We start from the raw sequence: 268,683 nt of genomic DNA on the forward strand, positions 1-268,683 counted from the left end.
GTCAAAAACGGTTAATGTATACAGAGTCTTTAACAAACATGAATTCCTTTTATTCATTTAAATTATATAACCACTTCATTTGTTTGTAGGATTGGTGCCAGTTATTTAACAGAGTGCTGTTGTTGTTTTTTTAAGTCCAGAAATTTCAGTCTCATGTAACTGCTGTAAGTTAACTAAGATATATTTATAATTTCTTTGGTTGTAACTTGTATGTAAATATGAAGATGTTGTATATGTAGTTCTCCTTTGCAATACTAACAAGCTGTGTGTGACAGTGATTTACTTTGCTTTTTTTTCTATCTTTAATATAAAACTGCATTTGCTTTTGAATACAAATATGGCACTTATTTGAGTCACTTTCTTTTAAAGATGCTACATGTATATTACATTTACATTTATTATAACATGTGCATGTTACATTTTTGCAGGTTTTGTATTTGGGAGAACAGGGGTAGTTGTTTTTGTGTTTTGTTTTGCTTTAACATTTATTTAACATTTTACTTAATTCCGATTTCTATAAATCTGCCAGCTATCTTTTTTTTTCATAAGGCAGATGTATATAAGTCAAGTAATATGGTCATTGATACTGACATTGTGAAAGACTACTTCCTAAAACTGAATTCACAAGATATGAAAGTGTTACAACTGCCCCTGTTATGGTGCCGACTTGAAAAAATAAATAATAGAAACCTGCCATATCTCAAATATGAGCGCATCTCAATGGAAAAATATTTATGCTTTAATACTTAAAGGTGCAATATATTGCATAGCCTACCCATAGGTGATTCTCAACCGAAAATGTTTTGTTATGCTGGTTGAAAGTCTCCTCATATCCTGATAGCAATCACAATGTTAAACAATAAAAATGTATTTTTACAAATCTGTTGTAGAAGGCATAGGACCATAAAATGTTACGTTTAGTTATTGCATACGGTGGACCCTGTCAGTCACTGACTACGTTTACATGCAGCCAATTTTCCGGTTATGTTCGGGCTAAGGTCACTATTCGGGTTTCTGAAACATTAGGAATAACCCGTTTACATGCGTGAGCAGAGAGAGTTACTCCTGTATACATGGAATTGCAATATCCCGATGTAAACGGCGACGCGTGGTTAGCGTCTGGACGTAAGGACAACCTTAAGACGCAATATGCGTCATTTCCGATTCTTCTTCCTGTATCAAAAGACAACAACAACAGCAGCAGCACGCAAATAATGAACAATTCCGGGCAGATAGCGATCGCCTTTGTTTGCGCTTTGGTGCTGGTACTGACCTCGCTCCAAATGTATGCTGTGCTGCCACTGGCGTAGCCACGGGTGTGCCAGGGTGTGCCGGTGAACCTAAAATAGATGCAGAATTCTTTTTTAAAGTTTTAATAAAAACGATTCCTAAACTTGGACTATTGTTGTTTACTTAAAATATTTGTACATTTAAAATGTATTTTAATTTTTAAATTATTATCGTTAACAAAATATCTGCCGACATTCGGACTGCCAACCAATCCGCAAACAGCCGCTCACTGGTTGTGCTGTTGAAGCTCGCGCAGCCTCATGAGGAGAAATGGAAACAAATGAGCGCAGATCACACAAAGAAACTTAATGAACATACAGCGGTTAATAAATTAATGTGGAGTTTTTATATTTATAACATATGACATGATACAGTTAAGCAACATCACAGTGACCGCGAGTACTGAATACCATCACGACTGAAAATATGACACTGATTTCATATGACAGTTCAATAAACAAGTAATAAATATCAAGTCACTTACATTTTAGACACAATATTGACTGTTTTTGTTCTATTTTGAGCAGCGAAAATAGTTCCAAACAAACATCCCAAGAACCACAGCGCAGCTCACCTGAACACATAACTGCATTAATGAATGATTCAGCGCTTTGAATGAATCGATTGAGTCAAAGATTCAATGACCCATTAAACAACTGCCTCAATTCCTTAACGATTCAGCCGTTTGAACGAATCATTTGAATAAATGACTCAATATCTCACTCATTAAAGGGATACTCCACCAGTTTTTCTTATTAAACTATGTTATTCCCTTAACTAAGACGAGTTGATACATACCTCTCTCGTCTCAGTGCGTGCACTATATCGCTCTGTATTGCCGCAAAACTATGTTAGCACTTAGCTTAGCCCATGCACTAAATATGGGCCAAGCAGAGAAGCGACCAAACACTTCCACGTTTTCCCTATGTAAACACAGTTACTCGAGTAGTGTAACTTGACCTGGGCTGGTGACACAAAATAAACCGTTGCGCTTTTCTAAGCGTTTAAAATTGATGACTATATTGTATGGCGGAATACCATAACAAGTGCTTTTGAGCACTTCGACTTGGCGCAATAATATCTTCACTCGTGAAAAGTCCTCTTACCGGCTCCCGCTTCCTCTCCCCCTCCCTCTGACATTTCCGTCAATACAACCAACGTGACATGCGCCGGCAGTAGTAGTTCGAGCGGAGTTGACGAAGTAACAGGTTGTTGGAAGCTAGTTTGTGTACAATAATGGTTAAAGCGTGCATCGTAAAGGGTTGTGAAAATAAGGAGAATGTACATAATGCTGTCATTTTTCACCGAATTCCAACACACCACATACAGCGGAGAGCTTGGTTAGCTGCTTTGAACAAGAATCCCAAAACACCATTGATGACTCTGAAGAAGTGGCGTGTTTGCTCCGAACATTTCACAAAGGAGGACTATACCTGCACAGGAACACGCCTAAAGGATGAGGCTACACCAACAATATTCAGATCACTTACACAAGAAAGAGGATCATCACCCAACGCTGTAAGTGTACTTTTGCATGGTATTTAGTTGTCCTGGAAGTGTCAGTAACCTTAGCTGAGTAACATATCTGTGAAATCAGTGCGCTTCTGAGACAGGAAATAGTTAGTTACTGTTTTATTTAGATAAGGACTGAGCTCAGAAAGAAACATGTAGTATAAGCCTTAAACCGTATAACTCAACCAAGCTCTCCGCTGTATGTGGTGTGTTGGAATTCGGTGAAAAATGACAGCACTATGTACATTCTCCTTATTTTCACAACCCTTTACGATGCACGCTTTAACCATTATTGTACACAAACTAGCTTCCAACAACCTGTTACTTCGTCAACTCCGCTCGAACTACTACTGCCGGCGCATGTCACGTTGGTTGTATTGACGGAAATGTCAGAGGGAGGGGGAGAGGAAGCGGGAGCCGGTAAGAGGACTTTTCACGAGTGAAGATATCATTGCGCCAAGTCGAAGTGCTCAAAAGCACTTGTTATGGTATTCCGCCATACAATATAGTCATCAATTTTAAACGCTTAGAAAAGCGCAACGGTTTATTTTGTGTCACCAGCCCAGGTCAAGTTACACTACTCGAGTAACTGTGTTTACATAGGGAAAACGTGGAAGTGTTTGGTCGCTTCTCTGCTTGGCCCATATTTAATGCATGGGCTAAGCTAAGTGCTAACATAGTTTTGCGGCAATACAGAGCGATATAGTGCACGCACTGAGACGAGAGAGGTATGTATCAACTCGTCTTAGTTAAGGGAATAACATAGTTTAATAAGAAAAACTGGTGGAGTATCCCTTTAAGACGGTCACCTGCCGCCTCCCAACTGGTGGTTTCGTTTCATGTTTAAAAGTAGGCTATAATTCTTTCCAATATGTCATATTTGTATCTTCAAAAAATATTTAAAACAATCTCATAACATTATTAAATGCAGTTGTAATTTTTCAGTGTAAATTAATTAATTTGATTGGTAACAGCATAGTGTCTTATTATTTCAATTGAATATAGTGATCAAATCTAAGAATTTAAAATGAAAGATGAAGCATACATTTAAACCGATTTCTGGATTTTTACTTGGACAAGAGAATTGCCGATTTACTTGTTCGAATGACAAGCCCATGTAAAGCCAGTTTTACACATCAGCCCAGTCTATTCTTTAAAGTTATTTTTTTTTTCAAAATTCTTTAAAGTTTTTTTTTTTGCACATTAATTTGACAAACAATGTGGCACACCCAATTTTTATTATGCACACCCAATGCTAGCAGGCTAAAGTTAGCATTTTCCACATCACCTATTGCACCTTCAATATTACCTTAAGCCCCTTTCACACAGAGATTCCGGAAAATACACGGATAAAGTGACCCGGGATTTGACCCGGATTCGTTTGATTTTGGTTCATTCACACTGCCAGTGATTTTCCGGAATCAGAGAGTGCGTTCACCATAGACATCATATAGATGTCTCTATATGATATCTATGGCGTTCACACACAACCCGTTAAAATCCCGTAAAGACACGTGGCATTGATGTGACATGTAATGTCTCATGTAATGTGCATTTTTTTTCTCTGATTCGATAATAAACTAGCGTATTACGTACCGTTTCACTAGCCTGCTTTCACTTCACTTCAGCGTCATCATTACGACACGGCATTGATTGCGGCTTTTGTTCACACAGCGCGCGTTCCGGGACCAATGTAGGTCCCCAACCCGGCATCGATCCCGGGATCAATCCCGGGTCGTGTTTGCGTTCACACAGAAGGCGTTCTGGCAATTTCCCGGGATCAACGCGCTGTGTGAAAGGGGCTATAGACAGTAAAAGATACTGAATTGTTTTCTTCGTATGGTGCTGCTACTTATAAGTTTATAGTTATAATAAGTTTAAGTTGTTACCATATAGCGAGATGAGTTCTCTTTCACTGCTTATTGCGTTTCAAAGGTTTAAAATCTTTTCTTTTTTTTACAGCATTACTTAAAAATGCATGCAAATGATATGCTTTTATGACAGAACAGCAACGTCACAGGTACCTAACCACGATAGAGATGAAAGTCCAAAATCTCAACCAGTTGATAAATTTCTACCAGTTAAACCTGTATATCGCCCACCCCTAGAAATGTAATCATCTATGGAAGCTTGTTTCTGCCATGTAATAAAACAATTTAAAAGATAATTGCAACTTTATATCGGGTTTTTTTTTCAGAATTGCGAGTTCACATCTCGGAATTCTGACATTTCTTTCTCTCAGAATTGCAAGTTATAATGTCAGAATTGCGGCATATAAAATTGCAATTGAAAAAAGTCAGAATTATGAGGAAACAAAATCAGAATTGTGAGATATAAACTGGCTTTTTTCTCGCAATCGTGATTTTAAATCTTGCCATTCTGACCTTTTTTTCTCAATTGTGAGTTTACATCTCCAAGTTTGACTTTTTTCTCAGAATTGCAAGATAGAAGCTCACAATAGTGAGTTATAAAGTCAGAATTGTGGGACATAATGTCACAATTGCGATAAAAAAAATCTGAATTGCAAGAAAAAAAAAGAGTTGAGTTATAAATTCACAACTTTTTTTTCTCGCAATTTTGACTTTTCCTTGCAATTGTGAGTTTGTATCTCGCAATTCAGACATCCAGAGTTTATATCTCTCAATTCTAAGAAAAAAAAGTCAGAACTGCAGGATGTCAATCGCAATTGTGAGAAAAAAGTCGGAATTGTGAGATAAAAAGTCGCAACTACCTTTTTATTTTTTATTCAGTGGCAGAAACAAGCCTCTAATCCTCTGCACAGACTCTTTAACCGCTATAAAAAGGCTGCAGTTTGCTCACTCTACTATAAACAGGATATTGGGTTCCTGCACATAGGAATAGAAGAAGATGTGGGCAAACTATCAAAAATATATTAAAATGCAATAATATCAAAATCACAGTTCACAAACAAATCTGAAGCCAAGGGATTTATTTGAAAATCTGCAAATAATATCTGGAAGAAACTGTGGGATAGAGAAACAACAGGGAATACACTTATTTAGTAATATACAAGTACTATAGAAAGACAAGAAGCTATTGTACCTAAACTTGCAAGAATACGGAATTCATTACTATCAGAATAAAGAATGCACCAAAAACTGGTTTGCAAACAAAAATAATAATTTCATGGATGCGCTCTCCAGCACATAGATGGCGGTATACACTTCTTCAGTTCGCGTCAACCCGGCAGTGAATCCCCTGAAGAAGAGGCTTCGTGAATTATTTAGTGCGTTTCTGTTGAATCATTTGGACTGGAGTGAACAGTTTGTAAGATTTCGTGAAATAAAATAAGTATTAAATCTGTAATAGTTGAGCACTCATAGATTAATTTGGTAAATACCTTTTATTTTGGCAGAAATTGTCATGAAAATGACGGAGGTAAACAACGCTGTTGAGCCAAGTGTAGCTGAAGGGGATGTACAACTTCTAATAAAAAGAAAGGATGAAATTGAAGAGCAAATCAAAGCATACTACGACATGCTCCAAACTGTAAGTTCAAACCATAGATATTTATTGATATGGATTTAAATATGTTTCAACCTAAATGCAGTAAATAGACACTTTGTTGGTTGCTTTGAAGTTGTTCAATATTAGGTAGTTCTAACTAGATGCACGCAACGGTCTCGAGATGAAAAACACTTAACAAATGTACAATGCTCACACACATTTGGAATGATTTATAGGGGTGTAACAATATATCGCTATACAAAAATATTGTAACAATATTGTATCGTGGATAGTGACAATATGTGTTGTGTGTATAGTTCACCCAAAATACAAATTTTGATTTTAGATATTAGTTTATATCTAGTGTTTTAGTTTAGAGTTTTAGTGTCAGTACTACATTAAACTACTATATATATATGTAGAATGTATCTAGTCAGTGACAGAGTGCAAGCATATTCGTCTAAAATAATTCTGTATTTTCAGCTTCAGAATCATGGATATTTTTATTCTGGTGTCACTATTGTCCAAGCCTATTCATTTACACCCCCAATGTAATACCAAATTTACCATTTTAATCAACAGTACATTATTTGTTAACCTTTTATCATATGTCTTGGAGTATCACAACACAATAATATAGTATCGTGAATTCAGTATTGTGATATGTATCGAATCGAGACATGAGGAGGGTACTACCCCTAATGATTTACATTTACAAATTGATTCATGCATTTGCAATTTGTGTGTGCTTATTTTGAGACTTTTCTACCTCTATACCAGATTGCAACAGTTGGTTTCTTCCAACTAAAATTCCCATCCATTTCCCATCTAAAAGTCATGTTAACAATGCAAGAACTCTTGGTGAAGAACTGTACTACCTGTTCCAGAGAAGTATTCACTTCTACAATTCCAGCAAACAAATAGCACCAAAGGAACTCAGCATTCCCATAAAGCCCCACGGATGATGTAATCAAGTCGCTCTCTATTATAAATTAGTATACATTTGGGTATTCTATAATAAACTTCAATTACGCCTTTTCTATACTTTTAATTAACAACTTTAAATAAACAGTTTTGTTTTTTCATTTTTTTATTGCATTGTTCCCAATGCTTTGTGGTTCATTCATTTCTGCATTAATGGTTTACTTATGTCTTTTTGTCTGATTTTCAAATACGTATTTGCTTTAAATAGAAGTCCTCTTTGTTACAGTATATACTTTCCTGTTTCCACCAATCAAATTTGAATAAAATATGAAAATAATAAAAATAAGTAACACAAAAAGATTAGATTGTTGTAAGTTTACCCTCTAGGTTGGAATCTGGGCTTTGACAGAGAGTCTCAGCCATAGATTTCAAAGAGTTGACCTGTTGCCAGCTTATGGCCATATTGCTTGCTGGTGTGTTTCCGTTTAATATTATGCAGCTAACTGACCTTTGATGACTTTTAAAGAAGACATTTCTTCATATGGTTTCTTCAGCAGGAAGGTGTAGGCATCGACGGTCCTCTGGTTGATGTCGAAGGCTTTCCTCGTGCAGATGTGGATTTGTACAAGGTCCGATCAGCAAGGCACAGTATCTCTTGTGAGTATGTTTTTCATCTTTACTGGTAGACACAATAAACCAGTAGAGATTTTGAACTATCATCTCTTTTGCATTTCTGCTTTGATGACGTTGCCTTGCTGCACCGTCAGGAAAGCAATTAATTTAAATTAGGGATGAATTCTGGGCTGAAACTGCTCTTGGCCTTAACCTGAAACTGAAAATAAATAATAAATTAATCATACTTATTTAATAATAAACACTTGAATAGGCAAAACTAAGTTCTACAAACATTTAAATTGGACACAAGGCAGTCATTGAAAATCGCTGTTTCGGTCGAAAACTTCCAGTTGCCGAAATTTCGGTGCATCCTTATTTAACCCCCTATACTCTGATGCATGTTTTCACTCTTCAAGTGCTTAACAGTTTTTAATCTAATGATTTCTAAAGGTTTACAGAATGATCACAAAGCTGTCATGGTGGAGATAGAGGAGGCTCTTCATAAGCTGCATGCTACAGCACGGGTCGGAGAAAGGAAGGATGAGACAAAGATGGAAGCCACTGGACAGACTGTGTGTCTGTCATCTCCGTTTGCCCTGGTAGACGCTGTGACGCAGGGTTCCCCTGCTTTTCAGGCTGTGAGTTTGTGCCTCCAATCAGCCATTTCTAACCTTCTGATTGGTCGAAGTCAACTTGAAATTAAAACAATTAAGTAATTTACAAGGTTCCAACTTGAGGTTTTTAGTAATATTTTGAATAATGTTAAATTTGTTCAGTTTCCATTTTAATTTGAAAGTTTTAGGAATTTAATTGTGTTCTTATTCTTTAAATAGATCTATATAGTTTTTTATTTTAGTTTCAGTTATTTTATTACATCAAGTTAACAAAATTAAATGCATAATAATATTAATAAATTATAATGAGAAATGTTGCCTTGTCAACTAGCTGTAATAAAATATATATATATTTATATTTGATTTCAGTTAATGTTAAGTTTATTTTTTTCATGTAACAAAAATGTTTTTTAATGGTTTTAGATAACTATAAAAACAGAGACTCTAAGTTACTGATTGAAAAGTTTATTTCATTTCACATACTTAACTCTGTTCTTGAGACTCTTTTTGAGCCTAGGCACTAACTAATGATGTAAATGGAGCATTTAAAACAAAACCTGTTTGTTTATAGTTGATTTTTCATGAGGGACAACATCTTACGGATCATTGAGTTTTCTTCTGTGTGTAGGGTTTGCGAGTTGGTGATGAGATTATGGAGTTTGGGTCTGTAAAGACACAAAACTTCAGGAATCTGCGCGACATCGCTTCTGTTGTCCAACATAGTGAAGGGGTGTGTAGTAATTAATACATTTACAAATTCTTTTTAATACTATGCATTCCTGTTTGTGTGCTACATGATTGTTTGATTTTTAATGTCTTGATGGTTTATTCTCCTATCTATACTGCAGAAATCCCTACGCGTTGGAGTATTTCGAAATGGACAAGAAGTACATCTTAGTTTGACTCCGCAGCACTGGTCTGGTAGAGGACTACTTGGGTAAATAATGTGTTTTGGATGAATTACTTTTATCAGTAATGTAGACTCAGGTGACAAGTAATGAGGTTATATGTATATCATCTGTCTTTGCTGACCCTCGTAGCTTGACTTGACACCCTCAAGTCTTGTGAGGTTTTATTGAACCTGGATAAATTCACATGCTGATAAAGCAGAATATTCTTTTGAGTATCATTAATTAATTGATTTTTATTCTTCTGCCAATAGGTGCAACTTAGTACCTCTTCATAGATGACCAGTGAAAGCGCAAGGATCATCTTTATGCCAAACAACACATTGCTGAACAAGATACATTTTCTTGCTTGTTTTGCATTTGCAAATTGTAAAATTGAGTTGAGTAAATAAATACCCAGGAGAGATGACCGATTCAGTATCAGACTGACTTAATCTGTCAGAAAGAAAATGGGTTTTCACTTGCCTTTTTCTCCTTCAAAATTTCCTGTATCCATTTTTTGTTTAAATTATTTTTCTAATATTGGTGCACTATGGAACAAATCTGGCTAGAGAATCTTAAATTGTGCATGCAAAATTTCGTAACATGTTAGGCTTTCACTCTACCTGTTTCGGAACCTGGTGCATTTTCTGCCTTTGTTCGGTTAGTTTAGGCATATATAACACTGCCATCATCCTCAAGTCCGCACCAGACACACTCCAAGATCACATTGTAGTTTTCATACAGTATATATGCAAGTTAGAGCAACAGCTATATTCATGTTTTGCGTGCATCTCGACAGCTAAAGCAATAATAAGCTCGCAGAGCGAACTTGTTAATCCATCTTGATTGATGACTCAAAGGAAACTGACCAATAAGAGGACAGATTTTCTCACATGTGACTTGCATAAACAGATTTTGGTACGCTTTGAAATGTCGCCTTGTGAAATCGAATCGTACCAAGAAGAAAATGCAACATTACAAATGAAGTCCCTGTTTTGGAACAAAGCAAACAATCTACAGTTCTGCAAACACCCTTAAGCAGAATGATAAGAACAGAGTCATGCTGTTTAAAGGTAGCATTAGCTGCATTCCCTTTATCCCACTGCAGAGTTCATTTTGGCTATACAGCAGCTCTAAAAGTCAGTTCCATTGTAAAGATCATCAATTATTCATTTAGTTCATTTCATCTATAAAGCAGTTCTGCAGAAAACAGTGATGTCATCGTCCAGCTCAGTTTTAGTTCTCATCCAATAGTGTCAGTGCTGTCAAATCAATAATATTGTTGGATATTAAGTGTCCCGAACTTAACAAACCAGAGATGATAGTGGCAAGAACCCAAACTCCATCAGGTGATGGATAGAACAGCACGGTGTGTGATCATGATTCAGACCGCATCACAGCCCACGTCACAAATCAGATTGTGGATCGGTAGCATTCAAATATTCCATCCAGTTCCTTTTGCTTGAAGATTTGATTCATCATGCCGTTATGGAGATGAAGCTGCTCATAGGAGGACTTGTCTGGTTCTTGTGGTCTTTGCTGAGGATCTGTCGTGTCGATGAGGTCTTCACAGGGGAGAGTCTAGTTGAAGTATCTCTGCTGACATCCAGGGATGTGTTTAAGTGCAGGTCCACCATCTGATCTGGATACGGACCGGATATGGCTGACTACTGTAACCTCGAGATAAACAGAGAGATTCATATTAACAAAGATGACATTCTTCTTACGATGCAACAAGTACATGTTACGGTTCCGGTTGACATAATTCATGCAGCCTAACAATCCTTTAACGGATGTGAATTATAGAAAAGTGATAATGTGTATGCCAGGTTAAAGAGATGTGTTTTTAGTCTAGATGTAAACTGACAGTGTGTCTGCTTCTCGAACAATGTTAGGAAGACTGTTCCAGAGTTTTGGTGCTAAATAGGAAAAGGATCTACCGCCAGCACTTCATTTTTATATGCTAAGTATTATCAACTGGTCTGAATTTTGAGATCGCAATAGACGTGAAGGACTATAATGCGTTAAGAGATCTCTCGAGTACCCAGGAGCTAAACCATTGCTTTGTAAATAATTAGCAAGATTTTAAAATAATGCAATGTTTAAAAGGGAAATAATGTCAGAATTTTTTTTTTTTTTTTTGGATAACTATCCTGTTAATATATGTGATTGTTATTAGAATTAGTAGATTATTATTACTGTGTTTCAACTTTGGGCAGCTTTATGTCCCAGGGGTTGATTACTATTATTATTATTATTAATAATAAAACAATCAGGTTCCAACTTTTTTCTTTTATGAATATCAAATAAAATAGACGTAGAAACCATTGACATGTCTTCATCATTTTTGCTACTTTTCAAATGCCTTTAGGTATAGATTTTATTGTTGTACCCTTGTACCAGAGACAGATGTTACATTTTTTTAAATAAATCATTACATGCTAAAAACTATGATCATCTAAGCAATGAATGAAAAAGAAAACCATGTTTTCTCTTCAAAACTGATGACTTTCTTACAATTTGTGGCATCATTTGCACCGCACCAAACAATTTAGCCCCTAATAAAGTTTACACATAACTTAAAATAGAATTTTGACTACAGATATCTTGAACCATCTTTCTTACTAGTCAAATTATAATTGCACATATCTCTAATGAACAATTTGTTCACCTGTTTGAGTTTCCTCCTATTGAACACAAAAGATATTTTGAAGAACGTTGGTTACCAAAAAAAATCTTTTGTGTTCAACAGTAGAACGAAACTCATACAGGTTTGGAACAACATGAGGGTGAGTAAATGATGACAGAATTTTCATTTTTGGGTTTACTATCTCTTTAAATGTATTGCTATGATCAGTAAGGGATATCTGGAATTACAACTAGTTGTGCTCCAAATGCTAAAATGTTTTGTGACCGCCGTTCATGATTTTTTTGTAGGTATGAAATTCCCAACAAAAAAAAAAAACAGGCATACAGTATCCACTTGATGTCACATTTAATTTTCTTTTTTCTTTTTTTTAAATTGACTGTTCATCTTTTTCTATTTCATGCACTCAAATATTGTCTTGAAAGATGTGTCTAATTGGTTGGAAACAAAGGTCCAGTCACTTCCTTCTTTTTAATGTTGTTGAATGACAAAAAAGCTTAATCTGTCATTAATTTAATGTTGATTCTGGGTTAATTGTTTAAATGCAAGTGTATGAAGACAACATTACTGTATTCTGTATTTAAAAGTGATTTTCTTTGTAGATAAGTTCCATCATTCCTTTTTATGAGTAAACAGACCAGCAAATTTGTTAAAATGATAGGAGACTTATTTGGTTTACTGGAAGATGAATAAAAAGACCCCTCTTTTATACACTTTTTTCCTTTTGTTTCTAATTTATTTGTGTGCCTTGATTTGCTGGTTTCTTTTACACATACGAAAGCTATTTTAAATGTATGTTTTGTTTTTATGTTCTTTTAAAAAAAAAAAAGGAGTATCCACTTCGTCGCGAAGGAAGTGCGCAGGACTCGCTGCGAATTTCCCGGATAGAGTTTTATCGCCATATTTAGTGCAGGGTCGCCGGCAGTGTACGAGGATTTTAAGCTGCCGTTGCTCCACTAAGTAACTCAATATAGCATATTTGTTCACTTTCCCATACCCTTCGCATCCCTCTGCACAAACAAACAACGTCGCTTACCATTTCCACCTCCTCCCGATCCCCAAGTAACCATGGCAGATCGAGAGCATTTGGTATACCAGGCTAAACTAGCAGAGCAAGCAGAGAGATACGATGGTGAGTTGATTTTTTTGTTGTTGTGGCGATTTGTGTTGTCACACATTTTGAATTGCCGCAGAGGAAGAATAAGAAGCAGATCAGGATTTCTTTGTCCTATTACTGGTAAAATTGTTGGTTGAACCCCCAAAAAACTGAGCGCTGTCTAGTCACATGCGCACGTCCAGGTGAAATGGGCAGAAATATCCGTTTGGAAAGGCCTAGACTAACTCAACCCAACCAGAGTTACATCGTTGCATTGTTACATCGTTAGGGTTTCAAACTGGGCTCCGTGAAGAGTCTAGAGAAAACTGTATTAATAAGTAATACGATTACATTAGAAGCAAGTAATAGTAAGTAAATATTTAAATTATAAATGAATAAAAGTGAATAAAATAAACGTTGTTAATAAATTAAATCAGATTAAAATAAGCATACGAATTGATATACATAAATAATTCAAATTAAGTAAATAAATATTTAACTAGAATATATTTTCTTTAATTAGAAAAATGACAAAAAGAGGTAACAATAGAAATATTTTTTTTTAGGATGGGGTCCCCCACACATCTTTCTGTGGCATCTAAAAGATTGAAAGCCCCTGATCTGAACTAACTCAACCCAACCTAAGCTTATACTGCATTGTCAATGTACCAAATTGATCTGTGCTCTCATAGCTAAGAACTGTTCAGTAAAATCTGTGAATGGTTAAATTGTAGCCTAATGGCTTGGGCTCGCCTCGCGAACTGGTTGAGATTCAAGCCGCTGGTGGAATTTGTTACCCTGCTTGTGACTTTTATCTGTGAGCATATTTTTAAAAATGCATTAAATTAGGGGTTTTCAATCTATGGACCCTCAAATATTAACATCCCGGTGCAAAATCTTAAATTGTAAAAGACCAAATGTAGCCTACACTATTACATTTTTACATTCTATTAGGGCTTGCACGATATTGAAGAAAAGTGCGATATGCGATGACTCATTAAATAATGCGATATGCGATACGATAATGCTTAAAGTGTGTAAAATAAACTTAAATTATCTTTAAAATATATTTAAAATTATATAACATGCATACATGTTTCACATTCTGTTTGCAGCAGTGTTTTACTGTATTTTAACACAAGTGTAAACCACGGGGTTTAGGGTTACAGTAGGCCTACATTAGAGTTTATTTAACAACAGAAACTGAATAATCAAATGTAAAAATTTAACACTGCTTAGTTTTCACTATATGAATTGTGTGCTTTTATTCATGACACCAGTTATTGCTAGCTGTTTAGATATGCATATCGCGATATGTACATTGTGCAGGCAGCCCTACATTATATAGACTTATTTTTTTTCTACTCACTGTATTAATGTGCTGTACTATAGATGCGTTATTTATTTTGTTGTTTTGTTCATTTTTTTAACGCATTTATTTATTTTATTCAGTTCATTTATTTTTTTAGTTTATTGTTAAAAAACAAAGAAAACATTTATAATGGTTCCCAGGCGCCAGTCTGAAAACCCCTGCACTAACGGATACATTGTTTTCATTAAACTACAAATTATCTAAATAAAAATAGACTTGGTTCAGATTTTAGGTCTGTTAACAAGTGATTTTTCTCTTTGTCTTTTATTCATGACCCCAGTTATTGCAAGATGTTGCGATATGCATATCGCGATATGTATAGTGTGGGTTGATAAATAGTGTGAGATTTTATCAAATTTCATATTTTCAATATTTTTACTGTATCAATGTTTTTGTGGACCCTTGATATTGACAAATTGTTCATTACACCCCATGCTTGAATTCAGGGCAGTGTTTTGGGTGCTTTTAATATGACACGGGGTATTAAACTATAATTTCCTATTAAAGGTGGGGTGTGTGATTTGGCAAACGACTGGCAGATTTTGAAAATACACAATTCAAATGGTCCTACCTTCTGTCCTCCAACGCTGGCCATGACTCCACCCATTCGAAGAACATGGACGCGTAATCATGCACGAGCGAAAACTCAGATGCGCGAGAGATTGTAATGACGATTTACTACTAATCATGGAACTGGCTTTACTGACGAGATGCGCATGCGTCACGAGCTTTGATTATACGCACGAACGGGGTCATGCGCGCTGGGGGGAGGGGGGTATGGTACGACCGTTTGATTGGCTGATTCCAATGATTCTAGGTGGTCTTGGAAATGATTGGCTGAAGTTTTTCGAGTCCTGCCCGTTCCACAGATGATTAAATTGCTTAATTTTCATTTCAGTGCTTCTAACTCGGTGGCTGTAAGTGGGTTAGGAATAGGATTTCAAGTTATTTAGAAAAAATGGACAAAAAAGAGAATCACATACCCCACCTTTAAATATAATTTTGAATGTTGTGTTTGGTTCTGCTTTTTCATGGATCCTTTGGATTGATAGGTTGGATAAATAGGAACTAGATTGATAAAGTTCAAGACATCTTTTGTTGTTGGCTTGACGTAGACTTAGTTAAAAGTTAAAAAATAATAATGTTTCATAAACCAATAGATAGACCACTTAGATGACTGATGAGATGAAGGAAAATGATTGTACTGCATAATAGGCTATCTTGCAGTTACAAAAGTTTGTTGTTTTTCAAGCATTTCAACAATGGATGCAGCAATAGGATTTTTTTTACCAAATACCAAATTTAACTAAACTATTTTCCGATATCGATATTTGTCACTTGTTTTGCCATTAAAATAAATTAGTTTTTGATAATGTTTTAAATTAGCAAGTTCAAAAACGCATGCATTTATCAAGGTATCCTAGTTTATTGCATAAATATCATCCAATCATTTCTATTGAACATGGTTTGGATCCATTTAACATTCATCAACAGGCCAACATAAATGCATAAATACAACGGAACAAAGATGCATTGAGAAATAAACAGGGTTTTTCAGGTAGGTCTAACAGTAGTTTTCAGGTACAGGCCTGCACTTTGGATGTGTGCGCACAAGACTTCTCACACAGTGAGTAGAACTGTGTTCTCTTTCGCGTCGTCTTGTGCTTGAATATTTAAATTTGCAATGCAAGGTTTAAAAACAAGTGCAAAGGATAAACTTTCGTGAAGATGACGCACAAGCTTGATCAGGGCAGTGAAAGTTCTGTCGATTGTCCCGAGCGTCGTTCTCGCTGGTACCGGGCGGTCCGTATTGCTGAGCCCTGCTGTATTTTGTACAGATTTTATTTTGTTTTAGCAAGTATTTAGGCCTAATTATTTTGCCAAGAAAAAAAAGTTGTATTATGGAACAGACGTTATACAACTCGGTGCCTTCACGCAGTTAATTATTAAACCATCGCTTTGTTATATCAACCCTTTTCATGCTATAGGTTTATATGCTCATGGTTTTAAATTGATAAAAAACTGTCCGATAATTATCGATGGTCGATACATCGGTGCATCTCTTTCAACATATAGGCCCGGTCACACCTAAAACCTTCACTATATTAGCATCCACTCGAATGAGCAATAACATTCGTGTGCTGCAGTTTTTGTGGTCTACCGCTTTAAATGCTTGAGCTCTTTAAAGCAGTATGGATTCTGATTGGCTGTAAATGTTTTTATCGTTCATCAGTTAGTGTTGTGTGGAGGGCTGCAAGCATTATCTTTTACATTATCTGCAATCTCTATCACTCAGCTTTATTGCTGCACATCACACTGTTGAAACTGCTGATCTGTTGTCTGGTTCTGAAATTTGTGCGGTGCAGTATTTTTGCAAACACTTCGATAGTATTTGCTAAAATTTCAATATGTCATTTTTCTATGCTGTTTCTGCTACAATGATATCTACACTTTCTGTTGTTACACAATTCATAAATATATGCCATAACAATGTAAAAAATGTCACAGACCTGGTAGTGAGATAAGGGACTCCGGTTCCTTTATTTCACTACCCAGTCTGTGACATTTGTATGTTATGGAGTACATTTATGAATTGTAACAGAAGAGCTCTGTCCTTTTTCCCTTTGATTTCCAGGTCTTTGTTGATGGGTTCCCTTTTGTTTCATTGGGGTCAATCTTCTCTCTCTGTTTCAGAAATGGTGGAGACGATGAAGAATGTTGCAGGGAAAGACATCGAGCTCACAGTAGAGGAGAGAAACCTGTTATCAGTTGCGTATAAGAATGTGATTGGTGCGCGGAGAGCTTCCTGGAGGATAATCAGCAGCATTGAGCAGAAAGAGGAGAGCAAGGGCGGAGAGGACAAACTCAAAATGATCCGAGAATACAGACAAACGGTGAGATTGCGTTTTATTTTTTATAGTTTTAGTTATCTTTCGCACCAGAGGAACATTTTCATAGTTCCTATAACTATTGGCAGAAGTACCTTCTTTTGGCATGTTTGCATTACCGGAACTGGGAACGATTTTAGTTTTAAGAATGCCATATGGGGGACTAAATAAGCTCCTACTTCTGAGTAGGGTCTAATCCAGCACAATAGGAACTATCAGTGACGTAAATGTACGTTGGTTGGCCTGAACGCATGCCATACAAAACACCAGGACCTGCCATTTTTAAAAAGCTGTGTAAACACACAGTTCACACACTCAATGAACTTAAGTAACTCCATACTCAAGTAACTCCATGGAAATGGAAAACAGGGATTATATAGCATTTTCCTGTTACCTTTGTCTGCAGTGATGTTCTTTTCTTAGCCTCAATGATATGTAGCACTGCAAATTGTCGTAGTTTTCGTCTTTCGCATAAATTATGTCGCTGTCGGCTGGTTTATTTCCCTTCAGAGTTCCTACTGCCGGTGTGAATGCTATGGAGGACCAAACCTACAGAAATTAAAAATTAATAAATAAATGAATAAATAAACAAATAAATATGCGAATACATATAAAAATAAATAAATAAATGACTATTTATACTTTTATTTCCTTATTTATGTGTAATTATATTTTTTCGACATTTATTTATTTTTTCGTTTGTTTATTTATGCATTTATTTATATTCAATTTTATTTATTTTCACATTTATTTATGTATATATGTATTTATGTCTACATTTATTTATTTATACATTTATTGCTCTAGTATGCTAATGAGGGGGGCGTGTTTTACCTAAGGCATAGCAATCGATCTCAGAGTGGCAGTACTGAAGCATTGAGGCCACAGTGACACCTTGTGGTGTGACCAAACAATACGCAAGAGTTTTGTGGACGCGACTTCACAGGTCATGCAGGAAATCATGGCCGTAAAACATCAGCAGGTCGGGATTTCTAGAATGTCTGGGCACACATGAACAGAATCCGTAGATAACAGACACGGAAGCGCATCAAATTATCCACTATTAACCAAATTTTATTACATGCATTGTAGATCCGTACACAGAAGCTAACTGCATTTTTAATGTAGCCTATCTTCCAAAAACAATGTTGACAGCAACAAACTTTTCCATAAAGAGGTAAATAAGGTAAATAAAGAGAAAATAAACAAATGAATTAAAAATATTATAATTTAAATAATTGAAAGAACAACATTATAGTATTACAACATTACAATTATAATATTTTAATTCATTTATTTATTTTCTCTTCCTTGCCTTTCATGGTTGTAAATATGATTTGAGACTTCATTGCTGTTATTTATTGTAATTTGCAACTACGTGGGCCTTTTGAGAATTGTAAAAAATTACAATTTTGTTAATAGCCTATTGTTTGTTCAATGCCTATTTTGTATGTAAATTGGTTTATTTCTCAAAAAAAAAATTTCCTTCCGCCACCTCGCAAACAACAAAATTAATAAATAAATGCCAATTAAAAATGGTGTAAAAAAGCCTATGTATATGATACTTTTATTATATAACATAATATGATATACTAGCACACGGGAAGAGTGTTGAAAAATACTTTTTCTTTATTTTTTGCTGTTTCTTCAGAAAAAGAAAAAAAGTTCCAAACTCCACAGAACCGCTGCGCCTCTAAGCAACACGTGGTGTTTTCTTACTGAACGAATCAGTAGCCTATTTGAACGAATTGTCTGAATTAATGATTGAACTCACTCGTTAAGACGGTGGCCTAGTGGCTGTTTTAGTTTCATACTTAAAAGTATAATTTCATCGATTCTATCATTAAATATTTTAATATGCAAAATATTATATTAAAAGATGAATCTCATAACATTATTTACGCAACTGTAATTGCAGTGTAAATGCATCCATGGCTCCTCTGCATTAACAGTCTGTGTAAATAATATCTAATGCCATTCAGAGTCAGCGTCAGTCCCACATCTGCAGTGTGAAGATGGATTTTGTTGAAACTGATTTTACTGGTGACAGCCCTATAGTAGTGCCTTATTAACTGAATTGATCAGTTAAACTTAAAGGTGCAGTGTGTGACTTTTAGCGACATCTAGCGGTTCGGTTGCGAGTTTACACTAAGGGCTCAGCCCACTGCTCACCCTCCCTTTCGAAGAAGCTAGCGTGTCTCAAACGGGACAAACATCGTCGTCTGAGACGGCAGAGAATAGCCAGAGTAAACCACGTTTCTGTACCACAGTCCATTATAAACCACATCATGGATAAAGTTTACAAAGCCATAGTCAGTAGGGGTGGTTAATCTGTCTGATTTCCCGATTCGATTACGATTATTGAAGTCCCGATTCGATGACAGTCAATTTTCGATTATTAACGATTCTCGATTAGCGATTATTGATTTTCCATTTCACATCAGTAAACGAAAATACACTACAAAGTGATTGCAGTATTAAAAAAAGTCAGCTGCTGAATTACTCAACTCTTTTATTGAGTAACAACAACTCAAAGCACTTTCAGTGTCGTGTAGTTATAACTTAAGAATTATTTGTATGTAGCTTATGTTCTGTAGAACACAGAAATGAATACATCACATTGTGTTGTGACTCATCAAGTTGAACTAAACAATAACAAATAAATGAAAGGCTTATTTCCTTTAGGAAGTAGATCAGAACCAACATACTGTAGAAATTGGACAATTTTCTTCTAGAAAGACAAGGTGTTGTTCAGGTGGAGGAAGACTGTAGGTTGCAGTCGAAACATATCAAGGTAAAGAAAAGGTTTTCTCTCCACCTGAACACCTTTCTAGAAGAAAATTGTCCAATTTAATCATTAAGAAGACAAAATGAACATTTTTGAACAACTTACTGTAACTTCAGTAACACCTATAGGCCTGTCATGATAACAAATCTTGCTGGGCGATAAATTGTCCAAGAAATTATTGCGATAAACGATAATATTGATGATAAAGTCGTTCTGAGACCATTTTCTTCTAAAATAATGATAATGGCATAATAATGAAGGTACACCTTTCAATGATCAATAAACTTTTATTTCTAAAGACTATTTAAATGAACAAAACAACCAAAAACAATAAAAGCAATGGACTCTGTCTCTGTTAACAAAAAATGCACTTACCAATGTGTGATTTCTGTTCACACTGAGAATCATATCATGTACTGTGTGAGCATGCGTCTCAGATGAGTGTGTGTGTGTGTGTGTGTGTGTGTGTGTGTGTGTGTGTGTGTGTGTGTGTGTGTGTGTGTGTGTGCGCGTGCCTGCTCGCGTCTCATATGAATATGTGCACGGAGAGTTTGTGTGTGTTCCGTCTCATTGAGTTTGTCCGCGAGTTTGTGTCTCCGTCTCATTGAGTTTGTGCGCGAGTTTGTGTGTGTGTGTGTGCTAGCGTCAGTATGTGCGTGGAGAGTTTGTGTGTGCCACGCGTGTCTCATATGAGTAGGCTATGTGCGTGGAGAGTTTGTATGTGCGCGCATCTCGTGTGTGTAGAGTTTGCGTGTATGTGCGTATATACATGTATGTTTGACTACTTAATATATGTGTTTGCAAGTGTTTCATATATGTGTGCGTGAATCAAGTTTGATATAAGCCCTAAACGGCGCCTCATATGAGGGTAAGAGAGAGCGCGCGCGAGAGAGAGGAACGAGCGAGAGGTAGTGCTTGCGCTACGGCGCTCTGCAATCAAATACGATTGTAAATAGGCTCAAACAGGCTTTTACACACCTGCTCTAACTCGCTCTGGCTGGTTACACCCATAGACTGTAAAAAATATGGACAAAGCGTCTGTGACGTCACCCATAGACTTTCTGAAGAACGGTTTTGAAGCCGTTTATGGGGGGTATGGGCGGCGCCATCTTGGAAAATCTTGGGAAATCCTAACCCCGCCCACCTTCTGGCCAACCCATATGAGTTTCGTGCCTGCTTGGGGCTGTACAAATCGCCACACAATTGAAAACAAGTCTCGATGAATTATCTTTCACAAGCAAGACTGTACATTTGTTTCTGGTTGTATTTGGTCATGATATAAATAATAATAGTAATGTTCAGAGGAGAAAAGCCGCGAAATTTAAAAATACTACTGTTATTGTGTCACGAAATGTAGTTTTAATAGTTTTTCAGTCGACAATGTAGTTGTTTAAAGCTAAAATCTGTGGTTTATTTATAAAGATAGAGCCTACTTAAAAATTTGATCTGACGTTTTCGGAGTTGAGATCCAGGGATCAGCGCGCGCTCAGCGCTCATGTACCCCGCCTGGAACAGCCTTACCTCGGCTACTGCTTCTGACGTGTGCCGCTGGCTCTGATGTCTTTAGTCTAGTGGTTGAACATGAGATATAATTCGTCTTGTGTATATCTAACGGGCGAATCTTTGGTCTCACAAAAAGAGACGGTGGTGACATTTTATTTTATAAAGCCTATGTAGCAATATTTTAAATGTTATGTTACATTTATTCATTTGGCAGACGCATTTACAGTGTTTCAAACGTCAGTTATAACCATAGGTAAAGTAAGTTACCTCGGACGCTATCTTATCTGAGGCGATTTAATGCTAACTGTTGCAGTGCCACTGCCCACAAACATTGACGCTAAATTGTGCTAACTACGTGAAATAGTGGTGGAATTTCACTTAACGTTACCGGAAAAAATGAAGCGAAGTCCTCCTACAGTGTCGGTTAGTGTAGTTTATAGCAGAGCAACCAATTTTATGTACGATATTTCAAAACAAATGTTCAGAAAGGATACAGAGGTGGTATGATGTGTTGTGTCAGATCATGGCCGAGACATCAAATTTCAGGAATTCCACTAGGCGCAGCACGTTATCAGCTGTCAATCAAGCTGTCAATCAAAGTTAACCACGCCCTTATTTGTCATACATTTTATATCTAAATACGATCTAAACTAACGAGTTAGAAAAAAATTCACCTCCCTCACAGTTGTCAGGCACAACCTATCGAAAAATACAATAAAAGTCCATGGGACCAACCTGTAAAAACATGAATTTATGCTGTGAAAACGGACATTTTAACATGGAGTCTATGGACATTTGCTCCCTTTTGGGACCTGCCCCTAGTGGATTTTCGGTGTATTGCAGTTTTTCGCACTTCCGGGTAGGCTTCATTTTTCAGATTAGAATGTTGCCGCTTGGTTACACCATATACAGTGCGTTACACGCGCTTGCTAACTGGAACTGGGCGCGTTCGTGACGTTCAACTTCCGGTATAACATTTTTTACAAAATAAAAGAATGCATTTTTTAAAAAAAATTAATAAAAAATAGATTTTTGAAGATTTAATAATCGATTCATACTCGTCCATAACATATTCGCGATTAATCAATAATCGATTTTTTTCACCACCCCTAATAGTCAGGTGAGGATCAAGGGTCTTAATATATAATATAATAATAGTAATTAGTTGATTGTCTCACGAACGTAACCAGCACATTTCTCCCCACATAGCAAACCCATAATACAGCGAGGGAGAAGAACCACATGAAACTATGCAACTATATATTTTTTCTAACAGGGTAGTAAAAGTTTAGCTGGCTAATATGAGCTGTTACTGTGGCTGAGCTGGTTAAAGCGTAAAGCCTTGTTTAAACTCGACGCGTCCGCATGAGCCCAAAGGTGCGTGCGGCAAAAATGACGTGATTGTAACAGCGCGCGCGCCTCGCATCCCCTAGACACCATTTACTACACACAATAGGCTTTTTTCTCTGATTTTGGAAACTCGATCGACTTAAAATGCTTCCAAGATCGACGGGTTGGTGATTCCTGTAACTGTTTTGCGGTCAATGACAAGAGTACTAATCAGCTGTCTCACGAACTTAACCAGCACATTTATCCCCACATAGCAAAGCCATAACACAGCGAGGGAGAAGAATTAAGTTACATGAAAGAATCCAACTACATATTTTACACCACTGACAAGGGAAAAGTCACTACTCACGGTGTTTATGGCTAGCTTCTAGCTTTCTGCAGCTTCTCTTTCAAGGTTGTGACGAAACGCGCTCTGTAGCACTGTTTGTTCGCTGTCGGCTACGGTAGAAACATGACGTCACAATATGTCGACCTTCATAGAAGGGGATTCCCCCGCCTATGTAGATATAAATGCCTCATTCTAAGGTAATAAAAACATTACGGTTTATTAAGTAAGTTCTTTATACACCACTGAACACATAGTTATGGATGTCATATTGCATTTCTGTTAATAGATACTCAAAATGTTTACACATTGCACCTTTAAGGACTTGTAGGCTACATGATGATGCATATAGCCTATAATAAGGTTTTTAAAAAATGCCCCAGGAAATTAATTTATAGCAGAAATTTCACCTCTTTATGGAAAAGTTTGTTGCTGTCAACATTGTTTTTGGAAGATAGGCTACATTAAAAATGCAGTTAGCTTCTGTGTACGGATCTACAATGCATGTAATAAAATTTGGTTAATAGTGGATAATTTGATGCGCTTCCGTGTCTGTTATCTACGGATTCTGTTCATGGGTGCCCAGACATTTTAGAAATCCCGACCTGCTGATGTTTTACGGCCATGTCCGGAATAAAGAGTAGGCCTATGTATGATAAACCTATATAGCTATATACAGTTAGGGCATATTAAAGGACATAAATCATGTTATAAGATTTTGGCCATATTGCCCATCTCTAAGTCATTTATTTCCTGCATGACCTGTAAAGTCACGTCCACAAACCTCTTGTGTATTGTTTGGTCACACCACAAGGTGTCACTGTGGCCTCAATGCTTCAGTACTGCCACTCTGAGATCGATTGCTATGCCTTAGGTAAAACACGCCCCCCTCATTAGCATACTAGAGCAATAAATGTATAAATAAATAAATGCATAAATAAATAAATGTATAAATAAATAAATGTATAGATAAATAAATGTAGACATAAATACATATATACATAAATAAATGTGAAAATAAATAAAATTGAAAATAAATGCATAAATAAATAAATGAAAAAATAAATAAATGTGGAAAAAATATGATTATACATAAATAGGGAAATAAAAGTATAAATAGTCATTTATTTATTTATTTTTACATTTATTCATTTATTCATTTTTAATTTCTGCAGGTTTGGTCCTCCATAGAATGCAACCAGGAACATTTTGTTCTCGGGGAACCACCCTGGTAGCGATTTCCTACAACTACCCGGTGCAAAGAACCTTTCAGTGATCATTTCTTAAAGGGGAACTTGGCAACTCTAGCCGTTTCTTTGCTGATTTTCACTTTTGTTGTCGCGTGTTTTCTCAACGAGTTCCCCCTACAGCTGTGAGGCATATATTTCACAACACTGTCGTAAAAAAACCTCCCCCTTTCTACCGCTGCTCATGGGCATTTGTTATTATCATTTGTTATTTGTAGACACAGTGTTACATGGTGTCTTGTGAAAGGCTTTTAGGCTGTTTTTTATTTTATTTCATCTAGTCTAGGTATACTTGATGCCATAATTAATATGCCATTTCTTATCATTCCCTTTGCAGGTTGAGAATGAGCTGAAATCTATTTGTAATGACATACTGGATGTACTGGACAAACACCTCATTCCTGCAGCCAACACAGGAGAATCCAAAGTTTTCTACTACAAAATGTAGGTGTTTGACAAATCAAAGTACATGCATTCAGAACATCATCGGTCTCCTACACAACAGTTAAATGGGCAAGGGTCAGAGTGTTCAGTATTTAACATAAAATGCAAATTTTATGAATCTTTTCACCCACACTTGTTTACTTGTGTGTGTGTTTGCAGGAAGGGTGACTACCACAGGTACCTAGCAGAGTTTGCCACAGGTAATGACAGGAAGGAAGCAGCAGAGAACAGTTTGGTGGCGTATAAAGCTGCCAGTGACATTGCCATGATTGAGCTCCCACCCACACATCCCATCCGGCTCGGCCTAGCACTCAACTTCTCGGTCTTTTACTACGAGATCCTTAACTCCCCCGACCGCGCATGCAGGTTGGTTTTTTTCTTTTTCTCCTCATCTCACTTAAAACGTGCAATGTTTGTTTGATAAACTTCTAGGGCTGCACCCTAATAGTCGACAATACGTTATTCGAAGAGAAGAGGTTTGTCGACCAAATTTAAATTAGTCTGTTAGTCGCAGAAAAAAAATACCTCCTCAGGAATTGTCACACAGACAGATCGTTAACGGCGCTTCATTTATATTTTGAAGGCTCATTATTATGGTATTTATCTACATTATGTAGAACAATGTTACATAACATATTTTTTCGCAGCACTGAAACTCAAACCATTTTCTGATGCCCCATCCACCCCACCCAGTATATATTTAAGTAATTAAATTAATATATCATAAATGTGCAAGTATAACGGCTTAAATGAATGACTACTAGTAGATTAGAAAAATCTTTAATAGGGGGCAACCCTAAAAATGTTATTTTTCCCCAGATTAATATGCATTGACAGCTATGGCTAAGCACTGTTTTTTTGTCATTTACATCTATTTATTTATTTATTTATTTATACTTCTATATATTTTATTCATATTTATTTTATCTAAATGAGAAATGTTGCCTAGGAAAATGACTGAAATAAAATAAGTTTAGGTTTTTTGTATTTTTTATTTTTCAGTTGATGTTTATTTCCAAGTAATGAACATAAAAAAGAAGCTTGATTTAAATATTAGATTATTTGGCATTCTAAATCTAAATATGATCACATTGCTGAAATATTTGCATATTAGGCCCTGTTTACACCTGGTATTAAGATGCGATTTGGTCGATCGGATCACAAGTGGACGGTGCTACATACATGTGTAAACAGGGTCTAAAATGTTTTGAGCTTGTCCACTTTCGACCAGTTAAACTCATTAGACTGGATTGCTTTCGTAGTGTAAACGCTCATGTGGTCAAAGTCCCTTTCGAGGAAAGTGTTCACCCGACAGCCATATTTGCAACACCTCCGGGCAGCTATTTCGGGCATCCAAAACCAAGTCCAATCTATTTGATTGGAGGAATCCTGAAATCTCAAAAAACTGCTTGCCAAACTCACAAAATAAATAACATAGGCTATTTCAAATCAGCAACAAAATCTGACATGAATTGTTCCATAAATGTTGTTTCTAATGCTCAAATAGTGTTAAAAAAGCTTGTTTTTCAGGCTAGACAAGCCAAGCGATTGGCTCTTTTACTTAGAAGGCGGGACACATTCCACCATATTGCGTGTTGCAGTTTCTCCCATTCATAAGTTATAGGAGTGAACCTTCTTTCTATATCTATAGTTTTTGATGTGGTCGAATGTGTTCGAACAGCTGCAGAAATCAACTTCTCTTCGTCTACTGACACATTCTTCACGTTATGTGAAGCACGTTAGCCAGACGGGATTTAAACTTTGTTGCCTGAAAAACAGAGTTTGGTTTGAAGACAAAAAACATACCAGGCACAATGTTTCTCTCACCATTCCTGATTTCTAACAAGCACTCTTGCGGCAATCAGAGCAGAAACGAAAGTGCTGCTCTTCGTATGTGTTTCCGACGTCTCCGGTCATGTTTATATGTAAATTACACAAGCTTTTGTCCATTAGATAGAGAGATCAGAAAAAGCCCATACATTTACCCGCTCATAGACTCTCCCCTCAAAGAAATCAGGACAGAAATGGTTGAAAGTGGACAAAAGAGACGGATCCGTCGACCAAAAAGTATCTTAATACCAGGTTTAAACATGGGCTTGGATACTCAACAGCTGGTACTCAATATCTTTTACTTAAGGCCTGTGAGTATTGATATATATATATATATATATATATATATATATATATAATTATTTTAACCATGATGCATTTCATGATTCCCCAAGTTTCAAGAACTGTATGTTTAATAAAAACAAGTTATTGAGAAAAATAAATAAAAAAAATTCAGTCTAGATCTTTATTTTATGTAATATTTTTAGCATTTCATTTAGAGTTATATCATTTTAATTGAATACATCATCCTGTAGCCTCCTGGTTAAGAACCTCTACCTTATAGGAAAACCCCAGTCTGACTCTCCACTCGCTCCTCCAACAGGTTGGCGAAGGCAGCGTTTGATGATGCGATTGCTGAGCTGGACACACTGAGTGAGGACAGTTACAAGGACTCTACACTCATCATGCAGCTGTTACGGGACAACCTGACACTGTGGACTTCAGACATGCAGGGAGATGGTGAGACATACACACCTTAGAGAAGGGAAAGCTACTTTGCCAATGGCCATAGTAGACGGAAGCAAACACTGTGAGATGCCGAATTAATTATAACCTTATTAGATATTATTATAATAAGATAAAATTCTGAATTGCACAGTGCAGTCAGTCCCTGAGGTACTTTACCAATTAAGAAAATGATATTTGCATTGTCAGTAAAATTAAACATTTTTGAGGTTAACAGACCTGAAATTGGTGCGGTGATAAGATTTTTAAAATTAAGAGATCAAGTTCAAATTGTCTTTACCTATTTAAAAGCAACAGGTTTGTGTTTGATAAGATGAGTATCTGTAACTAGTCAGAACACTGCCTGAGTGATCGTCACAAAGATAGATTCCGTAAAACAACTATTAAATATCAAATTATTGGATTGTAATATTACTATTTTTCTGAGGAAATTGTGTCGGTATCTTTGAAAAGGTTTTTAATCAAGTTGTAGCCTAGCATTTGAAGGAAAAAGGAGTCTTGCATATCTTTAGTTTCTATTTTAATTAAAGTCCCTCTGTGGTGAAAATCAAGCTTTTACTGTTGTTTGTCTATTTGGTGTTTTTAATATGCTTTAAGACAAACCATGTGCAAATTCATAAATAAACACCATTGCTGTTTTTAATATGCTTTAAGACAAACCATGTGCAAATTCATAAATAGTGAATACTGAGTATTTTCTCCTCAAAACTGCCGTGAACCAAAGACAGTCTCATAAACGGTTTGAAATCCCCCGTTCTCTACGTCAGTGGTTCCCAACCTTTTTTTGTCTGAGACCCCCTTTTTCCCAAGAAAATATTCTAGGGCACCTCTTCACATTTAATGGTATTGTTGCTCTTGTAAACTTGCAGCAAGGATGACAAAATGTTTTGTTTTTAAACAAACAGTATGTTTATTACTATAGCAAGATTAGTTTATGCACAAATAATACCGTATAATATTGAAAATACTATAACAAAAACATCAGTAGGCCATTTGTAATTTAAAAACGTAGCCTATTAATTGGACCTATTTGAAATGCAATAACAATAATATCAGCATTCACACTGGTGTTTAGGGAAAAAAGAATTGATATAGGCTATTAAAAAATGACTGGTGTCTGAGACCTCAATACATGTTATTTGTGAGGCTTTATCAATCAGTGTGAGGATTGTGTCATTATGTCTATGACGAGTCTCACAGGCACCGCAGAACCAGTGTTAAAAACACTTATTATAGGTGTACCATAGTAGACTCAGGATAAGACAAAAACACGGTTTGGAAAATGGATTCATGATGTACTCGCTCATTATATAAATATAATACATTTTGAACACAAAAAAGTTACAGACTGCTGCTTTAAAGCTCACTGTTCAACACTTTTCAAAATATGACGCAACCCCCCAAAGAGCTCGCTGAGGCCCCCTTGTGGGCCGAGACCCCCCTGTTGGGAATCGATGCTCTACGTCACAAATGTAACCAATCACGTCAACATTAGGGTGGGCTTTTGTATATCATTAACTATACTCCATCAGGTGAGTCTCAAGAAAAGCCTGGTTATCACGATATATTTTTCTGTTGAGATGAAAAATCGGGTACATTTAGCAATATAGCGGATGAATTAGGGATATGATGTTGATGTATGTAATGATAAACTACATGCCTTTTCCCGCTGATTTTCAAAGCGTTTCAAAGGATGCTGATTTTTTTTAAGGCAGCTGTCAGACTCTGAGATGGAGAACGGGAACGTGGTTTGTGTAACATTAGCAACACGTTATTAGCTATTTGATAACGCAGTCAAGCAAAAGGCTAATCATATTAATAACCGTTATGTGACTTGTAGACAAGCCTGTATAATTCACTCTTCCACTTCTTCCTCTGAATCGGTTTCTGGTTTAAACGTATATGGCTGAATTAAACCAGTATTCCCACTTGTAACTTGAGTAAAGTTGATCGAGTGGATCTCTGAGCTGGTGTGAGTGAGTGGAGGCGGTGCTAATTTACATATTCATGGCTACACGTAATCTAAGTAAAGCAACTGTGTAGAGTTACATTTATGCTATTTTAAGGCATGAATTTTTTTTCAAACTTTTGAAAATGTAATTTTGGTGATCAAAGATGAGTTTTAAAGGAATAGTACACTTTTTAAAAAACTTTTGCTGATAATTTACTCACCCCCATGTCAATCAAGATGTCCATGTTTTTCTTTCTTCAGTCGAAAAGAAATGAAGGTTTTTGATGAAAACATTCCAGGCTTTTTCTCCATATAATGGACTTCACTGGGTACCAAACGGTCCAAGGTCCAAATGACAGTTTCAGTGCAGCTTCAAATGGCTTTAAACGACACCAGACGATGCATAAGGGTCTTATCTAGCGAAACGATCGGTTTTCAAAAATAAATAAAAAAGTTTTTTTTTTTTAAATGTTCGTGACTCTCCTGTTCGAACTCGTTGAATGAACGAAATGACTCGAAAAAAGACTCGTTCAAAATTAACAAATATTTTTTTGAGTCATTTCGTTCGTTGAATGAACGAAATGACTCGAAAAAAGATTTGTTCATTTTGATGAACGAGTTCGAACAGGAGAGTCACAAACGTGCATCACAGAACAGAGCAAGGCGAGCATTTGTGCTTATAAAACTTCAACTTTTGTATTTATTTTTGAAATGACCGATCGTTTCGCAAGATAAGACCCTTATGCATCGTCTGGTGTCGTTTAAAGCCATTTGAAGCTGCGCTGAAACTGTCATTTGGACCTTGAACCGTTTGGTACCCAATGAAGTCCATTATATGGAGAAAAAGCCTGGAATGTTTTCATCAAAAACCTTAATTTCTTTTCGACTGAAGAAAGAAAGACATGGACATCTTGGATGACATGGGGGTGAGTAAATTATCAGCAAAAGTTTTTTAAAAAGTGAATTACTCCTTTAAGAGAGACAAGTATTGACTACAGGGGGACTTTTAACTCAAGTATGCTTTTCGTCATGATGAAAGAAACGGGCATGGAGTTAATAACAAACAGACAATTAAATAAAGTTATTATTAGGCTAGAAAAGGTTGTATTGATTCAATTATTTTCCATAAATATAGCATTATTGTCATTGTTTATTATTTTATTCTGTTGATTCCCTTTTTTTAAGAAAAAAGGATCTTAAATATATCTTTAGTTTCTATAATTTCCTTTAAATTATAGTTGGTCATTTTTAATAACTCAAGTATTGTTTTTGTCATGAACAAAGAAACATGGTGGTATGGTGTTTAAAAAAAACTATTTATTAAAATGAATAAGTACTTATTTATTCTTATTTATTAAAAAATAAAAGTTAGCGTTAGAAAAGATTGCATTGGTTTATTAATATTACTATTTTTATGGATCGTAATTACCCATTGACTAATGTTGTTTCTAATAAGCACATTTAAAAGGTTAGTTCACCCAAAAATGAAAATGCTGTCATTAATTACACCCTCATGTCGATCCAAACCTGTAACACAAATGAAGATATTTTTAATAAAATCTGAGCCAGTTCTGTACTCTCCATAGACAGATACACAGCTACCACTTAGACGCTTCAAAAAGTTACTAAAAAGATCGAAAAATGAATCCATATGAATCAAGCGGTTTAGTCCAAATTGACATGGACATTTTTGTCATCTATGTACCTGTGTGTAACTTTTTTTAAATGAGGCTTAAAAAAGGGTTAAACTGAATGCCACTATAATAACAGACTCTTTGTTTTTTCAGGTGAAGAACAAACTAAACCAGCACAGCCAGATGCTGAGGAAGAAAAGCAGTGAGATGTGTCCGCCAACATACTAAACCTTTTCTCTCTCTCTCTCTCTCTCTCTCTCTCTCTCTCTCTCTCTCTCTCTCTCTCTCTCTCTCTCTCTCTCTCTCTCTCTCTCTCTCTCTCTCTCTCTCTCTCTCTCTCTCTCTCTCTCTCTCTCTCTCTCTCTCTCTCTCTCTCTCTCTCTCTCTCTCTCTCTCTCTCTCTCTCTCTCTCTCTCTCTCTCTCTCTCTCTCTCTCTGTCTGTCTGTCTGTCTGTCTGTTGCTCTCTCTTTCTCATTCATCCCTGCCCTCAGGGAACCACATGGTGTCATAGAGAAGAGTTCAGATGCTGAATGCTGTTGTCTATCCTCGTTTATCACTTTATCTGTCTGTCTTTTTTCCTCTCTCGCTTTTCTCCTTGTTTCGTACCTTTGATCTCATCTATCTGACCATCTACACGAGTTGGGGTCATTGAGAGTTTTCTCTTATGTTCACCAAGGCTTCTGCTTATTGGATCAAAAGTACTGTAAAAAATGTAATACTGTGAGAAATTATTACAATTTAAAATAACCGTTGTCCATTTAAATATATTTTAAGTTGTAATTTATTCCTGCGATGCAAAGCTGAATTTTCATCATCATTACTCCAGTCTTCAGTGTCACATGATCCTTCTGAAATCATTCTAATATGCTGATTTGCTGCTTCATTAACATTATTAGTGCTCGATTATTAATAACGGTTCTTATTACCGATGTTGAATACAGTTGTGCTGCTTCACATTTTTGTGGAAACCACAATACAATTTTACAGGATTCTTAAAATGCTGTTCATTTGAACTTTGTTCAAAGAATCCTGAAAAAAATGTATTGTGGTTTTCACAAAAACATGAAGCAGCACAAATGTTTTCAACATCGATAATAAGAACCGTTATTAATAACTGAGCACTACTAATATTAATGGAGGAGAAAATCAGCATATTAGAATGATTTCAGGAGGATCATGTGACACTGAATGATGATGATAAATTCAGCTTTGCAGGAATAAATTACTTTTTTTCAATTTCTTTTTTCTTTTTTTTATATATTTAAATTAAAACCAGTTCTTTTAAATCATAGTAATATTTAATTTTCCCCCCAGTATTTTTGATCAGATAAATGTAGCCATGGTGAGCAGAAGAGACTTCTTTCAAAAAAATCTTCAAATCTTAACGACCCCAAACTTGTTAAGCGGTAGTGCACATTTTTAGAAGGTTTTAGGGGTTTCATTTGATTTTTTTTTTTTTTTTTAAATCTTAAGCATTTTTTAATAAACTATTCACTTAGATCTTTATATGATTATTTGATGCCAGAATGGAGAGTTTCCTCTAAGGTTTGGCTTTACTACCTGATGTGAACTTCCTTGAGAATCACACTTTTAAATTCGCTTTGGCTTATTTCTTTATTAGTGTTATTTTGTCGATTGTTGGGTTGAGCTCAATGGCAATTATTGGAGATGTTTATTTTTAGAAGCTTTTTTGAGGTCGGCTGAGAGTAAAAAAAAAAAAAAAAAACCTCAAGCTGCGTATCGTAATTTGGCCTCAAAAACATTTTGCCCTCCTTTTCTAAAGTGATGGATTTTGTCAGAAAGTTCTCTGTCTGTGGTATGGTGTCCTGTGGTTTGTTACAGTAAGTAACTATACGCTTTTTATAAATGAATGCAACTCTCGCCTCACCGTTATTTGAAATGTTGCTGCTGCAGAAATATTTCTATAAAGCTGTTGTCAAAGCTTTTGTGCTTTGCCTCAGAGGCTTTTTGTGTTTTAAGGCAGGAAAAAAAAAGAGAAAGATCTTTCTCAAGATCAGATGCAAAACAAGCAAGATGCATTTGTGTTTTTCTTCAATAGACTAGTTGGGGATTTTGGTAAGACTTTACAATGGGGTTTCATTTAACATTAGTTAACTACATTATTTAACATAAACCAACAATAAACGATAATTCTACAGCATTTATTCATCTTAGGTAATGTTTATTTGAACATTTACCATAACATTTTTGTTAAGATTAGTTAATAGTTGGATAGTTCACCCAAAAATTAAAAATTTGTCATTATTTACTCAATAAATGATGGGGTCCATCAACTGTTTGGGTTACCCATGTTCTTCAAAATATCTTTTTGTGTTCAGCAGAACAAAAGAAATTCATACAGGTTTTGAACAACATGAGGGTAAATTATAACAATAATTTTTATTCTTGGGTGACTATGAACTCTGAACCAACGTAAACAATCAAATAAACAATTGTACTTTTTACTAACATTAACAAAGTTTAATAAAAGCTATAAAATCATTTGGTTACACTTTAAATGTCCTTGTTACAGTGCAATATTGATAAATGTTGTCTTACTATAGGTTTAGGGTTAATTGCTCGAATTTATGCATAATGTACTGTTAATGCTATAGTATGTAAATGTAACATGCAACAAGGATGCTGTAAAATAAAGTGTGACACTCGTTTGCTCATTGCTAGTGCATGTTAGATAATGCATTAACTAATGTTAACACATATGACACCTTATTGTAAAGTGTTACCGGGATTTCATTTCTTCGTGTATCTACTCTCATTCTGACTCTTTCTCTCTTCAGTCTGCATCGTCATGTATTTCTTCTGTTCAGTACATGTAACTTGAATCTGATTTGTACTGTTTATTCTGCCTGAAGCCAACAAACACCTGTCTTCTTATGGAGACACAGCATGAGATCGACTCGACCTTCCGAATAAATCAAGACTAAATAAACGAATTAATAAAACACTATCTTAACCTTTCTCTTTGTTTTAATTGATTTATTGGAGTCAAGGACGCTTATTTATAAAGGCTGATAAAAATGAAAAAAATACTGTTAGTATACAGTCAAACCTAAATTTATTCAGACACCTTGTTATCCTCATTTACATAAATTAACTATAGTGTCCTTCACCCACTAGATTATATTTTATATTTAGTGTCTGAATGATTTTTGATTTGACTGTGTGCTCCTCCATTAGTGACTATCCTGAGTTGTGATTTGAAAGGCAGTAGACTGGAACCAGGGTTATTATAGTTAACTTCAACTAAAACCATTAAGAACCCATTTTTGTTACTTGAAATAAAATGTCTGTATGTATGTATATATATATATATTTGTATGTATATATATATATATATATATATATATATATATATATATATATATATACATAACTTGATGTATTGAAATAATAACTGAAATAAAAATTACAGACATTTAAAATAATTAAACACAAAAATTGCATTTTTTTTTAAATTGCAATTCTGACTTTTTTTTTTAAATTATGATTATTTCTCATAATTCTGAGTTGATAACTTGCAATTTATTTTCTCAGATTTGAGATTTAAACTGGAAAAAAAAATGTGTGAGAGAAAATGTAACTATTACCTTTTATTTTTTTATTCCATGGTGGAAAAAAAGCTTCCATACAGAACAACATTAGACTCAACTGACTTTCATTATATGTCATTATATGCCAATGTAAATTGCCAGAGTCGATTTTGTCCATTACATCAAAAGATCTGAAACCAGCCCATAGACCGGGGCCTAAGACACCTAACAATGTGCCACAAGGAGACAGAAAGGTCAGCTGATCATTCTTGTAGTGCAAAATCACGTCACACGTACATGTCACTACAGACGTATTTAATCATTTGTAGGTGCCTTAGCTTAGTGGAAGACTGGAGAAGAACTGGCAAATCTGGCTCAGTGAGAGGACACTTCTTTTTCTTTTCTTTTTTTGCTAAGTTTATATATAGCCTATTATATACAATGCATGGGACATTCCACAGGTGTGCCTTACAGGGTTTTAATGCACACCTTCCAGCCAGAAACCAGTATTCACATTGCAGACAGTGGTATAAATACAATGGTATTTATTTCAGCTGCATTTTGAGAAAGCTTGTAGCCCAGTACGCTTTTGTGAATGTGAACTCCCTCATCCAATATCCAGCGCTTTCACTCTGACAGCGTTTTGAAAGAGTCCAGTTGAACCGTCTCAACACTGATGGTTCACAGATCCGTGTTCATGTTCCTGTGTTGATCATCATCTGAACCAGTTGACTCTCTCAGATGTCTGGCTGTCAAACCTCAGAAAATGTCTGTTGTTGCTGTTGCTTAGCTCCATGTCCTTCCAAATAGACTTGTGTATGTTGTTGTCAGTTTTTAGGGCTGTCTAATGTTATCATCACCTATAGCGGTTCAGAATAACCAATGGCTTCAAATTGTATTATATAGGGCAGGCCAAAAAAAAAAAAAAGTTGCAGGTCTGAAACCTAGGGTTTTAAAGATGTACATTTTTTTTTTTCATTGGCTGCATGCTTTCATGTTGTCATGTTTTGTGTGAACACGTGGCTTATGAGTGTTTTGATTAGCTGCTGTTCAGGTCTTGTTTTGTTGGGGTACATGGCTGGTGATTGTGTTTGTTGGCCATGTGCTCATGTGTTCTGTGAGCACATGGATTGTCATGTGTTTCCTTGTGCCATGTGCTCTCCTTTTCCCTCCCTGTTACCTGTCTTGTTTGCTCTCCCTATTTATTCTCCTTGTGTCTGCAGTCCTGTGCTGGTTTGTCGTATGTACGTCGTAATTCTACCTTGTATGTTCCTCCTGTCTGTTTTCAGTCAGTCGAGTTTTCCCTCTTGGGGTAGTTTTTGTTTGTTTTATTTTTCATTTTTGTTAAAAGCCTTCATTTTTCTGCGATTGAGTCCTCGCCTCATCTCCTCAACACCACACCCTGACACGTGTATATAAATTTGTTACTTAAAATTATCTGAAAGAAATTGCAGTAAATACACTTTATTTCGTCTAGTTGAAAAGCCAACATTTCTCATTTTCCTTGAAACAAATGACTAAACCTAAAATAAAAATGAATTAAAACTATATAGACATTAAAAACGAAAAAAAAAATAAAAAAAAATAATGGCTATAACTCTTAAATGAAAACAGAAAATATAAAAATAAACACTGAATTTGTAGAATCTCAATGATACTAAACACTGACAGAACCACTCATTCTTCTTATTGCACATTTTATTGCACACAAAAACAGATTTGTCTGTAGAACAAAAGCCATGAAGCATTTGATTTTCACTCTCCGCCATTATTATTATTTAGTGGCATCCCTGTTTTGTCTTTGCATTGATCATTCAGTCTCTAAAACCAGAAGCAATTGTGATCTTAACAACATTTGGTGAATCTCACAAGACAGAAGTAACAGAATTTATATCTCTCTATATATATGCCAACATAAGAAATGGTATCAATAGTGAAAATGTACAACAGTATACTTCAACTTAACAGATGTGGACATCAATAAAAGACAACTCAAAAAATGTCTAGCGATCTTTTAGCAGAACAAAGACTAGACATTGTTAGACTCATTGGTTTTCTTCAGTCTAACACACAACACTACAGTACTCACACCATATCCATGAAGGTATTCATGTCTATAGAAATATTATAAACACTTCAACCTGACTTTATAAAACTAGACAAATTGTAGTAAATGTAGACAGTAAAACTTTCTGTGTACTCTCATGTAATAACGAACAATCCTAAGCCTATATAAATAACGAATATCCCTAAAAATACCTAAATATATTTTTTTAAATAATATGAACATTTTATTTACCAATAAAGTTACCCTTTTTTGACTGCAAGGGGGAAAATTCTAAAAAATTCAGTACACATATTATATTCTATAACAACCAGTTACAAACCTTTTTTTTTTTAAAAACGTCCAAAAAACTACTATCAAAAATACAATCACGTTAAATTACTACTAAAGGCAAACCTGTGTTGTTTTGTTTATCGCTTAAAGAACTATGTTTCTACAAGTATTCCCACACTCACTTACAGTGATCATCAAAAACATATCAAATCATCAGTCTATGAATTCAGAAGTATTGCTACAGTCAGTGCAAACAGATTAAAGACAGAATTACCACAACGTGATTACTTTGTCAATAACTACAGTAAATAAACAGTCTTTATATAACAAGTGCTATTACATAATTCGATAACAAAAAAAACAAGTACTTGTAATTAGAGTATACATTACTTTTTAAAAAGAAACAAACACGTAATCAGAGTACAGTTACTTTTTCATGCTGACATATTGATTATATTATATCAGTCAACAGCAATAAATGAGTTAATTAAATTGTAATTTACTAATAGTGAGCTGTTTGAGCCAGAGGCTGAAGTATGTTCGGTTGATCTTTAAGTGACGTGTCCTTGATTTACAAAAGATTTTTATATCCACAGCAAAAATAATAGTGAACTTTAATAGTCTGCTGTTATTTTACCATGTTTACTATTGTGTAATGAAAGTGGAGTTAAATGATACTTAAAATAGTTCACTCAAAGATGAAAATTCTAACACAAAAGAAGATTTTTTTGAGGAATGGAACAGTTTAATGGGGAAAAAATATGCATTACTCAAAATATGTTCTTTTATGTTCCACTGAAGAAAGAAGTCATACAGGTTTGGAACAAAAGGGTGAGTAAATGATGACATAATTTTCATTTTCGGGTGAACTATCACGTTCTGGATGTCACCAAGTAACAAACAGACTGAAATACTGAAATAGTGTATATCAGTAACGCTGAAAAATAGCCATTTCCAGCATTTTCACACAGGTCGAGCTCCGATGAGTTTACACCTCAATGGTGAGAGAGACTGTATGCATAAGCTGGAAAGCTCTGAACACAGACAAACATTAATTGTATCGAATGTGCACTTGTAATGTACTTCAAATCTTAACATTTTTATTTTTTTTAAAAACTGTACTTGCAGAAAAATGATATTATTGAATTAAAAGGCCTAAAAGTTTTTAATTTTCCCTTTATAACAAAGTATACTTTTCATAATTGTGTTATGAAACATAGTCATGACACTTGACTAAGTACAGTTTTAAAAAGTGTACTTTGTAATAGTCAAGTATGTATAATTTTTTAAATTATAAATTATGTTTTAATAATATTTTGTCATGGTTTAAAGAAGTACACTTATTTTGATGTGTTGACTAACATATTAATGCACATGAAAAGTACTTGATTATAATTTGAACTGTTTGACATTACAGCTAAAGTTAATATATTTTAAATGTACTAAATTGCAACTTCATCTTTACAAATGTGTAATTACAAATATATTTAAATGCATGACATACAAGTTTCAACAGAAATTACATTAAAGTATATTTTAGTTAACCATAAATACTCATAAATAATGCATTAGGCAGTTCACTAACCATATTTCAAAGACAATAGAAGTAATAATGAAATTACAAAGATATACTTAAGTCACACTAAAGTGAGCGTAAAGTTCAACCTATCGCATTTAATATACATTTAAATTATTATAAAATTTTATTTAATTGTAATTAACCTGCGATTAAGTGTCTGAAGATATGACATTCACTTATATTTTTTCCCATAATAAATACTCTTTTTAAAAGTATGCTAAAGTGTCCTATTTCACAAGTGTTTAACACAGCAAAGAGAATATACTGAAGTTCTAAGCAGCTAAACAGTGACTTATTGTAATACTTCAATGTTCTTGAAGGATGTCAGATAAAACCATTATATTATACAGTATACCTTCCAGCTTGAAGCAGTGCTTAATGGACAGACCAAAGGACTGATTGGAAATGAGCACTGTCATTTCAGTTTGACTGTTTAAAAACCATTCTGTAGAGCACGTCATTTCCTTTTGCTGCTACATTGGATGCAGGCATGAAATCAGCCGACATTTAGTACCTGGTCAGTAAAAGCACTATCAAATTCAACCCAAAACAACAATGCAAAAAAAAAAAAAAAAAAAAAACTGTCAGATTTGCAGGATATAAACTTGTGTGAAGCTTCTAGAGCTGACCAAAGAGGATGGAGCTGAGCAAAAAAACGGAGTAAAGGAGCAAGAGACCAAGACCTAGTTTCCGATCCAGCTTCCAGCCATTCAGATGCACACTCAGGACCTACAAGACACATAACACAGTTAACATGGACACTAATAGCATTGAGTATGTGGGTAGTCAGTGTGTGATTAGGGGGATTTCACTGCCTATCCTTTTGATATCCCACTTTCTGATTCATTTTTTATCCCCAGAGGGAAATATAAAGCGCATATTAATGTTCTGTATGACCATATTCTACATCCCTTAATCCTACTCCATACCTAAACTTAACAACTACCTAACTAACTATCAATAAGCAGTAATTAGTCGCAGTTAATAGTTAATAATGAAAATTGGACCCTAATCTAAAGTGTGACCAATATTCTTAACAAAAGTCCTCAGTTCTGAGAAAAAAGAAAAAAAAGTTGAATCTCACAATTCAGATTTTTTTCTCAGAATTATGGATTATAAACTCGAAATTACCTTTTTTATTCTTTTATTTTTTAAGTACTAATAAACAGCCATTTCCTATACATTTGCATGCTAAAGGCAACTAGTTAATAGTGAGACTTGGACCCCAAACTAAAGCGTTACCAAAATTATTATTTTTTACGATTATGTAATTATTATGCAAACCAAATATGGTTGAGAGTTTCTGGTGTAGGGCTTGTATGTTGTGGTACTGGGTTGCTCACAGTGAGGAAGACTGATGCGAGCAGCAGGATAACAGAATAGACCAGGCCCTTATTATTGATGAATACCTGACAAAAGACACAGACAGATCAGATGAAAGCATCAATGAGAAGACGTTTGCATCGGTTTTAGAATACGTAAAATGCTCACTGTTGATCCATAGTCTACTACTAGAGTTCTTAGAGTCCAAGGGAAGCCCAGTCCCAGCAGGATGTCAAAGATATTGCTTCCAATGGAGTTAGACACTGCCATGTCCCCCATTCCTGAGACACATAATACAACATCATTGCAGTACATTTTCCAAATAATTGTGTGTGTGGTCCTAGTAAATACTATGTTATGGGGACAAATTGTGCCCACAAAGATGGCAGTATCTAAAATCCTTGTTCTTGTGTGGACATTTTTGGTTCCCACAAGGAAAACCGCTTATAAATCATACTATGTGATGCTTTTTGAAAATGTAAAAATGCAGAAAGTTTTCTGAAGATTTATGGGATAGAATATACTGTTTGTACAGTATAAAAATGATTATGTCTATGGAAAGTGCCCATAAAACATGGAAACCCAACGTGTGTGTGTGAGACGTAGGGGCTGAGGAAGATGATGAGATGAGGCACAGATGAAAAAAAAAACAGAATTAAACAAAATACGAGGATAAATGCAACACCGTGTAGAATACAAAGAACTCTTAAACAATCTATAATTAATAATGTACTCGGTGACATATGTAACCTCGGTTCTCTCTAGAAGAGGGAACGAGTATTGCGTAAGCTAGCTTACTCTACGGGTAAAGTCATCTTTGCTCGAGATATTGAAGCCAAAATTTTTCCTTAATTTAGCATTTATTGTCAACGCAGTGCAGCAGCCAGCAGGCCTAGAGCAGGCCATATTGCGTGCTCATTGGCTGCCGTGCGGCAACTGCTGCAGCCTACCACTGAGCCTCGCGCGTGACGTCCCGCCCTCTACGCGTCATAGCCCGCCAGAATGGGGGTGGCTTAGCGTATAAAAGCCAGGCTCAGAGGCTGTGTCACTGGTTTCATCAGCTGAAGCGAAAAACGCTCGTGGCGCCTACACGGTCAGGTTACGCAATACTCGTTCCCTCTTCTAGAGAGAACCGAGGTTACGTATGTAACCGTGTACGTTCTCTTACGAGAGGTTCTCTCGTATTGCGTAAGCTAGCTTACGCTACGGGAACCCATTGTCAACGCCGTGCGCACCCAGCCTCCACTTCATGAGTCCCAGGGATTCCCAGGGAACATATATAAGTGGGAAACAGGTGGCCAGCAATGTGGGCCAGCACATGTTATATGCACATACAGGGTATACAGAGCGGTGTCGCCGGTCCATATAACTATTCACCATATAGTGCAGCTAAACCAGGAGAGCTAATGTCACGTGAGAGTTGTCTGCGCATGATAATCTGGCCAGAGTATAAACACCGCTCACACTGACAGAAGTCTAGCCTGCAAGGCGGGAACTTCCAGGTTATAAAACCTAACAAATGTGGACGGAGAGGCCCAGCCTGCCGCCTCACAAATGTCTTGAATGTAAATTCCGCTGGACCAAGCCCACGAAGAGGCCACGCCTCTGGTGGAATGCGCCCTGATGCCCAAGGGGCATTGCAGACCTTTAGACTTATAGGCGGATGTGATAGCTTCCACTATCCATCTGGACAGGCTCTGTTTCGAGGCGGCGAGACCTTTGGTGCGCCCACCAAACGAAACAAAGAGCTGTTCCGAACGCATGAAAGAGGCGGAGCGCGTAATGTAAGCCCTCAGTGCCCTGACGGGGCAGGGGAGATTAACATCACCCTCACTATTGGACGCGGGCTTGAGAGAGGAGATCTCTCCTCGCCGCATCAGCTCCGGGAACCATGCTTGGTTCTCCCAGCGCGGGGCTATAAGGAGCACCGAGTGGCGTGTTTCCCTGATCCTCTTGATTACCTGTGGTAACAGAGAGACCGGAGGGAAAGCATAAAGTGGGAGGCTGGGCCAGATTTGGGCCAGCGCATCCTCGTTCTTTGTAAAGAACAGTGGGCAATGAGCGTTGTCTTTTGACGCAAACAGGTCGACTTTCGCTTTGCCGAAAAGGCGCCACAGCGACTGGACTGTCTGGGGTCGCAGGGACCATTCCCCTGGGGAAACGTAGTTCCTAGACAGGTAGTTTGTCTGGACCGTTGTTCATGTGGCCTGGCACATGCTCAGCTCTCAGCGAGCGCAGGAGGTACTGAGACCATACAAGAAGGCGTTCTGTCAGATGGCAGAGGCTTCTGGATCTGACACCGCCCTGACGGTTTATGTAGGACACCTCAGACATGTTGTCAAGGCGGACTAGAAAATGGTGGTCCTGTATGAACGGGAGGAAGCGTTTGAGCTCCGCTATCATTTCTCGACCACTATCATTTCCAGACAGTTTATGTGGAAGCATCTCTCCTGGTCTGACCACAGGCTAAAGACCGGTCTGCCCTCGAAGTGGAAAGTGCCCATAAAACATGGAAACCCAACGTGTGTGTGTGAGAGACGTAGGGGCTGAGGAAGATGATGAGATGAGGCACAGATGAAAAAAAAACAGAATTAAACAAAAGACGAGGATAAATGCAACACCGTGTAGAATACATAGAACTCTTAAACAATCTATAATTAATAATGTACTCAGTTACATATGTAACCTCGGTTCTCTCTAGAAGAGGGAACGAGTATTGCGTAAGCTAGCTTACGCTACGGGTAAAGTCATCTTTGCTCGAGATATTGAAGCCAAAAATTATCCTTAATTTAGCATTTATTGTCAACGCAGTGCAGCAGCCAGCAGACAGCACACAGCCCCTTGGCCGATTCCGGTGAGGAGAGATCTCCTCTCTTAAGCCCGCGTCCGATAGTGAGGGTGATGTTAATCTCCCCTGTGAGACAGCCCCCATTGTCACTCCCCGCTGGTGACAGGGCTGGAGAGCAAAAACGCAGCTCTGAGTCACTCTGATTCGTCTGTAGCCTGAAACCCAAGCCTGGTGAGGCACTTGGGCGTTCAGCCAGCGTTGTAGCGGGAGCATGCGCAGCAAGCCCAGCTGAAGCACAGCCGCAGCTGATGCCATACAGCCTAGCATCCTCTGGAATGTCTTCAGAGATGTGATGCTGCCCTCCTGGAAAGACGCGGCCAGGTGTCGAACACGGCGCGCACACTGTGTCGATAGGCGGGCCGTCATAGCCACAGAGTCCAGTTCTATTCCTAGAAAGGAAGCTGACTGACTGGGCAGTAATGAGCTCTTGGTCCAGTTGACCGTGAGGCCCAAGCTTTCCAGATGGCTGAGAAGCACTGTTCTGTGAGATAACAGTTCTATCTCTGACTGTGTTAAAATCAGCCAATCGTCCAAATAGTTCAGAATTCGCAGCCCTTTCACTCTCAAGGGGGCGAGAGCCGCATCCATGCACTTCGTAAATGTACGGGGTGCCAAAGACAGGCCGAACGGGAGGACAGTGTATTGATATGCCCGACCGTCGAAGGCGAATATCAAGAATTGCCTGTGACGGGGGACTATCGGGATCTGAAAGTATGCATCGTTCAGATCGAGAGAGATAAACCAGTCCCTCGGGCGGATTTGCGCGAGGATTTGTTTGGTCGTGAGCATTTTGAACGGCCATCTCATGAGAGCTTTGTTCAAATATCTCAGATCTAAGATAGGTCTTAGAGCTCCGTCCTTCTTGGGTACGAGAAAATAACGGCTGTAAAAGCCGGACTCGCTCAGAGAAGGAGGTACTAGTTCTATGGCCCCTTTGCACAGCATTTTGGCTATTTCTGCGCGGAGTAGATGCGCTACATCCACTTTCAAAGCGAGGGGGGCGGCGAGCGAACTGAAGCGAATAGCCCTGTCTTATTGTGCTCAGCACCCATTCGGACACACCTGAAATAGCCTTTCATGCTTCTACATGTATAGCTAGGGGCAGAATGGACTCCGGGTTCCGATCGCCGCACTTCGCTGGCTCGGGAAACTGAACTGGAGGTGTGTGGGGGGCGCGCGCGCCCTCTGATCTCGGAAACGGAACGATTTGTGGGCACATTATCTACATCTAGCACTTGAGCGGCATTTGCCAGCTTTGTGAGAGTGGGCTCTGTGAGTGTGTGAGACACATGGGGCATCGTGTTTATGTGTAGGGGTGAGCACTGACTTGTGGGCACTTTTTCTACACTTAAAACACCCTCGGCGTGAGCCGGATAACCAGAATTTATACTCTTTCTGAGATTTCTCTGGGTCACCATAAAAAAGGCGTTTGTGTCCAGGCGAGCGGGCTGTGTTGCCGACTCGTTGGCTGCTAAATGTGCGTCTGCAGTAGCCTTCTCTGAGGGGACTGACAGGACGAGATATTTTGACGGTGGTCTGGCCGCAGCGTGACTCAGCCCCCGAGCCGTGCACCAATCGTCCCCGTCTGTCTCAGAGCCGGATGACAGTGCGTGCCATCCCCGGACCGTACCGCTCTCATCCCCCTCTCTCGCCAGACCTCTGGCAGAGCAGGCCCCTGCAGAACGCTGGTCCTTCCCTGGACTCCTCTGTCTGGGTGCGGTTATGACCGTGCCCCCACACCGGGCCGCTATGCCGTCCACGTCCGGCCCGGGTCTTACAGCCAATCCTGGACCTGCGCATCTGAGCCGCCCCCTTCACAGGCTGCCGTTCAAGATGCTCCTGGCCAAACGCATTTCCGAATGTGTGCGGCCACAGGATTGGTTTGCAGCGATCGACCTGAAGGACGCCTACTTTTAGGTCTCCGTTCTCCTTCGACTCAGACTCATTTGCTGTCAGGGGGCGCACTTATCAGTACGCAGTTCTCCCATTTGGGCTAGCCCCGTCTCCTTGCGCCTTCATAAAGGTTGTCGAGGTAGCCCTTGTTCCTCCATTGGAACACGGGGTTTGCATCCTGAACTATCTCGGCGACTGGCTATCCTAGCTCACTCTCGAGACCAGGCTTGCGAACACAGGGACCCAGTGCTTCGGCACCTAGCTCGTCTGGGCCTTCGGGTCAACTGGGAAAAGAGTAAACTTTCCCCCGTGCAGAGGATCTCTTTTCTCTGTATTGACTTGGTAGTCTTCTCCACTCATCCACTGCTGACTTGCCTGAGACTATCAAGCGCAAGAGTGCAGTTCCACTGAAGTTTTTTTCAGAGGCTCCTCGGGCATATGGCGTCCTCAGCCGCAACATCGCCACTCGGATTGCTCATATGAGACCGCTTCAGCTTTGGCTTCGCAACCGAGTCCCAAGGTGGGCATGGCAACACGGCGTGCTCCGAGTACCAGTTACTTCGACCTGCCGTCAGACCTTCACCCCGTGGTCAAACCTCGGTTTCTACGGGCTTCTGCCCCTGGGACGAGCTTCTGGGCATGTTGTTCCTCAACACATGCCACCACCACGGGCTGGGGTGCCATGCGCAATGGACACGCTGCCGCCAGCTCCTGGACAGGACCTGGCACCTTACCATGTCTATTGCCTCGAGTTGCTGGCAGTATGCCTTGTTCTGCACCGCTCTTGCGTTGCTCAAGGTCAACGCGTACTAGCCCACTCTGACATTCCGCGTCAGTAGCGTACATCTACCATCAGGGTGGTCTGCGCTCCTGCCGTATGTCGCAACTCGCCCGCCACCTCCTCTTATGGAGTAAGAAGCATCTGAGGTCGCTTCGAGACATTTTTCCTGGAGCCCTGAACTGTGGAGCCTATGAGCTCCCACAGCTTCAGCCCTTCCCTGGAGAATGGTTACTCCATCCTCAGTCGGTTCAGCTGATTTGGGACCAGTTCGGGGATGCACAGGTAGATCTATTTGCCTCCCACGACTCGACCCATTGCGCTCTGTTTTGCTCCCTGTCCGAGGGCACGCTCGGCACGGACGCACTGGCACACAGCTGGCTGCGGGGCCCCGAAAGTATGCGTTTTCCCCCAGTGAGCCGTCTTGCACAGACCTGTGCGAGATCAGGGAGGACGAGGAGCAGGTTGTTCTGGTCACGCCGCACTGGCCCACCTGAACCTGGTTCTCTGAACTAGTACTCCTCGCGACAGCACCTCCCTGGACAATTCCTCTGAGGAAGGACCTCCTTTCTCCGGGACGGGGCACCCTATGGTACCCTCGTCCCGATCAATGGAGCCTCCATGTGTGGCTTATGGACGGGACGAGGCAGGTTTGAGTACCCTACCACCAGCGGGGGTGGCTACCATCACTTCCGCTAGAGCATCGTCCGCGAGACATGGCTATACGTTGAAGTTGAACCTCTTCGTCAACTCGTGCTCTTCTCACCGAGAAGGCCCCCGGAGATGTTCAATCAGTGTTGTACTTTCCTTCCTTCAAGAAGGGTTGGAGCGAAGGCTGTCTCCCTCCACCTTCTAAGTATACGCTGCCGCCATTGCCGCACACTGTGATACGGTAGAAGGTAAGTCTGTTGGGAAGCACGACCTGATCCCCAGTTTCCTGAGCAGGTCCGGAGTTTTTTTCTGAGAGGAGACTGAATCCTCCTCGCCCTCCTCTCATTCCCTCTTCTGACCTCTCAGTGGTTCTAACTGCCCTGCAGAGTGCTCCCTTTGAGCCTTTTCAAATCATTGGAGCTTAAGTTCCTATCAATGATGACAGCGCTCCTGGTTGCCTTGCCTCCATCAAGGAGTAGGGGACCTGCACGCATTCTCCGTTGACGAAGCGTGCCTGGAATTCGGGCCGGCCTACTCTCACGTGATCCTGAGACCCCGGCTTCGATATGTGCCCAAGGTTCCTACCACTCCCTTCCGGGACCAGGTGGTGAATCTGCAAGCGCTGCCCCTGGAGGAGGCAGACCCAGCCTTGGCACTGCTCTGTCCAGTATGCACTCTCCCCGCCTATGTAGACAGGACGCAGTGTTTCAGGACCTCAGACCAGCTCTTTGCTTTCCCTTGGGCTAAGTCACCCATTATTTATATTTAGTACAACCTTTAGGGTTGTCCATATGCATTTCCCACATAACTCCTTGAAGAAAGTGGCTTCTGCAGCGTTCTCCTTCCTAACAGAAAGGGCACCCTTTCCCAGTGTTATCCAATGTCTCACTGAACAACATTGGACTAGGTTATCACAGAACAACATTGACAGATTCACTCTGTGTAAGCCCTCTCCTATCGTCCTTCCAGGCAAGAAGAGGTAGAGGCTTGCACAGGGCGCTGGATGGGGTGCAGCAGCTGTGGCCCTTTGGTAGGGATTCCAATTAGTCGGTCTCGACGAGGCATCGATTGACCGACTGAAGAGGAATGTCTCGGTTACATATGGTAACCCTCGTTCCCTGAAGGGATTAACTCCGCAGCAAAAAACTGAAGTGCAATCGCACCTGCTGCTCATTATATACCTGCGCTGCGAGACTGTGCACCTGATCCAAATGATTGCACGCCAATGTGCATTGGCTTGTTTAGTTTCACTCGAAGTAGACTGGCTTCTCTAGCAAGATTCCTATTAGTCGGTCTCGACAAGGCGTCTCCGTTCCCTCCTTCAGGGAACGAGGGTTACCATATGTTACCGAGACATTAACAGATACTACTTTGGATCTTACAAATGTAGTAGTAAATGCTGAGATTGACATTAACGAAGAATTATAATAAATGTAATAAATGCTATTGTTCATGGTTAGTTGTTCAAGTTAACTAATGTTGTTAACACTAAAGTCTTACCAAAAATTATATTAAAGATAATACAAGCAGGCATACAAACAGTTTTATGTTTATACAAAGGTTACAAACCTTGGCGGGCAACAATGAGGCTTGCCATGCAGTCGGGTACGCTAGTGCCAGCAGCAAGGAAAGTGATTCCCATGATGTAATCCGGAATATCTAGTGTGTAGCTGATGATGGTGACCTGCAAGACATTAATAAAACACCACATAATCATAAAAATCATCATAATACACCAACCAATGGAATGACAAGAAAGTATATTTAGTAAGAATGTCCATATTTTTTATATTTTTCTTACCATCCACACCATGAGGTAGGAAAAAATAGCAATCCAGAGGGTTGAAGCAAAAAAAGTGATCATGAACCAGCGATGCCAACGTGGCGAAACACAGTTAGGCACTGTGTAATACAGCAAAAGACTCAGCGGCCAAGATACAAACCACTTTATACATGCACGGTATCCAGCTAATGCACACAATACACAGAGAAAACAAACCATAAAAGGTTAGCAAAGTACCATTTTGATTACTTCTCAGTATGTTTTTTGTAAAATGTTTTAATTAAAAATAAATCCCAAGAAAAGAAAGATGAGAATGGACAGAGAATGAGGGAGAACACAAGGAATAAATACATGAAGAAAACAAAGGGAATGAATGAGTTAATTAATGAGGTGAAAATAATGACTAATCAACAAAAAAGAGATACTAAGTCACAGGAAAACACAATGAAACAGAGCATTCATGTTACAAGTAGGAGGATAAGTACACGCCAATAGTGGAAAACTCAGTATTTTTGTGCAGTGTGCACATGCCAAAATATCCGTTTTGTATTTTGTGGCATATAAATGCGCAGATTAACCTGACCATTTCTTTAGCATTCATGTAAGCACTATGTTTGGATTTAACAATCGGAATGATTAAAACTGTGCCAGAGTGAGAACGGGTTGTTATTGGGTTTATAAGTTAATATTCAGTAATATTGCTGGTTTAACTACTCTGACACTCTCGGATGAGAACTGAATTGAGCTGAATAATGACACTAACTTTGCAACATTGACAGTAATTAAACTGAATTGAATCAACTTTGAACTGACTTGAGCTGAATAATGACATTACATAATAATACATAATGACTGAATAATAACTTTGCAACATTGAATTTTACAACATTTAACACTATTTAATTCTGTAGAGCAACTGAAATTGAATGTTTCATAATTTTACAGCATTGACACTGTTATTTTCCAGTTTATTAAAGTGAAGCTGCTTTAAAACAATCTATATTGCATAAACCACAAAATGTGTCTTGACTTGACTTATTACATACAGTTAAATACATATTAGATAAAGGTAACTAAAAATTATCCTATAGATGATTCACGGCTTACCACAAGAATAAACTATTTGAATATACAAATAGTAATACTAATAAATTGCATTCGATCTGCTTTCATGAACTAACCAGGAATATGAAGAGGTCTGAACCTTTCGTCCCCATCTTCATCCTCTTCTTCAGGCTGATTGTTTTCCACATCCACCTTTACTCCTTTCTTACCATCGATAATTTCTGTCTCCTCAAGTGTCTGCTGTGGTTCAGCACTTCCTCCATTTACTATCCCTCTAGAACTAAATGTCTTCACTGGGGTCCTGCTCTCCCTAAGCAGCCTCTGTCTCTGAAATGTGCAGGAGAGAGATGGTAAAGAGAAGGAAAACTCCATTTATCAGTTGGAATTTGAATTTGAATTTGAATTGAATTTAAAGTTGTTAAGTTGTTAAATAACATTACAAAGTGTTTAAATTATTTTTTATTATTATTGTTTTTATGTCAGCCAATACAACCAAATAGTATATTGTAGTTGTACCACCTGATATGGAAAGTGTACCAAACCTACCCATACTAGAAATGAGCAGTTTTTACCTTTTCTTTGAGAGAACAAATCTTTTCACTCTGCCTCAAGGATCATTTGGGCTCCTCTGGATGTTGTGCTCCTCTGAATAATGTGTATTATTTAAATGAACTAAAAATTAATTCAAACTAAATAGGTATTATAGACTTAAGTGATACTTTATATGTCATGAATTTATCAAACTATTTTAAATAGAAATAATGCACTTGGACACAAAAATATGCATGACATGTCATTAACCCATATATACTCTATACACAAACACACACACACACACACACACACGCGCACGCACGCACATAATTTATAACAAAGTATGTTTAAATTTAAAATCATCAAAAAATTCAAGTTCACCTCACTGATGAGCATACGTCCAGCCATAGACAGACGGGTACGTGGGGAGAAATGCGGTGTGATCATAACACGCAGCCCAGCCTCCGGGAATGAGAGCTGGTGTGGACTCAAGATCAGCAGCTCATCCACCATCACTACTTGAGATTCCTGCCCGGAGTCTGCTGGAGCTGAGAACATCACAGAATAATAAATGCATATTACTGCATTCCTGCTATAGAAAATAAAAACAGGCATGCATGAGTACCTTTCTTCAACAGCACCATGGAGGTGTTACAATTGACTCCCACTTCATCACCCTCTTTATCTGTGGGCATTTCTCTCCTGATACAACACTGAGCTGGACTACCACATGATCTTTGGACAAAGCTGGCAATCTGACGGTTAAACCTGTGAATGAGATTAAAGTCACCATGAAATCAAAAATGAAAAAAAAAATAAAAAATTATGGAATATTGCTGTATTTATCATAAGTGATTTATCCGTACACATCGTTACACAATATCCATGTGCCTTGTAGTCTTTGATTAAAATAACTTGCAGTGACAGTGGTGCGAGGGCATGCCAACCTGTCACTCACATGAGACCGACCAATAGCAAACCGCAACCACCCAATCAATTCGCCATAGACAAAATCAAATCCCATCCTACATTTTTTCTTGTCCAAGAAGCTGTTTCACTCTGATATGTCACAATAAGGAAGAAAAGGCTATCCCAACTTCCGTTTCATGACGACTTTAAGGCTAAATCAAACAACAGTTAGACTAGAAAACAAATGGTGTCATATTTTATACATTTGAATATATACTACTGTTCAAAAGTATCGGGTCGTTAAGATTTTAAGAGGTTATGCAAGAAGATTGTAAGAAGACTTATACTCACTAAGGCTGCATTTATTTTATCACAAATAACTAATAGTGTTTAATACTATTGTAATTTAAAATAACTTTCAAAGACATTTATAATGTTACAAAAGATTTCAATTGCAAATAAGCTGTTCTTTTGAACATTCTATAAATCAAAGAATCCTAAAAAGCAGTAAAACTGTTTTCAACATTGATAATAATAACAGTAATTATTAATAATTGAGCTCTAAATCAGCATATTAGAATGATTTCTGAAGGATCATGTGACACTAAAGACCTAAATATGACTAAATATGCATTCATTCTCTTGGTATGATTTTAGCACCCTCTAGTGAGACAGTTTTGAGTTTTGCCTACTTAAGCAGCACTATCTGTAATTTTTCTTTATATATATTTAACCATTCTTAATTATGCTTTATCTCTAAAGCTGTTAGACACATTTCTTGTAAGTATTCAGTGCTACAAACATATTATATACAATGTCTGAGAGCATTATTTTGATGTTTTTGTCAAAATTATTAGTTCTTGATCTATACTTAATTTCATCAGATATTTTAAGCACTTTTCATTATTACTTGCATGCATACTTACCTGTCATGAAGCTGTGATGTTGCCCATTTTTAGGTAAACTTTGAAATGTGTGGCACAAATGTAAATTCTTAAAATTAATCGCTAATTATTCAAACTATATATATATATTTTTTAAACATACCAATAAATGTATTATTGTACATTTTTCAGTTACACAGTTAACTAATATAATAGTTTCTCAAAGGGATTTTCAGTTGCTGTTTCTCTTGAGGCACTTGAAGGGGACATAAAGCACACCAGCCTCCAAAAAACAACATACTCTTCATATTGTCAACATGGGTTGTTGTATCTGAATGAGATATGTATGTAGTATATTGTATTATCAACACCTCTGCATCCAAACATGCTTTAGTTTCCCTCCTCCAATAAAACAGAGAGCAGGGATGTTTATCTCAGTCTCCGACAGCTCAAGCTTCCCCTAATGGCCTTAAAAGGTCTTTGATGAAGACTGTTGTCATCTAGAAGATCCTTATCTCTCTAGAAGCTGTGTTGTCTGTACAAAACTGTTACTCATCCAGGCTCCTTTCTAAACAATAAATGAAACGGGGTCCTCTATCCTCATATGGAGGAAAGAGGTGTCATTTATTAGCTTGAACTTGGAAATTCTTAACCCGTAGCAATAAAGAGATAAGATGCTTGAAAAGGTAAAAGACGTTTTAGTCTAGGCTATTATTTTAACTTCATTTGGGATTTAGAGCCAGACAAAGACAATGAGTACTACAGTATTAATTCTAGGATTCTATGTTACACTTTCTTAATTCCTTGCAAGGATTCTTCCTCTCAAACCTAACCATATTGGGAGTTTTTTTTTTGCTGACTAGAAGTTTTCAGACACAATTTTCAGTAACAGTGCTTTGAAACAGTATGGTTGGTTAAGAATGCTATACTAATAAAACTTAAGGCTTGACAATTGTCTCACTTTTTTTGAAAGTACTATAGGTGGAGCAATGTTCTCTCAAATTTTGTAAAGTACTTAATTACTCTAATATCTCTGATGTGTCAGAGATACACTGATATCCCACATGCAAAAAAAGAATGCTTTAGCATACTTTTAAAGAGTACTTATTATGGAAATAACCATTCGAAAGAATATAGTTCTAAAGTTTGAATGCAAAATGAATGTTATGCTTTCGGAAAATTAATTGCATGTTAATGGGTTTGGTTATTTAGAAAATCTTCAAATATCTTCTAAAATGTTCCAAAAAAGGGTGATAAAAGTGGAGGGATACTTTACTTCATGAATAGAATACTACTCTGAATGCTTTCTAAAGGCAATTAAATGGAGAACAGCATTATTTATACTCACTTCATGATAAGGATATAGACTCCATACATGGAGATCAGAAGCATGGATTCCCACCTATAACAATGGATACAAAGATTGTTAGCGAATACAACTCTCATATAGAAAAATATCTCATATAAGTATACATATATTAACTTTCTAATGCTTCTAAATAATGAGACTACTCTGCTTGAACATGTGGAAATGGGTGTAGAAGAAACAAACAGTTACAAGACTTACCATACAACTCTTTCATCATAGATAACCTAGAGAAAGGTGGACAAATGAAGGGGTAAAATGACTGGGATTTGATGATGAATTCTACATGTAGAATTTTAATTAAAATTCCACAGAAGTAAATATAGAGACATGCTGACCGTCATTATTAAGTCTTTATACTTTTAAGGGGTACACAAACTTTTTTTCAGTCAAACCCCTAAGATGTAAAATATTTACTTTAAGTTTTCCCTGAGATCTTAAGTTAATATTTCAATAATTTAACGACACATTCACAAGTTCACGGTTCTCTGACGTTGGTTAATGGTCACAAGTAAACTGATAAAATATAGAATAATTTTTGAGTAAGTGATTTATTTTGATTTAAATAATAAATAACACATTTTAAATTACATTATGATTGGAAGCAATATTCTGGAAACAGTTCAGTTTAAGAGTATTCACACATTCGGGTTCGCCCTTTACAAGAACCAACTAACACCACAAGTTGCAATACAAATAATTATGTCTTAAATACCTCATTTTCAATTCTCAAACCTTCAAGCTTTTAACATTACAGAACCTCAAGCTTTTTGGTAAAGTGATGGTAATGTCTTGACACCACACAAGACACTGCATCATGACGTTCAAAGCTTCTGAGTGAGCCTGTGTGTGAAGCATGTGTAAAAAACGCCAACCTCAATTGGCCAACAGCATAGTCACATGACATAGCTTCAGAGGGTCACTAAGACGTCAAATAGGCAAATAAAATTCACTTCACCAGATTCTAATTGTCTGAAGGGGAATGTTTTCTGCCATTGCCAGAAGTATGCCAAAGCGATGCAGTGTCTCATTCCTTCTCAGGAAATGGGGTTATACTGTATACGTAACCTGAGATGTTCCCTTTTGAGTGGAACTCAACTCTATGGGAACGTTAATACCCCCATCGCCATACTGAAAAAAAATATATGACCAACAAGGCTGTGAAGTATGCACATGCAAAAACCTTTGGTCTAAAGAACGTTGTAACCCTCTAGGGTCGAAAAACGAATCAGCGTGTTTTGCTGGATTTTCTTCACAAGCAGCAAAATCGACGTAAAATACTCTGTCATTTATGGTTATATAAAACTGTAAAATGTCTACTTTTGTATGTGTTTACTTGAAATCAAAACAAAACACTGTGCTTTTGTAAAATAAACAAAAACAAACAGGGTGTGCTTTCTGCCGTCTCGGTCTCTGTGAACTTTTTTCAGGAGAACATCTTTAAAATTAAACAAAACTCAGCGCATACATATCTTTATAAACATTTAAGTGTCTACTTTTATATGATCTAATTAAAAAAAAATAATAATATTTGTTTATGTAATCTGTATGGAAAGAGAGATGTCAGTCGTTCTCGTGTCAGCTCATTTTTCGATAATGTGAGCACGGCTACGCAGAGTGCATGCTATTCAAATGCTAATGTTCTGAGACGATCCATGCAAACAATCAATCAGATTCCTGTACTTCATGTACATGTACTACATCGTCTTGGGACATGGTGAGGAATAATCCTAGAATAATTTGCCTCAGAATAAGAGCAGTCTGGTTTCAGTTTCATTTCGAGGAGCCAGCCGAGGATTGTGAAGGGTAAGTTCTTTATTCTTAAGTTCTTTATTCCAATCGCGATATGGACTAGTGTCTGTAAACTGCAAAAAGACTGTTTAAATATGAATCCTGCATGTTATGCGTGCCTCTGTGTGAATGAATGGCGCAGATGCAGGTTTCATTTAGCTACTTCAGATACTTACATTAGTAAACATGCTATTTTTACATGAACATGTACACATTGACAAGTTTGGCTTTTTCCAAACTATATCGCTAAACTAAGATGAGTGAAATTGACTGAAATATGTTGAAATAAAATGTCTTTGTATAAGCATCATATTAAACATTTATATGCTCCATAATATAACATAAATGCGATATTGTGGCAACGGGGGGCGTTGTCTAGCGAAGTCTGTGACAGGAGAGAGGATCGGAAGACAGGTGCGGCGTAAAGCCCAATTTATACTTCTGCGTCGAACTTACGCCATAGCTACGTCGTAGGCTGTGTGTAGCCTTCGGCGTACCCTGATGTGCACCTCTCCAAAAATGTAACAACGCGGCAATTCTACGCGGACGCAAGTGCTGTGATTGGTCTGCTAGAACCCCTCCCTCGGGTTTCACAAGTTCCCTCTCTATGTGTAATTGCGCGTCAACGTGGACAATGAGGCAGAAGTATAAATGAAAATCAATGCGTAGTGTATAGCGTAGAGGCTCGGCGTAGGTCAAGTGGGTCAAGTGCAAATGACAAACACCTGTGTCTTGTTTCAGTGATTGCCGTGGAGAGACCGCATATAAGCGACGGGGAAACAATTTTTGAGAGACAGACAACCGGGAGACCTGTGGGTGAGCGCGCGTGTGAAGCAGCACGGAGAAAGGACTGTGAAAAGAGAGCGAGAGAGAGCGAGAGAGAGTGAGCCGAGTGCAGGAGTGCAGGACGGCTTGAGGGAATTAACCCTTTATGAACTGAGTTGTTTGTTGCAGTGTTGTGTGTGCACCTTTTATTTGTACTTTTATTTTGTTTTTGGAATAATCCTCACAGTCTCCCAAGCCGATCCTGTCCTCTTCCTTCCCTACATATTGAACCGTACAACAGATATATAATACTGCGGGGTTCAGACTGTATGGGAAGAAGGAGAACAATCAAACAACTTTTAATGATAAAATAAAGTAAATACAAAAACAAAGTATCCGCCAGCAGCCCCTCGCGGATGACTGCTGGCTACACAAAACAGAACCAAAACACAACATAAAATCAGGCCTGTTCCTCTCTCGATCTTAAGTCGTCGCTCCTCCTTTTATGCTTCCACTCCTCAGTGAGAGATGCGAGACCGGTGCGTCTCACAGGTGTCATTCATTATCACTCACGACACCCTGCTCGCCACATACCCCCATCGCCCCTCGCAGGCTGAGGGGTACACCCGAGACTGCGCTCTACTCACAGAAGCCTCTCCCTCAAGAAGCCTATGGACTAGTATGGAGGAGTGATCCAGCTCTCAGATTTCATCAAAAATATCTTAATTCGTGTTCTGAAGATGAACGAAGGTCTTAGGGGGTTGGAACAACATGAGGGCGAGTAAATACTGACAGAATTTTCATTTTTGGGTGAAATATCCCTTTAAAGCTGCTGTAGGTAACTTTTATAAAAAAAAGATTTTTTACATATTTGTTAAAACTGTCATTATGTCCTGACAGTAGAATATGAGAGAGATAATCTATGAGAAAATCAAGCTCCTCTGGCTCCTCGCAGTGGTCCTATTGCCATTTGCAGAAATACACCTCTCCCAGTCAGAAACAACCAATCAGAGCCAGGAGGAATGTCTTAGCAGTTTCAATCACGCTCGTGTACATGCTGATCACACCCCTCTCGAGCGAGCGAGTAACGTCGTTCAAACTCAAGATTGCCAGTGTGCTGCAGCTGTGCTAATGGCGGAGAAACAACCTAAACTGCCAATTTCTCGAGTTGCCCCTGCTCATAAAATAAAGAGGTAAAAGGAAAAAGACCAGTGACGATAAACAAGCGAAAAAAAAGAAAGAATTAGACAGAGCCCATTGACTCGGTGTCAAAACTCTAGCAGCATAACATGTAGATAAAATGTCACGCACTGTGCCAAGCAACAATTGAAACCTGCTAATTCACTGGCTTGTCATGTTGCTGAAATAATGTACTAGCAAACCTCATCTACCATTACATATCGCTAGAATAATTACTTACATACTGTAACGTTAGTTACCGTTATATTAACGTTATCTTACTAGCTATTTATAACTTAAAGAAAAAGTGCAACGTTATAAAGTTACATGTACTGCAAAATACATAATGATTTGAGGACCAAGTTTGTAGTCAAAGTATGGGCAGGCCATAGTCAATGTAAAGCATATTTTTGATGTTTCGTCCTTATTAGTGAATGTGCTATGACTGTTTATAATCCTGCTTACTAGCCTGCGCGTTCACGGCAGGCTCCGCTGTGGGGGAGGAGCTGTGGAGGGAGGGCTGTAGCGCAGCAGAGAGCAAGGGTGTTGGACCGTAGGTTGTGCTTGTTCAAATTTTCAGGCTAAGTCAACGTTTTCTCAAAACTCCCTACTGCAGCTTTAAAGGGATAGTTCACCCAAAAATGAAAATTCTGTAATTTACTCACCCTCAAGTTACTCCAAACATTCTTCAAAATATCTTCATTTGTGTTAAGCAGAAAGAAAGATACAGGTTTGGAAGAACTTGAGGGTAAGTAAATGATGATAGAATTTCATTTTTGGGTGAACTATTCCTTTAAATATTTGAACAGGATTTGTTTACAGGTATGACTGAGTACTCAAAAGGTGCTTTAACCTTTATTTATATTTTGATTATATTGTTAAAGGGGTGGTTGATTGCGATTTCACTTTTTTCATTTTAAATAGTGTGTAATGTTGCTGTTGGTGCATGAACAGTATCTGCAAAGTTGCTGCACTGAAAGTTAAATGTAAGCAGAGATATCGTCTTTTAAAAATCAGGAAGTTTAATGCCTACAAAAACGACTCGAATGGGACTACGAGATACTCCCGGGTTTTATACGTAACTAACCCAGAACCAACCCTCCCTCCGGAATATTCAAAAAAGGGGGCATGGCCATATTTCTGCTGCTTTCTCGAAGAGGAAGAGTTATAGTGGAGAGCAGTAGCCATGCCGTCGAAAGTGTGTTATTTTCACCCAGCTGTCAGGTCTTCTGTGTTCAGGCTTCCTACGGACGCTGTAGTTCGTCAACAATGGCTACAATTTATGTTTGAATATGTTCCTGAAAATTACAATCGTAATTTATCTCTCTGTGCTGCACATTTTACGGAAGACAGCTTCCAGAATCTCCATGAACTCAATGCCGGATTCAACTGTTACTAAAACATGAAGCAGTTCCAACTTTAAAACCAGAGGCAGCAGTTGTTGGGCCACAACCGGTAAGACTTAATAATTTTAAATGTATTTGCATGTATAATTTCAGACGTAATGTTTTAGTTTTATCAAGGACGTAAACAAATGCCAGCGCTGGTTTTAGTAGCCACTTAGTTATGCTATTTTGTGTGTCTATGACAAACGCGTACAAACATTTTGGACCTGAATTTGTAATTATGTACTAATTTTGTAAATGTATTTTCCATGTATACTTCATGACGTAATTTTTCGATTTGATCAAGAACGTAAACCAATGCCAACGCTGTTTGTTCATAGTAGCCAGTTAGTTCGATGCTATTTTGTGTATGTAAGACAAAAGTGTACCTAAAGAAAACGATACACAGAGAAAACTATGTTTTGTGAATAGATAAACGGTTGTTCATTATATCGATAAAACAATAACTTTAAAAAACTGTATTACTCTGTCATTTATTCAGTTATATTAAATGTTTAATCAGGAGAAAACCTAATCTCAAAAGCTATAAGCAGCAGTAGCATTTTCAAGTAACAGTGTATCGAAATTCTTATATAATAATAGTAGAATAGAATAGAATAATAATAATAAAATGTACCATTCAGAAACATTTTGTAAGAGCCGTGGGGAGGTTCTGCTTGACTCTCTTCATTGCCTCTTTCTGGGTCTGATATATGGCTCAAACTGATACGGCAGTAGGCTATTGACACTATTTACATTTGACCGGAGCACATGCAGCTTTCGCCTGTAAAGGTAATGGGCGTGAAGTTTCCGGACTACGTGCACTACGTAGTTTGGCCAACTACAACACGCCGGCCCAACTAACCAATCTGAGCCCATTGCCTGTTTCTGAGGGAGTGGTTTCATAGAATCAGGAAGTCAACCGGTCGTTCAAATGACAGGGGAGAAAGCGGCTTACAATAAAGGTGAAATTTATGAAAAATAAGGCTTTTTAAAAAAACACACACACTTAGACATGTTACATTGCACCCCATAAACACAATCATGCAAAGAAAAAAAGCAGTAAACCAACCCTTTAACTATATCCAAAATAAACTACAAAAATAATTGTATATATATATATATATATATATATATATATATATATATATATATATATATATATATATATATATATATATATATATATAATAGAGGCCAGGCCTGGATTTTATTTGATGTTTTGTTTTATTATGTGTTGGCGGCAGTCGTCCGTGAGGGACTGCCGTCTTTACTTTCATTTTGTATTTGTTTTATTTTTTATATTAAAATCTTTGAATGTTCGCCGGTTCCTGCCTCCTTCTTCCCATAACAAAGAACTGCGTTACACTGGTGCCGAAATCTGGGAAAGAGGAGGAATGCACTGTCAGAGAGCTCTCTCCACTGTGGGGAATCCGCGTTGCCATCGAGCATGGTGAGCAGAGTCCAGAGGTCAAGGTTGGTAGAGGTCAAGAGATGAAGCCTTTCTTACTCTTGCAAATCAAACGATGTAGAAGAAAAGGCTTAAAGGATGACCGAATGGGCAATCGAAAACAGCACCTATGTATTGGATTGGGGCTACCCTTGAGAGCAGCGGCTTGGGAGCCACCTCCATTAGCTCTGTTTTGCTGCTCTTTTGCTTGAGTTGGTTAGATGACATCCAAGTTATTATCTTACCGAGGGGGATCATGTAGATGGTGAAAAGGAGAGATCCAAGCACAGAACCTTGAGGCACAGCTTGTTTGACTGGGGCTGGGGGGAAGTTAGAGTCTCTAAAGGTGACGAACTGTTCCCTATTGGAGAGATATGACTGGAACCAGGAGAGTGCTGAGCCGGACAGGCCAACACTTTCAGAGAGAAGAATAGTATGGGAAACTGTGTCAAAGGCTGCTGAGAGATCTAGGAGAATGAAGATGCTGATATGTCCAGAATCAGCAACGATGAGGAGGTCATTGATGATTTTAATAAGGGCAGTCTCAGTGCTGTGATGTGCTCTGAAGCTAGATTGAAGGGGTTCATAGAGATCATAGTGAGACATTAGTTGATGAAGTTGGGCAGCGACTGTACTTTCCAGGATTTGGCTCATAAAGGGAAGGTTGGAGATCGGACGATAGTCGTTGAGGTCATCCGGGTCCAGATTGGGCTTTTTGAGAATTGGGGTAACGGTAGCTGTTTTAAAGCCGGAGGGTACCAAGCCAGATAACAGAGAAGTGTTTATGATGTCCACCATGATGGGACAGAGGTTAGGGAGGCATGCCTTGACCAAAATAGTAGGCATGGGGTCCAGTGAACAGGTGGAGATATTGGCTCTGGTAACCAACTTAACGACTTGAGCTGCATCCTGAAGGGAGAAGGAGGAGAGGCAGTGCTGTGGCAAGCATGCAGCTGAAAGGGGGTTTGGGGGGGGGGCACCCCATGAGGGTGACTTGTGGGTAGAGGGTCAGGAGTAGGAGGCAGCAGTTGTTGATGGATAGAGTCCACTTTTGCCTGAAAGAAATCCAGGAAATTAGAGCCGAGATTAGTAGTGTCAAAAGGGGCAGGGGGCATCATGAGGGCGGAGCAACCGGTTTATGGTGGAAAAAAGCATTCTAGGTTGATTTTGCTGGTTACCAATGAGGGTAGAATAGTGGTGTGTTTTGGCCTTGGAGAGAGCATCTTTATAAGACCTCACATGAAGGCCTTGCGGTGGACAGTGAGGCCAGATTTTTTATAGAGCCTTTCCAACTGGCGACCAGTGGCCTTCATGGAGCGAAGTTCGGTAGTGAACCAGGGGGCAGGACGGGAGAAAGAGACAGTCCGGGTCTTGAGAGGAGCAAGAGAGTCCAAGCTGAGAGACAACGCCGTATTATAGTGGACGACTAAGCTATCCACCCCGGGGTCCTGGGGATCTGAGGACAGGTGGGTCCCTACAGTGCTGGCTAGGCTTGATGTTCCGGAATGTGATAGTACGTTTGAGTTGTTGCCTAGGCAGAAAGACTGGAACATAAAAGAGGACGGCACTGTGGTCAGATATGGCTAGGTTGATGCATTGCAGCTGGAAGGGAGTAGCACTAATTGAGCACACCAGATTCAGTGTGTGACCTTTGGTGTGAGTGGGACCTTTGACGTGCTGAGTGATGTTAAGGCAGTCCAATAGTGACAGGAATTCAGAAGCAAAGGGACAGCTGTTAGAGTCCACATGGATATTGAAGTCCCTGAGCAAGAGTGTGAATGGAGACATGGAGCAGACGGAGATGAGTAGCTCTGATAGCTCTGCCATAAATATGGTGGAGATTTTTGGTGGGTGGTAGACAAGGACCACCTGGAGCTGTGCAGGCCCAGCCAATGTGAAACAGAGACACTCAAATGAGGTGATGTTAGGCACTGGAATTTCTTTCACAGGGATGTCAGCTCGATGTATAACAGCCAGACCACCACCACGGCCCGTAGAGCGAGGCTTCTGTATGTACACATAGCCTGATGGGGTGGCTTGTTTGAGTGTCATGAAATCCTGATGATTTTGTCAGGTTTCTGTTAAGCAAAGAAAATCCATTTTCCTGTCAGTAATGAAGTCATGTATGCGTAGTGCTTTATTGTTTAGGGAACGAGTGTTCAATAACATGAACATTGCAGGCCTGTTAGCAGGTGCTAAAGCAGGCAGTGTAGAAGAAACAACATCAACACAGACCAGGAACCTTAGATTGACAGAACACGCGTGTGTTTTGTGGCGATGACGTCGTTTCACTGCGACAGAGCGTCTGTCCGACAGAACAGTGGGAATAGCATGGTCCAGGTAAACAAATTTACATCGGGAGCCCCTCCCGAAATAGCGGGGGTGACACAGGAGTTTGAGTGATTTGATGGTATCAAGACAGTTTGGTAAAATGTGACAGAAGAGGTTCAGAAGTTCCGGGTAGGAATATTTGATTAGTGACATGATGGTACGAGGAAGCAGCAGCTAGCTTAGCTACCAAAGACAGGGGCTGGAGAGGATGCATACAACTTCGACCACGTCAGCAACGTTGCAGTGAAGACGTGACAGAACAGTCGAAAAGGATTATAAGCAGTCCAGGCCTCACGGCACAGAGTTACCCAGTTGATGGTACTGGAAAACACAATCCAAAATTGTTTGTCTGTGATGGATCACTAGCCGGGGCAAACACCCGGCGGCCAGCCGGCATGAGTGAGTAACATTAGGCTACAAAGCCGCAGTTGCACCAAGCAAACAGTTGTCAATACAGATATTTGCAGATCCAAAAACACACCTTATCCTAGTTTCCTGATCGTTAAACTCAAAGAAGCCTAATGACTCAAGTTTTGTGGAAGTTTTGGCAATTTGTGAGGGGCGACACACACACCAGCGTCCTCACGCATCACCTTTCAAACCTGAGCCTAGTTGTTCTTGCCTGGATGGAACGCAACCTTCTTCTTGAGAGAAGCGGGGCATGGTCCATAGGCAGGGTGGGAAGAGTCCTTCATAATACTGGCAGCCCTGTCCCTGAATCTACTAATGTAAATATTCTTAATTGTTGGAAAACTGCCACCAGTAATCCTCTGTGCCAATTTCACCACAGACAGCTGCAGAGCCTTCCTGTCTGTGGCAGAACAGTTTCCAAACCACACGGTAACACATGACGTGATGATACTCTCCACTGCATACCTATAGAAGGATGTAAGGACTGTGTTGCCCGTCCCAGCCCTCTTGAGCCTCCTTAAGAAGTACAGCCATTGATTGGCCTTCTTTATTATACTCATGGCATTGGTATGCCAGGTTAGGTCGTGGTCGATGTGTGGTCGATGTATGTCCTCAGATATTTGAAACTAGGGACGAATTCAACAGGAGTTCCTCCAATGTCGATAGGAACAGGAAGGTTCCTAACGACCCCCCTAAAATCCACAATCATTTCCTAAGTTTCCTTAGCATTAATGCAGATGTTGTTAGCTCTTCGCCAAGCCTCCAGTGGCTCAACCTCTGCTCTTTCTCTGCTCAGTCTCTTAAGCAAAATCAGAAACTTTTCTGAGTCTGACTCCAAGGGCTCAACCATAGCTTCTGATAGGACTTCCAGGACTATGGAAAGACCCCAGGAAGGAACTCGGATATGCCTCAGCTGTAAAAATGAGACGCATGAATATATATATATATATATATATATATATATATATATATATATATATATATATATATATATATATATATAACATACATCTAAAACTCCTCAGATCCTGATGCCTATTTATCATTCAAAATAGAGAGGAAAGTGCTAAAATAGAGAGTTTATTAAGCACAGCCAATAATCAGCCAGTTACAACATAGTCGGAGATAGGAGAGAAAGAAGGAGGAACACCCATCTGCTTAACATTTCCTTCTGGCTTATTTTGTTGCGGACCCGTAATCTATGCACGGTCTCTGCAAATGTGTTATCTGCCTGGTTTTCTTCTCTTGAGAAGCTGGTGATGTGCATTTCAGGCATCTATTATGCTGTTGACCAATCAAGATTGTCTTTTTCCACACATGCTTCAGACACTGGCTCATGCAAAAGTGTTCCCATAGCGTCATTACGCAGCATTGAGTTCCACTCAAAAGGGAACTTCTTCGATTTGATAATCTCGATTTAATAATATATATCGCAAATTCTGCAGCCCAATTTGGTTATTGTTACATCCAGTTGAATTAATTAATTAGCTTTTCATCAACTCATGAATCCCCTGCAGTTCCCTCATGAACACCCATTTGCAAAACCCTGCCTTAATAAAACAATATAAATTGCTTTATACTATTTCTCTTCTCTTTTGTCCACACCCATATACTCACCAAAATCAAGGCCAACACTGAGAAGATGTAGTACAACGAGTCTCTGAACATAGGCCACCAGGTAAGGACCACCGTCTAGGGCACAAATGGACACACAAGAAACTGTGGCAATATTCTTATTTCAAGTGTTCTTATTCCAAGTGTCAGCTCACAATTCTTACTTTTTTTTCTTGCAAGTACAAGTTTATTTTTCACAATGCTGACTTTTTCCTCTCAAAGGTCATTTGTACCTTCCTCACACAATGTTATGCTTCTGCTTAATTTGCTCATAAGCTGAGAGGAATGAATGATGAGGTCAGATTGGTAGATCATAATGTCTACCTGACGGGCAAAGATGCCACACACTCCAATGATGACCAGTATGTTGAAGACAGCCGACCCTACAATGGTGCCTACGCCGACATCCCCCTCTGTGATAAATACACCTGTCATATAGCACATGAACAATGGTAACAATACGAGGCAGAGGAATAACATCAATTACATCAATTACAACAATTTCATCCAAAGAACACAAAAGGATTAACTTTTAAAGAATGTTTCAGCTTTTTTTCTAAAGGAATATAATAACTGTTTGAAGGTAACAAACTAAAAAAAAACGAACTATAAATTCATTTTGAACCAGATTTTCAGTAAATAAGGACTTTTCTGTCCTCAGTAGAGCTTGACAGTCCCTGGTAACTTCAAGTCAATTCTTATTTATTTGTATGCTGATTTTTACAATACACATTGTTTCAAAGCAGATTTACAGGAAATAACGTGTATATATATATATATATATATATATATATTGTAAAAGAAAGTCATACTATAATGTAATATCTATAATTTATTTAAAGTATTGAACAGTTTCAACATAAGCTTGAATGAAAGTCATGCGATACTGCATTTGTCATTATATGCTTTCATTGTATGTAAAAGAACAACTTGAATATTTAAAATGTCTCCTTTTGTGTTCAATGGGTTTGTAATGAAGGTGAGTAAATTATGATTTACCTTTTAAACAATTTTATGCAGGTAAAAATTTTGTTAAAAAATGCATCAATCTGTCATCACAGTGTTGAGGACAGGACTTTTGCAATGTAATATATAAAAAGTAGTATGTGCACATCTCAACCAATCATAACCCATTAAGTGGAGGTAGGTAATCAAAGGTAGTGAAAAAGAAAACTGACCAATTAAGGAAGTAAATAATTCGGGAGCAGAACTTCCTGCAGCCATAAAAGTAGCTCCAGCCACATCTTCACTCAGCTGCAGATTCTAGTGAAAAGCATTATATACAGAAGATGATTAATCATGGGTACTAGCAATACTATGAAAATAATAAAACTGTTTCTTTGACGATTCCTTGTACAGTGTCTTACACAATGTTTCAAGATATTTATCTGCACTCACGGATACCCCACCAAATGCCATGTACATCAACCAAACTTCCCTTGTTAAAGGGGCATTCGGCAACTCTAGCTATTTCTTTGCTGATTTTCACTTTTGTTGTCGCATGTTTTCTCAACGACCTCCCCCTACAGCTGTGAGGTGTATATTTCACAACAATGTCGTAAAAAAACTCAATGGCGGGACCCTCCTCCCCCTATCTACCGCTGCTCATGTGCATTTGTTATTATCGGAGCTGGCCAACTTTATCGTGTGGAGCTATGTCTACCGAGGTGGGTAATACATCATACACATTGAGGGCGGTGTGTGCGTTTATGTCGAATTGCCGTAAAGCAGTTTGTGTTTCTCGCTCGTTCTCGCTTCTCAAGAGACTTCCTATTTCCAACTACCGGGACGTTAGTCCTCATGTTGCAAGGTTGGTTTTCCGCCTAGGAACGGTGGGGGGAGCGGGGAAAGTCCCCATTCTCACCAGAACAGGTTATTAAACCATCCAAATGATTTCTAAACGGTTTTATTAAGTTGAAATAGTTGACGAATGCCCCTTTAAAAAGACTTCCCTTGTGTGCTCTATTGTAATGTACACCAAAAAGTATATATTTTTTAAAAAACTATTATTTGACCTTGCAGATAATATTATTTTTAATATTACATGATATTTTAAAGGTACTAAATTGCAACTTTATCATTACAAACTTTGTATAATTACAAATATATTAAAATACATGACCTACAAGTTTCATTAGAACTGACAATAAAATATATTTAGTATACCATAAATGCTTATCAGTACATTCAGCTTTAAATTTACAAGACAATAGAAGTAATAACGAAATTACTTTTATTAAGTCTACGTTGGAAACAGAGAGGGCTAGTGGATCTAGATGGCTGTGGATCAGGAGGAGTGATTCGTGGGCTAATGCTGCTGGGACTGTTCAACCCTAGCTGGGTCGCCTGAGGGAGTATAATGACGAAAGATCCGGAACACACGAGGAAAACATCAGAAACATCACTTAGGATGTGTTCCAGTGCATCCTAGGATGCATCTTTAGACCACATTTTCTGTGTGTGTATAAAGTGTGCAGAATGCTAGATCTAACGACCTGTAGACAGTATACTTCAAATCCATTAACATATGTATTGACATATCATTTAAGACTTAATGATAAAAAATTATAATTCAACTTTATTTGGACTATTTTTTTTATTGCACAATGCACATTTCTTAATATTAAGCCTAAAATGTGTTTTAATATCATTATTAGTAAGGATTGTATGATCTCTGTATAATATCAGTCTTTAATCGCAATATATTTAAAGTGTACCTAAAGTAGACTTGGAAAAGTTCCACTTCAGCACAATCAAATATACTTAAGTATGCATTTATTTGGACTTCAGCACTACTTCTCCACAATTAATGTGCATTTAGTACAAAATTAGGTGTTCCAATTTAGCAGACTTTAAGTATACCAGTTAAGTATTCCAAAAGTACAACTGCAGGGTCATTTCTATTAAGTACATAAATATGTAAATGTATTTGTAGTATACTTAGCACAAAATAAATGGATTTAAAATAATATTTATTTAATTATTTATTTTTCACTAGGGAACTGACGAAAATATTTTTACCATTCAGAGTTTCCGTTTCACATCAGGTGGTTCTCATGCATTAAATTGTTTAAAGCACACCTAGCAGTGGATTATCACTTATGTTAGTTCCGTTCTGGTTGTGAAATATTTTGGGTAGATGTATGTCACTTAATGTTCAGCACTCATTGGATTATGAAATGTATTAGGTAACTTGCTCAATAGACAATGTTTGACTATTACTAATACTTCTCGTGTTGGATCTGGATGGCATGTTATTTTACAGTAGAGATGTGTGAATCAGTGCATATATGCCACCATGGTGTTGATCCAAGGCAGTCTCAACTAGCTTATGAGGTATTGAATCGTAGGCATTAGCAAGGTCAAACCAAAGCACAACCAGGTTTAATTTAATTACAATTAACATACAGTTAAGTGTCTGAAAACATTGCATTCAGTTTGAACTTGTCATGGGGTATTTGCAGGCGAACAGACTAAGAAGGTTATAAATAAAAATTATTTTAATAATACTATTCCCGAAGGCAGGCAGACATATAGCAAACACGAATAACATAACTGTGACCTGACATGGAGTGCAGGAAAGGGAACAAATTAAGTACTAAACAGAAATGAGGATAATTAATTAAACACAGCTGACACGTTTGAACTAATAATGACGGTAACCAAGGAGACAGATGCGTGGCGGGAATCTGCACAAGGAAACACAAGACAAATTAAAACAAACTAAAAGTCCACAAAAACAGAAACTAACAGAACATAATGGTGATATCATGCCCCCCTGACGGAACAACAGAGGGAGGGCCAGAGGGGGCTTTGGAGTTGAATGAGGTGATGGTGATGGGATGGTGAGCGGCAGACAAGGAGGGGTGATGGCAAGATGTGGCGACGGGCTGGTGACAGCAGGATGACACAAAGGGATTGTGATGGTAGGACGACAAAACCCCAGCGGCAACGATGTAGAGCTCCTGATGGCACAGACCCAGAGCTCTTTAGTGTCGACAGCCCACGCCAGAGACGAGGGAGGGAGGAGCCAAGATGTTGTTGGCTTGGCTTTTGACATCTGGGCGACTATTGACGGAGACAGAGCCGGTGGATCCGATGGCGCAGACGGAGGGTCGAGCGAGCTGAGCGACATCGCTGGTTCTGGAGACCCAAGCAATGTTCGGGCGACGAACATCGTAGGAGATGCCAGAGTACCTGAGGACAGAGGCGATATCGACAGGAAGGAGGAACCTGCTGCAGCCGAAGGGTGGACGGACAGAGCACAGCGGATTGGCTTGAAAGTCCGTAGCAGAAGTGGTGTGACGACTAACCAAGGGGGAGCCGGTGGGACGAGGGAACCCGGAGGAGCCACTGGGCTGAGGGTCTCTGGTGGAGCTGAAGGTAGGAGGAGCCAAGACGGAGCCGACAGGTCGAGATGGAGCGAAGGGATCCGAGGCCAGAGGCAGCTCGCAGGATCCTCTTGGACAGGCGCTGCTGGTGGTTGCATGACCTGCGGCTAGACGTCCTGGCAGGGCTTCCCCAGAGATGGCTCAGGGCTGCAAACGTCCAGTAGCGATGGGGCTGGAGGACTGGCGGAGCTCTGTGGTGGTGGTGATGCAATCAAACTTGAGAGGCTGACCGTAATTATGATGCAGTCCACACAGGTTACCGCAAAGAATAAATCCCAGTTCATATTGTTGTGCTTACAACAATATGAACGTATGTAACGCGACTTCACCGTGGTCGTTGGTGTAGAAGTTTGCTCTGCACAAGTACACGTGACAAATGAAAATAAACTGAAAGTTCATGAGAACAGAAACTAACAGAACATAACGGTGACAGAACTTATGTATATTATTTTGAAGTATCTTGTTGTAATAAGTACTCTTTTTAAAAGTATGCTAAGTTTAGTTCTTCTTCACAAGGGTTCCCAGCGGCATGAATCTCTGATGTTTTAAAGGAATTATTAAATCCTGACAAATTGTGAAAAAAGGTAATTTCCTAACGGAACATGAATAAAGGGAATTTCCCAAAAGGAAACACACCTTCCAATCTTGATGTGTTAATTAACACTTAACCCAGAGTTCCTGACACATAGCATCAGTGCTGACCCATGGGAGCAGGGAAACAAGGCTGCCATCACTTCGTTTTCCAAAGAAATGGCAAAAGTAACGTGTTGTCATTCTTTTTCCAACTGAAATGTCTGACAGGTGGCATGACTCACCTCTGAGATCTTCTCCAGGGAGGGGACAAAATAGTCATCGCAAACAAGAGCAAGTGCGTAGAACATATAGATGGCCTGCAACAAGAAGAGAGAAGATTAGATAGATAGATAGATAGATAGATAGATAGATAGATAGATAGATAGATAGATAGATAGATAGATAGATAGATAGATAGATAGATAGATAGATAGATAGATAGATAGATAGATAGATAGATGCATCTCACTCACACATAGCACGTGTAGTAGTATGGCACCTCTCTTACGCTGTTCTTTGGTGAAGATGTCCTCAGGGAACTCATGAATTGCTAATGGAAAGATACCACGTTATGGACATGGAATCATTAGAAAAAGTTGTTCTTGTTGAATTTTCAAACCCATTTAGTTTAATGTGTGGTGAACTAGTTGCATGTTCAGGCAATAAATACAGTATGACAGAGAGGAATATGAACTTTAATGATGACAGAAACCAATTCTATTTATAGCAGCCCATCATTGTGCTGGTGAAACCTCGCTTCTTCACACTTATAGGTCAGACATACACACAATAACCTATACAAAACCACTTTTCAACAATATAAAAAAATGAAACAGAAAAAACAAAAAAGAACAGTGACAATATTTTTACTTAGATACCATCTCGATCTACTCTGTGAAAGCACACATCACCCGAAATCTCGTTGATCATAAATAGTATTCCATGAATTAAGTATTCACAGATTAAATAAAGATTCGTAAATGTTTGTACTTCTGTAAAGTTGTTCATTCGTAAATTAGCTTTAGAAGCTGTCAATAAATCAATATTGTACGTTTAGTGCCTATGCAAACAAAGGTAAATGTACGCATGCTGAGGTGAAGTATAAATACATGTGGATACTCATAAGATCATGTTGCTACTATCCACGCTCATTTTATAGCACCTCTGACTGAGCAATACAATTTTCCACTGGGATGCTGCTTCACAGATTTTCTAGGAAAAGGACTTATAAAAACAAACGCATGCACAGGGATGATTTCTTTACTTTTGAAGTTATTTGCCCTTTACATCCCAGACAAAACCTCTTCACCCCCTCCTTTATTTACAATGGTTTGTTTTGCTTTCCCTGATTGATTGACTTCCTTTCTTTCACTCGCTCTTTCTGTCCTTCATTTATTTTTCCTTTCTCTTTCCTGTCATCTTTCCCTCATTTCTCTAGCCCAGTGTCAAAAGACATGTTTTGGCTCTATGTAAATCGCTGAATCGTGCTGAAATAACCTGGCTCCACTGAATGTCCTGACGAGTTGCCTCAGCGAAGGCAGTTACTATGGAGACATCTTCCCTAGGGCAGAGAATTGTTGACGAGCAGCGGTAGCGAGCCAATGGCAACAGAACGAAAGTGAGAAACTGGGTGGAGGATGTATCTTTCCCATGGACTGGAATCAGGAAATATGGGAAAAAAGGAGGGACGAAGAGATGACAAGCAACACAGAAGTGCAACTGCTAAAAATACTTTATTTCCCTCTCCCAGGGGGAAAGTCTTGGGGTTCTGTGAGAAAGACACACATATAAGATGGTGTTTGACTCCAACAAAAATAGAGGAAAGTGTGTAAATCAGATTGCAGAGCAAGTGAATGATTTTAAGACAAACTGAATAAAGGGAAAAGCTAGGATAATGGAAGCTTACCCACTATTTTCACAATTCTTTTTTTAGTCTTAACCTCACATAAATGCCAACCTGAAATTGCATTATTTGTAAACGAATAGCCTACATTTTAATGTTTGCATCACATAACCAGCTCCATTTGTCTGGCTTTTCTGATATAGTAAACTTGTTCGGTAGTTCACCTGGTACAGCACTGCACCTGTGAAGCCCGAGTCACAATAAAGAGCTCAAAGACTGGTAGAAGCAAGATAAAATGGCACAGTTACATCAACAAGTGTGTTTTTAGACCATGTGTGCTATTGTAAACAATATCAGTTAGTTTTAGTGTAGGGTTTCAGGGCTTTTATTAACATAGCACTGGGGCCGGGCACACAAAATAAAATCCTTAAAAAGAAATATTTTCAGACAAACATTTTCTTGTAGGAAGACTCAAGGAACATAATTGCTTAACATGAAGTCAATTTTATTTATATAGCCCAATATCATTATCACAATTCAAACATCCATCCATTTTGGTTGAGCACTTGAAAATACTGCTTCATTTTCCTATAAATTGAAAGTTTTATTATAAAATATTAAATTATTATGATAGAAATCTGTGACAGAAATATCTTAATTTTTGTCAGGAAATCGTATGTACCCACTGAGAGAAACAAACTTCTCCACACTGGAGGAAAACGTCTTGGTTACATATGGTAAACATTGTTCCCCGAGGAGGGAACGGAGATGTAAGTCTAGACTGACGAATGGGGGTCGCTTGCGAGAGCCTATCTACTTCTAGTGAAACTAAACGAGCCAATGCACATTGAAATAAGATAATTACACTGGTTCATATAATGAGCAGCCAGTGCTTCGCATCCTTGTTTTTCGGCTGAGGAGCCGGACCTGTGACTCTGCCGTACAGCGGAAGCTCAGTATCTGTGGCGAGGGGACTTACGTCTCCGTTCCCTCCTCGGGGAACAAGGGTTACCATACGTAACCAAGATGTTCCCCTTCGTCAGTCATTAAGAGTAAGTCTAGACTGACGAATGGGGATAACTACCAAAATGCCACGGTTGCTGGCCCTTCCAGTGCTCTGCTTTGAGCCTCCTGACCTGAACGCAGTGTTGGGCAGAAGGAGGAGCTCTAAGCAGAGAAGGTCAGTCACTGCTGTTCTGTAAGTTTGTTTATTTAATATCATTTATGTTAAAAAAAGGATTTCATAGGATTTAGGAAAACATTTGCTGTACATTTAAAAAAAAAAAAAGATAGTTATCTATATTTCATATATGTGACCCTGGATGACAAAATCAGTCTTACGGGTAATTTTTTTGAAATTGAGATCTATACATCACATGAAAGCTGGATAAATAAGCTTCCATTGATGTATGGTTTGATTGGATAGGACAATATTTGGCCGAGATACAACTATTTGGAAATCTGGAATCTGAGGGTGCAGAAAAATCAAAACATTGAGAAAATCGCCTTTAAAGTTGTCCATTTATGTTCGCGATTGTGCTGCATTCACTCACAAAAATAAATGTTTTATACATTTACGGTAGGACATTTACAAAATATCTTCATGGAACATGATCTTTCCTTAATATCCTAATGATTTTTGGCATAAAAGAAAAATTGATCATTTTGACCCATACAATGTATTGTTGGCTATTCCCACAAATATACCCGTTCTACTTAAGACTGATTTTGTGATCCAGGGTCACATATTAACACTAGTTTGTTTTCTTTCTTAAAATGTACTTTTATTCATACTTAATACTTAATGTACATTTTCGGTTTGTATTGTAGTTTCACAAATAATTACGTTGTGGGACTGAAGATTTCAAAGTAAAACACAGAAAAATAACTTATTTGGTTTCGACTTTTTCTTCAACCCTCATCCTGTTTAACTATCTGTTGAGGTGCAACCTACTTGCATCAGGGACAGAATAGTGAAAAGACGGAACTTCAATCCAATGGAAAGACAGAATCTCTTCCTTCAATCTACAGAGTCTGCTCTCAAGTGAATGATCTCCTCATCTCATTTCTTCTGCATGATACCAGTCTTGAACTACTAGGTAGTATCTATGAATTACATGTCATGGAGGGTGAGAGAAAATCAGAGACTGAGGAGATACTGAAAACTAGATATGTTGTTACAAGTTCAACAACATCATCTAAAAGGTCTAGTAGGACATCAGCTAGCATGGCTGCGGCTAAAGCACGAGCTAGAGCTGAGGCAGAGCGTACACGAGCATATTTTGTCAAGAAAGAAACTGAAATGAAAGTAGAAAAAGTTCACATGGAAGGCAGTCTTACAGCGTTAGAACATGAAAAGGAGGCTGCTGCCGCTATGGCCGAGGCAAGAACATTAGAGGAGGCTGTAGAGAGCATGGAGGAAGGCAGTTATCGTTCACATCGCTCCTGCTGCAGACCCTGTGCAGCGCACCCGTTATTATGTGGAGCAGCACTCACATCACTCCATTGTTGTTCCTCCTGAGGAAATAAGTTTAGCCACTCCACTTGTTGATTTCATAAACCTTTACGGAAGTGAAAACAATCAGTTAATGGAAAGTTCTCATAGGAGTGTGCCACCTGATTTTGTTGAACAGGTCAATGATTCAGTCTCAAAGCCTAACGCTATCAAGATTGAAAAACCTCAGTCTGCCACGTACAGTCCAGTTAATTACTGACCCCTTGCACAGACATACAATGCCGGCGCTCCTATGCAGTCTCCTTCCCACAGAGAAGTTGAAATGAGTGATTTAAGAAGGTTTCTTGCCCGTCGTGAGATCATTAGTTCCGAGCTCACACAATTTGACCATCACCGAGAAAACTACTGGGCTTGGAAATCTTCTTTCTCAAATGCCACCAGTGGGCTCAAACTCACTTCCATTGAACAGTTGGACTTACTGATTAAGTGGTTAGGCAGTCGGTCATCAGAATATGTGAGACGCATCAGGTCAGTAAATATAAGGTATCCTGACGCAGGGCTTAAAATGGCTTGGGATCGTCTAGAGGAGATGTATGGATCCCCTGAGGTGGTTGAGAAAGCACTTTTTGACAAAATTGAGAAATTTCCAAAAATCAATAAACAAGATCCTCTGAAATTACAAGAGCTCAGAGATCTGCTACGCGAGATTCAGTCTGCTAAAGCTGAAGGGTACTTGACTGGACTTTCTTATCTGGATACCTCCAGAGGAGTCAATCCGATCGTGGAGAAGCTGCCTTATCACCTGCAAGAAAAATGGATTTATCAGGGTTCTGAGTACAAAAGGAAGTACAACGTTACCTTCCCTCCATTCACCTTTCTTACTGACTTAGTCTGTCAGGAAGCACGTGCTCGAAATGATCCAAGCTTTAGCATTAGTGCAGTCAGTACAACCCAGATCAAAGCAGAGCCGTTGGTTAAAAGACAATTGCAAAGAAGGATGGCTGTGTCTACCCACAAGATGGGTGTAACTTATCGAGTGTACTTATATGCCTGACGACCATTCTGTGATCCCATCTCCCACCATTGCACACCAGTTCCCTCACTTGAAATCTTTTGCTCACGAAAAACCAGAGATAGATCCATGTGCTAAGATACTGCTTCTCTTAGGGAGAGACATCATCCAAGTCCAAAAAGTGAGGAAACAGCTCAATGGTTTGAACAATTCACTGTACGCCTAAAAACTCGACTTTGGCTGGGTGATAGTGGGAAATGTCTGCTTGGGATCAGCACATAAACCTAGCACAGTTGACGTGTTCCGCACAAATATACTTCTCAATGGACGTCCAAGCATATGTGAGCCTTGTCCTAATCAGATACAGGTGAAAGAGAAGCTAAGCAGTAAAGATCATGCCATCTCTTTACATGGCTGTCATTTATACCCATCCACCTGCCCTGAGTACTTGCTGGGTAACACGATTTTCCAACGGACACAAGATGGCGAAAAGATAGCCCCTTCCATTGAAGATCGAGCATTCATGAAACTGATGGACAAGGAAATGTTCATTGACAGCTCTAACAGCTGGGTGGCACCTCTTCCTTTCCGAATTCCGCGCCAACAGCTACCCAACAATAGGGACCTGAGTTTGAAACGATGGAGTCTTGTCACTCCATCAGACACTAAGGAAGAAGCCTCAAATGCAGGAACATTTCATCACATTCATGCAAAGGATTTTCGATGCAGGTCATGGAGAATTAGCTCCACCTGTAAAGGAAAATGAGGAAGTGTGGTACCTTCTTATATTCGGTGTCTATCACCCTCGCAAGCCAAGACAGATCAGAGTTGTTTTTGACTCTAGTGCACAGTACAAAGGCCATTCTTTGTATCAAGTGCTTCTCTCAGGACCTGACCTGAATAACACCATGCTGGGTGTTTTGCTGCGTTTCCATAAAGAAGCAGTTGCATTTACTGCTGACATTGAACAGATGTTCCATAGCTTTGTGGTGAGAGAGGATCACCGCAACTTTCTCCGCTTCTTGTGGTTTGATGACAATGACCTCTCTAAAGATGTCACAGAGTATAGGATGAAGGTCCATGTTTTTGGGAATAGTCCCTCTCCCGCAAGTAGCAATCAATGGACTTCATTGTGCAGCTCAACATGGAGAACTTGAGTTTGGGAACGACGCAAGAGCCTTTGTGGGGCGTAATTTTTATGTGGATGATGGCCTGAAATCAGTGCCTACGGCTGAGGAAGCAGTTGAACTGTTTAAAAGAACGCAGGAGATGCTAGCAAGTTCCAACCTGAGGCTTCATAAAATAGCATCTAAATGTCCTGCTGTAATGAATGCTTTTCCTGTGGAGGATCATGTGAAAGACCACAAGGACCTCGATCTGGAAAAGGATACTCCACCTATTCAGAGGAGCCTTGGTCTGAGCTGGAATCTTAAAACAGACACTTTCACTTTTCGTGTTGATGCAGAAGAGAAGTCTTTTACACGTAGAGGTGTCTTAGAAACTGTCAACAGCGTTTTTGACCCTCTTGGTTTGGCAGCACCTGTTACAATACAAGGAAAGTTTCTTCTTCGTGCCCTGACAGCAGACACCAAAGACTGGGATGCCCCTCTACCAACAGCCAGGGAAGCTGAATGGGAGGCTTGGAAACACTTTTTGAAGGATCTGGCTCAATTTGAAATAGCCAGTGTGTACTCAAAGGTTTCGCTATCTCTAGCACAAAGGAAAGAAATTCATGTTTTCTCAGATGCTTCCACAAAGGCATTTGCAGCAGTAGCCTACCTGAGAGTGATGAATGACAATGGATCATGTACCGTAGGGTTTGTGCTAGGCAAGGCTAATCTTGCTCCACTGTCTGCTCACACTGTACCTCGATTAGAGCTAGGAGCAGCAGTCCTGGCAGTAGAAGTAGCAGAACTCATTCAAGATGAGATAGATATTACTCCAAACGCTGTAGAATTCTATTCCGACAGTAAAGTAGTGTTAGGGTATTGTGGCAAACAGGACGGTGGTGCGATTGCTAATGAGCAACACCTGTGAAGCACACCGGCCTCGCATCTCTCACGGAGAAGCGGAAGCATAAAGGAGGAGCAACGACGTTGATGATCGAGAGAGGAACAGGCCTGTGTTTTAGTTGTGTTTGGTTTTTGTATTTGTATTTTATTTTAGCCAGCAGTCGTCCGCGAGGGGCTGCTGGCAGTTATATTTATTTTCGGAAGCAAGCAGTCGTCCGCGAGGGGGTGCTGGCGGTATTTTGGTTTGTTTGTTTTATTTTAAATAAAGTTTGTTTAATTGTCCCGTCTCCTTCTTCCCTGAACATTGCTACAGGTATATTCAGAACCAAACCAGACTGTTTTACGTATATGTGAGTCAGGCTTGTGCACACTTCAGAATTGAATTGAGAATGAATCCCCAAATTCCAATTCAATTCTTGAATTTGAATTGAATTTGAATTGATGTCAAAAACAGGATCTAGAATTACAATTCAAATTTGAATTAAAGGAAGCAGAATTGTAAATCAAAACAAATTCTAAGAAATTCATATAGATATTTTAAGTGAAGTGTTTAACAATGAAGCTTTACAGTATATGTTAGATATGATTGCATTACATATTCTATAAATTATATTAGTTTGAACTACTTGTACAGATTACATTAACAGGAAATATTTTCCCCCAGCAATGAATGTTAAAAGCTCTAGTCACAGAACAAATAATTAAGTTTGATTTATTAGGTGTTCAAACACGAAGTGCTGAAAACCTATTGTAATTGCTATTTGAAAAAAAAAATCCCCATAAAACGCATCGTGCAGCCCAAACCGTAAGGCTCAGAGACTTGAAACTCAGCCAGATGGTAGGCCTCAATTTGGGGACAACCTATCAGAGTACGACCCCGATTGGCCCATAGGTGGCGCTACAGCAACCAAAAGTACTAAATTGCTGTTAACTCCTGTAGCCTCAAGCTTTTTACACCACTGTGATCCTTGGCTCAAGACGGACAAAATGTATATCTCCAATTTCGATTTAGGCAAGAAAAATTTTCAGCTATGTCGAATTTTGTCCAAAACCTACTTTTGCGAACTAGTCCCTGGTTTTTCGCCCGATCGGAACCAAACCAGTGCAGAAATGTTCTCTGGAGTCTGAATATCAATAATTATCAAAAAAAAAAGTTGAAATTTTGATTCACGTTCGCTAGGGGACGCAAAATGAACGTTGTGGGCGGAGCCTATTTTACTAAAATGGCTATAACTCAAGAAGTAAATGAGATAGCTTCACCAAACTCGGTACACGTGTGAATGAGTTCATTCTGAGGTCACAGTAAAAAAATCGCGACGATCAAACACTAGGTGGCGCTATAACGCGAAAAAAAATAAAAAGGGCTCTGACCACCTGACCGTTAGTCCGATTGACTTGAAAATTGGTATGCAGTGTCTTGGTCCAAGACCCCATGTATGTCTATGAGGAAATTGGCGTATCTCAAAAAACATGGCCGCCATCGACCAATGAAGTTTGAGGACCTGTGAGACGAGGTTGGGGAGGCCGATCGGAACGAAACTCGATGGGCATGTTCGACTCATGGCCCTAGAGGTCTGTAAGAATTTTGAAAGAAATCGGCCACTAGTTGGCGATAACGAGTTTTACGGCTCTGTAATCATGTGTCCCCACATCCCCACAATATGCATATCATTTGATAGAGATCCTCATGCTGAACAACTTTGCCTCTTGAACCATTGCTGTCAATCAAATCCTTCATTAAATATTCACAAATATGTTAAAAACCTACTTTTGCGAACTAGTCCCTGGTTTTTCGCCCGATCGGAAACAGACCAGTCTAGGACAATTCTCTGGACTCTCTAGATCAATAATTATCAAAAAGAGTTGAACTTTGTCCTTTGGATTGCTATAACAGGGTAATTTAGAAAATGGGCGTGACAAAATACACTCAAAAGCCTATAAATCATAAATAAAAACTCAGAACTTCACAAAAATTGATGAGCATATGTGTCATAACATGGTGAATAAGCATGCAAAGTTTCATGGAGATTGGACCATAGGTGGCGCTATAACTGTTAAAAAGCTTCAAAACCATGTATTTCCTATGGGAAATTGCCTGTTTAAAACCAGTGCAGTGCAATTCTCTGGACTCTCTAGAATAGATCAATAATTGTCAGAAAAGGTATAACTTCTTCATTTGGATGCCTATAATAGGGTGTAAGACCAGCTTTGATGACTACATTAAACAGCTTTGATGACTATAACAGCCAATAAGTGGTATTTTACTGCCGCCTGCTGTCATTTCATCATACTACTCCCTAATATTGTTATATATAATTCATATTTAGACTTTATAAAAACATTATTTTAACATTTACAATCACATTTTGTTAAAATTCATGTATTATTCACAATTGTGTCACAGGAAGGCTGAAAACGAAAGTATAACGTTAGGCCACGCCCTCCCAGTACAAATTCACTCATAACTCGAAAACGCGAACTCCCTGCGCGCTCAAATTTGGATGGTAAAGTGCTCTATTGGGCCTTGATCGAAATCGCGGGCCTCGGGACCGGGATGGTCTCGTTCAACAGGGCTCCTCGGACACTATCTAAGTTCTGATTTTCTAATTTTTTTCGCTTTCTCGTTCCCGAGATATAAGTGAAAAACCAAATTTCCATTCATCATTTCAACTCTATATAGGCTGTAATACCACTGTTGTCCACTAGAGGGAGCAGCAGTATTAGACATGTTTAATCTTTTTATCAGCTTTCAGCATTGGCTAACAAACAAAGGCTTAAAGCTATTTCTTTAAATTAGTTGTATATTATTACATCACAAAGAAATATGTGAAATTCTTATAGACCATTAAAAGAGATTTCAAAAATAACATATCCCACGTGTGTGTGTGTGTGTGTGTGTGTGTGTGTGTGTGTGTGTGTGTGTGTGTGTGTGTGTGTGTGTGAGCATGCATTATGGAGTTATCATGAAAAAACTGGTTTGCTTTAGTGGAGGATCCTAGTGAAACCAAGTAGTTTAAAATGAAAGTGAGCCAATAAGTGGTCTTCTACTGCCCTCTGCTGGCCATTTTACTTCTTAAAGCTATTTTTTTTATTATGATGGACTGGTAATATACTTTAATATTATTAAACTACCTAAATATTAAACTAAACTAAATTAGATTTTATCAACTATATTAAACTAAATTAGATTTTCACAATAACATCCCAAAAGTGTGTGTGTGTAAGCATGAATTATTGAGTAAACATGAAAATTTGAGACATTTTTTTCAATAAAATTATATGATTAAAATTAAAACTAAAAATTGCGTTTTAAATGGGAAATCTGTAATAAGCATTTTTTTTACCTACCATTTATTTCAAATATCTATAGCTATAAAAAAATGTGTTTAAAGTCCCCATGAATTCAAAATTGACCATACTTACTTTGTTTGCCTAAATTGATCGTTTTGTGGTGAACAATTCATCCATGCAAGTCAATCCACACAAAAAAAATTTTTGGCTTCGTAATCTTTAATCAAAATCTGAAATTTCCCCTCCCCTCTGCATTGGAGGACCTTCCCTGATGACGTAGGTTTGACGGTTTGGGTGTCTGCTTAACATCCGTAACGACGCCCCTCCAACTGACAGTACACAGGCTGCCTGTGTGTTTGAATGAAACACCTACTTTTCTAGATCCAATCAGGTGCTAGTTGGAAAAAAAGCCACGCACACTATTTTGCCTCATTTAGTATTCCGTTTCTCTCGGAAATACGTCACAACACTGGAGAAAAGTCGTTTGCAACTTCCGGTTCACGGGGACTTTAAGCATTTTTATTAGAGTTAATATGAAAAACGTGCCATTAAAAAATACATGGAATCAAACCAAGTCATAGAAAACAAAACTGCATTTTATTGCCAGAATAATACAATGTTGTTGTTTTTAGTCAATGCATATGAAAATAAGTAACATTAACAATCAATTAATTTATTCAAGTTCAATCGTTTGCATATTGAAGAATGTCTCTGTGGTATCATTTCATTCATTTCAATTTTTTGCACATATGAAAGAAGAAAAGTATTTGCATTAATGTATGTTCAAAACTATATTGCATATATATATATATATATATATATATATATATATACTGTATATATATATATATAATCCGTGAGACCTCTGTCTTGGAACAGCTGTAACTCCCTACCTAGACTAGGGGTGCGCCGATCCGATACTCAGTATCGGTATTGCTCCGATACTAGCAATATTTGCCGGATCGGGTATCGCCAGACGAGACCATCCAAATCCGATCCGATATTGTATAGCCTACGTATGTTATTGTTATACAACACAAAAGGCACAAAAACATTATAAAGCACTATAATGTTTTCGTGTACTGTATTCCAAGATTTCTGAAGCCATTACATATAGTTTAATGTGAGGTACAGATTTAAATCGTTAAATTAATCTTCACCTAAGTGCTTCCCTCCGCGGCGGCTGTCAGTCATTCTCAGCACTCAAACAGCGCGTCGCGCTCGGGTAAAACAGTCAACACGATGAAACTCTCTCCAAGATGAGTCAATGTTCCTATTATTATACTGTACATATGTAGATAAAGGTCTATGGTTTGCATAAAAGGACTTTAACGTGCTGGAGTTTCACATGTTACTTTCAACCGGGTGTCTGTTAGATCACAACACAACTCCTCAGTGATCACAACACTGGAGTAGAGAGCGATATAATTGCTCTTCACACGCACATTAACTGAAATTTAAAACTGTTAAAAGGCTCAAACTAATGAATAAATAAAGAAATATATGTATATCTTACTTTTGTGCATTGAACTTTTCAATGCGACGCGCTGCGCGCCGTGACTCCATGTTGCTTCGAGCGCATCATTCAGCACACGGGATGCGCATAAGGTTTCGTGCCGCTCTGAATTGGAGCCTTTCATATTACAATACTTTTGCGCAATGGCAGTTTATTGATAGCCTTAGTTGTTCTGTCCAATCTATGTATCATATGTTGCTGCTTCATTAAAAAGTTGCGCTTAAAATTTTAAAATAAATGTATTTTAATTATATAGTATATATTTTGTCTGTATTGTTTTACAAAGTAAGGAAAATAATGTTTAAGTCAAGCTTTGATGCCTTTAACAAAAGAATAATCCCAGTCTCTTCCCCACAGTGAGGCATAAAGATACAGTTTATTAGGTAATTTGGCACTGTTTTTTTAATTATTATTTTAGTATTGGATCGGATCGGTATCGGCCAATACTGAGTCCCAGGTATCGGAATCGGTATCGGAGGCAAAAAAAGTGGATCGTGCCACCCCTAACCTAGACCACCTAGATTATTGTGGGATAGCTTGTTTGAAAGGTCCCGTCCCACATCTTGCTTCACAAAGAAATATGTGAAATGTGACCCGTCACAGAAACCAGGGACACAAGTCGGCAGCACAACTTTCGAGCAAAATGAGAAAGAAGAGTTTTTTTTCAAAATTGGTGATTTTCAATTTTTTGGAGAATCTGTTAATTGAAATCACGAAGAAGCCTCTCCATGTTTGAGATAGCAGTATTGGTATATTTAAAAGCTTACATTTTGAGGTTGAAATCGGCTTGTTTTCGGAGATTCTAGCATGCAGTAGGGGCGTGGCGTGTCATTGTCTGTGTGTATTTCCATACTGAATAACCCGGCGCTTTTGCCCCCGCCCTCCAAGTCAACCACATGGCTACTTATTATGCTGTGCTCTGGCCAGCTCTCTCTGATATCAAAATTCAATGAAGATGGATGCCGCAAAGATTGTCGCAGACGAGATGAACCGTCTGGCAGTTACACCGAAAATGTTTTCGCCGCACTTCGTGGGCTCGGGAAACTGAACCGGAGGTATGGGCGCAGCGCGCGCGCCCTCAGTGCTTCAATACGGCGGCTCGGCTCGCTGACAGCGGTGGCTGGCTGTTTCATATGTGACGGAGAATCGAAATAGAGGATGCAGTTAAGACCTTTGCTGCTGCGATGAAGGCCTGCCGTGCGTGTTTCTGAAATGTAAGTTAAGCTTCATTTGCTCTTTAGTCGTTATTTAAGATGCTGAACCTGCTGATGATATAATGTGCTTGCGGACATTTCATTTGTGTGTGTATACGCACATAAGAAAGTGGTGTAAAGAGATTTGCAACAGTAATTTGAGGAGGTGAAATGTGATTATTTGGAAAATTGCAGAAACGACTGCTTAAAGAAAAATGCCAGCAGGCATTTGCCTCCTACATAAACTTTAATATTGTTGACATTTTGGGCACACGAGCGTTGCGTACTATTTGCGCTATATGTAGGCCTATGGCTTATTGGTCTTTGTTTGTTGTTGTTGGTTTTGCGTTATATGTATATGGCATATTGGTCTTTGTGTGTTGTTGCTGGTTTTGCGTTATACTGTATGTATATGGCATATTGGCCTTTGTGTGTTGTTGCTGGTTTTGCGTTATATGCAGGCTATATGGCATATTGGTCTTTGTGTGTTGTTGCTGGTTTTGCGTTATATGTATATGGCATATTGGTCTTTATGTGTTGTTGCTGGTTTCGCGTTATATGCAGGCTATATGGCATTATTGGTCTTTGTGTGTTGTTGCTGGTACGTTGCAAATAGAGGGGCAGCACAATTGTTTTTCGCCTAGTGCGGCAGAAGTGCACTCATTCGAAGTGTAAAAAAAGCTGTAAAGCACATGGAGGAGCTTTACAGGGGGTATGGCTTATCTAAATGAGATGTAAATGAGCCCTATTGTCACCCCCAGCAGCAGAGACAGGTGAGAACTGCACAATCTTTAGCTCGTTTTCTCCTCTTTGAGCTTTTTTAAGTGCCTACTTTAAAATGGCCACAACTTCTCCAAATGTTATCAGATTTCCACATGTTACACATCGTTGGAAAGCTTGGATATTACACTCTCAGAATCTATGAATAACTCAAAATGCCCCAGAACCGACTTGTGTCCCTAGTTTCCGTGACTGGTCACAAATGCTTATAGACCATTAAAGTATAAATTCATGATGACACATCCCAATAGCATTGAAAACAAAAACAACAACATGTGTGTCTGTGTAAGTGTGTCTATGATCTCAGTGGTTAAATGCTTTCTACATAAAACTTAATGTCTTTTGATGCTTTTGAGCTTAACTGCCTTAACTGCTTGAACACCGCTAAATGCTGCTCGCAGCATTAATTGTAATTGTAATTTTGTGGAACATGATAGAACATGACTCAGAACATGATAGAACATAACTCCCAGAATTACTTTAGTAAATCTTTAGTAGAAAAAAAAATTTAGGTGGACATTTGTTATATAGGGTTAGGCTATATATATATATATATATATATAAGAACAACATGTATGCAGGGTTGAGGAGTGAGTTAACTGTAATGTGTATTTAGTAATAATTATGTTATTGAATTACAAAATGAATGTAATTGTATTTAGTTGTAGCCTATTACTGAGGTAAAATGTGTAATTTAATTAGTTACTAATCAAATTAAAAGGAAATTGATTTACATTGATAAAGTAATCCAAATAAAATAATCCAAACCACATTTATAATGGGTAACTTATAACAGTAAGCAATTACATTTCCAAAGTAACCTTCCTAACGCTGAATGTATGTGAGATTCGGATTAGGAAATCTACAAGGCCAGAACAGTGGCATTACATTTCCACAAGTCAAAACCCTGCTGATCATGCAACCCATTCAGTGCCTGCCTCAGACTTGAAAGATTCCACATGGCTTTCTGGGCCTGTGTTTCTCTCTCATCCTGATTCAGAGCGTCTTAAGGACAATCCATCATACAAGCTGATTGACCCTGATTCAGATGTGGAAGTACGCTCTAACCGTACAGATCTGGCACCCCATGACTTTCCTGTCAAACTTGGCTCACATCGCTTTGAGCGCTTCTCGACCTGGAAATGTCTCCTACAAGCTATATCCAACTTAATTCACATCATACATTCATTCAGACCTTAAACTGAGTTAGCAAGTACCTGTAGAAAATGGCATCTTTGTGACAAAGCACTCCCAGAGGAACTTTCAAAGGCAAAAGTTGTGATATTGCAATGTATCCAATGGGAGAGGTACCGTGTTGAGTTTGTTCGTCTTTCTGAAGGAAAGGAAATTCAAAAAAACTGTGGACCGAGAACTCTGAACCCCTTCATTGACCAAGATGGGCTACTGAGAGTAGGTGGCAGACTCAAGCATGCTCCTGTAGAACAAAGAGAAGACCATCCTGTTATCATTCCTGGGAAAAGCCACATAGCTCTTCTCATCATGAGACACTTTCATGAACGGGTCAGACACCAAGGTTGCCTGTTTACTGAAGGTGCAATCAGAAATGCAGGATTCTGGATCGTCGGAGTGAGAAAACGCATTCATAGTGTGATTCATAAATGCATCACCTGTCAGAAACTCAGAGGAAGGGTCGTTGAACAGAAGATGGCAGATCTTCCTCCGGATCGACTTGCCACTGATGCACCTTTCCCTTATGTTGGCCTTGACATCTTCGGGCCCTGGATGGTGGTGGCTTGGCAAACAGCAAAAGATGGGTACTCATTTTTACCTGTTTGAGTATTCGAGCAGTGCACTTTGAGTTGATTGATTCTCTTGATGCATCCACCTTTATCAACGCCCTCCGACGCTTCTTTGCCATAAGGGGTCCAGCAATACAAATTAGATCAGACTGTGGCACAAATTTCAAGGGTGCTTGTAAAGAGCTGGGAATGCTTGCAGAGGAGCCTAGTTTTAGGAGCTATTTGAATGAGGAAGGATGTCGTTGGATCTTCAATCCCCCTCATGCATCCCATATGGGAGGAGCTAGGGAGCGAATTATCGGAGTTGTACGTCGCATACTAGACTCCATGCTGCTTCAAAACAGTCACTCTCATCTCACTCATGAAATGCTGGTGACATTGTTGGCAGAAGTTTCTGGAATTATGAATGCAAGACCTCATGCACCGATCTCAAGTGAACCAAATTCACCCGCCCTGTTGACTCCAGCCACTCTTTTGAAAGTTGGTGTATTGTCTCCTCCTCCAGAGGACTTTGAAAAGGATCTTTGCCGCCAGAAATGGAAGCAAGTTCAACAACTTGCCAGCACCTTCTGGGAAAGGTGGCAACGTGAGTACCTAGTCAATCTTCAAAGTCGCCGCAAATGGCACACCAACCAGCCTAACATCAGGGAAGGAGATATTGTACTTATGAAGGATGCTCAAGTCAAGAGGAATGACTGGCCGATGGTTCTTGTCACTAAGGTCTTCCCAAGCGATGATGTAAAGTTCAGGAAAATTGAAAGCAAGGTCACAAGGATGGGAAGTGTAAAACTTATCTGAGACCTCTGTCCCAAGTGATTCTTCTTCTGTCATCAGAAGAACAGAAAGAATAATGTTCTACAGAACTGTTGCATTGTTAGTAGTGGTATTTTTGAAATACCAGACGGGGAGTGTTCTGACTATTTAAGTAGTCATTTAATTTTGGGTTAATTTAATTGGTTAAGATGCATCATGTGACTTAGGTTAGAGGTTGTGGTGGCCATCTTAGTTTTCACTTCACAACCGTAGTGAAGCAGCAGCAGATGTCTCTCTGACAAAAGCTTTATTCTTCTGTTATTTCATGCCAAAGAGGCGATCGTCTGTAAGTTTGTTTATTTAATATCATTTATGTTAAAAAAAAGGATTTCATATGATTTAAGAAAACATTTGCTGTACATTTTTTAAAGAAGATAGTTATCTATATTTCATATATTAACACTAGATTGTTTTCTTTCTTAAAAATGTACTTTGATTCATACTTAATACTTAATGTACATTTTCTGTTTGTATTCTAGTTTCACAAATAATTACGTTGTGGGACAGAAGATTTCAAAATAAAACACAGAAAAAGAACTTCTTTGGTTTCGACTTTTTCTTCAACCCTCATCCTGTTTAACTATCTGTTGAGGTGCAACCTACTTGCATCAGGGACAGAATAATCATGATGTGCGGCAATTGCGGCAACATACACTTTGAGGGTTGGAGGGAGACACCCTTCGCTTCAACCCATTTTGCAGGAAAGAGAGCACGACTCTGATCGGACATCTTTGGGGGTCTTCCCGGATGGAAGAACACCATTCAACGAACAGGTTCCACTTCAGAGCATTATAGCGCCTCGTTGAGGGGGCTCTAGCAGAAGTGATGGTGTCTACCACCGCCTGTGGTAGGTCACCTAGAACCTCTGCGTCCCGTCCAGGGACCAGACATGGAGTTTCCAGAGGTCTGGACGCAGGTGCCATAGAGTTCCCCTAACGGACCAGTACGTGTTTGCCATGTAGCGGCCCTCTGAGGTGGCCCAGCGCAAAGCGTACTGTGAGCAGCTTGAAGCAATTGATGTGCCAATGCAGTTGAGGCCCCGTCCACAGACCTGAAACTGCATGCCCATTGTACGTGGCCCCACAGCCGATAGCAGAGGCTTCTGTGAAGACCACAGCATGCCTGGACACTTGTTATAGGGGAAACGAAGGGTCCGACCACAGACTGAAGGTTTGGAGGCAGTGCGGGGTGACTGCGGGGCAGTGCACCTTATTCTCTGGTAACCTCTTCATGCACTTCCGGAAAGAAAGGCACTGGGGCGGGGCACTGAGAACCAGCACAGGTCGCCCCGAGTTACCAATCGTCCAGCCGTGAAGGTTTGGGACACGGTGGTGGGTTCCACTCTCGCCTGACACTTGCGGCGGCCCAGGAAAGCATAGCTCTGAGCTCTGGGTCTGACTCACCTGAAGGAGCCATCGCAGCCGAGTCTTCAAACCTGAGGACATTAGCTCACCCTCAGAGGCAGCGACCGACATTTGATCATCCAGTGGAGCTCCAAAAGAAACGACTGGGACCGCCGGTGGTGACCCAGCACGCTCTCTTGGAGGCTCCATGGGTAGCGTTATAGAGGAGTGAGGGGCCCGAGGAGACTGGCTCGGCGGGTTACCTCTCACTGTGATCCTCAGGTCACCAAGGTTATTAACTGAAGTAGGCTTCTTCTGCTGGGCAGAAGAAGTGCTAGATCGGGGAATAAGCGAAGGGGCTCCACCTCTTTTAAGGTAACGGAGTCTCGACCATAATGCCGCAATGGTCATGTCCCCGCAATGAGAACATGAGTAATACATGAGCGCCATTTCAGTGCGCCTATAGCCCAACCACGTGATACAGCGATCATGCCCATCAGCCGGAGTCAAACATTGGCCACATCCAGAAACACACGATCTGAATGACATCTTGAAAGAGACGCAGACAGATTATGTTAGCTTTTTTAATAGTGCTCTGAGGTGCTGAAACGCACAGGGAGATAGCCGCGGCTACACACCAGGAATGCAACCCAGTGTGAGCACTTTCTCAATCGTCATGCCCACCGAACCAACAAAGCTGTGAAAACAGTTGTTTATGCTCTTAAGAGAAGACGCAGAGAGATCACGACCCTCACTGTCAGCGCCGTCACACCAACACCACAAACCAGAGATTCTTCTTGGCAGAGACTCGAAGACACTCAGTAGATATTTGCAGGAGACGGGAACAGCATACACCATCTGGCTCCGAAGCGAAAGACAAGGATGCAAGGCTGCAAGGATGCGAGCAGCTGGTGCAATTATCGCATACCAATGTGCATTGGCTCGTTTAGTTTCACTCGAAGTAGATAGGCTCTCGCAAGCGATCATCATTCGTCAGTCTAGACTTACTCGTAGTGCCTGAAGAAGGGGAACTTATGGATTCACAGATGTTTACTTAAAATTTCTTTAGAGAGAATTATTATTTTTCCTATTTTTACCACAAATAGGAAGTTGTGAGCATTAGTGAGTACACACATGTAATGTAATGTCTGTTTCATTCATACTCATAACTGGAGGGCACCCTTGCACAGAAAGACTAGAAGAGAGGCTCATAGAGGTCATAAAACGTATGATGCTCAAGGAAATCCCTTATATGGACGAATATTATTTTTTTCTTTATCATTTACCCAGCTCTATAGAACACTATAAAATAATATAATTTCTGCGTCATTCTATGATATGAAGCAACTTCAGATCACAAAAGGAGATTATTTAAAAAAAAAGTTCTTATTTGAAAGAAGCGAATTTGGAGTAAAAACGTCATTAAATGTTCTCTTTTGTCAGACAACTGGTTTGTAAACGCTTCTCTTTACAAGTGTAGACAGATGTTTGCTGCGTGTTGCTTTTTCAAATGCATTTTTATAAGTAACTCAAACTCACAGCGCTTGCAGAGATGGAGCAGCATTTACTGCTAACCGATCAAACTCTGATCTCATTGCTTTGTTCACCATCACACAGGACATGATTGTCACGGAATGGTAAAATAGTGAAGCGAGGATTCAAGTGCAGAAATTGAATAATAAAAAGCACAGGACTGCAAACACAGGGAGAATAAATAGGGAAGCAAACAAAAGGGGGTAACGAAGGAAGGCAGGTGGGGCAAATAAATAAATAATCAGCTAACAAGATGGGAGGGGCATGTGCCAGGAGAGCACATGACACAAGGGTTTCCTTGTGCCATGGAAACATGCGGCTATGTCTCACACACGAAAAACTGTACCGCATGCGTGCTACTGAGATAAATTTATTCAGAACACAAACCAATTTTTTCATGTTATGTGTGACATATATAAGTCCCACAGTACATCCCTGGTTTTAGTGTAGGTGGCAAGTTATTTTCAAATGCAATAAAGTATTAACCCTTCAGCACCACTCACGTCACTTTAAAGTGCCTTGAAATGTGCAAGAAGAAACGCATTTTTCCAATGAGTCTGGCTTGTGTCAATGTGCAAATACGTCACTGTGACTTTTCACCTCACAGTCATCTGCTCCACCTCTTGGATACAAGCAGCCAATTTGGCCTTGTGTTTCCCTTTTTCTTACCAGCTGGAGCCAAGTTTAGCTACAGTGCAGCTGAACTGACTGAAAGCAGCTCAAGGATGGCTCACCCAGTTCTATGTGACAATCAAATCAAGGAAGTATAGTGTAAAATACCTCAAATTGCAAGAAAAAATTGGATAGAGAAAAGGCTTTGGTTGCTTGAATGTATGAGAGAAATATGACAGCATGTCTTTCTGTCTGATTGTGTGACTGGAAGCAATTCAAGTATGAAATAAAGTTGAATAAGCTATAAAGCAGCTCTACAGAAGCTAACAGTGCCATTATTTAGTTCAAGTTTTGTTCTCATACAATAGTGTAAATGCAGTAAATCAATAAAATTCCTAAATATTCTTTTAAAACTTTTTTTAACATATTGTGTTCTATTAATTATTATTGACATAAGCTATATTTTTAACATAAGCTCTATTAATCTGACCTGTGAATTATGTAAAGATTAAGAAAGAAAAAAAAAGAAGGGAGAATAAGTGGGCAACTGATATCAGGTAGCTTTATTAGGCCACAATTTACTAATGCAAATATGGGGACACACAGTGGTAGAGCTTGTCTTTTCGCTATGTGGGTGCAGGTGAGAAAACCTCAGTTAGGTGTAAGTTCCAAAAATAAAGCCTATTTCAGATTGCTGTGGAAAATTATCTGTACCATTTTATGCCTAATTTTGCATTAAAAGAATATTATGGGTTCAATACAAGTTAAGTTCAGTTGACAGAATTTGAAGCCTAATGTTGATTACCACAAAAATAACCAATTTTTTCTTAAAATAATAATAATAATAATAATAAAAGACTAAGGTTACAGTGCACCACTTAAAATGAAAATAAATAGGGGATGTGTTTAAAGAGAATTTAGAGGAGAAATGTAAATGTAAAATGTTTACAATGGCACTTACATAAATTATTTTGTTAAAAAAATGTGTATTATTTGAGCTGTAGTGACTTTTACAATTGGTTTAGGGTATGATGGAGTTGTAAAACTGGATATAATTTACAGATTTACAAATATAATTATGTAAGTCTTATAGCTGCACTATTGAAAGTGAGTATTTTAAGGTTTATAGATTGGCCCCGTTCACTTCCATTGTAAGTGCTTAACTGTAAGCCAGATTTTTGCTGGAGGGACAAGTGGGAATTCGTTTTTGTGGTAAACAACAGTATGCTATGAATTGCTGTAGATTGAGCTTAACTTGCGTTGAATCTGGAATATTTCTTTAATGTGCAGTTTTAAAAATGCTGATTAAAGCTTTTAAATGTATTCAGCAAAGAGCAGTAAATGTTACTAATGTTACTAAAATGCACATGACTCACTAGGTAGGAATCATTGCGGTTACATCCATTGAGTGGGAAAAAGACTGAGTGGCAGAAAACGTCTCGGTTACTTATGGTAACCCTCATTCCCTGAAAGAGGGAATGGAGAAGTAAAGAGGCCAATCTACTTTGAGTGAAACTAAACGAGCCAATGCACATCAGCGTGCAACCATTTGCATCAGCTGTTCAGCCTCGCAGCGCGGGTCTATAATGAGCAGCAGGTGCGATTACACTTCAGTTTTTTGCTGAGGAGCCAAGTCTGATAAACTGGGGGGCAGCAGCAGAAGTGGCGACGGGACGTACATCTCTGTTCACTCTTTCAGGAAACGAGGGTTACCATATGTAATCGAGACATTCCCTATTAGCGGTTACTCCTTTGAACGTCGGGACCGACGAATAGGAATCCCCACCAAAGCGCCACAGCTGCTGCAGCCCATCCAGCGCCCTGTGCAAGCCTCTGCTCCTTCTTGCCTGGAAGGACGATTGGAGAGGGCTTACACAGAGTGTACCTGTCACTGTTGTTCCGTGATAACCCATACAGTGAGACATTGGATAACACTGGGAAAGCGTGCCATTTCTGTTAGGAAGGAGAACGCTTAAACTGCTCGGTGCAGGAGGAACTGCGGGCGGTGGGGTGGAGGCAACAGCTGACTGCCGTGGCAGGATATGCTTGATGGCCTCTGTCTGCTTTTGTACAGCCGAGAACTGCTGGGCGAAGTTCTTGACCGTGTTGCCAAAGGGGCCGGACTGGGACACGAAGGAGTTGAAGATCCGGAGCTTGTCGGTCTCCCTCATGTCCGCCAGACACAGCCAGAGATGGCATTCCTCGACCACCAAGGTGGACATCGCACGACCCTCTGACCGCGCGGTGACCTTTGTCGCACGAAGCGCAAGGTCCGTTGCGGTACAAAGTTCTTCGAGAAACTGTGGATCGTGACCAACCTCGTGCAGGCCCTTACCTAAGGGATCCAGTGCTCTCTTGCTGGTGTCGGAAGCCCGCCCTGCGGCTTCTTCTGCCTGGGAAGAGAGCCCAATGCTTCAGTGCTCTATCTCTGAGGAGTTAGATGAACTGAGCATTGGTGAATGTGACACAATCATAAATAGGGAAGAGGATTCCCCATCTCTTTCCCCTGCATATGAGGAGCTTGTGGAGGGGATAACTCGTGTTGCAGATAAATTACATATTGATTGGCCAGCAGAGAGAAAAGGTGCTCGTCCTAAAAGCAAGTTAGACGAGCGCTTTCAAACGTTTCTGTTGGGGGATCTGGATAAGAGTGAGGGAGTCAGTCCCGACGAAATTCGAGAACTTCATCGGGCCACTGATCTTTCTCTCAGGGCTACGAAGGAGACCGCTCGTGCCGTTAGGCGGTCTATGGCACTCCTCGTAGCTACTGAGAGACACCTATGGCCAAACCTAACAGAAATAAAAGAAAAAGATTGCACATTTCTGTTAGATGCCCCTTTTTCTCCTTCTGGTCTTTTTGGCGACTCAGTAGTTGAAAGAAAACAGTCGTTGAAAGGTTTCAAGAAGCAAAGAAACAATCAGAGGCTTTTAAGAATTTCTCCCTCGCTGAGTCCAGCCCCCTGGGGATGCTGGGCGTGAGCATCCTCAGCCCAGCTCCTAACATCGTGCACAACAGAAGGGGAGTCTCGTGTCTCTTGCTCCTCCTAATAAATAAAGGGGCTGAGCCGACACTCTCAGCCAAAGTCTTCTAAGTCAAAGCCAGATCTGAGGACCGTTTTTATGACGAAGAAGGCTTCGGCTCAAAAGAGGTCCTGACGCCACGTGAGTCAGACCATTGAGCACAGCCCCAGACGGTGTGGAGCAGTGTTCAGCTCTGTACACGGTGCCCGTTCCACTTCAGGGTCCTCAGGGGACTGTTCTGCCAAACCCACCACCCTTGGTGCTTCGGGGTGCAGCGGTCCCCAGCGAGCTCTTGGCTCAGCGTCAACTTGATGTTGCATCAGACCAAGGGGGGTTCAAAAACAGTCAATTCGGTTGTTTCCTGCCAGGATGCTTCAGGTCACCCAAGTGACTGTTACAATAACACCAGAGGTCAGGCTCGAGAGACTGGTACCCTTAGAACATTTTCTGACAGAGTGGAAAAATCTGCTGAATATATCTCCATGGGTCCTGCAGATAATAGAGAAAGGTTAAAGAAGGGAGAAGGGAAAATACAGTTTGGTTCTCCTCCATCTCGTTACAACGGGGTGTTACTCACGTTAGTACATCCCGAGCAGGCTCATGTAATGGAGCAAGAAGTGGAGTCTCTAACAGCGAAGGGAGCTATAGAGCAGGTGTACTCACCTTTTATTGTTCCAAAAAAGGATGGAGGGTTGCGTCCCATTTTAGATAATTGTCTATTGAATCGTGCAGTCATTAAACTCAAGTTCAAGATGCTCACACTCAAACAGATCTTGACCCAAATCAGATCCGAGGACTGGTTTATCACTATAGATTTAAAGTACGCTTACTTCCATGTCTCCATCCTCCCTCAACACAGGAAGTTCCTGAGATTTTCTTTTGGGGGCAAAGAATACCAATATCGGGTGCTTCCATTCAGTCTAGCTCTATCACCCCGCATGTTCACGACGTGCTTAGATGCAGCTCTGGCCCCGCTCAGGCTGCAGGGCATAAGCATTCTGAACTACATCGACGACTGGCTGATTCTGGCGGAATCAGAGCAGTCAGCGGTTCGGCATCGAGATGTCGTCCTCGCTGACATGAATAAATTGAGGTTGAGACTCAATGCCAAGAAGAGTGTGCTTTCTCCACTACAGAGAACCACTTTCCTTGGTGTGGTATGGGATTCAGTCACGATGCGAGCCGCTCTATCGCTCGTGCGTATAGCTGCTATCCTCACAGCCACAAAAGAGTTAAAGCTAGGCCAGTCACGCACTGTGAAACAGTTCGAGAAACTGTTGGGCCTCATGGCAGCAGCATCCAATGTGATACCCTTTGGCCTACTGTATATGAGTTCTCCCTGAGGGGAAACCCACTTCGTACGATCAAGATCACGCAGCGGTGCCTCCACACCTTGGTAATATGGAGGAAACACTGGTTCTTATCCCAGGGTCCGGTGTTGGGAGCTCTTTGCCATTGAGTTCCTGTCTCGGCAGATGCTTCCCTCACCGGCTGGGGAGCGGTAATGGAAGGCCACTTAGCCCAGGGTCTGTGGAGGAGTCATCATCTCTCTTGGCACATAAACTGCCTGAAGATGATGGCAGTTTTCAATGCGTTGAGACATTTCCCCCGGAAATGGTGCACCAGATCCTCCTGTGGTCCCTAGGGATGATACTCTCTCTGAGGGCAGTGTATATCCCAGGGTGCCAGAACATTAGAGCAGACACCCTGTCAAGGCAGGGGCTGAGGCCAGGGGATTGGAGAATCCACCCCGAGGCGGTGGAGCAGATATGGGAATTCTACAGCCAAGCAGAAGTGGATCTGTTCGCGTCTCAGTACACGACGCACTGTCCACTATGGTTCTCCCTTACTCACCCAGCCCCCCTGGGGCTGGACGCTATGGTGCAGATGTGGCCGAGGCTATGTCTGTACGCTTTCCCCCTGTTGCTCTGCTCCCAGGAGTTCTGGAGAGAGTCTGTCAGGACGGAATAAGTCTATTGCTTGTAGCATCATGCTGGCCGAGTCGAATTTGGGCTGCGGCCCTAATTCATCTCCTCGACGGCCCTCCCTTGGAGATCTCGATCAGGAGATACCTTCTGTCTCAGGTTGGGGGCACAATATTTCACCCCCGACCAGAGATTTGGAAACTATGGGTTTGGTCTCTGAGGGGGCCCAAGTTATAGAGAGTTTCCCAACTGAGGTTGTTGAGACCATTCTTAGCTCCAGAGCTCCAGCTACAAGGAAATTATATGCACTAAAGTGTAGAGTTTTCACGTCTTGGTGTCACCAGCATCAGTGGGATCCAGTTAACTGTTCAGTTAGTACAGTACTTGAGTTTCTCCAAGATAGCTTTACATCAGGTTTATGTCCACATCTTTGTGTTACATCTTTGGGCGTGTTACATCTTTGGGCCGAGACCCCCTGATCATATGTTTCCTTCATGGCACGTTGAGGCTGAGGCCGGCAACTTGCACTAGGGGGCCGGCTTGGGACCTGGCAATAGTTTTGGAAGGCCGTTAAGGGGCTCCCTTCAAGCCCCTAGAGTCGGTTGCAGAGAAATTTCTGACATTCAAGACAATTTTTCTTCTAGCTATTTCGTCCCTCAAGAGAGTTGGAGACTTTCAGGCCCTCTCGGTTTCACCCACCTGCCTTGAATTTGCATCCGGGATGGTCAAGGCATTCTTATAGCCTTAACAGGAATACGTCCCTTAGGTGCCAATCAATATTCCAAGGCCTATTGTACTGCAGGCTTTCTGTCCTCCTCCGTTTGCTTCTTCGGACCTTCTTCTGAATCTCTTATGAACAGTGAGAACACTGGACACTTATGTCCACAGTGTTTCCCCGTGGAGAAAATCTGATCAGTTATTTGTCTGCTTTGGATTACCTAAGAAAGGTCTTCCAGCCTCTTAGCAAACAATCAGTAAGTGGATAGTTGAGGCTATCTCTCTTGCTTATGAGTCCTCTGGCCAGCCATGTCCTTTGGTGGTCAGAGCTCATTCTGCTAGGGGTATGGTGGCCTCTAAAGCCTTATTATCCGGGGTTTCCCTTCAGGAGGTTTGTGATGCGGCAGGGTGGTCCTCGCCGCTCACATTAGTGAGGTTTTATAGCCTGGACCTGGATGCTGCCCCAGGTTCTCTGGTGCTTTTTACTTAGATTGCCGACAGTTTCACATACAGGCAATTGCAAGTCTGGCGTATTGGGTATTCTCGTTCCCAAGAGCGTCATCATTGCAGTGCGAGTTCCCTCGAAAGGGAACGTCTCAGGTTACCACTGTAAATACTGAAAATAATGCGTCACCCTGCAATACTTCCTGCATCCCTGTGATCGACTTTGCTTCGACTCTCGAAGCTAGCGCCGGTTGCACCGGATCATGACGTCACCCACCCTTTAACATGAATATCCCAAGATCTAAACATCTGATTGACTCCAAATAAAAAGTAAAATGACAGTAATAAACGTGCATTTGCTGTGAATATATATATATATATATATATATATATATGTATATATAGTAGATTTATGTGGTCAATGGGCTTGTTAGGGTTACTTTCCCAACATATTTGGCAAATCATATCCAGTCAAAAGCATCCCCATTGTGTTGACCAGTTACTTCAGCTCATGTTATGTGACCTTTATGCAGCATGTCAGAAGAGGTAACACTCAAGGCCTTTGATTATAATATCGTCAAAAATGATGCAGCATGATTTGTTTTTTATTTGACTGCAGCAATTGGGTTTGTCTTTGTAAGGGGTTCTCTAGCCACCTACTCCTGTGAAATGTACACAAATATTTGGCTAACGCAAAGAACATCATGTGCAATGATTACTGACATGCCTAAAAATAGCACCTTCCCTTTCCTTCTCATTCTTTATTTCCTCCCACCTTTCTCTCTCTCTCTCTCTCTCTCTCTCTCTCTCTCTCTCTCTCTCTCTCTCTCTCTCTCTCTCTCTCTCTCTCTCTCTGTCTCTCTCACTCACTGCCTCTGTCTTTTTCATCTAAGCTCTTGCTCTCTCACAGCTCTCCACAAACACGCACTCCAAAATTTTGCATTCAGTTGCCAAGCAACACAAACCTCAAAGGACGGGGTCTGCCGTCTCGTCTTTTTAAAGGAACAAAAACAATGGTGAGGACAAGAGAGAGAGAGAGACAGAAGGGGGAAAATGAAATTGATCTCAGACTTATTACATAATCCCTTCTAATGACTGAAGAACAGTTAAAGAAATTGCGCCTATTAAACATAATATTGCTCAGCTCTCATAGATGAGCAAGCACTGTATTTGGGATTTCACCAGAAGCATTTCATCCAATGGTAGAGCTCTACAATATATCTCCAGACAATGAGAGCAGTCATTAACTGTCACAAATATGTACCATTAATTGCACGGTAGTCAATATTTTAACCTTAACACTCACACTTAAAAGTAAGCACTTTAAGTTAACATAACACATTATAAACTAACTTACATTATAAACATAACTAATATGAACTAACATAAACTAACAATGAGCACTATATTTTAAATCATTTGTAAAATTTGTCATGTTCATGTTGGTTCACAAAGCATTAATTAAAGTAAATTTTTTATCTTAAAATGTTGATATTAACATAAACTAAGTTCATAGTCATTGTAAAGTGTTACCTGTTGGACTTATTAGTAATAATCACCTTTTACACACTAACTAAAGTTGAAAAAGTGAAAAAGCATAATAGGACCCCTTTAACGATAGATGTAATATTGAATAACACACTACATTCAAGCACTTATACCTGTGCTTTAGTATGTTAGGCAACACATCAACATAATTGCATTTATTATTGCTATCTATTTAAAAGTAAAAATTATAATTTGACATTATTTCAAAGTCTACTTTTTAAAAGCGTACTTAAGTATGTTAAGAAACAGTCATGAATGTGTACTCTAAGTACACTTGAGTGGCTTTTTATTGAATTAATTTTAAATTATGTGCAAGTACAGTTTTTTAAAATATACATTTAAGACTTAAAGGTTATAGGTTCATATTCAACACAGTTAAATGCACTTGTTTTTCACAAAGAGATTCGGAGCATTCTGCATGAATGTGAGTTTTCTTTTTTTGCTTGTATGCGTAAGTTTGAAACATGTCCCAAATATCACCTCATACCTGAATCTCCAGTCAAATCCATTGGAGCAAAGGTTGACCTGTTTTAGACTTCATGACTTCCTGCCAATGCAGTTAGCGAGCAACATCATTGAGTTGATTATAATTGGTGCAATGTTGTTTTGTTGCGTCACGTCGAGCTGCTTGCATGCACAGGGTTAAAAACCAAAAGAACTGGGTCATGCATAGAGCTCACACATTGCAGTCTCCCTTACTGTGCACTGAAAAAAAAGTGAAATTGTGCATTTATTACCTTAAAGAGCTATTTCAACCTGATCAGACCCCAATGACGTGAATAGACGTAACCAAATGTAGTCTCAGAGACAGAGTCAATAACTAATTTGTGCTAACACACTTTGATTTGACCTATTCACTGGGGAAATAAGATCCTCTATATCAAAAGATCTAGTTTGATAGTTTAGGTTATTATTATTTATCTTATTATCTACTTTGTCCTTGTCACCCCTTATTTGAAGACTGCACTTTGGAAATAACGTGTGTTTAAATGAATGGAATGTGCACTTGTAGTGTACTTGAAATCGTAAGAGAATATTTCTTTAAAAAAAAAACTGTACTTGCAGCAGTTGTTGAACTAGGGTTTTATACATGGGGTGGACAAAGCTAGGAAACCTAAACCCCCAAAGCCCTCTCTGGTATCCCTGTGCCTCTCTTTGGCTCCGCCTCAAGCTTCCCGATCCCCAGTTCGGCACGGTGATGCGGATTCTCTGGCTTCACCTCAGGCCTTCATGCCCATAACTCCACCTCAGCCAGTCAGTCCATCAGCTCCGCCCGGCTCTGCACTCCCTTGGCTCCACCGTGGTCCTCCAGCCTTCGAGCTCCACTGTGCTCCCCAATCCCCCCGGCTGCGCCTTGGTCAGTCATTGTTCTGCCTACACCACAGACTTCGGAACCCTCAGGTGCACCACATCCCTCCACTCCTTCATCTCTGTCGGCTCCTCCCTCCCTCAGGTGTTGCTCTGGTCTGCCAAAACCCCATCTCCACCTTGGTCCCACGATCCAGCAGCTCTACCTAGAACTTCCGTGCCTGCGGTGTTGCCCTGGACCGTCGCCCTCTCGGCTCCGCATGGCTCTCCACTTCCCCTGGCTCCGTCTCCGTCGGTTGATCCAGGTCCAGGCTATATAACCTCACTAATGTGAGCGGCGAGGACCACCCTGCCGCATCACAAACCTCCTGAAGGGAAACCCCAGGATCAGTTCCGAAATGGGATCTTCCTCTGCCAGCTCTTCCAGGGTCTTGTTTGTCGCCAAAACTACTTCCATCTCCAGAGCCCTCACCCTCCTTCCACCACTGGACTATTTACAGCACGAGGACATGCCTTCTAGGAGAGGAGTGTAATGTCAAGTTTATGCTCCGTTTTATGGATGATATTCTATATTGTTTCCTTATAGTTGCTGTTTCACTGCTTTGTTTAGTATCAGTTTCCTTGGTTACTGATTACATCCTTGTTTGTTTATATAGTTTCTTATCAGTATCACATGTGTTTGCTATGTGAATATATTCTCCTGTTTCAGTTCAGTTCTTTGTCGGTTCTCGTTTGTGATTTATGTTGGTTTGCTAAGTCTTGTACATTTCCCCTAATATCTCCTGATTGTTACAAATTGTAAATAAAGATGGTTTTGTTGGATACTATGTCTCGATCGTGCAACCTGTGACATGGCAATTTAACTACTTTAATCATTTTTGTCATGCTTTAAAGAAGTACACTTATTTTGATACATTGATTAACATAAATATACTAAAGTATATACTTGATTATAATTTTTTAGGGTCCAAACCCTGAAAGGGAGAAGGCCCTATCGATTTCCTTAGGATGATTCATCTTCTTCTTCTTCTTTATAATTGGAATCGTTAGCCATTAGGGTTGACAAGCACAAACACTTTTCACCTAGAGTAACCAAACTTCATACATATATATTATATTATATTATATTATATTATATTATATTATATTATATTATATTATATTATATTATAGATCTCATCAAGCCAAACAACTTTATGTTGTTTTAGGTCATATGCCAGCCCAACAGGAAGTCAGCTATTTACGGTTGTTTGAAAAACGCATGCCTTGGAATTTGATATACTCCTCCTAGGTGATTCATCTGATCACCACCAAACTTCGTCAACATGAAACCGAGACAATGAGGATGCTAAAATGCAGAGAGAGAGAGAGAGAGAGAGAGAGAGAATCCATTTTACATTCTTCATGGTTTAGAGCTTAACCCATTTCATTGCTGGGTGCTTTTTCCTGCATTACAGGATAAGAAATGACAAAATAAAGACATAGAACCAGTTTAACTGAAGACACAGTTTTATATAATAGTTTAATAATAAGGTTAATAGAAATTAGGGGTGTAACGGTACACAAAACTGACAGTTCGGTACGTACCTCGGTTTTGACGTTACAGTTTAAAAATCACAAACATTTAAGTTTCTATAAGATTTTGTTTAGGTGCTGTAACCAAAATAGCCACCGGCTACCTAACTTCAATATAGTTTAGTTTAATTGCAATTATCATGCAATTAAGTGTACAATGTTTTTTAGTAATACGTACTCTTTTTAAAAAGTATGTTTAAGTTTGTAGAAAGGTATGTAAAAGTATGTTAAATCGTTTCCTCAATGCAACACTGTAATTGTATTCCACTGAAGTCCTCAACATACATCTCCAGGGGACCTTTCCCCTGGCTTAGATGCAAGAGGGCAAGTTGCAGAACCCAAGCAGTTTATTTACATCCAAACAAAGGCAAGGCACGGGAACACGAACACGAACAACACAACATGGACACCTGTGCACATGACTAGACAATAAACCAATGACAACATGACACATTCACATGGGGAACACATGGCAGGACCACATGACTATAACAGGGAATCACATGACAATACAGGAAACATGACTGAGACATCAAACAAAAACATGAAACAAAACCAAAAACAAGACATGACGAATACAACTGTTGATAACTGTTAATAACTGTTAAAGGGGTCATAAAATGGTACATGCACCTTTACAAGTTGATTGTACTGCAATGTGTGTTGGCAGTGCCTGTACACAACCATCATATAATGATAAAAATCCATCCAGTGTTTTTGTTTTAATCTCCTTATATGTATTTCCCTGTCTCAAATCAAGCCGTTTCACCGTATGACGTCACACGGCGCATGACTCCCTCCCCTCCGGTTGTTCATTGACAGCAGTGTTTCAACACAGCCCCGCCCTGAGCGAGCTGTCATCATAGTCCGTCATTGTTAATACACTGGAGCAGAATTGCGTCTAAGCGATTGTGTTGTTCTGTTCTTGGGTGTAATAACAAACAGAAATCATTTTGATGTTCCTAAATTTGAACCGCTGAAGACGCAGTGGCTGAGTTTTGTTTACGATGGGAATATTCCCCACGATCAACGTAAATGTGTTCATGTTTGCGCGAATCATTTCTCACCAGACTGCTTTTTAAACGAGGGTCAGTATAAAGCTGGTTTTGCTAAGAAGCTGCTCCTGAAAAAGGAATCGGTACCAACTATTCGTGTTCCTGCTGCACCTCCTGAAGAAGTGAGTATAACGTTTTATTAAGCTTTTACGATACATATTAATCTTTGCAAATCCCTTGCACGCTCCACGATGACTGCGGCTAATGTTTACACTCAGGGTACATTACGGCATGTATTCTATGTAACGTTCTCAATATAATTCATAATCCCACGTTTATAATGAACAACGCGTTATGGTTATTGTGTTATTAAAAACTATGTACGTAGGTGTTACAGTAAAACATAAAACATTTTCGTACTGCACTAAACATAAACGTACAACAAATTCTTAGGTATCCTTCAACTACTGCTAGAATCATTACTGACATGACAGGACATGTTTCAGTCATGATAGTTGTACCGAACACTGAGATAACGTTACGCGTCACTGACAAGCCTACATTTACCAAAAAAAGGTTTTTCAACATAAATTTGTCAACGAACTAACCTATACAGTAAACACATAGCGTTTGTATCCCACTACTCTACCCTGACAGTACATACAAAAATAGATCAAAGTGACATTACGTTAACCAACCATTCAGAAACGTCCTGTTCGAGCCTTAATGGTCGAACTACTTCGGGGCCGTCATCTTGTTCCGGGTCCGACTCCGGTTCAAATTGGTATGGTAACACTACAGATGTGTCCTCAGAGACTCCCGCTGCCATTCTTTCGCCAAAATATACCATCAACTGTTGTCAAGGCAACACTCCACGTGCGTTGTGTCAAAAACGCCCCAAAGAACAGAGGGGCGGAGTCAGCAAGCTTATTATCATTTAAAGGCATATACACTGAAACGGCGTGCTGAAAACAGAGCTGTTTTTGAGCATGTAAAATTTGTGTTTTCTTAAAATACTAATGAGAATTTTTTATAAAAGTATATTACAAAGTTTTCATTTAGACCCTAAAGATTCATATTAACTTGTACAAAAATGGCATTATATGACCCCTTTAATTACAATTGGTGCATACTAGTTTTGTTGCAACTTTAGCCATTAACTTGCAATGATTTTTAAAACACCCAATCATTGCCTATGTACTGTATATCAAAATAAACACAAAGGGTTTCTACACATAACACTGCAACAGAGAATTCAGAAACATTGACTTTCCATCATGTGACCAAAAGTGCAAATGGTTCTTCCAAATTTTTAATTCATCAAACGCTCAAGCTGATCTTTCACTAGTGCTCATTCTGGTAACTAACTTATTCAAGCATCCAGTCCATGGTGTATGGCATTTTTTAAACTGCTTGCTGTGTACACATAGATTAGAACAGACAGACCATGATGTGATCTCAGTTCTCAGTACTTTGCATATACAAATAGCAATAGAATTACAATAATAACAACAAAGGTACTTGTCTGAGATCAATGTCTGTAACTTTCTTTCAGATGAGACAGTACAGCGTCTTTTCCTGACTTCTGTTTATACTTGATGTAGCCTCTTAATATCTCAGAACAGTGTATATTTTCTGTTCCACTCCTTTTTAACTCATTCTAGTGTGTGCTCTCAATGAGCCCGCATAAAAGTATAAATAGATTTTTTCTGTATGTCCATGAAACTTCCATGAAATAGTTTCAAGTTAAGTGTCACCTGCCCTTTAGTTGTTTTTGTTGCTTTTGTGCAATAGATCTATTACAATTACTGTGTTTTTAGATGTTTTATTTTTCGATATTTCTATTTTGCGGGAGTCCCGCAAATCGTTTTATTCTCCCGCATTCCGTACACACACATGTACCTTACCGCCAGCACCCCCGCTCGGCCAAATACATCAAAAAGTGTCTACTTTTATTTGTGTGAACTTACAATAAGAAAGTGTTGTGTAAAATAAATAAAAAAATAAAAAAAGGACGCGCTTTCTGTCGTCTCAGGCTCTGTGAACTGGAACGCTTCACAAAAATAGAAAAAAATAGTTTTTTTTTCTTTATTTTCATTATTTGGAAGTTTCCTTGTTACCGTGTAATTATACATTTAAGTACTGTGTAATATTAATTAACAACATGCATTTACTATAGGGTTAGGATTAGGGTTTGGTATATATATATATAATTTATCATTATTTTTTTTTACACTACTAGTGCACATTCAATACAATGAAGCACACTTCTTTTCAAAGGGAAGTTTAGAGAATATGCTCCATGCAACCATAGTAACCTATATATACACACATGAACAAATACATTTACAGTTTAAACTATATCTTTCAAGCAGTGGCCTTTGGGAAAAACTAATATTGACTCTTATTAGTTTGTATAAATAAAACACTCAATGAATAACGTACCATAAAATCTTAAATATAAATTTTAGATCTAAAATTCTTTGAAATGCAAATACTGTAAAATGATTCCCACCTGCTCTGGGAGAGTCAATTGTTTGATTCTCAAATCCATACTGCAGGACTCTGCGTCTGGGAAAGTCCGTTTCTGGCCACGAAGACTCCACCTCTGTAAAGGCACAAGAAATTAATTCACCAATACACAGTTCATAACCAAACATGTACAAAAGTTTACTTTTATGTCTGCAAACTGTCATTGCAACAGTCAATAATGCTAATGAAAATATTTACTTAAACACGAATCTATCAGACAAACCAAAAAAGGTATTTGTGAGCAAGTATGTTTGAATAAAAACATTCAGCATCAGAAGGCACTTCAAGCTTCACTGCACAAGTGTGCATCTTGACAAACATAGTGTATAACCACAACCCTTTTGTTTAGATTTCAAAGATTTTGTTTAGCAAGAAAACACAACAGTGTGATAAAACTACAGCATGAACCAGGGTTATAAATAATACTTTGAGAATACATAAAAAAATGTTTTTCACACAGAATAAAAAGCACACACATACTAATCAGCATTTCAAATTGAATCACTAGAATGCACTACTGTGCTAAATATATCAAACTTTTATGATGATGATTATATTTATTATCATTATTAGTTTTCAAATTTTTGCTTTTGTTATGTTGTTATTCAGTAAGAAGTTTTCATTACCCTTACTTATAGAGTCTCTTTAAGTCCAGTTCAGTAAGTCCAGTTCAGTACGAGGCATGTGACAGTCTCAGGTAAAATTTGACGAAATCTGTATTTTGTTATTTTGTATAATGTGTGTATCTTTAGATAGTTTACAAAATAAAACAATACTCTTTTAAATCATAGTTGTATTGCATTGTGTTCACTTAAAAACAATTCACTTAAAGGCACAATATGTAAGTTTTGCCGCTAGAGGTCACTTATTCAAAATAAAGGTGTTGCTTGATGATGCCGTGTATGAGTGTGGAATCATGGGAGATGTTGTCTTCATCTCCACAGCCGATGGAAAGCAACCCGACGGACTCGGGCAGAAATCATATTCATGGATGAGCTAATGTATTAAAGTTTTATTAAAGCTACGGTGGTATGAAGCAGTGCTGGCCGCTGGAGCAAATGCTAATGAGATAGACCTTCATGAAACACAGCTTTTATTATGCACTGCAGTCAGTCGCTTCTGCTCTTTTCGTTACGTATGTGAGGTAACGCAGAGCTGTATTACATTGTAAAACAATCATACTAATGTAACGACTGAGACTGTCATAGATCGCTCATCAGTGTCTCGCTCTGGGCATCGAAGAACCCCCTCTCCTGAATATTGAACTACATTTCCCTCTGTCCCATTGTCTGTCTGAACCTCTCTCCTAATCACCTGCACAGGTGCAGCCACTCTTCTCCCCTCTCTGAAAGCTGCTCTCTCTCTATGCTCGGTGCGAGGTCTTGCATCTGCCACGTCTATCTTCACTGTGTATTCTACGTTCCCTGGATTTTCCTGGTTTATCGATCCTAGCCAGCCCTCCTGGTCTCCGTGTATCTGCTGCCCGCCCCGACCCCAGCCTGGTATTGTTTCTGAGTTTGGATTACCCTTGTTACCTGTTATTCACCGTGTTCTCTCTGTGTGCTTCTCTGTTTAATAAAAACACTGCAAATGGATCTGCACGACTCTGCCTCTTCGTCACAGAAGACCTCGCCACAACAGGATCCAGCAGCCTTGCGACAACTAACCTCTGATATCTCCAATCAAGCGTCAGTTCTGATCGTTCATCAACAAAAGCTGGAGAAGCTAACCACACTTACCGATGAGTTGGTGAGATCCATGCGGACCCTCACGACAACAAACCGCCGATCCTGTTCAACCCGCGGCACCTCCGCTTCAGCCATCACCCAGCGTGAGTACACCATCAAATAATCCACGTTTGTCTCATCCTGATAAATACGATGGTTCAGCTGCAACATGTAAGGGATTTCTGCTTCAATGCACACTGTTCATTAAACAACAACCCAACCTTTTCCCTGACGACGACAGCCGAGTGTCTTTTATCGTTTCGCTTCCAACTGGAAGAGCTCTGGAATGGGTCACCGCGCTCTGGACGGGAGGTAATCTCACCTTTCCCTCCTATGATAATTTTCTCATCCAATTTAGAGAGGTTTTTGAGCACCCTGCCAGTGGGAGGGAACCGGGCGAGTTGCTTCTGTCGATACGTCAGGGAGGATCATCCGTGGCGGATTACACTATACTGTCGCCGCGCAAACAAGCTGGGGCGACGATCCTTTGAAATTACTGTACCGTAAAGGTCTCAACCCTGATCTGCAAGGAGAACTGGCATGCCGGGATGAGGACAGAACCCTCAGTCAGTTGATGGAGTTAACCATTCGCCTGGATAATTTAATTTGAGCCCGACGAACACCCTTTAAGCACCGAGTAACTGAATATCCCTCCGCGGGTCCGGAATCTGAACCTATGCAGATCGGTTTCACTCGTCTCACCCCCGAGGAGAGAGAGAGACGAATGCGTAATCGTCTATGTCTGTACTGTGCCCAGTCCGGCCACAGGAGGGCGACCTGCCCCAACCGACCCACCGACCGGGACCCCACTGCGGTGAGTTTCAGTTCTCATATCTCTAAGTCTCTTGTATTAGCCGTCACTCTTCACTTTGACAACAAGTTCATTGAAACGTGTGCTTTAATTGATTCAGGAGCTGCAGGGAATTTTATTGATTTGAGCTTTGCTAAATCTAACTCCCTCTCTCTCGTTCCATGTGACTCTCGGGTGGCAGTGGCAGCGATAGACGGACGCCCCTTAGGTTCTGGCAAGGTTCAGTTCACCACTCAAGAAATCACGTTGATCACGGACGCCCAGCACACTGAGAACATTCACTTCTTCACCATTGACTCACCTCACCATCCCCTCATACTGGGCCTTCCTTGGTTAGAACAACACAACCCGTCCATCTCGTGGTCCGACAAGCAGATTACCCAGTGGTCCGATGCCTGTCTGAAGAGATGCCTTTACACTCCCATCAGTAAGGCTCCGCTGAGCTCCCATTTTGAAAATCCTGATCTCCAAGGGGTACCCGCTGAGTATTATGATCTCTCCCTAGCTTTCAGCGAGGACAAGGCATCTCAACTGCCTCCTCACAGATCCAGTGACTGCGGCATTGATTTAATCCCAGGTGCCACCCTCTCGCGGGGAAGAGTATACCCTTTATCTCAGCCAGAGTCCGACGCCATGAGATCTTATATTGAGGAGCAGCTCGCCAAGGGCTTTATCACTACCTCCACTTCTCCTGCTTCGGCCGGTTTCTTTTTCGTGAAGAAGAAGGACGGAGGGCTTCGACCCTGCATAGATTATCGCGGCCTCAACGAAATCACGGTCAAGTTTCGCTATCCCCTACCCCTGGTCCCGGCCGCCCTGGAACAACTCCGCACCGCCAAATTCTTCACAAAACTAGATTTGCGCAATGCATACAATCTGATTCGTATAAGAAGAGGTGATGAGTGGAAACCCGCTTTCTCGACAAAAACAGGGCACTATGAATACCGGGTCATGCCGTTCGGCCTTTCCAACAGTCCGTCAGTGTTCCAGGCCTTTGTAAATGAGATTTTTCGCGACATGCTCAACCAGAAGGTAATTGTATACATCGATGACATCTTGATCTTCTCAGACACTCTAGAATCTCATGTTCGGGATGTGCGAGCAGTTCTCCAACGCCTCATCAAGAACCGTCTGTATGCCAAGGTGCAAAAATGTATATTTCATCAAACGCAGATCACCTTTCTGGGGTACATCATCAGTGCGGAGGGAGTTACCATGGATGACAGCAAGGTCCGATCCGTAGTTAACTGGCCACAACCCACCACCGTTAAAGAGATGCAACGTTTTCTTGGCTTTGCTAATTTTTACAGACGGTTCATCCGAGATTTCAGCATCACCGCAGCTCCACTCACATCTCTCCTAAGAGGAGGGGGACATCTGTTGAGGTGGTCACCCGAGAGTTTATCTGCCTTCAACCAGCTAAAGGGGAAATTCACCACCGCTCCCATCCTTCACCATCCTGATTCCGAGCGTGAGTTCTTTGTGGAAGTGGACGCCTCCAGCACGGGCATCGGTGCCATTCTGTCTCAGCGGCATGGAGTCCCAGCTAAAATGTTTCCCTGTGCCTTTTATTCCCGTAAGCTCTCCTCAGCTGAACGAAACTACGACGTGGGCGACAGGGAACTTCTGGCCATAAAGGCAGCACTAGAGGAGTGGCAACACTGGCTGGAGGGAGCTCGCCTGCCTTTCACCGTGCTCACAGACCATCGTAATCTGGAGTACATCAGGTCCGCCAAACGTTTAAATTCCAGACAGGCTAGATGGTCCCTCTTTTTCTCCAGGTTTGACTTCAAGATAACCTACCGTCCTGGCTCTAAGAATGGTAAAGCAGACGCCCTATCCCGCCAGTTCGACAGCTCCCCCGTGCCACCCACATCCGAGCCCATCCTGCCTTCCACTCTCATTGTCGCTCCTGTTCAGTGGGACATAATGACCGAGATCTCCTCTGCTCTGAGGGAGAGTCCACCGCCTGCCGAGTGTCCTCCCAATCTCACCTTCGTACCACAATGCCTCCGCACCCGAGTCTTACAATGGGTACATAACACTCCCAGTTCTGGACACCCTGGGATTTCTGCGACCACACATCTAGTCTCCAACCGCTTCTGGTGGCCTTCGCTCCAGGCTGACGTGATTTCCTTCGTTCGGCAATGTTCCACATGTAACATTGTCAAATCCTCCCATCTAAAGCCAGCTGGTCTTCTTCAACCACTGCCCATACCGCAGCGGCCATGGTCCCACATCCCGGTCGACTTTGTTACTGATCTGCCTCCCAGTCAAGGTTACACTACCATCCTCTCAGTGGTCGACCGTTTTTCTAAAGCCTGCAGTTTTATTCCCCTGGTCGGATTACCCACAGCGTTACAGACAGCTGAGGCCCTGCTACAACATGTCTTTCGCCTGTACGGTTTACCAGAGGACATCATCTCCGACAGAGGTCCCCAATTTACCTCCCGGGTCTGGCGATCATTGTGTGGACAACTCAACATCAATGTCAGTTTGACTTCTGGCTATCACCCCCAGGCCAATGGACAGGTGGAGAGGTTGAACCAGGAGCTCACGCGCTTTCTACGCACCTACTGCCATCAAAACCAGCAGGACTGGAGTCGCTTCCTCGTCTGGGCTGAGTACGCCCAAAATTCCCTGCGCAAGCCCTCGACTGGCCTTACGCCTTTCCAGTGTGTGTTAGGTTTCCAGCCTCCGCTATTTCCCTGGTCAGGTGAGCCCTCTGATCTCCTCACAGTTGACGCCTGGTTACAGAGGGGCGAGGAGACTTGGAACAACGCTCATGTCCACCTACAGCGAGCCGTGCGCAGAGTAAGAGTACAGGCGGATCGTCACAGGAGAGGGGGTCCCAGGTACACGCCCGGTCAGTGGGTCTGGCTGTCGACAAGAGATCTACGTCTCTGCCTCCTCAGTAAAAAGTTAAGCCCCAGATTCGTGGGTCCCTTCAAGATCCTCAGACAGATTACTCCAGTGTCGTTCCGGTTAGCCTTACCATCTTCTTACCGCATTTCCCCCACCTTTCACATGTCTTTGCTTAAACCTGCAGTTGCTCCGAGGAGAGAGGAGAGCCAGGAGGAGACGACGGCAGAGAGTTCCCCCCCCATCATCATCGAAGACGAGGGGGCTTACCAAGTGAAGGAGATTCTCGATTCCAGACGCAGAGGCAGGGTGTTACAGTATCTCATTGACTGGGAGGGGTTTGATCCTGAGGAGAGGTCCTGGGTAACTTCTCAGGACATCCTGGATCCAGCTCTCCAGAAAATTGTGTGAATGATTTACTGTTAGTGTCTTTTAATTCTATAATTTTTTTATTTTTGATACTGTGTATTGTATGATAGAACCAATGGTCAATGTAACCTCACCTATACCATGTTTGGTCTTTATAAGATAAGATAAGATAATGCCTTTATTCGTCTCACAAGTGAGAAATTTTAAAACATTACAATCAATTAATCAAAATTGGTTAAATTAATATAAACTGGTACTTTGAAGATCAAAATGACTGTGTACATGATATGTCGATAAAAACAACATATTAGTATTACAAGAATCTTTCTTAGTTTCCTCATCAGCAACCAATCCAGCTGATCATGCAAATGAGCACGCTTGAAACAAAGATCCATAAATCAAATTCTCCCGCTTGGTCGAGCCAAACCTGAGAGGTGGGACCTTTCTCAGGCTTTAAATTGCACCTACACAAGCCCTTCCCTCTCTTATTCCTCTCTTCCTCTGGCCTTCACTGCTGTTTCTTCAGGTTGATGTCTGTGGGGACCTCCCTGGCAGGCTGTGACCACAGCCTGCTATGCCTTCACTCTCCCAACAGAGTCAGACTGTATTTTCTTCAATCCAACTCAGAAGAAAACTGCAACTTTACCATCACTGAATGGGCAACCAACTCTTCCGACTTCTTTTTGGCCTTCTCTCGAACGTTCAGGTTGCTGTCCTGCGGGGCCGCACCAGGCCCCAGACCCCTGGGCAGCAGGCCTTGACTCACAACCAGCCATGTGCTCATTCAGGAGAGAGAGGACTCTCTCAACCACAACAGAATTAAGGACATCCTCAGGAGTTTGCCACAACGTCTTCATTCAACGCAGAAGAAGTCCATCGCAACTCCAACCATTTGCTCTGCGTGTCTTCTCAGGCCCAGGGCCGGCAGGCCACAATCTGCATTCCAGCCATGAGAACAGAGTCGAACTAACCATGCAAGTTCATCATATCTTCTTCATCCGACGGAGAAGAAAAAGATTGCAACTTCAACATTTGACATTCACAAAACCATCAACAACTTCAATTTTCAACAACTTCAAGAATTGTGTCCACTGCAAAGGCCATGCAAGTATACATTTAATGAGGTGCTCTGAAATTGATAAGCTGATGGTTCTTCTCATAGTTAAATGGATCTTTTCCATAGTTCCATTTCCTGCCTCCCGTTTCATTCTGTCACTTCTGTCACCATCTACCTATGAATGCATGAATGTGTAATTGTTTGTATGTTAGTTAGTATGTTTTCGTGTTTTTGTTAATAAAACTTGTGTACAATATGTATTTGGTTCTGATTCTCTGCTTGCATGCATAGTTTATTTTACGATCTTGACCCTGTTACAAGCTCTAAGCGCTGTACATCATAAGAAAGAATTATTTTTCTGTGGCCATGAAAGATGGAAACAGAAGCCCTTTTCTTAGAATAAATGAATAATCAAAAGAGTTTGTTGGACGAATTGATTAATTGATTGTAATGTTAATTTAGCTACCTCAAGTTAATCCAATCAACTGACCCAAATATTCATAATTAATCATGACAAGTTATGAGTTATTATTAATATTTTTCCTTTGAGCTACCTCGTTACTCTAAATACATTTGAGTGTGTTGAAAGTTATGCTATAGCGTTACTCTGTGCGTTAGCTCAGTGGCTGGTATGAGACACTTGTTGCACTTTGCAATAATCTGGATTTATATTACAAAATCATTTAAATAAAAATTTGATGACTTGTGTTGTTTAAATATATTGAATGATGGAGAAAGCTATCTCTGATTACCCTGTTAGCCACTTGACAATAGTGTTGTCTCTGAGGTAAAAACATCGGTCCGTGTACTGGTAAAAATTGCTGGTTTCTCTGGATCAGAAACATTTGGGATAATGTAAGTACACAAATCAACTGTATCTAACAAATCAAAAATATATAACACTGTTCTAATGATTTTTGGATATTTTAATCCAAAAATATGACATATTTAAAACATTCCTCATGCACAATTATTCAGTTATTTGCAATCCAATAGTAACAGTAAAAATCTAAACAAGGTTGTTTACACTGCACTCTTTTGTCTCAGTGGTGATTTGCACTCAAAAATCAAGAATTTTTAAATAAAAAAAATGAGGGGAATATTTTATTTTTGTGTGAGAATCACCATTGTATTTATAATCATAATTGTCTGGCTTCATAGATACGATCTGGGAAGCCACAGATGAAACATTCAGACTACAGAACCTGGCTAAAAGAAAAACTAGATGCCCAGTCTCCTATTAGACAAATATCATCCAAAAAACATTCAGACCAAGCCTAGAAGGACCCTTGATGTCCTAACTAGACAGAGCAACCCCTCATCCTCATCTGAACCAAAGGAAGGAGGGCTGAAAGCTTGAAAACGGATGGGCCATGAGTTTCTCCAGCACAAGAAATAGATGCCAAATAGGAACAAGTGAAGGTTGATAATACAAAGCCTATGTACATACTTTATGCCACCAATAGATGCAACGGGCAACACATCCAGAGGTGTGATTCCCATACAACAACGTAAATCACTGCTTAACCACCATAGTATGATACATCGTTGTAGAAACTAACTAGCTAGTCACGACTGTTCCTTGAAACCAGTCGCAACTGGTCGTTTGAACCACATTATTTTAACAATATAGAACTGTGATTAATGATGTCAGATGCAGGTGGTGGAGTAATAAATTCTCCTAATTGATCGATTTGATATCGCATTTAATGTATTTAACATATGCAGTATGTATATAGAGCCAAACATTGGCATGAAATAATTTGCAAAAGCTGCTCTGCCATGCAGCGCGGGTATATAATGAGCAGAAGGTGCGATTGCACTTCATCCTTTTGCTTCGGAGTCGAGCGTTTCGATGCTGTTAACTCTACTGAGTGTGAAATCAAGACGAGCAAGCTCTTCAGGAGGACCTCTCGTGTCTGATGCGGGCAATAAAGTGCGGCAGCATAGTTGATTCTCTTTCTCTTTCTCTCTCTCTCTCTCTCTCTTTCTATCTTTTTGTTTATGTTTTTTACTGAGCAAAACAAAAAGGCTGTTTTTACAGCTGGTACGGTGCGCCAAGAGCGCTGAAAAGCTGTTCTTACGGCTGGTAAAACCGCCGTGAGAGAGACAGCGCACGGCAGGCTGCACAATTCCCTGTCTTTATTCACTGCGACCGTTCTCCTGTGTGCTTCAGCACCAAGGGGAGCAGACCCCTGAAAGAGCTTACACGGGTGGAGTTCATCTTTTTAAAGCTGCATTGCATCAGGTCAGGGCACTGAAAGACCTGCACGAGGGTGGTCATGATCCCCAAGTTCTCGCGCTTCGTGCGAAGAAGGTGACCGCACGGTCGGTGGGTCATGCGATGTCCACCTATGGTCGTCCAGGAGCACCATCTCTGGCTGTGTCTGGCCGACATGAGGGAGACCGACAAAACTTCCCCGTGTCCCAGACCGGCCTTTTTGGCGACGCGATCGAGAACTTTTCCCAGCAGTTCTCGGCTGTACAGAAGCAGCCTGAGGCTATAAAACACATCCTGCCCCGGTGGTCAGCTGCTGCCTCCACCCCACCGAGGGCGTCCTCCTGCCTCTGCCCTCCCTCCCGTGCCGCAGCAGCAGCCTTCATCTAAGCGGCGCCGAGGAGCCAGTCACAGGCAGGCTGCCCTGTCTGTCCCTGCCCCTGCCAAGAGGGGCGATAAAGCCAAAGGTAAGCGGCCATAGGACGGGCAACCCGGAGAAGGATGGGACCGCTCTTCGGGAGATGGTGACCGCATTGCTCCCTCCCCTGGAAGAGGGCTGGGTGGTAAATATTATGTTTCCTTTTGTTTGTGTTCCGCTGCTGGCGTCAAAACCAGTGGTACCCAAATTTTCAATAAAAGAGCAGTTTCTTCCATCTCTGGGTCCGAAGAGGGCTCGGAGAGCAGTGGGAGGAGAGAATCCTCACCACTCTCATCCGCCTCTACTATCGCCAGCGGGCAGCAGCGTGCATTTTGAGAACGCAACCAAGCCTCCTCCTGCGCCTTCTGACCCGTGGAACCAGGTAAGTGTTGCACCGCAAACTCAGACCCCGCTACGGGCCACCTCCCAGAGAGAGCGTCCTGAGCTAGGTCCCTGCGTTCCACCTCGCTGTCCCACTGCGGGTACGCCTACGGTCCATCTGGTCCCGCTTGTACGGTCTCTGCGAGCCTGGTTAGCGCTCCCCAGTCCGACTCGCTGGCTTATTCGGACCATCAAGCTCACCTATGCGTTTCTGTTCGCCCGGCATCCCCCCAAGTTTCGGGCCATCCACTCCACTACAGTGAGAGCAGCCAATGCCCATGTCTTGCGAGTGGAGATCGCAGTCCTACTGGCAAAGGACCTGATGGAGCCGGTCCCTCCAGCCGATATGAGGTCAGGGTATTACAGCCCCTACTTCATTGTACCCAAGAAAGGACCGATCTTGGACCTGCGAGTTTTGAATCGGGGTCTCAACAAGCTACTGTTCAAAATGCTCATGCAGAGATGCATTTTCGAATGCATCCGTCCGCGAGATTGGTTTACAGCAATCGACCGGAAGGACGCATACAGTCATGTCTACGACGGGTCGATCAAATCAGTACAAGGTCCTGCCCTTCGGGCTGTCCCAGTCTCCCCGTGACTTCACAGAAGTCACGGAGGGGGCCCTTGTTCCCATGAGTGAACAAGATTTATATTCGTCGGTCCTGACGTGGTGTCTCCATTCCCTCCTTAAGGGATGGAGGGTTACCATACGTAACAGAGACGTTACCCTGTGTTTTTATAGGTTTGGTATTGTCTATGTTTTATGTGGTTGTTCTGCTAAGCATTTTTCCTTGCATTCTCCAGCATTTTCCTTAATGGATTTACTATTAAAGACTGTTTATGTTTGTTAAACTCAATCTTCGTGCAATTCATTGCAACCACCCATGACAGAAACAGGTATGTTGGTGTCAATGAATGTTTACAACTTAAGTTGCAAGTGACTTCTATGCTGAGACTTCTGTTTTTTTAGAGAGAGAGACTGCTGCAAAGTTGCTCCCACCAAATTATTTAAGTTGTTTCTTATCAGACTGTCTCTCCTGCTCTCTTGTGTAGGGCATATTTTTTCAGCTTTCATTTTGTGATGGAAGTGACTTCTATGCTGAGTCTTCTGTTTTTTTAGAGAGAGACTGCTGCAAAGTTGCTCCCACCAAATGATTTAAGTTGTTTCTTATCAGACTGTCTCTCCTGCTCTCTTGAGTAGGGCATATTTTTTCAGCTTTCATTTTGTGATGCTATATATGGATAAAATCAGCGCCTCTGCTGCAGAACCGTCCTCTCTGTCATCACAAAACATAAAAATGAAACAACTGATGCCACACACGAAGATCAATGTGACCACTGCAAGTTGGAACAGTTTGTTGTCCTGGTTTGGTCTGTTTGTCAGTAGGTATAAAGCTGCAGGTTCATTCAAGAAAAGTCAAATCATTTGATTATATAAGTACAATTATTGTAATTATACTGTTTTTTCCAACTTGTACAACTACTGTAGACTGAAAGTGACACTTATTTGGATGTGTTGAAAGTAATAAAGCAAATGTAAAGTAGGCTACTTGATTATAATGTTAACTGCAGTGTGTTATTCAGTATAACATATAAAGATAATTTATGTTAAATGTACTAAACTGCACCTCCATCATTAGGGTAGACTGAGTACAGTTGAGACACTTTTTGCGTTTTGATTTTTCGCACAAAAATAGATACTGAAAAGAAGTGAATTTCCACATGACATGCCACATGACATTTCATTTGCTTGTAGACTAAGATATTATCAATCAATAATACCCATAAGTAGTTCATAAAAATGAGGTGCTTTTTGTCTCAACTGTACCCATATGTGGTACAGTGGAGACACAATTTTTTACTGATGTAAAGGTAACTAGCTAACCGTTCATTGCAAATATAATAAATAGACAAATAAAGAAAATAACAATTGGGAAATGTGTTTGTTTATTCGTCCATTTAAATTCATTCATTTTATTAAAATTAGCACTGGTTAAAATGTATAAAACAGGAACAATAAAATAAAAAACAATATATTTAATATATTGATTAATAATACAAAGTGTATTTCACATGACCAAAGAGGACACTAATACGCAATGTGCACAGCAAAAATCACAACTTGTGCTTGCTGCACACGCAAGTTATTTAAGGTGTCTCAACTGTACACATGTCTCAACTGTACACAGTCTACCCTATACATGACATACACGTTTCAATAGAAATGGCAATAAAGTATTTTTTAGTTAGGCATAAATGCTTATCAGTACATTCAACAGTACACAGTACCATTATCAAAGACAATAGAATTATGTACAAAAGCAATATAAAGATTGTCCTATGACCCAAACAAGATTGCCCCCCCCCCCCCCCCCCCCAAGCTAGTTAAGCTCAAACCTTGCCCCACAGCCAATTTCATTGATCAACTAAATAATGCAGTCAGCTGTCAAGAGAAGATGAAGTTCATACGACCGAACAATCAAAAAGTTCAATAGTTTAATTTAAGTAATTTGAATCATGAAAGCAAGCGGACCAGGAATAAAGCTTTCTTTGATTTTACTTGAATTGCTTGCAATACTGGCTGTTGGTTCCTTCAATTCTAATGTTAATGTTGAGTTTACAAACTCATCTGCCACAAATAATATGTTTACATAAGTTCAAATAAATAGCTGATTTATGTTTTAATAGTTCAAGAAATTTATACTAGAAAAAGCTGACACCTCTAAGGTTCCCAGAGCCACAACTGATCTGTCATGAAAGAGAAGCTTGGTTGGAAAAGCAAACGAAAATTTTGGATTTTTATTGGTTACTTTAAAAGGAGAATCAGACGCACTATAAAACAAGTATTGGTTTTGATAATACATGTTTTTACACAAAGGAATAAACAACATTTTAAGAAATAAGAATTAAAATCACTGTCATGAGATAAGGACCCAAGCCATATCATATTTCTAGAAATACATATATATTTTAAATTGTACATGGGAGTGGGTCACTATCACCAGCATTAAACAACAGCAGCTGTACTAACACTATAGCACTGAAGTAAATGTGTAACTATTACTTACAGCAAATGCACTGGAAAGGTGAATCTCTAGGATCAGGTTGTTTTTGGAACTTTTTGAACCCATAAAGCAAAATAATTTGATTTAGGTATGTTAGTTTATATTCATTTGTCTGTCTCTTTCGTCCTCCAACACTCATCACAGGTTATAGTTATTGGGCTTAGCATGGGAAACCACCTTTCAGTTGGTGCTGTGACACAGGTGTGAAGGTTTTACTGGCAGAACAAGCTCGACGAAAAAAAATGTAGCTATACATTTAAAATAATACTGTTTAATGAAAACCATTTATGTTAAATTATTAGGCTATTTTTTAACTGTATAAAGAAAACAAATCTTATAGCTCTTATAGCTATAGTGATAACATATAATTTGCTCTATTTCATTTCTGCTGTGTGCATAAATCATGCTCCTCTTCATAGGCTGTCATATTGATGCAGAGACACAAATGAGAGAAAAAAAGAAAATGCATGGTACGAACAAAAGCATAACCATGGGATGATCGTGTTAAACTAATGCATGTTTTGTCTGTGATTGTCCTAACCTGTCAGTTGCAGGACCTGTGCGACCCACACAACCAGGAGAAAGCCGAACGCACAGCAGCAGAAGCGATGGAACGGCCGCCGTCTGACGCTCCATGTCAAAGCCTTCATTCCGCTCCGTCTGTTCCTCACCGCTGAGTCAGAACATGATCGCAGCAGCCGCAGATTCCTCCTGTCGTTATCCGGGACTGAAAACTACCTTATTACTAAACTAAACTTTTCAGTTGCCTTGTTTTTCTTCATCGCAGTTAACACGGCGCTGTTTCAAACTATTTAGAAGCATCGCAGCGCTAACCTTATGCGCAGACCTGTTCTATATGTTCAGGTAGGCTATCATCTGCTTCAAAGCGCACAAATGCGCTCACATGCCTTTAGATTGGGAAAGGTCGTTGTAAATGGTACCCTCTCTCTCTCTCTCTCTCTCTCTCTCTCTCTCACTCACTCACACACACACACACACACACACACACACACACACACACACACACACACACACACACACACACACACACACACACACACACACACACACACACACACACACAGAGAGAGAGAGAGAGAGAGAGACACCGCTGCCGCTTCAGGGCGGCTCTTGCCAATACAATCGTGTAAAGCCGTGGACGACCAATAAGAAAACACTATGAGGCGAAAGAGAAGCATTATAAATATATAATACAGATCACTAATTGTAATGTTGACTCTAATTAATGTGCATTTTCTGTAAAGCTGCTTTGAAACTATATGTGTAGCTATTGTAAAAAGCGTTATACAAATAAATGTGAATTGAATTGAATTGAATTTGGGCTAGTGGGGCATAAATGACATACCCAAAATAATAAGGTTGCTGCTCGTAAGTCATTCTGAATAGACACATAACCAACATGTATTTAGAAAGCCAGGTCCCACTTTATTGAAACATATGTACAATGTACTTATTGTGTTCATGTTGTATTGTACAACACTTTTGCTGCGATTGAGGTGTGATACGGGTAAGGTTAGTATAGTAACCTTACCAGTATAACCTTAATAGTAAGGTTAGTACCCATACCACCACAGGTGTGGTGGTATGAGTAGGTTTAAGGGTGGGTTAAGGTGTAAGGAAAGGGTCAACAGTGTTATTACAAATGCATTTACATACATTAATTACAGCTGTAATTTCATTCAGCTATTTTTTTAATATAAGTACAATGTAAAACATGTACACAATAAGTCCATTGTATCAAATTATTAGCTTCAATGTAAGTACATAGTACTTAAAGCCACTTAATATAAAGTGAGATCGAAAGCAAACACTTGTTTACAGTTCAAGACTCAAAATTACTCAGACTGTTTTTAATATGGAGATGTATAAGCTCAAACATTAAAAAACAAAAGTAAAAATATCAAGAATATAATTTTTAAATGTATAAAATATTATTTGAATGTAGTATAACAACGTATCACTATAAATAAAGTGAAGCCACAAGTGTGGTCATGACTCATGCTTCATTTCAAATCTCTAAAACTATGCATTTTCTGAAGCATTTTGTAGACCATGTCGTGAGTTTTTAGAGAAGAATGACAAGATTCTAATTAAATATTTTATTGCTCTTTAAAAACACCCATTTGCAGTTTATTGCCTAGTGTCTGGCGATAAGAACTGCACAATTCATGTTCTATTGTCTATAATAAATTTTCATTTAATTGCCATTAATCGCTATATCTGTGTGAGGCAATTGTTCAAACACATTGAAACTATTCTTAGTAGGCCTACCTTTAGGAAACCTTGTTTATTTGCAGACAGTTGCATTTATTTTGTGCATAATAAAATTTGGCACAATGATGATACACTCGATAATATCATTAAGCAAACTTAATCCAATTTTTCACTAGCATACTGTATATCCTTACAAGTTACAACTAATAACAACTTTAAAGGCACTGTTGAGTAACTTTATACCGATGTTCAGCACCAGGTGGCAACATTTACTGTGTGTTTGTTCTCGGGATTCTTCAATCCCTCCAGCAGAATGTAAGATAAGATATGCAATAGGCTATCATATTTTAATATTTTACTATTTTATCATGCTGCTTAGATTTAAAATTAGTGGCTAAATTAAAGAGAGAGATATTATGAGACATGCTTAATGCCAAAATACTTTCCATTGTGCAGTAAAAAAGACCAACATAGTTACTCTTAAAATGGTTGAGTCATATTTCGGGTCCTTCTATGGGCCTTTGGAATATTTAGCTTAGATATTTAGTTTTAGAACTTTAGTTCCCACAAGGAAAGAGAAACAACAAACACAAATCATTTACAGAGCACTGGTGCCTCAAACCTGATAAGCCAGAACTTAAGCATGGTGTCAGATGTTTCTCTTCCAAGTTCTTGATGACATCACACAGTATACTCAAGCCAAATAAAGACAAAACCCAGAGTATTGTTGTCATCAACAGTCCAAAAATACATACAAATAAAAGAGTGAATGTCTCTGAATACTTTTAAGAAAAGGTCTTTAAAGTTGGCCTGTTTGCAGCTTGTTTGTATTCTACATCACAATAGCCACCCAGAGTCGTTACAAATATGGCCACCAAATGAACTGACTTTCTGGCTAGAATTGCCTCAGTACACTCCTGTGTGTTTCATCATGTAATTTAAGGTCAGTGAACTAGCAGCATCTGGTTGTATTTTTCACAACATGCACAAAGTCGCTTTCCAACACTTTCACTCTCTCTGCTCCTTTTTTTGGTGGAACGTGATGCCAACCTTCTATACTGTACTTTAAACTTAGCAAATATGAGCTTTTGATGTTCCTCAAAAACAGGAAGTTCAGGAGATACAGGAAGCTCACACATCTGGGGATGAACTCCATGGCAATTGACAGGAAGCACAGGAAACTCATGGATGATGGAGAGTGTGCAGGGTTCAGGCTAGGCTCATTATAACAAAATTATGACATTATAAAAAAATAAATAAAGCAAAATAAATACGACAACATATACAGTATGTGTGTGTGTGAGAAACTGCATTGTGACGTTAGAATCTCGAACGATTAAAATTAGATGCAAAACAATCCCACACTCAATTCAGGCCATGTTAGTACATATAAACAGTACTACATTAACGTGAATAGTTAGTATATGACTACCTTGTAATCGATAACGGTGTCTCTTTTTATAATTGATGATAATTGCGATCTGCTCTCGTCCAATTTCCTGCTCCAAGTATTACAGCATTGCCAATTCCAGTGGTCACAATGCTTCCAGTAAGAGAAGTTCCCAAATCTGTTCCAGTAAGTGAAGTTTCCAAACCTGCTCTAGAGAGTGAAATCCCAGAGCCCAACCCAGAGAGTATCGCACTGTCCATAATGTCAAGTCAAGTCAAGTCAAGTCAAGTCACCTTCATTTATATAGCGCTTTTAACAATAATAGATTGTTTCAAAGCAGCTCTACAGTGATAATAGGAAATTAAAGTAACAGAGATTGTTTTGGCTTTACAGCAGCTGTAGAATAATGTTATTGTCCAGCTAAAGTTAGTTTTGATTGATTCACTTGTGTTGCAAAGATCATTAGTTATTATCTTAGGGGACGCTTACACTTCGCTTAAACTAACACTTATGTGTCTGGGCTAAACACAAATCCACAACAGTCCCTGAGCACAGTCTAGAGTCCAGTGATGGCTCCAGCCCATGATCCCGCTCTAGAGTCCGCACCAGTTCAAAACCCAATAGCTCCTCCCAAGAAATTGGAGAAATTATAGCCTAGCTTTCCGGTTAAGGTCACAGAGGCCAAACCTCCCTGGCTCCCGGCGCCTTCTTGGCTCGCCCTGGAGGCTTCCTAGCCTGTCAGCCCATCCCTGCGCACTTGCCCTCCAGGACTCCAGGGTGCCCGCCCCCCTCCCCGGTTGCGCTTTGTTTGGTGTGAGGTCAGGATTATGTTTTGTTTTGCCTTTGGGATTTTTGTCTTCTGTGTTAGTTTTCCTTTCACCTAGTTTTCCCCATGAGAGACATTCATTTATCCCATTTACCTGTACCTTGTTAATCACCTCATTTGCTCCTTTGTTTGCCCTTGTACATTAGCCCTCCGTTTCAGTCTGGTCTTTCTCCTGTATTGATTTGCATTCACATGTATGTGGGTGTTATCTCCCAGTTAGTCTCCAATTCATTGTTTTTGAAGTTAGAATTAATAACGATTTCAGTTGACTCCTTCGTCGTGCTCTTCATCCTCAGCCACATACTGTGACAATTATATACAGAAATGGACCATGGTGAACTTATTTAGACAAATTGTAAACCTTATTTTGTTTTCAGACAGTTTAATATAACTTTAAAAAAAATCTAGTACAAATATTGAAGTCTGAGTCCTTCAAAGCATGCAGTCTTTGAATTGGGACACAACCAAAGTAGCTGGAGTAACTTTTCTCTATTTATATGACCAGACATGCACGGGTGAGCGAAGCGTGCAATTTCCCACGAAAAACATCTCATCAATTCTAAAATATAAACACTAATAATAGGCAAGCGAATCAGGGTTAGACAAAAAAAAGTTTTGGAATAATGATTGAGGTAGTGACTTATTTAAATTGTTAATTTACAATTAACATGTACATGTACATTTAAATAGACCATAAAATGTTTAGAGTTGCATGCTCTCATATACAGTAACATTTTTTGGACATCCTTCAGTGTGTGAAAAGATTGTGTTGATGTGAAACAAAAATATAGCAAATGTTTTATGAGTTCAATGACAAGACAAATATTTGATACATTTCTGACACCAGCTCGTACAGAAACAAGTTCAGTTTTTATTGCCAGGATCCCTCAGATTCACATAAACAATACTTGATCCATATTAGTTAAAAGAAACAAGTAGAGCTCCAGTGATCACCATACCATTTCTTATTATGTTTTGACTAGACGCGTTTTCCTGTTGGTCCAGTCATAATTCTTTACAGACCAGTGTGCATAGTGTGTGGGTTTGTGGTTTGCCATACACCTACATTTTTAATTTTTAATGTGACAATACTTACTTGTAAAAGTGCCTGCTAACTAGTGATTCTGTTCCAGGAGCTGATTATTTATGGGATTTGTAGATATAATGGTATTTGTTGGCAGGTTTGGCAATTTAGAACAGTCATTGACATCAGTGTATAGTAACTACAAAGACCTAAGCTTAATCTGTAAATCTGTCCATGGGCATGACATGGATAGCAAAATGACATAAAAAAAAGCAACACATCAAGGAATGTTCGGCTAACAGTGGAAAATGTACATTCTTAGGAGTGGTTTGGATAGTTTGTAAGAGGCTTTTAATTGTACAGTCTGTAAATACCACAGTTGTTGGTAGTGGAACAATACAAAATTTGGCACTACAACAATCCAGTCACAAATTTCCAGTGGACTATGCTAGTGTATCTGCATGACTTGCATGGCTTTATTCCCTGGAGTGACTTTGGCTTTGTTCCAGTGAAAGCAGGCTGTACTTTAAAAGTCACATTAAAATCAAAAGGACCAGCATTTTGTAAACAACAGAATCGCATCATTAATACATAAATCAAACAGTAAGCATTACTATATGATCAAAAGCATTTATGGCTGTATAAAATACCATGCCATAAAAAAAAAAGATAGGGATTAGTTTAACATTTCCAAACCTGTCCCTTTAAGAATTTCAAGTCACAAATGTGTCTGTGAGTAATTTAGTCTAAATGCATTAGTTCTGATTTGTTTTTCAGGAAGGTTTTGCTGATAAAATATCCTGATCGTATCATTAATAACAATGAAACTGGAAACCACTTGGGCCACCACAGCAGTTAAGAGATAACATTTCAGTATCGAACTAAATGTATAATACAGCTTTGACCGTAAAAAAAGAATGATAAAATTATTAAAAACATGAAAAGATGGAATGTCACAATTTTTTAAGCAGCCACAGTTGTAACTCGCACTGTCCCTTTGAGTTTGTTTCCAGTGTAATTTCAGAGAGTAGTTTTCCAATAAGGAAAGTGTCTCGACGGTTGTTGTTATTATTCAGGTAAATCAAAATATGACCTGCTATCATGTCATGCCTTACTCTTACAATTTAAAATAAAATAAAATTAAACATTCATTGGATCACAAATTTGCATCTCTTCCCTTCCAGTTCAAATATACATATCTAGCAATAACATCCACATTTTCAAGATTAATAAGTTATTACAATTTTATAAATACATACACAGATACAGAACAGAAGGTGGCTTAGAAATTGCTTGTTGCACTCGCGCGCTTTCTCAGCCTCCTATCTAAAAGACTATGTCGCACACAGATGAACAGGAAATAGTTCTTTTACATTGCTCTTTTGCTAAGTAAACCCCACCAAATGCATTACTGATTGCATAAAAGCTGCATCAGTATTATTCCTGTCTGTAACAATTATCGCGCTGCATTCATCAAACTCAACAAATTCTCCACTAATGGTAACAACTAATCAGTAAACTCCAGCTCCATCTGGATATAGACTTACACACATCAGAGGGAAGTAACACTTATTTTGGCTCTACATTTCTTCACAGAGAGGAATAAAGATATAGATTTATAATTTCATTGTAATACATCAGAATCTGCTGGTACCAGGTTATCACAGTGACTCTAAAATAAAAAACCTCAACATGTGAAGGGGAGAAGATATGTATGACGTATGGATATTTAACAATTTGCTTCGTTTCCCTTTGCATGTAGGTTTGTGGTGGTGCCGTGTGATTCATTCAACTTCAACAGCTTGTTTTATGAGTATGAGTCCAGTTAATATGCTCTTCTCCTTGTCACATTTTCATGTTATTATCAGTGCACCTTTAGGTGAGGTAAAGAGAGATATTATATGGAAAATAAAAGAGACAAAATAGCAATTTCATAAATATGTGCTGTCTCACAATTCAGTGTAAAGCACTCTAGGCAATTTGTGTGAGAACAAAGTAGAACTGGTCTGGCGCTTCTCTAAATTATTTGTGAGCAGCAAACAATTGAATCAAATTGGAAGCAATCTTTATTAATAGAGATGTACTACTTTAAGTCATTGCTTCCCTTTGTAACTTAACACTAAGAATTGTTTTCTTCTCAAATCAATGTCTTTCAAGTAGGTGTCTGCAAGGCTCATTCAGATTCAGTGGGATCAGACATAAGACTTAAAAAAAACACATGCACACACACACACACGCACGCACGCACGCACGCACGCACGCACGCACGCACGCACGCGCACACACACACACACACACACACACACACACACACACACACACACACACACACACACACACACACACACACACAGACACACACACACGAGAATGTAAAATTTCCGACACTTTGTCCCATTGCTGAAATCACAGCTAGACAACCGTGAAAAGGCGTGAAATTAGCCTTTTTTTCTCTCTCTCTCTGGTATGCGTCAGTAAATATCCTTGATCAATTAAAAAAGGGTCCAGTAAGTCTAAATTCTAAATTTAACTTGCTATTCAAAGCACGAATGAGTTGCCTCAAATTATTTGTGCTTAAACAAGGAATATTCCAGCTTCAACTAAAGCTCTACTGACAACATGCACTTGATTACCACAGAACACAATTTTGACTTGTCCCTTGTGAAAAGGTACACTTTTAAAAGTATATTTTTTAAAATAAATAGTACTTATTACAGAAATAATATACTTTAAAAGAATATACTTGAGCGTGGAATGAATGTAATTGTTTTTTGCAATTACATGAAAATGTATTTTTGTTTGAATTTACATTAAATGCAGTTAGCTGAACTTGCAGAGTGCATTTTTGACCCACTTAAGCAGATCTTTCTAAGTAATTTCACAATGATTTCTACTGTCTTTGAAATATGGTTAAAGTGTACTGTTGAATATACCAACAAGCATTTATGGTAAACTAAAATACACTTTAACATCATTTCTATTGAAAATTGTATGTCATGTAATTAAGTATATTTAAAATATATTAACTTTTAACTTATTTAATAACATATAATTAAAATGATCAAAATAAGTGTACTTCTTTGAAACATGAAAAAAGATTATTAAATCTATGATTAAAAAGTGCAATTAAGTGTGTTAAGAAACAATCATGAGTGTACTCTCTTTAAGTACACTTATGTGGCCTTTTATTTCAGTAACATTATCAGCAAGTGCAGGTTTTTAAAAATATACTTTTTAAGTATTGAAGTACACTTCAAGTGCACATTCAATACAATTAAGCACACTTCTTTTTCACAAGGGTAGTCCTAAACAAAAAAATGTGTTTACCAAAATGCACGTATTTTCTGATTTTCACGGCCAGTTTGTATCGCTCTTGGTGTTAGCATATTCACTCTGGAGATAAGTGAGAAGCCAGCCTTCTACCCCATTGCCAACAGAGAAAAGGTCAGATCGGGTTTTACCTATTTCTGACACCGTGATGGTTAATAGAGGGTTACAGTCACACTGATATTTTAATAATTTTCTTCTAGTAAGAAACTGTATATACACTGAAGTACATGGTCTGGAACTCCTGAATCCATTTCAACACAGGTAAGGTAAGGAATGTATTGCTAGGTATCTGGACACGATAGTTTTTTTGTGACCATCCGGTTCACAGGGAAGAAATACTTAAAAGAATAATATGAGTTTGAACAGTTAATGTCACTAAATGTCTTCTAAAGTCAGGTGTGAGGGTTGCAAATAATTAATTTTGGATCAGTCAGATGGTTTTGAACTGCTTGTAAACCACATTAGCCGATGTTAAGGGCATGCTTCCAAAACAGTAATGATTAAGTGTTTCCTACAAGACTGGTTCTTGCACCGAAGGCTATCATTGTTAACAAGCTGTCACAGTGATGGGACTATATGTGAATCTAGCCCTGCGAACTGTTTAGGGTGAAACAGAGATTTGGATGACTTTTTAATTATATTTTATGTAAGAACGTACTTTAGCCGACCAGTTTGGTTTCGTGCACTTTTCGAGTAAGGCTTGTCAATGTTCTTGTCACTTAACAAAGGTTTTTAGGGCGTTTTTTGAGTTTTGCATTGGCCTTTAGATCAGTCTGTTGATCTTGCTTGCTGCCATGGTTTGGCCTTCAATGCTAGCAGGGTTTGTTGACGTTGCAGAGCAGTTCAGTGACCTTAATGAGCCGTGCCACGGTACTCTGGGACTCTTCCTGCAAACGCTGGTTGTTCTGCCTGAGACTTTGCACCTCTGCTTGCAGCGTTGCCTTGTCCTCCTTCTCCTGTGGGAAGCATGCAAACATAATGTCTTTCAGGTTCGAGCGTTCTCACTCTGCATTGATAGGACATATCCACGCCACAAGAGGGTTTACTATATCTCAATATGTTGGTGGTACTGTATGAGACAGATAAAGACAGGCGGACGTGATTTCACCAAGTTAAACAAAGTTCCAATCAACCCGTCAGATTTGAGGGAAAGGTTTACAGTTAGTGTCAAGTTTAGGCTTACAACAAGGGTTAGGTGCTTCTACACAATTCTTATTCACCTATCATTTCCATCTGATTTTAGAGACAAGTTATGGATAGAGTTAGGTTTAGGGGTAGAAATAGGGTTAGAACTATGGTTTTGGACAGGATTATGATTCCAGGATCAACAAAAAATGTCCAGGTAGTTCAGGAACATGTCTTAACTGGTAAAATCACGGCGACCATTGAAGACAATGGCTTGCTTGACACACATTTACCAGCAAATGCCACACACTATTACATGCTGCAACACAGACAATGATCCTTAGATCACTTGCTATACAAAAAGTGGATAAATGGGGACTAATGGTTCGTACACTGAGGCCCTGATTTACTAAAGGTTTGCATATGAGGTATTACCTTTTAAAAGTTTGTAAGTTGGAGTTGGTAAGATTTTTTAAGGTTTCGAGAATGAAAATATTTTGAAAGAAGTCTCTTATGCTCGCCAAGGCTGCATTTATTTGATCAAAATACAGTAAAAACTGTAATATTGTGAAATATTATTACAATGTAAAAGGAATGTTTTCTATTTTAATATATTTTAAAATGTAATGTATTCCTGTAATGCAAAGTATTGTGGAAACAGTGATACATTTAGTTTAGATTCATTAATCCTGAACTATTCTTTAAAAAAAAATCTTACTGACCCCAAACTTTTTATATACAGTATATACAGGTCCTTCTCAAAAAATTAGCATATTGTGCTAAAGTTCATTATTTTCCATAATGTGATGATAAAAATTAAACTTTCATATATTTTAGATTCATTGCACACCAACTGAAATTAGCATATTTCATCCGACCAATAAAAGAAGTGTTTTTAATACAAAAAAAGTCAACCTTTAAATTATTATCTTCAGTTATGCACTCAATACTTGGTCGGGAATCCTTTTGCAGAAATGACTGCTTCAATGCGGCGTGGCATGGAGGCAATCAGCCTGTGGCACTGCTGAGGTGTTATGGAGGCCCAGGATGCTTCGATAGCGGCCTTAAGCTCATCCAGAGTGTTGGGTCTTGCGTCTCTCAACTTTCTCTTCACAATATCCAACAGATTCTCTATGGGGTTCAGGTCAGGAGAGTTGGCAGGCCAATTGAGCACAGTAATACCATGGTCAGTAAACCATTTACCAGTGGTTTTGGCACTGTGAGCAGGTGCCAGGTCGTGCTGAAAAATGAAATCTTCATCTCCATAAAGCTTTTCAGCAGATGGAAGCATGAAGTGCTCCAAAATCTCATGATAGCTAGCTGCATTGACTCTGCCCTTGATAAAACACAGTGGACCAACACCAGCAGCTGACATGGCACCCCAGACCATCACTGACTGTGGGTACTTGACACTGGACTTCAGGCCTTTTGGCATTTCCTTCTCCCCAGTCTTCCTCCAGACTCTGGCACCTTGATTTCCGAATGACATGCAAAACTGAGCAACAGTCCAGTGCTGCTTCTCTGTAGCCCAGGTCAGGCGCTTCTGCCGCTGTTTCTGGTTCAAAAGTGGCTTGACCTGGGGAATGCGGCACCTGTAGCCCATTTCCTGCACACGCCTGTGCACGGTGGCTCTGGATGTTTCTACTCCAGACTCAGTCCACTGCTTCCGCAGGTTCCCCAAGGTCTGGAATCGGTCCTTCTCCACAATCTTCATCAGGGTCCGGTCACCTCTTCTCGTTGTGCAGCGTTTTTTGCCACACTTTTTCCTTCCCACAGACTTCCCACTGAGGTGCCTTGATACAGCAATCTGGGAACAGCCTATTTGTTCAGAAATTTCTTTCTGTGTCTTACCCTCTTGCTTGAGGGTGTCAATGATGGCCTTCTGGACAGCAGTCAGGTCGGCAGTCTTACCCATGATTGCGGTTTTGAGTAATGAAACAGGCTGGGAGTTTTTAAAAGCCTTTTGCAGGTGTTTAGAGTTAATTAGTTGATTCAGATGATTAGGTTAATAGCTCGTTTAGAGACCCTTTTCATGATATGCTAATTTTTTGAGATAGGAATTTTGGGTTTTCATGAGCTGTATGCCAAAATCATCAGTATTAAAACAATAAAAGACCTGAAATATTTCAGATGGTGTGCAATGAATCTAAAATATATGAAAGTTTAATTTTTATCATTACATTATGGAAAATAATGAACTTTATCACAATATGCTAATTTTTTGAGAAGGACCTGTATATATATATGGATTGGCATTTCAACAATTGCAATACATTAAAGGGCAATATAAATGAATAAATAACACTTGAAATGGATATTTGGCAATCATTTGTACACCTTAGAAAAATGTCCTAATGTGTGGAAAAAGTTAGTACACCCATACGTTTATGAAGTGCAAATTAGAACATTAAACTGGAAGGCCACACTTTATATAAACCTCAGTAAACTGGTCTGGTTTGGTCATTAACCTTAAACAAATAGAAAAAGCAAAAGAAAATCTAATTGAAATGCTATCTGAGGACTTGAAGCAGGCCATATAAGAAACCTCTCCTCTCTAATATTTATCTGAACAGTATTTATTTAAAATATGAACATTGTAAATGTCAATTTAATGCATGCTTGCTGATTAAAATGAATAAATAAAGGCAGTTAAATGAATTCTGCATGGAGGAATGGGCTAACAATTATTCTAATCAATTTAAGAGACTGACAATTATAAAACATGTACAATTATAAGTTATTTCTGCCAAATGGATGCAATACCAGGTACAAAACTGAGGGGTGTACTTATTTTTCCACAGTAGATATTTGGAATATAGTTCTGTATATTGTAGATTGAACAAGTAAATAAGTAGCTTTTATTTGTTATCTTAGTAAATCAGGGCCTGCATTCTGATTAGCTCTCGATTGTAAAAACAGCCCAAAAGTGGCATCAGACATGCATACACAGGCTGCATCAGTGATATGAAGCATTCAATAAGCAAGAAAAGAAAAATACATGGATTATAATGCAATATTCATGTGTCTGAAATATCCTGAGTGATATTCATGCATGAAAAGCAATGAGGCGTCTAAAAATGGTGGTAATTTATGATAGATTGTTATCTGTGCATGTATAATAATGTTTTATAACGCCACACTTTTAATCTCAAGGTGACCAAAGGGTTTAGTAGACTACCTAGGTTTACCTAGATGAGTGTGCTGGATAACTGTGGGACATTATGCAGTCAACCATGCTCAGCCTCTCTTTCCCTTCCTGACCTTATGTCGATAATGTGATCAAACAAAAGAGACCTGAGACCCCAGATCAGCTATATTCATCCTGAGGGGCCTTAATCATAATATATTATGTTACTATATTATAGCCTTATTATGTGTGCATGCACTTCATTCATACGGTTGTAGTCTTTGCCACTGGTCTGCAGTAATTCTATGATCCAATGTTTTATAATAGATTTATGCTTATCCTCAACTCATCTATTGAGTGCCACATGTAGCACTTTAAAGACAGTTTTGTAGCTCAAAGTCTGACTTTTCGCCAAATTTTTTGTCAGCAAATACCTCTCAATATAATTGAAACTATAATTTCAAAAACTACACTCAACTACACTCAACAGAAATTTAGCTTCCATAAATTAGAAAATGAAACGTATAACGATGTTGTAAAGTGTGTAAAATTATATTTTTTGGCAAACTTTATGGCAAAATAATTTTCTGTGGCAATTGATATTATGCCAAAAATATGTCAATGGAACTTATCTTGTTTGGAACCTAGGAACCTTATTTTAAAAGATCATATTTTAAGCAACACCATAATAAAAATTATATTAATGAATAGATAATGCTGTAGTTATTTTAATCATTTGATTTGTATTGTATATTTTTTTTATTCAATTTTTCTTGCCCAGTTGTGTTGTTGTTGTTGTTGTTGTTGCTGTTAAGCACAGCAGAAAAATAGGAAACTTCTGGATGATAATTCATCTTCTGGGCTTATATAAGATTATGCTTTCCATGCTCTAATAAATTATTATTATTAGTAGACATATTCTAAAATTCTCAAACAGTATTTTAAAACTGGGTTATTTTAAACCAAAGACATTTGTGAACCAAATTAGATTCTTGTTTCTAAACTGGTCTAAATCAATAAATCCCTCATAATGAAAAATGTAATATAAGAATATCTGGTAAAACTTTATAACACAACTTTATAAATACATTAACTAACAATGAGCAATACATTTATTTACAGTATTTATTAATCTTTGTTAATGTTAGTCAATAAAATTACAACTGCTGGTTGTTAGTTCATGTTAGCTAAGGTACATTCACAGATATAACTTTTGATTTTAATAATGTATTAGTAAATGTTGAAATTAACATCAACTAAGATTAATAAATGCTTTAGAAGTATTTATTAGTGATAGTTTATGTTAACTAATTTTTACAACTGGAATTTTACTGTAAAGTGTTTACTTTTTTCTATTTAAATCTGTCGGGTCAACATCACTATCCTCGCATTACTAAGAAAGGTTTCAGTCCATTTCCTTTAAACATGCCATATACAAATCCAAAATGAGCAAGTGTATTAACTCGAAAACAGAAAAATTAAAGGCCACATATATGCTGCAAAGTGTCAGCAATCACAACCACATTTAAGTGCACTTAAATGGATAGTTCACCCAAAAATGTATATGGTTATACTTACCCTCAAGTTGTTCCAAACCTCTTCTTCTGGTTATCATCATTCTTTAAAATAATCTTATTTTGTGTTCAGCAGAAGAAAGAAACTCAAACATGTTTGGAACAACATGAGGGTGAGTAAATGATGACAATTTTCATTTTTGGGTGAACTATCCCTTTAAATGCATTTAAAAATTTGAATTGGTGAATATGCTGAATTGTCGATTCATGTGTGAATAGAAAACAACATTATGATAAATGTTGATAACGATAAAATGTTTCCAGTCACTAGTATCACATAGCACCTGTTTTAGGGCTGTGCCAAATAAAGATGTATAGATGCCAAAACGTTGCTATTGTTATCATTTAAAAACCATGTATGATAGCATCCTATGTATGCTGTGGTTATTAATATGTAACCCCTCATGAGATTTTGTTAGATTTGTAAAATTAGTACCCTTTTTTTGGGTTGTTAGTAAATCAGGGTCTGAATATTGATACCAGCTGGAATCAAGACACATTTACTACTGTAAATTCGTGTACAGGATTTGCGTGTCTGTGAGTGAAATATGCAAAGAAATATTACAAATTATTTCACTATTTTACAATGTCTTTTTGTCTTAGTTTCTTTGTTTCTCAATGCTCTTTACATTTATGCTATGTTGTGTCTTTTAGAATCCAAGTATTCCTGTGGGGATCTTTTGAGGAAAAAAAATGAGAGAATAAAAAGTATATCAGGGAATTGTTCTGAATGAATCGATTCAACACGTTCAGATGTATTAATCTCTGCTTGGGTCTCCTGCTTCTCATAGAATGCGTGTTTTTCCTTGCCTATCACTACATCAAGCATTGATTCTGCGCTCACCAAAATACAACAAGAAATGTGTTTTGATTTGGCTTAGGTTTTGCTTCTCAACTTTATATCACATATGTCCTTCACATCCTTGAGTTAAACTTCCGCATCATTTTGATGTTAATCAAGTGAGAACTGTCATTCATGTTGTTGTTTTTTGTTATTGATTGAGTAAAAATCTCATGCTCTACTTGCCTTCACTGCCATTGGTCGGTTAGTGTTGAGAGTGAGCATGGCTGCCCATTGTCCCTCCAGCAATCTTCTCATCTCCTCTGTTCACCCTGCTCAATGACAAGACAGGTTTCTTTTGCTTGTCCCGCCCTACCTCTACAGTCCCTCTGTTTGATTGGCTCTGTGAAGCAGCAGTGGCTCTTTGAAGTAGCGAAGAGGGCAAGGACTGGACAGGGCAGATATACAGACAAGGATGGGTGGATGTATTTAATGGGAGATATTTGAACGGGGTTACTGTGTGGGAAGTATGCTGCGACAGAGAGAGCTGTGCTGTGACAAACCGACAGAGGACAAAGTACCTTTTGGAGGTCGTCCTGCAGTCGCTTCAGCATGGCCTCTAACTGGGACACTTTCTCCTCGAGGTGACCAGGCGAGTCACTGCGAAGGCAGGGAGAGAAAGAAGAACACAAAGGAAGACAAATACATGGTGTAATATATCATATGATGTATATTTTGCAACATATGTATATCCTGTTAGAGCATTTAGACTTCAAAGGCTCAATGATTAATAACAGGGACCACATTTAAAGTAAACGTAAGAATTTTTTTTATTAAAGAAAAAAGGAAAATCCCATTGTTAAAGGCAATGTTGCTCTGTAAAAAGTGGTAACCTGCAATTGTTACATTAAAGAGCTTTTTCTACTTGATTTCACCCACAAAAAATAATTTTGTTGGTATAAATTAATGAATTTAGGTTGATTCAGGGATGTTAAATAATAACTTTGACTTGAATAAAACCTGAATAAATGAGACGTTACCATTTTTAGGTTACAAATATATTGAGCAAATTCATTCTTCCAAAATTCTAAAGTTGAAGAAAGAATGTGATATACTAAAGTCTGCATGCAGTATACAGAAAATCCAGTAAACATATTTTTGTGAAATATTATTACAATTTAATTTATTTTCCAATAAGAATATAGTGTAAAATGTAATTTGTTCCTGTGAAGGAAAGCTGAATTTTCAGCACCATTATTATCAGTGTCACATGACCCTTCAGAAATATGCTATAATTTGCTGCTCAAGAAACATTTCTATTATTATCAATGTTGAAAAGTGTGCTGAATCATATTTTTGTGGAAACCATGATACATTTTTTTTCTTCTGGATTTTTTGATTAATGGAATGTTCAGAAGAACAGCAAGGTAAATTTAAGTCACAGACGTTGGGAAAATCTACCACAAGTGCATACTGTAAATGTTTTTGGCAGGTCAGTTTACAGTTCTCGGTGAGTTGTGCCTCTCCTCATTTTGTGAGTATAATCGAATGTCAAAAGAATGCATGGCACAGTCATTCTCACCTGTCCTTGAAATCTTTAAACTTGGTTTCCGTCTGACCTGGCTGGGTCATAGTCTCTTGAGTTCCATCTCCTGACTTCCGATCTGAAACCAAGCAGGAAATGACATAAGTAATATTCCATATTATCATTGCAAAGTTACCAGCCCAGCATTCTTCAGTGAACAGACTAAACAGACTTTCACATGCTCAAACACATTTCATCCACTGGAAATTGTAATTTCTCACCTTCTCGAGACAAAGCTTCCAGAATGTTCCGGCAGGCGCTGGCCAGATCAGCAATCGACTGCCACTCTTCCTCAGATGAATCTGTTGTCTCTGAGAGAACTGAAATTAGCAAAAATATATTGTAAAAAGAGCTCTTCAGAAACTATTTAGTTTTGATTACTTCTTGGAATCTACTAGAAGGGCCTTTGTGAATTTTGTTCAAATTACTGGAATTTGTGTGTAAATTAGCGCTTTAGCAGTTGTAGTGGATAAATAGCCTTGTTGAAAGTATACTTTAGCATTATTTAAAATAATATTTTAATTGCAATTAAATGAAAATGTATAATAGTTTAGAGTGTTTTTTGACCCACTTAAGTAGGACTCAAGTACATCTTTATATGTAAATTTATAATGATTTCTGTTGTCTTTGAAATAAAGTTACTGTTTAAAGTGTACTGATGAATGTACTGACAAGCATTTATGGTAAACTAAAATATTTTTTAATGTTCTTAATTCTTTAATTCTATTGAAACTTTTCATATTTCATGTAAATTAAATTTAATATATTTGTAATTACACATTTGTAATGATGAAGTTTCTATTCAGTACATTTAAAATATATCAACTTTAAATGAAATATCAAATAACACACTACAGTTAAAATTATAATCAGGTACTTTACATGTGCTTCAGTATGTTAGTCAACACATCAAAATAAGTGAACTTTATAGCACTACAAAAGATTATTAAAACATAACATGATTTGAAGTTGTTAAAGCAGTCCACAGTTCCCTCTTTTGATCTCTTCGTCCGTTGTCACATTAGGTATTATTTCCCTTTTGAGCGTACAGTAAAAATTTTGAGGTTTCTGGAGACAGCTTCATCCTGCAACAAGCCACCAAAAATGGAGACTGTTTTATGTTGTTTGTTGCATTCTGGGGATTGGCTTAAAAAGGCCTGAGTAAATAGAATAACACGCATACACACCCGTATGCATTTTAAAAGAGAGCCTGGAGAGATGTAACCGCTCAACTAACAAGGGGCATCCCCGAACAGATGGCCCAGAGACAGCGTCCTGATTTAAGGCCATATAATACCCCTTATCCCAACCAGCCCTAGCCTGGCCCCCATCTGTCCAAAGCTTTGCACTCATTTTAAAATGTCAATGCCATTCATGCCTTTATTCAAATCTTTTAAAGCTTGCCGAATTTACTTATGGATGGGAGACTGGTCGTAGATCAGCTTATTTTTTTCAGAAAGGTAGTGTTAACAGGAGAAGGGCTTATGCAGGAGTAAGGGAAAATGAAACCTCCCAGAGGAAGAGGAGGAATAGAGACGCCCTGTCGCCGAGACAAAAGAACAAAAGGAAGCTAAATGTTCAGAACAAAACCCTAACAGCTGAAACCATAACAATATAGCTAAAAACATTATATATTATATTTTATACATTATTAAGCTCATAAGTAATTTTCACTTTTTCCATAGTGTATGATTGCAGAAAAAATATACACTGCCGTTCAAAAGTTTTTGATCAGTAAGATTTTTGATGTTTTTAAAAGAAGTCTCTTCTGCTCACCAAGACTGCATTTATTTGATTAAAAACACAAAAAAAATTATATTGTGAAATATTATTACAATTTAAAACAGCTGTTTTCAATGTGAATATAGTAAAGTGTATTCTATTCCTGTGATCAAAGCTGAATTTTCATCATCATTACTCCAGTCTTCAGTGTCACATGATCCTTCAGAAATCCTTGTAATATGATGATTTGATGCTCAAGAAACAATTCTCATTATTATCAATGTTGAAAATAGTTATATATATATTTTTATTTCAGGATTATTTTATGGATAGAAACTTCAAAAGAACAGCATTTATCTGAAGTAGAAAGCTTTTGTAACTTTAAACACTACCGTTCAAAAATGGGGTCAGTAAGAATTTTATTTAATTTTTTGGGGAAAATAAATAAAAGAAATCAATACTTTTATTCATCAAGGATTAATTAAATCGATCAAAAGTTACAGTAAAGACATTTATAATGTTACAAAAGATTCTATTTCAAATAAATACAGAAGAGACTTCTTTTAAAAACATAAAAAATCTTACCGATCCAATATTTTTGAACAGCAGTGTATGTTTGTAATGAATACCGATGCAGCAACAGATTTTTTGTGAAAGAAAAATGGTTCATTTTGTTTAAAAACCTTATAAATGTATGAGGTGGGCACGGGGTAAAAGGCTCAGCAGCATGGGGCAAAAGGCACACATTATTTATACTTTAGGTAAAATAATGTTTTGAATAATGTCTAAGTTCATACTTGTTCAAAACAACCACTGTAGCAAAGTTTGTACTTCTGTCTATTTTGACAAATAAAATAATTCATTTTTGTTCAATAAATATACTGTCATTAAAATTTTAATATAAAAATATGTTTAAAAAATGCAGAAACAAAATTATTTTAAAAAGTAAAGATTCTGAAAGCATTAAAGGATATATAAATATTTTTTTATAAATATATTTATAGAATAGTAATACTACTTATAATGAATTATAGCTCCATTTATACTTATTTATAAGCATGGACTTCATAGGAAGTGTTACTGTGGAGGTTTTGGAAAGTGCTGCGGCAAGTTTTTGCGGCATCTAGTGGTTTAGAGGAAAATAAAATCAAATGCGCCTTTTCCCCCGGTGCGCCTTTAGCCTTGGTGTACCCTATATACAGTAAATATATAATATTAGAGGCATGTGATGTGACATGTTCAATACTTTAACATAAAAAGAACGACATTTAATATTGTCTCTTTGTCACTGTGTTGATGAAGTCATCAGTCACGTCACACACGTTCCTCCATTAGGGCTGCAACTAGGGTATCCGGTATCCTCTAGCAATGGCCCCAGGACCGAGTTTGGTTCTCGGACCTGATGTCTCTCCTGGACGGTCCTCCATGGGAGATTCCCGTCAAGAGGGATCTTTTGTCTCAAGCAGGGGGCACAACTTTTCCCCCCGACCAGTATGTGGGTTTTGCTAATGTGGAGGATCGACCAATTTCCTTCCTGTAGGGCTATACCCCTCCACTTTGAAGGTGTATGTGGTGGCCATAGCTGCTTCCCATGCACCTTTGGGTGTTGAGTCATTGGGGAGAAACCCACTGGTTTCTCGTTTCCGTTGTTATGAGGATGAGCCATGCCAGGGTTCTGGCTTGGCATTTGGCTCTGGTACTAAAAGGTCTGTCCACAACATCATTCGAGCCTATATTGGCCCCGATTTTGTTGCAGAGAAATTTCTAATTTTAAAGACTATGTTCCTACTGGCCATTACGTCTCTTAGGAGAGCAGGTAGAAATATCTGTTGGTTTCCCCTTCATGTTTAGAATAAGCTCCCGGCATGTTTAAAAACTTTGTGCACCCTAGACCGGGTTAAATGCCTAAGGTTCCAACTAATGTTGCACAAGCTATAGTCTTGCAAGCCTTTTGTCCTCCTCCATTCCAGACGTCAGTCCAGGAGAGGCAGAGCACTGGACACTTATGTCCACAGAGATGCCCTGTGGAGGAAGTCTGATCAGTTTTTTGTCTGTTTTGGGTCACCTTGGAAAGGTTCACCAGCGACCAAACAGACTATGAGCAAGTGGATAGTCGAGGCTAATACTCTTGCTTATGAGGTGTGGTGTCGGCTTTCACCTATGTCAGGGGAATATGGCGTCTTCAGAAGCCTTATTGTCAGGGGTATAACTTTAAAGGGTAACTAAACCCCTGGTCAGAGCCTGACTCCACCCACTGGAAATATTTGAAAAATGCCTGAAAAGTGGGCAGCCCAGCGGAGGGGGGCGTGCACCTGAGACGCATCTGTCTGTATGGAACTTGCCTATGTCACCAACAACCCCTTACGTCACGAACCACCCCAAACATCCAATAGGAAAATTCAACTGCAGTAGCCACCTGAAGAGGGCAGCACTCAGACGTTTTTACACCATATATTGTAGAATTAAAACAATTTATACACAAATGTCAAAAAAGTTACTTGAATCAATGAACAGTACTAATAAAGCCCCATTCTTACAGATCATTAACTAAAAAAAGTTGGTTTAGGGTTTAGTTACCCTTTAAGAAGTATGTGATGTGGCAGACTGGTCCTTTCCACAGACACATTTGTGAGGTTTTACAACTTAGATTTGGACTCCACTCTGCCATCCCAGGTGCTTTTGTCCTAGATTTGTGCTTGCCATGATTCATTCTAGGACAGGCACTAGGTCAGTATGGCATGGTGAGTATAAACATTTCCATAGCATCAACGTCAGACGCAGCTTTGAGTTCCCTCAAAGTGAACGTTTTAGGTTGACTCGCTGGTGTCTGAAAGTGAAAATTGTTTAAAATGTCTTAAATATTGAAGTTAGCTGCTGGTAGCCTGATATAATAACATGGGAAATGAGCATTCATGGTTTCAATTCATGGAGCATTCGTTCATGACAACTCCTCAAGCCCCAGTTGGCTCACTTTGGACCAAGGTATTTGGCGGGCCAAAATCCTCTGGACGTTCGCCCTGAGGAATCCCCGATGAGGTCTGATCAAGCCCCGGAAGTGACAGTGGATACGTGACTGGCCCTGGCACGCACTAGCACGCTCGCTTTTGGCACTACAGTGAAAACACGGCTATTGTGGAACTGCTTATTTAAGGGCCTTTTCAATATCCCACAGCAAATAAAGGCCTGCTGTAGCAACAGTGGTCTAAACTTATAACATTGACTACACAATTCATTTTAAAATAATACATTTACCGCATAATGTTTTGTGGTATCATTAAGAAACACTTACTCTTAGTGATGGAGTTATGGAGGCTCAGAGCTCTGGAGTTTCTTTCTGCACTTTCCATGCAGGCAGATCTCATGGTCACGTCACTGACCGATGGCAGCTCCTCAGTCCCCTGATCAGGCCCAAACTAGACAGAGAGCAAGAATCAAACAATCAATTAGTGTAATGACCAATATATTATGGTAATTGTATATAATAAAATAGTTACTGGAGTAGCACTTTATTTTACAGCCCTGTCCCCCATGTACAGTACATATTTACTTATTATAGTAATTGCAATTACTGGGTAATATCTAGGTACTAAGCCTGAACCTGATTAGAGGCTGATTAGATCGGCTATGCAATATTTCAGTGTTGAGACAACACTTCTTAAAAGTGAAATTATTTGTGTAAATCCAGTGATACAATGCTGTGGCTCTCAGTTTTCAGTGATAGGCTCATGACTAGTGGCTGGTCTGTGTCTGCAATTCCACAAACCATGAAGACCCTCTGAACGTATATAAGTATTATATACGTATTTAATTTTAAAATGTAATATAATCTAATTAAAAGTACTTAATTTTTGGAATCTGATTACCCCACACTGCTTTCCTGCGGCTGCAGAGCAATTCATAACATGTAAAAAACTGTAAATATAGCAGAAATATTTTTTCTTTTCTCTCTTTTTTTTTTACATCTGCAATGTGGATATACGGCAGTATAAACTTTATCATGCTATTTATACTGCTTACATTTTTCATCATTGTATAAAAGTGAGCAGAAAATAGATTGTACTGTAAGACAACGTTTCTGTAAATATTTTTTTCTCAATGTACTCATGCATTTAAAACAGACGAAAAATTAAGATGAATATGACAAGAGAAAATGTGGGGTATAGATGGAGCAAGAGAGAAAGTGATTTTATGAGGGGAAGAAGGGAAAGATGAAGTGGGAGGAACAGTGAACATACAGGAAGGAAAGAGAGAGAGAGTGGGAGAGGGATCTCAGAGGTTAAAAACCCTTCTAAAAACACTACAATCACTTTCCAAATACAGAGAGCTACAAGCTGATCCATCAGTTGCCCTCTGTGTGGGAGGCAGGATCCTGCATACACAACAGCAGCAGATCATGCCATGCTTCAGGAGCTGAAATCTGTTGTGCTATTCTGGAAGTTGTTCATGCTTTTAATGCTGTTTCTAAGTAAGAGTCATAGCTGAGGTGAATGATTCACTTACATTCTTAATGCACTGATTACAAATCCATGTTTTTTAAAAAAAATGGATTTTTTAAATAGTGAATCGTTTTGGTCAAGAATCGGTTTAAAAACAACAACAAAAAAACAGAATTAATCATCATTCGTTAAAGTTTTATTCAATATTTTAAAATAAATAAACATTAAATTCAGTCGACTGAAAAAAAAACAGTTTTTTTTGTTCCAATAAAGTAATGTGTCTTGGTGAAGGAAAAGCTTGACAACTCAATAAGCTTCATTGTATCTGTGCCTTTTGTGATCACATGATCAGTTCTTGCTTGCCTTGACAATCAATCAAAGGAATGTTTCTCCCATCAGCTTGTAAAACAAAGTAATGCCATAATGACAAAAAAGGTGTGAATTTCATACCTCTTCCAGTAGCTCTGGAGGCACTTTAGGTTTGACTGCCAGTATAAGGTCAGGGGTCTCGTCCTTAACCTCTCCAGGGTTTTCATAGATGTGCCTGTTTCCTTTTAGCCCCACATTATCATACACATGTCTGACAGACATACACATTCATACAGAGATAAATATTAGTTAAAATAAATAAAATAAAGAATAGAATAAAAACTTTTCTGCAAACATTGAGCTGCTCATTTGTGTCAACAAAGAGATTTTATGAGGCTAGGATATAAGTCTTGCTTTTTTACAACATCCAAATTGCTTCACACTTCACTACTACGGATAAAGTCTTTTTAATTTAATTAATATTTGTGTTGTCTATTTGGGAGTGCTATCCAAGTAAAGGGGTCACGCATATTCTTTGTGAAAAAGGAGTGTACTTTAGCAACATTTTTAAAAAGAGTACTTACTGTATTACTGAAATAAAATACTTTAAAAGAATATACTTCAGTGTGAATTGAATGTAATGTTTCGGGACATTTGCTTAACTGAATTTTAATTATAATTAAAATAAACGTCTCAGGTTACGTATGTAACCCTGGTTCCCTGATAGGGAACGAGACGCTGCGTTGAGACGTGGTGGGAACGCTCTGGGTGATTGCATCATGAAGCACGTGTATAATCAGTCCAATGGAAGAGCGAGACGTCATAGGCGGGTGACGTCATAGACCAGGAAGCTATAAAGCACCCCTGAAAACAGACCGAGACAGCTTCTGAAAAAGCCTGAAGCAAGTCGATCAGGGCATGCAGGAAGTATGGCAGGAGAACGCAGCGTCTCGTTCCCTATCAGGGAACCAGGGTTACATACGTAACTTGAGACGTTCCCTTTCAAGGGAACTCGAGCTGCGTTGAGACGCGGTGGCAACCCTTCTCAAACCCATCTTGGTTGAACCGAAGCAGACAAATAACTGCTCTGATCTACGCCACAGGGCAGCTCTCTGAACGTAGGCATCCAAAGCCATAGATTCTTTAGTGTAAGGAACTTCTCTGAAACCTCTTCAATAGGCTCGAAGGGAGCCAGGGCCAGACCCTCAAGTACAATGGCCAAATCCCAAGCCGGTGCTCTAGAGTGAAGTGCAGGACTCAGCCTCAATGTACCACGAAGAAAACGAATAATAAGAGGATCTCTCCCCAGAGAAGAAGACCCCAGAGGGGAGCGATAAGCAGATATAGCCGCTACGTACACCTTCAAGATGGAGGGAGATAATTCAGCAGAGAAACGGTCTTGTAGGAAATCGAGAACTGTACCAACCGGGCAGTTAACAGCATTTAAAAAACGTTCACCACACCATGTTGAGAACAGCTTCCATTTCAATGAATATAGTTTCCTCGTGGAAGGAGCTCTGGATTGAAGGATGGTCTCAACGACCTCAGTCGAGAGACCGGATTCTAACAGCTGGGGCAAGCCCACATTTTCCACAACTCCGGGCGAGGGTAAAATATCGTGCCCCCTGCTTGAGATAACAAGTCCCTTCTGACAGGAATCTCCATGGGAGAGCCGTACAGAAGGGACACTAGGTCCGAGAACCACACTCGGGCCGGCCAGTGCGGGGCTACTAATAATAGATGAGCCCCTACTTGGCGAACCCTCTCCAGAACTCCCGGAAGCCATGATATCGGGGGAAAAGCGTACAGGTGCAGCCTCGGCCACACCTCCACCATAGCGTCCAGTCCGAGAGGAGCTAGATATGTGAGGTAGAACCAGAGCGGACAATGGGTTGTATCGTAAGATGCGAAAAGATCGACCGGAGCTTGACCATAGTTCTCCCATAGGAGCTCCACCACCTCGGGGTGAAGTCTCCACTCCCCGGGCCTCAGCCTCTGCCTTGAAGGGAAATCTGCTCCCACATTCAGACACCCTGGAATATAAACTGCCCTGAGTGACAGTAATGTACCCTGGGCCCATAGGAGGATCTGATGAGCCAGTTTGCATAATAATCGGGACCTCAGACCCCCCTGATGGTTGATGTAAGAGACCACCGATGTGTTGTCTGTGCTGACAAGCACATGATTGCCTATCAGGTCTGGTAGGAAGTATTTGAGAGCCTGAAATACCGCCATCATATCTAGTCGGTTTATATGCCACGAAAGCTGATGGTCCTGCCAGACACCTGTCGCCGAGCGGCCACTCATGACCGCCCCCCAGCCTGTGAGGGAAGCATCCGTCGATAGCGTTACGCGTCGACAAGAAGCCCCCAATACTGGGCCCTGGGCGAGGAACCAAGGTTTCTTCCACATGACCAAGGCACGTAGGCATTGCCGCGTAACCTTGATCGTGCGGAACGGATTTCCCCTCGGAGAAAACCCCTTGGTCCTGAGCCACCACTGCAGGGGTCTCATGTACAGAAGGCCAAAAGTAAAAAAGTTGGACGCAGCTGCCATGAGACCCACCAGTCTCTGGAACTGTTTCACAGTGAGTGACTGGCCTACTACTACTCTTTACGGCTCTGAGAATCGCAGAGATACGTGCTGGAGACAATTGTGCTTGCATAGTTGTCGAGTCCCACATTACCCCTAGAAAAGTGGTCCTCTGGGCTGGTAGGAGCACACTCTTCTTGGTGTTTAGCCGTTACCCCAACCTCTTTATGTGAGACAGAACGACATCTCGATGCCGAACTGCCAGCTGCTCGGAACGAGCCAGGATCAACCAGTCGTCGATATAGTTTAATACGCGAATGCCCTGGAGTCTCAGAGGAGCCAGCGCTGCATCCACGCATTTCGTAAAGGTGCGGGGTGATAAACCTAGGCCGAATGGAAGGACCCGATATTGGTATGCTTCGCCCCCGAAAGCAAACCTCAGGAACTTCCTGTGATGAGGATGAATGGATACATGAAAGTAAGCGTCCTTCAAGTCTATTGTGACAAACCAGTCCTCGGACTGAATCTGTGATACAATCTGTTTGAGTGTAAGCATTTTTAACTTGAGTTTCTAAACTCTGCTGTTTAACTGACGCAGATCTAGAATAGGACGCAACCCCCCATCCTTCTTGGGAACGATGAAGTAACGGCTGTAAAACCCTGACTGTCTGCTGGAAGGAGAAACCCTTTCTATAGCCCCTTTTTGCAGAAGCGTCAGTACTTCTTGCTCCATGACCCGAGCCTGCTCTGGGTCCACCACTGTGGGAAGGACCCCTTGAAATCTGGGCGGACGAGAACCGAACTGAATTCTGTAACCCTTTTCTATTATATGCAGGACCCACTGAGAGATATTTGGCAGTAGTTTCCACTCTGCCAGAAATTCTACTAAGGGGACCAGTCTCTCGAGACTGGCCTCGGGATTCGGTTGTACGGACACTTCGGTGCCCTGAAGCGGCAAACCGGCAGGGAACAACCGAACTGACCGTTCTACGACCCTCCTCGGAGAATCGTATGGGGATGCTGACACCTCGGTGCCCTGAAGCGGCGAACCGGCAGGGAACAACCGATGTGGCAGCGCTGCGACTCTCCTCAGAGAATCGCCCCCCAGAGGGCGCCGAGGATGAACGATTTCTCGAAATCGTCCCTCCACGGAGGAGACCACCCTCAGAAGCCTGACACCCTGGGCGTCAGGACTTCTTCTTAGCCCAAGCTTTCTTAGATATGACAGTCCTCAGATCTTGCCTACCCCTAGCTGGCCTGGACTGCGGAGGAGCCCGAGTGGCGACGCTCTGTTTTTGATGCACTCTGTGCTGTGAGGAGCTTGTACTCGGACGACACGGCTGTTTGGATTTAATAATCACTTTCCGCCCAGCAGTCTCGGGGACATCGAAACGTCGAGGAAGAAACCTCTGGAACGCAGCAGAATGTTTTTTCGATTCTTGAAACCTATCGACGACACAGTTGATAGCCTCGCCGAACAAACTTGAAGCTGAAAGTGGTGCATCCAGAAGAACAGACCGATCTTTATCTTTTATATCTGACAGATTTAACCAAAGATGCCGCTCCGTGGCCACAAGGGCTGCCATAGAACGGCCCACTGATTTGGCCGTCTCCTTGGTGGCCCGGAGAGACAGGTCTGTTGCGCGACGCAATTCTCGAATTGCATCAGCGCTGACTTCCTCACGTTCATCGATATCCTTCAGCAGATCAGCCTGGTATGCCTGCAGTATAGACATAGTGTGCAGACATGACCCAGCCTGACCTGCTGCCGAATAAGCTTTACCCACCAGCGAAGATGTAGATTTTAAGGGCTTGGTGGGTAACGTCGGGGCTTTTAATGATGACGCTGACTCGGGAGAGAGATAACTCGCGAGCGTCTCTTCAGCCCGAGGCACCGTCTCAAATAACCATAATTAGATGCAGCCAAAACTAACTATTAATATAGTTAGAGGTTTGTGGGTTAAACACTCTGAATGACGCCGGTTTATTCCACGATCTCGAAACCTCATTGTGGAGATCGGGAAAAAACAGGAGTCCCCGACGTGGAGGCTGTGTTTTAGATGGTAGAAATCTTTCATCTAATAAACTCTTTTTAATAACACTCTAATAATCATCGGCTGGCCGTTCAATATTTAATTAGCTACAGCACGAGATAAAACCTCCATAAGCTCCTCATCATTACCAGGGGTATGAGCTGGCGACTCAAAATCCCCCATATCAATACTGACGACATCCAGATCCTCAGAACTGGATAGTCTCAGCAATGGTTCCCCGACATGGGAAGGAGAAGCCGCAGTGCGGGCTCCTTCCTGGGCAGAGGCACCGGATCCAGCAGGTAAGGGTTGAGAAAGGGCTGGGCCCGTCTCAAGCCCCGCTACTAGATCCATATGCGAACCCCAAGATGAAAGCCTTCGCTGTGCCTCAGCAGCAGCGGGACCCGCACCTCGGGGAGCGCGAACCGAACCGTCCTCCTCAAAGGACGTCCGGCGAGAGCGGAGCATCCTCACGGGCAGCTTCTCGCAATGCTCGCAGTCAGCTCCCTCGAGAACTGACTGGGCATGCTCCACTCCCAAACAAGCAACACAAAACTGATGTGTGTCCCCACCCGTGATGAAACGAGGGCAAGGGACAACACAACGCTTAAACTCTTGTTTCGCCATAATATATATATATATATATATATGTATATATATATATAGATAGATATAATGTGCTTGTGACAGACAACAGTAAATAGACAAGGACAGTATACAGAGAGCGCTTGCTTAAGGCAACAGAATCTGTTGCGGTCTGTTTTCAGGGGTGCTTTATAGCTTCCTGGTCTATGACGTCACCCGCCTATGACGTCTCGCTCTTCCATTGGACTGATTATACACGTGCTTCACGACGCAATCACGCAGAGCGTTCCCACCGCGTCTCAACGCAGCTCGAGTTCCCTTGAAAGGGAACTATACTATATTATATTATTATATTAATTTAAGTTATCTTAAGAGTGCTATTTTGAACCACTTAATTAGGACTTAATTTAATAATTACTTCTATTGTCTTTAAAATATGGTTAAAGTAAAGCAGAATATACTGACAAGCATTTGTGTTAAATTCAAATACTTTAATGTCATTTCTATTGACACTTGTATGTCATGTCTTTAAATGTATTTGTAATAACAATTTTCAAATGAAGTAGCAAATTAGTAGCCTACATTTAAATATATGAACTAACCTAAATGTAATATCGAACTAACACACTACAGTTAAAATTATAATCAGGTACTTTACATGGGTTTTAGTATGTTAGTCAACATGTCAAAATAAGTCTACTTCTTTAAATGCATGATAAAACATTATTAAAACATAATGATTTAAAATGTACATTGAAATGTTTAATTTGAGTTTATTACAAAGTGCACTTAAAAAAACATACTGTAGTCATGAAAGTCAGTCATTAAACTGTATTTAAGTTCACTTAAGTGGCCTTTTATATTATTAATATTATATTATCTGCAAATTCTGTTTTTTTATATACTTTTAAAATCTGAAGTACACTACAAGTGCACATTGAAGACAATTAAGTGCACTTCTTTTTCAAAAGGGTAACCAAAGAACCAATTTTTAAACATTTACATGTGCTTTGTAAAGGTTGAGAGAGGCAATCTTTTGGTGTTAGAACTCATAATTTTCAAAGAATGCACCTTACAGCGCAACATAAGACCACAGCCGATTTCGTATAAAATGTCAAAACAATATTGCTTTTCCTTTTATGTATACGTTTGGTACACATGACCAACTTTTTTTGAGTCCTAATCATGATTTTGCAATATGGATTAACTGTACATGAGTCCTAACACATCAAAACAACCAGTTACCACAGGTGACGAATTAGAATTAATAGTTAATTAGCACAGATCCATCTTTCAGTAATACTTTGTTTGCAAAGTGTGTGTCAAATTGTGGCTGATTTACAAAATAATTGACGGCCATTGGCAGGTGTGGCAACAGTGTTGTTATTAACTATTAAGTGTTATAGTGAAATCAGAAGTAGGCAAACAGAAATCTGTATACCCTTCAAGGATGTCCTGGCATGGAGGGTGTCCTTCTAATGAGTAGCTTCGTGTGAGAGAGACAGGGGTGATTTCAGGGGTCTGACTCTTCATGCTGTCCTGCAGGGAAGTTGCCCGCAAGAGGGGCAAGCTGGGTGGGGAGAGGAGCGAATCTGTATCCAGGAGCTCGGGAAAAACCATCTGCTCTCCAAGTAGTTCCTGCTTTGGAGTTTCACTGTCATCCATCTTATTTTCATTCTCTTTCATTTCCTCTTCCTCCCCTTCATCCCCATCACCATCATCTTCATCGTCGTCGTCATCCAGAACCCAGGCTTCGCCCAATCGTCCTTCTCCGGATTTGCTTTCTGTGTCCTGGATGGCTTTCTGGTAAAGCTCAGAGAAACTCCTGAACTCAGACACAAGAACAAGAAAAAAGGGAAAAGAAAGTGAAGAACAACGGTAGTGAAAACCTCAATGCTTCAGCTTATTTATTTCAGCATGGTTAGTCATGTGTGAAAAGATCAATGCCCACTATTTTGGTTCTCTTTTTTGAAGTATGTTATATAATCAAAGACTTACATAAATCATGCTGAGTGAGTCGCTTTATATAGGATTTTTTTTTTAAATACAGTATTAAACCAAGATGTATTTGTTTGTGTTGGTTTAGATGCATCAATAAGCATTATGAAAATTTAATGATTGTTGGCCAGCTGGTGAAACACTGGCTAAAACATGTTCACAATACAATGAGATCTGTCCTTCAATCAATTGCTCCTTCCCCTCTCTATCCATCTGTTTCCCTCCCTAGGGACATAGCCTCTCTCTCTCTCTCTAACAGTATTACTGTTTTACTGTATTTTTGATCAAATAAAGGCTGCTTTGGTGAGGATAAGAGACTTCGGTCACACTTTAGTTTAGGGTCCAATTCTCACTATTAACTAACTATTAATTGCGACTAAATTGCCTAAATAAACTACTAATTAGTGCTTATTAATAGTTAATTAGGTAGTTGTTAAGTTTAGGTATGGGGTAGGATTGAGGGATGTAGAATATGGTCATGCAGAATAAGGCATTAATATGTGCTTTCTAGTGATTTGCATGCTAATATAAGCAACTAGTTAATAGTAAGAATTGGACCCTAAACTAAAGTGGTACTGAGACTTCTTTCAAAACATTGAAAAATCATACCGTCCCCAAATGCTTGAATGGTAGTTTGAAACATATATGCACCGTTTAGCACTCCAGCCTCCACCCCCTGCTAACTATTTTTACTAGTCAACCCACTTTTTGCTAAAAATCACTGCAGTGTATGAGTGCTTTACATCATCTCTCCATTTTGTCCACCCTCTTTCACACGCAAATAAGCCATCACCTCTATTACCTGCGTGGTTTCCCGTTCTCGTCTGGAGGAATGACTGTGATGTGGATCTTCTGTGCTGTGCGGAGGAGTCGGCTCCTCTCTTCCTGGCTGAGGTACACCAGGACCTGACCACAGAGACGAACAACACGAGCACCCAACTGCAGCCCACCGCTCTCTGCATATCCAAACCGCTGCAGCTCAGTTACAAAGCCTTCCTCGCTCATCAGGAAGCCAGGCTGACCTACTCCGTCCCGCAGGGGTGTGATCTCACGCGCCTCACAGCCTCGTGTTACCAGCTACCAGGGGAGTTAGCATAGAAGTGTCATGTTAAAATGGCATACTGCATATCATAAAAGCTCAAAGTCTTATTTTTACAATATTTCTGTTTTTTTGTATTTTGATTAAATAAATGCGGCTTTGGTGAGAATAAGAAACAGCAACATATCAAGATATAAACTGAAACCATATTTAATTTTTTTTCTTGTCATCTACTGTTTTTGTTGAACAATATTCTTTGACGTTTTTGGAATCACAAAATTGATTGTGGTTAATTAATTTAACTATATTGACAATCCCCACTTTGTAATAATATTGTATTTATTGTATCTCTTTTTTTTAATTCAAGAGTGCAATATAGCTTTATACACATGCAAATGTCAACAGTTTTGTTGTATTTTGATAGATGCTCATATTTAATATTTACTGCAGCAGTAAAAGCATACGGTAAAGTAGTAAAACCATTTTATGAAGGTCAGATATATGTGGTAAAAAGCAGATTCACCTATTTTTGATACAGATACACCTTTCAATATGTTCTGAAATCAAATCCCTCATCCCACAGTGCAAAAAATTCATGGGATTAAAGTCACTCTATTACGCTTATTCGGATTTTGCCTTTCATGTAGCGTGTAATATAACTGGTTGTGAAGGTCTTCTAAATTTTAAAGATCCAAGTGGAGATAAATGTTATTTTGTCTCCCAAAAGAAAGAACATATTCTGAAGTGCCTGAAACAAGTCTTCAAATCCACTTTGGAATGGAAGGACATGGACTGGAATTGATACGGCAAAACCGAAGCCATCATTACTGTTTGTATCACTGTGTATCAAGAGCTGAGGAAGCCTCATGAGCTGAAATTTATACATGGTAATAGGAGTTTTGTTTCCGAAACAAACGGTAAACGGTGGACCAATCACAATAGACAGGGCCATCTGACCAATCAGAGCAGAGTAGGCTCTCGGAAAGGACGGGTTTAGAGAGACCGGATCCTTGATCAAACCATTTCAGACACTGAGAAAAGAGGTGATGCTGTAATGTATATTATGAGAAAATTAAAGTGTTTTTTGACCCTGGATGTATGTAAACCTATTTTAGGCGACCTCCAAAACAAATTTGAAACCTTTAAAATAGCATCATTGGGGCACTTTAAGTAATATAGATTTGCAAACTGCATTACATCTCACCTCCAGCCTCTGGACAACCTCCTTAATATCCTCAACTTGGCTGTCCAACATCATCATGGTCACTGCTTCGCCTCTCTCGTAGAAGATATCCAGGCAAAGACCACCCTGAGCTCCAGTCTCAGTCACGGCCTTCCAGCCGATGACATCACGACAGCTGCAATTGAACACGACTGTTCTAGTGGATCGCTCTATGAGCACGACTGACTCCGCTGAGACACCGAGCAGGCAGGACAGGCTAAGACTGTTGCTCTCACTGCCCTGAACGACGGTGACGGCCCACACTAAAGCGCCTGCGCTATGAAGCTCTGCGCCTTTAGCTCCCTTAAACTTCTCTTTGCGCTTCCCGCCCAGTGAAAGAAGCGGAAATTTTGTGGAAGAATCAATGGGTGTGGTGGTGACGTAGTTTTCCGCTAGGTCTTTCAGGTACTCTTGCCGCGTGCGTGTGGCCATAGAGCGAAATTTTTCCGCTTTCTCAGCTGCGTTCTCTGCATTAATGGCTTTGGCAAGGAGAAAGTCCCGGAAAGCAGGGGAACGGGGGAAGCGTGCACCTTTAGGGAAGAGAGGACCAAAGAGCGGGATGTCCTTGGAACGAGTTACAGCAACTCTGCGAAAGGTGGAGATAAAGACAATTTTCATTTTTTGTTAACATTTTATTTTTTTTTATTTTTTTTATGTGTCTACTCTTTTACCTGTAATAGGTGTTCTCGGTGCAGGGCTCATTTACTTGGACAATGATGAACACATGCTGAAAGTGAGAACGGATGGCTTTGGGGGTGAAGGGTAAAGCACCTGGCTCTTGGAAGACTATTGTGATAATATCATTCCCTATGTGTCTCTTCCTCAGTAACTAGAAGAGAAATAGAGAAAACAGAAACTTAGATATTATGCTGACAAAAATACTGTAAGTTAGTTAACTTGGAAGTGCTTGAGGACAATATTTGTATTCTAAATGTAGTGAATTATTCTTAATTATGACTTGTGTTGTGTACTTCAAATCATATAGTAGTACATTTTTAAAAACTGTACTTGCAGATAATATAATATGAATTAAATAAAAGGCTTAATGCAGTGATTCTCAAAGTGTGCCCGCAAGGGTATCAGAGTCTGAAATTTAAGTGTCCTAAAACATTCTTCATGTTTTCACACGTAAGTATATTATTTTCAAGTATATTATTTATTTTCTGTAATAGGTACAGTTTTTAAAAGTATGCTAAAGTGTACTTCTTTTTCACCAGGGGAGACATATGTTCACTGCACGACGTTTACGTTTCATAAATTTGATCTCAACACTGCATTGGCTCCCTATTAAACATCGTATACATTGTAAAAGATTGCTGATTACTTACAAAGCACTAAATGGTTTAGCTCCCCAGTACTTGAGCGAGCTCTTAATGCATTATAGTCCTTCACGTCTATTGCCTGGCCAGTTGATAATACCTAGAATATCAAAATCGACTTCTGGCAGTAGATGCTTTCCTATTTAGCAGCAAAACTTTGGAACAATCTTCCTAACATTGTCCAGGAACCAGACACAGTTAAAATCTAGACTAAAAACAAAGTTCTTTGGCTTAGCATACACATAACACATTATAGACTTATATAATTCAATGTTAGGCTGCATAGTTTAGATCAGCCGGAACCAGGAACACTTCCCATAAATCCTGATGTACTTGGTACATCAAAAGAAGGATGGCGTCTACGCTAATTTTAGTCTCTCTGTTTATCCAGAGGTTTAACGCAAACCGCCGGATCCAGGCCATATCCAGATCTGATGAAGAACCATCGCATGGACACGACGACAACGCATCCCTAAAGTGCCAGCCTCATCAACACTGTGAAGGGCTCATGGACACCTCAACAAACTCATCTCCAAACCGGCTCTGACCCCCTACCAGATGGAACTGGATAAATATTGTGAAAGTTCTGTCACAATCTGACTTCTGACCTATAATGCTACCTAAATCATAATCATAGACGTTCGTTGGTCAAAGGAGGACTGGCCCCCTGACTGAGCCTGGGTTGTCCCAAGGTTTTTTTCTCCATTCTGTCACCTGATGGAGTTTTGGTTCCTTGCCACTGTTGCCTTTATTGCCTTTCTTCGCCTTTGTCGCCATTGGCTTTTGGCTTGCTTAGTTGGGGACATTTCAATTTATATTTAAAAATATAGTTAAAACACTACTTTCCTGTTATCTCTGTAAAGCTGCTTTGAAACAATATGTATTGTGAAAAGCGCTATATAAATAAAGGTGACTTGACTTGATGTGTATGTTGGAAATGGCATATAAAAGTTTTAATGCCCATTTTGTTATTGCAAAGTTATTAAACAGGACCCTAGGGCCAGTTGCACTAGCTGTGTTACAACTTAACCTAGTTTTGACTAAGTTACAACGCTCTTCCAAATATTTTTGAGTCACACCATTAAACTTGAAGCGTAACTCTATAAGTATAAACTAAATATTTACGGAAGCCTCTGATCAGGAGTAATGGTTGGAATAAAATAGCAGAGAACATTGTGTGAATATATTATTTTGTTAGAGGCTGTTAAGCACAAACCCGTCCTAAATATTGCACCGCTGTGTGCATCGATCTATGTTGTGCATGCCAATTAAAATTAATAATAATAAATGTCATCACTTATGTTTTTTTTGTATCAGTATTTATTTATTAATCCTTATTCCTTTTAAATACAGTTTCTGAATGTTATTTTTGCAACATATAAAAATACCTATTATGATCACAGTTAAGTAGTATCGTATTTAATTGAACTTATTTTTACTGTTAGTTACGTAAGGCAAAAGTTCGAATAAATAAACTGATAAACTGAATAATAAACGGATAAACTGAAATTCACAGCATTTCAACAACTTCTGGTCACGTATTTGAAGGCTACTATAGGAATATATATATTATGGAGAGCTTACGAACTACTAGCTACGTTCTGCCTTAAGAACAATTGGTCAAAATTACAGAGTTAACTAGTAGTTACTAGGTTTCTAGTGTGGACTTTACGTTCCAATTTCAGAAAAAAGTTACTAATGGCTGGTGCAACCCTACCCAGGTCTCTTGCTTGACTAAAAATAAAAAAAACTGAAAAGGGCTATTTATTGCAAGTTACCAGTGACACTTTTCATCTCTTTACTATTATATTTTGAATATTATATATTGTCAAACAACATATTAAAGATAAGGAATTCAACACATTTATATTTACAATTTGCAGATAGATATAAGTTCCTAAAAGTTATTCTATTGCTGATTCATATCATTGTCCTGTTAATAATACGAGTAATGGTCTTTAGAAATGACTGTAAGTGGTGCTCAGTTTTAAGGGGATATTCTCTGGTTCTGTGAGTTACCTGTTGTGTATTGTTGGATGTGTATGGAAGCATGGTGGAGACATGGAACATGATCTCGTAATCCTGGTAGCGAGTATACAGTGAGTGTGTTCCCGTGGAGTCAGCTGCAGATAACAAACACACAAACACTATCATTACACACAAAATCAAAATCTGTTATTTACTATGTGAATATATTTTAAAATGTAATTTATTCCTGTGATGCAAAGAATCTTCAGCATCATTATTCCAGTCTTTAGTGTCACATTAGCCGTCAGAAATCCTTCTAATATGTTGATTTGCTGCTCAAAAAAACAGTTCTTATTATTCGTTTTTTTTAAATTATTTTATAAATAGAATAGTTCAAACAAACAGCATTCATTAGATTTTTTTCATACCTTTCATCTTTACTCTCATATTTGAATAATTGAATGCATCCTTGCTGAAGAAAAGTATTAATTTCTTAAAAAACATTTTACTGAACCTTAACCTTTTAAAACAAGAAAAATAAGCAATTACAATTACAATGTGTGTGGTACTGGTAAACCAGACAGTAATAACGGAAAGTGTTTACCTTGTGAGGACATTTATTTGGTCCCCATGAGGAAAACAGCTTATATATCATACTAAACTATGTTTTTTGAAAGTGAAATAATGTAGAATCTGTTTTATGTGATGGTTGTGCTTAGAGTTATGGGAAAATAATACAGTTTGTACAATATAAAAAATCATTATGTCAATGGAAAGTCCCCATAAACCCAACATGGTGTGTGTGTGTGTGTGTGTGTGTGTGTGTGTGTGTGTGTGTGTGTGTGTGTGTGTGTGTGTGTGTGTGTGTGTGTGCGTGCGTGCATGCGTGTGTGTTCTTGTATATATGGTTTATGAGGACAAATTTGTATAATGACATGAATATAAACAAATATGTATAATGACATATTACAATGTTAACATGGTTTATGAGAACACCTTGTAAACCAAATGGCTTAAAAAAACATACTAAACAGTGTTTTTTTTTAAATAAAAAAAGGCAGAAAGTTTTCTGTCCTTTGGGTAGGGGCAAGGGGGTAAAGTTAGTGTAGTGTGTGTGTGTGTGTTTTCTTACTTTTGGTGTCTAGTTGAGCTCTGTATTTCTCCCAGGCCTTGAGTCGCACTCTGTCTCCAAGAAGGTCCAGAAACTCGTCAAACACTGGGCCAGCACTCTCATTGTTATACATGTCCTCTTCAGTACTCTGTCCTGCTCTGCAGTACATAACCCCCACCTTACGCTGGAAATTCAGCTTTACACACACACATACACACCCATTAACAATGATGAAATTACGGTTGCTTATCCAACTAGTTTTCTACACAAAAACACCTGTCTTTCATTACTTTCAGTAATGATGCTGAAAATTCAGCTTTGCCATCAAATGAATAAATTACATTTTAAAATATATTACAATTGAAACCAGATATTTTGAATTGCAATAATATTTCACAATATTACAGTTTTTACTGTCCAATAAATGCAGGCTTGGTGAGCAGAAGAGACAAACATTTTTAATTATTACAAACTTTTGACTGCCAGTGTCATATAAAGACATGTATATCCATACATGCATTCGGTATGCACCTTATTTTTATTAGCGTTTCAGTAACCTTCAAACACGAATTGTAAGTACACCAGAATTACAGAAAGCAGCTCAATGTAAAATCACTTACCCCCTGCTCATCCAGTTTAAGGAGTGTGTCTCTGACTTTAGGGGAAGTGGAGGCCAGTCTGAGGCAATGTAGGTTGAGATCAGGCAAAATAAACTCCAGCAGTCTCTTGGGTGAAAGGCCACGTGGCGTGGTGTGACGTGCTGCGGAGGGAACAGACTCCTCCAGGATTGAACCTCTCAGGGTCTTCAGCTGCAGGAAGATGACAGGGACAAGATCAATTCATGAGAGCAAAAGACCTAGTGTAGACTTAAAGGGGTTATATCATATATATTTTATTTATTTTTTCCCTGAGGTTGATCATATTAGTCGTGTATTCAAAATTATATAAAGGTGCAGCTTTAAAACCTCATAAAAAAGGTTGAATTTAAAATGAGCCTCTACCTCCTAAGAGGTCATAGTAGCAATGTTTCTTTAAAAGACACTAATTTATTTTTCTGTCTGTAAAAAGTTGAATACATATCTTAATCTATGTAAAGTACAGAGTTGTGGCCCGAGGACAGGAGCTTTTAGAGGTAGTGAGTAATAATTTAATGCTATGAGTTGTTGTTGTTGTTTTTTCTTAAAAGAGAAAAATAAATGAAATGGTACATTTGTGTATGAATTTCCTTGTGATTTCATTAATTCTAAAAAAAAAAACATAACAAACAAAAAGCGTAAAGACAGAGGGTGGAAAATTGTCTAATTTGTGGCAACATAAGTGGACCTCAAGGAAAATATAAACATGATACAGTATAGGATATAATTCCTTTAAACGATTGAGTGAAAAGGCTTCAAAATGTATTTTTCGACTTATTCTATGTGTGAGAGAGGTCTTGTATTTACTTCAGTGGTCCTGAAAATGATTCTGTAGTTGTACTGGGACCCACTTGATCCCTCTTTTTCCTCCCTGCGAAAGCTGACAGCCACTGGCCCCAAACGTTCGTCGATGCCAAAGAAATTCTGATGGTCTGGTTTACAAGAAAGAAAAGATGTTAATAATTAATACAAAATGTTAACAATTAATAGTTAACAGTTAATACAAAATGCTGTAAATAATTAAAAAGTGAAAGTGAAAACAATATAAACAAACACCAGAATATTAAACACTGGAATAAGAGAAAACTATGATTGTGAAACCTTTAAAGGCTCATTACAGAGATGAATAAGCATAAATGATGGCCAAACTACTGTTTGATAGTGTCAAGAGTCTGAGTGAAGTGTGTTTCACCTGCCTTTATTTTGAGTCTGAGCTTTTTTTAATTTCTTTTTTTTTTTTAGCTTTTTTCAACATACTTTGACATCAGACTTGTATTGATGTCTTTATGTATGAACATACTGTATTTGTCGATGTTCAGAACTTAATAGCCAATAGTGCTTTGTCTACATCAAAGCCTGGCAAAGCTGCACTTTACTGCTTGTTACAGCCACAGTTGTAATTAAAATGAAGGATAACAGATTCCCCCCTTTAAGATTTAATATGCAACTGTTTCTACAGTAAAACTGTGACATTTTTGTAGTGAAATGTGTAGTTTTAAAATATAATTTGTTTATATTTGTGCGTTGCATTCTTTGCAATCCTATCCTAGCATTTGATTAGACAGAAAATAGAATAATAGTCTGACGTGGAGAACGAGTCATCCAAATTGTTGATCTGTCCTCTCTGCTTAAGAGCTCTGCTGTTATTCACTAAACTTTTGCATCACATTTGATGTGCAGGGGCCTTTACAGTCAGAAATATTGGTCTTGGAAGACAAATAAATACTAAAGAACAAGAAGGAATACAATAACAGTATGTTGGTTTGACAAAAGCAATAACAGACATGGTTACAACACTCTCAGAAAAAAAGTACAAAAGCTGCACCTTTACAACAGTTTGTCACTGGGGCTAAAAGAGCCAACTTTGTACTTTATCTGCCCCTAAAAGTTGCATATTAGTAGCAGGGGTGTCAAACTCAGTTCCTGGAGGATCACTGTCCTACAGAGTTCAGCTCCAACCCTAATTAAACACACCTGAACCAGCTAATCATGGTCTTCAGGATTACTAGAAACAAAGATCTGCTGCGTCCCAATTCGCGTACTATCCGTCCTAAATAATATTTGAAATTAAAATTAGTGTGTCCCAAATCATAGTATGATCAAATGAGTATCCCAAAGATACCCCGATGGTCTACTTTTTCCGGTTAGAATTCAAAGTGCAGATCTGTGCACACCATAGATATGTATGAGTAGATGCCACATTTCACCAGTCCAGAAATGTTGGCGCGCCCACCATATTGCAACGGTCAGCGTGTCATCACTCACAGTAAGAATCAATGATGCCACAACATTGCGCCGCTTCTGGCTGTGAAACTGCCGAGTTTTAAATTACCATAGAAATGGGATAACCTTTCACAGGTGAAAATGTGTTGGTTACTGTTTTATATTTATTAACTCAATCATGTTTTTACTATGGTACTTTTCATGTTTTTACTTTTACTATGGTAACTCTTTAATGTCGTGTCATCTTGTATTGTGTTAGTTTAGCAAATTTATCTGCTGAAGTCTATTTCAAAGATATTCATACATGCATCTAACTACGGTTGCAGACGCTCAGTCAACTTGCTCTCGAAATATCACGGACCGATAAATAAAGCGGATAGTTTACGTTTCAATTGTCCCATTGAAACGGCCTCTAATGAGGTATCTACATATATATATGTATATATATATATATATATATATATATATATATATATATATATATATATATATATATTATATATATACACACACATACCAATCACATTACTGCCTTGACATCATTGAATATCGTTCAGAGTTGTGCGACAGTCAATCACTGTTTGCAGATACCATAAAAATGAATGAGAAGTGCCGTAAACTGAATCATACCTGTCGCACAATTGTCCGTGACTTCTCTTATAAAACTTAAAAAAATTAGATCAATTCAAAATGAATGTCTAAGAGAAAACATGTTGAAGATTAGCCATTGGGCTGTCAAGTCATTAAATAAGCTATTTCCTCACAAAAGTGGTTTATTCAGTGTTGTGAAGCCTCTCCTTAATTGACATCCTTTAAAGGGGTGGTAAAACACGATTTCACTTTTCTAACTTTAGGTAGTGTGTAATGTTGCTGTTTGAGCATAAACAAAATCTGCAATGTTACAGCGCTCAAAGTTCAAAGCAAAGGGAGATATTTGTTTTTAAAAATTCGATTTCTACAGCAAATGACTGATTTTGGACTACACGACATTCATCCGGGGTTGCTGACGTCAGCAAATCCCATTATTTACATAAACCCCTCCTCTGAGAATACTTAATAAGCGGGCGAGGCCATTTTATATTGCTGTTTTGGAGATGAGTTGTCGCAATGCCGTCGAAACGCTGCTGTTATTTTCATCCCGGTTGCAGGTCCACTTTGTTCAGCCTTTCTAGGGACGAGGGAGTTAGGGATCAATGGTTAAAATTTATTTTATGACCCAAATCATAATTATGACCCAAATCTCGCTCTCTGTGCTGAACATTTTACGGAGGAAAGCTTCCACAATCGTGGCGAGTTCAATGCAGGATTTAAACAACGGCTTGTCCTGAAAGATGGAGCAGTTCCAATTTTAAAGACAGAAGCTGTTGTTTATGGCCCACAACCTGTAAGTATGATTTATTTTTCGTCGATGTGTTTTCCTGTAATAGTTCATATTGTTAATTGTACGTCGTAGCAAGGAAGTAAACAAATGACAATGCTGTTTGGCTCTGCTGGTTTGTTAAATGCTCATTTATACTTAACGTTATCCGACAAACACCTAACGTAACAAACTTTTTTTTTTTTATCTCAACAGCAAACTTGGAATTAGTGTAAATTATTCTTTGATTAGAGCTTTTATGTTTATCTACATGCTTGTTTATCTACAGGCATGCTAAATATGGTTCTGTGTTTGATTTGGCAGCCGATGTTTAGTGTTCGTTTTGGGTTAATAGTTCTGTCGACAGATATTTGTCTAAAATCATTCTAAAAATACAAAAGTAACGGTGGCATACAGTCAGAACCGATCACTATAGATCCATAGTCTTTACTCAAAAAAATCCCTTTGAGGACTGTAGTATAATTTGTTAGAACTATTATATGAAATTCTTGTTTATGAAGCAATTTTTTTTGTAATTCTGTAATAATTAGTACAATTAAATAACAGCGTATCTAAAAAGTAAAGAGAGAACAACAAAAAACACACCTTTCTGAAACAGCCGTTCTTGAACAGGTTCTGCTCGATCATCTTCACTAACGTTTCCCCGGGTCCCATTGGTTTTATTGACCCCATTGTTTATAATACACCAAAGCACAAACTATGGTAAAGGTAAGGGGCGTGACGTTTCCGGAAAACATGAACTAGACGGTTAGCGAATCAAAACACACAGGGCCAGCTAACCAATCTGAGCCCATTGCGTATTTTTGAGGGACTGGCTTCATAGAACCCGGAAACCATCAGACCGTTTTTACAAGGAGGGGCAGAGCAGTGTAGAATAAAGGTAAAATATATGAAAAATAATGCAATTTAAAAAAAAACAAAGCATGAACACATCTTACAGTGCACCCCACAAACACAATCAAGCCTTCGAAAAACCAACCCTTTAAAAAAACAACAAAAAACATGCCTCTTGACTCCTTCCCTAGGTATGCTTTTTTATGGCTAAGGTTGCAAGCTTGCCTTCAAGTGGCTTTGCTAGAAACTTCCAGGCAGGTGGTCGTCCAGGAGCAGAGTTTGACACATGTGCCTTACAGTGTTTAGTAGTACCCCTTAAGGCAGGTGTTTCCAACCAGGTTCCTGGAGCACTCCCAATACTAAACACGAAGTGTTTGGGAGATATACCTTAAGATAAGTTCAGTTCCAACCTTGCTCCAACACACCTGTCTGCAATTATCAAGTGCTCTGAAATATCTTAATTAGCTGCTTCAGATTAGCTGTTTGATCAAGGTTGGAGCTGAACTTTGCAGGAAGGTATAGATCTCCAGTAAAAGGATTGGGCACCACTCTTTTAAGGCTAAAGTCCATGCTGTTGTACCCCTAAAAGTAAAATTTTTGCATATTTATTCTGAGAGTGAATTAGACTAAGCAATGAAAACGAGTATATGATATGTTTCTTCAAAAAGAGCAAACAAGCAAAAGTGTTTCGCTACACACACCCTCACCTTTCATGTAAAAGTACTTGTGATAGTAACGAGCCCCAAGGTCTGCATGCTCTATGAAGTAGTTACTTTTTCCCTGGGGCTGGATGTGGCTCTCCCTGGGCTCCTCTAATACTGAAACAGCATCGTTGGGGCTTTGAAGACTTCTCCACCTGCACCTGCTGTGCAGGCCAAGCCCCACGCTCTCCTCGCCACCCATCTCATTCCGAAAGTGAGGACAGCTGAGCAGGAGATCATTATCATTCCCATCTCCTTCGTCCAGCAAAGACTGCTCTACATCTTCTGAAATAATCCCACTTCCTGTGCCGCTCCCTCCACCCTGAGAAACTGAGGAAGGTGTGGATTGAGAGAGCGGACGGAGTTGAGAGGCAGCTGACGCACCAGATGTGATGTTCTTCTTGCGCCCAATGCTGTCCCGATTAGTAGCAGCCTCCGACAGGTCAAATAGGATACTCTGTACGTCATAGTGTGCAAAATTGCGCACCCAAGCACCGCCTGGGACTTGTTCACAGGAAAACTGAGTGGCTGGCGGAGGGGATGGTTTGGCCTTTTTACCGAGCCCTTCTGGTTTTGGGGGCTTGACTGGTTTTGAAGTGTCTACTGCTGGAGAACAGTTTGCTTGATACAAGCCGTCCACCTCAGGAGGTGCCTCTTGCAGCCCCAAAAGAAGAAATGGATCTCTGAAGCGCAAGGCATTGGGACTGAGAACGCCTTGTTCTACGCACTGTGTCTGTCGCTCCAGCGAGGAGAGGCTGCCGTATTCTCGGTGGAGGTACTCCCCCTGCCCCGCAGTCAGAGTTTTGTCTCCCCCTGCCCGGAGCAACTTCCTCCCGACCTGCCCCGTTGAATCCAAATCGCCAAGGGTGACATCACTGTTGCTGCGCTGCATTATGTGTCCACGACCCACTGTCCTCAGATTCAGTGCAGCTGCGTTGGGTGTGACGCTGTCACAGTTTGTTCCCTCTGGCTCTCTCCTCGGGGGCCATTCGGCCACGACTCGTGTCCGCACACTTCCACCATCCTGCTTGGGGTCAAAGTTCACTCTCGCTAGGGGCGGGCGTGGACTCTGCCTGCGGAACTTGCGGATGAAGAGATCGTCTGATTGCATGATGCCCTGATGATTTGAAGTTGTGGGAAGCTCTTACTTTTCAGATTCCCTTGCCCCTTTTTCTTACTTCTCCCCACCAAATTACTGCATCTGTGTGAATAAGTCAGGAGTTTTTGAGGAACTTAAGTGACGGACACAAATGTTTCTGTTCTAGCCATGAAGACCTAAATTCTCCAGCACTGCCAGCAGAACTCCGTTCAATAGGTTCCTCATTCACTAAAATATTCAGAAGGGCTGAGCGCAACCTTCTTCCTTGGAATAAAATAACAGCCGCGCAGGCTCCAGATATGATTTCAATCTCTCATTAACCATCTTAAATTCTAATACACAACAGTACTCTAATCATTAATGTTATAGGCCAAACCCCAGCTTGGATTAAAGTTGGACCTCCTATTGACTCCCAGTCTGGTTTATTCTGAGTCAGGTACACCTCGTTGTGACTCTATGTTCATGGCCAACCACAAGCTCTGTGCCCTTAGAGACCACGGCTGTATCCTCCACTTAATTCCTGAAAAACAATGGCATGTAGGTTATTAATAGGTTGTACATGATAATAAATGTAATATAGATAGCATTTTTGTAAAATACATTTTGTGCTTGGGCAACACAAACATTTTCCTAGAGCAGCACTATAGGTCAGTACAGGGCGCAGCTCACACACACACACAGACAGCTGGTTGGTCTTCTTACCACTCACCAAAAAGATTAATCATCTCTAATCCAGCTTTGTTTTTTGGTGAAACTGCCAAATTAAAATGTAAACAAATGTGCCCCATTCCTGGAATACACACACTGACATACTAATGATTTGTTTTAAATAATGTATAAGCGAGCTGGTTTTGACCAAGGGGCTGCTTACAATTAGTACAATGACAACAACAAAAAATATGCAAAATGCCCAAAACATTGAATGTATACATGTATGTAGGTGTGTAATTGGGCATGTAATACCTGACACAAACATAAACAAATCTAACAAATAATGCACATATGTCTTGCACAAAAAAAAGAAAAAAAAAAGAAAAATAAATCAGAGGCCTATCTTAAAGTTAACGCAAACAAGATGTGGTTGCTCAGGTAGAACAGTTTTCATTTTGATACACTTCCTTTCAGTCAAAAATAGCATACAGACTATGCGTACATCAGACCACATCCACCCAGCTGACCTGCACAATAGCTGCTCTACTCACAAGAGGAGGGGGCTTCCTGCTAACTTTGCCAATACATTGGAAAGTACTCATACAATATGCAACATTGTTTGTCAGGTTTTTTAGCCCATGTTGCATGATTTTTTTTGCCTTATGATTTGGTCTGCTTCCATCCTCTTTCACAATCTCTATCTCTACATTCTGGTTTGTTGGGTAAAGGAGGGAGAGGAAGATTAATATCGCAGACACATGCATGATAAGCTAACTTTGTTTTAATAAAATCATTCATAGCTTGTCTACTCTGTCAGATGTAGCGTCACACATTAAGTTTGGCACATGTACAGTAGTTTATTCAGTAGAAATTTTACTGATAAAAACTTTATTAGCGAACATGCAGTTGAAATAGTTCACACAATCAATCAATTAATGTTTTTGATCAATGTTATTATGACCTTTTACTAGTAAAAATGGTATTTTGACTAGACATAATTTGAATTCTATTATAGAGCTCAATCAAATTTCTACTTGTTTTCATCATGCAAAACAAAGCTGTTTATTGTTTATTAATTTGTATCTCTTTCTATACAAATCTTGCCTGAGGTAGACATTGTCAGTTTTGTATATTGGCAAAAGATCATTTATAAGTTTATTTTAAAAAATATATTAAACATTCTTTAATTCATCGATCCATTTTCAATGTAAAACTAAATACTATTGTACAATTCATAATTTCAGTCCAGAGATGACTCCCAGAGATACAGCAGATTCAAGTGTTAATGCTCTGACTGCAACTGATTTAACTCCTGCTACACAAGGACTTATTTCTTGGACTTATTCACTGCCCACAACGCTTAACCGCCTGGATGCAATTACGATAATGAGTTGAATGAAGAGCTCTAAAATGCAATTCTGACTAGTAAGAATTTCTATTGTAGATGTCTTTAATTACATTTAGTAATAATTAATTTGATGATATCTATAATGCTACTCATAATTGCACTTGTTAAGATCTTAAAATTATTTATAGTTATAATAATTCTCACTAAATGTAATAATTTCAAATGTAGTTCCATTTGACTAGTATAAATATAATTCTGACTACTCAAAACTGAATTATGACTAGTTGTAATTGTTTTTTACAGTTAATTACAGTTACTGATTCCGGCAATTCTCAAAATGAGATTACCACTGTCAATCTCAGTTTGTCTAATCAATAATCGTAGTTAAAATTATAGATATCTACAGTTAATTAAGTAACTTAAGCAAAACATAAATGTGATATTTTTTGTTTTATTTCTATTAGACAGCTTGAATTGAACTTAACTTAGAATTGTTACATGTAAAAACACAACTGCAGATATCTAAAATAAAAAGCAAAACAAAACAATGGAAGTCAATTCAGACAAGTGAATTACTACTCAACATTGCATTGTAAATATCCCCCAAATGAATTATTACAAAATTGCATTTTCAGATATCTTTGATGTGAATTATTACTAGTTAAAATTAGAGGGTGCACCAATTCCACTTTTCCTTTTCGGATTCCAATAACTGAATTCTGCTTATTAGCCAATACAGATCCGATACCAGGACTGCTTTCTTTCTTAACCAGTTTATAATATCTATACTTGTGTATATATATATATATATATATATATATATATATATATACACATACATACATACATACATACAATTGTTAGAAATAGACACAATAACATCCATGGGTGATGCGCAGTATTGGATTTGTCTGACAGATTTGACAACAAAGGTCCATGTCCGTGCAGATACTGTATCAATCCAGGTAGGATCTGTGCATCCCATGAAAAAACTGCATTACAAATATCTAAAATTGCACTAGTCCAAACTGAATTACAACCAATAATGCATGGGAGCTTTTTAGGATAAAATGTCTTGTTGCCATCGACACTAAAAGGCACTTGCACAATGCACTAGACCCCAAGTGGTGCTCAAGCACCTGCCCAATAAATGCCCTTTTCTGCGTCATAAGTGTTTTTTTTTTATATAATATTTTTTATATATATAATTTTTTTATATATTTTATATTTGAGTTTTATTTAAATTTGGCACATGGCATCAATTCCCAATTAAGTGTGTTCCCGAAAACTGCGTAAGGGTCCCGCACGAGCCCCTGGCCCTCCCCCGCTTCTAGATCCCTCCTCATAGCCACCAGGCAAATCAAGCGGAGCAGCGTTCACTGACAGCCAGCAAGGTAACGATAGTGTTGTTTACCCTAAGCTTCGCATTGTTTGTAACAGCTGTCAAATTAAACCCCTATTGCAATATCTAGCCTAAATAGAGCCAGCCTAACTAATCAATAGCCCTACATTAAGGCCTACATAAACTCAAGCGTGTCTGGCATTGGCGTAAAATAGCTTCGCGCAGGGTCGAAAATACCACCAACACTAATAATAAAAAAAAAATGGCCGCAAAATTCAAGATATGAATTTTGTCTTTCATGTTTATATCATGTTGAGCAATATCACACGAGCAAAAGTGCTGTTTTCCCGAATATCAGCACGATTTCAAATGCAATTTTAATATTTTCATTTTAAAACAACAGTACCACAAACAAAGTTGATATTGATTTAAAATGTTAAACACAGTATTGTAAATTTTTGACTCTGTTTGCTCAAAATAACACAGCAACACAGTTGCGCATTCCTGCATGGTGTTTCGTTTATGAATGAATCAGCTGATTTGAACGAATCAGTGAATTAATATTTTTTTATTCTATATTCAAAAATGTACATTTAAAACACTCATTTCATAACATAATTACTGCAACTGTAATTGCAGTTTAATGCATCTAAGTAATAATGGTGTATTAATAATAGTAATAACAAACAGTAATAACTGTCAGTAATGCATAACAATGATTTTGCTCATTTACCAATTCCAGCATAATGCCAACAAAATAAATATGTATTTATTTATTTATTTAAATAAATAAATACATAAATAAATATGAAAGTGATTTAAAGGTGTTCTACAGTAACTAACTTGAGCACCTGCCCCCCCAAAATGTCTGCACTGCCCTGCACTATAATTTTTTTTAGCGTTTTGGTCAGATGTAAAAAGCAACCAATACTTCATAAACATAAAGCAAAATATACAGCTAGACACAAGTGAGGCCATTTGGGGTTCTTAAAAAAAAAAAAGATTAATTTATTATGTCATGAACTTCGCAAAGTTTGGTAAACCCAACCTTTTTTTTACCCTCACAATTCTGTTAAGACTGTTTAGTTTTAGCTCCAGTAATGTTTAGTGTTTGGACCTAATAAAAAATAAATAAAAACCTTTAAAATATAAAGTAGCCTATAGCTAGGCCCCATCATCTTCCAACATTTACTCAATGGATGGCTCTACACGTATCCACAGATGTCTGTGATAAACCCTGAATATCCACTGACCCTAGAACCGCCCCTGAGAAGGCTATATCATGTCTTTCTCAGCATCGTTTTTGTGCTGATGTGCCGTTTCTTTCTTATGAGCATCCATGCAGATTTCATCCAAATGTCGCTAAAAAGAGGGCAGTGTTGATGTGCAGTGAGAGTAATCAGTAATCTGCCTGCCTCTGAACAGACTCGTCCACGCTAAAACAAATATATATTATTTCACAAATATTATCTCTTTACAATAAAATTAGTGTTTAGATGAGCAGTTTAATTTCATAACAAAGGCTGCTCGCATGATATGAATCATTGGCTGCTACATGCCAAGCGGAACAGGACGAAGTAACCGAATGAACAAAGAAGCAAACGAGCACATCCTTTCTCACTAACAGGACGCTGAATGTCTTAATGCCGGTTGCATCAGTGGCATTTGGTGTCACTCGTATTAAAAATAGCGGTGTCGAATGAAACTCACCAACAACAAAGCGATGTCTGACAGCTGTCTAGTCTCTCTTTCCCCTCGCGTAATTCTTGTCGAACTGACGTCTTTTATGCTAAACCTAGCTCGACGAATATGCCGTTCTTGCACAGCGACTTCCTGTGATTTGCAACCTCGAGAACAGGTGCAGTGGTGCAGCGAGCCCTTCCGATGCGCGCGCCAGTGAAGCTCTAATACGCGAGCACTGCGGTGATGTATTTTAAAGGTGAACGACGAGGATTTGACGGTTTCATCTCTCTCTCTCTCTCTCTCTCTCTCTCTCTCTCTCTCTCTCTCTCTCTCTCTCTCTCTCTCTCTCTCTCTCGCACACATACACGCCCGCACGCACACACACACACACACTCGCTCACACGTCCTGATCTTATTTCACACTCTCCTTTCTTGAAATAGAAGACTTTTTACTGCAGATTTAGGGGCAAACGCACACTGAGCAAATGCAGCATAATCGAATGCCAGAATTCCCAGTGTTTCTCCGTCATATATTGTAAAGAACTAAGAACTAACTGAAACATTTAGTGTGAACTGTGTTGTGCATTTGACAAATTTGGTTATTTGTACTGGTTCGTTTCCTCTTTCTGAAAAGATAAAGAACTGAGACCCCATTCTCACTCCACATATTTAAGTGTCAGTTTCACTTCCAATTTTCTGACATTAGTAAATTTAGTACAACTTTTGTTGATGTGATCATCTGAGACACATTTGCACAAGGCTTTCATCAACCCACTCAGGTCCTCTGGTACAGCCTAATCAATTGGGCCTTTTTCATGTGGCATGTTTCTTTTCTGGCATTTATGTTTACACTACATAAAACATTTAGGATACATTATCAAACATCCTAAATATTTAATAGTGTCAATATGATTATCCTGCAGCCTCTCTCAACTGTTTTCACTTCCAAGTGTATCACCTGTTAATGTGGGTTCAAGCATGATTAATTGGTAGCTGAAAATAGCTGCAAATTTAACTGTCTCTGTTAAAACTTTCCACTTTCCCACAACTCCAACTAGAGTAAAGTAATGTTTTAACTTATGTATCTTATGTATCTGTTGAGAACATTTATGTTAACAAGAGAGAAAGGAAGCAAATTTATTCTATTTAATATTGTTTAGTCAACAGGATTTTTATACAGAGAAGAATCTATTGAGTTTAAGGAAAGTACCAGTTTAAGAAAGTATCGAGGGCTTGAATATTGTCCTTACTGAAGGTTTTGATGCAGCATTCAAACTGCACCTAATGGAAATACATGCGTTCCCTATCTGTCACTTCGACATTGTGTCGGGTACTGACACTTGGGTGTCGCACTTGGGAGCCCCAAACACCTCTGATACTTTGAGAAAAAGCCATGAGAATTGGCGAGTGGAATTTGCATGTGCCACTATCCCGGGCTCATGAGTAGAAAAGGAGATGGCGTACATCCACTCCTTCAGGTTTGTGCTGAGGAGCCGAGAACGTGTGCCAGCCATTCAGCAGGGAGTTCAGTGTTGTGACACGAGGTCACTTCAACGTTGTGTTGATTACTGACACTAGGGGTCCCGATGGAAAGCACCACAACAGCTGAAATGAGTAACAAGGTTTTTGGTGGTGCAGACCAGTAGCTTGCCGGGTAACAAGTGCACTCATGTATTCCATCGAACAATGTGGGGACAGAAAGGACAGTACTTAGAATGGGAATAGGTCGCTTCAGTCAGTCTTTTGATCTTTTCTCTCTCTTTTTTTTTATTAGAAGTTAGCTCTAGAGAAGTGCTCTTCCTCCTCGGTAGGAGAAAGAACACTACGGAGATCACATCCTGCCACAGGAGAGGTTTGTGGAGAATATATCGCATGGACTTGCCAACCGGGAAGTAGCACACTACAAACACAGTGACTGGTGACAGAGGCGGAGCTCTGCCTATAGGCTATGAGAAGACATGAGTTTACCGACAGGAGTGCGACCCGTAGTGTCAGTACTCGACACATGGTCTCATTCCCTCCATCAGGGAACAGAGGTTAAAATAGTAACCAAGACTTTCATCTGCAATGACAAGTTAAAAGTTACAATATACTCTTATCCAAAATGTAAATTAACTTATAGGGTCAGTGTTGACTGAGTAGCCTTATTTATACACGAGCAAATCTGTGTAAACAAACATGACAAATTTTTGGGCACAAACATAAATTAGGGTTACAGTATTTTATGTATTAATTTTTTTTATTTTTTTGCCAAAAACAGCCCTTAGAGGCTCTTGGAATATCCCAATTAAAAATAAAAACAAGTAAATAATTTTTGTATGGATTTAAAAGCTATATCTATAAATGAAATGCCTGATACCTTCTTTTGAACTAATTTGTAAATGGACCTGAAACTAATTCTTAAAGGTTCACTGTGTAATTTCTAGCGACATCTAGTGGTGAGGTTCCGAATTGCAACCAACAGAAGTTACGGTGGCCGGCAGGAAAATATGAAATATGGAGGCGCAAAATGGCTATTTCATTGTAAGGGGACCCGTGGTGAATGTGGATAGAAATGGCTCATTCTAAGTTAATAAAAATTGTTCATTATGCTTTATACACCACTGAAAACATAATTATGTATATGATATTGCATTTCTGTCAACAGATCCTCCTAAATATTACACAATGCACCTTTAAGTTATAGGTTGAAATAAAACTAGCTGAATTGATTACTGAAAATTTTGAAAACACTTTTCACTGAGCATTTACTGAGGATTTGTTGACTAAGGAAATGCAAAGTAGTTATCTCATAATTTGGCAGCAGTTATATTAGGCTGCTGTCACTTTTAGACCTGACTCACGGATCCATTACACGCCGCTGCTGAAATCCACCCACATTTGGCGGGTTATACTGTTACTCATGCAAGTTCTTTCTGAACTGTTTATGTTTACTTAAAAGATAACTGAATGTGTTTATGTGAATACTTGCCAAAACCTGCATTTTGACATTATTGTGTGTGTATTTGCCTGTTTAAGTGCAAGAAACTTAGTACTGAGAGGCGCCTTTATGTACGGACTGTGGGTGTGAGCACAAAATCTACGGGAATGAGTAAAATGATTTGCAATACGTGCAATCCTACGCCGAAATTCAAGCCCTGTAACACCTACAATATTAATCCAAAGCAAATGAAACGAGTGACTGAGGGTTTGTGTGTGTCAACTCACTGTTTACACCTGGTATTAGGATACGTTTCGGTCAATTTGATTCAAGTGGACGGCACTAAATACATGTGTAAACTGGGTCTAAAACAATTTGAGCTTGTCCACTTTCTACCACTTCCAGAGGTGGTCAAAAACGCATTCGACCAGATTGCGTAGTGCAAACGCTCATGTGGTCAAATGCCTTCAAACAGCCACTAAAGATCGCCTACTGTCCTCCTACTGACCTAATGTGTAAACATTATGGGAAGCGCGCTAGCCAGACGAGATTTAGACTTGGTCAGCTGAAGACCCAAGTTTGATTTGAAGACAAAAAACGTACCAATCACAATGTTCCCTCACCATTCCTGATTTTTAACACACACTCACCACGTTCAGCGTGGTCTAGCGGCTGAAACGAAAGCTGCTGCTCTCCGTATGTTTTTTCGTTGTCTCCTGGCACATTCATACATTGCGCAAGCTTATTTTGTCCATTAGATCAAAAGATCTAATAAAAACCCATATATTTACCCGATCATAGACCCTCCCCTCGAAGAAATCAGGACAGAGGTGGTTGAAAGTGGCCAAAAGAGACGGGTTAAAACACCAGGTGTAAACGAGAATATGCCTCTCTCGTCTACTTATGATTCGATCGACCAAAACGCATCTGGAAACTAGGTGTATACAGGGCAGAGAAAGTGTTATCTATCCTATGGAAAATGAGTATTCATAGATGCCACCTACGTCACTAGAAATAGAACGCCGCCATATTGACGACCGATCTCGCCCGGCGCCGCCCAAACTGCCCATTTGAATGAGAGAGAAAGACAGAGATAGATAGATACAATTTTAATTTTAGGCTCTGATCCTTATTTGTTACCCCCAGTTTTATTTTGTCCTTTATCATCTGCCCCAGACTTGCCCCAATTTGCCTTCCATGATATTTATATTTACCTTGTGCATAACCCCTCCCCATACAGTGGGGATCGCTTGAAAGCTTTCAAAGAGTACAGACGTGTATCAATATGCTGTGGGTGGATGGGTTACAAACGTAAAAGTGCGGCACCTGGCCACCAAGGATTTATATTTAATCATGGGAAATGTTGGTATTATAAAAATAAATCAAATGTATGATTTTGGTGGTAGTTTGCTCTGACTAGGTAGCGAGTTGTTAGCTAAGTGGCTCAGCTGGTAGCTTGCTGTTAGCCACGGCTCACAGCTAGCTGTCATTAATCTGGATTAGGCCTGTCATGATAGTCAATAAATCAATTAATCGCACGATAAAGAAATGAGCTCGATAATATTTCCGGCCGCGATAATTTCCATTTGCATGCTTTGTTTACCTCGCTCTCTCTCTCTCTCTCTCTCTCTCTCTCTCTCTCTCTCTCTCTCTCTCTCTCTCTCTCTCTCCACCAAAGAGACTGGATGACAACCTTGTTTAAGGGTATGTTTTCATATTTTACGTGAATACTCTCCAAAACGGACATTTAAACATAATGTTGTGTGTATTTGTCCATTCAGACACGAAACAGAGCTCAATTCATTACTCGCGCGCTGTATAGGAGTCTATAGGCTTGTTCGACTTGAACCGGCGCTGCGCAGACCGATCGGTTGATGACATCAAAGTACCGCGAGAGCGATTCAAAAGCATAAGGAGCCGTCTGCTCTCTAATCGCTCTCGCGGTACTTTGATGTCATCAACCGATCGGTCTGTGCAGCGCCGGTTCAAGTCGAACAAGCCTTATGGCTGCACGCTTCGGCTCGGGTGTGTGCGCACAGAAAGATGAGACATGATACAATATTAGACATTCATACAATATGAGACATTTATTCTATCCTTTTCTTTTGGTATAGAATAAAATACGAGTTCGGGGTTCCTCTTTCGGCTGTTGTTGCAGCCTGCACAACATATTGCAGGAAGTACTGAGACCGCCGGTCGTCAAGATGGCGGCGCAAAGCTAAAGTGACGCCATGTGAACCGAACGAATAGGTACTAATGAGCATGGAAGCGTTTCAAATATTTCAGTATCGAAAAATCTATATTTTTCACAACACTGCATTGCACTTAGTCTATTATTTCAGATGCCTTTTTAAAAGACTACAACTGTATTATATAAATATTAAGTATTATATTTTAATTTCAAGCCCTGTATATATATATATATATATATATATATATATATATATATATATATATACAGTATATATATATATATATATATATATATATATATATATATATATATATATATATATATATACACATATATACACATACAAACACACACAAAAATTTAGATTGAACAATGGAAAGCAGAGTAAATGCAGTATGGAATGTAGTGGGGTTGTTTCCGAAAGGCAGTTTAATTTTGACCATCACCCTTATTATAGGGTCTGCTTCCTGTTAGACAGGAAGTGATGTGATATGCCAGTTGACCTTTATGTAGGCTGAGAGGATGAAACTGTCATACCATCCTGCTTGGCCTAGAACACGGTGAACTTAACTTCCGTGTCTATGTGTAATTTCTCTCCACTTTGCTTCCTCCATGCTCACATCTTTTGCACTTTTTAATATATAAGCTCTCATACAATGCTGAATATCACATGTGTCTCAAATGCATCTCCTGTGATCACTTGGGGTTGGATTCAGTTTATGAGGATCTCTGATTTCACGAATACAGTTCTCAACATAAGTTTACTTTGTCATAAGATAAAGAATTAACAAAATGTACATAAATTATCCTTTTCAAAATATGCATGTTTTTTATGATTGTGTGTTGCTTCCTCCAGCATACAGTACTTCATGTCAGTCTGTCACTGCAAGTTGATATCTTACTCAAGATGTTCTGTGAATTATTTAGCTCATATTGATCTTTATTAAAAAAAAAGACTGATCTCTACAGGGGTGAGTTAAATAAAATCTATATAGGCAATGCTTTTAATTGATGATAAATCCACTTCAATACTTAACCAAAATATTGAAAGAGAATAGTTTCACCACTTAAAACATTACAACGTCCTCAGTATTAATACTTTTATAGCTGAATTATGGAATCCAACACTGTCTTTATGGAAACAAGAATACGTATTAAAATAGGGATACTGGCAACAAATTAATTATCAATATTTGTATAATTTATTGTGCAATTATGTTTTGGTTTATTTTTACATAATTTAATAATTTATTCAATTTACCCCAGATTACCCCACTTACACATTGACATGTCTCAACCCTAACCTGAGGCAAGTTAAGCTACTAGACACTTTTTGTCAAGTCACATTATAGATTCATTTTTAAAATTTCTGTTGATATTGGAGAAATGAAGAAGTACACTTTAGTATACTTTTAAAATGAGCACTTATTCTGGAAATAATACAATATAAAAGAATGTCCTTAAGTGTAAACCGAATACAATGTTTTCAGACCCTTAAGTGCGCTTCTGTTGTCTTTAAAATATGGTTAAAGTGAACTGCCCAATGTACCGAGATTTATTTATGGTAAACTAAAATAGGCCTATATACTTTAACGTCATTTCTTTTGCAACTTGTATGTCATATATTTTAATTGCACATTTTGTATAATTTGGTGCATTTAAAATATATGAACCAAATATTGAATAAAACACTACAGTTAAAATTATTTTAAATATATAAGTATACAGTATATTTTTTTTTACTTTAGTATGTTAGTCAACACCAGTGGCGTGCACAACAGCTCAAGCCCCTGCCCCAATTGTCTCAAAATGTATTGTGCCCCTCTATGATAATTGTAAATAATAATAATAATAATTATTATTATTATTATTATAAATAGTATAATAGATAGCAATGAACTTATACACCATTGCCACTTACAATAATAATACAAAAAAATATTAGGCCTATATAAAAATTCTTTTGGCGGAAGCATTTGGCGGAGGTGAAGTGGTAGGCGGAGTTTCCTTTGCAGCGCCTCGTACGCAGCAGTTCGCCGCGAGCCTTCAAACTACATGAGCAGCAGGTAACGTCAAACATGCTACTGTAAAATTGCGGCAGCATGCGAGTTATGCTTAGCTAAAATAAAAGTATAACAAGGGTTATTAGCTTGGGGAAATACTCTGGTGAAATGAAATCTTTAAGCCCATGTCCAACACTAAATTGTAATGAATGTAGCCTATATCTTTGATTTCATAGTACCACTTTACAATAAGGTTAATTTTTTTATTATTCATGTATTAACTAACATGAACTGGCTAGCCATGAGCAACACGTTTGTAACTGTATTTGTTAATCTTAGTTAATAATAATACACCTGTTAATTGTTTGTTCATCTTATGTCACAGTCAGTGCATTAACTAATGTTAACACACACAACTTTTGATTTTAATAATGTTTTAGTAAATCCTGAAATTAATATTAACTAAGATTAATAAATGCTGTAGAAGTGCAGGTCATTATTAGTTCATTCATGTTAACAAATTTAACTAATGAAACCTTATTGTAAAGTGGTACTGATTTCATGATAGCTAACACTACATGCATATAATACATAAATCAAATTTACAACATCAACAAATATAAACATGAATTCCTCATATTTACCCCCTTGATTCTCACTGTTTTGTTTAGTAAAGTACATGATGATGCAACAATTTGTAGAGAATCCTGTTGAGGAAATTCACTAAATCAATAGAGTGGTGCAGGGATGTAAAATTTTGTTGGCCAAAACCCAGAAACAGGAGAGTTAGCATTTTAGCACGTTTGGTTCTACTGTCTTGAAGGCAACGTGTTTTTGTTAAATGTTTGAAATTAGGTCTGTGGCGAGCAAAAGCTCAAGCTATTTTCACTTTTTCTTACGAAATACATCAGTAATACTCTCTTGTGATTGTTTTTAAAGCTTTCACTTGTCTTGTAAAAGGCGGTTGCTAACAAGTTGCTAAAAAAGGCTACAGATGTTGTCGTAGACATTAAATGTCATTAGCCGAACAGGTAAACTTACTCATCTACTCACTAATTGGCCTTCACAACCTTGTTATGTTTATAATCACGCTCTTGAAAACATTTCTAGCTTTAACTTTCAGGGAAAATGTTTTTAAACAAAGACTGAGGAGCCTTGTACATGACACCGTTTTCAACTAAAACATTTTGGCCGTTTATTTACATGACAATGGCATTTTGGGGCCCTGAAAATGCAAACTTTTGAAAACGGTTTCAAAGTGCAAGATCTTGAAAACGGTGATGTTATGCGCACGCGTATTACGTGTTCAGTCTATAGGTGTGTAGTGTTTCTTCACAAAGTGACATCGCCAACTACTGGCCTGCAATATATACAGCGTTTTTAGTGCTTTCGCAAATCCTTGTGAAAGGGGATTTTTTTTTAATGTTGTTGTCTGTTTGCGAAAACTTCTGTTCATGCATCAAAATTCACAAAAGTTGTATTCTAAATAATATTTAGTAATATCATAATAATTTCCCTATTTTCGTTTGATGTGTTATGCATTCTAAATCTATCAACATCTTTTCATAGAATGCCAAGGAAATAAAGGATAAAAAGAAAAAAGAAAAACAAGGAACTCTTCTTTTTTTTGTTGCCCTTTTTGGTCCTTCAGCCCCTGCCCTTGAGGAGGTCTGTGCACGCCACTGGTCAACACAATAATCTAAGTGTACTTCTTTAAAGCATACATAATGATTTAAAATGTACTTCAAAGTAAAACATTTAATTTGACATTATTACCTTAAAGCTTTTAAAAGAGTACTGAAGCATGCTAGTCAATAAAGTGTACTCTTTAATTTTCAATTAAGATTTGAAGTACACATTCAGTATAATTAAGTACACTTATTTTTCACAAGTTTCCTGACATTGTGTGGCTCTGTGCTTAGAGAACAACCCAAGTAAAAAGATTGCAGTCCCACGTTCCCCTGGTACTTGTGCAAGGTCACCCCAGTGCTTGAGGCAACACTGTATTTTTAGCATATGACACTGACACTAAATAAAAAATAAATGCTATTTTGTGTTCAGTGTCAAAAATAAGGTTGCTCGACAACAATAACAGGGGACTGAAAAAAATAAGTCCAAAAGAAATTGTAGTAAATAACCATAGTCTTGGAAGGACAAAGAGGTTGACATTATTCAGTTATTCATGAGCAAACCATCAGGCCACATTCAGGATATACTTTTTAAAAAAGTCATCGTTTTTTGCTCCTCCTCCAATGCAAACTTGAGAACAAAAACAAAACCTCAAGCAGGAAGTATACAACTCGGTTCAAAAGGTTGAAATGATGTGAAAAGTATACAAAGACACAAATACGAGATCCATCAGACATAACTACACTTCTCATTTGAGTAGTTAAACGCAACAAATGATGCAGTTGATTGAGGCAGAATGTAAAGCTGTTAAATCTTTTGGCTGCATTTGAAATGTCACGTGTTTTATGAGTTTTGTGTTTGGATAAAGAAGAAGAGGAACTTGCTTGACAAAACAACACAATGGAATGAAGTTGAGTAATTCAAATGAGAGTATTTTATTCCTTGTGCTATTTGTTTGGTTGTTTTATGCTTGAGTTCAGGTGACTTCCTCTGTCTTTCCATTTTTTGCATGTGTGCCATTGAAAAGAAGAAGTAGTATACTTTAAAAAAGATTATTATTATTGAAATAATACACTTCACTTCACTTTTGAATTGAACTTGAACTTTTGAATTGCATATTAATAGCAATTAAATGAAACTATTAGTTTAAATGTTAAATTTACTTCGCTTTTTCATCTTTTTGAACCACTTAAGTAGGACTTCAGTACATTTTTATATGTAATTTAACTTTTAACAGTGTGCTGTCGAATGTACTGACAAGCATTTATGGTCAAATAAAATATATTTTAATGCATTTCTATTTGAATTTGTCTGCCATGCGTTTAAATACATTTGTATTCACACATATGTAATAAGGTTGCAATTTAGTACATTTATTATAAGTTTAGTACATTTATTTAGTAAACATATAATCAAGTACTTTGCATGTGCATTAGTATGTTAGTCAACACATCAACATATATGTACTTCTTTAAAGCACGACTAAAGTTTATTAAAACAATGATTTAACATTTATTAATCTGACATTATTACAAAGTGCACCTTCTGTGTTAAGAACAGCCATGAGTTTTTTTTGTTCAAACAAAATATACTTTTTAAGATTTTAACTACATGTGCACATTCAATACAATTAAGTGCACTTTTATTTTTTTCATAAGGGTGAACAGTATGTGTTCGCTTTACCAAATCGTGTGTATACAGGTTTATGAAAAAAGCCTTCCTTTGGAACAGTCTGGTCATGACTTGATTCATAATTAAGGTAAATAATGTTGTTTTATTTTTTACAAATGCTAAAATTCTGTATTATGGGTAGGCCTAATTATAGCTAATTAGCTTTATATAAAACAGTAGTGGTCTGTGGTATGTCCTCATTTATGTGTGTGTGTGTGTGTGTATGTTTAAGATGTCTACAGAAATGGGGCTTATTACCCAAGTAGGCAGGAATAACAACTGTTCTAATGAAACACACAGAGAGACACAGTCACACAAGAAAGGATATAGTGAGAAGCCTTCCTCCATCACTACATCCTTTATACTTCTGTTACACTGTACACTCTGTCTATACCAATGTCTTTGCACCTGCGACTGCATCTTTTCCTACTTTACATTCTCTTCTCATCTTAATATTTTTTTAAACTAATATAAACTTAGACTATCACTCTTTGAAATAAAGATCAGAAAAGGAGGTTTTCACAGCGATGTCATAAGAATCGTTTTTGGTTCCACAAATACACTTTTTCATGTTTTGAAGAACATTTTAATAATCTAAAGAACCTTTTTCCATTATAAAAAACCTTCTTCATGGAACCCTCAACTTCAATTAAGAAACTTTATTTTTAAGAGTATATCTTATCATACATTAGTAAAGAAATAACATAATAATCTGCTCTTTTATTGTATTATTTTATTTTGAGAGTTAATGCATGTGGTAATATTCGTAAACAATCTTTTTTCAGCCAGCTTTAGAATTGTGCAGGACATGTGGGAGATAAAAATAAAGTTTGGAAATGTTAATTAGCTTATGAATATTAATTAGACCATGCAGACATTGCTTGATATGCCCTTCCTAGAGCGCCCATTTGCTTAGCCTAATTAATATGAATGGGCTAGAGGTAAGCTACACCCTGGGCTCATTCTTCTAGTTTTAAGCACATTTAAAAAAAAAATAGTACAATGATTAAACTATTTACACAAACGCGACATAGCAAATATTCATCCTGATGAACTCTTTCTCACATTCTCAAAGATTTGACGGATTAGACATTTCCAATGTGTTGGTCAAAGAGCTCTTCATCTGGAAAGCATCTGCTGAGTACAAACATTTGATTGACATCTTACACTATGAATCAAAAACATTGTGAGTTTTGAATCTCACCAGCCTCTCTTCATAATACAACACAGTTTTAAGCGACTTTTTAAGAAAATACATAAATATAGGATCGAATTTGATGTTTAAAAAACAAAAGTCAATCAGGCATTCATGTATTAATGAGAATGGATATTTTTCATATTAAACAGAACTTAATGGTGGTGGGGCTTAATACATTATTGGTCATTCAATGCTTCTGTGAATGAAAAGGACCAATAATAACAAGGTCTGAGATTAAGAAGATGCTTAAAGTTACTTATATGTAATATATATATATATATATATATATATATATATATATATATATATATATATATATTTCTTTATTAAGTAGTATTTTTGCTTTTGAGAAAACAGTTGAAGAGAGACAGGAAGCAATAGTAAGTGGGATCGGGAAGAGACCATGTGTCTGGACTCAAACACAAAGTGCTGTTGCGATATTTGACGGAGCTTTGTCCATAAGGCTGTGACTCAGACCAAATGTAAAATGTTTTATATAATGAATATCCTCAATTACGAATATTAATCACGTTGCATCAACCAGAGTCATTTATTGAAAAAAAAATCCGGACGGTAAAAGATGAGTACTGGTCAACTGGATTACCCTGTGCGTGTTAGTCTGTTGCCTATCTGCATGGTCAGACTCTCAATAAATAAAGTCACCATGAAATCAAAATGGGTAGTTTTTTAAATCTTTTTGTAATATTTCCGTATTTATCTTAAATTATTTATTCTTGCAAAAAGAAAAGCTAATTAATTTAGCTAATTGAGATTAATTGCACATAATATTAAATATATTAAATAAACATTTACATTTTTAATATATTTTATATTGTATTAATTTCACATTGAATATCCAAAATAATTTAGAAACATATATATATATATATATATATATATATTTTTAATGGCATCTTTTTACAAAGTATATGAATGAAGGCCAGTATCACTAATACCTGTACCGATACCGTCTTTATTAAATGGACCACCCCCCCCCCAATCAATTTTAGCCATTAATTATACACATTCAACATTACAGTATAATTGAACTCTATCAATTTTAACATTTAATAGGCTTTAAAAAATGTGTCAAAAAGGCAGGTTTTGGTTGGAGTTGAGGAGCCTGGATGCTGAAACTACGCCGCCTAGCTCGATGTGATCGAGTTTGCTCAGGCTAAGGAGCTAATGTGCTACTGGCCTCACGCTAAAGTGATAGCTGACTTGAAGAAGTAGACCTAAAGCCAATAGTTAAAGTTCATGTTTTTGCCCTTCGTAATACTATAATAGTTAAAAGACATAACTAAACGTGAGACAATGTGTATTGTGATGCATTATTATTCTGCTAGATAAAAATTTATTATCATATAGGAACTCACACTATTTGCTCTGAGCGTGTGTGTGACAGTGATTCATGCGCATACATGTCAGTCAGTGCGGCATCGCACATCAAGTTCGTAGAGAGCTTTTTTCAGTCCATTTTAAATTCTGATAGATATTACCTAAGAAGTTCAAGTAATGCACTGGAAATACGCGCTCATTTAAAGGGTAAGTTCGGCGTTTTACAAGTAAAGCCCTGTTGTAAGATCGTTTCTGATGAAATCGAACGGTTAAGATTAAAATTTGGACACATGCTGCTGTCCCGAGAATTTTAGGTTTTTGTGTTAGCCCCCCCCCCCACTTACAATGGTTTCATAGGGGCACTGGAACAACCATTCATATAAACGCATTAAACTTGAGTTTACAAAGACATGGAACTCACCGAGTGGTCTGGGGTGTTCACTGATATGCTCACGCAAAAATCGCTGCAAAAGATGCTTTCCAACAGGTTTTATCGTAGTTTTTGGAAGAATGTCCGGTTGTGAGGCGTTGGAAAAATAGATCCACAGTTTTACAACGAATGGTAAAACACCTGTTGGAATTCATCTTTTGCAGCGATTTTTGAAGAAAAGAAAAACCTAAAATTCTCGGGACAGCAGCATGTATCCAAATTTTAATCTTAACCGTTCGATTTCATCAGAAACGATCTTAAAACAGGACTTTACTTGTAAAACCCCGAACTTACCCTTTAAAGGGTCACTCCACCCATTTGCATTAAGATTTCCATTGTTAGAAATCCAGTCATACTATTGAATGGTCCTGCAACACTCTTTCATTTTCCCCTGAGACGAGAGAAATCCTCTATTTACCTTTTTCACTTCATCCTACAATGACGCAAAAATCGTAATTTTACGTCATTGTAGGAGGAAGTGTAAAAGGGGGGAATTTCTGTGAAGACTACAAGCACTAGTTCCCACCCTTTCAAACCCGCCCATAGGGGGTTGGACCTAATGCGCTAACAGACCTATCAGATCAGTGCCAGTGCGTTTGATTTCACCGGGAGAAACTTTTTGAAAATATGGACGAAGGTACTGAATACAAAGGCGGATGCATAATGGAGGATCTGGATTTTGACGAAGTTATGGTAGAAACGGTTGTTCGTGGCTACCTTTATGAGCCACAGTATAGCGACGAGCAGCTGAGGGCTATGGAGGAACCGGAGGCGGCTGAAGCTGCTGCCACCACAGCCGATGCAGACGATCTGCCTGCCGCGGACGAGGAGCCCGCAATGGCTCGAGCTGGGGCAAATTGGTGGTGCCTGTGCTCTCACTGTGCGTCAATGGACACAGAACAAGAGTCTGTCTGCTGCCGAGAATTCCAGCGGTGCTACGGAATCGGAGGATGACACGGACATGTGTGTTGCTGCTCACCCGAGTTTCGCACCCCATATGGATAGCGGCGTCCTGGAGACCTGCTTTAGAATACCTAAGTTCAACTGGCAACATCAGCCAAAGCCTACAGGGTCAAATGGTCGTCTTTCTGTAAAGTAAGTTTATTTTAATTTTGTTAACACGCTAACGTGGCAGGTTCATTGCACAAATATCTTGCAGTTAAACTAGCTACTGTAGTGGGAGTGGTCTGCGGAGCTGAGCATTGCAATGCACTATGGGGATTGTTGTCTACAATCCAAAGCACTAAAAAGTCATTTTCTGCCTTTTATCGGCCAAGAAGGTCCCAAATTAGAAATGTATGATACTATTCTACTACATATATGACCCACTTTCAATACATATTCATGTCTCCACCGGTGGAATGGCGCTTTAAGGGACGGAGAGAAAGCACTGACACCTGCAGGATTTCCTCTGATGGTACTTTTTATTGAACACTATAAAGTTAAATAAGCGTATTATAGTCTATCTGTTTCGTAAGATCAACGGTATCGCAGAACAAGTGTGGCCTCTATATCTTAGACGTTTTTAAATCTGAACTCCAAAAAGCAACAAAATTGTCAGACATCCATGAATGCATGTTCACAGAGGAAAACAACTGAAGAACAGCGCTGGTTGGTCTTTCGATACTCGACAACGACGGAATCCAACGGCGTGGGCGAAGGTATAAGGTGTGTATTTCATTTTATGAAATAATCTCGAAAGAAGTATAAACACGGCAGAGATGGCAAGTTCAGCAGCTGGAATTAGCTGAGGTGACGTGACGCTAGAGCTAGAGCAGACAAACGGCTAGACAGCAGCGCAATCCACCTGTCACTCAAGTGGCCACGCCCTTGATTATGCAGCATTTTGAGGCTTAATATAATTTAAACAGATGAGTTATAAAAAAATTCACCCCCCTTACAGTTGACATGAAGGGCAAATTTAGCTGTATAGACCAAAACAACTTTAGACACCAGGCTGTAAACATATTTTTTTCTGCTGTAAAGTTGGGCTTTTTAACATGGGGGAGATACAGATTTGACTCACTTTTGCTCCCAGCCTCAAGCGGCCAGTCGATGAATTGCAGTTTAATTCACTTCCGTGTTGGTTTCAAGAGAGAGACAGGGAGGTTGCCGCTTTATATAGATGAATCCTTATTAAAGCTACAAAAGGTATTCAGTCAAGAGCAGTGAGCGATTTTCTTTGTCTTTGTCTTTTGTCTTTTGTTCTTAGATTAACATTAATGTTTATAAGGCTGCTGTCACTAAGAACTGATTTACATGACTTGGATCTGACACATCCTATTTTCTCACAATTCTTTACGTCAATGTAACACTTATCAACTAATTTAAGACGGTGAGTTTTGTCTGTCCAAGCGTGAAAGAGAACTCTGCAGCACTGTGCGTGCGTTTTGGGTGTTTGTTCACAGATAGCTGCACCAGTTCAGATTTTAGGCTTTTTTGTGCCTCTTATGCTTTAAGGGTTTAATAGCACTTGAATGAATGATAGCGTGATCATATACTGCGGAGCAGCCAAAGGATGACAGAAATAAACAGATGTTTATAGGCCTTTATATACATCCCAGACATTGTGGGATATTTGTGTGGCTTCTCTAATGATAATGTGATCTGTCTTCCTTACCATAGCTCTTAGGGTGTACAGAGCATTAGGACCTGCATCTACATCAACATAGCTTCCCATAATTTAGGTCAAAGCATTTAATATTTAAGTGTTCCATTTTAACATTACACTATATTTAGCTTCACTTGCAAGTTATAACAGAGCAGCGGAAGTGTAATGGAATAAAATAAAAATAACAGAATGTATTCATCCACTTTTTGGGCTTTTTTCTAGTTGTGAATAATCTTTAAGGAGTCATTCTCATTACCTCACAATTTCATATGTCTGAGCAAAGAAGTTTGCTTCTCTTTGCCAAAATTGATCATTACATTTTTGTTTTCAGAATTTCAACATTTTCTTGCATTTCTTTGCTCTTCTTTGATAGTGTTATTTCACACAGCAGTTTGTGTGCGTGGCATTAAGCTTCGAGTTTCCCACAGACACTCACAGCACTTTTATTGATTTTCAGCTCTTTGCACCAAGGAAATGCTAAGACATACACATACTAATGTTGAATGATGTTTTGTTTTTGTTGCATTATTATTTGCCTGAGAAAATGCAGACCTTAGATAAGTCTGGATATGTGTCTAAGTAGAATGGCAACATGATCTCATGGTATATTTGTACATATTTTACCGCACATACATTTATGTATGTTTACATAGACACTAAAATGTAAAATGTAAACATTTAAACCTTATGTTTAATCTAAGAATATTTAATTCATGGAATTAATCAGTTGATTCTACTGTATTTATGATCAATGAGATTATGTTTTCAATCACATTTATCACAGTTGACTAATTTATTTTGTAATTATAACATTTCATTCTGTTCTGTGTGACTTCTGGTGCTAGATCGTTTCAAAGATTGCATCATTTTAAACAAAACAACACTATCAAATCTTGAAATTAACACAATTTCTGTAATTGTTTAAACATTATGTATATTTGTTTTTAAATGCCACACATCTATATTTTGGTACAACTTTTTTTTGCCATTTTTGGATAATTCCATAAATTATTGTGATTACACTTGTCCGTCTGTAGCATTTATCTTTATACTATATTTTTTAGAACATTGGTTAGGTTTAAAGATAGATACATCTACATAATGGTGTATTGAAACAACAACAACAAACAAAAAACTCACTGTATGTGGTTTTGTTTAGGTTTGGGGATAAGGTTAAGGTTAAGGGATCTAAAATATCTTTAAAACTGCAAAAATGTAACTATATAAATAAATATGATATAAACGATTCATATATATTTTACTTTTATATATCAGTAATACTGTTTACATTTTAGATGCTGTCAGTACACACATATTCCTTGTTTCAGCATCTACCCAAATGTACAAAAAAGTATATTAAATATGTATTATGCGTTATGTACGAATAGTTAAACAATGAGACCAGTCTGAAAATGGATACACATCTGTGTGTGACACTTCCATCATTCACAAACAAAGGCCTCTGTATCTCAACATCACATAGCTGAAAAGCCATAATACATGACCAGCTTCCCTAGTGGAACTGTAAGCACTGAAAGTGAAAATGGCAGTAGAGCAATATTATAACAAAACGTAAGCCAACAGTTTCAATTATAGTGATACATTCTGACATTTATCCTGCAGCCCAGAAAAGGATAAAACCTTCATAGGTTTTCATTACCAAAATGATTCTATAAAAGAAATATGCTTAATTGTATTGAATAGCCTATGCAATTGTAGTGAGCTTCAAAAATATATATATTTAAAATACTGTATACTTGCTGATAATATTATATTAATGAAATAATAGGCCACTTAAGTGTACACTTTAATGAATGTTTCGAAACACACTCAAGTACACTTTTAAAAATGCACTTTGTAGATGTCAAATAAATGAATTCCGTTTTACTTTAAAAATACATTTTAAATCTTTTTTTTTTTTAGAGATAGTCGGGATCACCTCCACGCACACCTTGGGCTCTGGAACCACACTCCTTGAGAGAGGATGGACTCTTTACCACTCTGGAGTTACCCACGGTGAGAGGCGGCGGGCTGGTGTGGGTGTGCTTATAGCCCCCCAGCTCAGACGCCATGTGTTGGGAGTTCACCCCGGTGAACGAGAGGGTCGCTTCCCTGCACCTCCGGGTCTGGGATAGGTCTCTCACTGTCGTGTGCGCCTACGGGGCGAACGGCAATGCAGAGTACCCGGCCCTCTTGGCATCTGGAAAGTGCTCCGACTGGGGACTCCGTCGTTCTACTCGGGGACTTCAACGCCCACGTGGGCAGCAACAGTGACACCTGGAGCAGCGTGATTGGGAGGAACGCCCCCCCCTGATCTGAACCCGAGCGGTTGTCTGTTATTGGATTTCTGTGCTAGTTACAGCTTGTCCATAACGAACACCATGTTCAAGGATAAGGGTGTCCATCAGTGCACGGGGCACCAGGAAACCCAAGGCCGGAGGTCGATGATCGACGTGGTCGTTTCATCTGACCTTCGGCCGTATGTCTTGGACACTCGGGTGAAGAGAGGGGCGAGCTGTCAACTGATCACCACCTGGTGGTGAGTTGGATCCGATGGCGGGGGAGGAAGCTGGACAGATTCGGCAGACTCAAACGTACTGTTAGTGTCTGTTGGGAACATTTGGCCGAGTCCCCTGTCAGAGAGATCTTCAACTCCCACCTCCGGCGGAGCTTCGACCAGATCCCGAGGGAGTTTGGAGATATTGAGTCCGAGTGGAGCTGTGGCCGTAAGGTCTCCGGTGCCTGTGATGACGACAATCCCCGAACCCGGTGGTGGACACCGGAAGTAAGGAATGCCGTAAAGCTGAAGGAGTCCTATCCGGCCTGGCTGGCTTGTGGGACTCCTGAGGCAGCTGATGGGTACCGGCGGGCTAAGCGGACTGCAGCCCGGGTGGTTGTGGAGGCAAAAAATCGGGCTTGAGAGGAGTTCAGTGAGGCCATGGAGAAGGACTACCGGCTGGCCTCGAAGAGATTCTGGCAAACCGTTCAGCGCCTCAGGAGGGGGAAGCAGTGCCCTACCAACACTGTTTACAGTGGAGATGGGCAGCTGTTGACCTCAACTCGGGATGTCGTCGGACGGTGGAAGGAATACTTCGAAGATCTCCTCAATCCCACGACACGTCTTCCATTGAGGAAGCAGAGGCTGAGGGCTCGGAGCTGGACTCGTCCATCACCCAGGCTGAAGTCACAGAGGTAGTCAAGAAACTCCTCGGTGGCAAGGCACCGGGGGTGGATGAGATCCGCCCTGAGTACCTCAAGTCTCTGGATGTTGTGGGGCTTTTCTTGGCTGACGCATCGCGTGGCGGTTGGGGACAGTACCTTCGGCCTGGCAGACTGGGGTGGTGATCCCTCTTTTTAAGAAGGGGATCAGAGGGTGAACCTCGGATTCAGGAGGAACATTGGGGTTTTCGTTCGGGTCGTGGAACACTGGACCAGCTCTATACCCTCTCCAGGGTGCTGGAGGGTTCATGGGAGTTTGCCCAACCAATCTGCATGTGCTTTGTGGATTTGGAGAAGGCATTCGACTGTGTCCCTCGCGGCATCCTGCCGAGGGTACTCTGGGAGTTATGGGCTCCGGGGCCCTTTGCTAAGGGCTGTCCGGTCCCTGTTCGACCGGAACCGGAGCTTGGTTCGCATTGCCGGTAGTAAGTCAGATTTGTTCCCGATGCATGTTGGACTCTGGAACGGCTGCCGTTTGTCGTCAGTTCTGTTCATAATTGTTATGGACACATTTTCTAGGCGCAGCCAGGGGCCGGAGGGTGTCAGGTTTGGGACAGCACGATTCGTCTTTGCTCTTTGCGGATGATGTTGTCCTGCTGGCCCCATCAGACCAGGACCTTCAGCATGCACTGGAGCGGTTTACAGTCGAGTGTGAAGCGGCCGGGATGAGAATCAGCACCTCCAAATCCGAGGCCACGGTTCTCAGTCGGAAAAGGGTGGCTTATCCAGTTCAGGTTGGTGGAGAGTTCCTGCCTCAAGTGGAGGAGTTCAAGTATCTTTGGGTCTTGTTCATGAGTGAGGGAAGGATGGAACGGGAGATTGACATACGGATCGGTGCAGCTTCTGCAGTAATGCAGTTGATGTACCGGTCTGTCGTGGTGAAGAAAGAGCTGAGTCGCAAGGCAAAGCTCTCGATTTACCGGTCAGTCTATGTTCCTACTCTTACCTATGGTCATGAGCTGTGGGTCATGACCGAAAGGACAAAATCCCGGATGCAGGCGGCCGAAATGAGCTTCCTCCGCAGGGTGGCTGGGCGATCCCTTAGAGATAGGGTGAGAAGCTCGGTCACTCGGGAGGAGCTCAAAGTAGAGCCGCTGCTCCTCCACATCGAGAGGGGACAGCTGAGGTGGCTCGGGCTTCTGTTCCGGATGCCTCCTGGACGCCTTCCTGGGAAGGTGTTTCGGGCGCATCCCACCGGGAGGAGGCCCCGGGGAAGACCTGGGACACGATGGAGGGATTATGTTTTCCGGCTATCCTGGGAACGCCTCGGGGCTCCGCCGGAAGAGCTGAAGGAAGTGTCTATGGAGAGGGAAGTCTGGGCATCTCTGCTTAGACTGCTGCCCCCGCGGCCCGGCCCCGGATAAGCGGAAGAAGATGGATGAATGGATCTTTTTTTTTAAAATAATATTTTGTCTTATTTGTGCTTTAAAGAAGTACACTTATTTTGAGGTGTTGACTAACATACTACATCACATGTTTGATAATAATTTCAACTGCAGTGTGTTATTTGATATTACACTTAAAGTTAATATTTTCTAATTGTTATAAATTGTAACTTCATCATTACAAATGTGCAATTACAAATATATTTAAATACATACCATACAAGTTTCAATAGAAATGACATTAGTTTATCAATACATTCAGGAGTACACTTTAACCATATTTCAAAGAAAAAAGAGGTAATATGAAATATGAAATTGCATATAAATATGTACTTAAGTCGTACTTAAGTGGGTCAAAAAAAAAGCACAACATGCTTGATTATGATTTCACTTTCTAACTTTAGTTTGTGTGTAGTTTTTAAACAGTTACAATGTTCAAAGTTCAAAGCAAAGGAAGATATTTGATTTTAAATAAATCGTTTTTTAAGGACTACAACAAACGCCTGGTAGGGACTTCACGACATTCCTCCCAAGTTAGTGACATCACTAACCCTAAAATGGACATTAACCCTGCCCCCGGGAACAAGCAGTCCATGTTTAGAAGAGGAAGAGTTGTTGTAGTAGAGAACATTTGTGAGTCTGCTCAAGCTGTCGCATCTGTCTTTTCACATGCAATACAATACGTAACACAAATGCAATAGCATGTCACTCAGTAAGCATTTTACAATAGTTCCCACACAAGTGATTTTTTAGATATCTGTGGGGTATTTTGAGCTACAACTTCACATTCACACTCTGGAGACAACAGAGACTTATTTTACATATTGTAAAAAGTGGCAATATACCACCCCTTTAAGTTCAACTAATTGCATTTAATATAAATTGAAACTATAATATCTTTTTTAATTTAATCGTAATAACGTGCGATTCTATAAATAGTTTTTTTTGTTAAGTGTACTTCTTTTTTACAAGGGTAGGGTCCTTATCTACTCTGATGCATTGGAAGCAGGTTCAACTTCACATAGCCTACTGTAGATTGTTTATGCAATGAAACAATCAAATTGTAGCACCTGAGAAGGCAGAGGAAGAGAAAGGACTCAGTGCATCACCACATTACAGCCTAATAAATGTGACAAGGAGCAAGATGCCATTGTGCAATTATCCACATTTTACGTCAACTGCACAGGGTCAAGTGCTGCCATGAAAAGCCATCCAGCTGTACCCTTTGTTGTGCAAGCTTAAGATTTCTGTTCTTCCTATTGTTTTATCACCCTGTATTCCACTCCCTCCATTCTCATCTATTATCAACGTATCCCTAGAGCCCAGTGATCAACCCTTCCCCCCATCCTACCAAACAAATTAGAATAAGATTGATAGAGACGCTACATTGCATCTTGCGTTTTCCTTGCCACCTTGAACACCATCAGCAGCAGCGCTTGCAGAAATAGCTTCAGTGCAAATCAAACGTTCCAGACCTTCTTTTTATGAATCAAAACAAAATGTGGAAAAACATCCTTACCTTTTTTAATCAATTTTTCTCATTCTCTCATATTCTTTGTCTGCATAATCTCTGTCAATCATCTAGTGCACATCCTCTGCAAAGATCCGCAGTGGCTCAGTTTCTGTGTCGGAACAGCGGTCTGCGCGCATGTGTGTGAGTGTGCATGTATGCGAATGCAAGCCAGCAATGACGTGTAGACGTGTGAAGCTAGCAGAGCACAGTTTCAACCTCAGACATCACTTCCTCTGCTTCACAATGTGTTTCCCTTTACTGTGTTGACACATCCTCTTCTCTGTGTCTCTGTTACTTGTATCTTTCACAAAAACCACACATGCAAACGCAGAACGGGATGTACACGCTTAAAAATAAAGGTTCTTTACTGTAAATCTGTGGTTCCATAAAGAACCTTTACATTCATGTAACTTTCAATTACACAAATGGTTATTTATAGTGGAAAAAGGTTCTTTAGATAATTAAAATTATATTTTTGGAACTGTTCATTAAAAGGTTCTAAAGGTTTCATAATGGTTCTTCTATGGCATTCCTGTGAAAACCTGTGTGGAAGGTTTATTTTTAAGGGTGTATAGCAAGATGTGCGGTTTTAAATGTACAGACAAAAATGGTTCTTACCTCCCAGTTTTCATTTCAGTTCCACATAAACACTTCAATTCATGCTAGCATTTTTGTGATCTCACTCCCCCAGTGAAGGCTGTTTTTCCTTCACCCAAATATTTCAATGCAGAAATGCAAAATCCACCACTGACAGCTTGCCCTGAGAAGCTCACTATGCCCCCATCGTGCTGTTCTTATGGGGGCAGGTTGGACTGATCTGTCTTTTTCTGCCCCTCTCTAGCATGCTGCCTTTAATACCCATTCACATCAAACTAAAGCCGACCCCTTCCTCCGCCCCGCATACGCTATTGCTCTCCACCCCCTCCTGTCTTTTCTCTCCTTCACCCGCTTGCTTGAATCTCTCTTGCCCTCTGGCTCCTCAGCCTCCTCACTGTAGCTACAGTAATCCCTTTTCTAGTCTAATGGATGGACGATTAAACAGACTAGATTAGTATGGAGTAGAAATTATTCCCGAAAGTAAAGGTTCCAAAAGGGTGTTTTTGCAATGATGCAATAGAGGAACCATTTTTGAGTCCCCGAAAAAAAAAAACTGTTAATAATTCTTAAAAGATAAAAAAAAAAATTCTTAATGGATATGTTTTTTAAATAAAAATGTTAAATCTTTTTCCATTCTGAAGAAGCTTTTTTTGGAATGGAAAGGGTCTTTGGATGTTAAAGGTTTTCATGGAACCAATACAGAACCATTATTTTTAAGAGCGAAAATGCAATTTTCAGTATTTTTGTGCTCGTGTGTGTGCATAACCCTAATCACTTCTGACTCATGTCAGCACATAAACAGTCATTCACTGTTGATGTGCTATAATGACTTGGTCTGGGAAAGGGCTCCCCTCCAGATTCAGTATTACAGCAAGAGGACTCTACTATGGCTTGGCCATCTGGCAGCAGAATGTGGGGTGACCCTCCCTGATACTAACTGAACACCACGGAAGTAGGGGAGGAGTGATTTGGGGGGCTTGGTCGAAGTGTCTCACACACACACACACACACACACACACACACACACACACACACACACACACACACACACACACACACACACACACACACACACACACACACACACACACACACACACACACACACACACACACAACACCTCCCTTGCACAAAAGCCTTTTGATTCCCAAATTACAATATTACTGTATGAAAGGAGAGTATGAGTTCTTGTTGTTGGTTCAACATATCTCTCAGAAAGATGTGATATTTTAATAGATTATGTAAATTGAATTTTCACACATTTTGTTATTGAAACCTTACAGATGAACAAACCACAATCAAAGCTCGTCTGGAGCTGCGCTTTTATCCTTAACTAAAACTGAAACTAAATGTAGCTGAAATAAAATTATGTTCACACTTTAGATTAGGGTCCAATTCTTACTATTGACTAACTATTAACTGCGACTTTTGCCTCAATAAACTCCTTATTACTGCTTATTAATAGTTAGTAAGGTAGTTGTTAAGTTTAGATTTTGGGCAGATGTAGAATATGTCATGCACAATAAAGCTTTAATATGTACTTTAAAAGTACTAATAAAAATCCAATACCCTAGTTATAAGCATGATAATAAGCAAAACCGCTTTTAATTATAGAGTGCTGCAGCGATGACTTATTTTTGTAGGCCAAAAGCCAGGAACAAGTTCACACTTTAGCATATCCGGTTCACCCTGAAGTCAGTTCATTTATTTGAATGGGTTTTTGGTTAAATGTCTGAAATAAGGTCTGTGGTTAACACAAGCTCAAGATATTTCCACATGTTATTCTATGACATAAAATGCATCAGTAATCACCTTTTGTGATTGTTTTTAAAGCTTTTACTCATCTTGAAAAAGGCTTGAAAAGAGGTTGTCTGGGACATTAAACGCCATCAGGTGAACAGATAAACTCATCTATTCACTAGTCAGCTTTTACAGCCTGTTGTGTTAACAGCGCTCTTGCAAACTATTCTAACTTAAACTATCAGGGAAAAAGTTTTTAAATAAAGACTAAAAAGGTTTGTCGGAAGGGTGATGTTGAAGTCATGTGATTGAGGAGTAGTTTGTTTATAGCCTACATTTAGCTTTTTACTTCTGCCGACATTCTTTAGGTTAATTTGCATTGATTTGTAAATGTTATAACGATAGAACTTGAAAGAATAATAAACTTTGGTCACAGAGTTTATTTTCTGCAATAATCCAAATCCAAATCGATTGAGTTGATGATGATGATTACTGTCAGATCTGCAGATCTGATGATCACTGCAGCATTCTATACTTTAATAACACATGAACAATATTAAAATAACACTGTTCTGGAGCCTGTCAAGTTGCAGTTTTGGAATTAGTAAGGTTCTTTTTCTACTGAGGCTTCTTTCTTGTCTCGTTTAACTTAGTTGTGGGCCACAGAGATCAATAAAATAGAGAGGTAATAAACAAAATATTAAAAAAGGAAGAACAAACTGTATAAAGGGCATATGGTGAGCAGCCTAAAGTGGAGTCTGGTGTCCTGGGTTCAGTCCTAAATTTACCCAGACATTTTTAGAGTCATTATATGGTCATCTAGTGGACATTGTTGGTACTGCTGCAGTTTTGAGGATTACAAATGCATTGTTCCAAGATGCTAGTGCCCCTAACAAAACTGCAGATTTGGTCATTTCTGAGATTTATTTAACAGCAGGTCTTTATTTTCTTTCATTTTCTTCTGACCTGCATGCCATTCTGCTTTGTTCTAATGACTAAAACCAATTCAGAATATAACTTTCTGTATAATTTTCACAATTCTGTCAGGACCACTATCGTCAAATTCAATTGGCAATTGCATACAGTTAGGATTGGCGGTATGGTTCTGTTCTGGGCAAGAACTCCCTGCGCATCCATGCAGCCTAGCATGGATAAGAGCAGGGAGAGCAGCAATAACCCTCCTTAGGGTAATGAGAACAGAACCAACATGAATGTATTGCAGATATCATTAATTACAACATAATTCGAGAATTTATTCTGATTCAAGGGGAATCAGAATGCCATAATGACTGACGAGAGGAGGAGCTGGGGATGGAGGAGGGTAATTAGCTCCTGAGAAATGCGATAGCTGCTGATAATACTGAAGGAGCTTATATGTGTATACAGTGATAGTGTAACGTAAGAACTACGGAAGCAATTGCAAGTAACAATATTTATTGGAAAGCTCAGAACACAGTCCACAGACAGGCAAGGTTGAAAACTCAGTACACGATTCACAGACAGGCAGGTAAGTGGCGCAGGGACTCGATGGTCAGATGGATACAGTGCAGGTGAAGTGAGGTGACGATCAACAAGACGAATCCAGAACATCCACAGGGAACAGACAGGAACAACGAAGGATACTGGAACGTAGAGGGATCAAACACCGGACATCACAAACAACGATCTGACAATGGAGATGAGAAATGGGTGAGATTAAATAGACCGGGATGATAGACTGCAGCTGGTGATGAGTGATTACTGAATGAGCTCTGATGAGCAGCCACGCCCCTCTAATCAGCACACACACATATGTAACAACAGAAACACGAGACATGAATGAGACATAGGATTTACCCACCGTGACAGTACCCCCTTCCCTAGGAACGCCTCCTGGCGTTCCCAGACTCCCTTACCTGTCGATTGTAATCATCGATAAGGGAGTGATCCAAAATGTCTCTAGCTGGCACCCAACTTCTCTCCTCCGGACCGTAACCTTCCCAGTCCACCAAGTACTGTAATCCGCATCCCCTCCGTCTCGAGTCCAGAATACGATTAACCGAATATGTGGATTCCCCATCTACGAGGCGCGGCGGGGGGGGGGAACCGGGACTGGCGGATTAATGCGAGCATAAAAGACGGGTTTAATTTTGGAAACATGAAAGACGGGATGGATTCTCCTGTACACTGGAGAAAGATTCAGGCGGACTGTCACCGGACTAATGATTTTGGTGACAGCAAACGGGCCAATGAATTTAGGTGCAAGTTTATTCGGAACGGAACGGAGAGGAATATCCTTGGTAGAAAGCCACACTTTAGAACCGACGACGTATACGGGAGGCTTCCGCCGGTGGCGATCGGCTTTGGCCTTGGTGCGCGCCCCCACTTGGAGTAGAGTCTCACGGGCTCTCGTCCAAGTGCGATGACACCTCTGGACGAAGGCGTGGGCGGAGGGGACCGCGACTTCGGATTCCAGACTAGGAAAAATTGGTGGCTGGTAACCTACGCTACACTCAAATGGTGATAGGCCCGTGGATGACACTGGCAACGTATTGTTGGCGTACTCCACCATAGAAAGTTGCTGACTCCACGAGGAAGGATTCTTGGACACTAAACATCGCAACGTTCGTTCCAAATCCTGGTTGGCTCGCTCAGTTTGACCATTGCTCTGGGGATGGAACCCAGAGGACAGACTCACAGTCGCCCCCAGAAGTTTACAAAACTCTCTCCAAAATTTGGATACAAATTGGGGTCCTCTGTCAGAAACCACGTCTGTCGGGAGGCCATGAATCCGAAAGACGTGGTCAACGACAATGACCGCTGTCTCCTTGGCTGAGGGTAATTTGGGCAAGGGAATGAAATGCGCCGCCTTCGAGAACCGGTCCACCACGGTCAAAACTACCGTGTGACCCTGGGAGGGTGGGAGGGCGGTAATAAAATCTAGTGCGATATGGGACCAGGGTCTCGAAGGCACCGGCAGCGGTTGGAGTAACCCGTCCGGAGATCGATTGGAAGTTTTACCTGTGGCACAAACTGAGCAAGCCAATACAAAACTGCGAACATCACAAGCCATGAGAGGCCACCAGAATCGTTGCTTGACTAAAAACATAGTACGATTGACTCCTGGGTGACAAGCCACATTGGAACAGTGACCCCACTGAATAACGCTGGACCGTAAACTCTCCGGCACAAACAACCGGTTCGGTGGGCAACGAGTCGGAGGCGTTACCCCTTCTAAGGCCTTCTTGACCTTCGATTCGACCTCCCATGTGAGTGTAGAGATGAATAGATTCTCAGGTAAAATGCACTCGGGAGTAGACGGGCGATCGGAACGGTCAAAAATGCGCGATAAAGAATAGGGTTTGATGTTTTTAGAACCGGGGCGGTACGAGAGAGTAAAGTCAAAACGTCCGAAAAAAAGAGCCCACCGAGCCTGCCTGGAATTGAGTCTTTTAGCCGTACGAATGTATTCCAAATTCTTGTGATCGGTCCAGACGATAAAAGGTACCCCCGACCCTTCTAACCAGTGGCGCCACTCTTCCAATGCTAACTTGACTGCCAACAACTCTCTGTTGCCAATGTCATAATTGCTTTCGGCAGGGGACAAACGATGGGAAAAAAACGCGCAAGGGTGCATCTTGTCGTCTGAAGGAGAGCGCTGGGATAACACTGCACCTACCCCCACCTCTGACGCATCGACCTCCACCACGAACTGACGTGATGGATCAGGGGTTGTCAGGATGGGAGCTGGAACGAAGCAGCTCCTCAGTTTGGCAAACGCAGCTTCTGCTGCGTCTGACCACCTGAACGTCGTTCTGGGGGAGGTCAAGGCAGTCAGAGGCGCGGCTAGTCGGCTGAAATTGCGAATAAAACGCCGGTAAAAATTGGCGAACCCCAGAAACCTCAGTAGGGCCTTACGGGAATCAGGACTTGGCCAATTTACCACAGCCTTAACCTTGTCAGGATCCATGCGCATTCCCTCAACCGAGATGATGTGACCTAGGAAAGGAACAGACTGTGCATGAAACACGCATTTCTCCGCCTTGACAAAAAGCCCATTCTCTAACAACCTCTGAAGCACCTGTCGTACGTGTTGCACGTGTTCCTGGAGAGACGATGAAAAAATCAATATATCATCCAGGTAGACATATATGAATTGATCGATCATGTCTCGCAACACGTCATTGACAAGTGCTTGGAAGACCGCTGGGCTATTGGACAAGCCGAAAGGCATGACCAAATATAAAGTGCCCCCTAGGGGTGTTAAATGCGGTCTTCCATTCATCCCCCTCCCTAATGCGGACCAAATGATAAGCATTTCTTAAATCCAATTTCGTGAAGACGGATGCTCCTTGCAACCTCTCGAAAGCTGAAGACATCAATGGCAAAGGATATGTATTCTTTACCGTGATGTTGTTCAGCCCCCGGTAATCAATACAAGGTCGCAACGATCCATCCTTTTTCCCCACAAAAAAGAACCCCGCCCCCGCAGGAGAAGAGGAAGGGCGGATGAACCCTGTTGCTAGAGAATCAGAAATGTATTTCTCCATGACCTCTCTCTCTGGGACAGAGAGTGAATATAATTTGCCCTTAGGCGGAGACGTACCTGGCAATAATTCTATAGCACAGTCATAGGGACGATGTGGAGGGAGAGAATCAGCCCGAGACTTACTGAACACCTCCTTCAGATCCCGATACTCCGTGGGCACGTTAGATAAATCCACTGTCTCCTCCTGTAACACATGAACAGAAACAGACGGACAAGCAGAGACAAGACAGGACTTATGACAAAAACTGCTCCAAGCCGCTACGGATTTGAGTTGCCAGTCTATTTTGGGATTGTGACGAGTGAGCCATGGGTGACCAAGAACTATGGGTGCAAGCTGAGTGTCCAGGATGTAGAATGAGATGGTTTCTGAGTGATTGCCTGATGTGGTGAGGATGATATCTTCAGTAACCAGAGATATGGTGGGGAGTTTCTGTCCGTTGAGGGCGTGCACTGCAATCTGATGGGTGAGTGGTTTGAGGGGAACTTGGTGCTTGAGTGCAAAGTTGTGATCCATGAAGTTACCTTCGGCGCCCGAGTCCAGAAGTGCATGACAATCGTGACGGTGGTTGGACCATCGGAGTCTAACCGGAAGGAGAGTCGATGTCGATGAGGTCTTCTCGGCGGAGATCCCACCCGATAGTAGCCTCATACTTACTACCGGGCTGGGCCTTTTAACGGGCAGTTGTAGGCAAAGTGTCCCGCTCCTCCACAGTACAAGCAAAGGCCCTGGGATCTCCGCCTCTCCCTCTCCTCCCGGGAAAGCCGGGCTCGACCTACCTGCATGGGCTCGGGATCGTAGACGGGGCTGACCGCGTCCCCACCTCCAGCACGGTGACCCTCCGATTCCGCCGAAGAACGGTAGTTGGGTCCTCTTCGCTCCACACGAGACAGTCTGGCGTCCACTCTCAGTGCTAGCGCGATTAAATCGTTGAGTTTGGGTGGTAAGTCCATGGCATAAATCTCCTTTTGGACGCGGTCAGCCAACCCATGCAGGAACATATCCCACTGCGCCTCCTCGTTCCATTGGCTCTCCGCCGCCAGGGTCCGAAACTCGATCGAGTAGTCCGACACGGATCGATGTCCTTGACGTAACTCGGCCAGCAATCTGGCCGCTTCTCTGCCTCCCAAGGTACGGTCGAAGACCCGTTTCATCTCGCCGGAGAACGTTGGAACGAGGTGCAGCAGTCTTCCTGGTTTTCCCACACCGCCGTTCCCCATAGTGCCGCTCTCCCAGTCAGCAGCGTTAGCACGAAAGCCACTTTAGTTCTTTCCTCCCGGAAGGTTCTGGGCTGGAGAGAGAAATGCATGGAGCATCTAGTTAGGAAAGCTCGACAAAAATTGGGTTCACCTGAGTATGTCTCTGGGGCTGGTAATCGTGGTTCCGACTGGGAGGGGTCCACTGGTGGTATTTGGGGAATCGGCGGTGGGACCGGCGCAGCGGGAATACGCAGCTGTTGGACTTGCTGGGTGAGCCCGGACACCTGCGCCACTAACGCCTGAACAGCACGAGCGGTGTCGTTGATATTTCTCTCTTGATTCTCCATCCACCGTCTGCTGTTATTGACGAAATCCTCCAACGTCTCAGGATTGTCACTCGCTGCTTCCATTTCTGGTCAGATCGTTCTGTAACGTAAGAACTACGGAAGCAATTGCAAGTAACAATATTTATTGGAAAGCTCAGAACACAGTCCACAGACAGGCAAGGTTGAAAACTCAGTACACGATTCACAGACAGGCAGGTAAGTGGCGCAGGGACTCGATGGTCAGATGGATACAGTGCAGGTGAAGTGAGGTGACGATCAACAAGACGAATCCAGAACATCCACAGGGAACAGACAGGAACAACGAAGGATACTGGAACGTAGAGGGATCAAACACCGGACATCACAAACAACGATCTGACAATGGAGATGAGAAATGGGTGAGATTAAATAGACCGGGATGATAGACTGCAGCTGGTGATGAGTGATTACTGAATGAGCTCTGATGAGCAGCCACGCCCCTCTAATCAGCACACACACATATGTAACAACAGAAACACGAGACATGAATGAGACATAGGATTTACCCACCGTGACAGATAGGCGTCGTATTCCTATAGGTAGACGTGGATCAGCTGAGTGTCAGCTGATGCAAGCCTGACTAACGTGACCTGCCAGAACTGACGCTAGACTTAAAGGTGCTCTAAGTTAGAGCTGCACGATTATGACAAAAATCAGAATTGCCGATTATTCCCTTGAAATTGTAATTGGGATTATTAATTACGATTATCACAATTTACATTGAATATATATAGGCATATTATAATACATGTTTACACAAAAATTGTTAACACACACAAGTACTGTTCCCCTTTACTTAACATACACATAAATTGTAAGAATGACTCATGGTAAAGAATAGAAAAAGTTTTTGTTAATACAATGTTGATATGAGCCACCACAGTCATTTAATAATATAAAAAATAACACAAAGTGAAAATAAAGTGGCATTTTTGAAAGGACAGTTACCATGGTAAATACACAATACTAACAAGAACTGTTAATGAAACAGCTCCTGGTGAATAGAATGAAAATCATACCTGCATGCAAATCCTTCTCGGCTAACACTTGATTTATTGGTATTTTTCTTTTATTTCGTGACTTAATAATTTGCATTGTAACGACGTTGCATGCACGTAGTTTCTTTTGCACTTTATACAGTGAAGATCACTCTTTATAGAGTGCGCGCTACGAGCACAGTATTACGGCTGACAGGACATTAAAGTCCGTTTTTCTGAGGTGAAAGACTTTTTATTTCAGCGTATACTTACGTCACTGCCTGGTATGTCATATTTTGCTGGGTTTTCTGATGTAGGCTAGTCGTGATTCGCCTCTCATAACATAATTATGCTCTAAACACACACATGCAGAGTGGACTTTCTTTTGTAATCACGGCTTTGAACGATTACGTAATCTTGGCATCCGTAATCGTAATTGCAATTAGAAACTCGATTAATTGTGCAGCCCTACTCTAAGTCTAAGCGATGTTGGGTGACGTCACTTCTTGTTGACGTTTAAAGTATTGTCAAACAAAACGGAGGCTAGCTAGACCCTCCCTCCCCCTCATCCGCGCACTAACCCCCCAAACCCCACTCCCAAATCTTTCTTGTCGGTTATTGGCTGGAACAGTTTGTTCGTGGTGCGGGTTAGCCCAGTTTGTTTTTGTTGACATTTTTGGAGCATGGGTGTCTGCAGAGACCCCGTTTTTTACAGTGTGTTCAGGGGACAGGCAGCTAGCGGATAGTGAGGAGATGTTTGCTGTATGTGATAAAAAATGTGTTGGCCTAAAAAACGTGCGACATCGCTTAGAGCACCTTTAATTATTATTATTAATAGGCCTAGGAAAAATCAAATTCCACTTAGATCCTTGTAAGGTTTGTTATACCAAATGTCACAGAAATAATCTATACAATTTATACCATAAACAATAGTTGTAGTCTTTATCATCATAACTTATTTTAATGATAATTATGCTCCCATATACAGTCAGACACAATATCTAAAGGTCTTGATATACAGTCAGACACAATATCTAAAGATGTTGATAATTAAAACTTTATGATCTTTCAAATCACCAACCTAAATACCAAGGAGGACTGGGCCATTCCACGTCAGGAAAACGATGGATGAAAGTTTTGTTTTTGCTCTATTTTTTCTACGAAATGAAAAGCCAAATAATTAAGCTCATTGATCTATATTTCTTATTCATCATTTCTTAAAAGGCGTTGACAATTATTCAGGTATTATTTGGAACAAAATTAGAAGCCTAAAAAATAGCTGTACAAAAACTGTAGCTTCATTCATTTGATAGTATAAAGTTATAATAACAATTATTTAACCCCCATTTTAAATCAGATTTATTGGCAAAATTTACAGACTTTCAGGTGTTTCAATGAACGAATCAAACAAAAGTAATTGCAATAGCTCAACACAAATGTTTCAAGTGGTTTCCCCAAATTCAACTGAAAATGCAACTTTTAATGTCTTCTGCAGTCTCAAAATTATTTGACCCCCTGAACAGAATCCCTCACAAAAGCACAAATCTGCCAAACAGGTGTTGTCTCATGCACACCTGATACAACAAATCAAGAACTTCATTAGTTGCACTATTAGTTGTCACGTTTTGACTGCATGTTTGAAATCTGGCTAAGTCCAAAAAATGGTCCAAAAAGTTAGGAGAAGATATCATCGCCATTTACAAACAAGGAACAGGATACAAAAAGATAGTGAAGGCACTAATGGCTCGTTTCCACTGAGCAGTACGGTACGGTACAGTACGGTTCGGGTCGGGTCGGGTCAGTAAACCATGATCCAGCTAGCGTTTCCACCAACAGTACCCTACTTGATAGGCGTGGTCAGGTCCGTAGTGGGACTAGTTTTCAGCCCTGGAGTTTCATACCTTAGACCGGCCCACTTTAGTTCCCGACCGACTATATTAAAATAATGTAATTAAACCCTCAGTATATAAGTCTGCAATAGTGCACTGTTCTGTACAGCCTTGTAATTCATTGTATTTTTCAAAAATATAATTGTCTATTCAGTGCAATAGCCGTACATACAAAGGTCCCAAAGGTGATCTGGGTTCGGGGGCATATTATTTTTCCACTGTCATTGGCAAAGAACATGTATATCTGTGTTAAATATGAATCCATTGTAATAAAGTTATTCTCCTTCTGGGCACAGTATGTAACAGGCTATTGCTCTTCCTGCTCTCCTCTCTTATCTCCATCTCCTTCTCTCATTCTTCTTCTCTCAGGGTGCTTCTCAATATCCCTCCTCGCTCCTCTGTCCTACATCCTATGACCCGGAAAGCAATCAATTTCAACAGGGTATCTTGATTTATCATTATTTATTATGAATTTCTTTAATAAACAAACTTCAACAACATAAGGGCAGATCCTTTGGGCGCTGCTGAAGACGCTGTGAAGTGACGCTCGAGTGATCAAGTATTCCAATGTATAAAAAAGCTTTCATTCGATTCCTCCGTCCTCATTTTCTTTCCTTGCAGCCTCCCCTCACAACCTACAGGGGGAGGAGCTGAGGCGCTAGGAAAGGAAGCGAGGAAAGGAAACGAGGATGCACAAATAAGAAATTAGAAGCACCCTCAGTCTCTTTATCTTTAGGTTAAATCTCCCCTTCCCGAAGCTGAGCTTTGATTGATACAGTCTTTGCAAACTGATTATTTATTTCGGTTGTTTAAAACTTCTATCGTAAAACAGCTGTTTAGTTTAGTTCCACTTGCTAATCTCTTGAAGCGTCGCGTTGGGATTCGCGCGAGGCCATGGCTCGCGCTTCTGTTAACATAAATCCCGCTTGCTTTGATCGGTCATCTCAAACATTTTGCCATTGCCGATGAGCGGTGTTGAGTAGCTACTGAAGCAGCTCAGATTATGAGGTCGGTTACCGCCGCAATATGCGAATCATTGCAGCACCAAATTAGAGTATTAGGCAATTATTTCACAAAGTTCATTATACACTCAGAAAATTATAACAAAAAAATAGTGGTGCTGCGCTGAGACTGGAGCATTCAACCCAGTGCCATGACAACACCGGCCCTCCTGGCCAATAAAATCAAGTATGTAAAGTTCTCAGCAGAAGGACTCCCGAGGACGCGAGTCCGGTAATTCTCCAAATGGAACAGCGCCTTCTTGAAAGCGTCACTCAGCTCGCTCTGCATGTACATTTTAGGCAACAATAAAACGAAATATGTTATAAAACACCACTCTGCCTCTTTTCGTTTTCATTTAAATAAATTTTAAAAATTATAGGCACACAAATGTGGTTCAGGCAATGTATAGACCTGATTATATACATGTTTAACGTTAGCCTATTTATAACAAAACGAAATATAAAACAAAACCCTGCATCTTTTCGTTTAAATTTAAAAAAAATATTAAACATATTCCAGGCAATATGTGCATTTGTACAAATGCTGCAATAAACAACATTACAGTGATAATCTTGTAATAAAAAATGACAAAACTCAACCCTATCTCTATTTGTTAAATTTCAGTTCTATCAATAATAGCCATTATAAAAGTATAAGTAAAAGGTAACGTTACAAGAAGCTATACAATAAGAAATAAAGCAAACAATTCAGTCAAATATACAAATTCAGCGCTAGTCTAACGTTAACTTTACAACGGAAAAATTATAGCCTAAATATATGAAACTTCACTTAGCCCTCAGCCAAAACTATTGGCCAGGGAACGAATTATTGATTCTAGAGACCAAAGATCACCCGTTAGATATACACAATAAGAATTACCACTGCAGAGTCAGCGGCAAACGTCAGAACGACTAGCCGAGGAAAGGCTGTTCCAGGTGGGCAACATGAGCGCCCGGTGATCGCCTGGAATGGATCAAATTATCATAAATCATTATAAATAAACCGCAGATTTGAGCTTTAAACAACTACATTCTCGCCTCAAAAACTCTTAAAACTACATTTCGTGAAAGAATAACCGTAGTATTATATTCCAACTGTATATTAAAAAATGGCGCTTCTTATGTTGCCATTCCCCTTGTAGCTCGCGCAAGTGACGATACTCTGTCAACCAATCAGCGTTCTGCAGTGAGTCTAGCTCCTCCCTTTAGTACCGTACCACTGTGCTAGGTACCCCAACGGAAGGGTACCCAAAAAGTGGCACGGTTGGGCTTTTTGGTACCATTCACAACTTTTGAAAGTGGAAACGCAAATAATTGCGTACTGTACTGAACTGTACCGTACCGTACTGCTCAGTGGAAACGAGCCATAAATGTTCCTAGAGACGACACCATTGGAAGCAACAGTGGTTACACTACCTGCAATCTGCAACCAGATTTTTGGGAAAGCAGGCTCAGAAAAACCATTGAGTGACTGCAAAAGACCTGCAGCAAGATTTGGTGGCAACAGGCACTGAGGTTTCAGCTTCCACAGTAAGGCGCGTACTAAACGTATGCGGTTTCCATGCCAGAACTCCAAGACTGAAACACTATTGACCCAAAAGCACAAGAAAAGTTCTCAAAAGCATATAAATAAGCCACAGAAGTTTTGGGATTCTGTTCATTGAAGTATATCCAGAAATGGAATTGCTCTTAGTGAGGAAGCTGAAACTTGGGGGTCGTTGGATCTTCCAACAGGACAATGATCTCAAGAAAATACCTCAAATTCCGCCAACGCTTGGTTGCAGAAGTAGTCCTGGAAGATTCTACAGTGGCCATCACAGTCACCTGACTTGAACCCCATAGAAAATCTCTGGTGGGATTTGAAGAAGGCGGTTGCAGAACGCAAATTGAGGCCACTCCTCATGAGGAATGGGCTAAGATTCCTCAGAAACGCTGCCCAGAAGCTGGTGTCTGGTTGTACATTTTGTTTACAGCAGGTCATAAAAGGCAAAAGAGTTTTCTACTAAATACTAAAGATGCTTGCCATGAAGGAGTTGAATAATTTTGAGACAGCAGAAGTCATAAAAAATTGTAATTTCAGTTGAATTTGGGGAAACCACTTGAAACATTTGTTGTGTTGAGCTATTTCAATTACTTTTGTTTGATTTGTTCTTTGCAAACAGCTAAAAATCTGTAAATTTTGTCAATAAACCAGATTTGCAATGGGGGTTGAATAGTTTCGATTACAACTGTATACCATATGCAGGAGTACAGTGCCCTCCACTAGTATTGGCACACTTGGTGAATATAAGAAAGAAAGAAAAAACAAGAAAAAAAAAAACAGAAAAACAGATTAAAAGGTCATTTATCTATTTAGTCTTGCATTTAAAGTATTCTCAATTATCTAACAATAGATTAACTAAAATAATTCTCCAAAACATATGTGCCAAAATTGCACCTGTTGAAATGCATAAAAATCTAACAGAAGTACATTCACATTTATATTGTAGATTTTTAGGTTCCTGAGTGATCACAAACCCTTTAGTGTAGTTTCACTGGGGAGTAAATATAAGGTGACAAACAGGCTTCCAATATTAATGAATCACTATGGGAAAGAATTTAACTGGAAGCCATAAACATTTTTTTTTTGCTGTTCATTAAATCTTAAGTGATCTTAGTTAACTAAATATTACTATAACTTTCAATGGGACCAAACTCCATTAAGACCAAACTAGTGATTTTCATAATTGAATAAATAAATGCATACATACATGCATAATACAAAGTACATACTATTAGAGGAAGATATATTCATGCAGCAGAAAAGTATATATCATCCTTACTGTTAAGTTTGGCATGGCTTCGATGTTACAGGGCTGTTTTTCTTCCAAAGGCCATGGACAAGTTGTTAGGATACAGATATTAATTCAACGCATAACTGCCTTTGCCAGGAAGCTTAACTGGGACGTGGTTGGATCTGCCACTTGGACAATGATCCAAAGCACACCTCAAGAAAAAGAAAACACACACACACACACACACACACACACACACACACACACACACACACACACACACACACACACACACACACACACACACACACACACACACACACACACACACACACACGTTCACTGAGTACAGACTGAAGGTTTCAAGTCCCTTGTTATATGTTCATCAACCTTTATACGCATTATACGAGAAGAATCAGAGCTGTCATCCAGGAAAAGAGAGGTTGCACAAAATATTTGCCAACAATTTTATGATTATTTTTGTTTGTTTGTTTTATAATAATATTTTAATTATTTTACTTGAATTAAAGGTTAGATTTTTTTTGTGAATATTTAGAACAAGAGGATAAACACCAAAGACATTTTTCCATGGCCTGGTTTGCTTATATTTTACCAAGCTTGGTTTAGCGGTCAAGTAAATTCAAAATGATGCTCATACTGTAACTATAAGTTATCTACACATGATATTTATATATAAAAAAGCAGAGTAAAGCTATTGGAGGAAAGCCTCGACCATGTCTGTACCATTGCGTCTAGCTCTAAAATAGCTGAAGGAGTGAGGGTGAAGATGGGACTCCTCGGAGACGAACATGTCCACTTCCGCTCGGCCATACCTCTGCCATGGACTCCACCACTTGTAGGTGGAGTCACCATTCTCCAGGCCTCAGCCCCTACTTCGACAGGATATCTGGTACTTTAAGCATGTTCCCCAAGATTTCAAGGATTCAAAGATCACCACCCTCTACAAAAACAAGGGACAGTAAAGTCTGAAATAATTACAGAGGAATCTCACTGATGAGCGTTACAAGGAAAGTCCTGCTCTGCGTCTTATTGACTTGCCTTCAACAGCTAGCTGAGGTCATACATCCTGAGTTTATTGCATAATCACTTGGGAGTCACTCTTCTGACCAGGGATGATGTAAACTTCATCAGTTTATCTCATTTCAGAGCAAGAACTAAAACACCAGATTTTGTCATCAGATAACTTCTATATGCAGATGATACTGCATTGTGCGCATCTTCAACAGAGTAGCAGCAGACTCTGCTTGACTGTTTCTTATGCCCCTGTGATGTTTTTGGGCTCACAATCAAATCAGCTTGGAAAAAAATGTGACTATGTCACAAAATGCCAACAAACATTGTTTTCAGTTAAATAATATAGCACTCGATGAGGGGAAGTTCACTTATATTGGATGCTTATTTCCATTGGGAAGTACACGTAATACCACCCTAGAAGATGAGACCTATCTTCAAAGAGGTAGGGGAAAGCGGCCTCTACTTTTGGAAATCTGACAGAATGTTTGTGGAGAAATAAGCATCTATCTACACTAAAGTATGTCCCCACAGTGCCCCGGAACCTACAACTGTTGCAAAAAAATCCCCCAACATTAATTTCAGCAGGGGGTAGATCAAATGGCCAGCAGCTAGCATAACTTCGCTGTGGAAGCAATTTGATGAAGATGTCAACCAGATTTGAGGCAACGGTTAAGGTAGAGGCTGATGGAAAGCTGCAAGAAAACATTCATTGTCAGCATGGGAGCAGACCGGTTTGGAGGAGAGGAGGGAAAAAGTACGAAAATAACTTACTAGAAAACCATAGAGCGGTGAGCATTAAAAACATCAGGCAGGAGATGATAGCTCTGAACTCCCAGTACAAGGAGGTAGGAGAGAGTGAGTGCATTGGCTTAGCTCAGCTGATGTGTATCCTGTGAAAGAGGATCAGGGTCCTCCACCGAAGAGAGTGGCATCGGAGGCGCTGTCGTGAAAGGACCGTGTTGCTTTTATAGCCGACCCCTTTAAGTTGGAGTTGCTGTGGCAGAACATTTTGTGTGAGTTTTCCCACATAATATAGTGGGATATAATAATATAATTATATATACATATCTCCTATTCCAGGGTTCGGGAACCTTTTTTGACCAAAGAGCCTTTATTTTTTGGTTAATGCATTTTCATTAACATGCACGTCCGTTGCCGAGTGGTGTGGATGGATGGATGGATGGATGAGGTATTTATATAGCGCTAACATATGTATTACTGTACACCCAAAGCGCTTTACAATCATATCAGGGGATCTCTCCTCAACCACCACCAGTGTGCAGCATCCACTTGGATGATGCGATGGCAGCCACAGTATAACGGCGCCAGTGCGCTCACCACATACCAGCTGTAGTGGAGAGGAGAGAGGAACTCAACAGGGGGAACTCAACAGGGTTCGGCTAAAGTGGAACTTTACTGGAGCAGGAATGGTGCACATATCCGGTCCATAGGAGGGGAATGGCGCAGCAAGCCGACACTTTGAGCAGGGCTTACGGTGTTAACTGGCTTCTATGTGAAGAGAGCACACGTGAAGCAACCGGCTAGACAGGTAGGCTATAGAATCTAGCGAACGTGTTTGGTGTCGCAGCTCTACAAACATCTGTCAGCGAGACACCCTGTGCCAACACCCCGGGGAAGAAGCTACAATCCGAGTGGAGTGGGCTCGCAATACAGTGGGGCATGGTGCATCTTCGGATTGATAAGCCAAGATGATGGCATCCACTATCCAGTGGGCCAACCTCTGCTTGGAGACAGCCTTTCCCTTCTGCTGGCCTCCCTAACAGACAAAGAGCTGGTCTGAGGTCCTGAGGCTTTGCGTTCTGTCGACATAACCGCAAGGAGGGTCAGACTGGCGGTGTGTGACTCTGTAAAGCCTTGCACCCCTCAGTTCCCTCTTGTATCGTCAGCCGGCAGCTGGGTGCGATTCGAGGCCAGATTATGCCTTCTCACGCACACCCTACTGACCTTTGGAGACAGGTAAGTGTCACACCGCACACTCAGACCCCGCTTCGGGCCATCCCCGGGCCTTCCAAGCCAGGTCCCTGTCCTCCACTTTGCTGCCCCACACGGGTACATCTGTGGTGCCTCTGGTCCATCCTGGCCCAGTTTGTGGAAGCCTGGAGAGTGCATCCCAACTGGTCCAGCTGGCTCCTCCGTACCATCCGACTTGGCTACACTATTCAGTTCGGCCGTCGTCCGCCCAAGCTCAGCAACATTCGTTAACACTTCAGTGTTGAGCGAACGTGCCCTTGTCATGCACTCTGAGATCGCAGTCCTACTGGTGAAGGATGCGATAGAGCCGGTTCCTCCAGCCGATATAAAGACCGGCTTCTACAGCCCGTACTTCATTGTACCGAAGAAAGACGGTGGGTTACGGCCAATCTTGGACCTGCGAGTCTTGAATCAGGCCTTTTTTTAAGCTTCCGTTCAAGCTGCTAACACAGAGAAGCATTTTCATATGCCCCGTTCCCCAGAGATTGATCTGCAGAGTTCGACCTAAAGGACGCGTACTTTAGATCTCTATCCTTCCGCAACGCAGGCCATACCTGTGTTTTTTGCGTGCGAGGGTTCGAAGTCAGTACAAAGTCCAACCCTTCGAGTGCTCCACAGCCAGTTGGGTCTTCAGGTCAACTGGGAAAAGAGTAAACTCGCCTATGAGCTGAGGATCTCTTTTTCCGGTATGGAGATGGACTCTGTCTAACACGTCTCTCAGGAGTAACGGCGCATACATCGTATGTGCTCTAGCGAACAACTTTTGTTGGGGCTATGTACTGGTTGGGAACCGTGTGTTCAGCATGTCTGCACTGGCTTGGTATCTTTCAACAGCTTCTATCATTTCTTGGAGTGACCTTGGATTATTCTGAGAGACAAATTATTTAGCTTCAGAGGGCAGGGCTCTTACAAACCTGTCAATCACTTTTTCGTCAAGACAAAATGAGTATTCACTTACAATTCCTCCATGTAAATAAATTTCTGAAGAGGCCAGTGCAGTGTGATGGCTGAACTGGAACCTGATAAGTTGTGTTTCCAGGGGAGAAAAAATATAGTGGTGCACCTCTGAGAGCACATGCAGGTGAAAAAGTTTGGAGAAAATCTCTTGATTGAAGGATTTCCACATATTCAGCTTAAATTCAAACTTGAAGACGCAACTGGTATGAGCATTAACTTAAATTATGTTGATGTAAAATATCAACTTTTAAGTTGTAAAATGTCGGTATTGTGCTTCAGCTTATTTGATGGAATTTGCTACAGTACTGATTGATGCTAAGCTTTGTATGATTTGTGTTGACGAATTATTTGAGTTTGAAGTTAGATGTTTTAAGTTTGTTAACATTTATAATTTATTGTTAAGGCATTTGATTTAGTTGATTATACTGTAGTTAATATGGTGATGGCAGGGCTGGACTGGGACTAAAAATCGGACCGGGCATTTTGGCCCAGACTTACACACTACATTAATTAAATTGAACCTTTATTGCCCTAAGGGGAATTTGTTTTGCACTCAAGGAAGCCACATTAGACGTCAGCACAGGTAACAATAAACCACCCCAATATCCAACAGAATTGTGGACATAGAGGATACAAAAAACAAAACATACAACAACGCAGCAACAATGCAACAATGAAAGAAAATGCAATCATCAGTCCAATAGCAAGAATGAATCAATAAATAATTAAAATAATAATCAATAGTACGAAATAGTACACATTTAAAAAATATCTATATATGTGCCTGTGTCTGATCTGTTCAGTAACTGAATGCTCCTAGGCACAAATTATGTAATGGCCCGTTTAATTTTTGTACGGGGCATTCAAAATCTACGTCCAGAGGGTAGGGGGGGGAACTCTGAGCAAAGTGGGTGCGATGGATCATTCAGTATCCTCAGAGCCAAATTGAGGGTGTACTGATCTGTAAGATTGGAGATGCTTTTGACATCAGATCCCGTAATTTTCCTGCCCAATTTAGTCACCTTGTCTAGCATATTCCTATTCTGGATATAAAGACTGGATAGAAAAGCACTGGATGGCGAAAGTTACCACACTCTGAATAAAAGTTAAGTAAAACAATGTCAGAGTTGTTGTCTCTGCATTAAAACTATGCAATTTCCTTAAAAAATTAAGCCGTTGCTGTGCTTTCGAGTATCTAGCTAGTGTATTGGCAGACCAGGTGAGTTTGTAATCAATAATAGTGCCCAAATACTTGTACTCCTTGGACCTCCACAGTTTCAATAATTATCCCATGAATAGTAACAGGTTGCAGTGGAGGGGGCCTTTTCCTAAAATCGATAACCATTTATTTTGTTTTTGAAATGTTTAAAATTAATGAGTTTTGATTGCACCATTCGTGGAAATGGTCAACCGCAGTCCTATAATCCTGTTCATTATCTGTTAGAAAACCGACTAAGGCAGCATCATCTGCAAACTTAATCAGGGAAAAGTTTGAATGGTGACTGACACAGTCATTGGTATATAAAATAAATAACAATGGTGATAAAACACATCCTTGTGGAACTCCCGTGTTTGTCATGATGGTTCTTGACTGACTATGTCCTGCGCACACATACTGTTAAAAAGTCCTGAATCCACTTCACCAGATTGAGGTTTACACCCATGTTTGTCAGCTTCTCTATCAGCATGTATGACTGGATGGTATTAAAAGCCGAAGAGAAGTCTTTAAACAGTATACGTACATAGGAGTCAGGTGTTTCCAGGTGTTTATAAATTCCATTCAGGAGGGTTATAACAGCATCTTCCACACCTCTTTTCTCTCTATAGGCGAACTGTAATGTATCTATGTGAGTTCTGGTTTGTATTGGTCTAAAATCGTTCAGTCCAACTGGTTTAGGTTTATAGGGAGTGGTAAAATTTCAGCTGTTTTCCAAATCATTGGGACTTTGTGTGTGTCAAGTGATTTCTGAAACAGTCCTCTGAACACCGGGCTCAGTTGTTCTTTGCAGCTCTTTAGGATGGTGCCTTCAAGCCTGTCAGGGCCTGCAGCTTTCCGTGTCCTTATATGGGAGAAGATCCGCCCCACTTCCTCACAGCTTACCCTGATTGAGGCACTTGGTCTTCCATCCAGGCTGATTGGATAGGCTGGCGCGTCACTCTCCCATCTCGCAAAGTGTTCATTCAGGGTATTTGCTTGCTCGACTGTACTGTATGTACCGTGGCGTTATAGTGGTGATTTTGACCTATGATCGTTTTAATACCCCTCCACGGCATACGCAAGTTATTTTCCTTTAAGGGTTAGTTCACCCAAAAATGAAAATTATGTCATTAATGACTCACCCTCATGTCGTTCCAAGCCCGTAAGACCTCAGTTCATCTTCGGAACACAGTTTAAGATATTTTAGATTAAGTCCGAGAGCTTTTTGTCCCTCCATTGAAAATCTATGTACGGTATACTGTTCTTGTCCAGAACGGGAATAAAGACATCATCAAAGTAGTCCATGTGACCTCAGTGGGTTAGTTCGAATTTTTTGAAGCATCGAAAATACATTTTGTTCCAAAAAAAAAAACGCAAGGAATGTGAGAAATAGCGTGAAAAAAATAAACAGGCCCTTCAAGTGTCTGATGAGGATATTGAGGAGGATCAGGAGAGAATGAGTGAGTGTAGAGAACTGTGGTAAACAGAACTAGGCAACTTTCAGAACACTTAGGCTATGAGTGTAGGAACCCATTACCCAGTTACGCATTATTTACACAGCTGAGGAGTTGATGATTACGCATTTTACTAGAATTGTAATGAGACGCGTTTGTAAACCATGTTTTCCGCCAAAATAAAAGATCATGTGTTTATCTCGTTCAAGCATAGAAATTAGTACAAAACTAATTATGAAAGTTGCTTTTATTTTTCAGTGCATTTGTTTTACATTATATGGCTATTACTGTCATGGAATTAATATTATAACTATTATGCAGTAGTGTAATGCAGACAGATACTATATCACAGCTAAAAGAGGTTTGAGTTTTTCTTTGTTCAATTTGCACACTGATGGGTTGGAGCTCTTAATTTTTAACTTTCAAAGTGCACCAGATTGATGAATTTAACATTAAATTATCCCCCGAACCTCCCTAAAGGGACAGAGGTCCACCCACCACAGATTTACCCAAAAAAAAAACCTACGCTGACATTTTTTGTCCAATGCATTACACCGGCACAAAGATCCCAGCGCCGCCAATTAAGCAAAACTAAACAAATGGGCCGCCGATGTACGAGTATTATGGGCCGTTTAGACAAAAACATTTTTTTTTTTTTAACGAATGATCTGTATCGGCCCAAAAAGCACGTCGGTCCACCGGGAAAGTGCCCGGAATGCCCGATGGCCAGTCCAGCCCTGGGTGATAGTGAATGAGATGTTAAATAATAGTTTAATAATAATAATAATATCTTTATTTATATTAATGTATTTTTGTTTTGTTTCAATATATCTTTTAAAGATTATCAACCTACTGCAGCTACTGCAACTACTGCTTCTACTATTGCTTCTGCCAATACATCTGCAAACAGAAGTAAATAAAAAACGGTACGGCTCAGTACGGTTCGGCTCGGCTCGGCGCGGCACGGTTCGGGCTCGCTTCGCTTTTCCACTGCGTGGTACGACTCGGCTCGGCACGGCACAACTCGGCTCGCTTTTGCTCGGTTGCTTTTCCACTGCAGATAGTACCGCTTCAAAGTGGGTTGGATTATGATCTGAGTTGATCGTGAGTTGCGCCGCCTCTACTGGCATGACATCATCGTAAACGCCCCCACATTTCAAACGCACAACACACAGGAACGAATGGAACAAGGGGATGGTGTTCTTGATTCTCGGCTTGTGGATGTTTTTAACTGCAAGACAGAGAAATGAGTTCCAAATGAGGCTGATGGCAGCAAAACAAAACACTGCTAAAAAAAACAAAAGAGTCTGGGAACTCTTGCAGTAAAACACTGCGGTCACGCCATCTGTGCTTCGGAGAAGTGCGGTCGCGCCATCTACGCTTAAAAATATATTGCGCGTCTAGGTTGCGTGGTAGACGAAAGGTTTATGCGCTTGGTGTCGTCAGACCTTTACAAAAATATATAAAATTATTATAATTATTATTATATATTATAATTATATAAAATCATATTGTTTTCTGCAAACTCCACCATATTCTTGTTCTACATCTCACTGACTACCAATGTGGGGATTTTCATGTTGTTATACTGTTTTATTATTTAATAATTGCCTGCCAAAGTCATGAACATTTACATATTTCAATACAGTAATATTTTATAAATTCATAAAAATGTGAAATCAAATTGTTTTCTGCAAACTCCAACAGATTATTGTTCTTCATCTCACTGTGTACGACTGTGGTGATTTTCATGTTGATTTACTGTTTTATTCTTTAATAATTCCCTGCCAAAGTCATGAATATTTACATTGCTATACAGTAATATTTGATAAATTCATAAAAAAAACAAATCAAATTGTTTTCTGCAAACTCCAACAGATTATTGTTCTTCATCTCACTGACTACCACTGTGGTGATTTTCATGTTGATTTACTGTTTTATTATTTAATAATACCCTGCCAAAGTCATGAATATTTACATTGCAATTCAGTAATATTTTATAAATTCATAAAAATGTGAAAACAAATTGTTTTCTGAAATCTCCAACAGATTATTGTTCTTCATCTCACTGTCTACCACTGTAGTGATTTTCATGTTGATTTACTGTTTTATTATGTAATAATTCCCTGCCAAAGTCATGAATATTGACATTGCTATACAGTAATATTTGATAAATTCATAAAAATGTGAAATCAAATTGTTTTCTGCAATCTCCAACAGATTATTGTTCTTCATCAAAGCGGTCTGTCTGGTAAAGGGTTTTAAACAGGTTTTTTAAATCATTATTTATCAATTACATTTATAATTAGCTATATTACATGCTCAAGAAATATTGAATCATTAAAAATTTATTGAAGAAAAATGTCAACAGAGCAAACTTTAAACAAAGTGCAAATGTATGTAGTGCAAAATATATATATATATATATATATATATATATATATATAAAGAAAATATAAATAAGACATGTATATATATATATATATATATATATATATATATATATATATATATAAACATAAATGTAAAAGTAAAAAATGTACACTCAAGCAACTTTAAACGTTGTGCAAAAGTATGTAGTATAAAAACAATTCAGAGAAAATTGTTCCAAACTATTTTCATACAGTATGGACTAGGCAGGTTTCTAGTCGGGCAGAGAGTTCGTTTCTTGCCGGCCACTCATCGCCTCTACAAGCATCCGCATGACGTTGAGGAAGGCTTGATTGAATGCAGCCGTTTGTGCCCTTTTGCCATCTGCAAATGGCGCTCCCTCTGTACCCGGTTCAGTACCTGCTGTTGAATATCAGCCACCAGCATCTCTCTTAAAACAGCAAGATGCTCCTGATGGTGTATGTTCTGTAAGTGGTATACAGTTAAAGACCCAGAACCAGATATGAAGAATGAAGACCCAGAGTCAGAATTATAAAAAATTAAAGAAAATATTTACTGAAGATAGTTTGCAGTTTCATCAGCAGAAGTCAGCTCGCACAGGAGTTCGTAGGCCGCCCCGCTTACAGTTACAAAGATCACAGCAGTTATACCATTTCCAAGGTCTAAGCTACGTCATTGCTTACAGGATGAATGATTCTCATTGGCTATGAAATAGATAAACACAGTAATTTTCCACACATATACAGATAGACTGAAGCATATCTCCATCGATTTTGCAGCTGAAGTTAGGCACGTCATGACCTTCCAGGTCGCAGATTTGGGTTGCTGGGCGCCAGCATGTCCAGAACAACAACTCAGTCAATGTCCAATAATGCCAGTGGTTCCTTAACCTGTAACCAAGAAGACTAACACACACACCGACACACAGCTTTTCCAAGGTTGGATTTGGCCAGGCTCTCACTATAAACAGGAGAGTCCTCTCAAAACATCAAGATAATGCGTTCTTTCTCTCAAGGATAGCTAGACTTTAGTCTAACTGGAAAGAAAGGCTTTAACAAAGAAATGGCCCCTTAAACTATTGGCTTCAATGACCCCTATATGTTTTAACACATTGAAGACCTTTCTCAAACACAAAACAAGTCCCTATTTCATTTCTGGAAGCTGGGTTAAATAAGCAAGCACTGCATTCAGATATCAAATACAGACATTAAAGAATACATGAAAAGAACATTTCAGTAATCACACTGGTAACTTATATAAATAAAGTAAAATCTCCAGAGAAGTCATTCAACTCATTTGATATTTAGAAGGAAAAATATTGATTAATACCTTAATTATAATCAATCATTACATATACATTGAAGCAGCGGTGGATTCCAATCCACCCCCTTCAGTTCCGTTTCCTCTTGCCTAGACAAAAAAGAAAGAAAAGTTACAATTATATATTATATTATATAATTTTATTTTATTATATTTATTATACTTGTGCTTTCCAAGAAAGCACAAGTCAAACTATGGTATGTTGACAATGATGTCGCTCAACAATGATTTTATGTTATGGACATTTTAAGACTAATAATAAGTTCGCAATGGATACAGGCCTATTTATGAAGTTGACTTTATTTGTTATCAGAACTAATATGGTGGTAGCCTAGGCTATTTCGTAATGTCATTAAAGCGTTTAAATTGGCAATCACTTTTGATAATTAAAATCTGGCAAACAATTTGGCTCCAAATGGTTAAGATCTATAAATGGGTAAGCATGGTGGTGTCCAGTAAGCGACCAACTATGGCAGCGATCCAACGTGTCTTTGTATTGAATCAAAGACAGCACCGGACGCAGAGCCGAATAAAAAAAAGTCAAGTTTTTTATTTGCCAAAACTTAAGCCTTTTTGACATTTTGCCTGACGTCCTGCCAGGACTTTGGTGTGCCTGATCCGGAGGCAGCCATTTTCCTTGCTATGTCGCTCCATAGCTCTTTTTTGTTGCTGTTGGACAAGTTATTCCGAAAGCTGAAAAACAGTGTCACCTTGTGCAAGCTCACCTCGTCCAGCAAAATTTCAAGTTCCTCTGACGTTCCTCAAGCTTGGTGCCCTTTTTTTTACGTTGCTTCCCCACCATATTCTGTATCTAACTGTCACTCTGTTCATTGTAGATAGGTTGCTTTTTATTGAAAACATTAACCAATGGCAATCAATACCGCATTAAACAGAAGTAACTGCAGCTGCTTGCTAATCTATTCTGATTGTAAAGTACCTTACTATTAATATAAAAGTGTATTTCATAATTTTTAGAAGTCTTTAAACCCATGTCAAGAAGCGGCACAAGTGGCAGCACGGGATAAGGAGGGTGGATGATTAGCGAGGGATACCCGGTTCGTCTACCCGTCATAACATATCGTGTGAACATATTACTGACAATTTAATTAATAGTCTATATTTTACTGATGACTTAAACTATGTTAAAATAAATGTTACTGGAATAATTTGAGTAATGTTTCATTTGCATAGAACGTGTTGTCTTTCTTAATGCCGTAATGCACCTTCGCGTGAAGTGGAAAATCGATTCCTGAGCAATCGATGCCAACTAATTCAGCACCTTCACTGGGGACAGCGCCTTTGTAACATCGAACGTAAGAGGCAGCGTGCTAAGAAGCTTCCTCAGGGACACTTCGGGGAACACACTTAGGAACCTAAACAACTTTGGTAAGATATATCTTTCGAGTCTTCTTAGCGCGCTAAGAGTGAGCGTTATCGGGGAACCGGGCCCAGACCAACCTTACGAAAGTGTGACTTACAGAAGATATACTTAGCGTATGAACGTGTTGGGAATCGTGCCATAATGTTAAGAGAGAGGTTAAGGAATAGGTTAAGAACTACTTAGCGATAAGAACGTTTTTGGGGAACCGGGCCATGCTTATTTAAATGATGTATTGTACATAATAATAAATAATGTTCCATTTGAACTAAGATTTCAATTTTAACACATAAAGAAAATGTGTGGGAGTTTCAGATGAATTTACAGGTTTAAATATTCATACTACATTTACATATGACTCAGTTAGCTTCTGCCCTGACATTCGGTTCTATTAATTTAATGAATCATAATGCAATCGTATTGTTCAGCGAGATATTATTAGCCTATATTTGAGACATCAACCACTGGTCGATGACCATAATGTTTGTATCAACTGTAGGTAATAACTGTAAAAATGTACACCTAGATAATAAAAACCGTAATGATACTTACACTTAAATATTTTCTTCTCAGCCATGTTAACAATTGTCCTTGAGCGAAATATCCTCCCATCCGTTGTCTGATTGGCCTTTTGAAAGGATTCCTGGGTAGTTAAAGTGTGTGCAGCCTGCATCCAGGCGGGCTTTGCGGAAGACCGCTTCAAGGGTACAGAGGGGGCGCTGCTGAGCAGACTTCAGAGCGTTAAAATGATGAATGGGACGGCCTACGGACTCGTAGACTCAGCGAGCACGTGAAATTTATGTCCACGAGATCGAAATCCACATGAAGTGCGCCATTTGGGACAGGGCCTTAGAGCCTGCTGCCGGTCTTATTAGCTGTAGCTGTACTCACAGGCAGCCTGGGTTTTGTAGTTCTTAATAGGTGGCCATCTTGCCCCCCAGCTTCCCCACTTGGTGACCTGGGAGTGGTAGTTCTTAACAAGACGCCCTCTTGCTCCATCCATCTGAGGGCAATGTATCTGTCCTATAGAACATGCCCTCTCATGATGCCACAGTGTGTATGAGTGAGTGAAGAATAATGCACAGTGCTTATGTTGACTGTGTTTATATTAATACTCCCCAATTTGGGCAGTTTTAAATATTTCTGTATGTATATGACCATTTAGGTCATTTAGCATCCTGTCAGTGGCCGATTCAGTTCTCTTTCGTGGCTTATTGTGCTTTTAATATTACTTTTTAATATCAAGTACATCCAGCTCTTTACTTTCTCATTCATCCATGTTTCTTTATTATTAATTTCAAACAATCCTGCCCGATGACCATCAAACAATCCTGCCCATGAGGTTGATTATCTGCTTCCCCCGACTCATTTCACGAGTTCGCCATTACATATAAAATAAAGTAAAGAGTATGCATATTTTTTAGGGGTGCGGAAAAAAATCGATTCATATATGAATCGCGATTCTATTTCTACCGATTTGAATAAATTCACAAATTTCAAAACTTTCAAGGACTCAATGCGGTGCTTGCACTGACGGACACAGCCGAAGTGCGCGCACAGATGCTGCCTCTCACATGCATGCAATCCTGAATTCAGTTCTCTTTCACAGCTACACGCACACAATTATGTCAAAATGCACATCATGTGGACTGTGGAGTCTGTTATGTCCTACTACACGAACGAAAATAAATGGGAGGAAATCGGATGTGTAACTACATCCGTGCATTCATTCTTAAAGGGACAGCCGCCTCATAAATTGTTGCCAATCCGTTTAATTTAATGTTAATAAAAAACATTCACTGCTTTTGACTAAATCACTTGTTTATCCTTATTATATTCAATTCATACAGTGAAAACTACACAGTGTTTTATTTTTACATCCGATTATTCAATTTCTATAGTATTTCATACCACATGTTAAGAAAACCTATGCTATTGTACCTGAAAAAGTTAGTTTATTTAAATTGAATATTTTCTATTATATTTGTCCTATTGTTTGTAATTTGCTCTTTTGTTCCTATTTTTAATTTCAAAAATAAAATAAAATTGCCTGTCTTGCTTTATTACAGAAGACTATGTGTACTGATTGTAGTCAGCTAACAGGGCATTTGTTTTTATAATATTGGGTTGAGTAAAATTGGAACAAAAACTAAATAATTATATTTCAAAGTTCACATTTAATTCTGTAGGATTCTGTCCTTCTAGTTATTAAACTGTCTACTGCAGTCAATTTAGAAAAGTAACAGAAAACAGTAAACTTCTATCAAAGTGCACATATCGAATCAAAACTTCTTTCAAAATCGAGAATCGATTTTAAATCGAATCGTGACCTCAAGAATCAATTCGAATCGAAAGGTACCATAAGAGTCCCACCCCTAATATTTGGTGTGCTGTCCGAGGGGAGGACTCAGAGCTTGGAATTTGGCTTAAACCCAAAGCCCTTAGTTTCTATTAGAGTTTCATATGCTGAGTAGGTTGGAGTTTGACTGTAAGCTTATGAGCGTTTGATGGGCTTTTTTTGATATGGAACCAATTGCAACTGAAATATCTGATTGAACAAGAATTGATTTTAGGTGATTTTGGAACCAAAAATGTGTAGCGGGGTGGTTGTAATCGTCTACAAAGAGATGATTATATGAGGATTTAGCCTGCGAGTTTCTGAATTGAAGGTAAGATCAAATGGAATGGTACTGCTGGATAGGTGACGGGAGGTTGAAAATGTAAATGAAGTGGCCATTTTCAGCTTGGCCTGTTTTTCTTTGTTTGGTATTATCTCAGGGGAGGGAGTGCCGGAGATCAGCTTGTGAAAAAATTGGAAACTTTGGTAACCTTTGTTGGACCCAATTTGGAGGCCTTTAACTCTATTGAGAAATGAGATTTGAGGTGATGGAGAGAAGGGAAAAGTCAGGAAATGGCAGATTATACGAGAGATGGAATGCTTAAAAATACCTCCATGCTGTCAGGTAAGATTAGAGGGTTCTGGGGGGAAACAGTTTGGAGGATGGAGTCGAGGAGGGGTTTTAACGGGTGTGTTACGGGAATATTAACTCTGAGTAGTGAGGAACAGGCGTTGGGGATGGGTCTGCCTCTGGAGCCAGCAGCCTGTATTTCTGAAACACAAAAGGAGAGAGAGAGAGTCAGCAATTTGATTTTTGGAACTGCGGTTATGATAAAATTGATTGCACGCTGAGATCCAGATGAGACATCTTAAGAGTGGCATCAGAGCAGGGGAGTAAGAACTGCCTTTATTAATGTACTGTACGGTTGCTTCATTGTCACAATGAACTAGAATACTGTTGGCAGTTCATTCCTTCCTTCCCCTATAGGAAGGCTTCTATGACGAGAGGGTAAAGCTCGAACAGGACTGAGGACTGTGGTGTGTATGAAAGCTCGGGGGGCCATGTGGACGCAATCCAGCAACATTAATAGAATCACCCAAAACCGATGGAGTGGGCAGCGTCCATGGAATGATCGACTTGGATGGAAACAAAGTTGTAGTAGAAAAAAGTTGCAGTGGAGTCATTCCATTGATGTAGGAAGGTAATCCATGAACTAAGCTAATTTCGGCAGGCCTCGGAAAGTCAGGGGGATTATGTTCTCTAGCGCGTGGACCGAAGACACGAGTTAAAGAAGATACAAGAGAATTTAGTGCGTCTCCCAATGTTGAACTTGTTGCAGAGCTGCCCACCGAAGGAGAAAGAGACCGTTCTTCCTCTAGTATTAGTGCTGGGGAGGTCTACATTGGTGGTTGCAGGTTGTGGGACGTAGCTGGTGGGTTTTTATCTGTGCTGAATCTGGGCGGTGATGGTTGGGGATGAAGGTTTCATTTGAGGACACGACATGGTGGAGTGAGTCACTGATCTGCACATTGTGCAAGAGATATTTCGGCAGCATGTAAAAACTGTACTGTGGAGATTACACACACTTCAAGAGGCGCACACGCACACACGCAAGGTCTCTCGCTCTCTCCCTCTATGCCAATTCTTACACCTTGATAGGACAATCTACAGACAAGCACACAAACACAACAATTACCTTTTTAAAGATACATTGTGTTAAAGGGGTCCTATTATAATTTTTTCACTTTTTCAACTTTAGTTAGTCTGTAATGTTGCTGTTTGAGCATAAAAAATATCTGCAAGGTTACAAAGCTTAATGTCCACTCCTTATAATGTTACTCATTTAAATAACCCCCACCCGCGGAATAAGCATAAAAATTGGACAAGGCCTGGTTGAGCTGCATTAGGATTCAAGGATTCAATAATTTTATTATCATTCTAAAAACATGGTACATGATCTGGAACAAAATTAGTACTGAGGTCCGCTTAAAACCATCTCAAGTAAATAACAGATCAGCAACTCATAAATAAATACAAATACACAATCGTACCAACATTTATGCACCCTAAAACTTGAAAAATTGTCAGTTTTGGTGTGTGGCTGAGTTAAATAGTCTAAAAACTTCTGGTCGTTAGCCTGGTCGTTAGCCTGGTCGTCCTAGTTCTTATGCTGCACAGCCTCCTACCTCGGGGTAGAAGGACAAATACTCTGTTGGCTGGGTGGAAGGAGTCCTTCATAAGGCTGGAAGCCCTACTCTTGCATCTGCTGATGTAAGTGTCACTGACAACCGGGAGACTGCATCCAATAATATTCTCTGCCGCCTTAACCACATGCTGCATGGCCTTCCTATTTGAAACAGAGCAGTTCCAATACTACACTGTAACACACAAGCCTGTTTAAGCCTCCTCAGAAAGTACAGGCGTTGGTGAGCCTTTTTTATCAGGGTTCTGCAGTTGGTTTTCCAGGTGAGGTTGTCGTTTATATGTACCTCCAGGTATTTAAAGCTGGAGTCGACTCTGCATCAATGTGAAAAAAACTAAGGAAATGATTGTGGACTTGAGAAAAGCCACCAGGAACCACCCCCCTCCCCTCTGCATTGCGGGAGCAGGGGGGTGGTTCCTGGTGGCTTTTCTCAAGTCCACAATCATTTCCTTAGTTTTTTTCACATTGATGCAGAGGTTGTTGTCCCTGCGCCAGGCCATCAGTTGTTCCACCATCTGTAAGATGACTCGTTAAAGGGACACTTCGCCCATTAGCATTAAGCTTTGTATTGTTAGAAAATGAGTGATATTTTTGAATGGTCGTGCATTATTTGCTCATTTTCCCCTGAGACGGGAGAAATAAGGTTTTTAATGTTGCACTTCCTGCTTATAATAATGTAAAAATCGTAATTTTGCGTCATTCTAAGCAGGAAGTCCCATATCTTTGTAGAGGGGTTGAAACTACAAACTCTCGTTCCTCATTTTTCCAGGGGGTGGGACCCACTCACAGACTTATTACAGATTAGTGGGTGGAACTTCACTTTCTAAAACTAAAACAATATCCTCCATCTTGTTTGGAAGCTAAGCTAACAATCGCTGTGGAGCCAGATGTGAAGTTACAAAAATGGCGGAAGGTACTCAATATGGTATGGATGAAGAGGAATTTTAAAGTCTGATGCTCGAATCAGATTTTCGTGGCTACTTTTATGAGCCGCAATATAGCGAAGAGTAGCTGAGGCTGATGGGGGAACAGGAGGCGGGTGCTGCAGTTGCTGCAGCCGAGGCAGAAAACCTGCCCGTCGCGGACGAGTAGCCCAGACTGGCTTGAGCTGGGGCGGACTGGTGGTGCCTGCTCTCATTGTGTGCCTACGGACACAGAGATAGAGTCCTGTGTGTTGTAAAAATATCGGGTGGTTCATCGCCCTCAACCACTGTTTGCATTGCTCCACATCTCTCGGTAGGGAATGAAAACTTACTTTTTGTCCTTTCCTTGTTCTGACTGAACATCCCGTACCATGCAATAATTAACCATTTCGAAAGATATACAAACGAGGACTAATTAACTCCTCTAAATTAACTAACTAGAAATTTAGTGTGAAATGAATTTCAAACTCTGGTGGTAGCTAGCCTTGTATGTAGACAGAAGAGTGATTTCTCTGATGACTCTGTAATTGTTAGCTTATTGAGCAAGCAGGATTCTATGTATGGTGCTGTGGTTGATGATTTTATTGCTTGGTGTAAGAATGCTTTTTTAAAACTCAATGTCATGAAAACTATAGAGATGATTATTGATTTTAGATTAAGGGGGAAATTAATTGATGATAAGCAAATAAGTATTAACGGAGTGGGTGTCAAGGGTGTTGAACAGTACAAGTACTTGGGTACTGTATTAGATTGTAAATTTACTTTTTCCGCAAATACTGATGCCTTGTGTAAGAAGGGGCAGCAAAGATTGTATGTCATGGTGACCCAATTGAAAACAGGAAGCAAATTGCGAGTAACAATATTTAATAAGCAAATGTTGACAGTAACAGGACAGGAGACAGTAACAGTACAAGCCGATGGTGGTGGGTGACGCAGGGACTTCGATGGTCAGGTCCAGTGAAGAAGTGCAGTGATGAGGTGACGGTGAGACGACGAATAATCCACAAGACGACGAGGAACAGGAACACAAGGCAGGAACACGAAGACTGGATCACCAACACAGAGGACATCAAACAATGATCTGACAAGGATGATGAAACAGCGGTGAGAATATATGGAGTAGTGAGATTGACTGCAGCTGGTGATGCAATGATGATCAGCTGGAGCAGATTAGGTAATGATATACATTCACGCCACTACACACGTGCACTCATACAACAACATAAACACAAGACTAGAAGGGACAGTGAATACGTCTATCGTGACAGTACCTGTAAGCAGCCAAGTCTATTACTTTAAGCAGCTGATGGCTGCTGGACGGTGCTTGTTAATGGACGCGCTCGCTTGGGTTGTTATTCACAGCAATGTCCACACCAAGTTTAATATGCTTACATTGTAGATTTATTTTACCGTGACTGGTCCTCATTTCCATGTAAGCAAGAGTCCAACAAACAGTCAATAAATCCACAGTTACAATTTCTTCACCCTGGCAGATTTCCTACTGCACAGCATGGCACATCATAGCTCAGTGTAGCATAGCTTAGCGGTCAAAAAACTGTGTGCACCTTCCCTCCAGCAACACATGTCACCTGAAGGAAGGTTCCTACCTATATTCAGCAACCAATTACCCAAAGAGAGACCCCTACTGGACACACACCTGCATAAGGTTTAGATAAAGACAAAATGGCTCTTACATACCGGCCCCTAATTGGGATGAATCAAACATACCAATTCCCAATACATAACAAAGAGCCACAAATAGTGAGCACAATAAACACACATGACGCTTATCACAAAACCCCTTAGCCCATAGACTCGTGTAAAAAACAAAGCTTTGCTACAGGCCTGTCTATAACACTGGTCTTAGTTTGTAAACGCACAGAACGAACCAGCCCCTTTTTGTCAGGGAATGTTTCCAAAACTCTTCCGAGTGGCCAGGAGCCTCGAGGCGCCGTTGGATCCATAATGGCCACAATGTCTCCAGGCTTGAGGCTATTCTTAGTTTTATTCCATTTCTGCCTCTCCTGCAGCAAAGGTAGGTATTCTCTCACCCATCTCTTCCAAAAGAGATCTGAAATGTATTGGACCTGTCTCCACCTTCTTTTTATATACAAATCATGTACATCAAACAATCCAGGAGATAATGTCGGTTTTCCTTTCAGCAACAGGATATGATTAGGGGTCAGAGCTTCAAGATCCATTGGATCGTCAGACAATTTTGTGATTGGTCGATCATTTAAAATGGCCTCAGCTTCACACAAGACTGTGTGGAAACCATCATCATCAAGCATCTGCTGTTGGAGAACTGCAGTGAGGATTTTCCTCAACATGCGGATGACCCGCTCCCAAACCCCACCATAATGGGACCCAGCAGGAGGATTGAAACTCCACTTAATGCCCTTCTGGCATAAAACTCCTTGAATGTTAGCCTGATTCAATGATGAAAGTGCCTCCCTAAGTTCTCTCTTTGCCCCTATGAAATTTGTACCATTATCTGATAGAAGATGCTCCACTTGCCCTCTTCTACTGATAAATCGACGCAAAGCATTAATACAGGCATCCGTGTCAAGAGAAGTGGCCAATTCAAGGTGAACTGCTCTGCTGGACAAGCAGGTGAAGATGACACCATAACGCTTCGCTGTGCCTCTTCCCTTCTTCACCACTATTGGTCCAAAATAGTCAACACCTGTGTTGGTAAATGGCGGATGGTCTGGCAGAATCCTCTCCTTGGGCAGGTCAGCCATCTTTTGCCCCATCATCCGACCATTATATCTTTTACAGAAACAACATTCTGCTATGATCTTTCTCACAGCTGAGGTGGCACCTGTGATCCAATACCTTCTTCTTAACGTAGACAACATGTGGTTACGCCCACTATGGCCAAGCCGTTGATGTAAATCCCTCAGTATAAGGGTAGACACATGCTGATCTTTAGTGAGGAGTAGTGGATATTTTGTGTCTTCTGGCAAAGAGCATCGTGTCAGCCGCCCTCCGACTCTCAAAAGCCCATCATCCAACCATGGGTCCAGCTTATAGATGGAACTCCGTTTGCTTACTATATCCTTCCCAGAAGACAAAGCATCGATCTCTTCAGGGAATCTTTGCTGTTGGCAGTAGCAGATTATAGCCAGCTCCGCTTCCATAAGATCTTCTGCTGACAAGATTTGTCCTCCTGGGGCCTATACCATGAAGCCGGTTTAGGTGGCTAGCCAGCTATGTTTCAGTTTAGTTTGCGTCAACCCTGGGTTTTAGGTACCATGAAAGTGGTTTGTCTTTTAGCAGTGTTCATCGCCATAGTAACTTATGCTCCACAGCTAACCTGGTCTGGGGCAGGTTATGTTCTAGGTAAGAGGTTGCAAACTGAACTTGGACCAATCAGCTGTGAGCAAAGTGACACATGCCTGATGCGATAAAGTCACTCCACCTGTTTCTACTCCAAATTAAAGGTCACTACATAGCAAATGATTTTTAAAGACAAAATCGTGTAGTTTTTAGTGATGCTTATTTAGAATAATAAATTTGTATGATTTAGATATTATTTAGGCCTATGTAATTATTATACCCTTAATCAATCACAGATGTACAATTTTAGTTCATCAATTATTATTACGCAGTTTAAATGAATAAATATATAAAGGTAATATAAATACACTTTAGCATCAATAGATGAAGCTATAAAATAACTTAATGTGAACTTAAATGTTCAATTCTCTCTATACCTTTATCAGCTGTATAAAATAACTTCACAACTTTTACTTGCACTGATATACAGTAGCGAGACTTTTTCTTTTAGTTGTCCTCTCTCATAGACAGCTGTTTTCTTCTTGCTGTGTAAATTTGTTTAAAGTCTTACTATTTTAATACTTTTATTTAATAAGTGAATTGCGCTGCTTCTCTCGCGAGAAATTAATCTCAGTTTCACTCTCTCAACATGTGATTGGCCGTTTGCTACTGATGTCACACTTAAACTCCTAAACTCAGGATCAAAGCCTGAGTTGACAGAGAAAGTTGATGATCAGCATCATGGTACCAACAAAGCCTGTTTGGATTGTTTTGGTTTTGTCAACTCTAAACTAATCCTGTAACCCTGAGTTTGTTCAACTAACATCATGGTACAGGCCCCTGTTGCATCTTTAACTATCTGACTCTCTTGCACCAAAGCACTCTGCTTGTTGGCATCAGCAAAATCTGGCTCCATCCTTTTGCGAGTTCTTCTCAACAATACAGTAATATCCTCTTCAACCTAAGCAACCAGCCAACTGCTACTCGAAGTTTCCTCCAATCTGAAAAGTAAGCCATCAGCCAATCTGTACCCTTCAGTGAACCTTGAGTATTTACCACATTTACAACGGCTTCCTTCTTGACTTCGAGGTCGTCAACCCCTACTGCAGTCTGTACAAGATTTTTGGGCCAATCCTCTTCTGGTTTACACAGAGACTTGGGGCCTTCTATCCATCTGTTTTTCTTAATAAAATCTCCAGCCCTTTTTCCTCTGGATGCATCATCAGCTGGATTCTCCTTTGAGCCAACGTATCGCCACTATGATGTCTTTGTGCCTTCCCTGATAATGGAGACTCTGTTGGCAACAAAAGTATGAAAACGCTTGTCCTCATTCATAACATACTTAAGCACAGATGTGCTGTCTGTCCAAAAGACAGATTCTTGCAACTGGAGCCTCAGCTCTTTCTTTAACATCAGGTCAACACGAACAGCAAGCACAGCAGCAGTTAACTCCAAACGAGGAACAGTGATGACCTTTAAAGGTGTTACTCTGGCCTTGCCCCTGAGGAAGGCAACATGAATGTCATTGTTGCTATTCTGGATTCGAAGGTAAGTGACTGTGCCATACCCTTGTTCGCTTGCGTCTGAAAAATGATGAAGCTGAGCATGCATGCAAGACCCACAGCTTATGGGCTTAACGCATCTCTCAACTTTGAATTCAGACAGTGCATTCAGCTCCTTCAACCACCTTGTCCAGTCAAGCAAAATGTCGTAGGGCACAGTCTCATCCCATCCGTAATTCCTCCGACATAACTCCTGTAGCATGATCTTAGCAGGTAGCACAACTGGTGCCAAAAACCCAAGTGGATCGTATACGGAGCTGGAAACCGACAACATCCCACGTCTTGTGCAGGACTTCTCCTGGACCTCCAATTTGAACTTAAATGAGTCAGTTTCCGCACACCAAAGCAATCCAAGGGCTCTCTCAACTGGCAGGCTGTCCCTGTCCAGATCAAGCTCCTTCCACTCTTTTGCTCGGTGCTCTTCGGGAATGGTTTGCAGGACAGTGCGCTTGTTGCTACTCCATTTTGTCAGAATGAAACCACCTCCCTGACAAAGAATGGAAAGATCTTCAACTAAGCAAACTGCTTCATCTTCAGATGCCACACTCTTAAGGCAATCATCTACATAGAAGTTTTCTTTGAGAGTTTGAACAACCTCTTCTCGGAACTCAGATTGATGATCATCTGCTGTTCTTCTCAAAGCAAAGGCAGCACAACTCGGAGACGAGACAGCTCCAAAGAGATGGACATTCATACGAAACACTGCCACTTCTTTTGTAAAATCTCCGTTCTGCCACCACAAAAAACGGATGAAGTCCCGGTCCTCTTCTGCCACCCGGACCTGATGAAACATTGATTGTATGTCACCCATGACTGCTACAGACTCCTGCCTAAACCTCAAGAGGACTCCAATCAATGTGCTTGTGAAATTGGGACCTTGTAAAAGGACTTGATTCAAAGATGTTCCATTAAATGCGGCACCACAATCAAAAACCACCCGCAAGTTCCTCTTCTTGGGATGACGTACACCATGGTGAGGAATGTACCACACCTTGCCGCTCTCACCTTTAAGCTGATGAGTGGGCACTTGCTCTGCATATCCCTTTTTGATCATTTCAGTTACAAATGATACATACTCCTGATAAAACTGATCATCTCTCTGGAATCTCCTTTTTAATCCGAGTATCCGCTGTTTTGCCACAGAGAAATTGTTAGGAAGATACACATTTTCCTTTTTAAATGGCAACTTCAAGGTATAATGATTGTCCTGAAGCTTGACAGAACTCTCTGCAATCTCCAAAAACCTAATATCCTCTCTTGATAATCCTTGCTCCTCTGCAGCTCTTTCATTGAAGTCATGGTTATATTGTTTATACAACATCTCCTCCAATCTACACACAGAGATCCTGTTAACCACTGCAGAACAGTCTTCAGCCTCAAAGCTGCCTGCATGCAAAGGACCATTGATGACCCAACCTAATGCCGTTCTCATAGCATAAGGGCCATCCCCATGGCTGTTTATGACTTCCCAAGGCTCTAACATCTTAGGAGCATTGTTTCCAATCAACAAATCAACGTTAGCCATTATGCTGGGAACTTTAACCTTTGCCAGGTAAGGCCACTTAGACAAATCTCCTTTAGACACAATGTTGTCAGAACTTACAGGCATTTGTTTCTGTGTGAGTGTTTGTGGAAGCTGATAGAAGATGTTACCATCAATAGCAGACACTTCCAAACCTGAGAGTGCGTATGCCGATACAACTCTTTCCTGTCCCATAGTTTGTAACAGAAACTGAGTTCCTCTACCAGAAAGATTAAGCCGCTGCATAAGACTTTCAGTACAAAAAGTCGCAGAACTGCCAGGATCCAGGAATGCATACGTCTGGATTATCTGGTCTCCTTTACTGGCCTTGACTTGAACTGGTAAGATAGAAAGCAGACAGTGATCTTTTCCGGCCCCTGTATGACCACATGTTTCAGCAGATCCTAAGAACTTGCATGCCTCCGCCTCCTCTGAATTGGCTGTATATCTGTCAACATGAAGCACAGTGGGATGGTGCTGACTACATATCCTACACGTCAACCGCTTGCCACAATTACGACTCATGTGGCCAGCACTTAAGCAACCAAAGCAAAGCTCTTTCTCCTTTAGAAAGCCCATCTTTTCCCTTTGCTTCTTCCATTTGAATTGTTGACAGTACTCCAATACATGATGTTTAGCACACCACACACATAATGGAATCAGTTTAGAATTGTTTGGTGGCAATTCTGTCCTCATATTCTTAGATGTTTCACCAGATTCCACTGGTGCAATGTTAGTGGCAAAGATGTTTCCTTTAACTCTGCCTTCTGGAGATAGCCTTGGTCGATTAACAGGTCTTGGGATAGTTGGCAAATCCCTAATATCACCAAACAAGGGATCCATTAGTATGCCAACCTGTGTTTCAATAAATTCCACAAGATCTTTGAACAAAGCTCTACATTGAGTAGTTTCCAGAATTCTATGTGCGACAGTTCTCCACCGCTCTCTGAGCTTGAAAGGCAATTTACACATAATAGCTCTCATATTGCTTGGCATATCTAACTCCTGAAGGTATTGCAATTCCTCAGTGACGTTGCAACAACCACGCAGAAAAAGGGCATACGATTGCAAAGCATTGACATTCTCTCCTTTTATTAAGGGCCAAGACAAGGCTCTTTCCAGATAAGCAGTGGCAATCCTGTACTTATTGCCAAAATGTGCCTGCAATAGTTGTTTTGCCTTAGCATAAACAAGGTCAGGGTTCATGTGTAGGCAACTACGTACTAACTCTTTTGGCTGCCCCCTAGTGAACTGTTCCAAATAATATAAACAATCACTACAACTTGCCTTTTCCTCCACTCCCTTTTCAAATGCTCTGATAAACGAAACATACTGAAAAGGATCTCCATCAAATAAAGGTATATCTCTGGCTGGTAAAGATGAACAACGTTGCTGTTGGACAAGAACTGATGTTATTTCATTTTGCCTTTGCATTATAGTGCCAATGTCACCATACTGACTCTCCATTTGTGGCCGAAGAATCATTTCAGATGCTTGTTGTCCACGTTGAACTGATGTGGGTCGAGAAACCATTTCAGATGCAAAAGGTCTATGAGGTTGAACTGATGCGGGTCGAGAAATCATTTCAGATGCAAGAGGTCTACGAGGTTGAACTGATGTGTCTCCTAGTGCATGCTGGGAATTCCTCCTTTCGGAGTCCATACATTCATGCCAAGGCTGCTGACGAATTTTCTGATACGGCACATAAGACGTCAAAGAGGGATCCAGTGCTGGTACTTTATTTGCAGTTTTGCTATATCCACCAAGTTCAAACTCCTCTGCCAGTGGATTTAATGTAGTTGCAGCTGCTTTCCCCTCTTCCTTTTCCAAATGAGATTTCACAACATGAGAGGCACTAGAAACACTGCGACTTTCAGAGGCCTTTAGAACTGCAAGTTTAGCACTGGATTCTAATAGCATTGCTTTCATTTCCAGTTGCTCCTTTTTCCTCTTAATCATTTGCTCTTGCTCCTCCAAATCCTGTCTTTCCTTTAAAGCTGCCATACGAGCAAGCAGTGCAGCCTTATTTGCCTCGGCTATAATTCTGGCAGAAGAAACACTACTGCAATGGCTCGTTTTACTTGGATGTCTACTACCAACATTTGAAATGCTATCATCTGGATTGACCCCTTCAACTTTGTCATTTATTACCTCATTTGTAGTAATTTCATCATTTTCATTACATGATACCCACATTTTAACTTCAGAAATAAAATCATCATTTACAATCATTTTTGCCTTAAACCATATGTCATGTTTTTCCTTCTCACTTTCAGGTAACATACCCATCAAAGAACCATGAATACCTTTTGCTTCTTCACACAAATCTAAAAGATCAACAAAAGCACTTTGTACCTCTTTTACATTTCTTTGTTGCATCAAACCTTGTATCCTTTTCCTTAAATTTGTAGCTTTAGTTAATACAGATTTTCTATCACTCTGCAACCTTTCAACCTTTTCTACAAACGCTTTAGGAGTTAATTTCACAACACGTTTTTGTTTGTCCATTTGAACATCAACATCAGTAAAAACACCATTGTTCAACTGAAGCGCTTCCATAGACCTGTGCTCAGTTTCAGCAGGCTCCATATTCCACCGAATATGCGAAGCACGATCGAAGCAACAATGAATCTAGTTCGCCAAGTTATTTATACTCTTTGACAACCAATGCATTGGAATTATGTCCCCATGTTGTGTGCACACAAAGTTTAATGGCCATTCAACAATAAGTAGCGCTACTGAACATACCTCTTCACGTTGGGCGCCATATGAACACAGCTCCTCTGCTGACGTTTGTAGAGCAGCTCCAGTGTCTTTCCTCGCGCTGGTAGATGGTCCCTGACCCAAAAGTAAAGATGCGCACATATAATCCACAGATATGCGATGTCCTCCTGTCGTGGCTGCAGCTGATCTCAGTTGTAAACGAAATCGATGCAAAGTTCCTCCAACAATCCACTCAATCTCGTTCCACAGATGATGAAACTCCAATGCAAAAATAGGTAAACTCAGTTCCTTTTGAGTAAACAGTTTTTTGACTAAATGTAAGCAGCCAAGTCTATTACTTTAAGCAGCTGATGGCTGCTGGACGGTGCTTGTTAATGGACGCGCTCGCTTGGGTTGTTATTCACAGCAAAGTCCACACCAAGTTTAATATGCTTACATTGTAGATTTATTTTACCGTGACTGGTCCTCATTTCCATGTAAGCAAGAGTCCAACAAACAGTCAATAAATCCACAGTTACAATTTCTTCACCCTGGCAGATTTCCTACTGCACAGCATGGCACATCATAGCTCAGTGTAGCATAGCTTAGCGGTCAAAAAACTGTGTGCACCTTCCCTCCAGCAACACATGTCACCTGAAGGAAGGTTCCTACCTATATTCAGCAACCAATTACCCAAAGAGAGACCCCTACTGGACACACACCTGCATAAGGTTTAGATAAAGACAAAATGGCTCTTACAGTACCCATCCTCCTAAGAACGCTTCCTGGCGTTCCCAGGCTCCCTAACCTGTCAATTGTAATCATCGATAAGGGAGTGATCCAGGATGTCTCTAGCAGGTACCCAACTTCTCTCCTCCGGACCGTAACCTTCCCAGTCCACCAAGTACTGAAATCCGCGTCCCCTCCGCCTAGAGTCCAGAATGCCATTGACCGAATATGTGGTCTCCCCATCTACGAGTCGCGGTGGGGGAGGAACCGGGGCAGGCGGATTGATGTGAGAATGAAACACGGGTTTAATCTTTGATACGGAATGGACCTGTACGCAGGAGGTAACTTGAGGCGGACTGCCACCAGACTAATGATCTTGGTGACAAGAAATGGGCCGATAAATTTGGGTGCAAGTTTATTAGAGACAGTGCGAGGAGGAATGTTCCTGGTTGAAATCCACACTTTTTGACCAACAACGTATACGGGAGCCTTTGACCTTTGGCGATCGGCCTTGGCCTTGGTGCGCGCCGCAACCTGGAGTAGAGTCTCACGAGCTCTAGTCCAAGTGTGGTGACACCTCTGAACAAAGGCGTGAGCGGAGGGAACCGCAACGTCGGATTCCAGACTGGGAAAAATAGGTGGCTGGTAACCTAAGCTACATTCAAACGGAGATAGGCCGGTGCCCGGCACTGGCAAATTGTTGTGTGCATACTCCACCAAAGACAGTTGTTGGCTTCAAGAGGAAGGATTCTTGGAGACCAAACATCGCAACACCCTCTCCAAATCTTGGTTGGCTCTTTCGGTCTGGCCATTGCTCTGGGGATGAAACCCTGAGGACAGACTAACCGTCGCCCCCAGTAGTCTATAAAACTCTCGCCAAAATTTGGACACGAACTGGGGTCCCCTGTCAGAAACCACAATCGTTACCGCTGTCTCCTTGGCTGAGGGTAATTTGGGCAAGGGGATGAAATGGGCCGCCTTCGACAACCGGTCCACCACAGTCAAAACTACTGTGTTACCCTGGGAGGGTGGGAGGGCGGTAATAAAATCTAGAGCGATATGGGACCAAGGTCTCGAAGGAACCGGCAGCGGCTATAGTAACCCGTCTGGAGGTCGATTGGAAGCCTTACCAGTGGCACAAACCGAGCAAGCCAAAACAAAATTGTGAATGTCACGAGCCATAAGTGGCCAGCAGAACCGTTGCTTGACTAAGAAACTAGTGCGATTAACTCCTGGATGGCAAGCCACGTTGGAGCCATGACCCCACTGGATGACGTCAGACCGCAATCCCTCCGGCACAAATAAACGATTAGGTGGGCTACCGGGCGGAGGCGTTACCCCTTCTAAGGCCTTCTCGACCCTCGATTTGATCTCCCATGTGAGTGTGGAAACAAATAGGGTTTCGGGTAAAATTCACTCGGGAGTAGACGGGCGTTCGGAAAAATCAAATATGCGAGATAAAGCGTCGGGTTTGATGTTCTTGGAACCTGGACGGTATGAGAGATAAAAATCAAAACGACCGAAAAAAGTGCCCACCGAGCCTGCCTGGAGTTCAATCTTTTGGCGGTTCTTATGTATTCTAGGTTCTTGTGATCGGACCAGACGATAAAAGGTACCCCCGACCCTTCTAACCAGTGATGCCATTCCTCCAACGCTAACTTGACTGCCAGGATCTCCCTGTTACCAATGTCGTAATTACGTTCGGCTGGGGATAGACGATGAGACAAAAACGCGCAGGGATGCATCTTGTCGTGTGTGGGAGAGCGTTGGGACAACACTGCACCTACTCCCACCTCTGACGCTTTGACCTCCACCACGAACTGACGTGAAGAATCAGGGACGATGAGGATGGGGCTGAAACAAAGCGGCACGTGACATAATCAGCGCGTATTTCATGTGTATTTCACACATGAAATGCGCGTTAAAAATCAGTTTGAGCGGATCGGTGTCATTGGCTGCTGAAGACTTGGGTCTAACCATTTCTGTGAGCTTAGAGGGGTGTACCTTTCAGCCTTATTTATTTAGTCCTTTTTTGTATAACCTATAGAAATAATATATTTAAATTGCAGTTTTATGAAAATTTAGATAAAAATGAAATTGCCCTGTTTTTCTCCACTCATGCCTTTTTGTAAATAAACACATTAGTGGACATTCTAGCTTTAACATCAAAGCATTAACATTTGTGTGGGGAAATCAGTTACAGTGGAGGTAACCAAACAATGCAGGTTTAAGATACAGACCTCTGTAATACATATCTGTCTTTGGAAAACCATGTGAGCTTTTGTTGTGCTTTCATTTACAGCTATCGCAAGCAGGTGGCGCTATTTGAAACCTTTTTGTTCTGAAATTGGGCACTCATCAGAAAAACAGTAATTAGGTATACAGGTGATATTAACAATTTAAAGGAATTTAATGACTTAAAGTATTTAAGGCTTTATATATACGTATTTGAGACTTTCAGGATTAGAATGAGAGCTTGTGCACAGGTCAGGACAGGTATAAGAACTTGATTTGGCTTTCCTGACAGCAGAAGTATTTTACTGTACTAAAGTCCTAGGCCTGCTTGATCATTTGTTTTAAAGCAATGTATCTGTAAAAAATTATTATGCACTTTGTTAAAACACCATATAACATTTAAGTAAACATATAAACATAAAATACTAAGTAGGTTATTATGTGTTTTTTTTTTTAGAACCACACAATTAATCTGCAAGTAATCTGGATCGTTGCTGAGAAGCCTGTTGTACACTTCATAACAGCTAGAATTAATTTCTGCTTTTGTGACAGTTTACATGCTTGTTTAGCAATGTGACGGACTTGATTGGCTTACTGAAAGTATTAAACAGCTAGGACAGAATTACTAATTATACTGCACACTGCTCAAGGACCTACAGTATACCATGAAGGTAGCTGAACAAACTCAGGGTTAAAGGATTAGTTTTGTGTTGAAAAAACGAATCAAACCAATCAGGCTTTGTTGATGCCATGAAGCAGCTCATGAACTGTCTCTGTCAACTTTGATCTTGAAGCTATGAACCAAACCCCTGCAACAACTCAATTTTATTGGCACCAGATCAAGAGAAAATATAATTCAAAAGTCATATATGTCACAGCCTTTTTTGATTCATTTTGGGGAAAGTCACCTGCGTGTTCTACGTTACACTACTGTATACAGTGACAATGCTAAGGCCATAGTTCATTATCTAAGTGCCCGCTTTTTGAGATATTCTTAAGAACATGTCCAACAGAGCACAGCTGATACAATATAGAACAAATCAAGCTGTTTACCGTTTTACTTAATCAAATAGCAAGTCAGTTGTGTATTTTGCTGAATATTCTTCATGTGTATATCTGTAATATTTAATGTTATTATATTTACTCTGCATTTTCATTTTTCTATAGAAAACCACACACTAAATACACCCACAACTAAGGCCAACAATTCAATCCTTGTTAACTGAGTTGTTGTGGTGACAAATAAACAGGTTACTCTCAAATTTCCAACATCTTTTCACCAAGTCTCTTACCGGACACCCTGTGGCAGATTTCAAACCTAACCAGCAGTTTACTGAAATGAGACTGTGCTATTCAAGCTAACTCGTTTTTTTCAGTTACTCACTTACTTTACCTTCCTCAAGCCCTGACAGAACACGTCCAAGCTTTTGATCATACATTCATACAAATCATAAAATAAAATAAAATGATAAAATGTACAGTGGGTCAGTTTGTTAACATATATATTACTATTTTAAATCAGAATCGATGTCACTGAAAATTTATTACAATTAGAAAAAATAAAATGAAGCTGAACTCTGCAGGGTAGAGGGCATTGACCCTCCAGGACCGTGTTTGCCCAGGACTGCATTAGGAGCATTACAAGTGAACCCTGCTGATGTAAAAAAAAAAAAAAAAAAAAAAAAACAGTGTAGAGGGTTAATTTAGACATTTAAATTGCAGTTTCACCTGTCACCTATCTTGATTAGCTATTTTATTAAAGCCTTCTATGATGGACATTGTAGATACATGTCCATGTAATGAAACTGTGAATGTACCCCTGCTGTGTGTGTCCAGCTTGATATATGGCTGGATACATGACCGCACACAAGAATATACTGAAAATAAATAAATAACTGGGTCCCACTTTATATTAAGTGTGTCCACTCCTTAACTATTATGTTCTTACATTGAAATAATGAAATAATTTGATACAGTACACTAATTGTGTACATACATGTTTTTACATTGTACTTGTATTTTAAAAGTTCAAGTTGAAGTTTTTATCGTCTGTGGTCTAAAGTCAAACATTTCCTTAATCATAAAACTCTAGAGATGGCGGTTCAAGCTTTTATCACCTCACGTTTATACTACTGCAATTTTCTTTACTGCAGGATTTCGAAGTCTTAAATTGTTTGTCTTCAATTAGTGCAAAAAGCTGCTGCAAGATTCCTTTTTCATTTATTCCTTTTTCAAAATTCATTTAAATTGATAATATCACCTGTATACCAAATTACGGTTTGTCTGATGAGTGGCCAGTTGCAGAACAAAAAGGTTTCAAATAGCGCCACCTGGTTGCGATAGCTATAACCGTAAGCACAACAAAAGCTTGTTTTCCAAAGTAAGATATTGATTAGTGGTCTGTATCTTAAACCTGCATTGATTGGTTACCTCCACTGTTAATGATTTCCCCACACAAATGTTAATGTTTTAATGTTAAAGCTAGAATGTCCACTAATGTGTTTATTTACAAAGAGGCATGAGTGGAGAAAAACAAGGCAATTTTGTTTTTATCTACATTTTCAAAAAACTGCAATTTAAATATATTATTTCTATAGGTTATACAAAAAAAAGGACTGTATAAATAAGCTGAATAAGCTGATCTATAGCATGTAAACTGATGGAATCCTAGTCTATGAAAGGTACACCCCTCTAAGCTCACAGAAATAGTTAGACCCAAGTCTTCAGCAGCCAATGACACCAACCCGTTCAAACTGATTTTTAACATTTCACGCTTATTTCACGTGTATTTCACACGTGAACTAGGCCTGCGCCTGATTATGTCACGCGTGAAATACGCGTTAAATACACGTTAAAATTCACGTGTTTTAGGCCCTCTTGGCCTTTCATACACGGGACGCTGCACTTATTCTCAATCACAAAAGTTTATTATTTGCATTTGCTTTAAAGCCTTGCCGGTTAAACATTTAATTCGCGTGCTGTTCTGACATGCATTTTTTTTCCCCTCTGTGCGGATACACTGAGCGCGCGCACACTAAAAACCTGTCAAACAGCGCCGATCATTGGACTTTATCTAAATTGGGTCTGATTGTGCAAATACTGTCAAATACACACAGGGTTTACATAAACAGTTGGTTATGTCTAAAGTGAAAGTAATCAGTTGTGTCTGTCACTTTGTTAGAAGCGGGACATCAGCCTAAATGGATAGGATAGTTCACCCAAAAATTATATTGTTTACTGTGCTCCATGGAACAATTTCTTTCTTCTGCTGAATACAAAATAGGATATTTTGAAGAATGTGGGTAACCAAACTGTTGCAGGTCCCCATTGACTTCCATATAGGAAAACAACAACAACAACAACAACAACAACAAAAAACTATGGAAATCAATGGGGTCTAGCAACTGTTTGGTTACACACATTCGTAAAAATATCTTATTTTGTGTTCAGCAGAAGAAAGAAACTGATACATGGAGAATAAGTAAATGACAGAATTTTCATGGGTGAACTACCCCTTTAATGTTAATACATTTTTTATTGTTATCTTGTTACAGGTCCATCTGATTCTGATCTGTTCATTTTATGTCTTATTTAAGTATTTAATTTAATATTGTCCGTTTTGTAATAATAATATATATATATATATATATATATATATATATATATATATATATATATATATATATATATATATATATATATATATATAAGAAGATACTGTTTATCTAAAGTTATTTAGTTAATTGTTCTGCACATCTGCACGCAATTTGTTTTATACCAAAAGCAGGTTTGCTGGTTTATTTAGTACACCACATTGAGTATACCACTTAGTACTGTACAACTTTGAATATTAAAGTGCAAAATAAGACCTGGCCTTGTGGGTTTGCTACTGTTACAATTTGAAAACGTAGAAGGGTAAAAACATGCCAGGCACACATTGATGCAAGCCACACCTACAACTAATAAAATTGATAATGGGTGAGTTTTGTAGTCTGCAAATAATCAAGCATTGACAATAGTCAGTCATTTTGGCGGGCGGCACTATGGACCCCCGAATAAAATTCTGCTTAGGGCCCCATAAAGGCTTGGGTTTAGCTTGTTATACACACTGTAGCGACTGACCGAATCCTGTTTTCCTTTCACTACTGAACAAATATGAACACATATTGTTTAATTCACAAAACCCTTGAATCATGTGAAATGGTGCCCCAATGTCTGCCAGCAGGTCATTGATTAACTCCATTCAATGACGCATTGCGCAATCAAGAAACAGGTCCCCGTTGTTCTTGAAACCCTCACGTTGTACACACCACGGATGGACAGATGCTGACCATAAGGATATCCACACATACCCGCACACAAACGTCCTTTGTGTGCAACTTAGGATAGGAATGTCCTTAATGTATATAACACAGAATTGTATCTGACCTTCCTGTATGCATGCATATCTAATTAGTTTTGTCTTATTCTATGGGGGAATTATCACACTACGTCACACTGACGTCACGCTGGTGCAACTGCGCATGTCGGATGCAGAAGCTGGCCGCTGAAACAAAACAGGTGTTGTGCCTAATTCCGACCCCCCGGCAGGAGACTACCCCCCTTCGCGTGCACGCGGACAGTACCGCCGTGTTTTCGGTAGATGGCAGTTAAAACACGAAACGTGTTGGTCACATGCTTCACTGATCCCTACCCCAAACGTTCAAATTGAAGAAAATCTATGGATTTTCCTGTAGATGGCAGTATAAACTCAGAAACGTAATGAATTGCTTTTCAACCTTAATCGTAAAGGAGACTGGCATGTCCGTTGCAAATCTCTTTTGATAACGCGTCGATGTCGTCTTTATTCCAGTTTTTCTTCTTTTCTTTTCTTTTCTTTTCTTTTCTGCTTAGCTGCAAAGCCAGCTGGCCTATGTATTGGCTCATATTGTCACTTACACCGAAATATTTATGATATTCCAATAAACTTATGAAAAAAAAAAATATTGCATGAATCAGAATCAGAATCAGCTGTATTGCCAATTGTGCTTTTGCACACACTTGTCTTGGTACTGAAGCTTCCAGTGCACTAACAAATACAACAAGAAACATACTAATACAATGATAAGAATAAAATATTAAAGTATAGACATGATAGGTTTAGTCACAATGAACATTTACAGATTATGAACATATTTACAGTATTATGAATAATATTAATAGATATCAACTGTGTTAAGAAAGATTGCACTAAACAGTGGGAGCCTGGGAGTATTACACTTACAGGCATATGCCTTGGGAGGGATTTAACTGTTCAAAAGGGAAATGGCATGTGGGAAGAAACTGTTCCTGTGGCTATAGTGTTCTGAAAACACTAATGTTGCGTTAGATTTAGGGGGTATTATTTGGGCAGGCCTGTTTTTCCCCCCTGCCTGGATTATACCCCCCTATTTCTTCTCTCTAAATACACAAATGGTTCCTAAAATGAGTCTGATACACCTACACCAGCAATACTGTTCAATGCAACATTTTATTCTATTAAAGTTTAGTTTGATTTATACAGACAGCTCTGCTATTCAGGAGGGTAATACCTGAGTGCATGAAAATACAAACTTTTTCCATTATTCACAGAAAAGGAAAGACTTATAAATATCCACAAATACAATATTTGTGTATGTGCAGTACTATCCATTGTTTGAATAATGAAAAATAAAAATAAAAACTGAAAGAACAAGGGTATACAAATGTGTTTTTCCTTCATGTCTGTTTAACTTTCAGGCATAACACAGAAAGTGAACTTTTGATGTCCCTCGGACACATGATTGGTGGTACCATCGACCGCAGCAGTCACACGCTATCTGAAATTTAGAAAAAACTCAATAACTTTCTGCAAGGCACTATACAGACACAGTTACAACTGATGGAATTGTGATAAATGACAGTTAGTAATATTAAAAAACGTCAACTAGTTAACAGCAACTACTTACCCAGTCAGTATCACCACTTTCCTCCCCACAGACATGGCACAAATTGCTCAGGTCATCTAAAATAACCAATTCAAGTAAGATGTAGTGAGAAGACTTATTAATGTAGAAGTACATTAAGTCAATCATTGTACACTATGAATTGCAAAATGTATTCTGCTAAACTAATCTAAGCAGACTGTAAAGATAACATAATAATTTAACTAATTCATTTTAAAGCTTCTATAAAATACTTTGCAAATAGTTAGTAAAAAAACTACTATTTTAAATGTTTTTGAAAGAAGTCTCATATTAATTCATATTAACTTGTACAAAAATGGCATTATAGGACCCCCTTTAACAGCTGATGACTCTGCAACATTCTTCATAAACAAAACAACAACCATTGGTGGCCAATTCTCCTCACAACAAACTGACAAACACATCATAACTAATATACACTCTCTCTCTTGCCTTTCTCCATAGACTTCGTCATACTCAGATTCTAGTCAGAATGTGAGTCTGATACTGCTCCATTGGGCTGTGATTATGGGGCGTGTTTCAACCGAACCAGGAAAGAAAATGCCTCTGAATTCAGTAACTTGTTATTTTAAAAAAAAAGTAATCCGTTATTTTAAGGAAAGGAAAATCCCGACTGCAGCCTGTTTTTTTGTCCGACAGTAGTATGCCTAGGTCTACTGTGCCACCTGTTCTCTTAGCAGGCCTTCCGACATGTTCTATCAAGCCTTTGCAACTGATCCAGAATGCAAATGATGCACAATGATTAAATATAAATGTAAATTAATATTTTCTCTGTATATTTGATCCAATAAATTCTGGCTTGGTTAGCATAGGAGACTTCTTTAAAAAAAACATTTAAACCAGTAATGTCTCCAAATCTTTGACCAGTACTGTACATTACATGTACCACTGTTTTGGAGAAGAGTCACAGCTATTGCTTTCCTCAATTCTTCCACTCCTTCTGGTGTGTTAAGGAAAACAATTGGCTCCTCGCTAAGTACAAATTCAGCAAACTAAAAAGGAAAAATATCACCAAAAAAAAAAAAAGAAATATTGTAAAGTTAAGTAAAATAAAACATGAATTTGACATTAGCAGACCATGTACACCATAATTAGCAACTTAATTGAGTTTCCCGAGATCATACTTTAGGCCATTGACAGTTTGGAACAATGCCATAAATTATCTATTAAATATCACTTACTTTCAAAGCAAAGACACCGCAGGACGTGCCATCTTGTTGTTTTGGGTGAGGCAGCGTATCGCAGGACCACCTTGAAAAATTGCATCCCTTTTGTCGCATAAAAGCCCTTAACAAATAAAAAAATATTGTCAATATTGTGATACTGGAACAACTAATTTTACTGTAGAAATACTGTAGAGATGAGTTATGCACATTAGAAACAATTTTTTTTGATTAAAGAGATACTCCACCAGTTTTTCTTATTAAACTATGTTATTCCCTTAACTAAGACGAGTTGATACATACCTCTCTCGTCTCATTTCGTGCACTATATCGCTCTGTATTGCCGCAAAACTATGTTAGCACTTAGCTTAGCCCATGCATTAAATATGGGCCAAGCAGAGAAGCGACCAAACACTTCCACGTTTTCCCTATGTAAACACAGTTACTCGAGTAGTGTAATTTGACCTGGGCTGGTGACACAAAATAAACCGTTGCGCTTTTCTAAGCGTTTAAAATTGATGACTATATTGTATGGCGGAATACCATAACAAGTGCTTTTGAGCACTTCGACTTGGCGCAATAATATCTTCACTCGTGAAAAGTCCTCTTACCGGCTCCCGCTTCCTCTCGTTGTATTGACGAAAATGTCAGAGGGAGAGGAAGCGGGAGCCGGTAAGAGGACTTTTCACGAGTGAAGATATTATTGCGCCAAGTCGAAGTGCTCAAAAGCACTTGTTATGGTATTCCGCCATACAATATAGTCATCAATTTTAAACGCTTAGAAAAGCGCAACGGTTTATTTTGTGTCACCAGCCCAGGTCAAGTTACACTACTCAAGTAACTGTGTTTACATAGGGAAAACGTGGAAGTGTTTGGTCGCTTCTCTGCTTGGCCCATATTTAGTGCATGGGCTAAGCTAAGTGCTAACATAGTTTTGCGGCAATACAGAGCGATATAGTGCACGCACTGAGACGAGAGAGGTATGTATCAACTCGTCTTAGTTAAGGGAATAACATAGTTTAATAAGAAAAACTGGTGGAGTATCCCTTTAACACCTTAAAAGACCTTGTCATATCCTGGCATCGTTTCTGTTTTGCAGAACTTTCTCCCCGAGGATCAAGGAACAAAGCCCTCCTTTGAGATGGCAGCATAACCTTTAAAGATTTTAAACAGTTTTGGCCAGACATCTCAAACAGACTATTTCAAGAATTCCCCAAATATGTCAGTACACCCTAACTGTTATAACGGCTCCAAATTCATTATAAATATTCATGTCATATTTCCCCTACAAATGTAAAGTGATTTTTTTCATTTGTTTACCACAAGTGTCCAGTGGTGATGGTCATTCACAATGCCAATGAGGTACTTGTACAATGTGGGATTAACCTGAATTTCAAAAAAGAGGGCTGAAATATGTTCTGAATTCGATGTTTCATAATTGGTACATAAATAAACCTGAGCAAACCAACCTTTAATTTTGATTTGTTTCCATTCCAAATGTTGGTCATTTCGAATGAGTCAATTTGGAATGCTTGCTCTTTTGATTGTGTATTGAAACGCCTCACAAGAAGACGCATGTATGCATTAATAACCTTAAACAAGGAAGTAAAACAATGAGGGATTAGCAGTGGAAGTTAAAGGGATGGTAAATCAACCTAGGGTCATTTGCACCATGACATTGAGCCAAACACGCCCCAGAAGCCTTTTTTCCCTTGCTTGAACAATATTAAAATTAGAGTTTATTTAGAGTTATCAGACATATGGCTTAGTGCAGGCGGTAATGGCTCCATATATGTATCTCGTAAATTAACTCACTATGAATGCCCAGAATGGTACCAAACCTCTACAGTAGTACAAATTCTGTAGGTTCTGTACTCAACAAACGAGGCATTGGAAAGTTTGTACGTACATCAGGAGTTTATTTAAATAACACTTGCCTGACGGCAAATGCTACTGCTAACATGGATGTTGACGTCACTTCTGTGAGTTGAAAAAAGCACCTAAAAGTCCTGACAGAAAGCGATCCATAAGTAAGTAGTGTAAAGACGCCCAGTTCCAGGAATGAACTAATATTTTGTTAAGAATTATGAACTACTGCACTAAGCCATACGGCTGATAACTTTAAATAAGCTCCAATTTTAATATTGTTTATTAAGGCAAGGGGAAAAAAAGGCTTCTGGGGGGTGTTTGGCTCGATGTCATGGTGCAAATGAACCTAGGTTGATTTTACTCCGAACCATCCCTTTGACATTTGATATCTACAATTTAAATCATAGAACATTTAAAAAGACTTAAACATCTTACCTCACTTTCAAGCTCATTATTTGGGGCAGTTTTATTAATGTCTTTAAAAAACATTTTATACGGCCCAATTCTGGAGAGCAATACATAGACATCTTTTCCTGCCCATGCCTCTTGAACAACTGTATTGATAGATGTCATAAGAAATGTTAAATGTGAGAAAACATGATTTTTTAACTTTCATTGGTTTATACCTTTACTTTGTTCTGATACTGACTTACTGCTGATAAGTTGGTGCTGTACTGCTGTTGCTGGGGTGGGTGGTGATGATGAGACAGATATAGTGGGGGAGACAGGTGATGCTGCCACTTTGGAGATGATAGGTGAGGGTGGCACAGATCCAGATGTGGAGGCAGGTAATGCAGCCACTTTGGAGATTGTAGGTGATGATGAAACCGATATAGCGGGGGAGACAGGTGATGCAGCCACTTTGGAGATGGTAGGTGAGTGTGGCACAGATCCAGATGCAAAGACAGGGATGCAGCCACTTTGGAGATGGTAGGAGAGTGTGGCACATATGCAGATGCAAAGACAGGTGATGCAGCCACTTTGGAGATGGTAGGTGAGTGTGGCACAGATGCAGATGCAAAGACAGATGATGCAGCCACTTTGAAGATGGTAGGTGAAGATGGCACAGATCCAGATGCAAAGACAGGTGATGCAGCCACTTTGGAGATGGTAGGTGAGTGTGGCACAGATCCAGATGCAAAGACAGGTGATGCAGCCACTTTGGAGATGGTAGGTGAGTGTGGCACAGATGCAGATGCAAAGACAGGTGATGCAGCCACTTTTGAGATGGTAGGTGAGTGTGGCACAGATCCAGATGCAAAGAAAGGTGATGCACCCACTTTGGAGATGGTAGGTGAGTGTGGCACAGATCCAGATGCAAAGACAGGTGATGCAGCCACTTTGGAGATGGTAGGTAAGTGTGGCACAGATCCAGATGCAAAGACAGGTGATGCAGCCACTTTGGAGATGGTAGGTGAGTGTGGCACAGATCCAGATGCAAAGACAGGTGATGCAGCCACTTTGGAGATGGTAGGTGAGTGTGGCACAGATCCAGATGCAAAGACAGGTGATGCAGCCACTTTGGAGATGGTAGGTGAGTGTGGCACAGATGCAGATGCAAAGACAGCTGATGCAGCCATTTTTAAGATGGTAGGTGAAGATGGCACAGATCCAGATGCAAAGACAGGTGATGCAGCCACTTTGGAGATGGTAGGTGAAGACGGCACAGATCCAGATGCAAAGACAGGTGATGCTGCCACTTTGGAGATGATAGGTGAGGGTGGCACAGATCCAGATGTGGAGGCAGGTAATGCAGCCACTTTGGAGATTGTAGGTGATGATGAAACCGATATAGCGGGGGAGACAGGTGATGCAGCCACTTTGGAGATGGTAGGAGAGTGTGGCACATATGCAGATGCAAAGACAGGTGATGCAGCCACTTTGGAGATGGTAGGTGAGTGTGGCACAGATGCAGATGCAAAGACAGGTGATGCAGCCACTTTGAAGATGGTAGGTGAAGATGGCACAGATCCAGATGCTAAGACAGGTGATGCAGCCACTTTGGAGATGGTAGGTGAGTGTGGCACAGATCCAGATGCAAAGACAGGTGATGCAGCCACTTTGGAGATGGTAGGTGAGTGTGGCACAGATGCAGATGCAAAGACAGGTGATCCAGCCACTTTGGAGATGGTAGGTGAGTGTGGCACAGATCCAGATGCAAAGACAGGTGATGCAGCCACTTTGGAGATGGTCGGTGAGTGTGGCACAGATGCAGATGCAAAGACAGCTGATGCAGCCACTTTGAAGATGGTAGGTGAAGATGGCACAGATCCAGATGCAAAGACAGGTGATGCAGCCACTTTGGAGATGGTAGGTGAAGACGGCACAGATCCAGATGCAAAGACAGGTGATGCAGCCACTTTGAAGATGGTAGGTGAAGACGGCACAGATCCAGATGCAAAGACAGGCGATGCAGCCACTTTGGAGATGGTAGGTGAGTGTGGCACAGATCCAGATGCAAAGACAGGTGATGCAGCCACTTTGAAGATGGTAGGTGAAGATGGCACAGATCCAGATGCAAAGACAGGCGATGCAGCCACTTTGGAGATGGTAGGTGAAGACGGCACGGATCCAGATGCAAATACAGGTGATGCAGCCACTTTGGAGATGGTAGGTGAAGACGGCACAGATCCAGATGCAAAGACAGGTGATGCAGCCACTTTGGAGATAGTAGGTGAGGGTGGCACAGATCCAGATGTGGAGGCAGGTGAAGCACCACTTTGAAGATGGTAGGTGAAGACGGCACAGATCCAGATGCAAAGACAGGCGATGCAGCCACTTTGGAGATGGTAGGTGAGGGTGGCACAGATGCAGATGCAAAGACAGGTGATGCAGCCACTTTGAAGATGGTAGGTGAAGATGGCACAGATCCAGATGCAAAGACAGGTGATGCATCCACTTTGGAGATGGTAGGTGAAGACGGCACAGATCCAGATGCAAAGACAGGTGATGCAGCCACTTTGGAGATGGTAGGTGAGTGTGGCACAGATCCAGATGCAAAGACAGGTGATGCAGCCACTTTTGAGATGGGAGGTGATGATGAAACTGATATAGCGGGGGAGACAGGTGATGCAGCCACTTTGGAGATAGTAGGTGAGGGTGGCACAGATCCAGATGTGGAGGCAGGTGATGCAGCCACTTTGGAGATGGTAGGGGAAGACGGCACAGATCCAGATGCAAAGACAGGTGATGCAGCCACTTTGGAGATGGTAGGTGAGTGTGGCACAAATCCAGATGCAAAGACAGGTGATGCAGCCACTTTGAAGATGGCACAGATCCAGATGCAAAGACAGGCGATTCAGCAGCTGGACAGTTTTTTTGTGATGCAGTTGGTGTCGATCTTTTCAATCTTGTGTGGAATGCGTGGCATCTCCTCAGTGTACAATCTCAAGTTGTCAATATTAATTTTTGGCCAAATGACCCCTCTCTCATCTATCAGATCGGCATTCTTGCCTTTAATGTTTTTTAATTTGTATGGACCCAAAAAATTTGGATCCAATTTTCCGCCTTTTCTTTGCTGGCTCCGAACATTACACCTCCATACCTTGTTGCCCACAGAGAATTTCACTTTCTTTGCATTCTGTTCTTTCCTTGTCATTCTTTTTTGAACCTGAGCAGTGTGGGTAAGGGCAGTTTGAAGAATTTCATCAAGTTTCAGGACATCCTCAGTCATTTTTTCGATTCCTACGACAGCTTCAACAGAGCTGTCAATCTGAAAAAAAAGGAACATTTGCTTCTATTTTAAAATACCTGATCATCTCAAATTCATGTAAGTTTATACTGAATGCAATACATACACATAAAAATGAAACCAAACACAGAAGACAACAAACACCCACTTGACAATTTTCAGGGACCTCAGAGGGATACCGTGCCTCACGACCAAACATCATATAAAATGGAGATAACTTTGTCGTCATCTGTTTTTTTGTCCTTAGTCCAAACATGACAGCATCAAGGTGTTTGTCCCACTCCTTTGGTTTTTTGGAGACCAATTTGCTGAGAGCCCTTAATTTACATTAAAATAGTTTTAGCAGAAGATACTGTCTCTATAAATATATTTGAATACCATATTTATTTTATAACAGTTCTTGCTAATGCCATTATAGCTTTAAAATAACCAAATAACATTTTCTAACAGGCTTATTTAAGATATCCTTAAAGATAAGGATCTTTGTATAAAAATGTATGTACAGTATAAATTTAGTATGTACAGTATAAACAGTATAAATGTATGGTCCCATTCATCTTTTCGATTAGACCGTTAGTCTGGGGGTGATAAGGTGAGCACAAACTCCTTTTGATGCCAAGAATTTTGGACACATTTTGGTTGATCTGATAATTAAAACATTTTTTTTTTTAAATTATAATCAATTTAGGTAAATATTTTTCAAAACTACATTTGAGCAGTACAGCTTTTATTTACCTGATTAACAAACTCCCTCCCTTGGTCTGTGAGTATGCGTTTTGGTGCCTCAAACTGATAAAAAAACTTAATAATACATTTTGAGACCTCCTCTGCAGACTTATTTCTAAGTGGATAAGCCTGTGGCCATTTGGTCAAGTAATCGATCATAACACAAATATATTGATGGCCACTGTCTGTGAGGGTGAGTTTCCCAATCAGATCCATCCCTAAAAGTTCAAAAGGGTGTGTAACCTTGCAAGAAATGTGGTAAAGGATAATTAGATAAAAATATTCAGTAAATTGTGTAAATATTCTAACTTGGTGCAGATGTAGGGGAAAGAAAGAAAAGAAGGTAGGAAGGACGGACAGACACAGTAGATAGATAGATAGATAGATTGATTACCTGTATAGGTGTAATTTTAACCTCTTCTTTAATTGACTCTTTGGTTGCCTGACATGCAACACATTCATCCACCTGTTTAAAAAGAAGTTATCAGTTAACATATAGAAGAAAGACTTTATTAAATTTATGGACTTTTATTAAAAACCTTCAATGGCTTCATTGCCCATTTGTCAAGATCCACGGACATCCCTGGCCAGTAAAATCTTTTGGATATGACATCTTTGGTTTTTTTCTGTCCACAATGTGCACCAATGCTGCTAGCATGAAACTCGATAAAACATTTATTTGCATCCTCTGCACCACAGACAACCTTCAATCTCAGTTCACGGGCGGTACCTTTGTATCTTCTGTAGTACAGCTGACCATCTGAACGATTGAAAAACTATTAATTAAAGCATCAAACATGAATATGACATGACAATGTAAAGTGCAACTAGACATCTCTCCATCGGGTCCCTTGTCAAACAATGTAAAACAAACCTTGTAAATAAGGAAGTTTAACATGATATTAATTAATACAATGAAAATGAAAACAGGCCTGGTAAAATTGTAATAACATTTGCTAACGCTTTAGATTACAGCCCGGAAAGTACTGCGTAATTAAAGCGATTTTACAGCGTAACCTTCGGTAATTATAGTGTACCTATAACATACTTACAATATAAGTATAAGGGAACAATATTTTAAGTTTGGGGAATAAAGGGGTAACAACCAGGAGAATTAAACAAATATTTATACTGTAAGTATAGAACTAAGGGGTACTTATTCTACTATTATGATATAACAATCTTACATTAGGGAGCAATTTAGCAAGAACAGACACTGTGTACCTTTTTGAAATAATGGTGAACCAGTACATACTGTATAGCCTTTTTAAAAATTACAGGGTACATATCTATGCATTTATAAAGTGATATTTTTTACAAAAGTTCACTGAAAACGAAAACTATTGCAACTTTTGCTTAAATATTGGGGAAAGATACTCTTGTTTCATGTAGTGGTGCTTGTTACCCTCTTGTTCCATGTAGTTACAGGGTAAGTACAATAAAAATGCATACACACAATCTTATATCACTGACTCGGAAACCTTTATTTATTATACAAGCACCACTTACCCTGTAACCACATGAAACAAGATATATTTCCATTCCCAGTATTTAAAAATATTGCAATAGTCTTAGCTTTTCTTGTCTTGAAACATGTTAGCCCAAACTTAAACATCTGCACTTTTGCTATAATGTTTTTTATTTATTTTTTATTGTATTTGCATAGATATGTACCCTGTAATTCTTAAAAAAGCCGATACAGTATGTATTGGTACACAATTATTACAAAAAGGTACGCAGTGTATGTTCTCGCTAAAATGCTCCCAAATGTAAGATTGTTATATCATAATAGTAGAATAAGTACCCTTTAGTTCTATAATACTTAAAGTATAAATATTTGTTTAATTCTCCTGGTTGTTATCCCCTTATTCCCCAAACTTTACATATTGTTCCCTCATACTTACATGCAAGTGTATAGGTACACTATAATTACAGAAAATTACACTGTAAATTCCTCTTAATTACACAGTACTTCAGTACTTTCCGGGCTGTAATCTAAAGCGTTACCTAACATTTTATGTTGCAAATGGGTTTTATTATTTTTTTTATTTGATTAATCACATAGTTTTAGTCACCTTCAATGTCATAAATAGCAGTTTTTTTCCGGAAATTGGACTTCTGATCCTTGGGTAATCCCTGAGGATACCCACCACCTATTTTGTAGGTCACAATAGCACTGTATGTTGCAGGATCCATAAACTACAGAACAAAAAGCACAAATTAATAAGTAAGGGTTGGTTGTCGAGAGGGGTTTATTGGCACAGATTTAATTGATGGTATTTTATAATCACCTTCACAAAAGTGTAACATAAATGCTGTGATGTGCACGGATCCTGTAAAGGGCCTTTAAATGTTAATATATTATAATTCATTCATTCATTCATTAATATTGACTTCTGAAACTACACTCAAACTAAAACATAGATAGCCAGACACATATTTTTACAATATTTTGCATTTAAAGTAGTAAATAATGATATCACTTCTATATTTTGATGTAAGATCTGCAATGCAATGATAAAGTTACCATAGCTAACAGGCATAATTTACAAAAAAAAAAACGGAGAAACTATACTGTCTAGCATACACAAATCTCTCATAAAGTAATTTATTTTCTTTTTCTTTTTTGTTGCTTTCATGACATCCTCATAGTTGGCTTATAATGTTTGTTCCACCACAGTGATTTAACACACATGTTCAATCAACCCCCGTCAGCCCTACTCTAAAGGCCATTGCACACCGAGTCCGAAATTTTAGTAAGCGTTTTTTCGTATTCGTGATTCGGAGGCTGTGAATTGTCAAAACACCATTCAAACTGCTTGCAACGGATGCGAAAAACGCCGAATTTTTTTATGACGCACGAAGGTTTCGGAGGCGGTGTGCAAGCGTGATTGACAACGTGAGGTCGTATTTTTTAACATGCGAAAGTTTCGGACGCGAATTTCGGACTCAGTGTGCGTGCAATGGCCTTAAATCTGCCTACAATGTGACAATGGAAACATATTTACCTTTCAAAAGGACGATATCGATGGAAAGAAAAGTTCTTCTGCACAGCTGCTTTTAGATCCTGTATATTTACGTCTACGCATAGGCCTACTAACTCCTTGAAATTAAATGTGTGCAGTTTTTAAGAAAACTAACAGTGTCATATAATCTGTCAATTAAGATATTATCCTAATTACATGTGTAATACTCCTACCGTTTTACACCTCCTCTTCGGCACACACTCACAGCATCATCGCACCCAGGGCCGAGTCCTGATTGGTCGATCGTTCACATGATCAGGTGATGGACAAAACATGACGCTTTCAAATTGTACAACAAGGACAGCAAGAACGAAGTAAAATAGTAAAAAAGGCACAGCTTTATTTGTGTTCTCATTTGTATGCATTGTTATTTAAAGTTGAATTGTAGCCATATTAGTTTTATTTTATTACATTGACAATCGATTAATAAACTTTCTAGACATTAATATTCAATTTATATTCAACAAAATAATTTTTACAGAATAACAAAATCACATTTAATAATGTCCAAAATACAACAAAACCAACTGAAAAAAAAAAGTCCTAGTTAAAGAGATTTGTTTATTAACTCTGATTACAGTGTATGTGGCCTACTTATACTTGAGGGGATGACATACTGCACAGAAACACATTGCACACTATTATTGCTATTTGACTAAATAAATTACAACACTCTTAATTTATAAAAAAACAAACAAAAAAAAAACCAGAAGAATGGTGGGTGTGGGGTAGTATAATCCAGGTAGGTGGATAACAATGGCCCTGTCCAAATTATACCCCCCTAAAAACTAAATCTGGCTATGCTAATAGAGTGAAATGTAGCATTTTACACACAGTATTGCTGGTGTAGGTGTATCACACTCATTTTATGGACCATTTGTGTATTTAGAGAGAAGAAATAGGGGGGTATAATCCAGGCAGCGGGGTAAAAACAGACCTGCCCAAATAATACCCTCCTAAAAACTAAATCTGGCTATGCTAATAGAGTGAAATGTAGCATTTTACACACAGTATTGCTGGTGTAGGTGTATCACACTCATTTTATGGACCATTTGTGTATTTAGAGAGAAGAAATAGGGGGGTATAATCCAGGCAGCGGGGTAAAAACAGACCTGCCCAAATAATACCCCCCCTAATAACTAAATCTGGCTATGCTAATAGAGTGAAATGTAGCATTTTACATACAGTATTGCTGGTGTAGGTGTATCACACTCATTTTAGGGACCATTTGTGTATTTACAGAGAAGAAATAGGGGGGTATAATCCAGGCAGCGGGGTAAAAACGGACCTGCCCAAATATTACCCCCCCTAATAACTAAATCTGCCTATGCTAATAGAGTGAAATGTAGCATTTTACACACAGTATTGCTGGTGTAGGTATATCAGACTCATTTTAGGAAACATTTGTGTATTTAGAGAGAAGAAATAGGGGGGTATAATCCAGGCAGGGGGGTAAAAACGGACCTGCCCAAATAATACCCCCCTAATAACTAAATCTGCCTAGTAGAGTGAAATGTAGCATTTTACACACAGTATTGCTGGTGTAGGTGTATCACACTCATTTTAGGGACCATTTGTGTATTTAGAGAGAAGAAATAGGGGGGTATAATCCAGGCAGGGGGGTAAAAACAGACCTGCCCAAATAATACCCCCCTAATAACTAAATCTGCCTATGCTAATAGAGTGAAATGTAACATTTTACACACAGTATTGCTGGTGTAGGTGTATCACACTCATTTTAGGGACCATTTGTGTAATTAGAGAGAAGAAATAGGGGGGTATAATCCAGGCAGCGGGGTAAAAACGGACCTGCCCAAATAATACCCCCCTAAAAACTAAATCTGCCTATGCTAATAGAGTGAAATGTAGCATTTTACACACAGTATTGCTGGTGTAGGTGTATCAGACCCATTTTAGGAACCATTTGTGTATTTAGAGAGAAGAAATAGGGGGGTATAATCCAGGCAGGGGGGTAAAAACGGACCTGCCCAAATAATACCCCCCTAATAACTAAATCTGCCTATGCTAATAGAGTGAAATGTAGCATTTTACACACAGTATTGCTGGTGTAGGTGTATCAGACTCATTTTAGGAACAATGTGTGTATTTAGAGAGAAGAAATAGGGGGGTATAATCCAGGCAGGGGGGTAAAAACGGACCTGCCCAAATAATACCCCCCTAATAACTAAATCTGCCTATGCTAATAGAGTGAAATGTAGCATTTTACACACAGTATTGCTGGTGTAGGTGTATCAGACTCATTTTAGGAACCATTTGTGTATTTAGAGAGAAGAAATAGGGGGGTATAATCCAGGCAGGGGGGTAAAAACAGGCCTGCCCAAATAATACCCCCTAAATCTAACGCAACATTAGTGTTTTCAGAACACTATAGGCACAGGAACAGTAAATATGTTCATAATCTGTAAATGTTCATTGTGACTAAACCTATCGTGTCTATACTTTAATATTTTATTCTTATCATTGTATTACTATGTTTCTTGTTGTATTTGTTAGTGCACTTGAAGCTTCAGTACCAAGACAAGTGTGTGCAAAAGCACAATTGGCAATACAGCTGATTCTGATTCTGATTCATGCAATATTTTTGTATATTTTTTTATTTCATAAGTTTATTGGAATATCATAAATATTTAGGTGTAAGTGACAATATGAGCCAACACATAGGCCAGCAGCTAAGCAGAAAAGAAAAGAAAAGAAAAGAAGAAAAACTGGAATAAAGACGCCATCGACGCTTTATCAAAAGAGATTTGCAACGGACATGCCAGTCTCCTTTACGATTAAGGTTGAAAAGCAATTCATTACGTTTCTGAGTTTATACTGCCATCTACAGGAAAATCCATAGATTTTCTTCAATTTGAACGTTTGGAGTAGGGATCAGTGAAGCATGTGACCGAACGTTTGGAGAACTCCGGGCAATTTTTAAGTTAATCTTGATCATTAGACCTTTGTGAGTACTGACTATAGAAAAAAAAACGAACCGGATTGGTGCTTGCTACGCGGAGCTGCGACCGCGAATGCCCAGAGCTCCCACCCAGCTAAAACGGCAGCTATGGGGGCATCGACATAAAGAGCGTTTTTGAGCCTCTTAAAAGACACAAAATGCAATTAAAATGTCTGTCCAACATGAACAGGGACCCTACATGTGAACAAGATGCGTTTAGCATCTTGGCTATTAACGCGGTTATAGCGAACTCAGACTAAATTTAACTGTAACACTAACAGACCTAACTTTTTTGTACAGGAGAGGTGTCCATGGACTTCAGTAGTCCTGACTTTGTCCCGTCTGTTTTTCCCAGTGTGAAATAAACAAAGCCGATGCAAAACTTGAGAGGTAAATATTGTCACTTTAACCTCATTTAGTTGCTCACTGGGATCACATCATTACATTTTCTTAATACAATTAAATAAACACGTTTCTACAAATGGTGCAAACTCTGCTAGATTATAGATAAAAGATTCCCATTCCCCTGCCATTCTGTGATCGGCAGTGATCGGCAATCGGCAGATCATGATTTTGGTGATCGGTAATCGGTGATCGGCCCCAAAAATGCTGATCGGAGCATCTCTAATTTAATGTCACATTATTTTTGCCAAGAGGATTTCTTGGACCAGATCGTTTCTTTTATGTCTGCATTTTCTTGTTAAGTCCTTTGAGACTTAACAAGAATAGTCTTTTAGACGGCAAGCTGTAGTCTCGCGCTGCAGTCCCTTGCTGTAGCCGGAAAAGGTAAACAATGTCCAGGTGGGAGGAGATTAAGATTAACTTAAAAATTGCCCGGAGTTCTCCTTTAACTGCCATCTACCGGAAACACGGCGGTACTGTCCGCGTGCACGCGAAGGGGGGTAGTCTCCAGCCGGGGGGTCGGAATTAGGCACAACACCGGGAAAATGTTGTGTTGTGCAGTAGGTTGCCAGAATCGAAAATCTGTAAACAAAGGTCTGAAGTTTTACCGAATACCATCAACTCACACTCCTTTTAACGCCAACCGCAGACGTCTTTGGTTACAAGCCCTCAGAAGAATCGACTGGAACGACAACCTAATTAAAAACGCCCAACTCTGCAGTTCTCACTTCATATCAGGTAAGTTGCGCTAAATCACCCACATCACTCGATTTAGTTTAAAACAAAAACTCTGATGTATTAAGTACACTTATCCAAGAATAGAATAACGAACAATGTATGAGTTTGAGACTAGCTAGCTTAAATTACTAGCTAACTTAACGTTACCTTTGTTCAGTTGCGTTACGTTGTCCTGCTAGGTAGTTAACCTGACAGTTAGCTAGCTAGTCTAGTAGCAAGTGTACCTAGTATTTGGCTATTAACGCGGTTATAGCGAACTCAGACTAAATTTAACTGTAACACTAACAGACCTAACTTTTTTGTACAGGAGAGGTGTCCATGGACTTCAGTAGTCCTGACTTTGTCCCGTCTGTTTTTTCCTACTCAACCCAGAATGAAATAAACAAAGCCGATGCAAAACTTGAGAGGTAAATATTGTCACTTTAACCTCATTTAGTTGCTCACTGGGATCACATCATTACATTTTCTTAATACAATTAAATAAACACATTTCTACAAATGGTGCAAACTCTGCTAGATTATAGATAAAAGATTCCCATTCCCCTGCCATTCTGTGATCGGCAGTGATCGGCAATCGGCAGATCATGATTTTGGTGATCGGTAATCGGTGATCGGCCCCAAAAATGCTGATCGGAGCATCTCTAATTTAATGTCACATTATTTTTGCCAAGAGGATTTCTTGGACCAGATTGTTTCTGTTATGTCTGCATTTTCTTGTTAAGTCCTTTGAGGGATGCTATGTGATTTACACTTGACTTCATTTGGGGAACTGATAGCCGCTGTGATCTACCAAGCAACTAAACTATTTTGGCCTGACTGCTTGCTCTCTTCTCTGAGTATCAGATTTAAGAGGAAAAGAACAAGAGAGGAAACCACACACAGACCACCAGATCACGTCCACCTGTCCACAGAAGTTACAGATGAGGTTGCATCAAAATCCTCAGCCGCTTGCCTGTTCTCAGATGACTGCAGAATGGAGCCTGGTGCTGGTCCTTTCATCGGTAAGAACTTCTAACATTTTAACTAATATAGGGCAGTCACTATTATGATGAATCAGGTCACCCTGTTTATACATTTTTTCAATACAACATAACTATGTTGTGAATAAAGTTGAAAATGATTCTGTTTAGCACATGCTGTTTGAAAACATACATCAAATAATAGAGAAAATCGAAGCTAAAACAAGTTACAGTGCATCTTTAAGAAGTCAACAACAATCTACTCTGTATTTCAGAAGCCACAGTCCCGAAGGTTCTCCATGATGAGCTGAAACTCAAGTACAGCCAACTTTCTGCAGAGTGTGTCAACCTGCGTTCAGAGATCAACAAACTGAAATCAGAGAAGGAGGAATCCTTCTCCATTTGTTTGACCTTCCTAAGGCTGAGGTGAGTGGTTAAAATTTATTTTAAACACTGTTCCTTCCTGAACATTATAACCCCAACAATTATCTTTGTGCTGCACATTTTACAGAGAACAGCTTCCAGAACCTAAGATGAGTACAATGCAGGCTACGCACAAAAGCTTCTCCTAAAATGAAGCAGTTCCCACTTTGTCAGGTGTTTTTTGGTTAAAGGACTGTACTGGTGTTGTGTTTATGTACTTGTCAGGAGATGGTGCTGTAGTCCACATGTGAGTTACCTATAAAAGGTGTAGAGTAAGAATGGAAGTTGTTGCAACTGCTGCCTAATCATGTAACCACCTGGCACAGTTGTATTGCTTGTGGGTATGAAAGAACCTTGAAGAAGTAAGAAACTTTCTTGTTTTCATGATTACCAGGACTTAGACATAACAAATTGGCGACGAGGATATTTGCTGTTCTACATGAAAGATGTCTGCTGTTGCTTCTTTTCTTACGCCATTCTTACCATGAGCAAGACGGTGAGCCGTCTATTCCTCTTGGCGTCTGGTTAAAGATGTTTGAGAATTACTTGGTTGTTGTAAATGCATCAGGAGATGACTGGCCAGTTGCAAGAAAGTGAGCTTTGTTTCTTAATTGCCTGGGAACAGATAGTAGGGAGGTTAAGTGACTTTTGACTTCAAGTCATGATACACAGGTCCCCTTTGGTATGGAAGTACCTTAGGGCCATAGAAATAAATTCATCCTAACACACAAGTGAAATCACATTTTGTGTCTTATATACGCACATTTTTTTAAAATGGCTGAAGACCATACTTGAGAGGCCCATATCTTTGCTTCTGTTATAGCTATAATGACAAATTTGGTATCAACGGGTACATTTTTGTGGTCAAGGAGTCCAATAAAATAGGTTCCAAGACTAAAAAACAATAATGTTGTCCTTAACATGACAATTGGAGGTGAAGTATGCAATTTTTTATTAAAAAACACATGCCAAACACACAGTCCATTCACAACTTAATAATTTCTTCGTTTAGCTCTGCTTGGCATGCGCCCTTTACAGCACTGGCTGAAGACGCGGGTCCTGCGTGGAGCATGGGCATCCGGTCGTTTACGTCTCAAGGTAACTCAGAACTGTGTCACAGCTCGAAGCCCTGGAAGGCGGTCGACTGGTATCAGACAGGGGTAAACCTGGGAGTAATCTCTAAACTGAAAGTGGTTTCGACAGACGCCTCCAATTCGGGCTGGGGCGCCCTCTATGAGGGCAGACCGACTATTGGCCCGTGGACAAGCCAAGAAAAGAGCTTGCACATAAACTGTCTAGAGATGAAGGCGGTCGAGAACGCCTTGTGGTTCTTCCTTCCCCTTCTAAAGGGCCACCATGTACTTGTCCGCACGGACAACATGTCGGTGGTTTCCTACATAAATCGCCAGGGCAGTCTGAGATCACGGAACCTTCATGCACTGGCAGAACGCATCCTTGTATGGGTTCAGCGCAACCTACTCCTGCTGAAAGCGGCGCATGTGCCAGGCCATCTTAATGTGCGTCCAGACAGGCTGTCCAGGGACAACGTTCCCCCAGGGGAATGGTCCCTCCACCCTCAGACAGTTCAGCTGTTGTGGGACACCTTTGGCACAGCAGAAGTCGACCTCTTTGCGTCTCAAGACAACGCTCAGTGTCCAATATGCTTCACAAAGAACAAGGACGCGCTGGCCCATCACTGGCCCAGCCGCCCTCTCTATGCTTTCCCTCCGATTATGCTGTTACCACAGGTAATCAAGTGTATAAGGGAGAACGGTTCCTTTGTACTTCTAGTAGCTCCGTTCTGGCCGAACCAAGTTTGGTTTCCGGAGCTGATGCAGCTTCAGAGCTTGCCTCCGTGGCCTGTCCCGTTGAGGAGAGATCTCCTCTCATAGGCCGGGGGTACGATTTGGCACCCACGACCCGAGCTTTGGGCTCTGCATGTGTGGGCTATCAAAGGGGACCCGTCAGTCTCCCCAACGGAGTGTTAAACACGATTACGCAAGCTAGAGCGCCCTCTACTAGCCGGCTTTGTGCTTCCAAGTGGTCAGTGTTCTCAGGTTGGTGCTCAGCTCGCAACCTGGATCCACAAGATTGTGGGGTGTCGGAGGTTCTCTCCTTCCTACAGGAGCTCTTGGATAAGGGTAGATCCCCATCCATGCTCAAGGAATATGTGGCGGCTATTGCTGCGTTTGTCAAACATTCGCATGGCCAGTCACTGGTTAGGAACGACCTTTTAGTCCGCTTCCTCAGGGGAGCTAGAAGGATGAACCCTCCTCGCCCCCCCTTCGGACCTTTCCTTGGTCCTGGAGGCCATGAAGGGTGCCCCTTTCGAACCTCTACATTCTATGGACCCTTAAGTATCTCTCATTGAAAACAGCCTTTCTGGTGGCTATCGCCTCAGTCAAGCTGGTGGGTGACATACACGCACTTTCTGTTAGCGCGTCGTGCCTTGAGTTTGGGCCTAATGACTCCAAGGTCAACTTCAAACCAAGACATGATTATGTCCCCAAAGTACTTGCCACTTCTTTCAGAGCACAAGTCTATGTGGATCTGACAGCGAGTCTGACATTCTCTCGTCACAGGCGATTTTTGAGATTCGCCTTCGAGGGCCAGGCATATCAATACACAGTCCTACCGTTCGGCCTGTCCCTGGCATCCTGTATATTATGATGTGCATGGACGCTGCTCTCGCGCCCCTGAAACTTCAGGGCATACAATTTGAACTATTTGGACGATTGGCTGATACTAGCTCGATCTCATTCAGAGCTCATAGAACACAGGACCATATTACTCGAACACTTCGAGAATCTTGGTCTCACAGTCAATTGGGCGAAGAGCTCGCTGTCCCCTAGCCAGGAAATATCCTTTCTGGGCACGAGCTGAACTCGCTGTCAATGACAGCGCGACTATCGCCAGATGGCATACTGAACATTGCGGCATTATAGTCCCGCTCAAGAGATTTCAGAAAATGCTGGGCCTCATGGCCTCGTCATCATCAGTACTCCAGCTGGGTCTGCTTCGCATGCGCCCACTGCAGTGGTGGCTGAAAGCACGAGTGCCGTCTCGAGCTTGGGCCTCCGATCTGTTTCGCCTCAGGGTCAATCAGAAATGCGTCGCAGCTCTGAAACCTTGGAAGGCGACCGACTGGTACTGGAACCACCGCCTCTTCAATCTGACATTCTCTCTTCAGATCTGACAGCGAGTCTGACGTGAATCTCCTTTGCATGGTTAGGGCCCTTAGAATTTACGTGGAACGTTCGGCTGCTTTCAGACGGTCAGGACAGCTATTTGTTTCGTTTGGTGGCCGATCTAAAGGTCTAGCTGCCCATTTTTATATCCCCATATCATATGAACTATGGCGCTCGCTCTTGGGTCAGTGTTGTGGTAGATTTAGCACGCACAGCGTTTTAAATTGGATTCCCATAGTGTAAGCTAGCTTACGCAACATGAGAGTACTCTCGTAAGAGAACGTCACGGTTACTAACGTAACCTCGGTTCTCTCTAGAAGAGGGAATGAGTGTTGCGTAACCCTGCCGTGCTTGTGCTACCATCTGGTTTCGCTTCAGTCGATGAACACCAAGGAGCATCTTATCGAGCTCTGGCTTATACAGGCATAAGCCACGCCCATTCGCCCACACGCCCACTCATTGTTGCTTACGTCACGTGCAGTGCCTCGATAGGTTGCAGCAGTTGCCGCATAGCATCCAATAGGCGCGCGAGCTGCCTCGCCTAGGTCTGCTAGCTGCAGCAAGTGTGTTTTAAATAAATGAAAATTATAAGGATAATTTTTGGCTTCAGTATTCTCGAGAAAAGAGGTTTTCCCTCTAAGGTTTTTTTTCCATAGTCAACTAGCTAGCTATTTATTAGTTATCTAACATTAAAACATTTTTCTATTTAATGAGAAAGTCATACGAACCTCAAAGTGTTAACCTGTCACCTCTGACCTTCAACAGCTGTCACAGCTCCTGGTGCAGATGGGATGTGTTGTTGCAGGAACTGATATGCTATGGGCTACTCCTGACTGGTCGAAATCTCATGCTACTTAGGACAAATGTAATGTACAGAAGTAGCTGCACTGCTTAAATACAAAATAAAAAAAATTTTAACGAAAAGATAAGTAAAGTCACTCTGATGACAATTTTTGTCTCTGATTCCTTGACCCCAAAAATGTACACTTTGACACCAAATTTGTCATCATAGCGATAACAGAAGCAAAGATATGGGCTCTAGAGTATTTTCGGCGCATTGGCGGCCATTTTTGAAAAAACATGTTTATTTCTGATACAAAATGTGATCTCACTTGTGTCTTAGGATAAATTGATTTGTATGACCCTAAGGTACTTCCATACCAAAGGAGACCTTTGCATCATGACTTGAAGTCAAAGGCCTATTTTTTGGGCTTAACCTCCCGACTAAGAAGGTCAGAGACTATTCTACACTTTACCAAACCAAGGAGAAACAATGGATGATGCTATTGAGACTTTGAAACTACACTTTATTCCGCGATGTAATGTTGTGGCTGAGCGTCATGCATTCAGAAAACTAATTCAAGCACCAGGGGAAACAATTCTGCAGTATGTTGCTTCTCTTCGGGACTTAGCCACCACATGTGAGTTTTCATCTAATAGTGATGAAATGTTGCGAGATCAATTAGTGGAGAATGTAAACGGTTATCGTATTAGAGAACGTCTGCTATTAGAGACTGATTTGACTCTTAACAAGACTACTACTATTGCTACACAAAAGGAAGCTGCTGGTGAACAAGCTAAACTTTTTTCAAATCAGACATCAGTACCTGTGCAAGCAATACAAGCAACAAGTGTGCCTGCTGTTGATCGTTACAAAAGACAATCACTTTTGAAACCTCTGTCTGTGCCTTCAAAGTCTTCTGCTACTTCCTTGGCTCGTGCATGTTATCGATGTGAATCTACAAAACATTTTGCAAATGATTCCAGAATTCCTGCAGTTTCTGTAAAGTGCAATAATTGTGAAAAGCTGGGACGTTTTTCAAGAGTGTGTCGTTCACAGCAACCACGTTCTGTTCATGAGATTGAACTGCCTGAGCTTCAGATTCTTTACATGCATGATTCAGTATCTAATAAGATAAAGTATACTACTACTATCATGTCTGCATCAGCCTCTGTACCTGTGGAGTTGATTGTGGATTCGGGATCTTCCGTTTCCATTCTGCCAAAATCTGTGTATGAAAAACACTTTAAACAAGACTTTTTGCTGCCGCCTCTTGTTAAATTGGTGACATATTCAAGAGATCCAATGCCAGTGCTTGGTTGTCTACCTGTTACTGTTACCAGAGATAATATGCGCTGTAATACGTCAATCTTTATAGTTGAATGTGGCACTGTTCTTTTTTGGAATAGATTTAATTAATGGATTGCATCTCAAGTTTGAAAGTTCTTCCATACTTCCAGGACCGCTCAGTCTTCAGCCCCTGTAAAGAGACTTTCTGCTTCTGTGCCTGTTGCTAGGCTAGGATGTGCAAAAGGATTTGTGTAGAAGGTAAAGACTTCTTCAGTGGTGAAACCTGTACGTCAGAAACTTAGACGGTTGCCATTATCTGTTTGAAATGCTGTCAGTGATGAACTTCAACGCCTTCTTGACTTGGGTGTTATTGAACGAGTGGATGCATCACCGTGGATTTCTCCAATTGTAATTGATCAGAAGAAGACCGGTGGTATTCGCATGTGTGTAGACCTGCGAGAACCAAATAAAGTTGTTGTTGCGGACAGTTATCCTTTGCCCCATATTGATGAGATGATGTCTATGGTGCATGGAGCAACTGTCTTTTCTACAATTGACTTAGAGAATGCTTATTTCGTGATCTGACTGCATTTATAAGCCATGAAGGACTATTCAGATTCTGTCCTATTCAGATTCTGTAAGTACCTTATGGCCTTGCTTCAGCTCCATCTGTGTTTCAGAAAATGTTAGCAACTGTACTACAAGGATTGCCAAACGTAGCCAATTATCTGGATGATGTCATTATCTGGGGACAAACAAAAAGTGACCATGACCACATGCTTGAATGACCAAGTGGTTATTCAGCGCATACATGATGCAGGTTTACAGCTGAACAGAGGTGTCAAGTCCAGGTTCAGAAATTAAAATTCCTTCTCAGTATTTTATTCCAATCACCTGGATTTGCTAATTAGCACAGTTCTTCAGTCAGGAGATATAACTAATTAGTGAAATCAGCTGGCTGAGTTCATGGGTGGAATAAACATATGGCAGGACTTTTACTTTCTGACCCCTGGAATTGACACCTCTGCAGCTGAATGATTCAAGATGTCACTTTAATAAAAGCAGTTTGCGCTTCCTTGGTCACAATGTATCTGCACAGGGAATTCACCCAAATGAGGATCATCTCAGTGGAATGCTCCATGCTCCTGTTCCTAAAGATGCACACCAGCTGCGTTCCCTTCTTGGATTGTCATGGTACAATAAATTAATTCTAAATATCGCTACAGTAGTAGAACCATTGCGTGCTTGCATCAGACAAGGTTCTGAGTTCAGCTGGTCAGATGAGGCTCAGAAGAGTTTCAGTACTGTAAAGGAGTTTGTTACTCCAATGCCCTGCTTTAGCATTGTTTGACCCTAACTTGGCCACTGTCATTTCAACGGATGCATCAGATTATGGACTAGGTGCTGTATTCTCTCAAATTCATGAAAACAACACAGAGCACATTGTTGCATTTGCTTCAAGGACATTGTCTACTGCGGAACACAAATATTCAACGATTGAAAAGGAAGCTTTAGCATGTGTTTGGGCTGTTGAAAAATAGAGAACTTACCTCTGGGGTCGAAAATTTCTTCTACGTACGGATCATCAGGCCTTGACAGTGCTTCTCTCCTCTAAAGGCACAGATCGCGCTGGACTGAGGATTGCGCGTTGGGCAGAGCGAGTCTTGTGTTTTAACTATGAGGTGAATTATTATCCTGGCTCTAAAAACCAGGTTGCTGATTATCTTTCACGCCTACCTTTGCCTGCTTCTGGTCAGGATCTTTCCGATACTGAACCGGATAATTTGTTGCATTGTTGTCTTCTGAAATGTCTGCTGTGTCTCCAACTGAATTTGCCTTTGCTTCTGCATCATGCTCAGAAATTACTGCATTACCTGCTCCGATTGTTCGCGGATGGCCTTCTTCATCAGCTGCTGTGGGTGTTGCTCTATGTCTATATTTTCAAGTACATGATGAACTGGCTGTGCAAAAGGACTGTGCGTTTAGAAGGTCATGTCTTGTTGTTCCTGTTGCATTGCAACATGTCTTTGTGAATCTGGCCCATGAAGGTCATCAAGGAATAGTGCGTATGAAACAGCGCATTTGTGAACTTTACTGGTGGCCTGGTATTGACTGCTTGGTTAAGAAACAGATCAAGAATTGTGAAGTTTGCTTGTCTTCTGATAAGACTACAATTGCTGCACCTTTACAACCTGTACCTTTTCCATCTATGCCATGGGAAAAAGTGGCTGTTGACATTGTTGGCCCATTTGAAACCGCTACCTGGGATTGTCGTACATTATGACATTGATTTACTATCATAGTAAGTGGCCAGAAGTAGCATTCGCTTCTTCAATCACAAGTAAAAATGTGATCAACTTCTTGACATCAGTTTTCAGCAGATTTGGAAATCCTCATTACATTGTATCTGACAATGGATGTCAGTTCAAGTTAGTGGAGTTTGTTGCCTTTCTGAAAGATCGAGACATTCAACATATACATACGTCAGTGTATCATCCAGCTGCAAATGGAGCTATTGAGCGATTCCATCGAGTACTGAAGAGTTCTATTCAATCTGCTATTCTGTCTGGAAAGTCATGGAAATCAACAGTAACAGAGTTTCTTCAAACCTACCGTGCTACTCCCCATTCTGTTACTGGACGGGCTCCTTCTGAGTTACACTGTGGCAGAAAAATACGTACTCGTCTTAATTTTCTTCCTTTTCCTATTACTTGTAAAGATCCTGCTGTGAGTCAGAAAGTGTCATTGTCTCAAAAGAAGATGAAAACATACACCGACCTCTAACGAAGAGTCTGTACTCCTGAGTTCAAACCTGGAGACTGGGTGTGTATAAAAATTCCAGTTCATGTTCCAAAAGGACATTCTAGTTCCCTTACGAAGGGAACTCAACGATGCGTCCATCGACGCCATGGGAACGCCCCCAGCGTGACTGCGTCTGAAGCATCTATGTCAACTAGTCCAATGGAAAGAATGAGCGTCACGGGCGGGTGACGTCATGACCAGGATATGATAAAAGCACATCCGGTGCAAACCGGCATTTGCTTCTGTTGCCTCAGCAAGCGATCTGTGTCAAACTGTCTGTTATATTTACTGTTGTCTGTCTGATATATATATATATTTATGGAAACTAAACAATTGCACAACTCTGTGTTCTCCCTGCTCGCGCTATTTAACGAGTAGGGACACACACGAGCTTTGTGTGATGTGTTTGGGAGTAGAGCATGCGGTATCAGCCTCCGAGGGGGCTGATTGCCAACATTGTGAGAAGCTTTCGCTTCGTATGCTCCGCTCCCGCCTGTCACTTTTCGAGGAAAGTGGCCGGGCTCGCAATTCTCAGGGTGACAGGTCCCGCGTCTGCCGAGGCAGCGCGGAGAATGCATTCCTGTGGATCGCGAATAGGATCTCTTTACGGGGTTGGAGACGGGTCCGCGGATCTTATCTCCTCCCTTTCCACGAGGGATCCAGTGCTCTCTCGCCGGTCTCGGAAGCCCGCGCTGCGGTCTCTTCCGCCCGGGGAGAGAGAGAAATCAATGCTTCAGTGCTCTACCTCCGAGGAGGTAGATGTGCTGGGCATTGAAAGTGACACAATCATGGGGGAAGTGAATTTGCCATCTCTTTCCCCAGCGTATGAGAAATATATATAGCCTATATATATATATATATATATATATATATGATAGTTTATATATTATATATAAAATAAAGTGAATATATATAAAAAATATATATAAAAAATAATAAGCTGGTGGAAGTGTTTACTAAGGCTGTAGATAAATTAAATATTTATGGCCAGCAGAAATAAGGGGGCACTCGTCCTAAAAATAAAATAAATTAAACGAGTTTCCTTCCCTCTATTTTTCCACCTCCATCACGGGGCCTTCCATTTTTCCCGATCTGCACAGCGAGCTGTCTAGATCATGGAAAAAGCCTTACTCCTCTTGTCTTTTAGCCCCCACATTCATGTATATTCAGATATTTGGGGGTTAAGAGGGTATGGCTATACCCCGGGTAGAACAGACGCTTGCGAGCTATCTGTCTCCCGGTTCAGTATCGTACCTGAAGGCGTCGGCTTCTCTCACTAAACCATTAAAGAAAACTATTTTTTAATCTAGTGGGAAAAGCATATATGGCAGTGGGTCTAGCATGGGCCTGCTTGCACACCATAGCAGTGCTACAAGCATATCAGGCTGACCTGCTGCGGTATTTGGACAGAAGTGAGGGAGTTTGGCCCGATGGGGTTTGAGAACTCCGTCGGGCCACAGATTTATCTCTCAGGGATGGCAGCCCTTGTGGTCACTGAGAGACACCTCTGGCTCAATTTGATGGGAATCATAGAGAAAGATACAAGATAATCTCTCCCTCGCTATGTCCAACCCCCTGGGGCTGCTGGGCGTGAGCAGCTCCAGCCGTCTAGTTTCTCATACACAACACAGCAGCCAAAGCCTTCAAAGCAGAAGCCGGATCCGAGGACCGTTCTTCACGCTGAGAAGGCTGCGGCTCAAAAGAAAAAAAGGTCCTGATGTTCACGCATCAGGCCTGTGAGGACAGCCCCGACCGAAGTGGAGCGGTGTACACCTCATTTTACGGTGCCCGTTCCATTTCGGGGTCCTCACGAGACCGTTCTGCCAACCCTGCCACCCTCGGTGCTTCAGGGCGCAGCGGTCTCCAGCGAGTCGCTGATGCTATGCTGCGGCACAGCATCGGTTTCGCGCCCTCTGAGGGGGGCCTTAGAGCGGCCAGTTCAGGTAGTTCCTGCCATTATGTTTCAGGCTCCGGAATTGGCTGTCTCGATAACACCAGAGACCAGCCTCGAGAGGCTGGTTCCCTTAGTAAATTTTCTGGCAGCGTGGAAGCTTCTGCCGAATATTTCTCATTGGGTCCTGCAGATTGTAGAGAAAGGATACAGAATCCAGTTTGGTTCTCGTCCTCCTCGTTACAACGGGGTGCTGCCCACAGTGGTGCATCCCGAGCAGGCTCTGGTAATGGAGCAAGAGGTAAAGGCCCTGTTAGCAAAGGAAGCTATAGAGCAGGTGTACTCACCCGACATTGCGTCGGGTCTTTACAGTCGTTATCTCATTGTTCCAAAAAAGGATGGAGAGCTGCGTCACATACTAGATCTTCGTCTGTTGGAGTGTTTGGTGCTGGAACTCAATTCCAAAATGCTGACACTCAAACAGATCGTGACTCAAATCAGATCCGAGGACTGGTTTGTCACGATAGATCTAAAAGACGCATACTTCCATATCTCCATCCTCCCTCAGCACAGGAGGTTCCTGAGGTTTTCTTTGGGGCAAAGAACACCAGTATCAGGCACTTCCTTTCGGTCTAGCTCTATCACCCCGCACATTCACGAAGCGTGTAGACGCAGCTCTGGCCCCGCCAGGCTGCAGTGTATATGCATTCTGAATTGCATAGATGACTGGCTGATTCTAGCGGAATCAGAACAGTTAGCGGTTCGGCACCGAGGTGTCGTTCTCGCTCCTATGCAGATGTTGGGGTTGAGGCTCAATGCCAAGAAGAGTGTGCTTTCTCCAGTACAGAGAACCACTTTCCTTGGTGTGGTATGGGATTCAGTGACGATGCGGGCCACTCTGTCGCCCGTTCGTGTAGCTGCTATCCTAACAGCCACAAAAGAGCTGAGGCTAGGCCAGTCACGCACTGTAAAACAGTTAGAGAGACTGTTGGGTCTTGTGACAGCAGCGTCCAACGGGATAACTTTTGGCCTGCTGTACATGAGACCTTTACAGTGGTGGCTCAGGACCAGAGGGTTCTCCCCGAGGGGAAACCCACTTCGTATGATCAAGATCACGCGGCGGTGTCTCCGCACCTTGGTTATATGGAGGAAACACTGGTTCTTAACCCAGGGTCCGGTGTTGGGAGCTCTTTGCCATCGAGTTGTGATCTCGACAGATGCTTCCCTCACCGGCTGGGGAGCGGTATTGGAAGGCCGCTCAGCTCAGGGCTTGTGGAGGAGTCATCATCTCTCTTGGCACATGAATTGCCTAGAGATGATGGTCGTCTTCAATGCGTTGAGACATCTCCTCCCAGACCTGAGGGGCCATCATGTGTTGTTCTGGAACAGTGACTGTTAGGCCTCAGGGCAGCAGCGTCCAATGTGATACCCTTTGACCTGCTGTACGTGAGACCTTTACAGAGGTGGCTCAGGACCAGAGGGTTCTCCCTGAGGGGAAACCCACTCCTTACGATCAAGATCACGCGGCAGTATCCCCGCGCCTTGGTTATATGGAGGAAACTCTGGTTCTTGACCCACAGACAACACGTTGGTGGCCTCTTATTTTGGTCCCTCAAGAAATTACGCTGTCTGAGGGCAGTGTATATTCCAGGGGGGGCCAGAATATTGGAGCAGACACCCTGTCGAGGCAGGGGCTGAGGCCAGGGGACTCCACCCCGAGGCGGTGGAGCAAATATGGGAGTTTTACGGCCAGGCAGAAGTGGATTTGTTCTCGTCTCAGCATACGACGCACTGTCCACTCTGGTTATCCCTCACTCAACCAGTCCCCTCGGGGCTGGATGCTATGGTGCAGACGTGGCCGAGGCTACGTCTGTACGCATTTCCCTCCGTTGCTCTGCTCCCAGGAGTTCTGGAGTGAATCCGCCAGGATGGAATAAGCCTATTTAGTAGCACCACCCTGGCCGAGCTGAATTTGGTTTGCGGACCTAATTTTTCTCCTCGACGGACCTCCCTTGGAGGTCCCGATCAGGAGAGACCTTCTGTCTCAGGCAGGGGATGCAATATTGCACCCCCGGCAGGGGATTTGGGAACTGTGGGTTTGGCCTCTGAGGGGGCCCAACTCATAGAGAGTGGTCTCTCAACCGAGGTTGTTTAGACCATTCTAAGCTCCAGAGCTCCCGCTACGAGGAAACTATATTCACTATTTCGAGAGTTTTTCACTTCTTGGTGTTACCAGCGTCAGTGGGATCCGGTTAACTGTTCAGTAAACACAGTATTCGAGTTTCTGCAAGAACGCTTTGTATCAGGTCTATGTCCTTCCACGCTTAAGGTATAATATGTGTGGCGGCCATTGCGGCTTTCCACGCCCTGGTGGGTAGTACATTTTTGGGTCGAGACCCCCTGATCACTCGTTTCCTTCGTGGCACTTTGAGGCTGAGGCATGCAACTTGCACTAAGGTGCTGGCTTGGGACCTTGCAATAGTTCTAGAAGGCCTATCTGGGGCTCCCTTCGAGCCCTTAGATTTGGTCTCAGAGAAGTTCCTTTCTTTTAAGACTATTTTATGCTAGCTATTTCGTCCCTATAAGAGTCAGACCTTCAGGCCCTTTCGGTCCCCACCTGCCTTGAGTGCACCGGGATGGCCAAGGCAATCTTACCCGAAACATGGATATGTTCCAAAGGTGCCTACCATTATTCCGAGGCCTATTGTGCTGCAGGTTTCTGTCCTCCTCCATTTTTCGGACCAGGAAAAGCTGAACCTCTTGTGCCAGTGCGAGCACTGGACACTTATGTTCATCGGACTTCTCTGTCGAGAAAATCCAACCTATTGAGCATATAGATAGTCGAGACTATTCTTCTTGCTTGTGAGTCTTCTGGCCAACCATTTGGTGGTCAGGGCTCATTCCACTAGGAGTATGGCTTCTAAGCGTATTATCTGGAGTTCTCTCCAAGACGTTTGTGATGCGGCGGGCTGGTCCTCACCGCTCACATTCATGAGGTTTTACAGCTTGGACCTGGATGCTGCCCCAGGTTCTCAGGTGCTTAGTGCTTAGTTACAACAGACTGACACTCAGGTACTTGGAATTCTGGCGCTTTGGGTATTCTCGTTCCCATGGCGTCGATGGACGCATCGTTGAGTTCCCTTCGTAAGGGAACGTCTCAGGTTACTATTGTAACCATAGTTCCCTGAGAACAGGGAACGAGACGATGCGTCACCCTGCCATACTTCCTGCATCCCTGTGATCGGCTTGCTTCGGCAATTTTCGAAGCTAATGCCGGTTTGCACCGGATGTGCTTTTATCATATCCTGGTCATGACGTCACCCGCCCGTGACGCTCATTCTTTCCATTGGACTAGTTGACATAGATGCTTCAGACGCAGTCACGCTGGGGGCGTTCCCATGGCGTCGATGGACGCATCGTCTCGTTCCCTGTTCTCAGGGAACTATGGTTACAATAGTAACCTGAGACGTTTCTCAAAGCCTTGGAAAATTGTATATCAACTTGGTCCATGCACTTACCAGTTATCAGATGGGAAAAACTAGCATGCATCTCATCTTTTTCCATCTTTTGCACCTATGGAAAATGTCAGTGAACGTGAACTTGTGTCCTTGCCCCTCCAGTCTGTTCCTTCCTCTACTGTGTTGCCTAAAAATGAACTTGTGAACTTCCCTAATCAAATTGCTTTTCCATCTGTTCCTGTAAGGTCTTCGTCACGAGTGAAACGCCCTCTACGTTGGTTGCATGATTATGTCACTTAGTACAAAAGACTTTGATTACCTTGTGCTAAATGAGATTAATTCTAGTTCTAATATGTCTGGTTATGGAATGTAGAATATATTGTTAAACTAATTATATTGGATGTAAATATTGTATAGGTTTTGTCTATTGCACCAACTATGTATTTTGGGTGGAATTTACAGTTTTGAGTAAAGGGGGAATGTTTTGTTTATGTACTTGTCTGGAGATGGCGCTGTAGTCCACATATGAGTTACCTATAAAAGGTGTAGAATAAGAATGGAAGTTGTTGCACCTGCTGCCTAATCATGTCACCACCTGGCACGGTTGTATTGCTTGTGGGTTTGAATAAACCTTGAAGAAGTAAGAAACTTTCTTGTCTTCATGATTACCAGGACTTAGACATAACAACTGGTTGTGTTGTTTTGATTTGTAATCACCAGGGGGCGTCGGAAAGAATGCAGAAAGCCAGAGTTCGGTGCTTTACAGCATTTATTATGCACGCTCTCACACACATATGATACAAGTTAGTGTATTGTATTATGTGTATTTGTTTCTAAGCAAGTATACATAATAAATTACAACTGAAATAAATACACTATACATAAGATCAGCAGCAGTAGATATTTAAATAAGATAATTTGACAGAGCGCCATATTTAATGACCCATCAGTGTGCATTTAAGCAAAACGACAGTAATAAACATACCAAAGAATACTGACTGAAAAGGTTATTCATGGTTATTCACCAACGCGGGTTAAACAAAATAATACAATCTAAACATAATACAATACACAAACTTGCAGTATTAAATGCATGTGCTATTGATGGCTGGATTAGCTCTGGACTTGCACACTTAGATGACACAGTTATTATATGTAGGAATTGAGGGCGAACAAGACACAAAGGAATCTTCCAGGTGATTCGTTCAAACATAATCCCACACAAAACTGAACATTCCAGACCCCCAAAACACCAGTCTAATCTCGTGCCATAAATGGAGTGGGCTCCAGCCAGTTCTAAAGCTTCAAAGAGATGTGCCCAACTAAAAGACAACGTCATCAACGTTAGATAGTTTGGAAAAGACTGATTGGTTCAGAGATGGCACGGCTCAGAACCCACCAAGATAACGGCAGAGGTTGTTTGATCCCAAGACAGAGGATTGAAAACAGACCTCCTCCTCTGAATGACCCCATGGTTGAAATCTCTTAAAACCACAGAGACTGAGACTTTACATATAAACATACATAAAGACATCCCAAAACAATTATTGACGGACTTCTAACATTGTTCAACTACATAATCCTATGTTGTATCTACCACCTCTGTATGTCTATTATGCTTAGATCACATACAAGTCATGTAATTGTTATAACTATTAGATGTTTGAATGAAAGTGTGTCTTGTTTACCATCAGTACGATCATATGTTCTTAATTCAGAAGATGGCTTGATTGAAATCTGTTTTTGTACTCTGCTAAAGCCGGAGAGTAAAGAGATGACAGATAACGCATGATTTACGATGAGAGGTGAAAGAATGCCACCTCTAAAATAAAGACAGTGCCTAATGTCTAATGGCGAGAAAAAACAGCTGAGTTTAAAATCTTAGGACCCGAAAAAGCCAGAGGAATTTTGTTAAGTTGGGTTGATGTTTGGTTTGTGAATTTGTTCGCTAGAGCAGATTTACAGAAGTCACTCCATAAAGTCCTCTACCGAATGCCCAGGGTAAGTTCTCTTTCTAGAAGCCTTGCCAACTGGGCCCATGTGAGTGCTGCACATAGTTCTAATCTTGGTATAGACAACTGCCATTTAGGTGTCACTAGATA

At 39.9% G+C, this 268,683-nt stretch overlaps 5 protein-coding genes and 1 long non-coding RNA gene across 14 annotated transcripts; 2 read left to right on the plus strand and 4 right to left on the minus strand.

Moving 5' to 3' along the window:
* The first annotated feature begins 5,974 nt into the window (after positions 1–5,974).
* Positions 5,975–11,642, plus strand: psmd9 (proteasome 26S subunit, non-ATPase 9). Of its 5 annotated transcripts, none has more exons than XM_077201992.1 (7): positions 5,975–6,049; positions 6,179–6,312; positions 7,749–7,851; positions 8,260–8,447; positions 9,052–9,153; positions 9,272–9,360; positions 9,586–11,642. In XM_077201992.1, exons 2-7 carry the CDS (start codon positions 6,187–6,189, stop codon positions 9,611–9,613), a joined length of 636 nt encoding a protein of 211 aa, XP_077058107.1. In that variant the 5' UTR covers positions 5,975–6,049; positions 6,179–6,186; the 3' UTR covers positions 9,614–11,642. The 5 variants fall into 5 exon arrangements, with proteins under 5 accessions (XP_077058107.1, XP_077058103.1, XP_077058106.1 ...); XM_077201988.1 differs by having other exon boundaries at positions 5,981–6,090; XM_077201991.1 differs by having other exon boundaries at positions 6,024–6,090; positions 7,752–7,851.
* A 1,189-nt stretch (positions 11,643–12,831) lies between these two features.
* Positions 12,832–34,115, plus strand: ywhae2 (tyrosine 3-monooxygenase/tryptophan 5-monooxygenase activation protein, epsilon polypeptide 2). The gene is made up of 6 exons (XM_077201986.1): positions 12,832–13,092; positions 17,123–17,322; positions 24,867–24,973; positions 25,133–25,339; positions 27,408–27,544; positions 31,289–34,115. Exons 1-6 carry the CDS (start codon positions 13,029–13,031, stop codon positions 31,339–31,341), a joined length of 768 nt encoding a protein of 255 aa, XP_077058101.1. The 5' UTR covers positions 12,832–13,028; the 3' UTR covers positions 31,342–34,115.
* A 4,007-nt stretch (positions 34,116–38,122) lies between these two features.
* Positions 38,123–116,596, minus strand: LOC143710797 (sodium/potassium/calcium exchanger 3). The gene is made up of 17 exons (XM_077201983.1): positions 116,206–116,596; positions 102,740–102,832; positions 69,002–69,078; positions 68,771–68,845; positions 64,743–64,827; positions 63,889–63,992; positions 63,568–63,642; positions 52,840–52,865; positions 52,621–52,674; positions 50,105–50,247; positions 49,861–50,027; positions 49,062–49,272; positions 47,899–48,065; positions 47,667–47,781; positions 40,096–40,208; positions 39,948–40,013; positions 38,123–39,333 (listed from the first exon to the last, which is right to left on the minus strand). The coding sequence occupies exons 1-17, from the start codon at positions 116,312–116,314 to the stop codon at positions 39,223–39,225; spliced, it is 1,791 nt and encodes a 596-aa protein (XP_077058098.1). The 5' UTR covers positions 116,315–116,596; the 3' UTR covers positions 38,123–39,222.
* Positions 116,597–124,632: 8,036 nt separating this feature from the next.
* Positions 124,633–187,116, minus strand: sipa1 (signal-induced proliferation-associated 1). 5 transcript variants are annotated; one of them, XM_077201975.1, is made up of 16 exons: positions 186,947–187,116; positions 158,713–160,325; positions 154,378–154,502; positions 153,556–153,744; positions 152,957–153,131; positions 151,876–151,979; positions 149,209–149,366; positions 148,520–149,123; positions 147,079–147,353; positions 145,720–146,103; positions 139,270–139,399; positions 137,673–137,796; positions 132,883–132,981; positions 132,659–132,740; positions 131,658–131,736; positions 124,633–125,425 (listed from the first exon to the last, which is right to left on the minus strand). In XM_077201975.1, exons 2-16 carry the CDS (start codon positions 159,815–159,817, stop codon positions 125,282–125,284), a joined length of 3,777 nt encoding a protein of 1,258 aa, XP_077058090.1. In that variant the 5' UTR covers positions 159,818–160,325; positions 186,947–187,116; the 3' UTR covers positions 124,633–125,281. The 5 variants fall into 5 exon arrangements, 4 of the variants coding, with proteins under 4 accessions (XP_077058090.1, XP_077058088.1, XP_077058091.1 ...); XM_077201973.1 differs by lacking the exon at positions 186,947–187,116 and adding an exon at positions 131,323–131,524 and having other exon boundaries at positions 158,713–159,952; XM_077201976.1 differs by lacking the exon at positions 186,947–187,116 and adding an exon at positions 164,857–164,973 and having other exon boundaries at positions 124,889–125,425.
* Positions 187,117–236,721: 49,605 nt separating this feature from the next.
* Positions 236,722–243,142, minus strand: LOC143710786 (uncharacterized). Its single transcript, XM_077201949.1, has 9 exons — positions 240,901–243,142; positions 240,683–240,801; positions 239,848–239,970; positions 239,699–239,764; positions 239,444–239,532; positions 238,397–238,502; positions 238,102–238,207; positions 237,198–237,253; positions 236,722–237,068 (listed from the first exon to the last, which is right to left on the minus strand). Exons 1-9 carry the CDS (start codon positions 243,140–243,142, stop codon positions 236,985–236,987), a joined length of 2,991 nt encoding a protein of 996 aa, XP_077058064.1. The 3' UTR covers positions 236,722–236,984.
* Positions 243,143–245,232: 2,090 nt separating this feature from the next.
* Positions 245,233–246,983, minus strand: LOC143710869 (uncharacterized). The gene is made up of 3 exons (XR_013194666.1): positions 246,956–246,983; positions 246,740–246,863; positions 245,233–245,424 (listed from the first exon to the last, which is right to left on the minus strand). It is a non-coding gene; the product is annotated as an uncharacterized LOC143710869 (long non-coding RNA).
* Between the last annotated feature and the right edge of the window lie 21,700 nt (positions 246,984–268,683).

The sequence above is a fragment of the Siphateles boraxobius genome, unplaced genomic scaffold (genome assembly GCF_051911475.1).
Source record: "Siphateles boraxobius isolate OS27281-9 unplaced genomic scaffold, OSU_SipBor_1 48, whole genome shotgun sequence".
Classification (NCBI taxonomy): Eukaryota; Metazoa; Chordata; class Actinopteri; order Cypriniformes; family Leuciscidae; genus Siphateles; species Siphateles boraxobius.

What these genes read in the sequence shown, in the direction of transcription:
- psmd9 (XM_077201992.1), top strand. Translation starts at nt 6,187, where the DNA reads ATGAAAATGACGGAGGTAAACAACGCTGTTGAGCCAAGTGTAGCTGAA. An exon ending in TTGTCCAACATAGTGAAGGG is followed by an intron (nt 9,154 to 9,271) that starts GTGTGTAGTAAT and finishes TCTATACTGCAG; the next exon opens with AAATCCCTACGCGTTGGAGT. An exon ending in TCTGGTAGAGGACTACTTGG is followed by an intron (nt 9,361 to 9,585) that starts GTAAATAATGTG and finishes TTCTGCCAATAG; the next exon opens with GTGCAACTTAGTACCTCTTC.
- ywhae2 (XM_077201986.1), top strand. Translation starts at nt 13,029, where the DNA reads ATGGCAGATCGAGAGCATTTGGTATACCAGGCTAAACTAGCAGAGCAA. An exon ending in GCAAGCAGAGAGATACGATG is followed by an intron (nt 13,093 to 17,122) that starts GTGAGTTGATTT and finishes TCTCTGTTTCAG; the next exon opens with AAATGGTGGAGACGATGAAG. An exon ending in TTCAGACATGCAGGGAGATG is followed by an intron (nt 27,545 to 31,288) that starts GTGAGACATACA and finishes TTGTTTTTTCAG; the next exon opens with GTGAAGAACAAACTAAACCA.
- LOC143710797 (XM_077201983.1), bottom strand. Translation starts at nt 116,314, where the DNA reads ATGAAGGCTTTGACATGGAGCGTCAGACGGCGGCCGTTCCATCGCTTC. An exon ending in ATTATTTACTTCCTTAATTG is followed by an intron (nt 63,993 to 64,742) that starts GTCAGTTTTCTT and finishes GCTATATGACAG; the next exon opens with GTGTATTTATCACAGAGGGG. An exon ending in GTGGCATCTTTGCCCGTCAG is followed by an intron (nt 63,643 to 63,888) that starts GTAGACATTATG and finishes TTTGTGCCCTAG; the next exon opens with ACGGTGGTCCTTACCTGGTG.
- sipa1 (XM_077201973.1), bottom strand. Translation starts at nt 159,817, where the DNA reads ATGCAATCAGACGATCTCTTCATCCGCAAGTTCCGCAGGCAGAGTCCA. An exon ending in TTAAACTGGATGAGCAGGGG is followed by an intron (nt 153,132 to 153,555) that starts GTAAGTGATTTT and finishes GTGTGTGTAAAG; the next exon opens with CTGAATTTCCAGCGTAAGGT. An exon ending in AGCTCAACTAGACACCAAAA is followed by an intron (nt 151,980 to 152,956) that starts GTAAGAAAACAC and finishes TGTTATCTGCAG; the next exon opens with CTGACTCCACGGGAACACAC.
- LOC143710786 (XM_077201949.1), bottom strand. Translation starts at nt 243,142, where the DNA reads ATGCATCACCTGTCTTTGCATCTGGATCTGTGCCATCTTCACCTACCA. An exon ending in ACAGCACCAACTTATCAGCA is followed by an intron (nt 240,802 to 240,900) that starts GTAAGTCAGTAT and finishes CTATCAATACAG; the next exon opens with TTGTTCAAGAGGCATGGGCA. An exon ending in GCGGTGTCTTTGCTTTGAAA is followed by an intron (nt 238,208 to 238,396) that starts GTAAGTGATATT and finishes TTTCCTTTTTAG; the next exon opens with TTTGCTGAATTTGTACTTAG.